We start from the raw sequence: 204,130 nt of genomic DNA, 5'->3' as shown, positions 1-204,130 counted from the left end.
GGAGCCGAGGGGAGACGACGCCGTCCGTGACTGATAACGGGGAAGAGACACAAGGTCGGGGGTGCAGCAGCTCCGGTAATATGAGGCGGCTGCTCCGGTAATATGAGGCGGCAGCTCCGGTAATATGAGGCGGCAGCTCCGGTAATATGAGGCGGCAGCTCCGGTAATATGAGGCGGCAGCTCCGGTAATATGAGGCGGCAGCTCCGGTAATATGAGGCGGCAGCTCCGGTAATGTGAGGCGGCTGCTCCGGTAATATGAGGCGGCAGCTCCGGTAATATGAGGCGGCAGCTCAGGTGATGGTGAGGCGGCTGCTCCGGTAATATGAGGCGGCAGCTCAGGTGATGGTGAGGCGGCTGCTCCGGTAATATGAGGCGGCAGCTCTGGCGGTGGTGAGGCGGCAGCTCCGGTAATATGAGGCGGCAGCTCCGGTAATATGAGGCGGCAGTTCCGGTAATATGAGGCGGCAGCTCCGGTGGTGGTGAGGCGGCAGAATGGTTATTGCAGGCTGTAAGCTTTCCTGAAGAGATGGGTTTTCAGGTTCCGTCTGAAGGATCTGAGGGTGGTGGATAATCGGACGTGTTGAGGCATGGCATTCCAGAGGATGGGGGATATTTGGGAGAAGTCTTGGAGGCGGTTGTGTGAGGAGCGAATAAGTGTGGAGGAGAGTAGGAGGTCTTGGGAGGACTGGAGATTACATGAGGGAAGGTATCGGGAGATTAGTTCAGAGATATAGGGAGGGGACAGGTTGTGGATGGCTTTGTAGATCAGTGTCAGTAGTTTGAACTGGATTCTTTGGGGAATTGGGAGCCAATGGAGGATTTACACAGGGGAGAGACAGGGGAGGAGAGAGGTGGATTAGTCGGGCAGCAGAATTGAGGACAGACTGGAGTGGTGCAAGAGAGTTAGCAGGGAGGCCACAGAGGAGAGTGTTGCAGTAGTCAAGGCGGGAGATGATGAGGGCGTGTACAAGAGTTTTAGTTGATTGAGGGCTGAGGAAGGGACGGATTCTGGAAATAGGAGTCAGATGACAGATGGGAGGAAAGTTGAGCATGGACATGCTGCTCAAGGAGTTTGGAAGCAAACAGGAGTAGTGATATTGGGCGATAGCTGGGGATAGCAGTTGTGTCCAGGTTTGTTTATTGAGGATGGGTGTGATCGTGGCATGTTTGAAGGCAGAATGGAAGGTACTAGAAGATAGGGTTAATAGTTCAGATATCACCGGTCAGACGGAAAGGGGTTAATGGTGCTGTCATAAACAGAGGAGGTGTAGTTACTCCCAGTTGTCAGGGATTTATTATGTCCCACTTTCCAGTTCTGGGCTAGGAACTTGCAGCTCTCTGGCGCCTCCCTAACCCTCAGGTCAGTCAGGGAACTGCACCTAGGATAAGTAGTCGCCAGAAAGGCTGCCTTGCTGTGTACTGGCTATTGGGCGCTCTGCAGTGAGGGCCGTATGTATATCCCTAGTCTCAGGGAGGAAATACACACACAAACCTCTGTTTTCCATCACTTCCTGGGTCTCTCAGCACCCCAGAACATTTTGCTGCCACCTGCTTCTCTTTCTACATTAAAATCAGTATTGGGTCAGGAGCCAATCCACATGGTAGCGTAGTTTTAGGGTATGTGCACACATTGCGGATTTAATTGCAGATTCGCAGCGTTATTTGCCTTGTGGAATTGCATCAAGTGTAGTGCACAACCAATGTATGTCTATGGGAACCGCAGACTTGATGTGCACATGCTGGGGAAAAATCCGCACAGAAACGCAGCTTTTTCTCCGCAGCATGTCATTTCTTTTGTGCGGATCTGCAGCATTTCTGCATCCATTGACTTTCATTGTGTCAGGCCAATCCGCAGCAAAACCTCAGATGTTAAAAAGATCTGTGCATTTGCTGCGGATGTGCCTGCATATGGGTATGGGACTATGAGATGAATGATCCCTGATCCTAACTACACAACTAGCAGCAGCAGTGGAGCGTACCTACGAGGAACCAAGACACCTCGTCGCTGCCGGAGGACTAAATAAGCCTAAAGCAAGAAAAGGGAAAACTAACTGCCCCAGAGCAGACCCCAAAGGAATAGACAGCCCCCACACATGTATTGACGGTGAAACAAGATGAAAACACAAACACAGGTAGGAAAATAGGCTAAGCAAACGATGGGGCCCAAACTAACTAGAAAGGAGAGGAAAGGAAAGACGTCTGTATTCTGCCCAAAACCCTACAAAATAATGTCCAACACTTCTGATAACAAAATTAACCCTGAAGTCACTAGACTTCTCCCACTATATCAGCACTCTGAAATATTCTGAGACAGAGCAAAAAGAGGCCAATCTAATAAGGGACAAGAAGTAAATTGGCAAATACAGATAAATAAGAGTGGAAATTCAGCACAGTCCCAGCCGGGGCTGGCTGACCACACAAAAACTGAATAAAACAACAAAATCAAGTGTGAACATTAGCAGAGAAACTTAGCTTGAGCTGACTGGAACAGAGCTGAGAACCAAGACCTGACAAGCAGAAGGAATCACCAGCACCAGAGTAGGGCGTCGGCTGTCTTAAATTCAATCTGAGATTCCTGAGGTCCAATCGTCATCATTATCAGGTGGCAGATCTCTACTGATTAAGGAATCACCAGCACCAGAGTAGGGCGTCGGCTGTCTTAAATTCAATCTGAGATTCCTGAGGTCCAATCGTCATCCTCATTATCAGGTGGCAGATCTCTACTGATTAAATCAGCCTCACTACCTCCTGTTACCACCAGAGGGAGCCTGACTGGTAGACCAGAAAATGAACTCACAACAGACCACTGCACACCCGACAATTCCGTGTCTTCCCTCAAACTGCCTGCCCGTGTATCCTCCCACAAATGCAGGGTGGCGTTCCACCTTGTTGCAACGTCTATGATTAGGCAGTGCTTGGGGAGGTGGAGCAATCGCTGCAGCTTCTGCATATGACTGGAGTGTACGGGCAAGCGACGGATGTGCGAGCACAGTCTTCGCACCTTATGGAGCAGTGATGTTAACTCCGGATAATTATTAAGGAAGCACTGCAGCACCAGGTTCAAAGTGTGAGCCAAGCAAGGTATGTGTGTGAGTTTTGCACGGGCTATGGCTGCCACAAAATTACGGCCGTTATCACTGACTACCTTGCCTGGCTCAAGATGTAGACTGCCGAACCATGACTCAGTTTGTCGCTGCCAGTACCTCCGCGGTGTGTCTGTTGTCACCCAAAGACATAATCTTTAACACAGCCTGCTGGCGCTTACCACTAGCTGTTCGATAGTGGGACACCTCATGTGCAACACTGCCAGCTGCGGATGGAGTGCTCGTGCGACTGCACTCTGTGGATAAGCTTTTGCTTATGGAGGAGGAGGGTCGAAAGCCTACAGCCAACTGTCCTAAACCGTTGGCTAGGCAGCACTGTTCCACCGCCACTGTCCCCTGTGGAGCCTGCATCCACCACATTAACCCAGTGCGCAGTGATGGACAAGTAACGGCCCTTGCCATGCCTACTAGACCATGCATCTGTTGTGAGGTGCACCTTTCCACTCACTGATTGCTTGAGTGCATGGACAATGCGGTCTTTCACATGCAGGTGGAGGGCTGGGATGGCTTTTCGAGAAAAGTAGTGCCGACTGGGTAGGTCATAGCGTGGGACTGTGCAGGCCATGAGTTCGCGGAAAGCTTCGCTTTCTACCAAACGGAAGGGCATCATCTCTAATGAGATTTGTTTTGCAATGTAGGCGTTCAAACACAGTGCACGCGGATGAGAGGATGAGTACTTTCTGGTCCTACTCAGAGCGTCTGGTAGGGTGAGCTGGACTGGAGAGCTGCATATGGGGGAAGTAGCGGTGGGCTGGACGGAGTGAGAGGGGGTTGGTGATGGTGATGGCCTATATTCAGTGTTGTGTTACAAAACCATTGTGATTCCCTGAGTGCTTTGGCCTTGCGACGACACCTCAACATTTAGTCCTGGTGGTGTGCTGAACGGTGGCAGTGGTCTTACAGTGGGGGTAGCGATGGAGCGTTGTTGGCTACCTTCAGTCGGAGCAGGTGCACATGTGCTACCTGAGGTTTTGTAGTCTGTCCACGCTTGCAAGTGCATGTTGATTAAATGTCTAAGCATGCAACTGGTATTCAAATTTCTGAGTTGTTTACCTCGGCTAAAGGTACTTCGCACTTCTTACAGGTAACCTTTGTCCAAAATCCTACTGATGAGGCAAAGAAGTGCCACACTGCACTCTTCCTACTATGGTATACATTTTCTGGCCTTGCGCGCTGTGCTAAGTTGACCGTTTGGCCCAGCTGTCCTGCAACTCTTTTAGTTTTTGGTCCACGTTTTTAGACAGCTACGGGCCTGCCAGATAACCGCTGCTGCGATGTCAATGCCTGCTGCGGATCCTTCTCCTTATCTGAACTATTGCCAGCGCCACCCTCCTCCCCATATGGATGCCAATCCGGGTCAAGAACTGGGTCATCCATCACCTCCTCTTCAAAGTCATCTGCACCTTTCTCTTTACCTTCCTCTGTGTCACTGTGTAAGGTGGTATAGTATGCAGGAAGGGGCACCTGAGTTTCATCAGGGTCAGATTCTGGCTCAGTAGACTGCGAGGGCAATGTAGTGCTCTGGGTCAATGTACCAGCAGAATCATCTAGCAGTGGCTGTGCATCAGTGCACTCCATGTCAGGTTCATCTTGGATTGGGGAATTCAGGATTTGACTGGATAACCCAGGCATGGTATGTGAAAAGAGCTCCATGGAGTAATCTGAAGTATAGGCTGCCGCATCCTTCACTTTTGGTGGGGGTGAAGGACACAAGGAAAGGTGTTTTTCCTGACCAGAACCCTGCACTGACGACTCCGTGCTTGCAGCTTTTGAACATTCAGAAGAGGAGGCAATAGAGCTGGTGGCTGTTTCGGCAATGTACGCTAAAACCTGTTCCTGATGCTCTGGCTTTAAAAGCGGTTTTCCTACTCCAAGAAAAGGGAACCTTACTGGCCTTCTTGGGCCAGACGATGACGCAGGCTCCACACTTCCTGCCTTAGCTGCTATTGTGCTTTTGCCAGAACCTGCCGATGCACCACCACCATCAGTACCAGCTGCTCCCCTCCTGCCCACGTCCGTGGCCTCTTCCACTATACTTCCTCATGTTTAGGAAAATGTACCAAAAATACCAGCAGAGAGATGGTACTGTATGAGGAGCGTCCAGCTGTGTAAGGTGTATTAAAAAAATTAAATCTACGTATATATTTTGTTAGTCACTGACGCTCTCCCAGTATGTATTTGACCATAATCCAACAAGCAGATATACGGAACTGTATCAGAAGTGTACAGCTGTATATGCTTTCTGTGTAGCTAACAATCTCCGTATATGTATTTACGGAGTGTCACACAGACGCTGGTTCTGTATAGATGTGACTAATGCGAACGGCAGATATACAATACTGTTTGAAAATCGGACAGCTCTATACGGTGTCTGTATGGAAAATTGTCAGTCTCCGTCTATTTTTATACAGAGTGACACACGCTGTCTCTGTATAGTTTTGAGCGTAATCAAACAGCATATATACGAAACTGTTTGAAAAGTGGACAGCTCTATAAGATGTAGGTCTGGAAAAAAGGAAAATCTCGGCTTGTTTTTCCAGAGTCACACACAGCTTGTATTTGTCCTTGATACCAGCCAGTACACGGTAGTGTGTGAGGAGCGTACACCGCTATACGGTGTCTGTATGGAAAATTGTCAATCTCCGTCTATTTTTATACGGAATGACACGCTGTCTCTGTATAGTTTTGACTGTAATTAAACAGCAAATATACGAAACTGTTTGAAAAGCGGACAGCTCGAGAAGGTGTAGGTCTGGAAAAATGGAAAATCTCGGCTTATTTTTCCAGAGTCACACACAGATAGCTTGTATTTGTCCGTGATACAAGGCGGTACACGGTAGTGTGTGAGGAGTGTACACCGCTATACGGTGTCTGTATGGAAAATTGTCAATTTCCATCTATTTTTATACGGCGTGACACATGCTGTCTCTATAGTTTTGAACGTTATGATACGAAACTGAAAAGCGGACAGCTCTATAAGGTGTAGCTCTGGAAAAAATGGAAAATCTCCTCGGCTTGTTTTTCCAGAGTCACACACAGCTTCTATTTGTCCGTGATACAAGGCGGTACACGGTAGTGCGTGAGGAGCGTACACTGCTATATAGTGTCTGTATGGAAAATTGTCAATCTCAGTCTATTTTTATACGGAGTGACACACGCTGTCTCTGTATAGTTTTGACCGTGATCAAACAGCAGATATACGTAACTGAAAAGCGGACAGCTCTATAAGGTGTAGGTCTGGAAAAATGGAAAAACTCCACGGCTTGTTTATCCAGAGTCACACCCTGATAGCTTCTATTTGTCCGTGATACCAGCCAGTACACGGTAGTGTGTGAGGAGCGTACACCGCTATACGGTGTGTGAAAAAATGAACGCTCGGTAACTCACCAGAACAAAATAATAAAAGTTGGAGTGCTTTGAAAAAAGCAGTTTGAACAGCAGTGTGCACACAGCAATGCAGCTATCAGGTAGCCTTAAAAAGCAGCCTAATCACCACCAGCGCTGCTGCACACAACAAAAATCCTCCCCTTTCACTGCACACTAACTGTACAATGAAAAGCACTATCAGCAGAAGCAATTTTTTTTTCTTCTTCCCCGCCTAACGCTCTCCCTTATTCAGAATCAGCAGCAGCACCTTTCCCTATTCTAAGATCGGCAGAAGATGGCGGTCGGCGGTCACGGCCTGTTATAGCCACTGTGACGCCACACAAAGCCAGTCAATCACTTCAATGCCCTTCTCTAAGATGGTGGTGGCCGCTGCCCATGTCATCACGTTGCCCACAGTGTGCGTCCTCCATCATTGGCTGAGAAAAGGCGCTGGAAGCATTATTTGAAATGCGACTTTGACGCTCTGATCGGCGACCTCATGGCCGACCTCACGCTATGGTCGAGTTTCGATCGGCGAAACCCGACTTTAGCTAAAGTCGGCGATTTTTTTAATTTGACCGACCCGTTTCGCTCAGCTCTAATGTTTACCATCAGCTGCTCCTATGCAGTTTGGGAAATTGGCCACAGACTGAAAGCCTGCTGCGATCTGCAGCCAAGTCTCCTCGGTTGGGGAAGGCATCACGATGGGCTGCAACTTCTGCCAGATGACGGTACATGTGCACCTCACAATTTGAGAGATGGTGGATTTGCCAAGTCTTCATTAGAGGTGTAAGTATGTATAGATTTCTCCTGTGGCCAAAAATCTGCAAAGGAAAAGAAAAGTTGATTAGAAATGTGACCCTAAGGGAACCTGTCAGTAGTTATGGCCGCTATAAGATTTGGCCACCGCCTTTCTTGGTTTTTCTACAGCGTTATCGAATGCTGTCGTTTAGTCCCCAGTCCAACAGGAACGATAACAAAAATAATTTTAGGCCAACTTACCTGCAGGGGCCGGTCCAGTCAGATGGGTGTTGCAGATCATTGTCCAGTGCCTCAGCGACGCCCTCCTGCTATGTTCATCGCTCTACTGTGCAGCCGTACTTATCTTCCTTGTTCAAGGGCAGAGCAAATTCATGCATGGCGCAGGGAAACGTCAGAGTCCCAGCGCATGCGCACCTCAGTAATTTGCTCTATCCTCAGCAGGGCAGAAAACTACGCATGCACATTAGAACAATGAAGCAAGCAGGAGGGTGATGTCGCAAGAACATAGGAGGCGCCGGACCCAGACCTGCGACACCCATCCGACCGTACGCCCCACAGGTAAATATAATAAGTTATTTATCTTATCTTGCTTGTTGGACCAGGGGGGGTTAAAGAATTTATTTATACAATGCAGTAGATACGCCCGGTGTCCGCATCTTACAGCGGCCAAAAATGCTGACAGGTTCCCTTTAACACGTCACGATATTGACGGTAATGGAAAAATCCTTACCAGATATATATGTGTACGGGTGTGTAATACATGCGCCAGACATGTAGCAACTGTGTGCTGCACATGTGCCGCATTATTAACACACGGCTGGCCACCGTAGAAGAAAAGCTGCACGCGCTGTTCACCGGCAGCAGGTGCAAAAGACGTCTCATTATAACCTGTTTGCGCCAATCGCCGGCTAAGCCAGGGAGAATAAGGAGAGCATCTTCAGCACCTGCCGCCGGGGAACAGCGCTTACTGTGGCACTTTTTCAGTGGCACCAATGTGTGTCACAGGGAGGGCATCCGTGTGTTCTCCGTGTGCATGTGTGTGTGACGGTTTGTGGACCGTGCTGCCGTTAAAAAAAAAAATGGACACACATACACACGGTCCATGAAACCACGCTGACATGTGCATAGACCCAATTATTTGAATGGGTCTTCGTGTGTCAGTGTCTCCAGGACATGTGAAAACTGTCACCACACATACCGGAGACACTGACGTGTGAAAGGAGCCTTATGACTTACAAACCAAAAAATAAAATGATACCGCAAGGTGATGAGCAGCCTTTCCTCAGCAGAGATGGACTTCATCATCACTGTGTCCATATACGTAAGCTCTGCTCCCAGTATGGTCAGAAGCCGGTCAAATGCCGGGATGGTGAGCTGGCAAAAGGACACAAATTTCTCGGGATATCTGAAAAAAAGGAGTAGGTTAGGTCATATATGGATTATTTTACTGGAACACATTTTACATATGAAATTCTCTTTACTTATGGTTAACTTCCCTCAAATCTTGGTATAGCATGCGAAAGTGACCCTTTCCAGTCCGTTCGGCAGCAATGGGGTGGACCCACATTCTTGTTCTCTTTCTGGGCTGCAAATAAGATAAAAATATGGGTTAGTGCACAACACACGGAAAAAATAAACATGTAAATATTATTTTACACATAGTGTAGCTTACCTGCGCTCTTTACTGATTCAGCATTTCGAGCAATACTCCCAACATCAGGAGGCATTGTGGCCTGCGTAGCTGTAAATTAATTTCACCAAGCTCTTCGCCATGCTGTGGGCTCTGTTGTTCGCTCCGCTCTAAATTTGCACGGTTTCCATTCATGATGATGAACAAAGTGTGCTATGAGACTTTCCAAAATGGAGATTCAGAAGAGGTTGGACTAGGAAATGACATCACATTTTTTTTTCCTTTTTGAAGTTTATGCTCTATATTTAACTTTACAAAAACGCTGACAAATCCATGTAATAAGTAAGATATGTCTGTAAGGTATGACTTGCGGAACCTTTCAGTATCTTCCATTCTCTGAGACTTTGCCTGTCAAATAGCTGCAAACCCCCCCCTTCCTCACCCACAACTCTGTGAAATCTGAGATCCCAGGGAAGATTCTTTGCCCTTTCCTCCCCTCCCTGCACAGGCAGGGGAAACAATTTATTTGTCCTGGCCATGAGGCCAATTCAGTTATGGGGAATATTAAAAGAAGCCCTAGCATGCACTCCGTTCGTGGCAGAAAAATGAAACGGACATTTCTGTGATATGTGCTGACCCGGCTTCACTACGGTGGCTCTTGCGAAGTTCTAACCCCAGCAGAAATGGAGAACTGGATTTCTCTGTTACAGTGTAACATAACTACTGCATGTTTGGTTTTGAAATATTGTATTCAGCCAGCTAAAAAGGATACCATGTGCGAGTTTATACGAGGTACCCTCTACAAGATAGTTATAAGTTTTGTACTTGGCTTATAACTCCAAGAGTAGGGGGCTGACCCTCTCCAGACGGCCCCTTTCGTGATGTCATAAACCAAAAACTATAAGGCATTCCATCCCAAAATTATTCAGATGAGCTGGAGGTTTTGATGCCAAAAGGACCCCCCAGATGCAGGGTGACATGTGGCCCCGCCTCTTCCCCACATGGTAGCCTACAGACCATCTAAGCAACTGTAAGTTTAATTTCTGCTGTTAATCCCATTTATTTTATATTTGCATTGTACATATCTAATGTCTCAACTTTGTAACATCTTTTATCTGTGTAATCACTGCCCACCTTTTTTGGGAATAAATTATAAAATTTATTAGTCTGTCTTCATGCTCTAAGAACGAACATATACGTGCCTTTAAGATAATTATGCTACTGATTGGGTTGGCTTTGAACCCCTCTATTAAGTCTATAACTGAAGCAGAGAAATCTGGAGCTGGTGGCGGTGTGGTGTGTCTTGGTTGGTTGGGCTAGCTGGCAGTGACGGAAGGGTTTTATACGCTGATTGGGTGGCTGCAGCCAAAGCATTAATAATTCCCTCACTGCAGCGGTCAAATCGCCCGTGCACAACAAGCAGCCCGTCCGGTGTCTAATTATCCTAGGTGTAGTTCCCTGACCTGAGGGTAAGGGGGGTGCCGGAGAGCTGCGAGTTCCAAAGCGGAACTGAAAAGTGGGATATCCATAATTCCCTGCAGTTCGTGGAAGATTGTTAGCAGTGCTGGGGACTAGTGATTGGAAATCTAGTTCATTTTGGTGATTAGTTCACCATGAACTATTTCACTGAAAAGATTAGTTCATTTAGTTCAGTATTTCTCTGGATTCTGCAGAGAGGATATTGATCAGTTCTAGTTCGTTACACAGAAGCTGTGGCTCCTAGGATGAGTTATAGTTTTGTTAAAATGATCAGAAATAGTTAATCCATCTGATCATAAACTCTTGTTAAAGGGGTACTCCGTCTGGAGAAAAAAATTCAAAAGTTATTTATTCAAGTTAGTAATTTCCTTTTTTTTATTTTTTAAATATTCAAGCCTCCCAGTACTTATCAGCTGCTGTATATCCCACAGAATGTCATGCATCTTGTGACCTATGAACTGCTGAGCTAAATGTTCTAGTGAGAATGACTCAGGACAGCCTAGTTCAATCTGATGCATCTCACTGAGCCCAGCAGTGCCACCTGTGGTAGTGTAGAGTACTGACTCCTAATAATTGTGTATGAGGGAGCTGAGAAGCAGTTCAGCATCCACCATTGTGAGAACAGAACAGGAGCCAGTGGTAAAGATTTTAGCAAGACTGATCTTCTAGGCTACAGGAGGCTGATCTTATCACAAAGACAGGTGAGGGGCATGAACCACACACAGAAACACTCATACACGCTCATATGAGCTGTGTCTGTCTACTGTGCAATTTCAGTTTTTATTAATAACTAACTGAAGAGCCCAGCGCTGCCCGGGCATAGTAACTAACTGTGTTTAGTTATAGCAAATTATAATTATCCTCCATCCCATAGTCCCGTGCCCATATACCCATCATACATATCCACCATCCCATAGGCCCGTGCCCATATACCCATCATACATATCCTCCATCCCATAGTCCCATGCCCATATACCCATCACACATCCTCCATCCCCTAGTCCCATGCCCATATACCCATCATAATGTCCATCCCATAGTCCCGTGCCCATATACCCATCACACATCCTCCAATAGTCCCATGCCCATATACCCATCATGCATATCCTCCATCCCATAGTCCAGTGCCCATATACCCATCACAGATCCTCCATCCCATAGTCCCGTGCCCATATACCCATCATACATATCCTCCATCCCATAGTCCCGTGCCCATATACCCATCATGCATATCCTCCATCCCATAGTCCCATGCCCATATACCCATCATGCATGTCCTCCATCCCATAGTCCAGTGTCCATATACCCATCATGCATATCCACCATCCCATAGTCCCATGCCCATATACCCGTCATACATATCCTCCATCCCATAGTCCAGTGCCCATATACCCATCATACATATCCTCCATCCCATAGTCCCGTGCCCATATACCCATCATACATATCCTCCATCCCATAGTCCCGTGCCCATATACCCATCATACATATCCTCCATCCCATAGTCCCGTGCCCATATACCCATCACACATCCTCCATCCCATAGTCCCGTGCCCATATACCCGTCATATATATCCTCCATCCCATAGTCCAGTGCCCATATACCCATCACACACCCTCCATCCCATAGTCAACCATTATGACCTCATAATGAGCGGCGGGGCTTGCAACCTATGATGACATTAGCGTCGCCATGGCAACCATTGTGACATCATAATGTGGGTCGGGGCTTGATGCGCACACACTGTTTCCCCATTATGTAGATAAGGGTATTATGACATCATAATGAGGGGCGGGGCTTGATAACTAAGATAAGCCCCCCTACGCCTGTGATAGCCATGTGTCGGCAGTGCGTCGCATCCCCCCGTCCGTGACATATTGGTGTCAGTGGGTGGGATCGTGGCATATTGGTGGCAGCGGTGGGATAATCATAGAGCATTAGTGATCTGGTTTGAGCAATCATTCCTCTCACTAAAAACCTGCACAGTTCCTGCGGGAATCCTGCGTCATAAGTTTTGGAGAACATACTCAGTGTTTACTAGTCCTGAGATAACTGTGTGTACTTGCAAGTATCCCCTCCCTTCTCTTTGTTTTTCTATCCTATCTTTTATTTGGCAACCATGGCTACGATGGTAGCAGAGTGGTAAAAACAGCATAACAAGGACGTTCTTATTGGCCTTTGCGGGTTGTGGCGGATCGACACCACAAACAAAAACAAAGCCCAACTGATCGCAGCTCTGGTGCAATGGGAAAATGCCCAGAGCCCAGTGGACGCAGAAGCTGGCCCAGTGACAATGGGACTGCAGCAGAAGCTCCACTCCTGAGCGCTGGCCCCACATACAATCTGGACAGATTGGACCCCTACCTGCAAGCGGCCTTGGATGAACTCCCTGCCGAAGACAGTGAAGGGCGGGTGAGGCTGATCCAGCTATATCGGCAGGAGGCCCAGAGAGCTGAAAGAGAGGCTGAGAGAGCCAAGCGCCAAGCCCAGTGAGGCCCAGCAGCGGGAGGCCCAAGCTCAGAGAGACTGCGAACTGGAGGTACTCCGGCAGGGGGAGTACTCCCCACAGCCTGGAAGAGTGAGCCCCACAGCACCCAGAGTCCTAAACCCCAGCCAGAGCATTTTCCCGTGATGGAAAAAGAACGGGGACTTGGACACGTTTCTGTGGGCCTTTGAGAAAGCCTGCAGACTGTACCAGCTGCCTACGGACCAATGGATAAGGTACTTGACCCCAGGGCTAAAAGGCAAAGCCCTGGAGGCATTTGTTTCTCTCCAGCCAGAAGATAACAACTATGACGCCAAAAAGCAGGCTCTGATCACCAAGTACCGGCTGACACCTGAGGTGTACCGAAAGAAGTTCCGGAACCTCCAACGTGGCCCACACGATAGTTATAGCGATGTGGTGCAAGGACTCAGGACCCACTTTGACCAGTGGATCCATAGACTGTCAGTTGATTCCTTTGACCTGCTATGGGACCTGATGATTGAAGACCAGTTCCTGCATCTTTGCCCAGCTGAGGTCCGACAGTTCATCTTGGACCGAGAACCAACGAATGCAGACAAAGCTGCACAGATTGCCAACAACTATGAGGCCAACCGGAGGCCAGGGACATGGAGGCCAGTCACCGCCAGCTGGAGAGCAGGTAAGCCTGCAACCAACCCCATTGCCACTACCAGCCGTCCCTCCCTCCGGAGGCCCTGTCCCTGTTGCCAAAACAAGGCCTACTACTGACATTTGCCAGTGTTACAACTGCAAACGGACTGGTCATATCAGTGTCACCTGTCCAGAAAAGCAGAAGACCCCCCCCCAGCCTTGGCCTCTGGGCCCAACGCCTCTGTTCTTTTGGTGGGAGGTGTGGTGGGGAGGATTGACAACAATGTTCAACCCGTCCAAGTGGGGGCCCATTTTGCTACAGGCCTCAAGGACTCTGGGGCTGAACGAACTCTCATCCGTCCTGGACTGGTGGCCCCTGAAGAGCTTATTGAGGGGAGAACCCTGACTTTCACCGGGATCGGGAGTACCCACTGTCCCTTGCCAGTGGCCCAGGTATTTCTTGATTGGGGTGCTGGGAGCGGGGTGAGGGAAGTGGGAGTGTCCGAAAACCTGCCCACTAATGTTTTCGTGGATACTGACTTGGGGAGGATGGTTGCATACTACATCCCTGACACCCCTCCCCAATCTGATAATAAGGGTAACCTTAACCCCGATGATGATGATGATGATGATGACGGGAAACTGAATGTGTTACCTGCTAATGCCTTGATGAGTAATGATGCAACTAATAACCATTCTCTCCCCAGGAATGATGGTGATGTAAATTTACCAAAGAAATCTGATAACCATTCTTTTCCTAGGAATGATGATGATGATGTATCTGTGCCGACTGAACCTGTTAACCATTTCTTTGAAGCGGTAGATGTGTCCACAGGTACCGAAGTGCTCAGTCCCGTCACTCTGTGGAGTGAGACGGCTGAGGAACCCCTAACAGGAGCAAGCAATGGTATTGAAGTAAATGGGGAGATGCATGGGAACCGTGAGGAAGGTGATGCCATGCAACTGACCAGTGCCACCGAGGAAGGTAACTGGCCCATAAGTAGCACTGCTCCTGAAGTGTAGGGGGTGGATGGGGAGGTAGAGTCCATAGCAGCGCCGGCTGGTGGGTCTGTAGATATCCCCGGGGAAACAGCATACATAAAAGCTGTCACACATCGTCATAGTGCCCAGATCGCAGGTAGTGCCCTGTCTTCGGGACCCTCTTCTGCTACAAGAGAGAATGACTTCAGATTCCTTAGGATAGATTCATGGACTTCATTGCGCTGCTAGACAAATTCACTAATCCAGGTTGTGAGAAAGATTAACTGTTTATTTATTAGGGAAATAAACAGTTAATCTTTCTCACAAACTGGATTAGTGAATTTGTCTAGCAGCGCACTGAAGTCCATGAATCTATCCTAAGGAATCTGAAGTTTTACGGTCACAGAGCTGACCTTTGGACGTGCAGCAAGCTGACTACGATCTTACATGCCTGAACCTCTCTTGAAAAGGGTGAGTAGATTCTAATTTATTCTTCTAACAATAACCCGGATAAGACCCTATTGCGCTTTTTGTTCCTTTAGTTTGATTACAAGAGAGAATGAACCAGAGGTGAACCCAGAGCAGGTTCCTGAGGGTCCCAGTGAGGAAGGGACCCTGATGTCACTTCTGGCTGCCTCCAGCCAGGAGTTCCAGGCCGCTGTACACTCAGATGCGAACCTGGAGAAATTGAGAGACCTTGCCAAGACGCCCACCTCCGAATCTGATAAGGAGAGGGTGTTCTGGGAACGAGGAAGGTTGTACCAGGAGACAGTACCCGGAGAATCCCAAAAGGAGTGATTTAGGGAAAGACAGCTGGTCGTCCCTTATCAGTTCAGAACTGAGTTGTTGCGGATTGCCCATGAGATTCCACTCGCTGGACACTTGGGGGTTGGCAAAACTAAGGCACGGCTCTCAACACTTCTATTGGCCCAAGATGGGGACAGACGTAACAAAATACTGCCAATACTGTGCCACCTGTCAAAAAGTGGGTAAGGTGGGGCCTGCTCTTAAGGCTCACCTTTTCCCTTTGCCAGTGATAGAGCCTTTCCAGAGAATCGCGGTGGACATTGTAGGCTCGCTGGCCGTCCCCAGCAGCAATACATTCTCACTGTGGTAGACTATGCGACCCGGTACCCAGAGGCAGTAGCTCTGTCTTCAACCAGGGCAGATAAGATGGCTGATGCACTGGTGACCATTTTTTCAAGGGTAGGATTTCCCAGGGAGATGCTTACCGATCAATGGACCCAATTCATGTCTCGCCTAATGGAGGGTCACTCTCTGTGAGAAAATTCAGGTGAAGCACCTGGTATCGAATGCGTATCACCCAGACCAATGGTTTGTGTGAACGCTTCAACGGTACCCTCAAACAGATGCTCTGCATGCTGGTTGAGACCCAATGGCGCGACTGGGAGCGGTACCTCACCTGCTGTTCATTTACAGAGAAGTTCCGCAGGCCTCGACGGGGTTTTCCCCCTTCGAGCTCCTGTATGGCAGGTGAGCCTGGGGACCCCTTGGGTTGATAAGAGAATACTGGGAAGATGAGCCGAACCCCACAGAAGTGTCCATCGTGGATTATGTCACGCGCTTCCGTGACAAGATGCAGACCTTGACGCAGTTGGTGCATAACAACATGACGCAGGCTCAGGCTGACCAGAAGCACTGGTACGACCAGAACACCCGGGAGCGGACCTACCAGGTGGGTCAAAAGGTGTGGGTGCTGGTCCCCGTACCAACGGATAAGCTTCAGGCAGCCTGGGAAGGCCCGTACGTCATCCACCAACAACTCAACCCGGTCACCTACGTGGTTACGCTTGACCATGCTCGGGGTAGGCGCAAGGCCTTTCACATCAACATGCTGAAGGCTCACCACGAACGAGAAGCCTGCGTCCTACCGGTCTGCAACCTGTCCGAGGATGGGGAGGAAGATCCCCTGCTGGACATGCTGGCCAAGGCCAATGGGTCCATTGAGATAAGTGATTTGTTAACCACACCCCAGCGGTCGCAGTTGGCCACCCTGGAACCCTTCCGGGCTGTATTCACCAACTGACCTGGGAGGACAGAGTTAGCGGTTCATGAGGTGGACACCGGGAATCACGCCCCACTACGGCAAACACCTTATCGGATCTCTGAGGAGGTGCAGCAGGTTATGCGCCAAGAGATCAATGAGATGTTACAGCTGGGGGTGATTTGACAGTCAAAAAGCATATGGGCTGGCCTGTAGTTCTCGTGCCCAAAAAGGATCGGACCACCCGGTTCTGCGTGGACTACAGGGGGCTCAACGCCATCACAACCTCTGATGCACACCCGATGCCACACATCGAGGATCTGCTTGAGCGGTTGGCAAAAGCAAAATACATATCCATCATGGATTTGAGTCGGTGATACTGGCTAATTCCCCTGAGCCCTGAGGCGCAGGAGAGATCCTCCTTTATCACCCCCTTTGGACTGTAAGAGTCCTCAGTCATGCCCTTCGGCATGAAAAATGCCCTCCCACTTTCCAGCGGATGGTCAACCACCTGCTTCGGGGACTGGAGTACGCGGTGGCGTACCTGGATGACATTGCCGTCTTCAGTTCCACCTGGGAGGAACACCTTCAGCAACTCCAGGAGGTGCTCAAGCGTCTTCACCAGGCAAGCCTGACCATCAAGCCGGGAAAGTGACAGATGGGCATGAGCAAGGTCCACTACCTGGGTAGCCGGGGGTTCCATGATTCCGTAGCCAGAGAAAGTGGATGCAATGGTGTGGGCATTGCAACACTTGCAGACCTACCTGTACGGGCGCACCTTCATGGTGGTAACCGACCACAACCCTCTGAGCTGGCTGCACACAGTGTCCGGAACTAACAGAAGGTTGCTCCGCTGGAGCCTTGCCCTTCATCAGTACGACTTTACCGTACAACACATAAAGGGCAGCGAGCATGGGAATGCTGATGGGTTGTCCCACCAGGGCGAACCCGCTGAGGTGCGCAGGGCAGATTACCGCCAAGTTATGCCTCCGTAGCGCACTCAAAATGGGGAGGTGTAATGATAAGTAAGATATGTCTGTAAGGTATGACTTCCGGAACCTTCCAGAATCTTCCATTCTCTGAGATTTTGCCTGTTAATTAGCTGCAAAACCCCCTTCCTCACCCACAGCTATGTGAAATCTGAGATCTCAGTGAAGATTATTTGCCCTTCCTCCCCCTCCCTGCACAGGCAGGGGTAAGAATTTCTTGTCCTGGCCATGAGGCCAATTCAGTTATGGAGAATATTAAAAGAAGCCCTAGCGCGCACTCTGTTCGCGGCAGAAATATGAAATGGACATTTCTGTGATATGCGCTGAACCGGCTTCACTACGGTGGCTCTTGCGAAGTACTAACCCCAGGAGAAATAGAAAACTGGATTTCTCTGTTAAGGTGTAACATAACTACTGCATGTTTGGCTTTGAAATATTGTATTCGGCTGGCTAAAAAGAATGATACCATGTGCGAGTTTATACGAGGTACCCTCTACAAGATAGTTATAAGTTTTGAGGTTAAATTATAACTCCAAGAGTAGGGGGCTGACCCTCTCCAGACCGCCCCTTTCGTGATGTCATAAACCAAAACCTATAAGGCATTCCCTCCTAAAATTATTCAGATGAGCTGGAGATTGATGCCAAAAGGACCCCCCAGATGCAGGGTGACATATGGCCCCACCTCCTCCCCACATGGTAGCCTACAGACCATCTAAGCAACTGTAAGTTTAATTTCTGCTGTTAATCCCATTTATTTTATATTTGCATTGTACATATCTAATGTCTAAACTTTGTAACATCTTTCATCTGTGTAATCACTGCCCACCTTTTTTGGGAATTATAAAATTTATTAGTCTGTCTTCATGCTCTAAGAACGAATGTACACATGCCTTTAAGATAATTACGCTATTGATTGGGTTGGCTTCGATCTCCTCTATTAAGACTATAACTTAAGCAGAGAAATCTGGAGCTGGTGGCGGCATGGTGTGTCTTGGTTGGTTGGGCTAGCTGGCAGTGATGGAAGGGTTTTATATGCTGATTGGGTGGCTGCAGCCAAAGCATTAATAATTCCCTCACTGCAGCGGTCAAATCGCCCGTGCACAAGCAGCCCGTCCGGCAACTAATTATCCTAGGTGTAGTTCCCTGACTGACCTGAGGGTAAGGGGGGCGCCGGAGAGCTGCGAGTTCCAAAGTGGAACTGAAAAGTGGGATATCCATAAATCCCCACAGTTCGTGGAAGCTAAAAGTGGTGGGGACATCCAAAGTAACCCCCCTGTGATAAATTGATAGGGCAAGACTAGCTTGCAGGTTTTTTATCACATGGTATCAGCGGTGGGATAAATAAGATAAGCCCCCTGCGCCTGTGATAGCTGTGTGTCGGCAGTGCATCACATCCCCCCGTCTGTGGTATATTGGTGTCAGCAGGTGGGATCATTACAATCCGCATGAAAATCGCAAGCAAATCCGCAATTAAAATGCATCAAATCCGTAGAAAAAAACGCAGAGAAAGCCCATCAAAAACTGCAATTAAAAACCGCACCAAAAAAATTAAAATTCGCACATAAAACGCGCAAAACCACAATAAAGATTACCAAATCCGCAGCTGCGTTTTCTGCCAGGAGATGCAGATTTTGTGCAGAAAATTCTGTACACAAATCTGCAACGTGTGCACATACCCTCAGGGGATTGATTCTCGAATTGCTTGAGTTTGCATTAACACATGATTTTTTCGTTTTCATGGGGTCCTTTTTCCTGCAGCTCCAGGGTACAGCCATGGGAGCGGCCTTTGCACCCTCCTATGCTAATCTGTTCCTGGGACTGTGGGAACGGGACCTCTTCCTGTCAAAGCAACAGGCATCAATGGATCGGGTCCATTGATGACATTCTCTTGATCTGGCAGGGACCACTACCTGAGCTCTATTATTTAAACCGGCGAAAAACAATCATTTAATATCCGTTTGACCTTTTTTTGCCATACTGAGAAAGTGGAATTTCTGGGTGTCGTGGTGAGGAAAGATTCCACCGGTCTGGTACAGACTGAAATCTTCCGCAAGCAGAAAAAAGCTGAAAAAAAACACTGCAAAAATGTAATGTGTGAACATAGCCTAAATGGTAATCATAATCTGCTCCTGCCTATTCATCTGTCTCCACATCCTCCTTGCCCCAATACCCATTACCTGCACTCAGACAGATCCTTGATGATGATGGCTCATGTAGCTTAATATGTAAATCTTTATTATAATGATGGCCGTAGCGGACATAACAGCTCGTTCTTCCAATTGTGTCCCCCTGTTCACTTATAGATTGTAGATGGTAAACAGCGGAACCTCACTCCTCCTGTAACTGGTGAATTGTGCTACATTGTATCGTTTGTATTGTCTGTACATGTCTCTGATAAATCTTTATGACTCACACCATCGGCTCGTATGGAGAATCTGCCATGTGCACCGGCACACCGGCTCTTCATGGTGCACAGGAACAGCACCGGTACCTATAGAGCGCTCGTCTGAACGAGCCCTGGGGAAACTAGTCACGGAGCCGTCAGGAGGACGGACACTCGGCTTACTCCAACCCCTGCACTATGGCAATCACCGTAAACATACCAGTAGACCCACTAGTCAAAGGCTAATGAAAAATGGAACAAAAAACCAAAGGAGCAACTCAAAGCTTTATTGTAAATCCCATAACGCTGCAGCGGGCGGATGTAAGACTTCCTGTGCAAGATGGGAAAGAAGGAAACAAAATCTCCCACAGACATAATTTGCACTTATTGATGCACACCTGGTCAATATCTTGAATTAGCATTTGGCAATCAACAGAAGAAATGAGACTTCAGTATAAGAACGTCTTTCATGTTTCGGATCTTCTCCCGGCTTTGGCGACTTATAAATCATAATGCAGGATACTAAATATATTGCAAATTTCTTTATTTTTTGCCCAATCCCATCACTTTTATCCTTAAATACAATTTGTATGAAGATCAAAACTGACACAACATATAAATGTACAATCATTATGTTTCTGTTCTCCTTATGGCCACAATTATTGTCCTCAAAGGATCCAGGCCACAGATGACCTCAGCTAAATGTAATGTAGGTGTTCGGCAAATCCAGTGCATTCCAGAAAAAAGACTGCCCCCGTTAACCCCTTAGTGACAGAGCCAAATCTTAAAAATCTGCCCAGTGTCACTTTATGTGGTGATCGCTCAGGAACGCTTCCACAAATTCCAGTGATTTTGAGATTGTTTTATCGTGACACGATATACTTTACAATAATGGTAAATTTAGGTTGATAGTTTTTATAAATAAACACAAAACGTATCAGAAATTTGACAAATGTAAAAAAATAGCAATTTTCAAACTTTGAATGATTATCTCTTTAATTCAGATCGAAATACCATAGCAAAACATTAATAAATAATATTTCCCACATGTCGCTTTACATCAGCACCATTTGTAAAACATTATTTTATTTTGTTAGCACTTTAGGAGGTATAAAAATCTGACAGTAATTTTTCATTTTTTCATGGAAATTTACAAAATTATTTTTTTAGGGACCTATCCAGGTCTGAAGTGACTTTAGGGGTCCTATATATTGGATAATCCCCAAAGTGAAAAACAGCACCTCTTGACATACTGAAAACTTCTGTCAGGTAGTTTATTAACCCTTCAGGTGCTTTTCAGGAATTAATACAAAGTGGCATGATAGGAATGAAAAAGTTGATTTTTACAACCTGACTTTTGAAGAGGCCGCTACATACAGCAGACTCTAAGGCCTCTATATACAGCAGACTATAAGGCCGCTATATACAGCAGACTCTAAGGCCTCTATATACAGCAGACTCTAAGGCCTCCATATACAGCAGACTCTAAGGCCTCCATATACAGCAGACTCTAAGGCCTCCATATACAGCAGACTCTTAAGGCCTCTATATACAGCAGACTCTAAGGCCTCTATATAAGGCAGACTCTAAGGCTAGTTTCACACTAGCGTTTATGAGCGCAGCGACGGCCTGCGCACGGCCGCCGCTAAGCCCCGCCCCCTGCCGGTAGCTCCGCCCACCGGCGCATGACGCTGCATGCGCCCTGCATCCCCTATCTTTATCACAGGGGGCGCAGGCCGTGCGCAGTATGCGTTTGGCGGCGCATGCGCCTTTTTGACGGTGCGCCGACGCAACCAAACTGCAGCAGGTTGCGTTTGGCGCAGGTCGGCGCACCGTCAAAAGGACGCATGCGCCGCCAAACGCATACTGCGCACGGCCTGCGCCCCCAGTGATAAAGATAGGGGACGCAGGGCGCATGCAGCGTCATGCGCCGGTGGGCGCAGCTACCGGCGGAGGCGCGGCAGGGGGCGGGGCTTAGCGGCGGCAGTGCGCAGGCCGTCGCTGCGCTCATAAACGCTAGTGTGAAACTAGCCTAAGGCCGCTATATACGGCAGACTTTAAGGCCTCCAAATACGGCAGACTCGAAGGCCTCTATATACAGCAGACTCTAAGGCCGCTATATACAGCAGACTCTAAGGCCACTATTTGGTTGTGAATTGCCACAGCAAACATCAGGCCCACACAATCATGATCTCAGGGTGCAGATGGGGATAAAGAGGGAGAAGCCACACTTTTAAACATTTATGATATAGTTACTACTGACAGCAGCATCTAAAGGGTTAAACTGATATGGACGGTGACAACACTGATCGTGGCTGATGCAGCAAGTTGTCAGCTATAGTGGACAGCCGACAGCTGCTGGATTGTCACATGTATTGAGATGCTATTCTCTTATATCTCAGGTCATTTAAAAGATGTATTAACGGTCATTAAGGGGTTAAATTGGAAACACTGACACTCACCTCTTGTGCCGATGCCATTTCAACGGTCTGCACTCGCTCTCCCCGAGCTGACGTGAGGTTGTTACGTCACATGAGCCCTGCGCGCAATCAGCGCTGGCGTCACTGTCCTCGCCTTCAGACATATAAGTAATTAACAGGAAGTCAGAGCTTATGTGCCCGACTGCCGGGAACAGTGAAGCCGGTGCTGACTGAGCGCAGTTTCGGGAGAGCGAGTGCTGACAGTGCTAAAATGGCACAGGAGGTGAGTATAAGTGTTTCTAATTTAGCGAGGGTAAACATTCAAGATTGAGAAAGATTTCATAGCAGTGGACAAATTCTTTAAAGTTTACAAACATTTTTACATTTTGAAACAAAGTGGTATATTCTTTGTAAAACTGTAAAAAAAAATGTAGATAATTGTAAAAATGTTTCATATTAAACAGCTCCCCCCTGTGTGTGACTTCTCTGATGACTATGAAGTTTGTCTTTGCTAATAAAGCTTTTTCCACATTCTGAGCATGAGTACGGCTTCTCTACTGTGTAACTTCTCTGCTGTTTCACCTTAAATGATTCCTTTAAAGAAACATTTTCCACGCTCTGAACATGAATTTTCTTATGTCTGAGAAGACTTGATTCATATATAAAAGAGATCCCACATTCGCTACAAGTAACTGGATTCTCTCCAGTGTGATCTCTTTGATGATCACTTAGCAGGGCTTCAGTATTAAAACATTTTCCACATTCTGAGCATGAATACGTTTTTTTTTCTGTGTGAACACTCTTATGCGTATTAAAAGCTAATTCATATAAAAAACATTTCCCACATTCTGAGCATGAATACGGCTTTTCTTCTGTGTGCATTTTCACATGATTCATAAGATTTGATTTACTCACAAAGGATTTTCCACATTCTGAACAAGTATACGCATTTCCTGTGTGAATTCTCTCATGTGCAGTAAGACTTTGTTTATATTTAAAAACTTTATGACATATTGAACATGAATACGGATTCTCTCCTGTGTGAGTTCTCTGATGTCTAATAAGACTTGAATTACAAGTAAAACATTTTCCACATTCTGAACATGAATACGGCTTCTCTCCTGTGTGAATTTTCTCATGTGTAACAAGATTAGATTTAGCCATAAAACATTTCCCACATTCTGAACATGAATACGTTTTTTTTTCTGTGTGAACACTCTTATGCATATTAAAAGCTGATTCATATAGAAAACATTTCCCACATTCTGAGCATGAATACGGCTTTTCTTCTGTGTGCATTTTCACATGATTCATAAGATTTGATTTACTCATAAAGAATTTTCCACATTCTGAACATGTATATGCATTTCCTGTGTGAATTCTCTCATGTGCAGTAAGACTTGCTTTATGTTTAAAAACTTTAGGACATATTGAGCATGAATACGGCTTCTCTCCTGTGTGAGTTCTCTGATGTGTAATAAGACTTGAATTAGAAGTAAAACATTTCCCACATTCTGAACATGAATACGGCTTCTCTCCTGTGTGAGTTCTCTGATGTGTAATAAAACTTGATTTAGAAGTAAAACATTTCTCACATTCTGAACATGAATACGGCTTCTCTCCTGTGTGAGTTCTCTGATGTGTAATAAAACTTGATTTAGAAGTAAAACATTTTCCACATTCTGAACATGAATACAGCTTTTCTCCAGTGTGAATTTTCACATGTGTAACAAGATTAGATTTACCCATAAAACATTTTCCACATTGTGAACATGAATACGGCTTTTCTCCTGTGTGAATTTTCATATGAGTCATAAGATTTGATTTACTCATAAAGAATTTTCCACATTCTGAACAAGTATATGCATTTCCTGTGTGAATTTTCTCATGTGCAGTAAGACTTCTTTTATATTTAAAAACTTTATGACATTTTGAACATGAATACGGCTTCTCTCCAGTGTGAATTCTCTGATGTGCAACAACATGTGATTTTAAAGCAAAACATTTCCCACATTCTAAACATGAATATGGCTTTTCTCCTGTGTGAATTCTCTCATGTATACCAAGATTAGATTTAACCAGAAAACATTTTCCACATTGTGAACATGAATACGGCTTTTCTCCTGTGTGAATTTTCACATGAATCGTAAGATTTGATTTACTCATAAAGAATTTTCCACATTCTGAACAAGTATATAAATTTCCTGTGTGAATTCTCTCATGTGCAGTAAGACTTTTTTTATATTTAAAAACTTTATGACATTTTGAACATGAATACGGCTTCTCTCCAGTGTGAATTCTCTGATGTGTAATATGACTTGATTGATGAGTAAAACATTTACCACATTCTGAACATGAATACGGCTTCTCTCCTGTGTGAATTCTCTCATGAGTAACAAGACTAGATTTAAATATAAAACATTTTCCACATTCTGAACATGAATACGGCTTCTCTCCTGTGTGAATTCTCTCATGTGTAACAAGATTAAATTTAAATATAAAACATTTTCCACATTCTGAACATGAATACGGCTTCTCTCCTTTATGTATCCTCCGATGTCTAAAAAGATGATATTTGTGTGAAAAGCATTTCTTACATTCTGAACACGAATACGGCTTCTTTCTTGTGTGACTTCTCTTACATTTAACAAGATGTTCTCGATGTACATTAAGGGTAATGAGGTTTTCTCCTGAGGACTGACACAGGATATCTTCATCTTTGACATTATATTCTAGCGAGAACATCACATTTCCTCCAGAACGATAACTTGCATTATCTGTTTTAAAAAAATGATATTTTTATTTACATCACAATTTTAAATGTAAAGGCTCATCCATATCCCATCTTTGATCCAGGATAGGGAATCTAGAAGAAATATTCTGGCATCCAAAGCATGTCCCCCAATCACAAGGGGAACAGAAGGTGCAGGATATGGGATCCTCCAATGGTTCTTGCTTCCCCAGTAACTGTGAAATGCTCATCAATCATCAGGGGTAGCACAAAGGAGACCCCTGGACTTCCAGACCACGTCCCGGAGCAAAATTGCTCCTCTTCCATAGTTCTGAAGGCAAAGATTCCTGCTCCCATCTTAGGACTGAGGCAGTCATCCTTGTAATGTAAGGATAATGTAAAAACTACACATCAGAGCACATTCACACAAAGAACAAAATAATAAATATACTAACTGGAAATTACAGACACGAGTATGTACAGCCTGGGACAGTAGTGAGGCTGTATTATATCTGCCAGTCCGACCACAGAAAAGGTCACAAAGGAATGACCGAGGTCTCCTCTTACCTGGTAACACAAGAGGCCGGTGCTCCCCCACCACAACGTCGTTATACTGATCCCAGTGTCCTTCTACATAATCCCACTCCTCCATGGAGAAATAGAGAGCGACATCCTGACACCGGAGAGGAACCTGACAACCAACGAGAGAGACATCACCCAGAATCCTCCAGTGTATACTGTATAATCTCCCAGCAGTCTCCTCTCATCACCCAGAATCCTCCAGTGTATACTGTATAATCTCCCAGCAGTCTCCTCTCATCACCCAGAATTCTCCAGTGTATACTGTATAATCTCCCAGCAGTCTCCTCTCATCACCCAGAATCCTCCAGTGTATACTGTATAATCTCCCAGCAGTCTCCTCATCACCCAGAATCCTCCAGTGTATACTGTATAATCTCCCAGCAGTCTCCTCTCATCACCCAGAATTCTCCAGTGTATACTGTATAATCTCCCAGCAGTCTCCTCTCCTCACCCAGAATATTCCAGTGTATACTGTATAATCTCCCAGCAGCCTCCTCTCTGCTCATCACTTAGAATCCTCCAATTGTGATCTCCCAGCAGTCTCCTCTCATCACCCAGAATCCTCCAGTGTATACTGTATAATCTCCCAGCAGTCTCCTCTCCTCACCAAGAATCCTCCAGTGTATACTGTATAATCTCCCAGCAGTCTCCTCTCATCACCCAGAATCCTCCAGTATATACTGTATAATCTCCCAGCAGTCTCCTCTCCTCACCAAGAATCCTCCTGTGTATACTGTATAATCTCCCAGCAGTCACCTCTCATCACCCAGAATCCCCCAGTGTAGTCTCTCTGCAGTTTCCTCTCCTCTCCCAGAATCCTCCAATGTATACTGTACAATCTCCCAGCAGTCTCCTCTCATCACCCAGAATCCCCCAGTGTCGTCTCCCAGCAGTCTCCTCTCATCACCCAGAATCCTCCAGTGCATACTGTATAATCTCCCAGCAGTCTCCTCTCCTCTCATCACCCAGAATCCCCCAGTGTAGTCTCCCAGCAGTCACCTCTCCGGTCAGCAGCTCGGTGATCTTGCTGGCCAGGTCTAGGACCTTCTTCTCTGGTGTCGGGCAGTGCAGGGGTTCTGTGATGGGGCTCTGGATTTTGCTCCGTCCTCCGGACATACAGGGGGTCACACGGTCCCCGGACGTCTTCTTCACCACCGTGTGCTCCTGTGTACAGTGACAGACGCTGATCACCACAGATTCTATCCATCTTTTCAGTCCTGTTATATTACTAGAGATCAGAGTGATCTCATGGGAGACTCTCACCTTTCCCTTTAACAAGTCGATTATCTCCAGGGCGAGGAGTAATACTCTTGCCGTCATGTTGCTTTTGTCCTGGTCGATCCTCGTTGGGTCATTTTTCCTCCTGACGTCCTGGTACTGATCCTTCTGTCCTTCCATGTACTCCCACTCCTCCATGGAGAAATAGACAACGGCATCCTGACACCTGACAGGAACCTGACAAACATACAGTTAGGTGCAGAAATCATTGGCCAGTGACGAGTCCTCGTGATTTCAGCTCTGCAGGCCGCTAGTTTTTGTTTACATTTTTTATTTAAAATTAAAATTAGTTGAAATTAAAGTGGAAAATTTCAGGGATAACCCTGTCACGGTGTCCTTCTCCGATACCACACAATCAACAGAGGGAGGGAAGCAATCTTATGACCTTTATTATAGGAAAAACTAACATGAATGCAGTTCAGTAACAGGATGAATGTCCAAGGAGATGAGAGTCCAATAGCCCAGCAGACAGAGGATAAAATGGGTCCATATGCTTCCCCTTCACTCCGACGTGCCGTCTTCTCACGATCATCACCACACAGGGTCTGACTTGAACAGCTCCTGTCCTCCCCAGCCCCCTCCTTATGTCCTGGGCTAGTCAGACAGGTTGGGGCAGTTTTCAGGCCTCCCAGACCTGACAAAGGTGCCTTGGGGATTAAGGCACTACAGGGGGTTCATCAACAGGCATAGATACAGTCAGGCTGCAGCCAGGAAGGGAGCTAATTCAATTATCAGACTTCTGGAAGGTATTTGAGACTCTAGACAATATGGGAAATACACAGAATGATACAGGGCAACAAGAGAACACTATGGAAATACATAATATATAAATATACTAAATATATAAATATACACACAATGATACCCACATAACATATCACACCATCACAAACCCCTTCACTCTCAGACTGCTTTCACCTTATTGACCAGACTAAATTTTACAATTCTGACCACTGTCCCTTTATGAGGTACAGCTTCCATGGTTCCTGGTGATTCTGAGACTGTTTTCGCGTGACATATTGTACTTAACGATATCAAACAAATCTTACTGCTTATTTGTGTTTATGAAATATTGGAAATTTGGTGAAAATGTAGCAAATTTCAAACTTGTACTTTATATGCCCTTAAACTATATAACAATATCACACAACCTAGTCACTAAATAAAATTTCCCACACGTCTACTTAACATGAGGAGAATTTTTGAAACATAATTTTTTTTTGTTAGGAAGTTATAAGGGTTAAAAGGTGACCAGAGATTTCTCCAACAATCTTTTCAAAACCATTTTTTTTTATATTGATCACATTTGAAGTAACTTTGGGGGGCTATATTACAGTAAATACCCACAAGTGACACCACTGTGAAAACCACACCCCTTAAAGCATATTAACCCTTCAGGTGCTTCACAGTAGATAAAGCAATGTGGAAGAAAAAAAAATTAACATTTTACTTTTTTTTTTTTACAAAAATATTACTTTAGCACCAATTTATTTTATCACAATTGAAGCAGGAGAAAATGGTCCACATAATTTGTTGTGTAATTTCTCCTGAGTACGCTGACAGCCCATAAGTGGAGAAAAATTACTGTTTGGGTGCACAGCAGAGCTTGGAAAGGGAAGGAGCGCTGCTTGACTTTTTGAACGCAAAACCGGAATTGAGAGTTGTCATGTTGTGTTTGGAGAGCCCCTGAGGTGCCTTAACAGTGGAAATCCCCCACAAGTGACCCCATTTTGGAAACTGGACCCCTCAAGAAATTTATCTAGATGTGGAGTGAGAAGGTTGAATTCACAAGGGCTTCATAAAAATTACAATTTTATTTTAGCCCCAAATTTTACATTTTCACAAGGGTAACAGTAGAAAATGGACCCCAAAATTTGTTGTGCAATTTCTCGAGTACCCCGATACCCTATGCGTGGGGGGAAAACTACCGATTGGGCACACAGCATGGTTCGGAAAGGAAGGAATGACAATTAGGCACCCAGACTTTGATGGCATGGTCAGCGGATGTCATGTCGCATTTGGAGAGCCTCTGATGTGCCTAAACAGTGGAAACTTCCCACAAGCGACATCATTTTGGAAGCTAGACCCCTCAAGGAATTTATCTAAATGTGTGGTGAGCACAGAATTTTATAAAGTTGAGCTGTGAAAATGAAAAAAAAATAAATTCCCACAAATGTTGTTTTAGTTTTTTCATTTTCACAAGGATAGCAGGAGAAAATGGACCCCAAAATTTGTTGTGCAATTTCTCCTGAGTATGCCGATACTCATATGTGGTTGAAAACTACTTTTGAAGCAAAGTGCAAAGCTAAGAAAGGAAGGAGCGCCATATTGGAGTTCAGAGTTTGCTTGATTGGTTAGAAGGTGCCAAGTCACATTGACAGAGCCCCGGAGGCCCCAGAACAGCAGAACCGCCCATAAGTGACCCCATTTTACAAACTACACCTCTCAATGAATTCATCTAAGGGTGCAGTGATCATATTGACACCCCAGGTGTGTCACAGAATTTTATTCCATTCGGTAATGAAGAAAAAATAATTACGTTTTTATTACAAAATTAAATTTAGCCCCAGATTTTACATTTTCACACAGGTAAATGGGCAAAATGGCACTAAAATTTGTCCCAAAGTTTCTGCTGAACGTAGAAATACCCCATATGTGGCTGTACAGTACTGATTAGCCATATGGCGAGACTCTGGAGGGACAAACCGCTATTTGCCTCCTGGACACCAGATTTTCCAAGAATAGTCTGCGCACTTCGTATACAGAGCCCCTAGATGCTAGAAGAGAAGAATCCCCTCAAGTGACCCCATTTTGGAAATTATACACCTTTAGGAATTTATCTACAGGTGCAGTGAAGATTTGACGTTATGGGTGTTTTCCAAAAACAAGCAGCAGTGGATGCTGAGTGAAAATTGCTAATCTGCCATTGTAGTGATCAGTACGTTACGCCCAGCTCGTTCTTCTGGAGACATGCACCGTAAATTAGTTGGGCTCTCATAGCTACAGCAATCCAAAACATGTGGACACTAAATGTGGTTTAGGCACACTGGGGCTCAGAATGCGGGAAGATTTTAGATTTATGCAGGGGGGCTTTTAGATTTGGAAGTGCAGAATTCACTAGCTTTCTTTTTGGGGAGCGGTGAAGCTTTTCCAGAACCTTTGTGCAACTAGTAAAGCAGAAGCCCTCTATGTTTCCATTACCAGATGACGGGCCTGAGTGGGGACTTTTTTTGTGGATTGAGTTGAAGCTTTTATTGGGAACATTTTACATAACGTTTGGGATCATATTTATCCGGCGCTCTACGCTGAGCACTGATATCGGAGTTTTCCTCTGAATCTCCGAGTGACACGACTCAGATGAAACCCCCCCTTTGGATCCATTCACTATAGTGAGGCAACAAAGTTACTCTGGACTCCGTCTGGCCTCTGTTTCGCGGTTTCCTTCTTTTCAGAAGTGCACAAAACTGTGGCCAAAGGCACTTTTATGCAATCCTAAAAGGACGGACAACCCCGGATCACAGGTGCTGTAGCGTCCACAGTGCCTCCATCTGCCTCATTATAGGGAATTTTCTGCCAGGGTTGTCTGAATCACGTATTTCAGAGATTTACATGGAAACCCCGATGTAAGCGCTCAGCTTAGAGCACAGGATAAATGTGCGCCGAGTCTTACTGCAATCTTTGGGAGGCAGAATTAAAAAAATCAACAGCATGTGAAGAATTGGATTTATTTTTTATGCCATTCCTCGTGTGGTGTAAGGATTAGGTGACTTAATTCTTCAGGTTGGTACGATCACAGCGATACCATATTTACTGCCGGTTTTTATGTTTGGCTGCAGTCTCACAGTATTGTGAAAACCAGCTTTTCCATCACCACATTTTGAGAGCCATAATTTTTCATATTTCAGCCGACAGTCATGTTATGGCTTGTTTTTTGCGGGTCGAGCTTACGTTTTTATTTGTACCATGTTCGGGCACATGACATTTTTCGATCGCTTTTTATTCAGATTTTTGGGAGACAGAATGAACAAAAACCAGCAATTCAGGAAGAGTTTTTTATTTTTTAAATACCATTCCACGTGTGGTAAAATTGGTTAGACAGCTTTATTATTTGGGTCAGTACAATGACAGAGAAACCTCATTTTAGGTTTTGGCGCTTTTACATAAAAACTATTTTAGAAAAAATAATTATTTTTGCATCGCTTTATTCTGAGCGTGATAACTTTTTTTATTTTTCGGCTGATGGAGATGTTTGGCAGCTAGATTTTTTGCGGGACAAGATGATGTTTTCAGCGGTACCATATTTATTTATATCAGTCTTTTTAATCGTGTTTTATTGCACTTTTTGTTCGGCGATATGATAAAGCATTGTTTTTTGCCTACTTTTTTATTTTTATTTTTTTTTACAGTGTTCACTGAAGGGGTTATCTAGTGGGACCGTTATACAGAGCAGGTCGTTACGGACACGGCGTTACCAAATATGTGTACTTTTATTTTTTTTATTTACATAAATACATTTATTTATTGGTAATTTTTCTTTGAGGATTATTAAAAAAAAAATATTTTTACACTTTGTATTTTTTTTACTTTACTACATTGTCCCAGTATGGAACATTACTACAGTATATATTCTTGTATAAGCTGACCCCCCTAATTTTGCCACAAAAAACTGGGAAAACATATTGACTCGTGTATAAGCCTAGGGTGGAAAACGCAGCAGCTACTGGTAAATTTTAAAAATAGATACCAATAAAAGTAAAATTAATTGAGACATCAGTAGGTTAAATGTTTTTGAATATCCATATTGAATCAGGAGCCCCGTATAATGCTCCATACAGTTCATGATGGGCCCCATAAGATGCTCCATACAAAATATGCCCCATATAATGCTACACAAAGGTTAATAATGGCCCCCGTAAGATGCTCTATAGAATAATATGCCCCATATGCTGCTCTAAAAAGGTTATGGCCCCATAAGATGCTCCAAAGATTATGCCCCCATATGGTGCCCCCTTAACCCCTTCATGACCAGTGACAGCGTATGCATCATGAAAGTCAGTGCCATTCTGACCAATGACACATATGCTCTGTCATGACTTCAAAGCCCCCCTGCGGGTCGGGTGACCGGGATCAATGAAAGGTCACCCGACCCGCAGCTACAGTTGGCTTTGTACTTCACCCCAGGGGGGGAGGCTTCGCCCCCCCACCCCCCGAGGCTACGATCGCTCTGATTGGCTGTTAAAAGTGAAACAGCCAATCAGAGCAATAGTAATATTTCATCAACGAAAATTGATGAAATATTACAATCCAGCCATGGCCGATGCTACAGTAGCATCGGACATGGCTGGAGACCCAGATCCGACCCCCCCACACCGACTCACGGGGCCGATCGGCCCCCGATACCCACTGACGGCGGCAATGTACCGCCGCCGTCATCATCAGCTCCCCTCCCCTTCTCTCCGTTCCCCCCACCTTCCGACCCCCCCCTCAGCCCCCCAGTACCTCCGATGTCCCGCTCTGGCTCCCGGTGTCCCACCGTCCTGCTTCATGGGCGCCATCTAGGAAAATGGCAAACGCTGCAGATTCTTATTCATTCATTTTGATCACTATGATATTCTTTCACAGTGATCAAAATGAAAAAAATAGTAAATAAACCCCACCTTTATCACCCCCATATGCAGGCACATATAACAAAATAAAGAAATTATTTTTATTTTTCCATTAGGGTTAGGGTTGGAATTAGGGTTGGAGTTAGGGTTGGAATTAGGGTTAGGGTTGTAACTAGGGTTAGAATTAGGGTTAGGATTACGGTTAGGCTTGTGGCTTGAGTTAGAGTTGTGGTTAGGGTTATGAATAGGGTTGGGATTAGGGTTAGGGGTGTGTTGGGGTTAGGTTTGGAGTTAGAATTGAGGGGTTTCCACTGTTTAGGCACATCAGGGGGTCTCCAAACGCGACATGGCACCACCATTTATTCCAGCCAATTTTGCATTCAAAAAGTCAAACAGTGCTCCCTCCATTCCAAGCCCTGACTTGTGCCCAAAACAGTGGTTTACCCCCACATATGAGGTATAAGCGTACTCAGTAAAAATTGCACAGCAAGTTTGGGGGTCTAATTTCTCCTGTTATCCTTGGGAAAATGAAAATTGGGGGCTAAAAAATTATTTTTGTGGAAAAAAAAATTATTTTTAATTTTCACGGCTCTGCGTTATAAACTTCTGTGAAGCACTTAGGGGTTCAAAGTGCTCACTACACATCTAGATAATTTCCTTGGGGGGTCTAGTTTCCAAAATGGGGTCACTTGTGGGGAGTTTCTACTGTATAGGCACATCAGGGGCTCTGCAAACGTACATGACGCCCGCAGACCATTCCATCAAAGTCAGCATTTCAAAACGTCACTACTTCCCTTCCGAGCCCCGACGTGTGCCCGAACAGTGGTTCCCCCCACATATGGGGTACCAGCGTACGCAGGACAAACTGGACAATTTTTGGGATCCAATTTCTCCTGTTACCATTGTGAAAATAAAAAATAGCGTGCTAAAAAAACATTTTTTGAGGAACAAAAATATTTTTATTGTCATGGCTCTGCGTTATAAACTTCTGTGAAGTACCTGGGGGTTCAAAGTGCTCACTATGCATCTAGATAAGTTCCTTAGGGGGGTCTAGCATCCAAAATGGGGTCATTTGTGGGGGAGCCTGTCATGGTCCCTGTCGCCATGCCCCCCGTTGCGCGCCTCGTTGCTATGCCCCCCATCGCGCACTGACTTACCTGGCACCGCAGCCTCGCTCCCCCTTGCCTCGGCGGCATCCTCCTCTGACCGGTCCACGGCCTGACGTCATTGCGATCCCTATGCATGCGCCATTGGTCGCGGCCGGCCCTCCCTCTCTGATCTTATCCTCCGGCGGTGCCCTGACCCGGTAGCACCGCCGGACCAATGGGGGCATATCTGCAGGTATATCAGACCGCCCTCCTATAATGGAGGCGCCTGATCGTTGTTGTTGTTGTTGTATCAGCACTCTAGGCTCCCGTGGCTTGACCTGTGTTCAGCTCCTGTTCTCACACTGCCTGTGCTTCCTTGCAGCCCTGCTCCGGTCCTGCCTACCGTGTCTGTTCCTGCAGTCCTACTCCAGTCCTGTCTACCCGTGTCTGTTCCTGCAGTCTTTTCCGAGCCATCCCTCTTGGTTCCGGCTGCAGTGGCATTCGAACCCCTGGATCTGCTCCTAACGGTCCCTGTATAGGGGTTGGTTCCACCAGGTTGCTAGTCCGGGGTACCCTCGGTGCCACGGTCCAGAGGGTCCACTCCGAGATACCCGCCTTGCCCAGCGCTTAGCTTACAGAGCTCCAAAGTTTAGGCACACAGGGACTCTCCAAACACGACATGCTGTCCGCTAACGATTGGAGCTAATTTTCCATTCAAAAAGTCAAATGGCGCTCCTTCCCTTCTGAGCCCTGCCATGCGCCCAAACAGTGATTTATGACCACATATGGGGTACCAGCGTACTCAGGACAAACTGGACAACAACTTTTGGGGTCCAAATTATCCTGTTACCCTTGGGAAAATAAAAAATAGCGGTCTAAAAAAATCATTTTTGAGGAAAAAAAATGATTTTTTTATTTTCATGGCTCTGCGTTTATAAACTTCTGTGAAGCACTTGGGGGTTCAAAGTGCTCACTACACATCTAGATAAGCTCCTTGAGAGGTCTAGTTTCCAAAATGTGGTCACTTGTGGGGGGTTTCCACTGTTTAAGAACATCAGGGGCTCTGCAAACGTAACATGACGCTCACAGACCATTCCATCAAGTCGGCATTCCAAAATGGCGCTCCTTCCCTTCTGAGCTCTCCCATGCGCCCAAACACTGGTTCCCCCTCATATGTGGGGTATTGGTGTACTCCGGACAAATTGCACAACCACTTTTATGGTCCAATTTCTTCTGTTAGCCTTGTGAAAATAAAAAATAGCACGCGAAAAATCATTTTTGAGCTCTGCGCTATAAATTTCTGTGAAGCACTTGGGGGTTCAAAGTGCTCACTACACATCTAGATAAGTTCCTTGGGTGGTCTAGTTTCCAAAATGGTGTCACTTGTGGGGGGTTTTCACTGTTTAGGCACACAGGGGCTCTCCAAACGCGACATGGTGTCCGCTAACAATTGGAGCTAATTTTCCATTCAAAAAGTCAAATGGCGCGCCTTGCCTTCCGAGACCTGCCGTGCGCCCAAACAGTGGTTTATGATCACATATGAGGCATCGGTGTACTCAGGAGAAATTGCCCAAGAAATTTTAGGATCCATTTTATCCTGTTGCCCATGTGAAAATGAATAAACTGAGGCTAAAAATTTTTTTGCGAAAAAAAGTACTTTTTTTTATGGATCAATTTGTGAAGCACCTGGGGGTTCAAAGTGCTCATTATGCATCTAGATAAGTTCCGTGGAGGGTCTAGTTTCCAAAATGGGGTCACTTGTGGGGGAGCTCCAATGTTTAGACACACAGGGACTCTCCAAACGCGACATGGAAACCACTAAATATTCCAGCATATTTTCCATTCAAAAAGTCAAATGGCGCTCCTTCCCTTCCGAGCCCTGCCGTGCACCCAAACAGTGGTTTATAACCACATATGAGGTATCGGTGTACTCAGAAGAAATTGCCCAACAAATTTTAAGATTCATTTTATCCTGTTACCCATGTGAAAATGAAAAAATTAATGCTAAAAGAAAATTTTTGTTGGAAAAATTAAAATGTCCATTTTTTCCTTCCACGTTGCTTTAGTTCCTGTGAAGCACTTGAAGGGTTAATAAACTTCTTGAATGTGGTTTTGAGTACTTTGAGGGGTGCAGTTTTTAGAATGGTGTCACTTTTGGGTATTTTCTGCCAAACAGACCCCTCAAAATGACTTCAAATCTGAGGTGGTCCCTAAAAAAATGGTTTTGTAAATTGTGTTATAAAAATGAGAAATCGCTGGTAAACTTTTAACCCTTATAACGTCCTAACAAAAAAAAAAAATTGTTTCCAAAATTGTGCTGATGTAAAGTAGACATGTGGGAAATGTTATTTAGTAACTATTTTGAGTCGTCACATAACTCTGGTTTAACAGAATAAAAATTAAAAATTTGAAAATTGCGAAATTTTCTAAATTTTCCCCAAATTTCTGATTTTTTCACAAATAAACGCAAAAATTATCGACCTAAATTTCCCACTAACATGAAGCCCAATATGTCACGAAAAAACAATCTCAGAATCGCTAGGATGCATTGAAGCGTTCCAGAGTTATTACCTCATAAAGGGACACTGGTCAGAATTGCAAAAAATGGCCTGGTCATCAAGGTCAAAATAGGATTGGTCATGAAGGGGTTAAAATGCTCCATAGATTATGCCCCATATGCTGCCCCATAAAATGACACACTCACCTCTCGTCGCTGGGGGCCCGGTGTCACCGCTGGCTCAGGACCCCGACACTGGCGATATTTACCGATCCCCACTCCATGGCTGTGCGTCGCTCTGCCTGCCGGGTCCCTCTGTCAGTAACGTTCAGGCAGAGGGCGCGGCGCGCACTAACTACGTCACCGCGCCCTCCGTCCTTAACATCACACACAGAAGACGTGGAGGAGAGGACAGAGCAGCGTGCAGTGATGGATTAGGGACAGGTGAATATAGCTTATACTAACCTCTCCTGGCGCGGTCTCTGCAGCCCCCCCCCCCCGCTTCTCCTGGTGTCAGGGTACTTCCTTCAGCGGTCACGTGGTACCGCTCATTAAAGTAATATGCGCATATTCATTACTTTAATGAGTGGTACCACGTGACCGGTGAAGGAAGGAGCCAGAGACCGGGAGAAGCAGGGGGGCTGCAGAGACCACGCCAGGGGGGCAAGTATGACCTGACACGCCCGCTCCCCCTCCCCCACGGTATATGACTTGCGTATAAGCTGAGAGGGGGACTTTCAGCCCACAAAAAAGGGGCTGAAAATCTCGGCTTAGACACTAGTATATACGGTATACTACCTCAGATCGCTGATCTGACACTGCACAGCAGAGTGTCACATCAGGATCTGACAGGCAAGGAAGGAGGCATGCCGGTGCTGCTCTCAGCAGGCACACACAAGCCAACTTCCCTGCAAGACACGGCAGCCATGGAGACCATCAGAGCAATGCGTTCTCTATGCCACTGTCATTACTGACAGCGGCATCAGAGGGGTTAAATGCCCACGATCAGTGCTAGCTCCGATCATGGGCATTGCTGCAGGATGTCAGCTGTCACAAACAGCTGACACCAGAACGCAATGTCTCTCTTCAGACCTACAGATTACTACCCATTCCTGCTACTACATGTGGGGTCAAATGACACCGCAAGAAACGACCTGGAAACCATCTGCAGAGACTTTGAAAACTTAGGTAAGAAAGTGAAAGAACTGGGAGCGCAGGTGGTCTTCTCTTCCATCCTCCCAGTGGACGGCCATGGAACAAGGAGGTGGAATAAGATTCTGCAGGTGAACAACTGGCTACGTCGATGGTGCCGTCAACAAGGATTTGGATTTCTGGATCACGAAATGAATTACCTATACGATGGACTACTTGCTAGAGATGGGGTGCACCTTACGAAGACTGGAAAACATGTATTTGGAAGTCGCCTTGCTACACTCATCAGGAGAGCTTTACACTAGAACAATGTGGGAAGGGAAGCAAAAGGCCAGAAAAAGCCATACACCTGAGAAATGCTATTGAGAACTCTGCTATTAGAAGTGGAAAGGAAGAACAAAGACAAAAGAATCTAAATAATAAAAATATTGAAGAGAAACTAATCTCAAACTAAAATGTTTCTATACTAATGCACAAAGCATGGGCAACAAACAAGGAGAATTGGAAGACAGGAAAAGAAATATGATGTCATTGGAATCACTGAGACTTGGTGGGACAATACACATGATTGGAATACAAGGCTAGAAAGATATAACTTATTTGCAAGAAACAGACTTGATTAACGAGGAGAAGGTGTCGCATTGTATGTTAGAAACACATATATCTGCACAGAGATCCAAGCTTCAGACACTGGGAGATCTGTGGAAACTGTTTGGGTAAGAATATGACAGAACAACGGAAAAAACATGTCATGGGGCAGTAGTGGGAAGACAGGTGACGTGGAACCAGGGCCCCTGAACTGCCCCTCAGGCTAAAGAGGTTGCCCTGACTTCCTAACTTGGGGGTACACTTAATGGTAGTGAGGCCCAAGTCTCCAACCTGTCCCTGTCTCCTGTTTAGCCCTGAGCTAAACACCCAACCTCCTCCCCAGGAGGTGAGACAGGGACAAAGTGTACAGCACCAAATAACACACAAGGAAAGATACGACAGACACTTAAGGGTTAAATGAACTAAAAACAAGACTTAGATTTATCTGCTGCTAAGCACCGAACAGCAGAGTTAGGCACCAGAACAAGGAAATAGCTGGAGCTCCACTGCAACACAGCCTGCTCCTGACTCCAGCTTGGTTGGTCTCCAAAGAGGAATAATATCACCAACAGTTAGCTGGTGCACCTGGTGAGCTTATATAGGAAGGTGGGAGTGGTTTCCACCTGCATAATCACAATGCAGTAACACCAGCAGCCACCGTGGGGGGGGGAAACTCCCCGCAGACTAACTAAAGTTGTAGCAACACCAGCAGCCACCGGTGGCAAAGACTGACATTAACCCCCGATGGCCTAAAAGGAAAAAAGATTATATATGAGGATCCAGATCGGACATCGATCCAAAAATGGATCGTGACAGGACACCATTGTAGGCATTTACTACAGGCCGCCAGTGCAAGCTGAAGATATGGATGAAATCTTTATGCATCAAGTGGCCAAGTTCTCCAAAAAATATGACAGTCGTCATGGGAGATTTCAACTATCCAGACATTTGTTGGGAATCTCTCTCAGGCAAAACTAACAGGTCAAGCAAATTCTTATCCTCTCTTGCTGACAACTTTATCTTCCAAAATGTAGGGGAGAAAACAAGGAGGATCTGCTACCTTGGATCTAATCCTTATAAACAGGGAGGAAATGGTTGAGGAGGTAAGAGTGGCTGGGACCCTTGGAGGTAGCGACCATGCCATGTTAGAATTTTGGATAACTAGAGGAGGAAGACCTGTGAAGACTCAGACGTCAAGGTTAGATTTCAGAAAGGCAGATTTTAAAGGGACTCCGAAAGAGAATCGGAGGGATCCAACAGCTGGATATTCTTAAGGACAAAAATGTCCAGGAAGGATGGGAAATCTTGAAAAGTGAGATTCTCAAAGCACAACCGTTAACAATTCCGAAAAGAGGGAAGAATAGAAAGAATTTAAGGAAACCAGGATGGATGAACAATGAACTTAAACACATGCTAGATAGGAAAGAAATGTTGATCAAATGGAAAGAGGGAGGCACATCTAAAGAATATTGTCACGCTCGCGCCTTGGCAGATTGGTGCGAGCGAGGGGGTTGTGCACCCACTGTGCCACAAACCAGACTAACCCTGTAAGGGGCGTAACTAATGCAGCTACCTCGGTCTTCACTGAAGTCTCTGTTGGTGAGGTCAGGCTTGTGCGACAGGTAGCTGCCAGGTGCCACTCCAGGGTGGTGTTTGGCTGTGGCTGCTGATCCCACTGGGGAAGAGAACGCTAGGACAGGTTCAACTGACAGAGGAAGGTGAGCACGGCAGGCATAGCTGGTACTCAGGCAGGCGGGCACGGTTGGTACTCAGGCAGGTGGGCACGGCTGAGACACAGGGGCAGGGACTAACTCGAAAGGCACAGGGACATGGGCAGGAAGGAGTGGTGTATGGAATAGGTAGGGTCCTGTTCACACAGAAGGTTTAGGAACTGGTACAGGTAGGATGGAAATATGGACAGGCATGAGGGAACAGGTTTGGACAAGTTCACACTGGAGAAGAACCACAAGACTGCAGAGAGGAGCTGCAGTATGCAGCAAGAGGTTCCGCAGTAGCAGAAGCAGGGCACAGGCAGAACCGCAGCACAGGCAGAAGCGCAAGAGTGCTGAGCACAGGCAGAAGCGCAAGAGTGCTGAGCACAGGCAGAAGCGCAGGAGGGCGGAGCACAGGCAGAAGCGCAGGAGTGCGGAGCACAGGCAGAAGCGCAGGAGTGCGGAGCACAGGCAGAAGTGCAGGAATGCGGAGCACAAGCAGAAGCGCAGGAGTGCGGAGCACAGGCAGAAGCGCAGGAATGCGGAGCACAAGCAGAAGCGCAGGAGTGCGGAGCACAGGCAGAAGCGCAGGAGTGCAGAGCACAGGCAGAAGCGCAGGAGTGCAGAGCACAGGCAGAAGCGCAGGAGTGCGGAGCACAGGCAGAAGCGCAGGAGTGCAGAGCACAGGCAGAAGCGCAGGAGTGCAGAGCACAGGCAGAAGCGCAGGAGTGCAGAGCACAGGTAGAGCCACAAGAGTGCGGAGCACAGGTAGGACCGCAAGAGTGCGGAGCACAGGCAGATGGAGAGGACACAAGGATAGACACCGCAGGGAAAAGAGCACAGACAAGGAGACCGAGGTAGGACTGAGTTCAGACAAGGTAACGGTACAAGAAAAGGTATAGGACCAAAGACACAGGGACCAGGATATGCTGCCTCCTGGTGGGCAGAGAGGACAGGTACGAGACAAGGCAAGGAGCAATAGCACAGGAACCAGGATATTCTGCCTCCTGGAGGGCGGCAAGACAGGTACAAGACAAGGCTAGAACAAACACACAGACACCAGGATATTATGCCTCCTGGAAAACAGAGCAGACAGGCACAGATACAGGACTAGGAGTCAAGCCTACAGAGAAGGCAAAACACAGGACAGGACCTGGCAACTCAGTAGCAAGACACCAACTGAGTGAAGGCGTTGCACAGGCAGCTTCCACCAGGTGGAACTGCACTAAATACTAGAGGCCTCTTGGTGATTGGCTGGGAGCACATCAGGCAGGTGCACACTGATTCCATAAGAACCAGAGAGTACCGGCACGGCCTCCCTATGCACACAGCCAGGAAGCATGCATAGAGTAGGTAGGAAGTAAGAGGCACACAGCATGGAGCCGGCAGCAGACAGAACACAGTATGGCCTGGAGCAGTGAGTAAGTTGGTGTGTCGGGGATGGGATGCCATGCAGCGATTCCGGCAGGGTTGTTACAGTACCCCCCCCTTATGCCACCTCTTCAAGCCCGCTAGAATGACTAGAATAGGAGCACACACAGTCAGCTGTCATCATGACATTCTTCAGGTAGAGAGGTAGGTGTGACATCAGAGATCCCAGATTGCCAAGTCTCTTTGTGCCAAGCAAGGTCAGCTCCCAAGACTGAGGGTAAAAGGACCAGGACCTCTTCCTCCTGGTTGGTAGAAAACAGGGACTTGGAAGCTTCTGATTTGACCTCTAAATCAGCTGGCCACCTGAAAACTGAAGAAACCCTCACTGGGTCCAACTTCAGTCCGTTATCCCGAGAAGACTGGGGCTTCTCCTTTGGATCAGAGGGAAGCACCTCCGCCTGGGTATCTTCACCAACCGGTGACATGGAAGCTGAGGGTACCCACATAGGATCCATCTTCTGCCCGTTGGCTAAACAAAAATTGGACCTCTTCCTCCGGGTTAGTGAAAAACAGAGATACCAAGGCTTCTGTTCCATGTGGCAGGTGGATGAGGAAGTTGGAATCTGAAGGCATCCTCTCAGGATCCATCTCCTGCCCATAATCCAGAGGAAAACTTTCAAGTGACTGGGATGTTCCTGGGAACTGGTCACTGGTATTGTCATAGGAGGTGTGTGGAGAGGGCGCCACTGCTTCCTTTTCTTCAGTGATGTCAGCACACCATGGCTCAATAACCAGATCAGGTGGAGGTGGTGACAAAACTGTACACTGACCTTGATGTATTGGAACTAGACACCTCTGGGGTGATTTGGTGGTTCCAAATGCAACACCACACTGGGTCTCCGGACCAGAATGGGCAGTAGAGTACCCGGCTTAGAATGACCGATGGGCAAACTGGACAGTACATGAAAAACAAACTTCTCCAAATATAACACTCCTATTTGGAGCTGTAGTTGTCCCTTCAAAACTGTACTGTACGTAAGTAGGGCTCGGCCATCACCAAACACTCTCGCCGAATTCTGGAGCTGTTGAACAGGAACCACACACAAACTCCGTCTGGCTTGCAGATTTAATACATCTGCAGGGCCGAAGCTCCCACAAGGCACTGAAACAGTCACAGACATTGGTGGAGAGGAGGTACTCTCACCAATGGCAGCCTCTCCTGCTGGCCCAAGGTTCTGGGACATTAGCTCCTTTGGACAGATTGTCCGGGTGTTCCACACAACCGCAGCGACACCATATGCTCTTCTTACAGCTGGTTTCGGGCTGCTGCTTTGCCAGCCCATTCTCATCAGCCTTCCTGGGTTTCACTCGGGTAGCTGCCTTAACAGGTAGAGGAACAGGAGGTTTTCGGACGGTCGTGGTCTGACGTGGCGGTTTCTTCACAGGTTTCGCCCGTCTGGAGCACCTCTCAGATCTAGACAGGAAAGACTTCGCAGGAGCAGCTGGACAAGGCACATCAAAGGCTTTACGGACGGCCTCCAGGTCTGTGACGATAGGATCCCCTGCTTCCCAGAGGGGAGTGATCCATAGCAAAGCATCTTCTGATAGGTATGACATTATGTATGCCACCTTGACCCAATCAGAGGGGAAACAGGCTGCATTCCACTTGATGTACCTCAAGCACTGCTCCAGGAACCCTTGGCACTCCTTAGGATTCCCATAAAAAGTTGACGGATCTGCAGGGTCGAGTTTCTCATAAGCCAGGAGTTGATTGAAGATGGCATTGGAGACAATGACTGGTCTGGTGAATCAATAATCTGAACCACCCTTTGTGGAAAAAATTTTTCTAGTTGCTCATACGGGCAAAAAAAGTTTATTATGCTCTAAGAGCACAAGGACATGGGACTCAGCGGGGACCATGGCCTGGGCAAACTGTCACTCTCGCGCCTTGGCAGACTGTCATGAGTGAGAGGGTTGTGGACCCACTGTGCCACAAACCAGACTACCCTGGAAGGGGCGTAACTAATGCAGCTACATCGGTCTTCACTGGAGCCTCTGATGGTGAGGTTAGGCTTGTGCAGCAGGTAGCTGCCAGGTGCAACTCCAGTGTTGTGTCTGGCTGTGGCTGCTGATCCTACTGGGGAACAGAAAGCTAGGACAGGTGCGACTGAGACAGGCAGGTGAGCATGGCTGGTACTCAGGCAGGCGGGCACGGCTGAGACACTGACAGGCGGGCACGGCTGAGACACAGGGGCAGGGACTAATTCGAAAGGCACAGGGACACGGGCAGGAAGGAGTGGTGTATGGAATAGGTAGGGTTCTGTTCACACAGGTGATGTAGGAACTGGTACAGTTAGGATGGAAATATGGACAGGTATGAGGCAACAGGTTTGGACCTGTTCACACTGGACAAGAACTGCAAGACTGAGGAGTTGAGCTGCAGTTTGCAGCAAGAAGTTCCGCGGCAGCAGAAGCGGGGCACAGGCAGAACCGCAAGAGTGCGGCACACAGGCAGAACTGCAAGAGTGCGGAGCACAGACAGAAATGCAAGAGTGCGGAGCACAGGCAGATGGAGAGGATATAAGGATAGACACGGCAGGGAAAGGAGCACAGCCAAGGAAACCGAGACAGAGATAGGACTGAGATCAGACAAGGTAACGGTAAGTTACAGGACCAAAGACACAGGGACCGGGATATGCTGCCTTCTGGTGGGCAGAGAGACAGGTACAAGACAAGGCAAGGAGCAATAGTACAGGGACCAGGATATTCTGCCTCCTGGAGGATGGCAAGACAGGTACAAGACAAGGTTAGAACAAAAACAGACACCAGGATATTATGCCTCCTGGAAAGCAGAGCAGACAGGCAGAGATAAAGGACTACGAGTCAAGCCTACAGAGAAGGCAAAACACAGGACAGGACCTGGCAACTCAATAGCAAGACACTGAATGAAGGCGTTGCACAGGCAGCTTCCACTGGGTGGAGTTGCCCTAAATACTAGAGGCCTCTTGGTGATTGGCCGGGAGCACATTAGGCAGGTGCACACTGATTCCTTAAGAACCAGAGAGTGCCGGCACCACTCCCCTCTACACACAGCCAGGAAGCATGCATAGAGCAGGCAGGAAGCAAGAGGTACACAGCATGGAGCCGGCAGCAGACAGAACACAGTATGTCCTGGAGCAGTGAGGAAGTTGGTGTGTGGGGGATGGGAGGCCATGCAGTGATGCCGGCAGGATTGTTACAAATATAATGCTGTCTGCAGAACCTGCAGGGCATAAATCAGCTGACGAATTAAAGCTCGCAAGAGACGTCAAAAGCAATAAAAAAGGATTTTGGGGATATGTCAAAAGTAAAAGAAAGGTCAAAGATGCTATAAGATTTTTACAGGATGAAAATGATGAAATGGTAAGAAAGGATGTTGAGAAGGCCAAACTTTTAAATTCCTATTTTGTATGTTTTTTCTCAGAAAGGAAATGTAACATCAACTGATCTTCACTGTCCTATTAAAGGAATGGAAGAATCCAGGATATCTATAAACAGAAAGATAGTAAGGAAACACTTAGCTAAGAAATTAATTCAAGTCTCCAGGTCCAGATGAATTACCCCCCAGAGTACTGAAAGAGATAGCAGAAGAAATTATTGAACCACTCTCCACAGGAGAAGTCCCAGAAGACTGGAGAAGAGCAAATGTTGTTCCTATCTTCAAAAAAGGGGACGAAGGTGGACCCAGGCAATTATAGGCCGGTGAGTCTGACTTCTATACCAGGAAAGTTCTTTGAATAAATTATTAAACATGTATGTAAGTACCTGGATAAGAATGAAGTGATTAACTAGAGTCAGCATGGGTTTGTAACTAATAAGTCATGTCAGACTAACGTAAATTTCCTTCTATGACAGAATCAATGACTAGGTGTGTAACGGGGACTTCTGTGCTGTAATACCTCTTACATTACCACCCCGTGTTTCAGGAGGTCCACTCTGCTTTTCCTTACTTCTGGATGAAGGACGCTGGCTCGAAAGGCTTTGTAATATGGGAACATATAAAAGATCACTGCTTCTCCACGTATTTCCAGTGTGACAACCTTTTACTCACTGGTCTCAGAATAAATATACATACAGGACAATCAATACGCCAGACGTACATTACAATAGCTGCAGGTGGCCGGAGACCCCCGATCATTTACCGTGGGATTTATACAAAGGTGGGGGGAGGTCAGAAGTGGGATATCTCGTTTACCTCTGCCCAGGGGTCGCAGCCGGTCGGTTGCTGCATTAGTGGTATGCATTTCACATTGCACCTATCATACATACATCTCCTACTCGGGGTGCTGGGGGGTTCTTTAACAAGGTGGATCAGGGAAATGCTGTAGATATAGTATATCTTGACTTCAGCAATGCATTTGACAAAGTATCTCATACAATCCTTATTGAAAAAATGACTAAGTATGGAATGGACAAGGCAACTGTTAGGTGGATTCATAACTGGCTTAGTGATCAGACCCAAAGAGTGGTTGAAAATGGCTGCACATCCAGTTGGACTAACGTCTCAAGTGGGTTACCACAGGGCTCTTGTCCTGGTCCCTGTATTGCTCAACATCTTTATCAATAATTTAGATGAAGGAATTGAGGGTACACTGATTAAATTTGCTAATGACACAAAGCTAGGAGGGATAGCTAATACTAGAGAAAAGAGAGAGGAGATTCAAAAAGATAAACTGGAGCAGTGGGCAGCAACTAACAGAATGGTTTTTAACAGGGAAAAATGCAAAGTACTACATCTGGGTAATAAAAATGAAAAAAAGCATATACAGAATGGGAGGAACAGGGCTAAGCAACAGCACATGTGAAAAAGACTTGGGTATACTAATAGATCACAGACTGAATATGAGTCAACAGTGTGATGCAGCAGCAAAAAAGGCAAATACAATTCTGGGATGTATTAACAGAAGCATACAGTCTAGATCACGGGAAGTCATTATTTCCCTCTACTCCTCTTTGGTCAGACCTCATATGGAATATTGTGTCCAGTTTTGTGCTTAACATTTAAAAAAAAAAGACATCAACAAACTGGAGCAAGTTCAGGAAAGAGCGACCAGAATGGTGACCGGTCTGCAAACCATGTCCCAAGAGGAATGGTTGCAGGATTTGGGAATATTTAGCTTGCAAAAAAGAAGACAGAGGAGACTTAATAGCTGTCTACAAATATCTCAAGGGCTGTCACATTGTAGAAGGATCATCTTTATTCTCATTTGCACAAGGAAAGACTAGAAGCAATGGGATGAAACTGAATGGGAGGAGACACAGATTAGATAATAGAAAAAACTTTTTGAAAGTGAAGGTGATCAATGAGTGGAACAGGCTGCCACGAGAAGTGGCAAGTTCTCCCTCCATGGAAGTCTTCAAACAGAGGCTGGACAGACATCTGTCTGGGATGATTTAGCGAATCCTGCTTTGAGCAGGGGGTTGGACCAGATGGCCCAGGAGGTCCCTTCCAACTCTACCATACTATGATTCTAGTACTGCTCTGGGCACAATTGCACCTCCTGCAGAGCAGTATTAGTACGGCGAAGGTCACAAAGGGGTTAAAGAGCAGGCAGAAAGTATCTGGCAGGGAGTCTCCATGTGAGGAGTATCCAGCTGGAATGCAAACGAGTTTGCTAGCACGTGTCTGGTGGACGCCGATCCCGCAGGTGCATTCAGCAAACGTAGGAAATGGAAAGGATATGTTTCCGGCACACCCACCAAGTGTGTACTGTTGTGGCAGAAACGCTTAAGGGTGTTTTTATTGCTTTACTGTTAATCATGTCCAAATGAACTTTTTTCATTTTAACTGTCGAGTGTGCCGGAAACATATCCTTTCCTTTACTCAGAAAGTATCTGCTCCATCCACATCCAGAGCAGAGGATCATTCTGGATCTTCAGGTTGCACACAGAACCCCACTGGGGCTAAATGTGAGACAGGGCATTGTCCTACAGTACATGGGATTGATCGCGCCTCGCTTCTTTCTCTTCATAGTGTTTAACAGTTTTACTCCTATTTGTTTCAGGTGAACTAATTATCTGCATGTTTTCCATTGGCTGATGACCCACATGTGACTTACAGCCAATAGTATGTAGTAACGGTCCGCCAGCAGCGATCTAGACCAGGAGTATGGCTCTCTAGCGGAAACGATCAGGTTTAGTGTGTGACATGAGGCTGCAGTAATCTACTAACGGATCAATAAATACCCCGCTTCATCGATGGACAATTCGTCTTTCTTATATAACTTGTCTAATTTTCCGCTGACGGAGCTGTAAGGCAGCTTGTTTTTTGCAGGACAAGATGACATTTTTATTAATATTTGTCTTCTTGATCGCGATTTATGCCTTTTTGTTCGGCGGTTTGATGAAAGAGAAAAGTTTTACGCCTGTTATTTTATTTTACTGTGCTCACTGAAGGGGTTAACTAATGTGACAGTTTTGTTGGTCAGGTCGCTCCATTTTTCAATATTTTTTTACTTGATCCCACTATGGGACTTGCACTATTAGCGGTCTGATCACTGCTATAATGTACTAGCTATGAACCCGTTCTACTCCCGGGTGGCGAGCATTTTTATTGGTATATGGTCTCCCATCCTGGTATGTGCTGCCACCCTCCTATCCTGGTACGCATGGCACCCCTCATTCCTATCCTGGCATGTATGGTACCCTCACCCCCCCCAATCCTGGTATGCAAGACACCCCATTCTTCATCCTGGTATGCATGGTCCCCTCACCCCCCTATCCTGGTATGCATGGTACTCCCTCATCCCTCTCCTTGTATGTATGGCCCCCTCACCCCCCCAATCCTGGTATGCATGGTCCTCTCACCCTCCTATCCTGGTATGCATGGTCCCCTCACCCCCTATCCTGGTATGCATGGTCCCCTCACCCCCCTATCCTGGTATGCATGGTCCTCTCACCCCCCTATCCTGGTATGCATGGTCCTCTCACCCCCCTATCCTGGTATGCATGGTCCTCTCACCCCCCTTTTCCTGTTTGCATGGTCCCCTCACCCCCCTATCCTGGTATGCATGGTGTTTTCACCCACCTATCCTGGTATACATGCAACCCCTCACCCCCCAATCCTAGTATACTTGGTCCCCCTCACCCCCCTTTCCTGGTAGGCATGGTCCCATCACCCCCCTATCCTAGTATGCATGGTCCCCTCACCCACCTATCCTGGTATGCATGGTCCCCTCATCCACCTATCCTGGTATGCATAGTCCCCTCACCCCCTTTCGTAGTATGCATGGTCCCCTCACCTTTTTCGTGGTATGCATGGTCCCCTCACACCCCTATCCTGGTATGCATGGTCCCCTCATCCACCTATCCTGGTATGCATAGTCCCCTCACCCCCTTTCGTAGTATGCTTAGTCCCCTCACCCCTTTTTCGTGGTATGCATGGTCCCCTCACACCCCTATCCTGGTATGCATGGTCCCATCACACCCCTATCCTGGTATGCATGGTCCCCCTCACCCCCCTTTGCTGGTATGCATGGTCCCCCTCACCCCCCTTTGCTGGTATGCATGGTCCCCCCCTTTGCTGGTAAGCATGGTCCCCTTAAACCTATTTCGTGGTATGCATGGTCCTCTCACCCCCCTATCCTGGTATGCATGGTCCCCTCACCCCCCTTCCCTGATATGCATGGTCCCATCACCCTTTTTTCCTGGTATGCATGGTCCCCCTCACCCCCCTTTGCTGGTATGCATGGTCCCCTCATCCCTTTCGTGGTATGCATGGTCCTCTCACCCCCCTTATCCTGGTATGCATGGTCCCCTCACCCCCCCTATCCTGGTATGCATGGTCCCCTCACCCCCCTATCCTGGTATGCATGGTCCCCTCACCCCCCTATCCTATTTAGGAATTGCAGCCATTTTTTCTACAAATCTTCCTCATTTCTGGGATCATTAGTAATTGGACAAATACTGTCCCATAAATAAAAGGTCCATTTTCAATACTTTGCAGCAATGACGGCCTGAAGTCTGGAGGTCACGGCCGTCATCATCGCTGAGACTTCAGTTGTCGCTTGTTTGTGGCTCTTTCTGCCTTCAGCTTTGTCTTCAGCGGCTTGATGGGGCTGAGATCTGGTGATGTCCCAGCCATTGCCCTTCTTTGCTTTCGCAGGATGTTTTGGGTAGACTCAGCTACCGAGACACCCTCTTTATGGACAGTGTTCCTAACTTGGGTGGATGTTGTGAGTGGGTTTTTCTTCACCATGTGAAGGATTCTGCGGTCATACACCGCTGTTGTCTTCCGTGGATATCAAGGCCTTCTTGAGTTACCGAGCTCACCAGTGTGCTCTTTTTGCAGAATGTACAAACTGTTCTTCTATCTCTCTTTTGCATTTCTTTTTTCAGCCTAATGATGATCTGCTTCACCTCCATTGAGAGCTCCTTTGAACAAATGTTGTGGGTTCACAGCAACAGCTTCCAAATACAAATGCTACACCAGGAATCAGCTCCAGACCTTTTACTTGCATAATTTATTATGAATTAATGAGGGAATATCCCATGCAGCCAATTAAAGAGCTTTTAAGATAACTGTTTAATTACGTTTGGTTCCTTTGAAAAAGAGGGCACTACATATTAAAGAGCTGTAATTCCTAAACCCTTCCTACACTTAGGATTGGAATCCCTTCAAATTAAAGCGGCACTGTTAGCTGAGATTATATAACTGTATCTTGTAAGTGTCAAAACTCGTGTCATTGTCCAAATAATTCTGGACCTAACTGTATACTACCACTACCCAGAATCCTCCAGTGTATACTCTATAATCTCCCAGCAGTCTCCTCTCATCACCCAGAATCCCCCAGTGTATACTGTATAATTTCCCAGCAGTCACCTCTCCAGTCAGCAGCTCTGTGATCTCGGTGGTGAGATCTAGGATCTTCTTCTCAGGCATCGGGGAGTGTGGGGCTTCTGTGATGGGGATCTCATTACTGCTTCCTCCTCCGGATACATGGAGATGGATGATGGGAGTCACAGTCACCTGATGTCTTCTTCAAATGCAACCAGAATAGCAAATTAACACGTAGCTGAACATACAGGGACAGAGCAGGAGACATCAGACCTCAGGAGGCAAGAAGAAAATCACCAGCAGGGATAGAGGGAGTCGGCTGTCTGAAATCCCAATCTGAAACCCCAGATCTCCAATCGTCGTCCTCATTATCAGGTGGCAAGCCTCTGTTATTCAGATCGGCTCCATTACCTCCAGAGGGAGCCCAGAAAGAGAACTCGCAACCCCTCTGTCAATCTAACCAGCTCCACTACCTTCAGTAATAAACCAGAGGGAGACCAAAAAGTGAATTCACAACACTGGACCATCAATGTAAATACATAATTGTTAATATACACCTGTACTTTGTATCTCCCCCACCTCATTAGTAGATTGTAAGCTCTCATGAGCAGGGTCGTCTTATTTTGCCTTAATTATTGTTAACGTTGTTACTTATGACTTGTGTTTTGAAACTGTTAAACTGTAAAGCGCTGCAAGATATGTTGGTGCTATATAAAGGTTTATTATAGAAATAATATTAAGTCATTACAATGGGTTGCTTCATGTCCAACCTAATCCCAGATGCCTTCCTATACAGTAGACTGCTTGCTAGAGATGGGGTGCACCTTACGAAGACTGGAAATCATGCATTTGGAAGTCGCCTTGCTACCCTCATCAGGAGAGCTTAAAACTAGAACAATGTGGGAAGGGAAGCTAAAGGCCAGAAAAAGCCATACACCTGACAAATGCTATTGAGAACTCTGCTATTAGAAGTGGAAAGGAAGAACAAAGACAAAAAAAAAAATCTAAATAAAAATATTGGAGAAAGAGAAACCAATCACAAACTAAAATGTTTCTATACTAATGCACAAAGCATGGGCAACAAACAAGGAGAATTGGAACTACTAACACAGGAAAAGAAATATGATGTCATTGGAATCACTGAGACTTGGTGAGACAATACACATGATTGGAATACAAGACTAGAAGGATACAACTTATTTGCAAGAAACAGACTTGATAAACGAGGAGGAGGTGTCGCATTGTATGTTAGAAACGCGTATATCTGCACAGAGATTGAAGCTTCAGAGACTGGGAGTTCTGTGGACACAGTTTGGGTAAGAATACAAGGACAGAACAATGGAAAGGACACCATTGTAGGCATTTACTACAGGCCGCCTGTGCAAGCTGAAGATATGGATGAACTCTTTATGCATCAAATGGCCAAGTTCTCCAAAAAATATGACATAGTTGTCATGGGAGATTTCAACTATCCAGACATTTGTTGGGAATCTCTCTCAGGCAAAACTAACAGGTCAAGGAAATTCTTATCCTCTCTTGCTGACAACTTTATCTTCCAAAAGGTAGGTGAGAAAACAAGGGGAACTGCTACCTTGCATCTAATCCTTATAAACAGGGAGGAAATGGTTGAGGAGGTAAAAGTGGCTGGGACCCTAGGAGGTAGCGACCATGCTATTTTAGAATTTTGGATAACTAGAGGCGGAAGACCTGTGAAGACTCAGACGTCAAGGTTAGATTTCAGAAAGGCAGATTTTAAGGGATTCAGAAAGAGAATTGGAGGGATCCAATGGCTGGATATCCTAAAAGACAAAAATGTCCAGGAAGGATGGGAAATCTTGAAAAATGAAATTCTCAAAGCACAATTGTTAACAATTCCGAAAAGAGGGAAGAATAAAAATCATTTAACCCCTTAATGACCAGGGGTATTTTTTGTTTTACATTTTCATTTTTCCCTCCCCTTCTTTCCAGAGCCATAACTTTTTTATTTTTCCATTTGGCCATGTGAGGGCTTATTGTTTGCGGGACGAGTTGTACTTTTAAATGACATAATTGGTTTTACCATATTGTGTACTCGAAAACGGGAAAAAAATTCCAAGTGCGGTGAAATTGCAAAAAAAGTGCAATCCCACACTTGTTTTTTGCTTGGCTTTTTTGTTAGGTTCACTAGATGCTAAATCTCACCTGCCATTATGATTCTCCAGGTCATTACGAGTTCATAGACACCAAACATGTCTATGTCCTCTTATCTAAGTGGTGAAAAAAAAATCCAAAGTTTGCTAAAAAAAAAAAAAAATTGCGTAATATTCCGAGACCCGTAGCGTCTCCATTTTTCATGATCTGGGGTCAGGTGAGGGCTTATTTTTCCCGTGCCGGACTGACGTTTTTAATTATACCACTTTTGTGCAGATACGTTCTTTTGATAGCCCGCTATTGCATTTTAATGCAATGTCTTGGTGACCAAAAAAACGTAATACTGGCGTTTTTAATTTTTTTCTCGCTACGCGGTTTAGCGATCGGGTTAATGTTTTTTTTTAATTGATAGATCGGGCGATTCTGAACGCGGCGATACCTAATATGTGTATGTGGGATTTTTTTTTTACTGTTTTATTTTGATTGGGGCGAAAGGGGGGTGATTTGAACTTTTAGGTTTTTTTAATTTTTTTTTTATTTTTAAACATTTTTTTTTTTTTTTTACTTTTGGCATGCTTCAATAGCCTCCATAGGAGGCTAGAAGCTTGCGCAACCCGATCGGCTCTGCTACATATGGGCGATGAGCAGATTGCCCATATGTGGCAGATTTACTGCTGTGCTTTCAGCGCCGACCACCGGGTGGCGCTGAAAGCCATATGCCTGGAACAACCATAGAGGTCTCATAGAGACCTCTGGTTGTCCAGGCAACATGACGCCGACCCCCGATCACGTGACGGGGGTCGGCGGTGACGTCATTTCCGGCCCGGCGGCCGGAAATGCTATTTAAATGCACGCTGTCAGCTTTGACAGCGGCATTTAACTAGTTAATAGGCGCGGGCGGACGGCGATTCCGCTCGCGCCTATTGCGGGCACAAGTCAGCTGTTCATAACAGCGGGCACATGTCCCGGCTTTGATGCGGGCTCACCGCCGGAGCCCTCATCAAAGCAGGGGAGATGTCTGATGACGGACTGTGTCCGTCATTGGACATTAAGGGGTTAACCAGGATAGATGAACACAGAACTTAAACACATGCTAAAAAGGAAGAAAGAAATGTTTATTAAATGGAAAGAGGGAGGCATATCTAAAGAAGAATATAATGCTGTCTCCAAAACCTGCAGGGCACGAATCAGGTTATTAAAGCTGACAATGAATTAAGGCTCGCAAGAGACATCAAAAGCAATAAAAAACGGATATTGGGGATATGTCAAAAGTAAAAGAAAAGTCAAAGATGCTCTAGGATTATTACAGGATGAAAATGATGAAATGGTAAGACAGGATGTTGAGAAGGCTGAACTTTTAAATTCCTATTTTACATCTGTTGTCTCTCAGAAAGGAAATGTAACATCAACTGATCTTCACTGTCCTATTAAAGGAATAGAAGAATCCAGGATATCTATAAACAGAAAAATAGTGAGGAAACTTAGCTAACATAAATGAATTCAAGTCTCCAGGTCCAGATGAATTACACCCCAGAGTACTGAAGGAGATAGAAGAAATTTTTGAACCACTCTTCATACTCTTTGAAAATTCTTGGGGAACAGGAGCAGTCCCAGAAGACTGGAGAAGAGCAAATGTTGTTCCTATCTTCAAAAAGGGGAAGATGGACCCAGGGAACTATAGGCTGGTGAGTCTGACTTCTATACTGGAAAGATCTTTGCGCAAATTATTAAACAACATGTATGTAAGGACCTGGATAAGAATGAAGTGATTAAACAGAGTCAGCATGGGTTTGTAACTAATAAGTCATGTCAGACTAACTTAATTTCCTTCTATGACGGAATCACTGATTGGGTCGTTCAGGGAAATGCTGTAGATATAGTATATCTTGACTTCAGCAAAGCATTTGACAAAGTGTCTCACACAATCCTTATTGAAAAAATGACTAGGTATGGAATGGACAAGGCAACTGTTAGGTGGATTCATAACTGGCTTAGTGATCGGACCCAAAGAGTGGTTGTAAATGGCTGCACATCCAGTTGGAAGAATGTCTCAAGTGGGGTACCACAGGGCTCTATCCTGGGCCCTGTATTGTTCAACATCTTTATCAACGATTTAGATGAAGGAATTGAGGGTAAACTGATTAAATTTGCTGATGACACAAAGCTAGGAGGGATAGCTAATAATAGAGGAGGATTCAAAAAGATATAAACTGGAGCAGTGGGCAGCAACTAACGGAATGGTTTTTAACGGGGAAAAATACAAAGTACTACATCTGGGCAATATAAATGATAAAAGCATATACAGAATGGGAGGAATAGGGCTAAGCAACAGCACATGGGAAAAAGACTTGGATATACTGATAGATCATAAACTGAACATGAGTCAACAAATGCAATTCTGGGATGTATTAACAGAAGTATACAGTCTAGATCAGGGTTCCCCAACTTCAGTCCCCAAGGCCCACCAACAGATTGTTTTCATTATTTCCTTTGTATTGCACAAGTGAAGCAATTATCACCTGAGCAAATACTAAGGAAATCCTGAAAACATGATCTGTTGGTGGCCCTTGAGGACTAGAGTTGGGGAACCCTGGTCTAGATCACGTGAAGTAATTACTGCCCTCTACTCCTCTTTGGTCAGACCTCATATGGAATACTGTGTCCAGTTTTGGGCACATTTTAAAATTTCAACAAATTGGAGCAAGTTCATAGAAGAGCGACCAGAATGGTGACCGGTCTACAAACCATGTCCTATGAAGAACGGTTACAGGATTTGGGAATGTTTAGCTTGCAGAAGAGAAGACTGAGAGGAGACTTAATAGATGTCTACAAATATCTCAAGGGCTGTCACAGTGTAGAAGGATCAACTTTATTCTCATTTGCACAAGGAAAGACTAGAAGCAATGGGAGGAAACTGAATGGGAGGAGACACAGATTATGGTAGATATTAGAAAAAACTTTTTGACAGAGTGATCAATGAGTGGAATAGGCTGCCACGAGAGGTGGCGCGTTCCCCTTGCATGGAAGTCTCCAAATAGAAGCTGGACAGATATCTGTCTGGAATTATTTAGTGAATCCTACTTTGAGCAGGGGGTTGGATCAGATGACCCAGGAGCTCCCTTCCAACTCCACCATTCTATGATTCCTCAACAGTTTTTGCACCAGTCTCCTCTATCTGTGCGATTAACTCTCAATTCCAAAGAATGTGAGACTTTGGATGTTTCCATTATCTGTCTCCAAGAAATGTCTGGTTACCCCTTAATGTGTCCTGTTGTTACAGGTAACGTTTGTAGATGTTCCAATATTTTTTTCGGCTAGTACATCCCACATATTTAAGGTTGCATAAATTGCAAAAAAGCAATTAAGCAATTCATATTCCAGATGTCACTGATTTTCTGTGGAATTTGACAATCTACATTTAGTAAATCAACAAGTGTCCAAAAAATATGATTCAAATGGCACTTCACATAATGTCATATCAAGATACCCATATTCCGCTATATGGGACAAAGAAGAGATCCCAAATCTTACAAAAACAATTTTTATTTCATAATCTAATTAAAACACATTAAAAAAGCTAAATGCTGTGTAGGGGACGCTGGAGCACACAATACAACATAGTACAAAAAAAGGGGGGAACCACATGGAAAATGGACAAGAATATCAAAAGTATAGCATACTGACAAGGCATATTTAATAGTATTTGCAAAAGATATTCATATGCAGGTATAAATATTAAATATACTAGTGCTCAATGAGCTAATATGTAATCGTATACAAAGACATAATACAGTCTAAAGATTATGTATCAGTACCTTGAAATGTCTAACTATGCAATAAACAATTCCATGAACATAATGTAACAAGTGGTGCAACAATAATTAGGTAAAAAGCCTGTGAAGAGATCTGAGGCTATAGAATGAAAATTAAGTCTAAGGTAACACCGTAAAAAATCAAAATAGGGAGGAAATTCCAATTCCCATCTGTTAGCTAAGCCCAAAATCAATCCAAACAGACTAGTAAGGATATTTACCAGCGATGAAGTGAGTGCTCCTGGCGTCCCCTCACCCAGTCACGCGTTTCACCCCCCCGGAAGAAGCTGGCGGCAAAACGCGCTTCGGGGTGAGTGGACGCCAGGAGCACTCACTTCAATCAGCAGCTGTGACGAGCGTTGACGCCATTACCTGGCGCCTGTGAATAACGGTCAATTGTCACCAGAGACAGAATCGGGGAACGTGGACTACATCAGACCTGCGTGGCAACACTTTAGTGGTGAACGAGAGACTATCTATATTTCAGTCTTTTAGGTTCCTCTTCTGGACCTCTTTGGATTCATTGGATTACTTTTGACTTGCATGAGTTTTTTTTTTTTTCAATAAACTGATGAACGAAGGATAGTGTGCAGGAGTTTTAATTCACATAAAGTGTTATTTTTTTTTTCGTGTGTGTCTTTACTTTTCATTAGCATTTATTATCTGATAGATGCTTCTCCATTACTAACTCTAGTGGTTGATGAAAGCTGTGATTTTTGACAAATCAAAGCTGTCATCAAACCCAAATACCATTACCCTGATTGCCACCGCACCAGGGCAATCGGAAAGCGCAGCGCGACATATCAGAATTCTGGGGGTGGCTGTGGGTTGCAATTTTTAGGCTGGGAAGAGCCAAATAACCATGGACCTTCCCAGCCTGATAATACAAGTCCGCAGCTTTCTGCTTTACCTCGGCTGGTTATTAAAAATAGAGGAGGGGGGAACCCACATAACTTTTTTAATTTTGCCTTATACTCAAGTTACAGGAAAGAATGTTTCCTAACATTTTTCCTGCAAAATCAATATTATCTTTGGTTTTGTATGTTTTATTAATATTAATAGCAATATCATAATGTAATACTATGACAACATTGTTCCCAACAGCCACCTGGGAATTAAAAATGCGTCCAGACGTCTTCCCCATGCCGTTTCCATTTCATTTCAGCACTGTTTTCATCCATTTCAAAGATTTTCCTATCTCCTCCAGCCCTCCTGTTGGGGCTTTCCAGAAAAATGCTCAAGCCAACCTGAGCATCCAACCTGCTCAATTCGAGTACAGTGCATTTCAGCATTTAAGTGCTCGATCATCACTATTACGTCACATGAGCCCCAGAAAAGCGAGGGAAAACTATGCTGGAATGGCGCCAACATAGGAGCTGAGTATAAGGGTTTTTAATTTAACCGGAGCAAACATTCATTGAGATGGGGTTGTCTTAGTAGTGAGCAACTGATTTAATATCTACTAATAGCATTGTTCACATAAAAAAACCAAAAAACCTATTTCTTTGTAAAACTGAATAAAAATATAAATATTTGTAAAAAAAAATTTCATATTAAACAGCTCCCCCCCGTGTGTGACTTTGCTGATGACTATGAAGTTTGTCTTTGCTAATAAAGCATTTTCCACATTCTGAGCACGAGTACGGCTTCTCTACTGTGTAACTTCTCTGTTGTTTCACCTGAAAGGATTCTTTTAAAGAAACATTTTCCACACTCTGAACATGAATTTTCTTATGTCTGAGAAGACTTGATTCATATATAAAAGAGATCCCACATTCGCTACATGTAACTGGGTTCTCTCCAGTGTGATCTCTTTGATGATCACTTAGCAGGGCTTCAGTATTAAAACATTTTCCACATTCTGAGCATGAATACAGCTTTTCTTCGGTGTGGATTTTCACATGATTCATAAGTTGTGGTCTACTTAAAAAGAATTTTCCACATTCTGAGCATGAATACGGCTTTTCTCCTGTGTGCACTTTCACATGACTCATAAGATTTGATTTACACTTAAAGAATTTTCCACATTCTGAACATGTATAGCCATTTCCTGTGTGAATTCTCTCATGTGCAGTAAGACTTGATTTACATCTAAAAACTTTCTGACATTTTGAGCATGAATACGGCTTCTCTCCTGTGTGAATTTTCTTATGTATAACAAGATGTGTTTTACGTATAAAACATTTCCCACATGCTGAACATGAATACGGCTTCTCTCCTGTGTGAATTTTCTCATGCGTAAAAAGACTTGATTTTTGTGTAAAACATTTTCCACATTCTGAACATGAATACGGCTTCTCTCCTGTGTGAATTTTCACATGCGTAATATAACTTGATTGATGTGTAAATCTTTTGTGACATACAGAACATGAATATGGCTTCTCTCCTGTGTGAATTTTCACATGCTTAATATAACCTGATTGATGTGTAAATCTTTTCTGACATACTGAACATGAATACGGCTTCTGTCCTGTGTGAATTTTCACATGCATGATATAACCTGATCGATGTGTAAATCTTTTCTGACATACTGAACATGAATACGGCTTCTCTCCTGTGTGAATTTTCTCATGCGCAATATAATGTGATCTTTGTGAAAATCTTTTGTGACATACTGAACATGAATACGGCTTCTTTTCTGTGTGAATTTTCTTATGTCTAAAAAGACTTGAGTTACTAGTATAACATTTACCACATACTGAACATGAATACGGCTTCTCTCCTGTATGTATTCTCTGATGACAAATAAGATTACATTTCTGTGAAAAGCATTTCTTACATTCTGAACATGAATACGGCTTCTCTCTTGTGTGACTATTCTTATTTTTAACAAGATGTTCTTGATGTATATTAAGGGTATTAAGGTTTTCTCTTGAAGACTGACGCAGGATATCTTCATCTTTTATATTATACTTTAACGCTAACACGACACCTCCAAGACGATCACTTCCATTTTCTGTTAGGAATATAAATAGATTTCATTATTTTTTTAAATCAAAACTTTACATGTAAATGTCCATCCATGTCCACCTCTAATCCAGGATGGAGGATGTAGGAGTAAAGGTATTGAATCCAATGCACATCCCCTGATTACCAGGAGAACAGAAAGTGAAGAGTATTGGGATCCTCCTTTGGTTACTGCTTCCCCAGTAAGTGTCTGAGAAGTTCTCATCAATGATCATGGGTAAGATATAGGAGACCCCACAGCAGACCTGCTCCTCTTTCATGATCATCAGTGCACATTCAGACACAGGAAAAATCTTATTAAATATAATTATACTAAGTAATTACAGACACGAGTATGTACGGCCTGAGACAGTAGTGAGGCTGTATTATATCTGACAGTGCGACCACAGAAACAGCCACAAAGAAATGACTGAGGTCTCCTCTTACCTGGTGACACAAGAGGCCGGAGCTCCTCCACCACAACGTCCTTATACTGATCCCAGTGTCCTCCTACATAATCCCACTCCTCCATGGAGAAATAGAGAGCGACGTCCTGACACCTGAGAGGAACCTGACAACCAACGAGACCGACATCACCCAGAATCCTCCAGTGTACACTGTATAATCTCCCAGCAACCTCCTCTCATCACCCAGAATCCTCCAGTGTATACTGTATAATCTCCCAGCAGTCTCCTCTCATCACCCAGAATCCTCCAGTGTACAATCTCCCAGCAGTCTCCTCTCCTCTCATCACCCAGAATCCTCCAGTGTACACTGTATAATCTCCCAGCAGTCTCCTCTCCTCACTCAGAATCCTCCAGTGTATACTGTATAATCTCCCGGCAGTCTCCGCTCATCACCCAGAATCCTCCAGTGTACAATCTCCCAGCAGTCTCCTCTCATCACCCAGAATCCTCCAGTGTACAATCTCCCAGCAGTCTCCTCTCATAACCCAGAATCTCCCAGTGTATACTGTATAATCTCCCAGTAGTCTCCTCTCCTCTCATCACCCAGAATCCTCCAGTGTATACTGTATAATCTCCCAGCAGTCTACTCTCATCACCCAGAATCCTCCAGTGCACTCTCCCAGCAGTCTCCACTCATCACCTAGAATCCCCCAGTGCAGTCTCCCAGCAGTCTCCTCTCCCAGAATCCCCCAGTGCAGTCTCCCAGCAGTCACCTCTCCGGTCAGCAGCTCGGTGATCTTGTTGGCCAGTTCTAGGACCTTCTTCTCTGGTGTCGGGCAGTGCAGGGGTTCTGTGATGGGGCTCTGGATCTTGCTCCGCCCTCCGGACATACAGGGGGTCACACGGTCCCCGGACGTCTTCTTCACCACCGTGTGCTCCTGTGTACAGTGACAGACGCCGATCACCACAGATTCTATCCATCTTTTCAGTCCTGTTCTATTAATAGAGATCAGAGTGATCTCATGGGAGACTCTCACCTTTCCCTTTAACAAGTCCATTATCTCCAGGGCGAGGAGTAACACTCTTGCCGTCATGTTGCTTTTGTCCTGGTCGATCCTCGTTGGGTCATTTTTCCTCCTGACGTCCTGGTCCTGATCCTTCTGTCCTTCCATGTACTCCCACTCCTCCATGGAGAAATAGACAGCGGCATCCTGACACCTGACAGGAACCTGACAGACAGACAGTTAGGTGCAGAAATCATCGGCCAGGGACGAGTCCTCGTGATTTCAGCTCTGCAGGCCGCTAGCTTTTATTTAAAATTAAATATAACTTTAGTGGAGACTTTCAGGGTTAACCCCTTCACCCCCTTCATGACCGGGCCAATTTTTACTATTTTGACCACTGTCCCTTTATGAGGTAATAACTCAGGAACGCTACAATGGATCCCAGTGATCCTGAGAATGTTTTCTCATGACATATTGTACTTTATGATAGTGGTAAGATTTGCTCGATATGACTTGCATTTATTTATTGAGTGCTGCTGGAGAAAATAGCGCAAAATAGGGTCTTATCCAAGACACAAATGGTTAACACAATTGGATTGCACTCACCAGATGGAGCTATAATTTTGCTTGTAGGAATATTCGCTGCAGCAGATCCACAGGTCCACTGATGACCAACCGTGGGATAAAAAATGGGTAAGGCCTCTTTCACACATCCGTTATTTGCCATCAGTCAAAAGCCGCCAAATTTTTTAAAAAACGGATCCGTCAAAAAAAGGGGCGGATCCGTTTTTTTCCCCATAGACTTACATTATTGGCGGATCTTGACTGACAGTCGTCCGTCCTACCCGTTTTTGTACGGATCCGCCAAGATTTTAGCGGCTCCCGGGCGGATGAAACGGACCACACAACGTTTTTTCTCTCTGACGGAACGTCAGTTTGAACTGCGCATGCCGGGAATCATAGCCCCGGGAAGCATTTTAACCTGTCCTGGGAGCCGCTAAAATCTCTCTCTCACCATCGCTCCCGCCGTGTCCTCACCCCATCTCCGACCATCGCTCCCGCTGTGTCCTCACCCCATCTCCGACCATCGCTCCCGCCGTGTCCTCACCCCATCTCCGACCATCGCTCCCGCCTCCTCACCCGATCTCCCGCCGTCTCCTCACGCGAGCTTCGACCATCGCTCCCGCCGTCTCCTCACGCGAGCTCCGACCATCGCTCCCGCCGTCTCCTCACGCGAGCTCCGACCATCGCTCCCGCCGTCTCCTCACGCGAGCTCCGACCATCGCTCCCGCCGTCTCCTCACGCGAGCTCCGACCATCGCTCCCGCCGTCTCCTCACGCGAGCTCCGACCATCGCTCCCGCCGTCTCCTCACGCGAGCTCCGACCATCGCTCCCGCCGTCTCCTCACGCGAGCTCCAACCATTGCCTCACCCGAGCTCCGACCATCGCTCCCGCCGTCTCCTCACCCGAGCTCTGACCATCGCTCCCGCCGTCTCCTCACCCGAGCTCCGACCATCGCTCCCGCCGTCTCCTCACGCGAGCTACAACCATTGCCTCACCCGAGCTCCGACCATCGCTCCCGCCGTCTCCTCACCCGAGCTCTGACCATCGCTCCCGCCGTCTCCTCACCCGAGCTCCGACCATCGCTCCCGCCGTCTCCTCACCCGAGCTCCGACCATCGCTCCCGCCGTCTCAGACCTCCCGCGACATCTCGAGCTCCGACCATCGCTCCCGCTGTCTCTGACCTCCCGCGACATCGCGAGCTCAGACCTCCCATGACATCGCGAGCTCTGACCTCCCGCGACATCACGAGCTCCCCCCGGCACGTCTTTCCGCGACCCCGCACTCTTCTCGCAGTCCCCCTGGCACTTGTCTTCCCCCGGCACATCGGCTGTCCTTTTTATTTTTTAAGCGCGGTTCCTTTAACATTCCTAGATCGGCAGATCCCGTCATATCAACGGTCCGGTGGCACCCGATGGTGTCTCGACAGCCACGGATCCGTTCTCCGCCTTTTTTGGTGGCTGGCAACTGACAGGAAAAACGTATGTGTGAAACAGGCCTAAGACATTTGTGGTATTTCCTGATGAAGTCTTAGAACTTTGATACAAGTAGAATAAAACCACATATCTGTATGATAATTCGCCCGGACTTCCAGTTATTCAGCAGAATAAATCCACATCTTACCCATTTTTTTTCTTGCATTTATGAAATATTGGAAATTTGGTGAAAATGTAGCAAGTTTCAAACTTTTAATTTTTAAGCCCTTAAACCATATAACAATATCACAAAACCTAGTCACTAAATCACATTTCCCACAGGTCTACTTAACATAAGGACAATTTTTGAAACAATTATTTTTGTTAGGAAGTTATAAGGGTTAAAAGTTGACCAGAGATTTCTCCAACATCATTTACAAAACCATTTTTTTTATATTGATCACATCTGAAGTAACTTTGGGGGCTATATTACAGTAAATACCCACAAGTGACACCACTGTAAAAACCGCACCCCTCAAAAGCGCATTCAAGTATGTTAACCCTTCAGGTGCTTCACAGTAGATAAAGCAATATGGAAGGAATAAAAATTAACATTTTACTTTTTTTTTTACAAAAATATTACTTTAGCACCAATTTATTTTATTATCACAATTGTAACAGGAGAAAATGCTCCACATAATTTGTCGTGCAATTTCTCCTGAGTACGCTGACAGCCCATAAGTGGGGAAAAATTACTGTTTGGGTGCACAGCAGAGCACGGAAAGGGAAGGAGCGCCGTTTGACTTTTTGAACTCAAAACTGGAATGAGAGAAGATGCCATGTCGTGTTTGGAGAGCCCCTGAGGAGCCTAAGCAGTGGAAACCCCCCACAAGTGACCCCATTTTGGAAACTGGACCCCTCAAGGAATTTATCTAGATGTGGAGTGAGAAGCTTAAATTCACAAGTGCTTTATAAAAAATTCACAATTTTATTTTAGCCCCAAATTTTGCATCTTCACAAGGGTAACAGTAGAAAATGGACCCCAAAATCTTTTGGGAAATTTCTCCTGAGTACGCGGATACCCCATATGTGGGGGAAAACTACCGATTGGGCACAGCATGGTTTGGATAAGAAGGAGTGACATGGAGGAACGCAGACTTTGATGGAATGAACTGCGGATGTCATGCTGCGTTTGCAGAGCCCCTGATGTGCCTAAACAGTGGAAATCCCCCACAAGTGACCCCATTTTGGAAACTAGACCCCTCAAGGTACTTATCTAGATGTGTGGTGAGCACCTTGAACCCACAGGTGCTTCACAGAATTTTACAAAATTGAACTGTGAAAATAAAAAAAATAAAAATTCCCACAAAAATGTTGTTTAAGCAGGAGAAAATGGACCCCAAAATTTGTTGTGCAATTTCTCCTGAGTATGTCGATACTCATACGTGGTTAAAAACTGCTTTTGAAGCAAAGTGCAAAGCTAAGAAAGGAAGGAGCGCCATATTGGAGTTCAGAATTTGCTGGATTGGTTTTAAGGCGCCAAGTCACATTGACAGAGCCCCGGAGGCGCCAGAACAGCAGAACTCACCATAAGTGACCCCATTTTACAAACTACACCTCTCAAAAAAATTAATCTAAGGGTGCAGTGATCATATTGACACCAGAATTTATGTCACAGAATTTTGTTCCATTGGGTAATGAAGAAAAATAATTATGTTTTTACTACAAAATTAAGTTTTAGCCCCAGATTTTACATTTTCACATGGGGAAATTGGCAAAAATAGCACTAAAATTTGTCCCAAAATTTCTGCTAAATGTAGAAATACCCCATATGTGGCTGTACAGTACTGATTAGCCATACGGAGAGACTCTGGAGGGACAAAGTGCTATTTGCCTCCTCGAGCCCAGATTTTCCAAGAATAGTCTGTGTACTCAGTATACAGAGCAGCTGTATGCTAGAAGAGAAGAATCCCCTCAAGTGACCCCATTTTGGAAATTATACACCTTTAGGAATTTATCTACAGGTGCAGTGAAGATTTGACTTTATGGGTGTTTTCCAGAAACAAGCAGCAGTGGATTTTACTCGGTGAAAATTGCAAATCTCCCATTGTAGTGCCCAGTACGCTGTACTGCCCAGTACATTATGCCCAGCTCGTTCTTCTGGAGACAGACACCCGTAAATTAGTTGGGCTCTCTTTAGCTACAGAAATCCCAAACATGTGGACACTAAATGTGGTTTAGGCACACCGGTGTTGTGAACACCTTTGACCTGGCTTCTGAGTGTTGGCTCCCTCTGGTGGTTGCTGCTGGTAATGGAGCTGGTCTGGCTGACAGAAGTCAATCACCTGAGGATTATGATTGGAGGTCAGGTGTTACAGACTGGAGAGATTTAAGTGAGCAACCTTCCCTCAGTTGTTCCGGTGATTTGGTTTTCTTCCTTAGCATTTTGGAAGTCTGCTTGCCTCCTGCTCCGTCCTGCATCTTTCAGATAAGTTATTTGTCTGCTTGAATCCTTTTTGAATTTTGATTCATTTTTGCTGTTCTTTGATTTTTGCTCTGCTAGTCCGAGTTCAGCCGGGTTCCCTGTTGGGACCTGTGCTGGACTCTTTTTCATATGCCACAGCTTGTGTCAGTCTTTTCTGTATCTCTAATCCCCTTTTATGTCAGAACCAGAGTTCTGATCTAGTGGGGGAGAGGTCGTGTTGCCTCAGTATTTTTGCATATCAGATGTGTTGGATTTTTCTTAGGGTTTTTGCGTGATTGCAGACATTATCCTTTTCTGTCCTGTTCTATCTAGACAGTTTGGGCCCCATTATTTGCTTACTCTATTTTCTGCCTGTGTTTCTTGCCTCATCTTGTCTCACCGGCAATATATATTCGGGGGCTATCTATTCCTTTGGGGTTCTTCTCCGGGGCAGTTTAGCTTTCTCATTTCTCTCTTTAGGCTTAGTTAATTCTTTGGCTGTGCCGAGGCGTCTAGGGCATCGTAGGTACGTCCCACGGCTAATTCTAGGTGTGTCGTCAGTTTAGGGGTCTGTAAGCTACCAACCTCTCTGGTTATCTGGTAACCTAGCCTATTTACCTGCTATCCTACTCGGTTACCTAATCATAACACACCGGGGCTCAGAATGCAGGGGGGCTTTTAGATTTGGAAGTGCAGAATTCACTAACTTTCTTTTCAGGGAGCAAGGAGCTATTTAGCTTTTCCAGAGCCTTTGTGCAACTAGTAAAGCGGAAGCCCTCTGTGATGATCGATCTAGACCGGGTTTAATTCTGGACCTAACTGTATACTACCACTACCCTGAATCCTCCACTGTATTACTGTATAATTTCCCAGCATTCACCTCTCCTCTCATCACCAAGAGTACTCCACTGTTTTACTGTATAATTTCCCAGCAGTTTCCTCTCCTCTCATCACCCAGAATCCTCCAGTGTATACTGTATAATCTCCCAGCAGTCTCCTCTCATCACCCAGAATCCTCCAGTGTATACTGTATAATCTCCCAGCAGTCTCCTCTCATCCCCCAGAATCCTCCAGTGTATACTGTATAATCTTCCAGCAGTCTCCTCTCATCACCCAGAATCCTCCAGTGTATACTGTATAATCTCCCAGCAGTCTCCTCTCATCACCCAGAATCCTCCAGTGTATACTGTATAATCTCCCAGCAGTCTCCTCTCATCACCCAGAATCCTCCAGTGTACACTGTATAATCTCCCAGCAGTCACCTCTCCAGTCAGCAGCTCTGTGATCTCGGTGGTGAGATCTAGGATCTTCTCAGGCATCGGGGAGTGTGGGGCTTCTGTGATGGGGCTCTCATTGCTGCTCCCTCCTCCGGATACATGGAGATGGATGATGGGAGTCACACAGTCACCTGATGTCTTCTTCTCTATTGTGTAATCCTGTATAAGGAGAGATGATGATGAATATTACACATAAGGAAACATAAGACACTTTATGTGTTGTCTCTGCAGCTGCTCATCCATCTCAATAGTAGAGCTCATGTGGCCCCGACTACCTGGTTTACTCCTTGCTGTTTGGAAGGTCCGAGGACCCTGGTAGTTGGAGATCGAGAGTCAACACAAAGTTGCTGCCGGTGGTTTGGTGGTGGTGCTGTCTGGGCCGCTCTGTCAGCAGTGTGCTGGAGACAGCAGTGAGGGTGAAAATAGAAAGATACAGGCAGACGGTGATACAGGAGACTCTTCTATGGAATCCAACTTGGATATAGAAGCCAAGGTAGAATCAGGACCAAAACCTGGTAACTTCTCAGAGAATAACGGGAATCCCCCTGAAAGACATCATACTAGCTATACTAATATATTAATAGGTGTCATTTGCCAAAAATACTTCTCCAGGTTCGTCACTGGGGATTCTATCAATAACATCCATTAACAATAGGGAAGAGGATGAAGGGGGTTGACGATGAGGAATCTCTTATGTAGAAGACCAAGCTTCTTCTCTGATGAAATAATTTATTTTTCTGTAGACCGACAAAGTGACCGATTTGGAAGATCAATGTACACATCTTCTCGAGGGCCCGGGAGGTCAGGACTATTATGATGATAATGTCAGGACTGTATGGGAGGAACACATTATCCCTGTCTATATGAATTACAAGAAGGAGTTAGGAGGAGACATTACGTTGTTACTTGCGGTGGAGTTGGATTCTCCTGGGTGACCACTCTGTATAGGGGATGGATTCAGGAAAGCGATCGATGAAGGTTTTGTTTTCTTTACGCTGAATTTAGGGGCATGAAGCAGGTAGAGTGGGATACAAAAAATGTTTTAACAAAAACTTAAAAGAATGGAAATATTTTATAAAAACACAACTGTGGCTAAGATGGTCCATGGGAAGAGACCCATAACATATATTAACAGCCTGAGGAACTCGGGTGGAAAATTACAGAATGACCCAAAAAAAGTAAATGAAACTTTTAGCAAATTTTACTCAACACTTTACAAACAAGATGGAGTAGGTGAAGAAGAGAGTGAGCGTTGTCTAAATACACTGACATTACCTACTAGAAATATTTCAGATAGAGATAGACTTACTGCATTGATAAAAGAAGAGGAGGTGGTGAAGACAATAAAGATATTAACGCCCCGGTTGACTCACGGGTGAGTTCTATTAAGTTGTTGAATAAAGATATTGCTCCAACCTTGGTAAAAGTATTTAATCACACGTTCCAAGAAAAAATTCTCCTAAAATCAGGAAATATGGCGCACATTAAGCTACTACATAAATGTGGAAAGATATAACAGATCCTGGTTCTCAAAAACATTGATAAATCAAGACATTAAGATTATGTCATAAATAATAGCGGATGGGTTATCAGAGATACTACCCTCACTTATACGTTCACACCGAAGAGGATTGGGAAGAAACAAGGCAGCAGTCTTTAATATGGAACAGGCAGTCCGAGATGGGATGAACAGGGAGGGGTTAGTGAAGGGAACCAGCTCTTCTGGCCGTAGAAGCTAAAAAGGTGTTTGATAATGGAAATTGGCATTGGCTGGGACGAGTTTTGGATAAGTTCGGGAGGTTTATATAAAAGTATACACTACCAAATGCAGGTCCCATGATGGTACTGACCTCCTAATCGTAGGTGATGGTCTGCTGGCGGGTAGTCTTAATAGGCGATTAGGGTAGATATCTGAACTGTAAGTGTGTAAGGTCTTAATCCTTTTTCAAATCATAGCTGGAGAAATTCTAGAATCCTGGGAATGTCAGGCTGGAAGGAGTCCCCCGTGGATTCTTCGACATGGGAGCAAAATATCTTCCAGACTTTAGAGCAATTAGCCGAGGTAATTGGTTTCCTATTTGCCTGCATTGTGGTAACTACTCCATCTGACAGACCCTTAGAGATTAAGATCTGTCTCTCAGGATCCAAGCTGTCAGGTGCAATAGCTGTATATCCTGATGTATGAGGGGACCGTTAGATAGAAGGTCGTACCTTTGTGGAAGGGGAACTGGATCCTCTAGAAACATGAGATTTCACAAGGGAAACCAACTTCTTTTTGGCCAGAAAGGGGTGATCAGTATCTCTGTGGCTCGATCTTCATGGGATTAATGGAAAAGGGGGAAAAGCATATAGCAGCTCTCCGTCTCAGCTTTGGGACAGGGCATCCACACACTCCGGATTGTCTTCTGAATTTATGGAAAATAAATTTGTCACTTTCGTATTTTTCTAAGTTTAGAACAGGACTAGACACGGAACATCGCAACGCTAAGGCAGCTGATGAAACACCTCCGTGTTCAACTCACATTCGTAGTACCATACAATCTTCCTGCTGAGGAAGTGTGCAATTTTGTTTTTGGAGCCATTCAGGTGGACTACTGAAATAGAAAGGACGGTCTTTTTTGCCCACTGAAATATCTGCTGGGCCAGGGCCGATAGAGCTCTCTTTTTGGGTCCCCCTGATGCCAGACAAAGAAGACCTGTGATGTTGTCTAATCAGATCTTTACCTGTGGACCCGAGACTGTCCTGGCACCGCTGGATCACTCCTATACTGCTCGAAGCTCTCTGTAGTTGGATGATTTTCTGCATACTTCTAGAGACCTTGTTCCTTCAAGGTATTGAGCTTCTACTTTTGCTCCCCAACCCAGGTCGATTGCTTCAGTAATAACCCGGATGAATGGGGATAGGATCCATAGTGCCCCTTTTTGGAGATTTGTGAGGGACGTCCTCTATGACAGTGAAGATCTTAGACCTGTGGATAAGTTTTTTTTTTTGTCTAGTCCAGATAGATGTCTGTCCCAGGTTGTCATAATTGCTTCCTGCAACCCGCTTGAGTGGGCCTGGCTCCACTGTATGCTTGGGATGCAAGATGTCATCAATCCCAAGATTCTCATTGCATACCTGACTGACACTCTTTTCTTCCTCTGGAAAGATTGAATCCTGTTTCTGATTTCATACATTTTTATAAGGGTCAGAAAGGGTATTCTGAGATGGGAGTCGAGGAGGACCCCTAAAAATGCTTTCCAGGTGTCACAAGTTATACCGATATCGCTTAGTTTGACAGGCCCTTTAGAATGAGGATAGTCTTGGAGAGATGAGTCACCGAGTCCACCACCAAGAGAAGGTCATCCAAATAAGGGATGATAATTATCCCTTTCTTTCTCAAGAAAGCCACCACTTCAGTCATTATTTTTGTGAAAATACAAGGTGCAGAGGACAGGCCGAATGGAAGGCACTGGAGTTGTAAGTGGTGGATTATTCCCTGATATGCCAATGCAAACCTCAGGAACTGTTGGCAGGCAGGATGGATGCCACATGACACTATGCGTCTTTAAGATCTAGTGTGCACATTACCGAGTCCATCCCTATTAACGGGATAGTTGATTTTATAGCTTTTATTTTGAATTTCCTCTACCTGACCCACTGATTACGGGGCTTTAGGATTATAATAACTGTCTACAAATATCTCAAGAAATGTCACATTGTAGAAAGATCATCTTTATTCTCATTTGCACAAGGAAAGACTAGAAGCAATGGGATGAAACTGAATGGGAGGAGAGACAGATTAGATATTATAAAACACTTTTTGACAGAGTGATCAATGAGTGGAACAGGCTGCCACGAGAGGTGGTGAGTTCTCCTTCAATGGAAGACTTCAAACCGAGGCTGGACAGACATCTGTGAGATGGTTTAGCGAATCCTGCTTTGAGCAGGGGGTTGTACCAGACGGCCCAGGAGGTCCCTTCCAACTCTACCATTCTATGATTTTAATGGTACAACATTTTCCTGAGGGTTTCTTTATGGAGAAGAGAGTGGAATAGATGCCCTGACCAATTTCCGTGAGGGCTGCTGAAATGACTAAGCCGGACTCTATTAGATTCCTTGTGAAGGAAATATATAATTGTAAGGTAGACGAATGTCAGCAGAAAAAATGGTTAAAGGGAATCTGTCACCCTTTTTTTTTGCCTATCAGCTGCCGGCATTGACATCAGGGGCTTATCTCCAGCATTCTGTAATGCTTTCTGTAATGCTGTAGATAAGCCCCCCCGATGAAACCTGAAAGAGAAGAAAAACACGTTAGATTATACTCACCGGAGGGGGTGATCCACTCCGATGGGTGTCGCAGTCCGGTGCCTCCCATCTTCATATGATGCCGTCCTCTTCTTCCCTTCCTGTAGTGGCTCCGGCGCACTGCTCTGCCCTGTTGAGGGCAGAGCAGAGTCATGCAGTGTGCAGGCGTCGGGAGAGGTCTGGGGCCTGCGTACTGCAGTATTCTGCTCTGCCCTCAACAAGGCAGAGCAGTGCACCTGCACCGGAGCCACTACAGGAAGGGAAGAAGAGGACGGCATCGCTGCAAGATGGGAGGCGCTGGACTGGACCGCGACAGCCATCGGACCGGACCGCCCCTCCGGTGAGTATAATCTAGTGTTTTTCTTTTTTCAGGTTACATCGGAGGCTTATCTACAGCATGACAGAATGCTGTAGATAAGCCCCTGATGTCAATGCCGGCAGCAGGTGACAGATTCCCTTTAAGGCTTCATCCACATATTGCCTCCACGCAAAGGATATATCATCTGCCTGCTCTTATGCAGGACTTAGGACCACAGGGGGAATATTCTGGGAGCAGGAAGAAATGTCAAAAATGGCGGCTTCACAGAGCTAGCAGATGGCTGTAACTGGGAACACTCTGTTTCTCTGGGTTCTCAGACCGCTGAACATATCGTCCTGTATTGAGTGCGTCACCTAAGTTTCTTCAATCTTCATAGTACTCCGCACATAACAAATCATCAGTGTTCTCAGATGAGAAATAATATTTCTTTCCTCTGAGGGGCTCTGGGGTGTAACTTACTCTCCTTCTAGGTCCTGATCAGAGTAGTAAGAACATTCTTCCGCCTCTGATGATTCCTACATGTCCCATCTAGCCCTTTTGTGACGCAATTTCTCTGAACCGTCTGAGGGGTAAGAACCAGTGAGGGGGATCTTATGCGAGGGTCGATATTTATCCCCCAGGATGCACATAGAAGAGTATTAAACCCGCTGGAGTGCATTGCAGTCACAGATATAGCTGTGGTTGCAGTGCAAAATAAAAGTGTGGACCTGGTCAAGTTATTTGGTCAAGGCAATGTTAAGGAAAACCCATTAAGGGCTTTTATTTTTGGAGTGAACTACAGGATGGTAGTGGGGCAGTTTGTTTCCTCCAGGTCGGGTCTTACAAGTGGCCACAGATTCCATTTACAAACCCTGCAGTAAAGGGATGGATGTCAGTGTTTGTTTGCAAGCGGCAGAGCAGGAGGCTCTGCAACATCCGGCTTGTGTGAAGGCACCACAGAGCCAAGGTAAACGAACGCCTGGCATCCCTCAGAATGACATGGTGGTGCAGTCGCCCATGGCAACCGGTCTCGGATACAAACTATTTTGATGCCCCGGCTGTGATCCAGAGGATACTGTTTACTTGTCATTTGTAAGTTTTGGACATTAAAGACTGCAAGATGGCTGCCGGACAAGTCCTGGAGGGGAGATATGTGTCATTGCGGCTCATAGCTGCGGTGATGTGAGCTCAGGGGTATGCTCCAGCACGTATAGTGCTGAGAGAGTTGTTTTGGCCGCTCGAGGGTTTTATGAGCAGTCATAAGAGATGGGTGGGAATGACCGCTCACATATCCCCACCCCACGGGCGTGGTTTGGCTAATAAAATGGAGGCCAGTTGCTTCATTCAGTGTCTGTGGGTGGAGGTGTGGAGACCTCCATTGTGTGTGTTTCTGAGGACACTGACCCGAGCGGGCGGACCCGCAGGGCTATATGGACTGTTTCCGCTTTGTTTTCATGTTGTGCCAGAAAAGGCGATTCATTTTTTTTTCCTGTCCAGAGCAGTTTATGCCGCATTAATAAACTTGCTTGGACATCCCAGTAATACCGCTTACTGTGCCTGCCTCATCTGCAGCCGAGCGAGTACAGATCCCCACAGGACATTTTTCTATGATCTTACTGGGTCACTACTTCATTGCCGCACGGTGTGAACACGGCCTCACTATAGGGGGTGCAAGATTGGATACCGTGACCTGTACTTCCTCTCTGATAATACATCTAATGACAGCCGTAAACGAGGTTTTTTCCTCTTTAAGGACTTTTATTATACTCTCCCCACATAACAACCATTGTGCTCCCCTGACAGTTTGGTTCCGGAAGTCTCCTGGAGAAAGAACCAGATCCTTAAGGGGCTTCTCTGTGGTAAATTTAAAATAGACAGGAGACCAACAATTTAACTCAAACCTCTGTCAGCAGGGTTCCTGGGGCAAATAAGGTTATAAACTTATAATGCCCAGGGATGGTTCGGATGGGGGTTAGGGTCACACCTAGGGTATGTCCACACGGCGTTTTTGCTGCATTTTTTTTTCTGCAGCAAACCCTGATTTCTTGGCAGGAAAGAAGCTACAACAAAAATGCATGTTTTGATGCATTTTTTTCATGTGTTTTTGGGGTTAATTTGTGTCTCTTTATGCATGCTAATGTTGTTGTTTTCCCCTGAGAAAAAAACTTGGATTTTTGTGATAAATCACTGTAAAATCTTTTTCTCCGAGAAGCTCATTGGGGGACACAGGTAGAATCATAGAATCATAGAATCGTAGAGTTGGAAGGGACCTCCTGGGCCATCTGGTCCAACCCCCTGCTCAAAGCAGGATTCGCTAAATCATCCCAGTCAGATGTCTGTCCAGCCTCTGTTTGAAGACTTCCATTGAAGGAGAACTCACCACTTCTCGTGGCAGCCTGTTCCACTCATTGATCACTCTAACTGTCAAAAAGTTTTTTCTAATACAGTGGGGAAAAAAAGTATTTAGTCAGTCAGCAATAGTGCAAGTTCCACCACTTAAAAAGATGAGAGGCGTCTGTAATTTACATCATAGGTAGACCTCAACTATGGGAGACAAACTGAGAAAAAAAAATCCAGAAAATCACATTGTCTGTTTTTTTTTCATTTTATTTGCATATTATGGTGGAAAATAAGTATTTGGTCAGAAACAAAATTTCATCTCAATACTTTGTGATATATCCTTTGTTGGCAATGACAGAGGTCAAACGTTTCTGTAAGTCTTCACAAGGTTGCCACACACTGTTGTTGGTATGTTGGCCCATTCCTCCATGCAGATCTCCTCTAGAGCAGTGATGTTTTTGGCTTTTCGCTTGGCAACACGGACTTTCAACTCCCTCCAAAGGTTTTCTATAGGGTTGAGATCTGGAGACTGGCTAGGCCACTCCAGGACCTTGAAATGCTTCTTACGAAGCCACTCCTTCGTTGCCCTGGCGGTGTGCTTTGGATCATTGTCATGTTGAAAGACCCAGCCACGTTTCATCTTCAATGCCCTTGCTGATGGAAGGAGGTTTGCACTCAAAATCTCACGATACATGGCCCCATTCATTCTTTCATGTACCCGGATCAGTCGTCCTGGCCCCTTTGCAGAGAAACAGCCCCAAAGCATGATGTTTCCACCACCATGCTTTACAGTAGGTATGGTGTTTGATGGATGCAACTCAGTATTCTTTTTCCTCCAAACACGACAAGTTGTGTTTCTACCAAACAGTTCCAGTTTGGTTTCATCAGACCATAGGACATTCTCCCAAAACTCCTCTGGATCATCCAAATGCTCTCTAGCAAACTTCAGACGGGCCCGGACATGTACAGGCTTAAGCAGTGGGACACGTCTGGCACTGCAGGATCTGAGTCCATGGTGGCGTAGTGTGTTACTTATGGTAGGCCTTGTTACATTGGTCCCAGCTCTCTGCAGTTCATTCACTAGGTCCCCCCGCGTGGTTCTGGGATTTTTGCTCACCGTTCTTGTGATCATTCTGACCCCACGGGGTGGGATTTTGCGTGGAGCACCAGATCGAGGGAGATTATCAGTGGTCTTGTATGTCTTCCATTTTCTAATTATTGCTCCCACAGTTGATTTCTTCACTCCAAGCTGGTTGGCTATTGCAGATTCAGTCTTCCCAGCCTGGTGCAGGGCTACAATTTTGTTTCTGGTGTCCTTTGACAGCTCTTTGGTCTTCACCATAGTGGAGTTTGGAGTCAGACTGTTTGAGGGTGTGCACAGGTGTCTTTTTATACTGATAACAAGTTTAAACAGGTGCCATTACTACAGGTAATGAGTGGAGGAAAGAGGAGACTCTTAAAGAAGAAGTTACAGGTCTGTGAGAGCCAGAAATCTTGATTGCTTGTTTCTGACCAAATACTTATTTTCCACCATAATATGCAAATAAAATGAAAAAAAAACAGACAATGTGATTTTCTGGTTTTTTTTTTCTCAGTTTGTCTCCCATAGTTGAGGTCTACCTATGATGTAAATTACAGACGCCTCTCATCTTTTTAAGTGGTGGAACTTGCACTATTGCTGACTGACTAAATACTTTTTTTCCCCACTGTATCTAATCTGTGTCTCCTCCCATTCAGTTTCATCCCATTGCTTCTAGTCTTTCCTTGTGCAAATGAGAATAAAGTTGATCCTTCTACAATGTGACAGCCCTTTAGATATTTGTAGACAGCTATTAAGTCTCCTCTCAGTCTTCTCTTTTGCAAACTAAACATTCCCAAATCCTGCAACCTTTCCTCATAAGACAGGGTTTGCAGACCGGTCACCATTCTGGTCACTCTTTTCTGAACTTGCTCCAGTTTGTTGATGTCTTTTTTAAAATGTGGTGCCCAAAACTGGACACAATATTCCAGATGAGGTCTGACCAAAGAGGAGTAGAGGGAAATAATGACTTCACGTGATCTAGACTGTATGCTTCTGTTAATACATCCTAGAATTGCATTTGCCTTTTTTGCTGCTGCATCACACTGTTGACTCATATTCAGTCTGTGATCTATTAGTATACCCAAGTCTTTTTCACATGTGCTGTCACTTAGCCCTATTCCTCCCATTCTGTATATGCTTTTTTCATTTTTATTGCCCAGATGTAGTACTTTGCATTTCTCCCTGTTAAAAACCATTCTGTTAGTTGCTGCCCACTTCTCCAGTTTATTTAAATCTTTTTGAATCCTCTCTCTCTCTTCTCTAGTATTAGCTATCCCTCCTAGCTTTGTGTCATCAGCAAATTTAATCAGTTTACCCTCAATTCCTTCATCTAAATCGTTGATAAAGATGTTGAACAATACAGGGCCCAGGACAGAGCCTTGTGGTACCCCACTTGAGACATTCTTCCAACTGGATGTGCAGCCATTTACGACCACTCTTTGGGTGTATGCTACTGCTGCCAGGAGGCTGACACTAAGTGAACAAAAAAAGGTTAGCTCCTCCTCCGCCGCATACACCCTCGCCCTGATTGCGGGTGGAAACCAGTTTAGTGCAACTGCAGTAGAACACAAAAGAAATTAGCCTTAATGCAGATAACAATATGTCTGGAAAGGGATCCACTCAGCAGATAATAATAAAAATATAGAAGAGTTTACCCCTCCACTCAGCAGATAATAGAAATATAGAAGAGTTTACCTCTCCACTCAGCAGATAATAAAAATATAGAAGAGTTTACCTCTCCTCTCAGCAGATAATAGAAATATAGAAGAGTTTACCTCTCCACTCAGCAGATAATAGAAATATAGAAGAGTTTACCTCTCCACTCAGCAGATAATAGAAATATAGAAGAGTTTACCTCTCCACTCAACAGATAATAGAAATATAGAAGAGTTTACCTCTCCACTCAGCAGATAATAGAAATATAGAAGAGTTTACCTCTCCACTCAGCAGATAATAGAAATATAGAAGAGTTTACCTCCCCACTCAGCAAATAATAGAAATATAGAAGAGTTTACCTCTCCACTCAGCAGATAACAGAAATATAGAAGAGTTTACCTCTCCGCTCAGCAGATAATAGAAATATAGAAGAGTTTACCTCTCCACTCAGCAGATAATAAAAATATAGAAGAGTTTACCTCTCCACTCAGCAGATAACAGAAATATAGAAGAGTTTACCTCTCCACTCAGCAGATAATAAAAATATAGAAGAGTTTACCTCTCCACTCAGCAGATAACAGAAATATAGAAGAGTTTACCTCTCCACTCAGCAGATTATAGAAATATAGAAGAGTTTACCTCTCCACTCAGAACATAATAGAAATATAGAAGAGTTTACCTCTCCACTCAGCAGATAATAAAAATATAGAAGAGTTTACCTCTCCACTCAGCAGATAACAGAAATATAGAAGAGTTTACCTCTCCACTCAGAACATAATAATAGAAATATAGAAGAGTTTACCTCTCCACTCAGCAGATAATAGAAATATAGAAGAGTTTACCTCTCCACTCAGCAGATCATAGAAATATAGAAGAGTTTACCTCTCCACTCAGCAGATAGTGATAGAAATATAGAAGAGTTTACCTCTCCACTCAGCAGATAACAGAAATATAGAAGAGTTTACCTCTCCACTCAGAACATAATAATAGAAATATAGAAGAGTTTACCTCTCCACTCAGCAGATAATAGAAATATAGAAGAGTTTACCTCTCCGCTCAGCAGGTAATAGAAATATAGAAGAGTTTACCTCTCCACTCAGCAGATAATAGAAATATAGAAGAGTTTACCTCTCCGCTCAGCAGATAATAAAAATATAGAAGAGTTTACCTCTCCAGTCAGCAGATAACAGAAATATAGAAGAGTTTACCTCTCCACTCAGCAGATAACAGAAATATAGAAGAGTTTACCTCTCCACTCAGCAGATAATAAAAATATAGAAGAGTTTACCTCTCCACTCAGCAGATAACAGAAATATAGAAGAGTTTACCTCTCCACTCAGCAGATTATAGAAATATAGAAGAGTTTACCTCTCCACTCAGAACATAATAGAAATATAGAAGAGTTTACCTCTCCACTCAGCAGATAATAAAAATATAGAAGAGTTTACCTCTCCACTCAGCAGATAACAGAAATATAGAAGAGTTTACCTCTCCACTCAGAACATAATAATAGAAATATAGAAGAGTTTACCTCTCCACTCAGCAGATAATAGAAATATAGAAGAGTTTACCTCTCCACTCAGCAGATCATAGAAATATAGAAGAGTTTACCTCTCCACTCAGCAGATAGTGATAGAAATATAGAAGAGTTTACCTCTCCACTCAGCAGATAACAGAAATATAGAAGAGTTTACCTCTCCACTCAGCAGATCATAGAAATATAGAAGAGTTTACCTCTCCACTCAGCAGATAGTGATAGAAATATAGAAGAGTTTACCTCTCCACTCAGCAGATAACAGAAATATAGAAGAGTTTACCTCTCCACTCAGAACATAATAATAGAAATATAGAAGAGTTTACCTCTCCACTCAGCAGATAATAGAAATATAGAAGAGTTTACCTCTCCGCTCAGCAGGTAATAGAAATATAGAAGAGTTTACCTCTCCACTCAGCAGATAATAGAAATATAGAAGAGTTTACCTCTCCGCTCAGCAGATAATAAAAATATAGAAGAGTTTACCTCTCCAGTCAGCAGATAATAAAAATATAGAAGAGTTTACCTCTCCACTCAGCAGATAACAGAAATATAGAAGAGTTTACCTCTCCACTCAGCAGATAATAAAAATATAGAAGAGTTTACCTCTCCACTCAGCAGATAACAGAAATATAGAAGAGTTTACCTCTCCACTCAGCAGATTATAGAAATATAGAAGAGTTTACCTCTCCACTCAGAACATAATAGAAATATAGAAGAGTTTACCTCTCCACTCAGCAGATTATAGAAATATAGAAGAGTTTACCTCTCCACTCAGAACATAATAGAAATATAGAAGAGTTTACCTCTCCACTCAGCAGATAATAAAAATATAGAAGAGTTTACCTCTCCACTCAGCAGATAACAGAAATATAGAAGAGTTTACCTCTCCACTCAGAACATAATAATAGAAATATAGAAGAGTTTACCTCTCCACTCAGCAGATAATAGAAATATAGAAGAGTTTACCTCTCCACTCAGCAGATCATAGAAATATAGAAGAGTTTACCTCTCCACTCAGCAGATAGTGATAGAAATATAGAAGAGTTTACCTCTCCACTCAGCAGATAACAGAAATATAGAAGAGTTTACCTCTCCACTCAGCAGATCATAGAAATATAGAAGAGTTTACCTCTCCACTCAGCAGATAGTGATAGAAATATAGAAGAGTTTACCTCTCCACTCAGCAGATAACAGAAATATAGAAGAGTTTACCTCTCCACTCAGAACATAATAATAGAAATATAGAAGAGTTTACCTCTCCACTCAGCAGATAATAGAAATATAGAAGAGTTTACCTCTCCGCTCAGCAGGTAATAGAAATATAGAAGAGTTTACCTCTCCACTCAGCAGATAATAGAAATATAGAAGAGTTTACCTCTCCGCTCAGCAGATAATAAAAATATAGAAGAGTTTACCTCTCCAGTCAGCAGATAATAAAAATATAGAAGAGTTTACCTCTCCACTCAGCAGATAACAGAAATATAGAAGAGTTTACCTCTCCACTCAGCAGATAATAAAAATATAGAAGAGTTTACCTCTCCACTCAGCAGATAACAGAAATATAGAAGAGTTTACCTCTCCACTCAGCAGATTATAGAAATATAGAAGAGTTTACCTCTCCACTCAGAACATAATAGAAATATAGAAGAGTTTACCTCTCCACTCAGCAGATAATAAAAATATAGAAGAGTTTACCTCTCCACTCAGCAGATAACAGAAATATAGAAGAGTTTACCTCTCCACTCAGAACATAATAATAGAAATATAGAAGAGTTTACCTCTCCACTCAGCAGATAATAGAAATATAGAAGAGTTTACCTCTCCACTCAGCAGATCATAGAAATATAGAAGAGTTTACCTCTCCACTCAGCAGATAGTGATAGAAATATAGAAGAGTTTACCTCTCCACTCAGCAGATAACAGAAATATAGAAGAGTTTACCTCTCCACTCAGAACATAATAATAGAAATATAGAAGAGTTTACCTCTCCACTCAGCAGATAATAGAAATATAGAAGAGTTTACCTCTCCGCTCAGCAGGTAATAGAAATATAGAAGAGTTTACCTCTCCACTCAGCAGATAATAGAAATATAGAAGAGTTTACCTCTCCGCTCAGCAGATAATAAAAATATAGAAGAGTTTACCTCTCCACTCAGCAGATAACAGAAATATAGAAGAGTTTACCTCTCCACTCAGAACATAATAATAGAAATATAGAAGAGTTTACCTCTCCACTCAGCAGATAATAGAAATATAGAAGAGTTTACCTCTCCACTCAGCAGATAATAGAAATATAGAAGAGTTTACCTCTCCACTCAGCAGATAATAGAAATATAGAAGAGTTTACCTCTCCACTCAGCAGATCATAGAAATATAGAAGAGTTTACCTCTCCACTCAGCAGGTAATAGAAATATAGAAGAGTTTACCTCTCCAGTCAGCAGATATTAGAAATATAGAAGAGTTTACCTCTCCAGTCAGCAGATAATAGAAATATAGAAGAGTTTACCTCTCCAGTCAGCAGATAATAGAAATATAGAAGAGTTTACCTCTCCACTCAGCAGATAACAGAAATATAGAAGAGTTTACGTCTCCACTCAGCAGATAACAGAAATATAGAAGAGTTTACGTCTCCACTCAGCAGATAACAGAAATATAGAAGAGTTTACGTCTCCACTCAGCAGATCATAGAAATATAGAAGAGTTTACCTCTCCACTCAGCAGATCATAGAAATATAGAAGAGTTTACCTCTCCGCTCAGCAGATCATAGAAATATAGAAGAGTTTACCTCTCCAGTCAGCAGATAATAGAAATATAGAAGAGTTTACCTCTCCACTCAGCAGATAATAATAGAAATATAGAAGAGTTTACCTCTCCACTCAGCAGATAATAGAAATATAGAAGAGTTTACCTCTCCAGTCAGCAGATAATAGAAATATAGAAGAGTTTACGTCTCCACTCAGCAGATAACAGAAATATAGAAGAGTTTACGTCTCCACTCAGCAGATAACAGAAATATAGAAGAGTTTACGTCTCCACTCAGCAGATAACAGAAATATAGAAGAGTTTACCTCTCCACTCAGCAGATAATGATAGAAATATAGAAGAGTTTACGTCTCCACTCAGCAGATAACAGAAATATAGAAGAGTTTACCTCTCCACTCAGCAGATAATGATAGAAATATAGAAGAGTTTACCTCTCCACTCAGCAGATAATAGAAATATAGAAGAGTTTACCTCTCCCCTCAGCAGATAATAGAAATATAGAAGAGTTTACCTCTCCAGTCAGCAGATAATAGAAATATAGAAGAGTTTACCTCTCCACTCAGCAGGTAATAGAAATATAGAAGAGTTTACCTCTCCACTCAGCAGATAATAATAGAAATATAGAAGAGTTTACCTCTCCACTCAGCAGGTAATAGAAATATAGAAGAGTTTACCTCTCCACTCAGCAGATAATAGAAATATAGAAGAGTTTACCTCTCCACTCAGCAGATAATAGAAATATAGAAGAGTTTACCTCTCCACTCAGCAGATAATAATAGAAATATAGAAGAGTTTACCTCTCCACTCAGCAGATATTAGAAATATAGAAGAGTTTACCTCTCCACTCAGCAGATAATAGAAATATAGAAGAGTTTACCTCTCCACTCAGCAGATAGTGATAGAAATATAGAAGAGTTTACCTCTCCACTCAGCAGATAATAGAAATATAGAAGAGTTTACCTCTCCACTCAGCAGATAATAATAGAAATATAGAAGAGTTTACCTCTCCACTCAGCAGATAATAGAAATATAGAAGAGTTTACCTCTCCACTCAGCAGATAATAGAAATATAGAAGAGTTTACCTCTCCACTCAGCAGATAGTGATAGAAATATAGAAGAGTTTACCTCTCCACTCAGCAGATAATAGAAATATAGAAGAGTTTACCTCTCCACTCAGCAGATAATAGAAATATAGAAGAGTTTACCTCTCCACTCAGCAGGTAATAGAAATATAGAAGAGTTTACCTCTCCACTCAGCAGATAATAATAGAAATATAGAAGAGTTTACCTCTCCACTCAGCAGATAATAGAAATATAGAAGAGTTTACCTCTCCACTCAGCAGATAATAGAAATATAGAAGAGTTTACCTCTCCGCTCAGCAGATAATAGAAATATAGAAGAGTTTACCTCTCCACTCATCAGATAATAATAGAAATATAGAAGAGTTTACCTCTCCACTCAGCAGATATTAGAAATATAGAAGAGTTTACCTCTCCACTCAGCAGATAATAGAAATATAGAAGAGTTTACCTCTCCGCTCAGCAGATAATAGGAATATAGAAGAGTTTACCTCTCCACTCATCAGATAATAATAGAAATATAGAAGAGTTTACCTCTCCACTCAGCAGATATTAGAAATATAGAAGAGTTTACCTCTCCACTCAGCAGATAATAGAAATATAGAAGAGTTTACCTCTCCACTCAGCAGATAATAATAGAAATATAGAAGAGTTTACCTCTCCACTCAGCAGATAGTGATAGAAATATAGAGGAGTTTACCTCTCCACTCAGCAGGGAGATGATCTCTGAAGTGAAGTCTATGATTCTTCTGGAAATGTTGCTCTCGTCTTCGTCCATGTCTGGTTCGTCACTCGGGGAGAAATCTGGGTGGTGTGAAGGGATCTGGGTCTTCGGGGTCGTTATGATAGGAGGCTGTAAATCATATAAGGACATCACCGTCAGTCACATACAGATCTGATCTCATTGCACAGTGACATTTACAGATTATTAATAGGTATTTTACACCTGTCCATCAGGTGAGACTTTCCACCTGTTAGGACCAGGCTTGTGCTTTCCAACATCCTATATAGAAATCTGAAGCCTCAGTTACTTATAACTCTTCTGAAACTCCTCGGCCTCACCGCCTAAGGTCTGTAATTTCCTGTCCCCTCCAGCTGCCTCCGGTCTGTGACTCCCGAGTCCCTCTGCCTGCCTCCGGTCTGTAACTCCACGGCCCTTCTGCCTGCCTCCCGCCTGTGACTCCCCGGCCCTTCTGCCTGCCTCCCGCCTGTGACTCCCCGGCCCTTCTGCCTGCCTCTCGCCTGTGACTCCCCGGCCCTTCTGCCTGCCTCCCGCCTGTGACTCCCCGGCCCTTCTGCCTGCCTCCCGCCTGTGCCTCCCCGGCCCTTCTGCCTGCCTCCGGCCTGTCTCTCTCCGGCCCTTCTGCCTGCCTCCCGCCTGTGACTCCCCGGCCCTTCTGCCTGCCTTCCGCCTGTGACTCCCCGGCCCTTCTGCCTGCCTCCCGCCTGTGACTCCCCGGCCCTTCTGCCTGCCTCCCGTCTGTGACTCCCCGGCCCTTCTGCCTGCCTCCCGTCTGTGACTCCCCGGCCCTTCTGCCTGCCTCCCGCCTGTGACTCCCCGGCCCTTCTGCCTGCCTCCCGCCTGTGACTCCCCGGCCCTTCTGCCTGCCTCCCGCCTGTGACTCCCCGGCCCTTCTGCCTGCCTCCCGCCTGTGCCTCCCCGGCCCTTCTGCCTGCCTCCGGCCTGTCTCTCTCCGGCCCTTCTGCCTGCCTCCCGCCTGTGACTCCCCGGCCCTTCTGCCTGCCTTCCGCCTGTGACTCCCCGGCCCTTCTGCCTGCCTCCCGCCTGTGACTCCCCGGCCCTTCTGCCTGCCTCCCGCCTGTGACTCCCCGGCCCTTCTGCCTGCCTCCCGCCTGTGACTCCCCGGCCCTTCTGCCTGCCTCCCGTCTGTGATTCCCCGGCCCTTCTGCCTGCCTCCCGTCTGTGACTTCCCGGCCCTTCTGCCTGCCTCCCGTCTGTGACTCCCCGGCCCCTACAGTGTCTGGATGACCAGTCAATGCTGAGAGGAGAGGCAGATTTTCTTCACCAAATTCTGCTGACAGATTCTCTTTAAAGTTTTTATGTGTAAGAGACGATATGGTGGATTATCTGTGTTCATGTTTTTACAACTACCAAGTGTATGGAGCACTGAAGATGTAGTGATGACCAGAGGTGGTGCCAGGACTTCTTCCTACTGCGCTCACATCACGTCACTTACTACAGGGGACGACGATACAAACACCGGAGGAGTCCTTAGTGCAGGATCGATAACAGTTCTCCAATGTTAAAGTTCCTTCCTGGCAAAAAAAAAAGCCATAAAGGCTAAAACCATGGACTCCTCGTCCTCTGGAGTACAACATATAGGACATTACACAAAACCATAGAAAAATGTCCCAGATAAAGGGTAACAAAGGTTAGAAAAATATCTTTACACTGACAAAAAATAGCAAAATAATGAAACTCATGACAAAGTAGACAGTTCAGAACACGGGTGTAAAGCGCAGGGTCCCACAATAACTTTTTTTAATCAGATTACTTTTATTGATTATTTCATTTTATAAACAACTAGCTGAAGAGCCGGTGCTGCCCGGGCATAGAAACCAACCGGGCAAATTATGATTATACTACACATAAAAACATTTCACATCATATATTCAACACTACAGATCTGCAACACAAATTCACTAAACGATTACCCGAGTATTGATAGGATTTTATCTTCAACTCATTCAAGAACCTTTTGATAAACAACATGTGTATCTCTGTATCTAATCCTCTCCTGTGCAATACTGTCTGCTAAGCCGTGTATCTAATCCTATCCTGTGTGATACTGTCTGCTGAGACGTGTATCTAATCCTATCCTGTGTGATACTGACTGCTGAGCCGTGTATCTAATCCTCTCCTGTGTGATACTGACTGCTGAGCCGTGTATCTTATCCTATCCTGTGCAATACTGTCTGCTGAGCCGTGTATCTAATCCTATCCTGTGTGATACTGTCTGCTGAGACGTGTATCTAATCCTATCCTGTGTGATACTGACTGCTGAGCCGTGTATCTAATCCTCTCCTGTGTGATACTGACTGCTGAGCCGTGTATCTAATCCTATCCTGTGTGATACGGACTGCTGAGCCGTGTGTCTAATCCTCTCCTGTGTGATACTGTCTGCTGAGCCGTGTATCTAATCCTATCCTGTGTGATACTGTCTGCTGAGCCGTGTATCTAATCCTATCCTGTGTGATACTGTCTGCTGAGACGTGTATCTAATCCTATCCTGTGTGATACTGACTGCTGAGCCGTGTATCTAATCCTCTCCTGTGTGATACTGACTGCTGAGCCGTGTATCTAATCCTATCCTGTGTGATACGGACTGCTGAGCCGTGTGTCTAATCCTCTCCTGTGTGATACTGTCTGCTGAGCCGTGTATCTAATCCTATCCTGTGTGATACTGTCTGCTGAGCCGTGTATCTTATCCTATCCTGTGTGATACGGACTGCTGAGCAGTGTTTCTAATCCTCTCCTGTGTGATACTGACTGCTGAGCCGTGTATCTAATCCTCTCCTGTGTGATACTGACTGCTGAGCCGTGTATCTAATCCTCTCCTGTGTGATACTGACTGCTGAGCCGTGTATCTAATCCTCTCCTGTGTGATACTGACTGCTGAGCCGTGTATCTAATCCTATCCTGTGTGATACTGACTGCTGAGCCGTGTAGCTAATCCTCTCCTGTGTGATACTGACTGCTGAGCCGTGCATCTAATCCTCTCCTGTGTGACACTGACTGCTGAGCAGTGTATCTAATCCTCTCCTGTGTGACACTGACTGCTGAGATGTGTATCTAATCCTATCCTGTGTGATGCTGACTGCTGAGCTGTGTATCTAATCCTCTCCTGTGTGATACTGACTGATGAGCCGTGTATCTAATCCTCTCCTTTGTGATACTGACTGCTGAGCCGTGTATCTAATCCTCTCCTGTGTGATACTGACTGATGAGCCGTGTATCTAATCCTCTCCTTTGTGATACTGACTGCTGAGCTGTGTATCTAATCCTCTCCTGTGTGAAACTGTGTGCTGAGCAGATGGCCCGGGAGGTCCAATCCAACTCTACGATTCTATGATTCTATGAGCTGTGTACCTAATCCGATCCTGTGTGATACTGTCTGGTGAGCTGTGTATCTAATCCTATCCTGTGTGATACTGTCTGCTGTGTGCATCTAATCCTCTCCCGTGTGATACTGACTGCTGAGCTGTGTATCTAATCCTATCCTGTGTGATCCTGACTGCTGAGCCGTGTACCTAATCCTCTCCTGTGTGATACTGTCTGCTGAGCTGTGTACCTAACCCTCTCCTGTGTGATACTGTCTGCTGAGCAGTGTATCTAATCCTCTCCTGTGTGATACTGTCTGCTGAGCAGTGTATCTAATCCTCTCCTATGTGATACTGATCGCTGAGCCATGTATCTAATCCTATCCTGTGTGATACTGACTGCTGAGCTGTGTATCTAATCCTAACCTCATAGAATCGTAGAGTTGAAAGGGACCTCCTGGGCCATCTGGTCCAACCCCCTGCTCAAAGCAGGATGCGCTAAATCATCCCAGACAGATGTCTGTCCAGCCTCTGTTTGAAGACTTCCATTGAACGAGAACTCACCACTTCTCGTGGCAGCTTGTTCCACTCATTGATCACTCTGTCAAAAAGTTTTTTCTAATATCTAATCTGTGTCTCCTCCCATTCAGTTTCATCCCATTGCTTCTAGTCATTCCTTGTGCAAATGAGAATAAAGTTGATCCTTCTACAATGTGACAGCCCTTTAGATATTTGTAGACGGCTATTAAGTCTCCTCTCCGTCTTCTCTTCTGCAAACTAAACATTCCCAAATCCTGCAACCTTTCCTCATAAGACAGGGTTTGCAGACCGGTCACCATTCTGGTCGCTCTTTTCTGAACTTGCTCCAGTTTGTTGTCTTTATTAAAATGTGGTGCCCAAAACTGGACACAATATTCCAGATGAGGTCTGACCAAAGAGGAGTAGAGGGAAATAATGACTTCACGTGATCTAGACTGTATGCTTCTGTTAATACATCCTAGAATTGCATTTGCCTTTTTTGCTGCTGCATCACACTGTTGACTCATATTTAGTCTGTGATCTATTAGTATACCCAAGTCTTTTTCACATGTGCTGTCACTTAGCCCTATTCCTCCCATTCTGTATATGCTTTTTTCATTTTTATTGCCCAGATGTAGTACTTTGCATTTTCCCTGTTAAAAACCATTCTGTTAGTTGCTGCCCTCTTCTCCAGTTTATTTATATCTTTTTGAATCCTCTCTCTCTTCTCTAGTATTAGCTATCCTTCCTAGCTTTGTGTCATCAGAAAATTTAATCAGTTTACCCTCAATTCCTTCATCTAAATCGTTGATAAAGATGTTGAACAATACAGGGCCCAGGACAGAGCCCTGTGGTACCCCACTTGAGACATTCTTCCAACTGGATGTGCAGCCATTTAGGACCACTCTTTGGGTCCGATCACTAAGCCAGTTATGAATCCACCTAACAGTTGCCTTGTCCATTCCATACTTAGTCATTTTTTCAATGAGGATTGTGTGAGATACTTTGTCAAATGATTTGCTGAAGTCAAGATATACTATATCTACAGCATTTCCTTGATCCACCCAATCAGTGATTCCGTCATAGAAGGAAATTAAATTAGTCTGACATGACTTATTAGCTACAAACCCATGCTGACTCTGTTTAATCACTTCATTCTTATCCAGGTACTGACATACATGTTGTTTAATAATTTGTTCAAAGATCTTTCCTGGTATAGAAGTCAGACTCACCGGCCTATAATTGCCTGGGTCCACCTTCTTCCCCTTTTTGAAGATAGGAACAACATTTGCTCTTCTCCAGTCTTCTGGGACTTCTCCTGTTCTCCAAGAATTTTCAAAGATTATGGAGAGGGGTTCAAAAATGTCTTCTGCTATCTCCTTCAGTACTCTGGGGTGTAATTCATCTGGACCTGGAAACTTGAATTCATTTAGGTTAGCTAAGTGGTTCCTCACTATCTTTCTGTTTATAGGTATCCTGGTTTCTTCTATTCCTTTAATAGGACAGTGAAGAACAGTTGATGTTACATTTCCTTTCTGAGAGAAAACCGATGCAAAATAGGAATTTAAAAGTTCGGCCTTCTCAACATCCTGTTTTACCATTTCATCATTTTAATCCTGTAAAAATCCCATAGCATCTTTGACTTTTCGTTTACTTTTGACATATCCCCAAAATCCTTTATTATTGCTTCTGACACCTCCTGCAAGCCTCAATTCATTGTCAGCTTTAGCTAATCTGATTTGTGCCCTGCAGGTTCTGCAGACTGCATTATATTCTTCTTTAGATATGCCTCCCTCTTTCCATTTTATAAACATTTCTTTCTTCCTTTTTAGCATGTGCTTAAGTTCTGTGTTCATCTATCCTGGCTTCCTTAAATGCTTCCTATTCTTCCCTCTTTTCGGAATTGTTAACAACTGTGCTTTGAGAATTTCATTTTTCAAGATTTCCCATCCTTCCTGGACATTTTTGTCTTTAAGGATATCCAGCCATTGGATCCCTCCAATTCTCTTTCTGAATCCCTTAAAATCTGCCTTTCTGAAATCTAATCTTGACGTCTGAGTCTTCACAGGTCTTCCTCCTCTAGTAATCCAAAATTCTAAAATAGCATGGTCGCTACCTCCTAGGGTACCAGCCACTTTTACCTCCTCAACCATTTCCTCCCTGTTTATAAGGATTAGATCCAAGGTAGCAGTTCCCCTTGTTTTCTCCCTTACCTTTTGGAAGATAAAGTTGTCAGCATGAGAGGATAAGAATTTCCTTGACCTGTAGTTTTGCCTGAGAGATTCCCAGGCAGAATCATGTGTGATACTCTCTGCTGAGCTGTTTATCTAATCCTCTCCTGTGGGATACTGACTGCTGAGCCGTGTATCTAATCCTCTCCTGTGTGATACTGACTGCTGAGCTGTGTATCTAATCCTATCCTGTGTGATACTGGGCTCCCCCTGCAGTCTGTGTCAGAGGGTGGTCTGTGTTGGCACGGTAATAAATTGTGTTATTTCCAGCTTTACAGAAGGAAGATAACACCATAGAAATGATAAGAATAATATGCCAAATTGTTTGGTGAACTGGAACCCGCGGGGTTAAAATTTCGCCTCACAACATAGCCTATGACGGTGTGGATGCCAATCCCAGACATACACACACACACATTCAGCTTTATATATTAGATTACATACATTATACATTATAGTACAAACACAATAAACTTAGCAAATTTAACCACAAAGTTTACATAGTCCTGTCCCTGCCAAGGTATTTCATGCCAAATAACATTATCAATTTTATCCAAATTAAGATTTTCCCAAACACTGGTGACACGTTATTAAATACACGGATGATACCAACACTAGTATTGGTTGAATGTTGTTCACTAACAACATGTTTACAAAGAGAAAATAATTGGTATCTATATGTCCTCAACATACAATATTTAAAAAACCAAAATAGCCGACCGGTCTAGTACAGTTATTCCGAGTAGATGCCACCCCAGGGGTGACCAGCCACCGCTCCCATGTACTTATTAACTGTATTATTAAGTTCCTTTTAATGAAAAGTACCTTTCTCCAGGCATATGGTATTATTCATTTTAGCTTTCAATTCCTCCAGTGTTGGGGGATTACAGTCTAACCAGGGCAATTGTGAGAATTTCCTGGCCAGACGCAGTATTCTCAGAATGGCGGTAGTCACAGGGGATCTAAAATCTACCCCCACCCCCAGAAGGCCCAGTATGCACACCCTAGGATCAAGTTGTATGTGTATCCGAATACTCGTTTAATCAGGGAGGTCACCCGCACCCTGTACTGGCCTAACACATTCCCATAGCGTATGCATCAGATGGGCCCCATTCGTACCGCATCTCTGACAGGAGTCTTGAGTCCGAGCCCCAATTCTAAACAATATATTAGGTGTCTTCTATACCCTGTGGATAGGGAAAATTTGGGACATTCTTTGGGACTCAGATAGAGATAGTATAGGTGTTGTTTCTAGGATTTCATTCCATTGTTCTTCAGATATTGAGCCAGCACCCTCTTCCCACTTTGATCTGGCCAACATGGGATGCTTATCTAGATATATAATTGCCTTAAATTGTTTGTCATCCACTTCCGCCTGGATGTCCCCGAATCCCACAATCCACGGCACCACACCGGAAGTAGGCCGACCGCCATATTGGAATACCCAAGTGATGGGTATTCCAATATGGCACACGCTGGTAATTGGAATACCCAAGTGATGGTGGTACCAGGCCCTTCCACAGTACCACCAGCGGGACACTGCCGGGACCCCCCCGCCGGACCCACCGCTGCCTGCCCACACACCTCCATGCAGTCACAGCTGGCAGGAAAGCCCTCTTGTGGCGCTGCACGCCATCTTCAGCACAGGCCGCAAGCGGCGGTCTTTCCTGCCAGCTACCCGCCGCTGCCAGGACCCCCCGCCGCTGGACCCGCAGCTGCTAGCCACGGCGCCGGACCCGCCGCTGCCAGCCCACCATGTACAAACACACACACATACGTACTCACATATACACACATACACGTACTCACATCTCCAGCACAGGCCGCAAACCACCCTCTTTCCTGCCGGCTGTGACTGTACGGTAGTGGGAGGGCAGACAGCTGTGGGACACACAATGTAAGCACACACACACACACACACACACTTCCCTCCCGATGCGATAGCATCAGGCACACCTCTAGTCTAGATATAAGGGTAATAATATCTTGTAAATGGAGGAAATACGGCCCTTCGTATTAGTTGCTGTAGAGATTAAATCTAAGATATAGTGACTGGTGATATCAACCTTAGTAGTGTTAACTCGTGTCTGGAAGGCACGACGAAGCTGCAAATACTGATAGAAGGCTCGATGGAGAACGCCAAACCCAGAGCAAATCTGATCAAAACTTTGCATCTGTCACTTATTTGGTTCAATAGGAAAATCCCTCGGAGTTCCCATTCACCAAAGCCCTCTAGTTTAGCTATTTCACTTAGTTTAGAATTGTGCCACAGTGGGGAAGTCTGTAAATCCCTTGACACAAAAAAAACGTAATTCTGGCGGTTTTAAATTTTTTCTCGCTAGGCGGTTTAGTGATCAGGTTAATGCTTTTTTTTATTGATAGATCGGGCGATTCTGAACACGGCGATACCTAATATGTGTATGTGGGATTTTTTTTTTTTTTTTTTAACTGTTTTATTTTAATTGGGGTGAAAGGGGGGTGATTTGAACTTTTAGGTTTTTTATATTTTTTTATTTTTAAACATTTTTTTTTTTTTTTTGGTCATGCTTCAATAGCCTCCATAGGAGGCTAGAAGCATGCGCAACCCGATCGGCTCTGCTACATATGGGCGATGAGCAGATCGCCCATATGTAGCAGATTTACTGCTGTGCTTTCAGCGCCAACCACCGGGTGGCGCTGAAAGCCATATGCCTGGAACAACCATAGAGGTCTCATAGAGACCTCTGGTTGTCCAGGCAACATTATGCCAACCCCCGATCACATGACGGGGGTCAGTGATGAGGTCATTTCCGGCCCGGTGGCCGGAAATGCTATTTAAATGCCTGCTGTCAGCTTTGACAGCGGTATTTAACTAGTTAATAGGCGCGGGCGGACGGCGATTCCGCTCGTGCCTATTGCGGGCACATGTCAGCTGTTCATAACAGCTGACATGTTGCAGCTTTGAGGTGGGCTCACCGCCGGAGCCCTCATCAAAGCGGGGGACCTTACCGATGACGTACTATTACTTTATCGGTAAGGAAGGGGTTAATGGCGAACTGAAAACATGGTAACACATTGCAGCTTTTGAGACTCCTCAGGTCTCTTCATCAGGTAAAGACTAAGACAAAATCTGAAGAGTCACATATTTATACACAACACAGCACAAAAATAGCGTAATAGATAAGACAAGTGACGTGAAGCAGAATTGTCATTATGGGAGAGGGAGAAACATAAATATTGGAACAGTTCACAGATAAGGAGCGTGAAAGTTTTATTGCCCTCTGATTGGGGGCTGGATCTGTGTTGTGATGACCCCAGAAGGTCTTAGGAGCAAATTCCTTAATTGATATAAAATGACATACATTCATGGGACACATTCATTCCTGCACTGAGTGAGTAAAAAGTTTTCATGAATTTGTATTCCGAGACTACTCTGTCTCTATAAGACTTGAAGTTACCTTTTAATACAAGTAATTTAATGTCCATCATGCTATGACCGAGGATACAAAAATGTTTGCCACAGGTAGATCCATTCTTTTTTCATTTATTGCGTGACGATACAGTACATTACAGCAGTGATGGCGGTGTATCCTCGTGTTTGGGGGGGATTACGTATAGGACATTACAGCAGTGATGGCGGTGTATCCTCGTGTCAGGGGGGGGATTACGTATAGGACATTACAGTAGTGATGGCGGTGTATCCCCGTGTCTGGGGGGATTACGTATAGGACATTACAGCAGTGATGGCGGTGTATCCCCGTGTCTGGGGGGATTACGTGTAGGACATTACAGCAGTGACGGCGGTGTATCCTCGTGTCAGGGGGGGGGATTACGTATAGGACATTACAGCAGTGATGGCGGTGTATCCCCGTGTCTGGGGGGATTACGTATAGGACATTACAGCAGTGATGGCGGTGTATCCCCGTGTCTGGGGGGATTACGTGTAGGACATTACAGTAGTGATGGCGGTGTATCCTCGTGTCAGGGGGGGGGATTACGTATAGGACATTACAGCAGTGATGGCGGTGTATCTCCGTGTCTGGGGGGATTACGTATAGGACATTACAGTAGTGATGGCGGTGTATCCTCGTGTCTGGGGGGATTACGTATAGGACATTACAGTAGTGATGGCGGTGTATCCCCGTGTCTGGGGGGATTACGTATAGGACATTACAGTAGTGATGGCAGTGTATCCCCGTGTCTGGGAGGATTACGTATAGGACATTACAGTAGTGATGGCGGTGTATCCCCGTGTCTGGGGGGATTACGTATAGGACATTACAGTAGTGATGGCGGTGTATCCCCGTGTCTGGGAGGATTACGTATAGGACATTACAGTAGTGATGGCGGTGTATCCCCGTGTCTGGGAGGATCACGTATAGGACATTACAGTAGTGATGGCGGTGTATCCCCGTGTCTGGGGGGATTACGTATAGGACATTACAGTAGTGATGGCGGTGTATCCTCGTGTCTGGGAGGATTACGTATAGGACATTACAGTAGTGATGGCGGTGTATCCCCGTGTCTGGGAGGATCACGTATAGGACATTACAGTAGTGATGGCGGTGTATCCCCGTGTCTGGGGGGATTACGTATAGGACATTACAGTAGTGATGGCGGTGTATCCTCGTGTCAGGGGGGGGGATTACGTATAGGACATAGAATCATAGAATCATAGAATCATAGAATCGTAGAGTTGGAAGGGACCTCCTGGGCCATCTGGTCCAACCCCCTGCTCAAAGCAGGATTCGCTAAATCATCCCAGTTAGATGTCTGTCCAGCCTCTGTTTGAAGACTTCCATTGAAGGAGAACTCACCACTTCTCGTGGCAGCCTGTTCCACTCATTGATCACTCTAACTTTCAAAAAGTTTTTTCTAATATCTAATCTGTGTCTCCTCCCATTCAGCTTCATCCCATTGCTTCTAGTCTTTCCTTGTGCAAATGAGAATAAAGTTGATCCTTCTACAATGTGACAGCCCTTTAGATATTTGTAGACAGCTATTAAGTCTCCTCTCAGTCTTCTCTTTTGCAAACTAAACATTCCCAAATCCTGCAACCTTTCCTCATAAGACAGGGTTTGCAGACCGGTCACCATTCTGGTTGCTCTTTTCTGAACTTGCTCCAGTTTGTTGATGTCTTTTTTAAAATGTGGTGCCCAAAATTGGACACAATATTCTAGATGAGGTCTGACCAAAGAGGAGTAGAGGGAAATTATTACTTCACGTGATCTAGACTGTATGCTTCTGTTAATACATCCTAGAATTGCATTTGCCTTTTTTGCTGCTGCATCACACTGTTGACTCATATTCAGTCTGTGATCTATTAGTATACCCAAGTCTTTTTCACATGTGCTGTCACTTAGCCCTATTCCTCCCATTCTATATATGCTTTTTTCATTTTTATTGCCCAGATGTAGTACTTTGCATTTCTCCCTGTTAAAAACCATTCTGTTAGTTGCTGCCCACTTCTCCAGTTTATTTAAATCTTTTTGAATCCTCTCTCTCTCTTCTCTAGTATTAGCTATCCCTCCTAGCTTTGTGTCATCAGCAAATTTAATCAGTTTACCCTCAATTCCTTCATCTAAATCGTTGATAAAGATGTTGAACAATACAGGGCCCAGGACAGAGCCCTGTGGTACCCCACTTGAGACATTCTTCCAACTGGATGTGCAGCCATTTACGACCACTCTTTGGGTCCGATCACTAAGCCAGTTATGAATCCACCTAACAGTTGCCTTGTCCATTCCATACTTAGTCATTTTTTCAATAAGGATTGTATGAGAGACTTTGTCAAATGCTTTGCTGAAGTCAAGATATACTATATCTACAGCATTTCCTTGATCCACCCAATCAGTAATACCATCATAGAAGGAAATTAAATTAGTCTGACATGACTTATTAGTTAGAAACCCATGCTGACTCTGTTTAATCACTTCATTCTTATCCAGGTATTGACATACATGTTGTTTAATAATTTGTTCAAAGATCTTTCCTGGTATAGAAGTCAGACTCACCGGCCTATAGTTGCCTGGGTCCACCTTCTTCCCCTTTTTGAAGATAGGAACAACATTTGCTCTTCTCCAGTCTTCTGGCACTTCTCCTGTTCTCCAAGAATTTTCAAAGATTATGGAGAGGGGTTCAAAAATTTCTTCTGCTATCTCCTTCAGTACTCTGGGGTGTAATTCATCTGGACCTGGAGACTTGAATACATTTAGGTTAGCTAAGTGTTTCCTCACTATCTTTCTGTTTATAGATATCCTGGATTCTTCTATTCCCTTAATAGGACAGTGAATAACAGTTGATGTTACATTTCCTTTCTGAGAGAAAACAGATGCAAAATAGGAATTTAAAAGTTCAGCCTTCTCAGCATCCTGTCTTACCATTTCATCATTTTCATCCTGTAAAAATCCTATAGCATCTTTGACTTTTCTTTTACTTTTGACATATCCCCAAAATCCTTTATTATTGCTTTTGACATTTCTTGCAAGCCTCAATTCATTTTCAGCTTTAGCTAATCTGATTTGTGCCTTGCAGGTTCTGCAGACAGCATTATATTCTTCTTTAGATATGCCTCCTTCTTTCCATTTTATAAACATTTTTTGCTTCCTTTTTAGCATGTGCTTAAGTTCTGTGTTCATCCATCCTGGTTTCCTTAAATGCTTCCTATTCTTCCCTCTTTTCGGAATTGTTAACAACTGTGCTTTGAGAATTTCATTTTTCAAGATTTCCCATCCTTCCTGGACATTTTTGTCTTTAAGGATATCCAGCCATTGGATCCCTCCAATTCTCTTTCTGAATCCCTTAAAATCTGCCTTTCTGAAATCTAACCTTGACGTCTGAGTCTTCACAGGTCTTCCGCCTCTAGTTATCCAAAATTCTAAAATAGCATGGTCGCTACCTCCTAGGGTCCCAGCCGCTTTTACCTCCTCAACCATTTCCTCCCTGTTTATAAGGATTAGATCCAAGGTAGCAGTTCCCCTTGTTTTCTCCTTTACCTTTTGGAAGATAAAGTTGTCAGCAAGAGAGGATAAGAATTTCCTTGACCTGTTAGTTTTGCCTGAGAGAGATTCCCAACAAATGTCTGGATAGTTGAAGTCTCCCATGACAACTATGTCATATTTTTTGGAGAACTTGGCCATTTGATGCATAAAGAGTTCATCCATATCTTCAGCTTGCACAGGCAGCCTGTAGTAAATGCCTACAATGGTGTCCTTTCCATTGTTCTGTCCTTGTATTCTTACCCAAACAGTTTCCACAGAACTCCCAGTCTCTGAAGCTTCAATCTCTGTGCAGATATACGCGTTTCTAACATACAATGCGACACCCCCTCCTCGTTTATCAAGTCTGTTTCTTGCAAATAAGTTGTATCCTTCTAGTCTTGTATTCCAATCATGTGTATTGTCCCACCAAGTTTCAGTGATTCCAATGACATCATATTTCTTTTCCTGTGTTAGTAGTTCCAATTCTCCTTGTTTGTTGCCCATGCTTTGTGCATTAGTATAGAAACATTTTAGTTTGTGATTGGTTTCTCTTTCTCCAATATTTTTTTTAATTAGATTCTTTCGTCTTTGTTCTTCCTTTCCACTTCTAATAGCAGAGTTCTCAGTAGCATTTGTCAGGTGTATGGCTTTTTCTGGTCTTTTGCTTCCCTTCCCATGTTGTTCTAGTTTAAAGCTCTCCTTACAAGTGTAGCAAGGCGACTTCCAAATACCTGCTTTCCAGTCTTCGTAAGGTGCACCCCATCTCTAGCAAGTAGTCCATCGTATAAGTAGTTCACTCCGTGATCCAGAAATCCAAATCGTTGCTGACGGCACCATCGACGTAGCCAGTTGTTCACCTGCAGAATCTTATTCCACCTCCTTGTTCCATGGCCATCCACTGGGAGGATGGAAGAGAAGACCACCTGCGCTCCCAGTTCTTTCACTTTCTTGCCTAAGTCTTCAAAGTCTCTGCAGATGGTTTCCAGGTCGTTTCTTGCGGTGTCATTTGTCCCCACATGTAGTAGCAGGAATGGGTAGTCATCTGTAGGTCTGAAGAGTCCTGATATCCTGTCAGACACATCTTTAATTTTTGCACCTGGAGTAGTGATGGCGGTGTATCTCCGTGTCTGGGAGGATTACGTATAGGACATTACAGCAGTGATGGCGGTGTATCTCCGTGTCTGGGGGGATTACGTATAGGACATTACAGTAGTGATGGCGGTGTATCCTCGTGTCTGGGAGGATCACGTATAGGACATTACAGTAGTGACGGCGGTGTATCCTCGTGTCTGGGGGGATCACGTATAGGACATTACAGTAGTGATGGCGGTGTATCCTCGTGTCTGGGGGGATCACGTATAGGACATTACAGTAGTGATGGCGGTGTATCCCCGTGTCTGGGAGGATTACGTATAGGACATTACAGTAGTGATGGCGGTGTATCCTCGTGTCTGGGGGGATCACGTATAGGACATTACAGTAGTGATGGCGGTGTATCCCCGTGTCTGGGGGGATTACGTATAGGACATTACAGTAGTGATGGCGGTGTATCCTCGTGTCTGGGGGGATTACGTATAGGACATTACAGTAGTGATGGCGGTGTATCCTCGTGTCTGGGGGGATCACGTATAGGACATTACAGTAGTGATGGCGGTGTATCCCCGTGTCTGGGAGGATTACGTATAGGACATTACAGTAGTGATGGCGGTGTATCCTCGTGTCTGGGGGGATCACGTATAGGACATTACAGTAGTGATGGGGGTGTATCCTCGTGTCTGGGGGGATCACGTATAGGACATTACAGTAGTGATGGCGGTGTATCCCCGTGTCTGGGAGGATTACGTATAGGACATTACAGTAGTGATGGCGGTGTACCATCCCCAGAGGAGACAAGGGGGCGGTCCCTCCATCCCCAGAGGAGACAAGGGGGCGGTCCCTCCATCCCCAGAGGAGGCAAGGGGGCGGTCCCTCCATCCCCAGAGGAGGCAAGGGGGCGGTCCCTCCATCCCCAGAGGAGGCAAGGGGGCGGTCCCTCCATCCCCAGAGGAGGCAAGGGGGCGGTCCCTCCATCCCCAGAGGAGGCAAGGGGGCGGTCCCCACATCCCCAGAGGAGACAAGGGGGCGGTCCTTCCGTGCTGACAGTGTGCGGCCGCGGGGAGGACACAGAGGCTGCAGGGAGTGAGCAGAACACCGGCAGCTCTGTCACTAGGAGAGAGGCAGCCATGACTGCACAGACTGTGTGAGAGCTGCGCCCGAGTCCTGGCCGCTGTCACCTCACCTGACACCGCAGAGAGCCGCAGCCGGGGGAAGACGTCCTGGGGGCGGCGGGTAGCAGACAGTGTGGGCTCCTTCTTCCGGGTGTGACGTCATTTCCGGGGGCGTGTCCTCCCGGGAGGGGGCGTGCTCTGGCAGGGAAGCCTCCATTACACGGGTGTCTCTGGCAGTAGTGACAGGGTGGGGGCTTCTTCCGTGTTCGGGTGATGGGGCTGATACTGGGGGCTTCTAGTGGGGTTTGGGTCATCTGGGTAATATGAGGCGGCAGCTCCGGTAATATGAGGCGGCAGCTCCGGTAATGTGAGGCGGCAGCTCCGGTAATATGAGGCGGCTGCTCCGGTAATATGAGGCGGCAGCTCCGGTAATATGAGGCGGCAGCTCCGGTAATATGAGGCGGCAGCTCCGGTAATATGAGGCGGCAGCTCCGGTAATATGAGGCGGCTGCTCCGGTAATATGAGGCGGCAGCTCCGGTAATATGAGGCGGCAGCTCCGGTAATATGAGGCGGCAGCTCCGGTAATATGAGGCGGCAGCACCGGTAATATGAGGCGGCAGCTCCGGTGATGGTGAGGCGGCAGCTCCGGTAATATGAGGCGGCAGCTCTGGCGGTGGTGAGGCGGCAGAATGGTTATTGCAGGCTGTAGGCTTTCCTGAAGAGATGGGTTTTCAGGTTCCGTCTGAAGGATCTGAGGGTGGTGGATAATCGGACGTGTTGAGGCATGGAATTCCAGAGGATGGGGGATATTTGGGAGAAGTCTTGGAGGCGGTTGTGTGAGGAGCGAATAAGTGTGGAGGAGAGTAGGAGGTCTTGGGAGGACCGGAGATTACATGAGGGAAGGTATCGGGAGATTAGTTCAGAGATATAGGGAGGGGACAGGTTGTGGATGGCTCTGTAGGTCAGTGTCAGTAGTTTGAACTGGATTCGTTGGGGAATTGGGAGCCAATGGAGGATTTACACAGGGGAGAGACGGGGGAGGAGAGAGGTGGATTAGTCGGGCAGCAGAATTGAGGACAGACTGGAGTGGTGCAGGAGAGTTAGCAGGGAGGCCACAGAGGAGAGTGTTGCAGTAGTCAAGGCGGGAGATGATGGCGTGTACAAGAGTTTTAGTTGATTGAGGGCTGAGGAAGGGACGGATTCTGGAAATAGGAGTTAGATGACAGATGGGAGGAAAGTTGAGCATGGACATGCTGCTCAAGGAGTTTGGAAGCAAACAGGAGTAGTGATATTGGGCGATAGCTGGGGATAGCAGTTGTGTCCAGGTTTGTTTGAGGATGGGTGTGATGGTGGCATGTTTGAAGGCAGAATGGAAGGTACTAGAAGATAGGGTTAATAGTTCAGATATCACCGGTCAGACGGAAAGGGGTTAATGGTGCTGTCATAAACAGAGGAGGTGTAGTTACTCCCAGTTGTCAGGGATTTATTATGTCCCACTTTCCAGTTCTGGGCTAGGAACTTGCAGCTCTCTGGCGCCTCCCTAACCCTCAGGTCAGTCAGGGAACTGCACCTAGGATAAGTAGTCACCAGAAAGGCTGCCTTGCTGTGTACTGGCTATTGGGCGCTCTGCAGTGAGGGCCGTATGTATATCCCTAGTCTCAGGGAGGAAATACACACACAAACCTCTGTTTTCCATCACTTCCTGGGTCTCTCAGCACCCCAGAACATTTTGCTGCCACCTGCTTCTCTTTCTACATTAAAATCAGTATTGGGTCAGGAGCCAATCCACATGGTAGCGTAGTTTTAGGGTATGTGCACACATTGCGGATTTAATTGCAGATTCGCAGCGTTATTTGCCTTGTGGAATTGCATCAAGTGTAGTGCACAACCAATGTATGTCTATGGGAACCGCAGACTTGATGTGCACATGCTGGGGAAAAATCCGCACAGAAACGCAGCTTTTTCTCCGCAGCATGTCATTTCTTTTGTGCGGATCTGCAGCATTTCTGCATCCATTGACTTTCATTGTGTCAGGCCAATCCGCAGCAAAACCTCAGATGTTAAAAAGATCTGTGCATTTGCTGCGGATGTGCCTGCATATGGGTATGGGACTATGAGATGAATGATCCCTGATCCTAACTACACAACTAGCAGCAGCCGTGGAGCGTACCTACGAGGAACCAAGACACCTCGTCGCTGCCGGAGGACTAAATAAGCCTAAAGCAAGAAAAGGGAAAACTAACTGCCCCAGAGCAGACCCCAAAGGAATAGACAGCCCCCACACATGTATTGACGGTGAAACAAGATGAAAACACAAACACAGGTAGGAAAATAGGCTAAGCAAACGATGGGGCCCAAACTAACTAGAAAGGAGAGGAAAGGAAAGACGTCTGTATTCTGCCCAAAACCCTACAAAATAATGTCCAACACTTCTGATAACAAAATTAACCCTGAAGTCACTAGACTTCTCCCACTATATCAGCACTCTGAAATATTCTGAGACAGAGCAAAAAGAGGCCAATCTAATAAGGGACAAGAAGTAAATTGGCAAATACAGATAAATAAGAGTGGAAATTCAGCACAGTCCCAGCCGGGGCTGGCTGACCACACAAAAACTGAATAAAACAACAAAATCAAGTGTGAACATTAGCAGAGAAACTTAGCTTGAGCTGACTGGAACAGAGCTGAGAACCAAGACCTGACAAGCAGAAGGAATCACCAGCACCAGAGTAGGGCGTCGGCTGTCTTAAATTCAATCTGAGATTCCTGAGGTCCAATCGTCATCCTCATTATCAGGTGGCAGATCTCTACTGATTAAGGAATCACCAGCACCAGAGTAGGGCGTCGGCTGTCTTAAATTCAATCTGAGATTCCTGAGGTCCAGTCGTCATCCTCATTATCAGGTGGCAGATCTCTACTGATTAAATCAGCCTCACTACCTCCTGTTACCACCAGAGGGAGCCTGACTGGTAGACCAGAAAATGAACTCACAACAGACCACTGCACACCCGACAATTCCGTGTCTTCCCTCAAACTGCCTGCCCGTGTATCCTCCCACAAATGCAGGGTGGCGTTCCACCTTGTTGCAACGTCTATGATTAGGCAGTGCTTGGGGAGGTGGAGCAATCGCTGCAGCTTCTGCATATGACTGGAGTGTACGGGCAAGCGACGGATGTGCGAGCACAGTCTTCGCACCTTATGGAGCAGTGATGTTAACTCCGGATAATTATTAAGGAAGCACTGCAGCACCAGGTTCAAAGTGTGAGCCAAGCAAGGTATGTGTGTGAGTTTTGCACGGGCTATGGCTGCCACAAAATTACGGCCGTTATCACTGACTACCTTGCCTGGCTCAAGATGTAGACTGCCGAACCATGACTCAGTTTGTCGCTGCCAGTACCTCCGCGGTGTGTCTGTTGTCACCCAAAGACATAATCTTTAACACAGCCTGCTGGCGCTTACCACTAGCTGTTCGATAGTGGGACACCTCATGTGCAACACTGCCAGCTGCGGATGGAGTGCTCGTGCGACTGCACTCTGTGGATAAGCTTTTGCCTATGGAGGAGGAGGGTCGAAAGCCTACAGCCAACTGTCCTAAACCGTTGGCTAGGCAGCACTGTTCCACCGCCACTGTCCCCTGTGGAGCCTGCATCCACCACATTAACCCAGTGCGCAGTGATGGACAAGTAACGGCCCTTGCCATGCCTACTAGACCATGCATCTGTTGTGAGGTGCACCTTTCCACTCACTGATTGCTTGAGTGCATGGACAATGCGGTCTTTCACATGCAGGTGGAGGGCTGGGATGGCTTTTCGAGAAAAGTAGTGCCGACTGGGTAGGTCATAGCGTGGGACTGCGCAGGCCATGAGTTCGCGGAAAGCTTCGCTTTCTACCAAACGGAAGGGCATCATCTCTAATGAGATTTGTTTTGCAATGTAGGCGTTCAAACACAGTGCACGCGGATGAGAGGATGAGTACTTTCTGGTCCTACTCAGAGCGTCTGGTAGGGTGAGCTGGACTGGAGAGCTGCATATGGGGGAAGTAGCGGTGGGCTGGACGGAGTGAGAGGGGGTTGGTGATGGTATTGATGGTGATGGCCTATATTCAGTGTTGTGTTACAAAACCATTGTGATTCCCTGAGTGCTTTGGCCTTGCGACGACACCTCAACATTTAGTCCTGGTGGTGTGCTGAACGGTGGCAGTGGTCTTACAGTGGGGGTAGCGATGGAGCGTTGTTGGCTACCTTCAGTCGGAGCAGGTGCACATGTGCTACCTGAGGTTTTGTAGTCTGTCCACGCTTGCAAGTGCATGTTGATTAAATGTCTAAGCATGCAACTGGTATTCAAATTTCTGAGTTGTTTACCTCGGCTAAAGGTACTTCACACTTCTTACAGGTAACCTTTGTCCAAAATCCTACTGATGAGGCAAAGAAGTGCCACACTGCACTCTTCCTACTATGGTATACATTTTCTGGCCTTGCGCGCTGTGCTAAGTTGACCGTTTGGCCAAGCTGTCCTGCAACTCTTTTAGTTTTTGGTCCACGTTTTTAGACAGCTACGGGCCTGCCAGATAACCGCTGCTGCGATGTCAATGCCTGCTGCGGATCCTTCTCCTTATCTGAACTATTGCCAGCGCCACCCTCCTCCCCATATGGATGCCAATCCGGGTCAAGAACTGGGTCATCCATCACCTCCTCTTCAAAGTCATCTGCACCTTTCTCTTTACCTTCCTCTGTGTCACTGTGTAAGGTGGTATAGTATGCAGGAAGGGGCACCTGAGTTTCATCAGGGTCAGATTCTGGCTCAGTAGACTGCGAGGGCAATGTAGTGCTCTGGGTCAATGTACCAGCAGAATCATCTAGCAGTGGCTGTGCATCAGTGCACTCCATGTCAGGTTCATCTTGGATTGGGGAATTCAGGATTTGACTGGATAACCCAGGCATGGTATGTGAAAAGAGCTCCATGGAGTAATCTGAAGTATAGGCTGCCGCATCCTTCACTTTTGGTGGGGGTGAAGGACACAAGGAAAGGTGTTTTTCCTGACCAGAACCCTGCACTGACGACTCCGTGCTTGCAGCTTTTGAACATTCAGAAGAGGAGGCAATAGAGCTGGTGGCTGTTTCGGCAATGTACGCTAAAACCTGTTCCTGATGCTCTGGCTTTAAAAGCGGTTTTCCTACTCCAAGAAAAGGGAACCTTACTGGCCTTCTTGGGCCAGACGATGACGCAGGCTCCACACTTCCTGCCTTAGCTGCTATTGTGCTTTTGCCAGAACCTGCCGATGCACCACCACCATCAGTACCAGCTGCTCCCCTCCTGCCCACGTCCGTGGCCTCTTCCACTATACTTCCTCATGTTTAGGAAAATGTACCAAAAATACCAGCAGAGAGATGGTACTGTATGAGGAGCGTCCAGCTGTGTAAGGTGTATTAAAAAAATTAAATCTACGTATATATTTTGTTAGTCACTGACGCTCTCCCAGTATGTATTTGACCATAATCCAACAAGCAGATATACGGAACTGTATCAGAAGTGTACAGCTGTATATGCTTTCTGTGTAGCTAACAATCTCCGTATATGTATTTACGGAGTGTCACACAGACGCTGGTTCTGTATAGATGTGACTAATGCGAACGGCAGATATACAATACTGTTTGAAAATCGGACAGCTCTATACGGTGTCTGTATGGAAAATTGTCAGTCTCCGTCTATTTTTATACAGAGTGACACACGCTGTCTCTGTATAGTTTTGAGCGTAATCAAACAGCATATATACGAAACTGTTTGAAAAGTGGACAGCTCTATAAGATGTAGGTCTGGAAAAAAGGAAAATCTCGGCTTGTTTTTCCAGAGTCACACACAGCTTGTATTTGTCCTTGATACCAGCCAGTACACGGTAGTGTGTGAGGAGCGTACACCGCTATACGGTGTCTGTATGGAAAATTGTCAATCTCCGTCTATTTTTATACGGAATGACACGCTGTCTCTGTATAGTTTTGACTGTAATTAAACAGCAAATATACGAAACTGTTTGAAAAGCGGACAGCTCGAGAAGGTGTAGGTCTGGAAAAATGGAAAATCTCGGCTTATTTTTCCAGAGTCACACACAGATAGCTTGTATTTGTCCGTGATACAAGGCGGTACACGGTAGTGTGTGAGGAGTGTACACCGCTATACGGTGTCTGTATGGAAAATTGTCAATTTCCCTCTATTTTTATACGGCGTGACACATGCTGTCTCTATAGTTTTGAACGTTATGATACGAAACTGAAAAGCGGACAGCTCTATAAGGTGTAGCTCTGGAAAAAATGGAAAATCTCCTCGGCTTGTTTTTCCAGAGTCACACACAGCTTCTATTTGTCCGTGATACAAGGCGGTACACGGTAGTGCGTGAGGAGCGTACACTGCTATATAGTGTCTGTATGGAAAATTGTCAATCTCAGTCTATTTTTATACGGAGTGACACACGCTGTCTCTGTATAGTTTTGACCGTGATCAAACAGCAGATATACGTAACTGAAAAGCGGACAGCTCTATAAGGTGTAGGTCTGGAAAAATGGAAAAACTCCACGGCTTGTTTATCCAGAGTCACACCCTGATAGCTTCTATTTGTCCGTGATACCAGCCAGTACACGGTAGTGTGTGAGGAGCGTACACCGCTATACGGTGTGTGAAAAAATGAACGCTCGGTAACTCACCAGAACAAAATAATAAAAGTTGGAGTGCTTTGAAAAAAGCAGTTTGAACAGCAGTGTGCACACAGCAATGCAGCTATCAGGTAGCCTTAAAAAGCAGCCTAATCACCACCAGCGCTGCTGCACACAACAAAAATCCTCCCCTTTCACTGCACACTAACTGTACAATGAAAAGCACTATCAGCAGAAGCAATTTTTTTTTCTTCTTCCCCGCCTCTCCCTTATTCAGAATCAGCAGCAGCACCTTTCCCTATTCTAAGATCGGCAGAAGATGGCGGTCGGCGGTCACGGCCTGTTATAGCCACTGTGACGCCACACAAAGCCAGTCAATCACTTCAATGCCCTTCTCTAAGATGGTGGTGGCCGCTGCCCATGTCATCACGTTGCCCACAGTGTGCGTCCTCCATCATTGGCTGAGAAAAGGCGCTGGAAGCATTATTTGAAATGCGACTTTGACGCTCTGATCGGCGACCTCATGGCCGACCTCACGCTATGGTCGAGTTTCGATCGGCGAAACCCGACTTTAGCTAAAGTCGGCGATTTTTTAATTTGACCGACCCGTTTCGCTCAGCTCTAATGTTTACCATCAGCTGCTCCTATGCAGTTTGGGGAATTGGCCACAGACTGAAAGCCTGCTGCGATCTGCAGCCAAGTCTCCTCGGTTGGGGAAGGCATCACGATGGGCTGCAACTTCTGCCAGATGACGGTACATGTGCACCTCACAATTTGAGAGATGGTGGATTTGCCAAGTCTTCATTAGAGGTGTAAGTATGTATAGATTTCTCCTGTGGCCAAAAATCTGCAAAGGAAAAGAAAAGTTGATTAGAAATGTGACCCTAAGGGAACCTGTCAGTAGTTATGGCTGCTATAAGATTTGGCCACCGCCTTTCTTGGTTTTTCTACAGCGTTATCGAATGCTGTCGTTTAGTCCCCAGTCCAACAGGAACGATAACAAAAATAATTTTAGGCCAACTTACCTGCAGGGGCCGGTCCAGTCAGATGGGTGTTGCAGATCATTGTCCAGTGCCTCAGCGACGCCCTCCTGCTATGTTCATCGCTCTACTGTGCAGCCGTACTTATCTTCCTTGTTCAAGGGCAGAGCAAATTCATGCATGGCGCAGGGAAACGTCAGAGTCCCAGCGCATGCGCACCTCAGTAATTTGCTCTATCCTCAGCAGGGCAGAAAACTACGCATGCACATTAGAACAATGAAGCAAGCAGGTGGGTGATGTCGCAAGAACATAGGAGGCGCCGGACCCAGACCTGCGACACCCATCCGACCGTACGGCCCCACAGGTAAATATAATAAGTTATTTATCTTATCTTGCTTGTTGGACCAGGGGGGGTTAAAGAATTTATTTATACAATGCAGTAGATACGCCCGGTGTCCGCATCTTACAGCGGCCAAAAATGCTGACAGGTTCCCTTTAACACGTCACGATATTGACGGTAATGGAAAAATCCTTACCAGATATATACTGTATGTGTACGGGTGTGTAATACATGCGCCAGACATGTAGCAACTGTGTGCTGCACATGTGCCGCATTATTAACACACGGCTGGCCACCGTAGAAGAAAAGCTGCACGCGCTGTTCACCGGCAGCAGGTGCAAAAGACGTCTCATTATAACCTGTTTGCGCCAATCGCCGGCTAAGCCAGGGAGAATAAGGAGAGCATCTTCAGCACCTGCCGCCGGGGAACAGCGCTTACTGTGGCACTTTTTCAGTGGCACCAATGTGTGTCACATGGAGGGCATCCGTGTGTTCTCCGTGTGCATGTGTGTGTGACGGTTTGTGGACCGTGCTGCCGTTAAAAAAAAAAATGGACACACATACACACGGTCCATGAAACCACGCTGACATGTGCATAGACCCAATTATTTGAATGGGTCTTCGTGTGTCAGTGTCTCCAGGACATGTGAAAACTGTCACCACACATACCGGAGACACTGACGTGTGAAAGGAGCCTTATGACTTACAAACCAAAAAATAAAATGATACCGCAAGGTGATGAGCAGCCTTTCCTCAGCAGAGATGGACTTCATCATCACTGTGTCCATATACGTAAGCTCTGCTCCCAGTATGGTCAGAAGCCGGTCAAATGCCGGGATGGTGAGCTGGCAAAAGGACACAAATTTCTCGGGATATCTGAAAAAAAGGAGTAGGTTAGGTCATATATGGATTATTTTACTGGAACACATTTTACATATGAAATTCTCTTTACTTATGGTTAACTTCCCTCAAATCTTGGTATAGCATGCGAAAGTGACCCTTTCCAGTCCGTTCGGCAGCAATGGGGTGGACCCACATTCTTGTTCTCTTTCTGGGCTGCAAATAAGATAAAAATATGGGTTAGTGCACAACACACGGAAAAGATAAACATGTAAATATTATTTTACACATAGTGTAGCTTACCTGCGCTCTTTACTGATTCACCATTTCGAGCAATACTCCCAACATCAGGAGGCATTGTGGCCTGCGTAGCTGTAAATTAATTTCACCAAGCTCTTCGCCATGCTGTGGGCTCTGTTGTTCGCTCCGCTCTAAATTTGCACGGTTTCCATTCATGATGATGAACAAAGTGTGCTATGAGACTTTCCAAAATGGAGATTCAGAAGAGGTTGGACTAGGAAATGACATCACATTTTTTTTTCCTTTTTGAAGTTTATGCTCTATATTTAACTTTACAAAAACGCTGACAAATCCATGTAATAAGTAAGATATGTCTGTAAGGTATGACTTGCGGAACCTTTCAGTATCTTCCATTCTCTGAGACTTTGCCTGTCAAATAGCTGCAAACCCCCCCCTTCCTCACCCACAACTCTGTGAAATCTGAGATCCCAGGGAAGATTCTTTGCCCTTTCCTCCCCTCCCTGCACAGGCAGGGGAAACAATTTATTTGTCCTGGCCATGAGGCCAATTCAGTTATGGGGAATATTAAAAGAAGCCCTAGCATGCACTCCGTTCGTGGCAGAAAAATGAAACGGACATTTCTGTGATATGTGCTGACCCGGCTTCACTACGGTGGCTCTTGCGAAGTTCTAACCCCAGCAGAAATGGAGAACTGGATTTCTCTGTTACAGTGTAACATAACTACTGCATGTTTGGTTTTGAAATATTGTATTCAGCCAGCTAAAAAGGATACCATGTGCGAGTTTATACGAGGTACCCTCTACAAGATAGTTATAAGTTTTGTACTTGGCTTATAACTCCAAGAGTAGGGGGCTGACCCTCTCCAGACGGCCCCTTTCGTGATGTCATAAACCAAAAACTATAAGGCATTCCATCCCAAAATTATTCAGATGAGCTGGAGGTTTTGATGCCAAAAGGACCCCCCAGATGCAGGGTGACGTGTGGCCCCGCCTCTTCCCCACATGGTAGCCTACAGACCATCTAAGCAACTGTAAGTTTAATTTCTGCTGTTAATCCCATTTATTTTATATTTGCATTGTACATATCTAATGTCTCAACTTTGTAACATCTTTTATCTGTGTAATCACTGCCCACCTTTTTTGGGAATAAATTATAAAATGTATTAGTCTGTCTTCATGCTCTAAGAACGAACATATACGTGCCTTTAAGATAATTATGCTACTGATTGGGTTGGCTTTGAACCCCTCTATTAAGTCTATAACTGAAGCAGAGAAATCTGGAGCTGGTGGCGGTGTGGTGTGTCTTGGTTGGTTGGGCTAGCTGGCAGTGACGGAAGGGTTTTATACGCTGATTGGGTGGCTGCAGCCAAAGCATTAATAATTCCCTCACTGCAGCGGTCAAATCGCCCGTGCACAACAAGCAGCCCGTCCGGTGTCTAATTATCCTAGGTGTAGTTCCCTGACCTGAGGGTAAGGGGGGTGCCGGAGAGCTGCGAGTTCCAAAGCGGAACTGAAAAGTGGGATATCCATAATTCCCTGCAGTTCGTGGAAGATTGTTAGCAGTGCTGGGGACTAGTGATTGGAAATCTAGTTCATTTTGGTGATTAGTTCACCATGAACTATTTCACTGAAAAGATTAGTTCATTTAGTTCAGTATTTCTCTGGATTCTGCAGAGAGGATATTGATCAGTTCTAGTTCGTTACACAGAAGCTGTGGCTCCTAGGATGAGTTATAGTTTTGTTAAAATGATCAGAAATAGTTAATCCATCTGATCATAAACTCTTGTTAAAGGGGTACTCCGTCTGGAGAAAAAAATTCAAAAGTTATTTATTCAAGTTAGTAATCTTTTTTTTTTTTATTTTTTAAATATTCAAGCCTCCCAGTACTTATCAGCTGCTGTATATCCCACAGAATGTCATGCATCTTGTGACCTATGAACTGCTGAGCTAAATGTTCTAGTGAGAATGACTCAGGACAGCCTAGTTCAATCTGATGCATCTCACTGAGCCCAGCAGTGCCACCTGTGGTAGTGTAGAGTACTGACTCCTAATAATTGTGTATGAGGGAGCTGAGAAGCAGTTCAGCATCCACCATTGTGAGAACAGAACAGGAGCCAGTGGTAAAGATTTTAGCAAGACTGATCTTCTAGGCTACAGGAGGCTGATCCTCTACAGGAGGCTGATCTTATCACAAAGACAGGTGAGGGGCATGAACCACACACAGAAACACTCATACACGCTCATATGAGCTGTGTCTGTCTACTGTGCAATTTCAGTTTTTATTAATAACTAACTGAAGAGCCCAGCGCTGCCCGGGCATAGTAACTAACTGTGTTTAGTTATAGCAAATTATAATTATCCTCCATCCCATAGTCCCGTGCCCATATACCCATCATACATATCCACCATCCCATAGGCCCGTGCCCATATACCCATCATACATATCCTCCATCCCATAGTCCCATGCCCATATACCCATCACACATCCTCCATCCCCTAGTCCCATGCCCATATACCCATCATAATGTCCATCCCATAGTCCCGTGCCCATATACCCATCACACATCCTCCAATAGTCCCATGCCCATATACCCATCATGCATATCCTCCATCCCATAGTCCAGTGCCCATATACCCATCACAGATCCTCCATCCCATAGTCCCGTGCCCATATACCCATCATGCATATCCTCCATCCCATAGTCCCATGCCCATATACCCATCATGCATGTCCTCCATCCCATAGTCCAGTGTCCATATACCCATCATGCATATCCACCATCCCATAGTCCCATGCCCATATACCCGTCATACATATCCTCCATCCCATAGTCCAGTGCCCATATACCCATCATACATATCCTCCATCCCATAGTCCCGTGCCCATATACCCATCATACATATCCTCCATCCCATAGTCCCGTGCCCATATACCCATCATACATATCCTCCATCCCATAGTCCCGTGCCCATATACCCATCACACATCCTCCATCCCATAGTCCCGTGCCCATATACCCGTCATATATATCCTCCATCCCATAGTCCAGTGCCCATATACCCATCACACACCCTCCATCCCATAGTCAACCATTATGACCTCATAATGAGCGGCGGGGCTTGCAACCTATGATGACATTAGCGTCGCCATGGCAACCATTGTGACATCATAATGTGGGTCGGGGCTTGATGCGCACACACTGTTTCCCCATTATGTAGATAAGGGTATTATGACATCATAATGAGGGGCGGGGCTTGATAACTAAGATAAGCCCCCCTACGCCTGTGATAGCCATGTGTCGGCAGTGCGTCGCATCCCCCCGTCCGTGACATATTGGTGTCAGTGGGTGGGATCGTGGCATATTGGTGGCAGCGGTGGGATAATCATAGAGCATTAGTGATCTGGTTTGAGCAATCATTCCTCTCACTAAAAACCTGCACAGTTCCTGCGGGAATCCTGCGTCATAAGTTTTGGAGAACATACTCAGTGTTTACTAGTCCTGAGACAACTGTGTGTACTTGCAAGTATCCCCTCCCTTCTCTTTGTTTTTCTATCCTATCTTTTATTTGGCAACCATGGCTACGATGGTAGCAGAGTGGTAAAAACAGCATAACAAGGACGTTCTTATTGGCCTTTGCGGGTTGTGGCGGATCGACACCACAAACAAAAACAAAGCCCAACTGATCGCAGCTCTGGTGCAATGGGAAAATGCCCAGAGCCCAGTGGACGCAGAAGCTGGCCCAGTGACAATGGGACTGCAGCAGAAGCTCCACTCCTGAGCGCTGGCCCCACATACAATCTGGACAGATTGGACCCCTACCTGCAAGCGGCCTTGGATGAACTCCCTGCCGAAGACAGTGAAGGGCGGGTGAGGCTGATCCAGCTATATCGGCAGGAGGCCCAGAGAGCTGAAAGAGAGGCTGAGAGAGCCAAGCGCCAAGCCCAGTGAGGCCCAGCAGCGGGAGGCCCAAGCTCAGAGAGACTGCGAACTGGAGGTACTCCGGCAGGGGGAGTACTCCCCACAGCCTGGAAGAGTGAGCCCCACAGCACCCAGAGTCCTAAACCCCAGCCAGAGCATTTTCCCGTGATGGAAAAAGAACGGGGACTTGGACACGTTTCTGCGGGCCTTTGAGAAAGCCTGCAGACTGTACCAGCTGCCTACGGACCAATGGATAAGGTACTTGACCCCAGGGCTAAAAGGCAAAGCCCTGGAGGCATTTGTTTCTCTCCAGCCAGAAGATAACAACTATGACGCCAAAAAGCAGGCTCTGATCACCAAGTACCGGCTGACACCTGAGGTGTACCGAAAGAAGTTCCGGAACCTCCAACGTGGCCCACACGATAGTTATAGCGATGTGGTGCAAGGACTCAGGACCCACTTTGACCAGTGGATCCATAGACTGTCAGTTGATTCCTTTGACCTGCTATGGGACCTGATGATTGAAGACCAGTTCCTGCATCTTTGCCCAGCTGAGGTCCGACAGTTCATCTTGGACCGAGAACCAACGAATGCAGACAAAGCTGCACAGATTGCCAACAACTATGAGGCCAACCGGAGGCCAGGGACATGGAGGCCAGTCACCGCCAGCTGGAGAGCAGGTAAGCCTGCAACCAACCCCATTGCCACTACCAGCCGTCCCTCCCTCCGGAGGCCCTGTCCCTGTTGCCAAAACAAGGCCTACTACTGACATTTGCCAGTGTTACAACTGCAAACGGACTGGTCATATCAGTGTCACCTGTCCAGAAAAGCAGAAGACCCCCCCCCAGCCTTGGCCTCTGGGCCCAACGCCTCTGTTCTTTTGGTGGGAGGTGTGGTGGGGAGGATTGACAACAACGTTCAACCCGTCCAAGTGGGGGCCCATTTTGCTACAGGCCTCAAGGACTCTGGGGCTGAACGAACTCTCATCCGTCCTGGACTGGTGGCCCCTGAAGAGCTTATTGAGGGGAGAACCCTGACTTTCACCGGGATCGGGAGTACCCACTGTCCCTTGCCAGTGGCCCAGGTATTTCTTGATTGGGGTGCTGGGAGCGGGGTGAGGGAAGTGGGAGTGTCCGAAAACCTGCCCACTAATGTTTTCGTGGATACTGACTTGGGGAGGATGGTTGCATACTACATCCCTGACACCCCTCCCCAATCTGATAATAAGGGTAACCTTAACCCCGATGATGATGATGATGACGGGAAACTGAATGTGTTACCTGCTAATGCCTTGATGAGTAATGATGCAACTAATAACCATTCTCTCCCCAGGAATGATGGTGATGTAAATTTACCAAAGAAATCTGATAACCATTCTTTTCCTAGGAATGATGATGATGATGTATCTGTGCCGACTGAACCTGTTAACCATTTCTTTGAAGCGGTAGATGTGTCCACAGGTACCGAAGTGCTCAGTCCCGTCACTCTGTGGAGTGAGACGGCTGAGGAACCCCTAACAGGAGCAAGCAATGGTGCTGAAGTAAATGGGGAGATGCATGGGAACCGTGAGGAAGGTGATGCCATGCAACTGACCAGTGCCACCGAGGAAGGTAACTGGCCCATAAGTAGCACTGCTCCTGAAGTGTAGGGGGTGGATGGGGAGGTAGAGTCCATAGCAGCGCCGGCTGGTGGGTCTGTAGATATCCCCGGGGAAACAGCATACATAAAAGCTGTCACACATCGTCATAGTGCCCAGATCGCAGGTAGTGCCCTGTCTTCGGGACCCTCTTCTGCTACAAGAGAGAATGACTTCAGATTCCTTAGGATAGATTCATGGACTTCATTGCGCTGCTAGACAAATTCACTAATCCAGGTTGTGAGAAAGATTAACTGTTTATTTATTAGGGAAATAAACAGTTAATCTTTCTCACAAACTGGATTAGTGAATTTGTCTAGCAGCGCACTGAAGTCCATGAATCTATCCTAAGGAATCTGAAGTTTTACGGTCACAGAGCTGACCTTTGGACGTGCAGCAAGCTGACTACGATCTTACATGCCTGAACCTCTCTTGAAAAGGGTGAGTAGATTCTAATTTATTCTTCTAACAATAACCCGGATAAGACCCTATTGCGCTTTTTGTTCCTTTAGTTTGATTACAAGAGAGAATGAACCAGAGGTGAACCCAGAGCAGGTTCCTGAGGGTCCCAGTGAGGAAGGGACCCTGATGTCACTTCTGGCTGCCTCCAGCCAGGAGTTCCAGGCCGCTGTACACTCAGATGCGAACCTGGAGAAATTGAGAGACCTTGCCAAGACGCCCACCTCCGAATCTGATAAGGAGAGGGTGTTCTGGGAACGAGGAAGGTTGTACCAGGAGACAGTACCCGGAGAATCCCGAAAGGAGTGATTTAGGGAAAGACAGCTGGTCGTCCCTTATCAGTTCAGAACTGAGTTGTTGCGGATTGCCCATGAGATTCCACTCGCTGGACACTTGGGGGTTGGCAAAACTAAGGCACGGCTCTCAACACTTCTATTGGCCCAAGATGGGGACAGACGTAACAAAATACTGCCAATACTGTGCCACCTGTCAAAAAGTGGGTAAGGTGGGGCCTGCTCTTAAGGCTCACCTTTTCCCTTTGCCAGTGATAGAGCCTTTCCAGAGAATCGCGGTGGACATTGTAGGCTCGCTGGCCGTCCCCAGCAGCAATACATTCTCACTGTGGTAGACTATGCGACCCGGTACCCAGAGGCAGTAGCTCTGTCTTCAACCAGGGCAGATAAGATGGCTGATGCACTGGTGACCATTTTTTCAAGGGTAGGATTTCCCAGGGAGATGCTTACCGATCAATGGACCCAATTAATGTCTCGCCTAATGGAGGGCCACTGTGAGAAAATTCAGGTGAAGCACCTGGTATCGAATGCGTATCACCCAGACCAATGGTTTGTGTGAACGCTTCAACGGTACCCTCAAACAGATGCTCTGCATGCTGGTTGAGACCCAATGGCGCGACTGGGAGCGGTACCTCACCTGCTGTTCATTTACAGAGAAGTTCCGCAGGCCTCGACGGGGTTTTCCCCCTTCGAGCTCCTGTATGGCAGGTGAGCCTGGGGACCCCTTGGGTTGATAAGAGAATACTGGGAAGATGAGCCGAACCCCACAGAAGTGTCCATCGTGGATTATGTCACGCGCTTCCGTGACAAGATGCAGACCTTGACGCAGTTGGTGCATAACAACATGACGCAGGCTCAGGCTGACCAGAAGCACTGGTACGACCAGAACACCCGGGAGCGGACCTACCAGGTGGGTCAAAAGGTGTGGGTGCTGGTCCCCGTACCAACGGATAAGCTTCAGGCAGCCTGGGAAGGCCCGTACGTCATCCACCAACAACTCAACCCGGTCACCTACGTGGTTACGCTTGACCATGCTCGGGGTAGGCGCAAGGCCTTTCACATCAACATGCTGAAGGCTCACCACGAACGAGAAGCCTGCGTCCTACCGGTCTGCAACCTGTCCGAGGATGGGGAGGAAGATCCCCTGCTGGACATGCTGGCCAAGGCCAATGGGTCCATTGAGATAAGTGATTTGTTAACCACACCCCAGCGGTCGCAGTTGGCCACCCTGGAACCCTTCCGGGCTGTATTCACCAACTGACCTGGGAGGACAGAGTTAGCGGTTCATGAGGTGGACACCGGGAATCACGCCCCACTACGGCAAACACCTTATCGGATCTCTGAGGAGGTGCAGCAGGTTATGCGCCAAGAGATCAATGAGATGTTACAGCTGGGGGTGATTTGACAGTCAAAAAGCATATGGGCTGGCCTGTAGTTCTCGTGCCCAAAAAGGATCGGACCACCCGGTTCTGCGTGGACTACAGGGGGCTCAACGCCATCACAACCTCTGATGCACACCCGATGCCACACATCGAGGATCTGCTTGAGCGGTTGGCAAAAGCAAAATACATATCCATCATGGATTTGAGTCGGTGATACTGGCTAATTCCCCTGAGCCCTGAGGCGCAGGAGAGATCCTCCTTTATCACCCCCTTTGGACTGTAAGAGTCCTCAGTCATGCCCTTCGGCATGAAAAATGCCCTCCCACTTTCCAGCGGATGGTCAACCACCTGCTTCGGGGACTGGAGTACGCGGTGGCGTACCTGGATGACATTGCCGTCTTCAGTTCCACCTGGGAGGAACACCTTCAGCAACTCCAGGAGGTGCTCAAGCGTCTTCACCAGGCAAGCCTGACCATCAAGCCGGGAAAGTGACAGATGGGCATGAGCAAGGTCCACTACCTGGGTAGCCGGGGGTTCCATGATTCCGTAGCCAGAGAAAGTGGATGCAATGGTGTGGGCATTGCAACACTTGCAGACCTACCTGTACGGGCGCACCTTCATGGTGGTAACCGACCACAACCCTCTGAGCTGGCTGCACACAGTGTCCGGAACTAACAGAAGGTTGCTCCGCTGGAGCCTTGCCCTTCATCAGTACGACTTTACCGTACAACACATAAAGGGCAGCGAGCATGGGAATGCTGATGGGTTGTCCCACCAGGGCGAACCCGCTGAGGTGCGCAGGGCAGATTACCGTCAAGTTATGCCTCCGTAGCGCACTCAAAATGGGGAGGTGTAATGATAAGTAAGATATGTCTGTAAGGTATGACTTCCGGAACCTTCCAGAATCTTCCATTCTCTGAGATTTAGCCTGTTAATTAGCTGCAAAACCCCCTTCCTCACCCACAGCTATGTGAAATCTGAGATCTCAGTGAAGATTATTTGCCCTTCCTCCCCCTCCCTGCACAGGCAGGGGTAAGAATTTCTTGTCCTGGCCATGAGGCCAATTCAGTTATGGAGAATATTAAAAGAAGCCCTAGCGCGCACTCTGTTCGCGGCAGAAATATGAAATGGACATTTCTGTGATATGCGCTGAACCGGCTTCACTACGGTGGCTCTTGCGAAGTACTAACCCCAGGAGAAATAGAAAACTGGATTTCTCTGTTAAGGTGTAACATAACTACTGCATGTTTGGCTTTGAAATATTGTATTCGGCTGGCTAAAAAGAATGATACCATGTGCGAGTTTATACGAGGTACCCTCTACAAGATAGTTATAAGTTTTGAGGTTAAATTATAACTCCAAGAGTAGGGGGCTGACCCTCTCCAGACCGCCCCTTTCGTGATGTCATAAACCAAAACCTATAAGGCATTCCCTCCTAAAATTATTCAGATGAGCTGGAGATTGATGCCAAAAGGACCCCCCAGATGCAGGGTGACATATGGCCCCACCTCCTCCCCACATGGTAGCCTACAGACCATCTAAGCAACTGTAAGTTTAATTTCTGCTGTTAATCCCATTTATTTTATATTTGCATTGTACATATCTAATGTCTAAACTTTGTAACATCTTTCATCTGTGTAATCACTGCCCACCTTTTTTGGGAATTATAAAATTTATTAGTCTGTCTTCATGCTCTAAGAACGAATGTACACATGCCTTTAAGATAATTACGCTATTGATTGGGTTGGCTTCGATCTCCTCTATTAAGACTATAACTTAAGCAGAGAAATCTGGAGCTGGTGGCGGCATGGTGTGTCTTGGTTGGTTGGGCTAGCTGGCAGTGATGGAAGGGTTTTATATGCTGATTGGGTGGCTGCAGCCAAAGCATTAATAATTCCCTCACTGCAGCGGTCAAATCGCCCGTGCACAAGCAGCCCGTCCGGCAACTAATTATCCTAGGTGTAGTTCCCTGACTGACCTGAGGGTAAGGGGGGCGCCGGAGAGCTGCGAGTTCCAAAGTGGAACTGAAAAGTGGGATATCCATAAATCCCCACAGTTCGTGGAAGCTAAAAGTGGTGGGGACATCCAAAGTAACCCCCCTGTGATAAATTGATAGGGCAAGACTAGCTTGCAGGTTTTTTGTCACATGGTATCAGCGGTGGGATAAATAAGATAAGCCCCCTGCGCCTGTGATAGCTGTGTGTCGGCAGTGCATCACATCCCCCCGTCTGTGGTATATTGGTGTCAGCAGGTGGGATCATTACAATCCGCATGAAAATCGCAAGCAAATCCGCAATTAAAATGCATCAAATCCGTAGAAAAAAACGCAGAGAAAGCCCATCAAAAACTGCAATTAAAAACCGCACCAAAAAAATTAAAATTCGCACATAAAACGCGCAAAACCACAATAAAGATTACCAAATCCGCAGCTGCGTTTTCTGCCAGGAGATGCAGATTTTGTGCAGAAAATTCTGTACACAAATCTGCAACGTGTGCACATACCCTCAGGGGATTGATTCTCGAATTGCTTGAGTTTGCATTAACACATGATTTTTTCGTTTTCATGGGGTCCTTTTTCCTGCAGCTCCAGGGTACAGCCATGGGAGCGGCCTTTGCACCCTCCTATGCTAATCTGTTCCTGGGACTGTGGGAACGGGACCTCTTCCTGTCAAAGCAACAGGCATCAATGGATCGGGTCCATTGATGACATTCTCTTGATCTGGCAGGGACCACTACCTGAGCTCTATTATTTAAACCGGCGAAAAACAATCATTTAATATCCGTTTGACCTTTTTTTGCCATACTGAGAAAGTGGAATTTCTGGGTGTCGTGGTGAGGAAAGATTCCACCGGTCTGGTACAGACTGAAATCTTCCGCAAGCAGAAAAAAGCTGAAAAAAAACACTGCAAAAATGTAATGTGTGAACATAGCCTAAATGGTAATCATAATCTGCTCCTGCCTATTCATCTGTCTCCACATCCTCCTTGCCCCAATACCCGTTACCTGCACTCAGACAGATCCTTGATGATGATGGCTCATGTAGCTTAATATGTAAATCTTTATTATGATGGCCGTAGCGGACATAACAGCTCGTTCTTCCAATTGTGTCCCCCTGTTCACTTATAGATTGTAGATGGTAAACAGCGGAACCTCACTCCTCCTGTAACTGGTGAATTGTGCTACATTGTATCGTTTGTATTGTCTGTACATGTCTCTGATAAATCTTTATGACTCACACCATCGGCTCGTATGGAGAATCTGCCATGTGCACCGGCACACCGGCTCTTCATGGTGCACAGGAACAGCACCGGTACCTATAGAGCGCTCGTCTGAACGAACCCTGGGGAAACTAGTCACGGAGCCGTCAGGAGGACGGACACTTGGCTTACTCCAACCCCTGCACTATGGCAATCACCGTAAACATACCAGTAGACCCACTAGTCAAAGGCTAATGAAAAATGGAACAAAAAACCAAAGGAGCAACTCAAAGCTTTATTGTAAATCCCATAACGCTGCAGCGGGCAGATGTAAGACTTCCTGTGCAAGATGGGAAAGAAGGAAACAAAATCTCCCACAGACATAATTTGCACTTATTGATGCATATCTGGTCAATATCTTGAATTAGCATTTGGCAATCAACAGAAGAAATGAGACTTCAGTATAAGAACATCTTTCATGTTTCGGATCTTCTCCCGGCTTTGGCGACTTATAAATCATAATGCAGGATACTAAATATATTGCAAATTTCTTTCTTTATTTTTTGCCCAATCCCATCACTTTTATCCTTAAATACAATTTGTATGAAGATCAAAACTGACACAACATATACATGTACAATCATTATGTTTCTGTTCTCCTTATGGCCACAATTATTGTCCTCAAAGGATCCAGGTCACAGATGACCTCAGCTAAATGTAATGTAGGTGTTCGGCAAATCCAGTGCATTCCAGAAAAAAGACTGCCCCCGTTAACCCCTTAGTGACAGAGCCAAATCTTAAAAATCTGCCCAGTGTCACTTTATGTGGTGATCGCTCAGGAACGCTTCCACAAATTCCAGTGATTTTGAGATTGTTTTATCGTGACACGATATACTTTACAATAATGGTAAATTTAGGTTGATAGTTTTTATAAATAAACACAAAACGTATCAGAAATTTGACAAATGTAAAAAAATAGCAATTTTCAAACTTTGAATGATTATCTCTTTAATTCAGATCGAAATACCATAGCAAAACATTAATACATAATATTTCCCACATGTCGCTTTACATCAGCACCATTTGTAAAACATTATTTTATTTTGTTAGCACTTTAGGAGGTATAAAAATCTGACAGTAATTTTTCATTTTTTCATGGAAATTTACAAAATTATTTTTTTAGGGACCTATCCAGGTCTGAAGTGACTTTAGGGGTCCTATATATTGGATAATCCCCAAAGTGAAAAACAGCACCTCTTGACATACTGAAAACTTCTGTCAGGTAGTTTATTAACCCTTCAGGTGCTTTTCAGGAATTAATACAAAGTGGCATGATAGGAATGAAAAAGTTGATTTTTACAACCTGACTTTTGAAGAGGCCGCTACATACAGCAGACTCTAAGGCCTCTATATACAGCAGACTATAAGGCCGCTATATACAGCAGACTCTAAGGCCTCTATATACAGCAGACTCTAAGGCCTCCATATACAGCAGACTCTAAGGCCTCCATATACAGCAGACTCTAAGGCCTCCATATACAGCAGACTCTTAAGGCCTCCATATACAGCAGACTCTTAAGGCCTCTATATACAGCAGACTCTAAGGCCTCTATATAAGGCAGACTCTAAGGCTAGTTTCACACTAGCGTTTATGAGCGCAGCGACGGCCTGCGCACGGCCGCCGCTAAGCCCCGCCCCCTGCCGGTAGCTCCGCCCACCGGCGCATGACGCTGCATGCGCCCTGCATCCCCTATCTTTATCACAGGGGGCGCAGGCCGTGCGCAGTATGCGTTTGGCGGCGCATGCGCCTTTTTGACGGTGCGCCGACGCAACCAAACTGCAGCAGGTTGCGTTTGGCGCAGGTCGGCGCACCGTCAAAAGGACGCATGCGCCGCCAAACGCATACTGCGCACGGCCTGCGCCCCCAGTGATAAAGATAGGGGACGCAGGGCGCATGCAGCGTCATGCGCCGGTGGGCGGAGCTACCGGCGGAGGCGCGGCAGGGGGCGGGGCTTAGCGGCGGCAGTGCGCAGGCCGTCGCTGCGCTGATAAACGCTAGTGTGAAACTAGCCTAAGGCCGCTATATACGGCAGACTTTAAGGCCTCTATATATATGGCAGACTCTAAGGCCTCTATATATGGCACACTCTAAGGCCTCTGTACATGGCAGACTCTAAGGCCTCTAAATACAGCAGACTCTAAGGCCTCCATATACGGCAGACTCGAAGGCCTCTATATACAGCAGACTCTAAGGCCGCTATATACAGCAGACTCTAAGGCCACTATTTGGTTGCGAATTGCCACAGCAAACATCAGGCCCACACAATCATGATCTCAGGGTGCAGATGGGGATAAAGAGGGAGAAGCCACACTTTTAAACATTTATGATATAGTTACTACTGACAGCAGCATCTAAAGGGTTAAACTGATATGGACGGTGACAACACTGATCGTGGCTGATGCAGCAAGTTGTCAGCTATAGTGGACAGCCGACAGCTGCTGGATTGTCACATGTATTGCTATTCTCTTATATCTCAGGTCATTTAAAAGATGTATTAACGGTCATTAAGGGGTTAAATTGGAAACACTGACACTCACCTCTTGTGCCGATGCCATTTCAACGGTCTGCACTCGCTCTCCCCGAGCTGACGTGAGGTTGTTACGTCACATGAGCCCTGCGCGCAATCAGCGCTGGCGTCACTGTCCTCGCCTTCAGACATATAAGTAATTAACAGGAAGTCAGAGCTTATGTGCCCGACTGCCGGGAACAGTGAAGCCGGTGCTGACTGAGCGCAGTTTCGGGAGAGCGAGTGCTGACAGTGCTAAAATGGCACAGGAGGTGAGTATAAGTGTTTCTAATTTAGCGAGGGTAAACATTCAAGATTGAGAAAGATTTCATAGCAGTGGACAAATTCTTTAAAGTTTACAAACAACATTTTTACATTTTGAAACAAAGTGGTATATTCTTTGTAAAACTGTAAAAAAAAATGTAGATAATTGTAAAAATGTTTCATATTAAACAGCTCCCCCCTGTGTGTGACTTCTCTGATGACTATGAAGTTTGTCTTTGCTAATAAAGCTTTTTCCACATTCTGAGCACGAGTACGGCTTCTCTACTGTGTAACTTCTCTGCTGTTTCACCTGAAATGATTCCTTTAAAGAAACATTTTCCACGCTCTGAACATGAATTTTCTTATGTCTGAGAAGACTTGATTCATATATAAAAGAGATCCCACATTCGCTACAAGTAACTGGATTCTCTCCAGTGTGATCTCTTTGATGATCACTTAGCAGGGCTTCAGTATTAAAACATTTTCCACATTCTGAGCATGAATACGTTTTTTTTTCTGTGTGAACACTCTTATGCGTATTAAAAGCTAATTCATATAAAAAACATTTCCCACATTCTGAGCATGAATACGGCTTTTCTTCTGTGTGCATTTTCACATGATTCATAAGATTTGATTTACTCACAAAGGATTTTCCACATTCTGAACAAGTATACGCATTTCCTGTGTGAATTCTCTCATGTGCAGTAAGACTTTGTTTATATTTAAAAACTTTATGACATATTGAACATGAATACGGCTTCTCTCCTGTGTGAGTTCTCTGATGTCTAATAAGACTTGAATTACAAGTAAAACATTTTCCACATTCTGAACATGAATACGGCTTCTCTCCTGTGTGAATTTTCTCATGTGTAACAAGATTAGATTTAGCCATAAAACATTTCCCACATTCTGAACATGAATACGTTTTTTTTTCTGTGTGAACACTCTTATGCATATTAAAAGCTGATTCATATAGAAAACATTTCCCACATTCTGAGCATGAATACGGCTTTTCTTCTGTGTGCATTTTCACATGATTCATAAGATTTGATTTACTCATAAAGAATTTTCCACATTCTGAACATGTATATGCATTTCCTGTGTGAATTCTCTCATGTGCAGTAAGACTTGCTTTATGTTTAAAAACTTTAGGACATATTGAGCATGAATACGGCTTCTCTCCTGTGTGAGTTCTCTGATGTGTAATAAGACTTGAATTAGAAGTAAAACATTTCCCACATTCTGAACATGAATACGGCTTCTCTCCTGTGTGAGTTCTCTGATGTGTAATAAAACTTGATTTAGAAGTAAAACATTTCTCACATTCTGAACATGAATACGGCTTCTCTCCTGTGTGAGTTCTCTGATGTGTAATAAAACTTGATTTAGAAGTAAAACATTTTCCACATTCTGAACATGAATACAGCTTTTCTCCAGTGTGAATTTTCACATGTGTAACAAGATTAGATTTACCCATAAAACATTTTCCACATTGTGAACATGAATACGGCTTTTCTCCTGTGTGAATTTTCATATGAGTCATAAGATTTGATTTACTCATAAAGAATTTTCCACATTCTGAACAAGTATATGCATTTCCTGTGTGAATTTTCTCATGTGCAGTAAGACTTCTTTTATATTTAAAAACTTTATGACATTCTGAACATGAATACGGCTTCTCTCCAGTGTGAATTCTCTGATGTGCAACAACATGTGATTTTAAAGCAAAACATTTCCCACATTCTAAACATGAATATGGCTTTTCTCCTGTGTGAATTCTCTCATGTATACCAAGATTAGATTTAACCAGAAAACATTTTCCACATTGTGAACATGAATACGGCTTTTCTCCTGTGTGAATTTTCACATGAATCGTAAGATTTGATTTACTCATAAAGAATTTTCCACATTCTGAACAAGTATATAAATTTCCTGTGTGAATTCTCTCATGTGCAGTAAGACTTTTTTTATATTTAAAAACTTTATGACATTTTGAACATGAATACGGCTTCTCTCCAGTGTGAATTCTCTGATGTGTAATATGACTTGATTGATGAGTAAAACATTTACCACATTCTGAACATGAATACAGCTTCTCTCCTGTGTGAATTCTCTCATGAGTAACAAGACTAGATTTAAATATAAAACATTTTCCACATTCTGAACATGAATACGGCTTCTCTCCTGTGTGAATTCTCTCATGTGTAACAAGATTAAATTTAAATATAAAACATTTTCCACATTCTGAACATGAATACGGCTTCTCTCCTTTATGTATCCTCCGATGTCTAAAAAGATGATATTTGTGTGAAAAGCATTTCTTACATTCTGAACACGAATACGGCTTCTTTCTTGTGTGACTTCTCTTACATTTAACAAGATGTTCTCGATGTACATTAAGGGTAATGAGGTTTTCTCCTGAGGACTGACACAGGATATCTTCATCTTTGACATTATATTCTAGCGAGAACATCACATTTCCTCCAGAACGATAACTTGCATTATCTGTTTTAAAAAAATGATATTTTTATTTACATCACAATTTTAAATGTAAAGGCTCATCCATATCCCATCTTTGATCCAGGATAGGGAATCTAGAAGAAATATTCTGGCATCCAAAGCATGTCCCCCAATCACAAGGGGAACAGAAGGTGCAGGATATGGGATCCTCCAATGGTTCTTGCTTCCCCAGTAACTGTGAAATGCTCATCAATCATCAGGGGTAGCACAAAGGAGACCCCTGGACTTCCAGACCACGTCCCGGAGCAAAATTGCTCCTCTTCCATAGTTCTGAAGGCAAAGATTCCTGCTCCCATCTTAGGACTGAGGCAGTCATCCTTGTAATGTAAGGATAATGTAAAAACTACACATCAGAGCACATTCACACAAAGAACAAAATAATAAATATACTAACTGGAAATTACAGACACGAGTATGTACAGCCTGGGACAGTAGTGAGGCTGTATTATATCTGCCAGTCCGACCACAGAAAAGGTCACAAAGGAATGACCGAGGTCTCCTCTTACCTGGTAACACAAGAGGCCGGTGCTCCTCCACCACAACGTCGTTATACTGATCCCAGTGTCCTTCTACATAATCCCACTCCTCCATGGAGAAATAGAGAGCGACATCCTGACACCGGAGAGGAACCTGACAACCAACGAGAGAGACATCACCCAGAATCCTCCAGTGTATACTGTATAATCTCCCAGCAGTCTCCTCTCATCACCCAGAATCCTCCAGTGTATACTGTATAATCTCCCAGCAGTCTCCTCTCATCACCCAGAATTCTCCAGTGTATACTGTATAATCTCCCAGCAGTCTCCTCTCATCACCCAGAATCCTCCAGTGTATACTGTATAATCTCCCAGCAGTCTCCTCATCACCCAGAATCCTCCAGTGTATACTGTATAATCTCCCAGCAGTCTCCTCTCATCACCCAGAATTCTCCAGTGTATACTGTATAATCTCCCAGCAGTCTCCTCTCCTCACCCAGAATATTCCAGTGTATACTGTATAATCTCCCAGCAGCCTCCTCTCTGCTCATCACTTAGAATCCTCCAATTGTGATCTCCCAGCAGTCTCCTCTCATCACCCAGAATCCTCCAGTGTATACTGTATAATCTCCCAGCAGTCTCCTCTCCTCACCAAGAATCCTCCAGTGTATACTGTATAATCTCCCAGCAGTCTCCTCTCATCACCCAGAATCCTCCAGTATATACTGTATAATCTCCCAGCAGTCTCCTCTCCTCACCAAGAATCCTCCAGTGTATACTGTATAATCTCCCAGCAGTCACCTCTCATCACCCAGAATCCCCCAGTGTAGTCTCCCAGCAGTTTCCTCTCCTCTCCCAGAATCCTCCAATGTATACTGTACAATCTCCCAGCAGTCTCCTCTCATCACCCAGAATCCCCCAGTGTCGTCTCCCAGCAGTCTCCTCTCATCACCCAGAATCCTCCAGTGCATACTGTATAATCTCTCAGCAGTCTCCTCTCCTCTCATCACCCAGAATCCCCCAGTGTAGTCTCCCAGCAGTCACCTCTCCGGTCAGCAGCTCGGTGATCTTGCTGGCCAGGTCTAGGACCTTCTTCTCTGGTGTCGGGCAGTGCAGGGGTTCTGTGATGGGGCTCTGGATTTTGCTCCGTCCTCCGGACATACAGGTGGTCACACGGTCCCCGGACGTCTTCTTCACCACCGTGTGCTCCTGTGTACAGTGACAGACGCTGATCACCACAGATTCTATCCATCTTTTCAGTCCTGTTATATTACTAGAGATCAGAGTGATCTCATGGGAGACTCTCACCTTTCCCTTTAACAAGTCGATTATCTCCAGGGCGAGGAGTAATACTCTTGCCGTCATGTTGCTTTTGTCCTGGTCGATCCTCGTTGGGTCATTTTTCCTCCTGACGTCCTGGTACTGATCCTTCTGTCCTTCCATGTACTCCCACTCCTCCATGGAGAAATAGACAACGGCATCCTGACACCTGACAGGAACCTGACAAACATACAGTTAGGTGCAGAAATCATTGGCCAGTGACGAGTCCTCGTGATTTCAGCTCTGCAGGCCGCTAGTTTTTGTTTACATTTTTTATTTAAAATTAAAATTAGTTGAAATTAAAGTGGAAAATTTCAGGGATAACCCTGTCACGGTGTCCTTCTCCGATACCACACAATCAACAGAGGGAGGGAAGCAATCTTATGACCTTTATTATAGGAAAAACTAACATGAATGCAGTTCAGTAACAGGATGAATGTCCAAGGAGATGAGAGTCCAATAGCCCAGCAGACAGAGGATAAAATGGGTCCATATGCTTCCCCTTCACTCCGACGTGCCGTCTTCTCACGATCATCACCACACAGGGTCTGACTTGAACAGCTCCTGTCCTCCCCAGCCCCCTCCTTATGTCCTGGGCTAGTCAGACAGGTTGGGGCAGTTTTCAGGCCTCCCAGACCTGACAAAGGTGCCTTGGGGATTAAGGCACTACAGGGGGTTCATCAACAGGCATAGATACAGTCAGGCTGCAGCCAGGAAGGGAGCTAATTCAATTATCAGACTTCTGGAAGGTATTTGAGACTCTAGACAATATGGGAAATACACAGAATGATACAGGGCAACAAGAGAACACTATGGAAATACATAATATATAAATATACTAAATATATAAATATACACACAATGATACCCACATAACATATCACACCATCACAAACCCCTTCACTCTCAGACTGCTTTCACCTTATTGACCAGACTAAATTTTACAATTCTGACCACTGTCCCTTTATGAGGTACAGCTTCCATGGTTCCTGGTGATTCTGAGACTGTTTTCGCGTGACATATTGTACTTAACGATATCAAACAAATCTTACTGCTTATTTGTGTTTATGAAATATTGGAAATTTGGTGAAAATGTAGCAAATTTCAAACTTGTACTTTATATGCCCTTAAACTATATAACAATATCACACAACCTAGTCACTAAATAAAATTTCCCACACGTCTACTTAACATGAGGAGAATTTTTGAAACATAATTTTTTTTTGTTAGGAAGTTATAAGGGTTAAAAGGTGACCAGAGATTTCTCCAACAATCTTTTCAAAACCATTTTTTTTTATATTGATCACATTTGAAGTAACTTTGGGGGGCTATATTACAGTAAATACCCACAAGTGACACCACTGTGAAAACCACACCCCTTAAAGCATATTAACCCTTCAGGTGCTTCACAGTAGATAAAGCAATGTGGAAGAAAAAAAAATTAACATTTTACTTTTTTTTTTTTTACAAAAATATTACTTTAGCACCAATTTATTTTATCACAATTGAAGCAGGAGAAAATGGTCCACATAATTTGTTGTGTAATTTCTCCTGAGTACGCTGACAGCCCATAAGTGGAGAAAAATTACTGTTTGGGTGCACAGCAGAGCTTGGAAAGGGAAGGAGCGCTGCTTGACTTTTTGAACGCAAAACCGGAATTGAGAGTTGTCATGTTGTGTTTGGAGAGCCCCTGAGGTGCCTTAACAGTGGAAATCCCCCACAAGTGACCCCATTTTGGAAACTGGACCCCTCAAGAAATTTATCTAGATGTGGAGTGAGAAGGTTGAATTCACAAGGGCTTCATAAAAATTACAATTTTATTTTAGCCCCAAATTTTACATTTTCACAAGGGTAACAGTAGAAAATGGACCCCAAAATTTGTTGTGCAATTTCTCGAGTACCCCGATACCCTATGCGTGGGGGGAAAACTACCGATTGGGCACACAGCATGGTTCGGAAAGGAAGGAATGACAATTAGGCACCCAGACTTTGATGGCATGGTCAGCGGATGTCATGTCGCATTTGGAGAGCCTCTGATGTGCCTAAACAGTGGAAACTTCCCACAAGCGACATCATTTTGGAAGCTAGACCCCTCAAGGAATTTATCTAAATGTGTGGTGAGCACAGAATTTTATAAAGTTGAGCTGTGAAAATGAAAAAAAAATAAATTCCCACAAATGTTGTTTTAGTTTTTTCATTTTCACAAGGATAGCAGGAGAAAATGGACCCCAAAATTTGTTGTGCAATTTCTCCTGAGTATGCCGATACTCATATGTGGTTGAAAACTACTTTTGAAGCAAAGTGCAAAGCTAAGAAAGGAAGGAGCGCCATATTGGAGTTCAGAGTTTGCTTGATTGGTTAGAAGGTGCCAAGTCACATTGACAGAGCCCCGGAGGCACCAGAACAGCAGAACCGCCCATAAGTGACCCCATTTTACAAACTACACCTCTCAATGAATTCATCTAAGGGTGCAGTGATCATATTGACACCCCAGGTGTGTCACAGAATTTTATTCCATTCGGTAATGAAGAAAAAATAATTACGTTTTTATTACAAAATTAAATTTAGCCCCAGATTTTACATTTTCACACAGGTAAATGGGCAAAATGGCACTAAAATTTGTCCCAAAGTTTCTGCTGAACGTAGAAATACCCCATATGTGGCTGTACAGTACTGATTAGCCATATGGCGAGACTCTGGAGGGACAAACCGCTATTTGCCTCCTGGACACCAGATTTTCCAAGAATAGTCTGCGCACTTCGTATACAGAGCCCCTAGATGCTAGAAGAGAAGAATCCCCTCAAGTGACCCCATTTTGGAAATTATACACCTTTAGGAATTTATCTACAGGTGCAGTGAAGATTTGACGTTATGGGTGTTTTCCAAAAACAAGCAGCAGTGGATGCTGAGTGAAAATTGCTAATCTGCCATTGTAGTGATCAGTACGTTACGCCCAGCTCGTTCTTCTGGAGACATGCACCGTAAATTAGTTGGGCTCTCATAGCTACAGCAATCCAAAACATGTGGACACTAAATGTGGTTTAGGCACACTGGGGCTCAGAATGCGGGAAGATTTTAGATTTATGCAGGGGGGCTTTTAGATTTGGAAGTGCAGAATTCACTAGCTTTCTTTTTGGGGAGCGGTGAAGCTTTTCCAGAACCTTTGTGCAACTAGTAAAGCAGAAGCCCTCTATGTTTCCATTACCAGATGACGGGCCTGAGTGGGGACTTTTTTTGTGGATTGAGTTGAAGCTTTTATTGGGAACATTTTACATAACGTTTGGGATCATATTTATCCGGCGCTCTACGCTGAGCACTGATATCGGAGTTTTCCTCTGAATCTCCGAGTGACACGACTCAGATGAAACCCCCCCTTTGGATCCATTCACTATAGTGAGGCAACAAAGTTACTCTGGACTCCGTCTGGCCTCTGTTTCGCGGTTTCCTTCTTTTCAGAAGTGCACAAAACTGTGGCCAAAGGCACTTTTATGCAATCCTAAAAGGACGGACAACCCCGGATCACAGGTGCTGTAGCGTCCACAGTGCCTCCATCTGCCTCATTATAGGGAATTTTCTGCCAGGGTTGTCTGAATCACGTATTTCAGAGATTTACATGGAAACCCCGATGTAAGCGCTCAGCTTAGAGCACAGGATAAATGTGCGCCGAGTCTTACTGCAATCTTTGGGAGGCAGAATTAAAAAAAATCAACAGCATGTGAAGAATTGGATTTATTTTTTATGCCATTCCTCGTGTGGTGTAAGGATTAGGTGACTTAATTCTTCAGGTTGGTACGATCACAGCGATACCATATTTACTGCCGGTTTTTATGTTTGGCTGCAGTCTCACAGTATTGTGAAAACCAGCTTTTCCATCACCACATTTTGAGAGCCATAATTTTTCATATTTCAGCCGACAGTCATGTTATGGCTTGTTTTTTGCGGGTCGAGCTTACGTTTTTATTTGTACCATGTTCGGGCACATGACATTTTTCGATCGCTTTTTATTCAGATTTTTGAGAGACAGAATGAACAAAAACCAGCAATTCAGGAAGAGTTTTTTATTTTTTAAATACCATTCCACGTGTGGTAAAATTGGTTAGACAGCTTTATTATTTGGGTCAGTACAATGACAGAGAAACCTCATTTTAGGTTTTGGCGCTTTTACATAAAAACTATTTTAGAAAAAATAATTATTTTTGCATCGCTTTATTCTGAGCGTGATAACTTTTTTTATTTTTCGGCTGATGGAGATGTTTGGCAGCTAGATTTTTTGCGGGACAAGATGATGTTTTCAGCGGTACCATATTTATTTATATCAGTCTTTTTAATCGTGTTTTATTGCACTTTTTGTTCGGCGATATGATAAAGCATTGTTTTTTGCCTACTTTTTTATTTTTATTTTTTTTTACAGTGTTCACTGAAGGGGTTATCTAGTGGGACCGTTATACAGAGCAGGTCGTTACGGACACGGCGTTACCAAATATGTGTACTTTTATTTTTTTTATTTACATAAATACATTTATTTATTGGTAATTTTTCTTTGAGGATTATTAAAAAAAAAATATTTTTACACTTTGTATTTTTTTTACTTTACTACATTGTCCCAGTATGGAACATTACTACAGTATATATTCTTGTATAAGCTGACCCCCCTAATTTTGCCACAAAAAACTGGGAAAACATATTGACTCGTGTATAAGCCTAGGGTGGAAAACGCAGCAGCTACTGGTAAATTTTAAAAATAGATACCAATAAAAGTAAAATTAATTGAGACATCAGTAGGTTAAATGTTTTTGAATATCCATATTGAATCAGGAGCCCCGTATAATGCTCCATACAGTTCATGATGGGCCCCATAAGATGCTCCATACAAAATATGCCCCATATAATGCTACACAAAGGTTAATAATGGCCCCCGTAAGATGCTCTATAGAATAATATGCCCCATATGCTGCTCTAAAAAGGTTATGGCCCCATAAGATGCTCCAAAGATTATGCCCCCATATGATGCCCCCTTAACCCCTTCATGACCAGTGACAGCGTATGCATCATGAAAGTCAGTGCCATTCTGACCAATGACACATATGCTCTGTCATGACTTCAAAGCCCCCCTGCGGGTCGGGTGACCGGGATCAATGAAAGGTCACCCGACCCGCAGCTACAGTTGGCTTTGTACTTCACCCCAGGGGGGGAGGCTTCGCCCCCCCACCCCCCGAGGCTACGATCGCTCTGATTGGCTGTTAAAAGTGAAACAGCCAATCAGAGCAATAGTAATATTTCATCAACGAAAATTGATGAAATATTACAATCCAGCCATGGCCGATGCTACAGTAGCATCGGACATGGCTGGAGACCCAGATCCGACCCCCCCACACCGACTCACGGGGCCGATCGGCCCCCGATACCCACTGACGGCGGCAATGTACCGCCGCCGTCATCATCAGCTCCCCTCCCCTTCTCTCCGTTCCCCCCACCTTCCGACCCCCCCCCTCAGCCCCCCAGTACCTCCGATGTCCCGCTCTGGCTCCCGGTGTCCCACCGTCCTGCTTCATGGGCGCCATCTAGGAAAATGGCAAACGCTGCAGATTCTTATTCATTCATTTTGATCACTATGATATTCTTTCACAGTGATCAAAATGAAAAAAATAGTAAATAAACCCCACCTTTATCACCCCCATATGCAGGCACATATAACAAAATAAAGAAATTATTTTTATTTTTCCATTAGGGTTAGGGTTGGAATTAGGGTTGGAGTTAGGGTTGGAATTAGGGTTAGGGTTGTAACTAGGGTTAGAATTAGGGTTAGGATTACGGTTAGGCTTGTGGCTTGAGTTAGAGTTGTGGTTAGGGTTATGAATAGGGTTGGGATTAGGGTTAGGGGTGTGTTGGGGTTAGGTTTGGAGTTAGAATTGAGGGGTTTCCACTGTTTAGGCACATCAGGGGGTCTCCAAACGCGACATGGCGCCACCATTTATTCCAGCCAATTTTGCATTCAAAAAGTCAAACAGTGCTCCCTCCATTCCAAGCCCTGACTTGTGCCCAAAACAGTGGTTTACCCCCACATATGAGGTATAAGCGTACTCAGTAAAAATTGCACAGCAAGTTTGGGGGTCTAATTTCTCCTGTTATCCTTGGGAAAATGAAAATTGGGGGCTAAAAAATTATTTTTGTGGAAAAAAAAATTATTTTTAATTTTCACGGCTCTGCGTTATAAACTTCTGTGAAGCACTTAGGGGTTCAAAGTGCTCACTACACATCTAGATAATTTCCTTGGGGGGTCTAGTTTCCAAAATGGGGTCACTTGTGGGGAGTTTCTACTGTATAGGCACATCAGGGGCTCTGCAAACGTACATGACGCCCGCAGACCATTCCATCAAAGTCAGCATTTCAAAACGTCACTACTTCCCTTCCGAGCCCCGACGTGTGCCCGAACAGTGGTTCCCCCCACATATGGGGTACCAGCGTACGCAGGACAAACTGGACAATTTTTGGGATCCAATTTCTCCTGTTACCATTGTGAAAATAAAAAATAGCGTGCTAAAAAAACATTTTTTGAGGAACAAAAATATTTTTATTGTCATGGCTCTGCGTTATAAACTTCTGTGAAGTACCTGGGGGTTCAAAGTGCTCACTATGCATCTAGATAAGTTCCTTAGGGGGGTCTAGCATCCAAAATGGGGTCATTTGTGGGGGAGCCTGTCATGGTCCCTGTCGCCATGCCCCCCGTTGCGCGCCTCGTTGCTATGCCCCCCATCGCGCACTGACTTACCTGGCGCCGCAGCCTCGCTCCCCCTTGCCTCGGCGGCATCCTCCTCTGACCGGTCCACGGCCTGACGTCATTGCGATCCCTATGCATGCGCCATTGGTCGTGGCCGGCCCTCCCTCTCTGATCTTATCCTCCGGCGGTGCCCTGACCCGGTAGCACCGCCGGACCAATGGGGGCATATCTGCAGGTATATCAGACCGCCCTTCTATAATGGAGGCGCCTGATCGTTGTTGTTGTTGTTGTATCAGCACTCTAGGCTCCCGTGGCTTGACCTGTGTTCAGCTCCTGTTCTCACACTGCCTGTGCTTCCTTGCAGCCCTGCTCCGGTCCTGCCTACCATGTTTGTTCCTGCAGTCCTACTCCGGTCCTGCCTACCGTGTCTGTTCCTGCAGTCCTACTCCAGTCCAGCCTACTCGTGTCTGTTCCTGCAGTCCTACTCCGGTCCTGCCTACCGTGTCTGTTCCTGCAGTCCTACTCCGGTCCTGCCTACCGTGTCTGTTCCTGCAGTCCTACTCCAGTCCTGTCTACCCGTGTCTGTTCCTGCAGTCTTTTCCGAGCCATCCCTCTTGGTTCCGGCTGCAGTGGCATTCGAACCCCTGGATCTGCTCCTAACGGTCCCTGTATAGGGGTTGGTTCCACCAGGTTGCTAGTCCGGGGTACCCTCGGTGCCACGGTCCAGAGGGTCCACTCCGAGATACCCGCCTTGCCCAGCGCTTAGCTTACAGAGCTCCAAAGTTTAGGCACACAGGGACTCTCCAAACACGACATGCTGTCCGCTAACGATTGGAGCTAATTTTCCATTCAAAAAGTCAAATGGCGCTCCTTCCCTTCTGAGCCCTGCCATGCGCCCAAACAGTGATTTATGACCACATATGGGGTACCAGCGTACTCAGGACAAACTGGACAACAACTTTTGGGGTCCAAATTATCCTGTTACCCTTGGGAAAATAAAAAATAGCGGTCTAAAAAAATCATTTTTGAGGAAAAAAAATGATTTTTTTATTTTCATGGCTCTGCGTTTATAAACTTCTGTGAAGCACTTGGGGGTTCAAAGTGCTCACTACACATCTAGATAAGCTCCTTGAGAGGTCTAGTTTCCAAAATGTGGTCACTTGTGGGGGGTTTCCACTGTTTAGGAACATCAGGGGCTCTGCAAACGTAACATGACGCTCACAGACCATTCCATCAAGTCGGCATTCCAAAATGGCGCTCCTTCCCTTCTGAGCTCTCCCATGCGCCCAAACACTGGTTCCCCCTCATATGTGGGGTATTGGTGTACTCCGGACAAATTGCACAACCACTTTTATGGTCCAATTTCTTCTGTTAGCCTTGTGAAAATAAAAAATAGCACGCGAAAAATCATTTTTGAGCTCTGCGCTATAAATTTCTGTGAAGCACTTGGGGGTTCAAAGTGCTCACTACACATCTAGATAAGTTCCTTGGGTGGTCTAGTTTCCAAAATGGTGTCACTTGTGGGGGTTTTTCACTGTTTAGGCACACAGGGGCTCTCCAAACGCGACATGGTGTCCGCTAACAATTGGAGCTAATTTTCCATTCAAAAAGTCAAATGGCGCGCCTTGCCTTCCGAGACCTGCCGTGCGCCCAAACAGTGGTTTATGATCACATATGAGGCATCGGTGTACTCAGGAGAAATTGCCCAAGAAATTTTAGGATCCATTTTATCCTGTTGCCCATGTGAAAATGAATAAACTGAGGCTAAAAATTTTTTTGCGAAAAAAAGTACTTTTTTTTATGGATCAATTTGTGAAGCACCTGGGGGTTCAAAGTGCTCATTATGCATCTAGATAAGTTCCGTGGAGGGTCTAGTTTCCAAAATGGGGTCACTTGTGGGGGAGCTCCAATGTTTAGACACACAGGGACTCTCCAAACGCGACATGGAAACCACTAAATATTCCAGCATATTTTCCATTCAAAAAGTCAAATGGCGCTCCTTCCCTTCCGAGCCCTGCCGTGCACCCAAACAGTGGTTTATAACCACATATGAGGTATCGGTGTACTCAGAAGAAATTGCCCAACAAATTTTAAGATTCATTTTATCCTGTTACCCATGTGAAAATGAAAAAATTAATGCTAAAAGAAAATTTTTGTTGGAAAAATTAAAATGTCCATTTTTTCCTTCCACGTTGCTTTAGTTCCTGTGAAGCACTTGAAGGGTTAATAAACTTCTTGAATGTGGTTTTGAGTACTTTGAGGGGTGCAGTTTTTAGAATGGTGTCACTTTTGGGTATTTTCTGCCAAACAGACCCCTCAAAATGACTTCAAATCTGAGGTGGTCCCTAAAAAAATGGTTTTGTAAATTGTGTTATAAAAATGAGAAATCGCTGGTAAACTTTTAACCCTTATAACGTCCTAACAAAAAAAAAAAATTGTTTCCAAAATTGTGCTGATGTAAAGTAGACATGTGGGAAATGTTATTTAGTAACTATTTTGAGTCGTCACATAACTCTGGTTTAACAGAATAAAAATTAAAAATTTGAAAATTGCGAAATTTTCTAAATTTTCCCCAAATTTCTGATTTTTTCACAAATAAACGCAAAAATTATCGACCTAAATTTCCCACTAACATGAAGCCCAATATGTCACGAAAAAACAATCTCAGAATCGCTAGGATGCATTGAAGCGTTCCAGAGTTATTACCTCATAAAGGGACACTGGTCAGAATTGCAAAAAATGGCCTGGTCATCAAGGTCAAAATAGGATTGGTCATGAAGGGGTTAAAATGCTCCATAGATTATGCCCCATATGCTGCCCCATAAAATGACACACTCACCTCTCGTCGCTGGGGGCCCGGTGTCACCGCTGGCTCAGGACCCCGACACTGGCGATATTTACCGATCCCCACTCCATGGCTGTGCGTCGCTCTGCCTGCCGGGTCCCTCTGTCAGTAACGTTCAGGCAGAGGGCGCGGCGCGCACTAACTACGTCACCGCGCCCTCCGTCCTTAACATCACACACAGAAGACGTGGAGGAGAGGACAGAGCAGCGTGCAGTGATGGATTAGGGACAGGTGAATATAGCTTATACTAACCTCTCCTGGCGCGGTCTCTGCAGCCCCCCCCCCGCTTCTCCTGGTGTCAGGGTACTTCCTTCAGCGGTCACGTGGTACCGCTCATTAAAGTAATATGCGCATATTCATTACTTTAATGAGTGGTACCACGTGACCGGTGAAGGAAGGAGCCAGAGACCGGGAGAAGCAGGGGGGCTGCAGAGACCACGCCAGGGGGGCAAGTATGACCTGACACGCCCGCTCCCCCTCCCCCACGGTATATGACTTGCGTATAAGCTGAGAGGGGGACTTTCAGCCCACAAAAAAGGGGCTGAAAATCTCGGCTTAGACACTAGTATATACGGTATACTACCTCAGATCGCTGATCTGACACTGCACAGCAGAGTGTCACATCAGGATCTGACAGGCAAGGAAGGAGGCATGCCGGTGCTGCTCTCAGCAGGCACACACAAGCCAACTTCCCTGCAAGACACCGCAGCCATGGAGACCATCAGAGCAACGCGTTCTCTATGCCACTGTCATTACTAACAGCGGCATCAGAGGGGTTAAATGCCCACGATCAGTGCTAGCTCCGATCATGGGCATTGCTGCAGGATGTCAGCTGTCACAAACAGCTGACACCAGAACGCAATGTCTCTCTTCAGACCTACAGATTACTACCCATTCCTGCTACTACATGTGGGGTCAAATGACACCGCAAGAAACGACCTGGAAACCATCTGCAGAGACTTTGAAAACTTAAGTAAGAAAGTGAAAGAACTGGGAGCGCAGGTGGTCTTCTCTTCCATCCTCCCAGTGGACGGCCATGGAACAAGGAGGTGGAATAAGATTCTGCAGGTGAACAACTGGCTACGTCGATGGTGCCGTCAACAAGGATTTGGATTTCTGGATCACGAAATGAATTACCTATACGATGGACTACTTGCTAGAGATGGGGTGCACCTTACGAAGACTGGAAAACATGTATTTGGAAGTCGCCTTGCTACACTTGTAAGGAGAGCTTTACACTAGAACAATGTGGGAAGGGAAGCAAAAGGCCAGAAAAAGCCATACACCTGAGAAATGCTATTGAGAACTCTGCTATTAGAAGTGGAAAGGAAGAACAAAGACAAAAGAATCTAAATAATAAAAATATTGAAGAGAAACTAATCTCAAACTAAAATGTTTCTATACTAATGCACAAAGCATGGGCAACAAACAAGGAGAATTGGAAGACAGGAAAAGAAATATGATGTCATTGGAATCACTGAGACTTGGTGGGACAATACACATGATTGGAATACAAGGCTAGAAAGATATAACTTATTTGCAAGAAACAGACTTGATTAACGAGGAGAAGGTGTCGCATTGTATGTTAGAAACACATATATCTGCACAGAGATCCAAGCTTCAGACACTGGGAGATCTGTGGAAACTGTTTGGGTAAGAATATGACAGAACAACGGAAAAAACATGTCATGGGGCAGTAGTGGGAAGACAGGTGACGTGGAACCAGGGCCCCTGAACTGCCCCTCAGGCTAAAGAGGTTGCCCTGACTTCCTAACTTGGGGGTACACTTAATGGTAGTGAGGCCCAAGTCTCCAACCTGTCCCTGTCTCCTGTTTAGCCCTGAGCTAAACACCCAACCTCCTCCCCAGGAGGTGAGACAGGGACAAAGTGTACAGCACCAAATAACACACAAGGAAAGATACGACAGACACTTAAGGGTTAAATGAACTAAAAACAAGACTTAGATTTATCTGCTGCTAAGCACCGAACAGCAGAGTTAGGCACCAGAACAAGGAAATAGCTGGAGCTCCACTGCAACACAGCCTGCTCCTGACTCCAGCTTGGTTGGTCTCCAAAGAGGAATAATATCATCAACAGTTAGCTGGTGCACCTGGTGAGCTTATATAGGAAGGTGGGAGTGGTTTCCACCTGCATAATCACAATGCAGTAACACCAGCAGCCACCGTGGGGGGGGGGGGAAACTCCCCGCAGACTAACTAAAGTTGTAGCAACACCAGCAGCCACCGGTGGCAAAGACTGACATTAACCCCCGATGGCCTAAAAGGAAAAAAGATTATATATGAGGATCCAGATCGGACATCGATCCAAAAATGGATCGTGACAGGACACCATTGTAGGCATTTACTACAGGCCGCCAGTGCAAGCTGAAGATATGGATGAAATCTTTATGCATCAAGTGGCCAAGTTCTCCAAAAAATATGACAGTCGTCATGGGAGATTTCAACTATCCAGACATTTGTTGGGAATCTCTCTCAGGCAAAACTAACAGGTCAAGCAAATTCTTATCCTCTCTTGCTGACAACTTTATCTTCCAAAATGTAGGGGAGAAAACAAGGGGGATCTGCTACCTTGGATCTAATCCTTATAAACAGGGAGGAAATGGTTGAGGAGGTAAGAGTGGCTGGAACCCTTGGAGGTAGCGACCATGCCATGTTAGAATTTTGGATAACTAGAGGAGGAAGACCTGTGAAGACTCAGACGTCAAGGTTAGATTTCAGAAAGGCAGATTTTAAAGGGACTCCTAAAGAGAATTGGAGGGATCCAACAGCTGGATATTCTTAAGGACAAAAATGTCCAGGAAGGATGGGAAATCTTGAAAAGTGAGATTCTCAAAGCACAACCGTTAACAATTCCGAAAAGAGGGAAGAATAGAAAGAATTTAAGGAAACCAGGATGGATGAACAATGAACTTAAACACATGCTAGATAGGAAAGAAATGTTGATCAAATGGAAAGAGGGAGGCACATCTAAAGAATATTGTCACGCTCGCGCCTTGGCAGATTGGTGCGAGCGAGGGGGTTGTGCACCCACTGTGCCACAAACCAGACTAACCCTGTAAGGGGCGTAACTAATGCAGCTACCTCGGTCTTCACTGAAGTCTCTGTTGGTGAGGTCAGGCTTGTGCGACAGGTAGCTGCCAGGTGCCACTCCAGGGTGGTGTTTGGCTGTGGCTGCTGATCCCACTGGGGAAGAGAACGCTAGGACAGGTTCAACTGACAGAGGAAGGTGAGCACGGCAGGCATGGCTGGTAGTCAGGCAGGCGGGCACGGTTGGTACTCAGGCAGGTGGGCACGGCTGAGACACCGGGGCAGGGACTAACTCGAAAGGCACAGGGACACGGGCAGGAAGGAGTGGTGTATGGAATAGGTAGGGTCCTGTTCACACAGAAGGTTTAGGAACTGGTACAGGTAGGATGGAAATATGGACAGGCATGAGGGAACAGTTTTGGACAAGTTCACACTGGAGAAGAACCGCAAGACTGCAGAGAGGAGCTGCAGTATGCAGCAAGAGGTTCCGCAGTAGCAGAAGCAGGGCACAGGCAGGACCGCAGCACAGGCAGAAGCGCAAGAGTGCTGAGCACAGGCAGAAGCGCAAGAGTGCGGAGCACAGGCAGAAGCGCAAGAGTGCGGAGCACAGGCAGAAGCGCAAGAGTGCGGAGCACAGGCAGAAGCGCAAGAGTGCGGAGCACAGGCAGAAGAGCAAGAGTGCGGAGCACAGGCAGGAGCGCAAGAGTGCGGAGCACAGGCAGGAGCGCAAGAGTGCGGAGCACAGGCAGAAGCGCAGGAGTGCGGAGCACAGGCAGAAGCGCAGGAGTGCGGAGCACAGGCAGAAGCGCAGGAGTGCGGAGCACAGGCAGAAGCGCAGGAGTGCGGAGCACAGGCAGAAGCGCAGGAGTGCAGAGCACAGGCAGAAGCGCAGGAGTGCAGAGCACAGGCAGAAGCGCAGGAGTGCAGAGCACAGGCAGAAGCGCAGGAGTGCAGAGCACAGGCAGAAGCGCAGGAGTGCAGAGCACAGGCAGAAGCGCAGGAGTGCAGAGCACAGGCAGAAGCGCAGGAGTGCAGAGCACAGGCAGAAGCGCAGGAGTGCAGAGCACAGGCAGAAGCGCAGGAGTGCAGAGCACAGGCAGAAGCGCAGGAGTGCAGAGCACAGGCAGAAGCGCAGGAGTGCAGAGCACAGGCAGAAGCGCAGGAGTGCAGAGCACAGGCAGAAGCGCAGGAGTGCAGAGCACAGGCAGAAGCGCAGGAGTGCAGAGCACAAGCAGAAGCGCAGGAGTGCAGAGCACAGGTAGAGCCACAAGAGTGCGGAGCACAGGCAGGACCGCAAGAGTGCGGAGCACAGGCAGATGGAGAGGACACAAGGATAGACACGGCAGGGAAAAGAGCACAGACAAGGAGACCGAGGTAGGACTGAGTTCAGACAAGGTAACGGTACAAGAAAAGGTATAGGACCAAAGACACAGGGACCAGGATATGCTGCCTCCTGGTGGGCAGAGAGGACAGGTACGAGACAAGGCAAGGAGCAATACAACAGGAACCAGGATATTCTGCCTCCTGGAGGGCGGCAAGACAGGTACAAGACAAGGCTAGAACAAAGACACAGACACCAGGATATTATGCCTCCTGGAAAACAGAGCAGACAGGCACAGATACAGGACTAGGAGTCAAGCCTACAGAGAAGGCAAAACACAGGACAGGACCTGGCAACTCAGTAGCAAGACACCAACTGAGTGAAGGCGTTGCACAGGCAGCTTCCACCAGGTGGAACAGCACTAAATACTAGAGGCCTCTTGGTGATTGGCTGGGAGCACATCAGGCAGGTGCACACTGATTCCATAAGAACCAGAGAGTACCGGCACGGCCTCCCTATGCACACAGCCAGGAAGCATGCATAGAGTAGGTAGGAAGTAAGAGGCACACAGCATGGAGCCGGCAGCAGACAGAACACAGTATGGCCTGGAGCAGTGAGTAAGTTGGTGTGTCGGGGATGGGATGCCATGCAGCGATTACGGCAGGGTTGTTACAGTACCCCCCCCCCTTATGCCACCTCTTCAAGCCCGCTAGAATGACTAGAATAGGAGCACACACAGTCAGCTGTCATCATGACATTCTTCAGGTAGAGAGGTAGGTGTGACATCAGAGATACCAGACTGCCAAGTCTCTTTGTGCCCAGCAAGGTCAGCTCCCAAGACTGAGGGTAAAAGGACCAGGACCTCTTCCTCCTGGTTGGTAGAAAACAGGGACTTGGAAGCTTCTGATTTGACCTCTAAATCAGCTGGCCACCTGAAAACTGAAGACACCCTCACTGGGTCCAACTTCAGTCCGTTATCCCGAGAAGACTGGGGCTTCTCCTTTGGATCAGAGGGAAGCACCTCCGCCTGGGTATCTTCACCAACCGGTGACATGGAAGCTGAGGGTACCCACATAGGATCCATCTTCTGCCCGTTGGCTAAACAAAAATTGGACCTCTTCCTCCGGGTTGGTGAAAAACAGAGATACCAAGGCTTCTGTTCCATGTGGCAGGTGGATGAGGAAGTTGGAATCTGAAGGCATCCTCTCAGGATCCATCTCCTGCCCATAATCCAGAGGAAAACTTTCAAGTGACTGGGATGTTCCTGGGAACTGGTCACTGGTATTGTCACAGGAGGTGTGTGGAGAGGGCGCCACTGCTTCCTTTTCTTCAGTGATGTCAGCACACCATAGCTCAATAACCAGATCAGGTGGAGGTGGTGACAAAACTGTACACTGACCTTGATGTATTGGAACTAGACACCTCTGGGGTGATTTGGTGGTTCCAAATGCAACACCACACTGGGTCTCCGGACCAGAATGGGCAGTAGAGTACCCGGCTTAGAATGACCGATGGGCAAACTGGACAGTACATGAAAAACAAACTTCTCCAAATATAACACTCCTATTTGGAGCTGTAGTTGTCCCTTCAAAACTGTACTGTACGTAAGTAGGGCTCGGCCATCACCAAACACTCTCGCCGAATTCTGGAGCTGTTGAACAGGAACCACACACAAACTCCGTCTGGCTTGCAGATTTAATACATCTGCAGGGCCGAAGCTCCCACAAGGCACTGAAACAGTCACAGACATTGGTGGAGAGGAGGTACTCTCACCAATGGCAGCCTCTCCTGCTGGCCCAAGGTTCTGGGACATTAGCTCCTTTGGACAGATTGTCCGGGTGTTCCACACAACCGCAGCGACACCATATGCTCTTCTTACAGCTGGTTTCGGGCTGCTGCTTTGCCAGCCCATTCTCATCAGCCTTCCTGGGTTTCACTCGGGTAGCTGCCTTAACAGGTAGAGGAACAGGAGGTTTTCGGACGGTCGTGGTCTGACGTGGCGGTTTCTTCACAGGTTTCGCCCGTCTGGAGCACCTCTCAGATCTAGACAGGAAAGACTTCGCAGGAGCAGCTGGACAAGGCACATCAAAGGCTTTACGGACGGCCTCCAGGTCTGTGATGATAGGATCCCCTGCTTCCCAGAGGGGAGTGATCCATAGCAAAGCATCTTCTGATAGGTATGACATTATGTATGCCACCTTGACCCAATCAGAGGGGAAACAGGCTGCATTCCACTTGATGTACCTCAAGCACTGCTCCAGGAACCCTTGGCACTCCTTAGGATTCCCATAAAAAGTTGACGGATCTGCAGGGTCGAGTTTCTCATAAGCCAGGAGTTGATTGAAGATGGCATTGGAGACAATGACTGGGTCTGGTGAATCAATAATCTGAACCACCCTTTGTGTAAAAAATTTTTCTAGTTGCTCATACGGGCAAAAAAAGTTTATTATGCTCTAAGAGCACAAGGACATGGGACTCAGCGGGGACCATGGCCTGGGCAAACTGTCACTCTCGCGCCTTGGCACTGTCATGAGTGAGAGGGTTGTGGACCCTCTGTGCCACAAACCAGACTACCCTGGAAAAGGCGTAACTAATGCAGCTACATCGGTCTTCACTGGAGCCTCTGATGGTGAGGTTAGGCTTGTGCAGCAGGTAGCTGCCAGGTGCAACTCCAGTGTTGTGTCTGGCTGTGGCTGCTGATCCTACTGGGGAACAGAAAGCTAGGACAGGTGCGACTGAGACAGGCAGGTGAGCATGGCTGGTACTCAGGCAGGTGGGCACGGCTGAGACACTGACAGGCGGGCACGGCTGAGACACAGGGGCAGGGACTAATTCGAAAGGCACAGGGACACGGGCAGGAAGGAGTGGTGTGGAATAGGTAGGGTCCTGTTCACACAGGTGATGTAGGAACTGGTACAGTTAGGATGGAAATATAGACAGGTATGAGGCAACAGGTTTGGACCTATTCACACTGGACAAGAACTGCAAGACTGAGGAGTTGAGCTGCAGTTTGCAGCAAGAATTTCCGCGGCAGCAGAAGCGGGGCACAGACAGAACTGCAAGAGTGCGGAGCACAGGCAGAAAAGCAAGAGTGCGGAGCACAGGCAGAAAAGCAAGAGTGCGGAGCACAGGCAGATGGAGAGGATATAAGGATAGACACGGCAGGGAAAGGAGCACAGCCAAGGAAACCGAGACAGAGATAGGACTGAGATCAGACAAGGTAACGGTAAGTTACAGGACCAAAGACACAGGGACCGGGATATGCTGCCTCCTGGTGGGCAGAGAGACAGGTACAAGACAAGGCAAGGAGCAATAGTACAGGGACCAGGATATTCTGCCTCCTGGAGGACGGCAAGCCAGGTACAAGACAAGGTTAGAACAAAAACAGACACCAGGATATTATGCCTCCTGGAAAGCAGAGCAGACAGGCACAGATAAAGGACTACGAGTCAAGCCTACAGAGAAGGCAAAACACAGGACAGGACCTGGCAACTCAGTAGCAAGACACTGAATGAAGGCGTTGCACAGGCAGCTTCCACTGGGTGGAGTTGCCCTAAATACTAGAGGCCTCTTGGTGATTGGCCGGGAGCACATTAGGCAGGTGCACACTGATTCCTTAAGAACCAGAGAGTGCCGGCACCACCCCCCTCTGCACACAGCCAGGAAGCATGCATAGAGCAGGCAGGAAGCAAGAGGTACACAGCATGGAGCCGGCAGCAGACAGAACACAGTATGTCCTGGAGCAGTGAGGAAGTTGGTGTGTGGGGGATGGGAGGCCATGCAGTGATGCCGGCAGGATTGTTACAAATATAATGCTGTCTGAAGAACCTGCAGGGCATAAATCAGCTGACGAATTAAAGTTCGCAAGAGACATCAAAAGCAATAAAAAAGGATTTTGGGGATATGTCAAAAGTAAAAGAAAGGTCAAAGATGCTATAAGATTTTTACAGGATGAAAATGATGAAATGGTAAGAAAGGATGTTGAGAAGGCCAAACTATTAAATTCCTATTTTGTATGTTTTTTCTCAGAAAGGAAATGTAACATCAACTGATCTTCACTGTCCTATTAAAGGAATGGAAGAATCCAGGATATCTATAAACAGAAAGATAGTAAGGAAACACTTAGCTAAGAAATTAATTCAAGTCTCCAGGTCCAGATGAATTACCCCCCAGAGTACTTAAGGAGATAGCAGAAGAAATTATTGAACCACTCTCCACAGGAGAAGTCCCAGAAGACTGGAGAAGAGCAAATGTTGTTCCTATCTTCAAAAAAGGGGACGAAGGTGGACCCAGGCAATTATAGGCCGGTGAGTCTGACTTCTATACCAGGAAAGTTCTTTGAATAAATTATTAAACATGTATGTAAGTACCTGGATAAGAATGAAGTGATTAACTAGAGTCAGCATGGGTTTGTAACTAATAAGTCATGTCAGACTAACTTAAATTTCCTTCTATGACAGAATCAATGACTAGGTGTGTAACGGGGACTTCTGTGCTGTAATACCTCTTACATTACCACCCCGTGTTTCAGGAGGTCCACTCTGCTTTTCCTTACTTCTGGATGAAGGACGCTGGCTCGAAAGGCTTTGTAATATGGGAACATATAAAAGATCACTGCTTCTCCACGTATTTCCAGTGTGACAACCTTTTACTCACCGGTCTCAGAATAAATATACATACAGGACAATCAATACGCCAGACGTACATTACAATAGCTGCAGGTGGCCGGTGACCCCCGATCATTTACCGTGGGATTTATACAAAGGTGGGGGGAGGTCAGAAGTGGGATATCTCGTTTACCTCTGCCCAGGGGTCGCAGCCGGTCGGTTGCTGCATTAGTGGTATGCATCTCACATTGCACCTATCATACATACATCTCCTACTCGGGGTGCTGGGGGGTTCTTTAACAAGGTGGATCAGGGAAATGCTGTAGATATAGTATATCTTGACTTCAGCAATGCATTTGACAAAGTATCTCATACAATCCTTATTGAAAAAATGACTAAGTATGGAATGGACAAGACAACTGTTAGGTGAATTCATAACTGGCTTAGTGATCAGACCCAAAGAGTGGTTGAAAATGGCTGCAAATCCAGTTGGACTAACGTCTCAAGTGGGTTACCACAGGGCTCTTGTCCTGGTCCCTGTATTGCTCAACATCTTTATCAATAATTTAGATGAAGGAATTGAGGGTAAACTGATTAAATTTGCTAATGACACAAAGCTAGGAGGGATAGCTAATACTAGAGAAAAGATAGAGGGGATTCAAAAAGATAAACTGGAGCAGTGGGCAGCAACTAACAGAATGGTTTTTAACAGGGAAAAATGCAAAGTACTACATTTGGGCAATAAAAATGAAAAAAAGCATATACAGAATGGGAGGAATAGGGCTAAGCAACAGCACATGTGAAAAAGACTTGGGTATACTAATAGATCACAAACTGAACATGAAGTCAACAGTGTGATGCAGCAGCAAAAAAGCCAAATACAATTCTGGGATGTATTAACAGAAGCATACAGTCTAGATCACGTGAAGTCATTATTTCCCTCTACTTCTCTTTGGTCAGACCTCATCTGGAATATTGTGTCCAGTTTTGTGCTTAACATTTAAAAAAAAGACATCAACAAACTGGAGCAAGTTCAGGAAAGAGCAACCAGAATGGTGACCGGTCTGCAAACCATGTCCCAAGAGGAAAGGTTGCAGGATTTGGGAATATTTAGCTTGCAAAAAAGAAGACAGAGGAGACTTAATAGCTGTCTACAAATATCTAAAGGTCTGTCACATTGTAGAAGGATCATCTTTATTCTCATTTGCACAAGGAAAGACTAGAAGCAATGGGATGAAACTGAATGGGAGGAGACACAGATTAGATAATAGAAAAAACTTTTTGAAAGTGAAGGTGATCAATGAGTGGAACAGGCTGCCACGAGAAGTGGCGAGTTCTCCCTCCATGGAAGTCTTCAAACAGAGGCTGGACAGACATCTGTCTGGGATGATTTAGCGAATCCTGCTTTGAGCAGGGGGTTGGACCAGATGGCCCAGGAGGTCCCTTCCAACTCTACCATACTATGATTCTAGTACTGCTCTGGGCACAATTGCACCTCCTGCAGAGCAGTATTAGTACGGCGAAGGTCGCAAAGGGGTTAAAGAGCAGGCAGAAAGTATCTGGCAGGGAGTCTCCATGTGAGGAGTATCCAGCTGGAATCCAAACGAGTTTGCTAGCACGTGTCTGGTGGACGCCGATCCCGCAGGTGCATTCAGCAAACGTAGGAAATGGAAAGGATATGTTTCCGGCACACCCACCAAGTGTGTACTGTTGTGGCAGAAACGCTTAAGGGTGTTTTTATTGCTTTACTGTTAATCATGTCCAAATGAACTTTTTTCATTTTAACTGTCGAGTGTGCCGGAAACATATCCTTTCCTTTACTCAGAAAGTATCTGCTCCATCCACATCCAGAGCAGAGGATCATTCTGGATCTTCAGGTTGCACACAGAACCCCACTGGGGCTAAATGTGAGACAGGGCATTGTCCTACAGTACATGGGATTGATCGCGCCTCGCTTCTTTCTCTTCATAGTGTTTAACAGTTTTACTCCTATTTGTTTCAGGTGAACTAATTATCTGCATGTTTTCCATTGGCTGATGACCCACATGTGACTTACAGCCAATAGTATGTAGTAACGGTCCGCCAGCAGCGATCTAGACCAGGAGTATGGCTCTCTAGCGGAAACGATCAGGTTTAGTGTGTGACATGAGGCTGCAGTAATCTACTAACGGATCAATAAATACCCCGCTTCATCGATGGACAATTCGTCCTTCTTATATAACTTGTCTAATTTTCCGCTGACGGAGCTGTAAGGCAGCTTGTTTTTTGCAGGACAAGATGACATTTTTATTAATATTTGTCTTCTTGATCGCGATTTATGCCTTTTTGTTCGGCGGTTTGATGAACGAGAAAAGTTTTACGCCTGGTATTTTATTTTACTGTGCTCACTGAAGGGGTTAACTAATGTGACAGTTTTGTTGGTCAGGTCGCTCCATTTTTCAATATTTTTTTACTTGATCCCACTATGGGACTTGCACTATTAGCGGTCTGATCACTGCTATAATGTACTAGCTATGAACCCGTTCTACTCCCGGGTGGCGAGAATTTTTATTGGTATATGGTCTCCCATCCTGGTATGTGCTGCCACCCTCCTATCCTGGTACGCATGGCACCCCTCATTCCTATCCTGGCATGTATGGTACCCTCACCCCCCCCAATCCTGGTATGCAAGACACCCCATTCTTCATCCTGGTATGCATGGTCCCCTCACCCCCCTATCCTGGTATGCATGGTACTCCCTCATCCCTATCCTTGTATGTATGGTCCCCTCACCCCCTATCCTGTTTGCATGGTCCCCTCACCCCCCTATCCTGGTATGCATGGTCCTCTCACCCCCCTATCCTGGTATGCATGGTCCTCTCACCCCCCTATCCTGGTATGCATGGTCCCCTCACCCCCCTATCCTGGTATGCATGGTCCCCTCACCCCCCTATCCTGGTATGCATGGTCCCCTCACCCCCCTATCCTGGTATGCATGGTCCTCTCACCCCCCTATCCTGGTATGCATGGTCCTCTCACCCCCCTTTTCCTGTTTGCATGGTCCCCTCACCCCTCTATCCTGGTATGCATGGTCCCATCACCCCCCTATCCTGGTATGCATGGTCCCCTCACCCCCCTATCCTGGTATGCATGGTCCTCTCACCCCCCTATCCTGGTATGCATGGTCCTCTCACCCCCCTTTTCCTGTTTGCATGGTCCCCTCACCCCCCTATCCTGGTATGCATGGTGTTTTCACCCACCTATCCTGGTATACATGCAACCCCTCACCCCCCAATCCTAGTATACTTGGTCCCCCTCACCCCCCTTTCCTGGTAGGCATGGTCCCATCACCCCATCCTAGTATGCATGGTCCCCTCACCCACCTATCCTGGTATGCATGGTCCCCTCATCCACCTATCCTGGTATGCATAGTCCCCTCACCCCCTTTCGTAGTATGCATGGTCCCCTCACACCCCTATCCTGGTATGCATGGTCCCATCACACCCCTATCCTGGTATGCATGGTCCCCCCTCACCCCCCTTTGCTGGAATGCATGGTCCCCCCCCCTTTGCTGGAATGCATGGTCCCCTTAAACCTCTTTCGTGGTATGCATGGTCCCCTCACCCTTTTTTCCTGGTATGCATGATCCCCCTCATCCCCCTTTGCTGGTATGCATGGTCCCCTCATCCCTTTCGTGGTATGCATGGTCCTCTCACCCCCCTTATCCTGGTATGCATGGTCCCCTCACCCCCCTCCCTATCCTGGTATGCATGGTCCCCTCACCCCCCTATCCTGGTATGCATGGTCCCCTCACCCCCCCTATCCTGGTATGCATGGTCCCCTCACCCCCCTATCCTGGTATGCATGGTCCCCTCACCCCCCTATCCTATTTAGGAATTGCAGCCATTTTTTCTACAAATCTTCCTCATTTCTGGGATCATTAGTAATTGGACAAAAACTGTCCCATAAATAAAAGGTCCATTTTCAATACTTTGCAGCAATGACGGCCTTTAGTCTGGAGGTCACGGCCGTCATCATCACTGAGACTTCAGTTGTCGCTTGTTTGTGGCTCTTTCTGCCTTCAGCTTTGTCTTCAGCGGCTTGATGGGGCTGAGATCTGGTGATGTCCCAGCCATTGCCCTTCTTTGCTTTCGCAGGATGTTTTGGGTAGACTCAGCTACCGAGACACCCTCTTTATGGACAGTGTTCCTAACTTGGGTGGATGTTGTTAGTGGGTTTTTCTTCACCATGTGAAGGATTCTGCGGTCATACACCGCTGTTGTCTTCCGTGGATATCCAGGCCTTCTTGAGTTACCGAGCTCACCAGTGTGCTCTTTTTGCAGAATGTACAAACTGTTCTTCTATCTCTCTTTTGCATTTCTTTTTTCAGTCTAATGATGATCTGCTTCACCTCCATTGAGAGCTCCTTTGAACAAATGTTGTGGGTTCACAGCAACAGCTTCCAAATACAAATGCTACACCAGGAATCAGCTCCAGACCTTTTACTTGCATAATTTATTATGAATTAATGAGGGAATATCCCATGCAGCCAATTAAAGAGCTTTTAAGATAACTGTCTAATTACGTTTGGTTCCTTTGAAAAAGAGGGCACTACATATTAAAGAGCTGTAATTCCTAAACCCTTCCTACACTTAGGATTGGAATCCCTTCAAATTAAAGCGGAGAGTCGGCACTGTTAGCTGAGATTATATAACTGTATCTTGTAAGTGTCAAAACTCGTGTCATTGTCCAAATAATTCTGGACCTAACTGTATACTACCACTACCCAGAATCCTCCAGTGTATACTCTATAATCTCCCAGCAGTCTCCTCTCATCACCCAGAATCCCCCAGTGTATACTGTATAATTTCCCAGCAGTCACCTCTCCAGTCAGCAGCTCTGTGATCTCGGTGGTGAGATCTAGGATCTTCTTCTCAGGCATCGGGGAGTGTGGGGCTTCTGTGATGGGTCTCTCATTACTGCTCCCTCCTCCGGATACATGGAGATGGATGATGGGAGTCACACAGTCACCTGATGTCTTCTTCTCTATTGTGTAATCCTGTATAAGGAGAGATGATGCTGATGAATATTACACATAAGGAAACATAAGACAGTTTATGTGTTGTCTCTGCAGCTGCCCATCCATCTCAATAGGTGAGCTCATGTGGCACCGACTACCTGGTTTACTCCTTGCTGTTTGGGAGGTCCGAGGACCCTGGTAGCTGGAGATCGAGTCATCCAAAAGTTGCTGCCAGTGGTTTGGTAGTGGTGCTGTCTGGGCCGCAGTGACCCGAGCGGGCGGACCCGCAGGGCTATATGGACTGTTTATTTCCTGTTTGTTTTCATGTTGTGCCAGAAAAGGCGGTTTATTTGTTTTTCCTGTCCAGAGAAGTTTATGCCGCATTAATAAACTTGCTTGGACATCCCAGTAATACCGCTTACTGTGCCTGCCTCAACTGCAGCCGAGCGAGTACAGATCATACATAGTAACATAGTTTTGAAGGCTGAAGGAAGACCTTATGTCCATCTAGTTCAGCCTATTTTTAGTGCAGCTGTTCTGCATTGTTTATCCTGGGGAAGGCAAAAAACCCACAGAGTAGAAGCCAATTTTCTCCATAGGGAAAAAAATTCCTTCCCCTAACCTGGGTCCACCATCACCTATAATATTACTGTATGTTATTTGTAACCTTCTATACTGTTACTCATGTATCATCTGCAAATACTGATATTTTACTGTGTAAGCCATCCACTAGATCATTAATATATTAAATAGTAGGGGGCCCAATACAGACCCCTGTGGTCCCCCACTAGTAACCCTGGCCCAATCTGAGGATGCCCCATTAATAACCACTCTTTGTTTTCTATCACTAAGCCAGCTACCTACCCATCTACACACATTTTCCCCTAGCCCAAGCTTTCTCATCTTACTGACCAATCTTTTATGTGGGACAGTGTCACATGCTTTAGAGAAGTGGAGATAAATGACATCCAATGATTCTCCTGGGTCCATTTGAGAGCTCACATCCTCATAGAAGCTGATCAGGTTAGTCTGACAGGAGCGATCCTTCATAAATCCATGTTGATATGGAGTTAATCATTTATTAACATTGAGATATTCCATAATGGTATCCCTTAGAAACCCTTCAAAAATTTTACCCACAACAGATGTTATGCTTACCGGCCTATAGTTTCCAGGTTCCCTTTTACACCCCTTTATGAATATTGGTACCACATTTGCTTGCCGCCAATCAAAAGGAACAGACCCTGTTTCTATAGAGTCTTTAAATATAAGGAATAGAGGCCTGTCTATCACATTACTTAACTCCCTCAATCAGGGCTGTGGAGTCGGTAAGCCACAGTTGCGACTCCGACTCCTGGATTTTATCAGGCTCCGACTCCTTCATAAATGGCCAATTCATAACAACAAATTTACTGTTGTAAAATATTAAACATCGTGCTTATTCAGTTTCTCACCATCATATAAGTAATCAGACCACTTAGAGCAAAAACTACATTTATTAGAATACAATTAGAATATAGCAAATAACTTTTATAAACTTTTCTAAACTGTAAGTAAATATGCAATAAACACTTTTATGCAGTTAATAAGAAGAAATCTATAAATTTGTCCTCAGAAAAAGTATTGCCTTTGTCAGATCCTCCTTCATGGATGTCCTCAAATCTGATCTAATTATTTTGAGAGCAGAGAACAACCTCTCTACACTAACTTGTGTTGGTGGCAAAGCAGTAACCACTCGGGCAACATCTCTGACAATGTCAGGATACAGAGGAATCGCTTGTTGCACTGTTATTTTTGATGAACGGTCAAATTTCTCAATTTCTTTTAGTGCACATGAAAAATTCTGCTGAAATGTACTGGCTGTGTTCCTTGATGGGGATGACTCTTCTTCTATGCGGGAACGCTTTGCACGGTCCTTGTGATCCAAATATTTTTCGAAATTAAATTCTTCATCAGTTGATGATGAGGGTGAAGATGTGGCAGGACGACCAAAGTCTTCTTGTTCCTCCTGACTGTTCTGCAACCCTTTCATCCTTACTGCTATTTCAAACAGAGCTTCTTTTCCTTTACTTAGCTGTTGATCATCTAGAAGAATCCGATGCATTGGGTCTACATAAACAGCTGCCAAAAGAATGTTATTTTGTAATAGTAGCTCCTCTCTCCGTTTCATTGATGTAGCAATGCCACTTGCAATTAACCCTCCTCTTTGGGACAGGCGAAACATCAGGTTCTTCCACTCCTTTAAGAAAATACCTGGAGTTAAGTCCTCTGCTTGTAATTTTTTAGTCACTGTAAATGGGTGCTCTAGCAATTTTTCCAGCTCAGTCACCTGATTCCACTGACTTTCATTTAGCATCAGTTGAGGGTTAGCCATGTCTACAAGAAAGGTTTTCAGTTCAACCAAGCGCTGAATCATTAAGTAAGTACTGCCCCATCATGTGGCTTGATCAATAATTGCCCCTTTTCCAGCACATCTCTTCAAAATTGAGTCAACTTTAGGGGTTCTGGCAACAGTAGCCAATTTTCTCACCTTGCCAATCAGTGCAGCAGCATGTCCTCCTTGCAGACTGTCTCTTATAGCCAGCTGTAGCGTATGCACAACACAGCGCATGTGATGAATGAAAGAACATATTGACACAGTTTCAACAAGATCATCTAAACTATCATGTTGCTGTTCATCTGAAGCAACTTCAGTTTGCTCCTCAGTTACAATACTGTGTTCCTCTATTTCAAACATTTCTGTGTCTGTGGACCCAGAATGTTCTTCTAGCTGCTGGTCACCATCATTACTCTCATTCATTAGCTTAATAGTACTTATCATATTTGAAGCATTGTCAGTTACGACAGAAAGAACTTGCTCTTTTTTAAGTTCATAGTCTTGCAGAACCTTTTCCACCAAGACCTGGAGAAACTCACTGGTGTGATGAGCTTTGGTGTCTTTTACTGCCAATGTCTTGGTAACTATTTCATTTTTGTCACAAACAAATCGGACATTGATGGCAAAATAGTTCACTCAGACGTGTGCAGGCATCCATTTTAAGAAACAGAAAGCGTCCCTTGAGAGTTTTTTTAAGTTCTTCCTTTTGTTTAAAAGCTTCTTCGATTACTAATTTTCTAATACTCTCTCTCTCCAGAGAAACACCAAGCTTGCGGGCCATTTCCCCATTCAGACACATAAAAGCTGGTCGTGAAAATAATGAAATGGGCACACTATCCTTTACAACAAGCTCTATGATCGGTTTTTTAAATGTATCTACTGTCATTGTCACAGTAACTTTGTCACTGACAAAATATCTTGCAACTGATGGCTGCAAAGTTCTCTGCTCCTTTGTTTGGCTGGAAGAGCTGGGCACTGGTTCGGATGCAGTCTTTCTCATCCACTGCTTTCAGTACTTCTGGATGAAAGCGCTGTAAATGTCTCTTTAGATTAGAAGCTCTGGTAGGAGCATTTTTATCTTTGCCTGAATATGCGTTCATCTTGGCTTCACAGCATTTGTTTTCGTCTGGATCATTTGTCATACACTGACAGACATAATGTTTTCTATCTTGAGTGATGGTGAAATGTTCAAATACAGCTGATTTAATGTGATGCTTCTTTGACATTCTCAGGTTTTTAATTCTGCATTCACAATCCAAATGACAATTGTTTTTCCTAAAAACAATTGTACAAAATTATTGCCAGGTCGTACAACTGATATAGTGGTCAGTAATACTGTTATTATTCCTCATGTACTCACAGTTAACTGATGCAAAGTTTGTTGAAAGGATAATACTTCTTACAGTCTTCCTCTTCTGAGTAGCAGGCAGCTGTGAGATGCTTGGAAGACGCACACCTAGTATGATCTAGTCTAGAGGAGGAGCTTTACTACTAAGAATTTGCAACACATTTTCACTTTCAGTTTCATACATTGTAAGTAGGGGGGTTGGGGCAGCATGAGGTTAACCAAGTATTAGATTAGATAAGGGCAGTGGAGAACAGTGACACACAAGAAGTAAGAAATGTCTCTATCTCCAGCAGAACTGCTTATCACTGTTGTTCATAGTTTGATAGAACATATATATTTGAGTAACATTTATAAAATTCATATGAAAGTTCAATTATGAAATATTAATACATTTTTTTTTTAAAGCTGGAGTCGGAGTCGGTACATTTCTACCGATACCAACTCCAACCAAAACTAACTCCAACTCCGACTCCACAGCCCTGCCCTCAATACCCGGTGATTTGTCCATTTTAATCTTACTAAGGCGGTTCTGCACTTCTTCCTGAGTTAGGCAGGTAATACTTTATGGGGAGTTTACATTATCACTCTGCATTTCCCCTGGCAAATCCTTTTCCTGTGTGAACACTGTTGAGAAAAAGCCGGATTACTTACCGGTAATGCTCTTTTAATGAGTAAAATAGGGGGGGAAGCCAGCACTGCTTAAGGTTAGAACGCATAAATTGAAGTGCATATGCACATAATATCCAGCTGTATTCAAAAATGAGATATTTGGCAAAAAAATTGATCAATTCAATTGAGCCACCCCGCCGCGCCAAGGCAATCTCATGTGGGGGGTCCTACTCTACATTTATAATAAATACTGTGCCATTACGGCCTCCTAAGAGCATGACCACATCAAGTGCAATCTGTACCTGAACATTGCTGGATCGCTCCCATGAAGCCAGATGAAACAAGTGCAGATGAAGGCCAACCAGGTCTGAACACAGACATATCAGGATTGACTTCCACACATTGCCCAACCAGCAAACATAGATGAAGGGCGATATTGGCCCGGACACAGGTGCACAATTAAATAAAGCTTGGGGCAGGGCACAGCAGCCTAGATCCATCATAATGAACACAGAAAAATTTATAGCGGACATAGCCAAGCGTGCACGGCAGCAGTGGTGGTGAGCCACAAACCAACAACAAGAAAATAGGGGGGGAAGCCAGCACTGCTTAAGGTTAGAACGCATAAATTGAAGTGCATATGCACATAATATCCAGCTGTATTCAAAAATGAGATATTTGGCAAAAAAATTGATCAATTCAATTGAGCCACCCCGCCGCTCACCACCACTGCTGCCGTGCACGCTTGGCTATGTCCGCTATAAATTTTTCTGTGTTCATTATGATGGATCTAGGCTGCTGTGCACACACACGGCAGCCCCGCCCTGCCCCAAGCTTTATTTAATTGTGCACCTGTGTCCGGGCCAATATCGCCCTTCATCTATGTTTGCTGGTTGGGCAATGTGTGGAGGTCAATCCTGATATGTCTGTGTTCAGACCTGGTAGCTGGCTTCCCCCCCTATTTTCCTCTTTTAATGAGTCCACGACAGCACCCACTTGGAGAGAGGGATCCGCCCATAGGAACAGGAAACCTACAGAGATAAAAGAGGGCGGTCCGCCTCTCCCCCTCAGTTGGATTTCAGAGTACCAGGAGGACCGCCAATTATTAGGCCATTATATTATCCAATATTCTAAATTTATTAACTTTACAACTAAGAAGGTGTATATACAACGTTAACTTTTAGGGAGGGTTAGTGAACGGGTGCTGTTAAAAGAGCATTACCGGTAAGTAATCCGGCTTTTTACTCTTTCGCCACGACAGCACCCACTTGGAGAGACTTTCAGAGACTTTCACCTGGGAGGGACCACCGTGCCGAGGACCGCTCTACCAAAGGCTAGGTCAGATGAGCATGATAAATCAAGCCTATAGTGATTATAAAAGGTAGAGGGTGTAGACCAGGTTGCCGCCTTACATATAGACTCGATTGCGACGACTCCCCTCTCTGCCCAAGAGGAAGCCATAGCTCTGGCGGAATGTGCTCTGATACCCTCTGGAGGATTCTCATTGCTCTCGGAGTATGCCAGCCCAATCGCGTCTCTGATCCACCGAGACAGAGTACCCCTTGTGACTTCATATCCCTTCTTTTGGCCCTGGAAGGAAATAAACAGAGCCCTACTCTTCCTCCAGCTGCTAGACCTCTCGATGTATTGTAATACAGCTCTTCTAACGTCTAGTGTATGGAACTTTTCTTCCTCTGGCGTAGAAGGGTTACTAAAAAATGAAGGGAGGTGGATCTCTTGTGATCTATGAAACTTCCCTGCTACCTTTGGTAAGTATGAGGGGTCTGGTTTTAATATTAGCTGATCCTGGAATGTCAACAGAAAAGGGGGTTCTATTGAAAGTGCTTGTATGTCGCTAACTCTTCTGGCTGAGGTTAGTGCAACTAGCAGTACTGTTTTGAAGGATAGGTGTTTAAGGGATATTGAATCTAAAGGTTCAAAGGGAGGACATGTTAGAGCCTCCAGAACCAGGTTTAAGTCCCAAGGAGGAACTCTAGGTATGTGCACCGGCTCGCTCCGCTCACAGGCCGAGATGAATCTGCCTATCCATCTATTGCCTGCCACGTTATAACTATAGAGGGCTCCTAGAGCAGACACCTGGACTTTTAGTGTGTTGACAGATAGTCCTAATTCCTTCCCTTTCTGTAGGAACTCTAGGATCGCTGTAATCGGAATTTCTCCAGAATCAGGGCCTGTGTGGGACTCTAGGAATTTTCTCCAAACTCTGGTGTAAATTTTTGTTGTTGTCACTTCTCGACTTTGTAGGAGTGTATTGACTAATCCCTCCGAGAATCCTCTTGATCTCAACATTTCCCTTTCAAGTTCCAGGCCGTCAAGTGGAGATTGTCCACTTGAGGAAGGAAGAATGGCCCCTGTGAGAGGAGCCTGGGGGTTGAGGGAAGCACCCACGGGTCTGTCACTGACATTGCTTGCAGGCACGAAAACCATGGCCTTCTGGGCCAGAATGGTGCTATTAAGATTATTCGTGCTTCCTCTGCTCTGATCTTCCTGATCACCTGCGGTAGTAGTATGATTGGGGGAAATGCATATGCCAGTTTGAATTGCCACGGGGCCTGGAGGGCATCCAGAATTTCCGGATTGTCTGTCATATTTAGAGAGGCGAATCTTCGCACCTGTCTGTTCTCTCTGGTGGCGAAGAGATCTATTTGGGGAAGACCCCATAGTGACACGATGCGTGTGAATATCTCCCGGCCTAGACACCACTCTCCTTGCCGCAGTGTATGGCGGCTTAGAAAATCTGCCTCCCAATTGTCTCTTCCCCTTATGTGGAGGGCTGAGAGAGACAAAAAATGTTTTTCTGCTAGGGATCAAATCCTTCTTGCGGAAGACATTAAGGTGACTGATCGAGTTCCGCCTTGTCTGTTCAGATATGCGACTACTGTGGTGTTGTCCGAAAGGATTCTCACGTTTTCCCCTTGCAACTGTGGAAGAAAATGATATAATGCATGATAGACTGCCTTTAGTTCTTTTAAATTTGAGGAATCCTTATCTTCGCCTATATCCCATAGGCCTTGGGCAAAATTATTCCCCATATGGGCTCCCCATCCTGTGGGGCTAGCGTCCGTGATAATTATACGGGAGGGTGTTATAACCCAAGGTACTCCTCCCGCTAGGTTTTCGTCCTTTAATCACGCTATCCCAGGGAGAATTGTTAGATTCCCCCAGTCACGGGACTCCTCTAAGAGAATTTGGTGTTGTAGCTCCCTCGTGTGGAACTGGGCCCAGCGAACTGCGGGGATGCAGGCAGTAAGGGATCCCAGGAGGGACATTGCTTCCCTTAAAGATAAGTGTGGCCGATCTATTGCTATCCTAACCTTTTTAATTGCTGATATTTTTACCTGTGACAGCAGACATTTTTGGTATATGGAGTCTAGCTCGAGACCCAGGAAGGACTGAACAGACTGCGGCTCGATTCTGGACTTCTTGAAGTTTATTATCCACCCTAGGGCCTGTAGGGACAAGATTGTATCAGCAACTCGCTCATTACATTGCCGAATTGAATTCCCTACTATAAAAAAATCATCCAGATAGGGTACTATTAGTGTGTCCTTCTGGCTTTGCCAAATAAGAACTCACCCTCGCAAGGAATGGTACAAAGCTTTGCTTTGGACTGGGTGTCACCTCTCCAGCTTTTAAGCCATAGGCTACGTCTGGCGTTATTAGCCAACCCTGCTGTTCTGGCTGCCATGAGTAAGGAATCAGCCGAAGCATCTGCTATATATGCTGCTGCGCCACGGATTAGTGGTATGGCGGCTCGTAGCTTGTCTCTGGAGGTCTTCTGGTCTATTTGCTGGTCTAGTTGATCGATCCAGACCAGCATAGAACGAGCTGTGCATGTACTAGCTATTGCCGGTTTAAACGTGCCGGTAGCTGCCTCCCATGCTCTCTTCAATGAGGCGTCAGCTTTGCGGTCAAGAGAGTCTTTTAGAACCCCTGTGTCCTCCACTGGTAAGACAGTTTGCTTTGAGGCGGAGGCTACTGCCGCATCCACTTTCTGGACCTTAACCCATGTCAACAATTCTTCGTCGCTAAAGGGGTACCTTCTCTTTGAGGTTGAGGGAAGATACCCTCTCTGGTCCTGTCTCTCCCATTCCTTCTTAACCAGAGCTTTTATCGCTGGAATAACTGGAAAAACTCTCCTCTTTCTGTCTGTTAGACCTGCAAACATAATTTCTTGAGTCGTTTGTGGCTCCTTTGTGTCTGTGCATCCCATTGTATTCCTCACGGATTTAACTAAATTATCCATATGATCTAAGGGAAAACAGCAACGGCCCTCCATATCTGAGGATGATGCTGATGTGGATGCATCGGAACTATCTGAGGCTACTTCGCCCTCATCGGTGTCTACGGCCCCCGCTGGCTTAGTAGTTTCGATATTAGTAGGCCTGCTAGACTGGTTTAAGGCCTGTAGTTCTTCCCTAATTATGGCCCTTATGTCTGCGGCTGATGTTGATGCCTGTTTTGCCGTTTCGTTAATGCATCTTTTGCACAGTCTTTTTGTGTAATAGTCCGGTAGCGGACGTGTACACAGGGCACATTCTTTATTTTTTGATTTTTCCTTCCTCTTAGTCTGATATAGAGACATCATGACGGAGGGGTGAGGGAGAGAGAGAGAGAGAGACATATTATCAGCTTGATAGGCAGAGCGTCGTCCACTCACCCAGAGAAGCTGTAGGTACCGGTTCAGGAGGCTGAGAAGGAGGCTTGTTGGCGTGGCTTATGTGGCTACGATCCGAGGACCCTCGTCTTGCGTGGTCCTTGGCTGCTGCTGCATCGCCTGCCTGGGGATGCGTGTCCTGCCTTGGTGAAGACATGATTGCACGCTGTCTCCCTTTGCCCCAGGCCTTTTGTAAGCCCCATCATACCTGGTACCTCCCCCTCCAGGTGCGCCTATTTGCGGCTCATTAGTATGCGCTTCAGCACTGACTTTAGCCGCCCGCGCTCTGCAGGTTAAATCCTTTTTTTTTTTTTTTTTTTCATCTCTCCCTCTGGAGGGGGCGGGGAGCGCCTCTACGCCTGTGGTGCCGCCCAGCCGCGCGTGCGCTGTGAGCCGAGGAACCTCCGGTAACCCGGAAGTTCCTCCTTACTACTTCCTGCTGCGCTGTATCTGCGTCCTCCTGGACGCTGAAGTCCTTTAGGAACGCCAGAGGCTGCCGTTTTCTCCGGTTCCTGCGCCCCCACATGGACCGGAATGGATCCTCCCGCCGGTGTCATGTCATTTTCAGAGGAACCCCGGTCGGCACCACCCGGTACCGGGGTTTCTGCCCCGTCCGTCTATACCAGCCGAGGAGGGAGCCGGATTCCAGCACTCCCCCGCCGCTGCCTCTGGACCGGAACCCCTGCCGTTCTCGCAGACACTGCACAGGCGGTTCCTTGGCCCAGGTAAGCTGTAGCGTATCCTGCGGTTCCCCTTAGGAACAGGAAACCAACTGAGGGGGAGAAGCGGACCGCCCTCTTTTATCTCTATAGGTTTCCTGTTCCTATGGGCGGATCCCTCTCTCCAAGTGGGTGCTGTCGTGGTGAAGAGTAAAAAAGTATTTAAAACCTTTGCTTTTCCCACATCGCTCTCTATGATTTCACCCTCATTGTTCTTTAAAGGGCCGACACCATCAATTTTAATCTTTTTACTGTTTATATAATTAAAGAGGTGACAGGACAATTGTGTACAAGATAATTGTGTACGGACTATTGTGTACAGACAATTGTGTACAGGCCAATTGTGTACAATGACAATTGTGTACAAGGCAATTGTGTACAAGGCGATTGCCCTGTACACAATTGTCCTTGTACACAATTGTCCTTGGACACAATTGGCCTGTACACAATTTTCTGTACACAATTGTCCGTACACAATTATCTTGTACACAATTGTCATGGAACCAATTAAAGAATAGTTTGGGGTTTGTTTTACTTTCCTTAGCAATGAGTCTCTCAGTTTCCACTTTTGCTAAATGTATTTGTTTTTTTACACATTTTATTTTTTTCTCTATAACTTTTTAATGCTTCTTCATTGCCTTCTTGTTTTAGCTTCTTAAATGCCTTGTTCTTGTTATTTGTTGCCCTTTTTACATCCTTATTCAGCCACATTGGTGTTCTCCTGTTCCTGGCCCTTTTATTTCTGTACGGTATGGCTAGCTCGCAGTGGGGGTGTAAAACTGATTTAAATATTTCCCATTTATTTTCTGTGCTCCTATTTTTGAGGACATTGTCCCAATCAATTCGGCGAAGGTCCTCTCTAAGTCGATCAAACTTTGCTTTCATGGAATTCAGTGTTTTCGTAACCCCCTTCCAGGGCGCCTTACTGAAGGACAAGTGGAATTGTATTATATTGTGGTCACTGTTCCCTCGGTGCCCATCGACTCGGACTTCTGTTATTCTATCCGGCCTGTGGCTTAACATTAAGTCCAGAAGGGCCGTCCCTCTAGTTGGGCCCTGCACAAGTGGTGACAGATAATTATCCTTGGTCACTGACAGAAATTGGTTTCCTTTCTGAGATCCGCAGGTTTCGGTTTCCCAGTCTATGTCGGGGTAGTTGAAGTCCCCCATAATAATCACCTCATTGGGATTTGCTGCTTTGTCTCTTTGTTTCAATAATACATTCTCAGTGGTTTCTGTTATATTTGGTGGCTTATAACAAACCCCTATGAGGATTTTATTACTTTTCCCTCCTTGTATCTCCACCCATAGAGACTCCACCTCTTCATTTCCCTCTTGTACAGTCATATGTTAAAGTTTGGGCACCCCTATTAATGTTAACCTTTTTTCTTTATAACAATTTTGGTTTTTGCAACAGCTATTTCAGTTTCATATATCTAATAACTGATGGACTCAGTTATATTTCTGGATTCAAATGAGGTTTATTGTACTAACAGAAAATGTGCAATCTGCATTTAAACAAAATTTGACCGGTGCAAAAGTATGGGCACCTCAACATAAAAGTGACATTAATATTTCGTAGATCCTCCTTTTGCAAAAATAACAGCCTCTAGTCTCTTCCTGTAGCTATTAATGAGTTCCTGGATCCTGGATGAAGGTATTTGTGACCATTCCTGTTTACAAAACAATTCCAGTTCAGTTAAGTTTGATGGTCGCCGAGCATGGACAGCCCGCTTCAAATCATCCCACAGATGTTCAATGATATTCAGGTCTGGGGACTGGGATGGCCATTCCAGAACATTGTAATTGTTCCTCTTAATGAATGCCTGAGTAGATTTGGAGCGGTGTTTTGGATCATTGTCTTGCTGAAATATCCATCCCCTGCGTAACTTCAACTTTGTCACTGATTCTTGCACATTATTGTCAAGAATCTGATGATACTGAGTTGAATCCATGCGACCCTCAACTTTAACAAGATTCCCGGTGCCAGCATTGGCCACACAGCCCCAAAGCATGATGGAACCTCCACCAAATTTTACTGTGGGTAGCAAGTGTTTTTCTTGGAATGCTGTGTTTTTTAGCCTCCATGCATAACGCCTTTTTGTATGACCAAACAACTCAATCTTTGTTTCATCAGTCCACAGGACCTTCTTCCAAAATGTAACTGGCTTGTCCAAATGTGCTTCTGCATACCTCAGGCGACTCTGTTTGTGGCGTGCTTGCAGAAACGGCTTCTTTCGCATCACTCTCCCATACAGCTTCTCCTTGTGCAAAGTGCGCTGTATTGTTGACCGATGCACAGTGACACCATCTGCAGCAAGATGATGCTGCAGGTCTTTGGAGGTGGTCTGTGGATTGTCCTTGACTGTTCTCACCATTCTTCTTCTCTGCCTTTCTGATATTTTTCTTGGCCTGCCACTTCTGGGCTTAACAAGAACTGTACCTGTGTTCTTCCATTTCCTTACTATGTTCCTCACAGTGGAAACTGACAGGTTACATCTCTGAGACAACTTTTTGAATCCTTCCCCTGAAAAGCTATGTTGAATAATCTTTGTTTTCAGATCATTTGAGAGTTGTTTTGAGGAGCCCATGATGCCACTCTTCATAGGAGAATCAAATAGGAGAACTACTTGCAAGTGGCCACCTTAAATACCTTTTCTTATGATTTGATACACCTGGCTATGAAGTTCAAAGCTCAATGAGGTTACAAAACCAATTTAGTGCTTCAGGAAGTCAGTAAAAAGTAGTTAGGAGTGTTCAAATCAAGAAAATGATAAGGGTGCCCATACTTTTGCACCGGTCAAATTTTGTTTAAATGCAGATTGCACATTTTATGTTAGTACAAAAAACCTCATTTGAATCCAGAAATATAACTGAGTCCATCAGTTATTAGATATATGAAACTGAAATAGCTGCTGCAAAAACCAAAATTGTTATAAAGAAAAAAGGTTAACATTAATAGGGGTGCCCAAACTTTTTACATATGACTGTATATCTTCTCTTAGTGTGGGCTTTAAAGATCCCTACAGGACATTTTTCTATGAACTTACTGGGTCACTACTTCATTGGCGCACGGTGTGAACACGGCCGCACTATAGGGGGTGCAAGATTGGATACCGTGACCTGTACTTCCTCTCTGATAATACATCTAATGACAGCCGTAATCGAGGTTTGTTCCTCTTTAAGGACTTTTATTATACTCTCCCCACATAACAACCATTGTGCGCCCCTGACAGTTTGGTGCCGGAAGTCTCCTGGAGAAAGAACCAGATCCTTAACCCCTTTCTGACATCTGACGTCCTATTCCGTCCTCGGGACCCGGGTCCATATAACCCTGGAAGGGATAGTACGTCAACGCGATCAGCTGCGCTCACGGGGGGGGGGGGGGGGGCAGCTGATTGTGGCCGGGTGTAATCTGATTATCACAGCTGACACACGGCACTATGTGCCAATGGCACAATAACCCCTGGCACACTGCGATCAAACGTGATCGCAGTGTACCGGGGGCACAGGGAAGAATCACGCAGGGAGGGGGCTCCCTGCGTGCTTCCCTGACACCTTCAGAGCAACGCGATGTGCTCGCATTGCTCCGAGGGCCTCCTCCCTGCAGGCCCCCGGATCAAATATGGCTGCGGGGGCCTTCGGTTTCCTGCAGGGAGGCGGCTTTCTCAGTGCCTGCTGAGAGCAGGACCTGAGAAGCCTTCTGCAGTGCCTGTCAGATCGCTGATCTAACACAGTGCACTGCCAAGTGGCAGATCAGCGATCTGACACTTTGTAGTACTGTCCCACACTGGGACACTATAATAAAGTTAAAAAAAAAAAAAAAGCAAAAATATTTTTTTAAAAATTCCTAAACGAATAAAAAAAATATATTCCCTAATAAATTCTTAAATTTGTAAATAAAAAAACAATAAAAGTACACATATTTAGTATCGCCGCGTCCATAACGACCCGCCCTATAAAACTGTCCCACTAGTTAACCCCTTTAGTGAATCCCTTCAAAAAAAAAAAAAAAGAACAATGCTTTATCATACCGCCGATCAAAAAGACAAATATAAATAAACATGGTACCGCTGAAAACGCCATCTTGTCCCGCAAAAAAAAAAAGCCGCCATACAGCGTCATCAGCGAAAAAAAAAAAAAAAAAAAAAAAAGTTATAGCTCGCAGAATAAAGCAATGCAAAAATAATTTTTATATAAAATTGTTTTTATTGTATAAAAGCACCAAAACATAAAAAAATGATATAAATGAGGTATCGGTGGAATCATACTGACCTGAAGTATAAAACCGCCTTATCAATTTTACCACACGCGGAACGGTGTAAACGCCCCCTCCCAAAAGAAATTTATGAAACGCTGGTTTTTGTTCATTCTACGTTCCAAATATCGGAATAAAAAGCGATCAAAAAATATCACGTGCCCGAAAATAAAAACGTCAGCGCCTCCCGCAAAAATAAGACCTCACATGACTCTGTGGGTCAAAATACGGAAAAATTATAGCTCTCAAAATGAGGTGATGCAAAAACTATTTTTACAATAAAAAGTGTCTTTTAGCTGTTAAGAGGAGAATATATGGCATATGAATACATACCGAAATCAAGCTTATAGGATTGCTTTTCCTGAATCTGTATTAAATGCTTACTTGTTCTTTAATTTAATTCTGTCAACAAGCTAACCTTCAGCAGACTGACATGATTAATGAATGGAAAGCTAATGGATGGACACTGCAATCTACTAGGGAGTATCGTATCAAGCTCCACACCTGTCATTTCTCACAGTAATCAAACAGTATTGGCCATATCAAACACCATTAGCTACATAAGGTGTACTTTGTTTTCTCCATAAATGCTCTGCATTTTCAGCTAATAAAACAGAAATCATTTTGAGACAATTGCTTGCATTTGTGTCTGATTTACCGGCCGTAAAACCTCACATTCTAATTTGGCAGCAGACAATTAAGATGACACACGCATCGAGTGTGAATTAACATAGCGTGTGACCACTGCCAAACATAAAAACCCGCCATAAATAGTAAATCAAACCCCCCGTTATCACCCTCTTAGTTAGGGAAAAATAATAAAATAAAAATATGTATTTATTTCCATTTTCCCATTAGGGTTAGGGCTGATATTAGGGTTAGGGGTGTGTTGAGGTTGGAGTTAGAATTGGGGGTTTCCACTGTTTGGGCACATCAGGGGCTCTCCAAACGCAACATAGCATCTGATCTCAATTCCAGCTAATTCTGTGTTGAAAACAGGGATTTTTGTGATAACTCACCGTAAAATCCTTTTCTCCGAGACGCTCATTGGAGGACACAGGTACTGTGGGTGTATGCTACTGCTGCCAGGAGGCTGACACTAAGTGAATGAAAAAAAAGGTTAGCTCCTCCTCCGCCGTATACACCCTCGCCCTGATTGATGGCGAGACCAGTTCGGTGCAAAAGCAGCAGGAGATGAAAAACACAGACAAAATAAACCTTAATGCAGGTAACAACATGTCTGGAAAGACCCACCTTTTATCATAAATACATATTAACAAACAAAAAAAGAGCCAATTGGCTAACAGGGTGGGTGCTGTGTCCCCCAATGAGCGTCTCGGAGAAAAGGATTTTACGGTGAGTTATCACAAAAATCCCTGTTTCTCCTTCGCCTCATTGGGGGACGCAGGACTGTGGGACGTCCTAACGCAGTACTTGGGTGGGAAGTCGACTCACCGGTCCAAGCTATACGCACCTCCTGTCATTTTGATGCACCACCGCTGCTTGGAGAATCCTTCTACCCAGGCTCACGTATGCTGAAGCCTGAGTATGGATATTGTCGTGCTTCCAGAATGTGTGCAGACTTCAGCAGGTTGCCACTTTGCAGACCTGCTTCGCCAAAGCCTGGTGCTGAAGAGCTCAAGATGCGACCACCGCCCGAGCGGAGTGTGCTCTGATCCCCGCTGGAACAGGTGCACCTCTGATGCGGTAAGACTCCTGCATAGCCAAACAAATCCACCTGGTTATGGTCGATCCTGAGGCCGCGAGTGCATTCCTGCGATCCTCGGGAAGCACAAACAGCGTGTCTGGTCTAACGAAAGGGTGCCGCCCGTGACATGTACCTCCTGAGAGCTCTCACCAGATCCAATGTATGAAGAGCCTTTTCCACCCAGTGTACCGGTGCTGGGCAAAAAAAAAGGCAAGACAACATCCTCAATAAAGTGAGATGAGCGTCTCGGAGAAAAGGATTTTACGGTGAGTTACCACAAAAATCCATATTTCTCCTTCGCCTCACTGGGGGACACAGATACTGTGGGACATCCTAAAGCAGTCTCTGGGTGGGAGAATTGACTCACCGATCCAAGCTACATGCACTTCTTATTTAAAAGGTGCACCACCGCTGCTTGGAGAATCCTTCTACCCAGGCACGCATACGCCGGGGCCTGAGCATGGATATTACAATGTTTGGCAAGTGTGCAGGCTGGACCAGGTTGCTGCCTTGCAAACCTGTTCTGTCGAAGCCTGGTGCCAAAGCGCCCAAGAGGCGCCCACTGCCCGGGTAGAGTGCGTTCTGATCCATGCTGGAATCGGCATGCTTCTAATGCAGTAGGACTCCTGAAAAGTCAAACTAATCCATCTGGCTATGGTCGATTTTGAGGCAGGGAATCCCTTCCTGTGCCCTTCGGGGAGCACGAACAGCGTGTCCGTCTGACGAAAGGGTGCCGTCCGCGACACGTACCTCCGAAGGGCTCTTACCAGGTATAATGTGCGAAGAGCCTTTTCCACACGGTGCACGACAAAATGAAGGCAAAACAACATCTTCATTAAAGTGAAATGAGGACACGACTTTCGGCAGAAAAGGAGGACCACCTTATCCTTATGGAACGTGAGGAACGGAGCTCGGCAGGATAGGCCGCCAGCTCTGAAGCCCGCCTGATGGAAGTGATGGCCACTAGGAACACCACTTTCCAGGAACGGTACCTCAAAGAGATATCCTGAAGCGGTTCGAATGGAGTTTCTGCAGAACACTTAGGACCATGTTAAGGTCCCAGGCATCCATAGGCGCCTTATAGGGAGGTACCAAGTGGGATACTCCCTGAATGAAAAGTCTTCACCTGCAAATTGGTAGCAATTCTGCGCTGGAACAGGACGGATAAGGCCGATCTTTGTCTCATGAGGGAACTTGGGGCAAAGCCCGAGTCTAATGCTCTACCGACTGAGCTATCTGGGCTCTCTAAGCCCGACTGGAGAAAAACCAAGATGTTGGGGATCGAGAATCTCAGCGAAGAAACACAGCAGCCTCGACACCAAGCTAAGAACACCCTCCAGGTGTGGTGGCAAATTCGTGCTGAAGCAGGCTTCCGGGTGCTAATCATTGTAGCGATCACCTCGCTCCCGAACCCTGCCTGGGTTAAAATCCAAGATTCAATGGCCATGCCGTCAAACACAGGGTCCCTGAGTTCGGGTGGCAAATCGGCCCTTGCGACAGTAGATCTGGGTGCTCTGGCAGGCGCCAAGGAACGCCGGCGAGCAGCTGCATTAGATCTGCGTCCCACGCTCGACGGGGCCAGTCTGGGGCTAGCAGAATCGCCGGCACCCCTTCCGTCTTGATCTTTTTGATGACTCTCGGAAGTAGTGGCAGTGAGGGAAATAGATATGGGAGGCGAAACTGGTTCCATGGCAGAACCAACGCGTCCACCGCGAATGCCTGCGGGTCCCTGGCCTGAGCGACATATGTGGGCACCCTGGCATCCACTCTGGAAGCCATCAGGTCCACATCCGGAGCTCCCCACAGTTGACAAATCTGCTGAAAAACTTCGGGATGTAGAGACCACTCTCCGGACGCAAGACCCTGCCGGCTGAAAAAGTCTACCACCCAATTTTCCACACCCCGGAATGTGGACAGCCGAAATCACCGAGTGGTTTGCTTCGGCCCACTGAAGAACAAACCCAACCTCGCGCATGGCTGCTCTGCTGCGGTGTCCCCTTGATGATTTATGTAAGCCACCACCGTGGCGTTGTCCGATTGAATTCGGATGGGGCGGTCTGCTAGAAAGTGATGAAATTTCTGCAGAGCCAGCCGAATTGCTCGTATCTCCAACAAGTTGATCGGGAGGCGTGCCTCCTGTGGCGACCACCGTTCTAGGGTTGTGTGGTGGTGAAACACCGCTCCCCCACCGAGGAGACTGGCGTCGGTTGTCATTACCAACCAATGATCTGGGGGGAAAGGTTTCCCCTGGGCCAGAGAGGAACTGGTTATCCACCATCCGAGCGACTGCCTGACTTGAGAGGAGTCGGCACCGCCGATCGAGCGTGAAAGGATTCTTGTCCCAGGCTGACAAGACGGCGTGCTGCAGGGGGTGAAGGTGGAACTGGGCGACAGGTATCGATTCTATTGCTGCCACCATTTTCCCTAGAATCCTCCTCCCGGATCAGATGGTATGAGGGACTGGTTGGCGAAGTGTCCGGACACCCTGCCGGAGAGCTAGCGCCCTTTCCTGAGGGAGAATTACCAATGCTCGGCAAGTGTCGAAAATCATTCCTAGGAAGGAGATCCTCTGAGCTGGCACAAGGGATGACTTCTTAGCATTGCCAACCATCCTAAGCGGGCAAGAGTATCTAGCGTGATGGTGACCTTTTCCTCGCATGCCCGTATTGACGGGCCCTTGACCAAGAGGTCGTCCAGATAAGGCAAGAAGACTATGCCTCAAAAATGAAGTGTGGCCACGACAACTGCCATAACCTTTTTGAACACTCTGGGAGCCCTGGCTAGCCCGAAGGGTAGCACTACGAACTGAAAATGTTGATCGCTGATGGTGAAGCGTAGAAACCTCTGGTGAGGAGGAAAAATGGGAATATGCAGATATGCATCCTGGATGTCTATTGAAGCCAAGTATTCTCACTGTTCCATGGCCGATATGACTGAACGGAAAGACTCCATCCGGAAATGTCTGATTCTGATGAAAATGTTCAGAAGCTTCAGTTCCAAAACAGGCCTGACAGACCCGTCCTTTTTGGGAACCGCAGAAAGGTTGGAATAGAACCACTGAGCTCTTTCGTGTTCCGGCACTGGAACAATGACTCCGTTGTGCTGGAGCGATTCGATGGCTTCCAATAGAGCCCTTGCCTGGGTATCCACCCTGGGAAGCCGGGAAAGAAAAAACCGTCTTGGAGGATATCTGACAAATTCTATTTTGTAACCTGAGGCCACCAATTCATTTGAGAGAGAGAGGGGGGGAGAGAGAGAGGGGGGGAGAGAGAGAGGGGGGGAGAGAGAGAGAGAGGGGGGGAGAGAGAGAGAGAGAGGGGGGAGAGAGAGAGAGGGGGGGAGATAGAGAGAGGGGGGGAGAGAGAGAGAGGGGGGGAGAGAGAGAGGGGGGAGAGAGAGAGAGAGGGGGGGAGAGAGAGAGAGGGGGGGAGAGAGAGAGAGGGGGGGAGAGAGAGAGAGGGGGAGAGAGAGGGGGGGAGAGAGAGAGAGGGGGGGGAGAGAGAGAGGGGGGGAGAGAGAGAGGGGGGGAGAGAGAGAGGGGGGGAGAGAGAGAGGGGGGGAGAGAGAGGGGGGGAGAGAGAGAGGGGGGAGAGAGAGAGAGGGGGGAGAGAGAGAGGGGGAGAGAGAGAGGGGGGAGAGAGAGAGAGGGGGGAGAGAGAGAGAGGGGGGAGAGAGAGAGGGGGAGAGAGACGGGGAGAGAGAGGGGGAGAGAGGGGGAGAGAGGGGGAGAGAGAGAGAGGGGGAGAGAGACGGGGAGAGAGAGGGGGAGAGAGAGAGAGGGGGAGAGAGAGAGGGGGAGAGAGAGAGGGGGAGAGAGAGAGAGGGGGAGAGAGAGAGGGGGAGAGAGAGAGGGGGAGAGAGGGGGAGAGAGAGAGGGGGAGAGAGGGGGAGAGAGAGAGGGGGAGAGAGAGAGGGGGAGAGAGAGAGGGGGAGAGAGAGAGGGGGAGAGAGAGAGGGGGAGAGAGAGAGGGGGAGAGAGAGAGGGGGAGAGAGAGAGGAAAAGAGAGAGAGGGGGAGAGAGGAAAAGAGAGAGAGGGGGAGAGAGAGGGGGAGAGAGAGAGGGGGAGAGAGAGAGGGGGAGAGAGAGAGGGGGAGAGAGAGAGAGGGGGAGAGAGAGAGAGGGGGAGAAAGAGAGAGGGGGAGAGAGAGAGAGGGGGAGAAAGAGAGAGGGGGAGAAAGAGAGAGGGGGAGACAGAGAGAGGGGGAGACAGAGAGAGGGGGAGACAGAGAGAGGGGGAGAGAGAGAGAGGGGGAGAGAGAGAGAGGGGGAGAGGGGGAGAGAGAGAGAGAGGGGGAGAGAGAGAGAGAGGGGGAGAGAGAGGGAGAGAGAGGGAGGGGGAGAGAGAGAGGGGGGGGGGAGAGAGAGAGGGGGGGAGAGAGAGAGGGGGGGAGAGAGAGAGGGGGGGAGAGAGAGAGGGGGGGAGAGAGAGAGAGAGGGGGAGAGAGAGAACAGACTGTGCCAGCACTGCCAGCAGGGGGCTCTGGAAGATGAGGTGCATTTCCTGCTGCACTGCAACAAATACTCAGCAGTGAGGGACTCCCACTTCCAGAAACTTACCACCCATACCCCAGACTTCCCATCCATGGACGAGGAGAGGAAACTCTGCATCCTGCTGGGGGAAGAAGAATCAATGGTGGAGGTCGCCGCCCAATATGTCACCACATGTCATAAGATGAGAGGAACTAAAGACCTCCAAATGGACAATCACTCCCCATCCCCACTACCCTAATCCACTCCCCTGCCACACTTCTTTTCTTGCTTTGGCAACACTAATTGTATTTTGGTCCTGCCAATAAAGCCTATTTGAATTAGAGAGGGAGAGAGGGAGAGAGGGAGGGAGGGAGGGAGAGAGAGAGGGAGAGAGGGAGAGAGATTTTTTTTTCAGCCGCCAGAACTGGATTTAGGGTTAAACTTCCGCCAAAGGCAATTCTTCCGGGCATGCGCAGTATACAAATGCGGATCCAACCACACAAAAAAGTTTCACTGTCCGTCCCGTCAGCGGACGCCAAAATTTTGGCGGATCCGTAAAAAAACGGATCCAACGGATGACCATCCGTCAAGATCCGCCGATAATGCAAGTCAATAGGAAAAAAAACTGATCTTTTTTTTTGCAAAACGGCGGATTTTGACTGATGGAGACAAACGGATGTGTGAAAGAGGTCTTACATGCCACTTCATGCCCCGTAGCCGCTGCGGGATAATCCTCAATCCCCAAGGTCTGATTGACGGCGTCTATGAGGCTGTCCACTGTTTCACATGACGCTGGAGTATCCAGGTCGAGGGGCTCGTCTGAGTCGAATTCTGAGGTTTGCTCGCTATCGACCACTGGTGACGGGGAGTGAGAAGCAGAACTTACGAATGCCAAGGCACCGGATGGACTGGGCGACACCGTGTGGATTCTTTTCCCTCGGGTCTGCCTGGAGTGAGAGCAGCTCCTGCAGGCGAGAGGCTTTTGTGAGGTGGAGGTCCCCTCTAAGACCGGCGAGCAACTGTCCCTGCCCCCATCTGAGGCCTGCAGGGACTCAATTGCATGAACTGTGACAGTGATAGGGCCCACTCTGGGGGGCTTGGCACATTGGTCGCGGTCGCAGGGGAGGACGGACACTGAGGCTCTGTTAGGTGTCGGGTTCGGGGAGCTGCACAGCGGGAATCCAGAGCCTTGTCCTCTGCGGTGAGCCCACACCAGCATTGTGGGTTCGGTCACAGGGGAGGGCTCCTGGGCGCGTTTCGAGTCGCCGGCTTTGCATAATCGCTTGCTCTGTGCCCGCGGAAACGCAGCACGACAAGAGATGCATGCTGCTTCTTCGGACATGCTGTATCTGTCCGCTGCTGTAGTCTCCCAGGCAGCACTTACCCCAGTCCTGTGCCCCCCCGTTCCTGGACACCTCCGCACAAAAATCGCGCGCCACCAGCTGTGGGGCACACCGCCAGCATATAAACCGGTCCAGGGGCGGTACTTCCGGGTCTACGGCCCAGCCGCGCTTCGAAGCCGGGGACTAAATTTATCCCCCGCCGCCCAGGCCTGGGCCGCCAGAAGTGACGTGCGGCCCGGAGGCGAACCTCCGGTCGCGGCCTAGCTTCGGCTAAAGCAGCGGCCTCAATTTATCCCCTGCTTGCGACCGGGGGGACAGGGGGGGGGGCGACTCCATGGCGCCACAAAAAAATGGCGCTACTTACTGGCGCGGGCTTCTCCGCACCGCTCTGCAGCCACTGGCATCTGACAGCTAAGGGCTCCAGCCCCGGATCTTCGCCACGGGAGCCCTCCCAGGCCCTCTCCTCACTGACGATCCTCTTGAGCGTCCCAGCTCAGGTATGAGGGGGCCGTGACAAAATAGAACGGTGCAGGTACCCTAGCTCCATCTAACCCCTTCAGGGGGTGAGGAGAGGGACCGTCCGCCGCCTTGCAGCACCGCAGTCTAAGCATTGGTGGAGCAGTGGGGGCCGCACGGACTAGTCTTGTGCCTCTGTACAGCCCATGGTTTCAATACCTAGGGGTGGTGAGGGCTAAGTCCGGCATTGTGTCCCACGTCGCGGGAGAGGATACGTGGAGGGACACTCGCACGTGCTCGCCCGTTGATGGGTTTGGGGAAATCGGACCCTTTCAATAGGGTCCGTCGCCCCTGTCTCATCTTCATGGGAAAAGAAAAAAGAAAAAAAAAAAAAACAGTCTGGAGCAAAACCAGATGTGTGTGTCTCCATGGACACTAAGCAAAAAACTGAGTTCAGCCAGCAATAGGGACGAGGGTGTATACGACGGAGGAGGAGCTAACCTCTTTTTTTCTTAGTGTCAGCCTCCTAGCGGCAGAAGCATACACCCACAGTATCTGTGTCCCCCAATGAGGCGAAGGAGAAAAGGAGGAGTCGGCCTGAGAACCACCTTATCCTTGTGGATAATCAGATACAGGGCTCGACAGGATAGAGACGCCAGCTCGGAGACCCGTCTAAGTGACATTATAGCCATGAGGAACACCACCATCCAGGAAAGGTATGCCAAAAAGACAGCTTGTAGTGGTTCAAACGGAGCTTCCTGCAGACCGCTTAGGACCAGGTTAAGGCGTCAGGCGCCCAGAGGGACCCTATAGGTGGGTATCAAGCGGGAGACCCCCTGCCTGAGGGTCTTTACCTGCAGATTGGAAGCAATCCTACGCTGGAACAGAGTGGATAAGGGCAAAATCTGCCTCCTGAGGGACCTTGGAGCTAAACCTGAGTCTAGGCCAGACTGGAGAAGAGCTAAAAATATTAGGATGGAGAATCTCAGTGGAGGATTACCACGGTCCCTACACCGTGAGAAGAAAAACTTCCCAGGAGTGGTGGTAAACACGTGCTGAGGCGAGCTCCCAGGCACTAACCATTGCAGCCACCACCTTCCGGCCGAACCTTTGCCGGGCCAGGATCCAAGATTCAGCGGCTAAGCCGCCAAACACAGAGCCTCTGGGTTCTGGTGGTAGATCAAGCCCTGGGAAAGTAGGTCTGGGCGCTCAGGCAGTCGCCAGGGGATGTCGACGAGTAGCTGCACTAAATCTGAGTACCCTGTCCGACGAGGCCAATCTGGGGCAATCAGTATTACTGGAACCCCCTATGCCTTGAATTTCCTGAGACCTTTGGAAGCAGAGGAAACAGGTACGAGAGGTGAAAACTTGATCCATGTAAGGACCAACGCGTCCACAGCGATAGCCTGTGGTTCCCGGGACCGAGTGACAACCCTGGGCACTTTAGCATTTAGCCAGGAGGTCATCAGATCCACTTCTGGGGTTCCCCAATGTTGGAAAATCTGTTGGAAAAAAACTCGGGATGGAGCAGCCATACCCCGGACACAAGACCCTGCTGGCTGAGAAAGATCGCCGCTCAGCTCTCCACGCCCAGAATGTGAACTGCAGAGATCACAGAGTGATTTCTCTCGGCCCAGCAAAGGATATGCTTTGCCTCGAGCATGGCCGTCCAGCTGTGGCTGCCCCCCCTGATGATTTATGTAAGCCCCTGCCATGGCATTGTCTGATAGAATTCGGACAGGGCGTCCTGCCAGGAAATGATGCAAAGCCAGCCAAATCGCCCGAATTTCTAAAAGGTTGATCGGGAGGAGTGATTCCCGAGGTGACCAACATCCTTGGGCTGTGTGGTGGCAAAATACTGCTCCCCATCCGTGGAGACTGGCGTCGGCTGTGAGCATCAACCAATGGTTCAGAGGAAAAGGCTTCCCCTGCAGAAGGGAGGGACTCATCGTCCACCATCTGGGAGCCTGTCTGACCGGAGCGGACAACCGGCACTGGTGGTCGAAGGAGAACGGGCTTCTTGTGCCAAGATGCCAAGAGGGCGTGCTGCAAGGGACGAAGATGGGGCTGGGCAAATGGAACAGCCTCTATTGCTGCCATCATTTTCCCTAAGACCTCCATGCCAAACCGGATGGTACGGGAGACCGGCTGGCGAAGTGCCCAGGCTCCCTGCCGGAGTGCTAGGGCTGTTATGAATGAGTCACCGAGGAGGAAAAAAACAAAAAGCAAGCTAAGCCCAGAAAACCGGAGAGGTTGGTAACTAGCGGATTGCAGACCCCTGATTCTATCCACAACAACTAGCAGTAGCCGTGGAGCGTGCCTACGGTGGTCCTAGACGCCTCGTCATGGCCGGAGAACTAAATAAGCCTAAAGAAAGAAAGGGAAAGTCTAAACTGCCCCAGAGCAGACCCCAAAGCAATAGACAGCCCCCAACATGTATTGTCGGTGTAACAAGATGAAAACACTGACACAGATAGAAAGATAGGCTGAGCAAATGATGGGGCCCTCACTAACTAGAAAGGACAGGAAAGAAAAGCTTTTGTCTGCAATCACGCAAAAAACCCTGCCAAAAAAAATGTCCAACACGTCTGATAGAAAAAGGCCCTGAAGTCGCTAGACTTCAAATCACTATATCAGCACTCAGGTATATTCTGAAGACAGAGGAAAAGAGATCAAATGATCAGAGACAAAATGACTCAGCCCAGTCCCAGCCAGGGCTGGCTGAACACAAAAACTAAGTAAACCAGACAAAACTCATATGAACAATAGCAGAGAAAATTTAGCTTTAGGAAGGCAGGAACCAAACTGGAAACCAGAAGCCACAGTCAGGAAAAATCACCAGCAAGAAACTAGGGAGTCAGCTGCCTTAAATCCAATCAGAAACTCCTGATGTCTAATCGCAGTCCTCTTCCTCAGGTGACCGATCTCTGCCATTTAGATCAGCTTCATTACCTCCCTTCACCAACAAAGGGAGTCCAGATAGAGAACTCACTACTCCTCTGTCAGCACAGCCAGCTCCATAACCCTCACCAGAAGCCAGAGGCAAACCCGAAAATGAGCTCACAACAGTACCCCCCACTTGAGGAGGGGTCACCGAACCCTCATCCACGCCACCGGGCCGATCAGGATGGGCCTGATGAAAAGCACGAACCAATCTATCGGCATGAATATCAGAGACCCAAGAATTGTCCTCCTGGCCATAACCCTTCCACTTGACCAAATACTGGAGTCTCCGTCTAGCCAGACGAGAATCCAGTATTTTCTCTACCTCATATTCCACATTACCTTCAACCAATGCAGGGTCAGGAGGTGCAGCCATAGGAACTACTGGCTCAACATATCTCTTCAACAGTGACTTATGAAACATGTTACGGATCTTAAACGTAACAGGAAGAGCCAATCGAAAAGGAACCGGATTAAGAATCTCCAAAATCTTGTAAGGTCCAATAAATCTTGGCTTGAACTTTGGAGAAGCCACCTTCATAGAGATATTCTTTGATGACAAGCAAACCATATCACCCACTTTAAACCGGGGACCAATGGTCCTATGCCGGTTAGACAAAATTCCTGACCTCACGAGATAAGGCGGGCCACCAAAAAGACCGACTCATCAAATCGCTGGTACCAAAAATACCTGGATGACCAGCCACTGCGGAGGAATGAACTTCAGACATCACTCTCTTCCTCCACTGGTCAGGAACATACAATTTTCACACAGGACAACGCTCAGGTTTGTCCTCCTGGAATTCTTCCAGGGCACGTCTCAAATCGGGCAAGATGGCAGAAAGAACTACCCCCTCACCTAGGATGGTAGTAGGCTTGGTCACAATAGGAGAATCAGCAAAGAAACTCCTAGAAAGGGCGTCTGCCTTAACATTCTTAGTGCCTGGAAGAAAGGAGACCACATAATCAAAACGCGTAAAAAACAAGGCCCACCTAGCCTGTCTAGGATTCAAGCGTTTGGCCGACTCAAGGTAAATCAAATTCTTGTGGTCAGTGAGGACCACAACTTGATGTCTAGCTCCCTCCAACCAATGTCTCCACTCCTCAAATGCCCATTTCATGGCTAACAATTCCCGCTTCCCCACATCATAGTTGCGTTCAGATGGGGAGAACTTTTGGGAAAAGAAGGCACAGGGATTCATTTTAGACGTCACTGGATCTTTTTGGGACAAAACAGCTCCTGCATCAATCTCTGAAGAGTCTACTTCCACCTGAAAAGGAAGTGAGACATCAGGTTGCCGCAAAACCGGAGCAGAAGTGAACCTCCGCTTTAGCTCCTGAAACGCCAAAACAGCCTCTGAAGACCAATTCAGCACATCAGCACCCTTCTTAGTTAAATCAGTCAGTGGTTTAGCAATACCAGAAAAATTAGCTATAAATTTACGATAAAAATTAGAAAAACCCAAAAACTTCTGGAGAGCCTTCAAAGAAGTGGGTTGAACCCAATCATAAATGGCCTGTACCTTGGCCGGGTCCATTTCAGTAGTTGACAGAGACAAAATAAATCCCAAAAATGAAATCCTCTGTACACCAAAAAGGCACTTCGATCCCTTAACATACAAGAAATTGTCCCTCAAAATCCGGAACACAGTCCGAACATGTTCTACATGAGAATCCCAATCCCTGGAAAAGATCAAAATATCATCCAGATAGATGATCAAAAACTTATCCACAAAGTCCCGGAAAATATCATTCATAAAGGATTGGAAGACAGAAGGGGCATTAGTGAGCCCAAAAGGCATCACCAGGTACTCAAAATGTCCCTCCGGAGTATTAAACGCCGTCTTCCATTCATCCCCATGCTTGATACTAATAAGATTATACGCCCCCCTGAGGTCAAGCTTGGTAAACCAGCAAGCACCTTTAACTCTGGAGAATAAATCAGAAATCAGGGATAACGGATACTGAAATTTAACCATAATTTTGTTGAGGGAATGATAGTCAATACAAGGCCTTAACGAACCATCTTTCTTGGCCACGAAAAAAAAAACCAGCACCTAAGGGCGAAGAGGATGGTCTAATATGACCCTTCTCCAACGACTCCTTAATATAAGATCGCATAGCCTCGTGTTCGGGTACTGATAAATTGAAAAGTCGACCGTTGGGAAATTTACACCCAGGTCTCAATTCAATTGCAAAGTCATAACTCCTATGAGGAGGCAAAGACGCAGACTTGCTCTCACTAAATACATCATAAAAATCAGCCAAATAGTCAGGAACATCATGCGACTGGGGAGAGGTGGAGAAAACAGGAGTGTCACCAAGAGCACACCGACAACCCCAACTCACCACAGACACAAATTTCCAATCCAAAACCGGATTATGGATTTGCAACCAGGGAAAACCCAGAACAATGGTATCATGTAAATTATGCAACACCAAAAATCTGCAATTTTCTTGGTGGTCTGGGGCGACCCGCATTATCACCTGGGTCCAAAACTGAGGTTTATTCTTCGCCAAAGGAGTAGCATCAATACCCCTCAAAGGAATAGGCGTCCGCAGAGGTGTCATAGGAAAACCACAACGTTTTGCAAAATCCAAATCCATTAGATTCAAGGCCGCTCCTGAATCCACAAAAGCCTTCACGGAAAATGTGGGTAAGGAGCAGATCGGAGTAATTGCCAAAAGAAACTTAGGTTGTACACCACCCACAGCAAATGTGTGAAAAACGTTTCTCTTGTTTAGGGCAGACAGAAATAACATGAGAGGCATCTCCACCGAAAAAACAAAGCTTATTACGCCTTCTAAACTCCTGACGTTGCGCCCTAGACAAAACTCCATCACATTGCATAGGTTCAGACATTTGTTCAAAATGTGGCAGCGCCTCCCGTGTAGTCTTGCGTTCACGTAAACGCCGATCAACTTGAATGGCTAATGACAAAGAATCGTCAAGACCAGAGGGAACAGGAAATCCCACCATAGTATCTTTTAAAGTCTCAGACAAACCCTTCCGAAAGAGAGCTGCCAATGCACTATCATTCCATGTAGTAAGGACCGCCCACTTTCGGAATTTGCGTCAGTGGGCGGGACTCCCGCCCGTCAGCCTAGGCAAACTAGGAGCCGGGGAAAAAAGTTCCAGGATCGGCCAGCAATGAAGAGGCAGCGTCGTGCTGCACGCGCCGGGGAACAGCCACTGGTGCTAATCTTGCAGCGGAATTTGCTCCGCACAGGAGCAGGACCTCCACAGGAGCCCTCCCAGCCCACTTGTGGGGGTTTTCCACAGTTTAGGCACATCAGGGGCTCTCCAAATGCGACATGACACCCGCAGACCACTCCATCAAACTCTGCATTCCAAAACGTCACTACTTATCTTGTGAGACCCGACGTGTGCCCATACAGTAGTTTTCTCCCACACATGAGGTATCAGCGTACTCAAGACAAATTGGACAACAACTTTTGGGGTCCAATTTCTCCTGGTACCCTTGGGAAAATTAAAAAAAAAAATAAATAAATCGGGACTAAAAGATCATGTTTGTGAAAAAATATGATTTTTTTTATTTTCACGCCAGGGCGTTATAAACTTCTGTGAAGCAGTTGGGAGTTCGAAGAGCTCACCACACATCTAGATAAGTTCCTTGGGGGGGGGGGGGGAGGGTCTAGTTTCCAAAATGGGGTCACTTGTGGGGTTTTTCCACTGTTCAGGCACACCAGGGGCTCTCCAAACGCTACATGGCGCCCGATCTCAATCCCAGCCAATTATGCGTCAAACGGCACTCCTTCCCTTCCGAGCGCTGACATGCACTCAAACAGTGGTTTACCGCCACATATGGGGTATTAGCATACTCAGGACAAATTGCACAATAACTTTTGTGGTCCTGTTTCCCTTGGGAAAATAAAAATTGGGAGTGAAAAGATCATTTTTGTGGAAAATAGGATTTTTTTAATTTTACGGCAGTGCGTTATAAACTTATGTGAAGCCCATGAGGGTTCAAAGTGCTCACCACACATCTAGATAAGTTCCCTGGGGGGTCTAGTTTCCAAAATGGTGTCATTTGAGGGGGGTTTCCACTTTTTAGGCACATCAGGGGCTCTCCAAACGCAACATGGCGTCCGATCTCAATTCCAGCCAATTATGCGTTGAAAAAGTCAAAATTAGAAAAAACACGGCACTCGATGAATGAGAGGAAGGTGCACAAGTAGGGTATCCAACCCACTAAAGATTATAGTGAAGACTTGGCACTCAAAAAACAGTTCCTTTATTGTACAAAGCATCCAGTTCAAAACTTCTTGAACGTATTCGGTCATACAATCGACCTTCAGAAAAGGGAATTCACAGTTGATTTAACTGAAAAGAGCTGTAATGGAAAATTCCATATATCATTCAAGAAACAGCTGGCCTGTGTGGCAATATTCAGTACTGAATGTCTTAGTCTAAAAGTATGGGGTAACAGGCGTCTGATAAGCAGCGGATAATGAAGGTGAGAACCTTATTTTAAGTGGAGGAACAGAGGATTTCGGAATTAGGACCAACAAGAGATCCTTGTTTACCTCTCCGCTCAGCAGATAATAGAAATATAGAAGAGTTTACCTCTCCGCTCAGCAGATAATAATAGAAATATAGAAGAGTTTACCTCTCCGCTCAGCAGATAATAGAAATATAGAAGAGTTTACCTCTCCACTCAGCAGATAATGATAGAAATATAGAAGAGTTTACCTCTCCACTCAGCAGATAATAATAGAAATATAGAAGAGTTTACCTCTCCACTCAGCAGATAATAATAGAAATATAGAAGAGTTTACCTCTCCGCTCAGCAGATAATAGAAATATAGAAGAGTTTACCTCTCCACTCAGCAGATAATAGAAATATAGAAGAGTTTACCTCTCCACTCAGCAGATAATAGAAATATAGAAGAGTTTACCTCTCCACTCAGCAGATAATAGAAATATAGAAGAGTTTACCTCTCCGCTCAGCAGATAATAGAAATATAGAAGAGTTTACCTCTCCGCTCAGCAGATAATAGAAATATAGAAGAGTTTACCTCTCCACTCAGCAGATAATAGAAATATAGAAGAGTTTACCTCTCCACTCAGCAGATAATAGAAATATAGAAGAGTTTACCTCTCCACTCAGCAGATAATAGAAATATAGAAGAGTTTACCTCTCCGCTCAGCAGATAATAGAAATATAGAAGAGTTTACCTCTCCGCTCAGCAGATAATAGAAATATAGAAGAGTTTACCTCTCCGCTCAGCAGATAATAGAAATATAGAAGAGTTTACCTCTCCACTCAACAGATAATAGAAATATAGAAGAGTTTACCTCTCCACTCAACAGATAATAGAAATATAGAAGAGTTTACCTCTCCACTCAGCAGATAATAGAAATATAGAAGAGTTTACCTCTCCACTCAGCAGATAATAGAAATATAGAAGAGTTTACCTCTCCACTCAGCAGATAATAGAAATATAGAAGAGTTTACCTCTCCACTCAACAGATAATAGAAATATAGAAGAGTTTACCTCTCCGCTCAGCAGATAATAGAAATATAGAAGAGTTTACCTCTCCACTCAGCAGATAATAGAAATATAGAAGAGTTTACCTCTCCACTCAACAGATAATAGAAATATAGAAGAGTTTACCTCTCCACTCAGCAGATAATAATAGAAATATAGAAGAGTTTACCTCTCCACTCAGCAGATAATAGAAATATAGAAGAGTTTACCTCTCCACTCAACAGATAATAGAAATATAGAAGAGTTTACCTCTCCACTCAGCAGATAATAGAAATATAGAAGAGTTTACCTCTCCGCTCAGCAGATAATAGAAATATAGAAGAGTTTACCTCTCCACTCAGCAGATAATAATAGAAATATAGAAGAGTTTACCTCTCCACTCAGCAGATAATAGAAATATAGAAGAGTTTACCTCTCCACTCAGCAGATAATAATAGAAATATAGAAGAGTTTACCTCTCCACTCCGCAGATAATAATAGAAATATAGAAGAGTTTACCTCTCCACTCAGCAGATAATAGAAATATAGAAGAGTTTACCTCTCCACTCAGCAGATAATAGAAATATAGAAGAGTTTACCTCTCCACTCAGCAGATAATAGAAATATAGAAGAGTTTACCTCTCCCCTCAGCAGATAATAGAAATATAGAAGAGTTTACCTCTCCACTCAGCAGATAATAATAGAAATATAGAAGAGTTTACCTCTCCGCTCAGCAGGGAGATGATCTCTGAGGTGAAGTCTATGATTCTTCTGGAAATGTTGCTCTCGTCTTCGTCCATGTCTGGTTCGTCACTCGGGGAGAAATCTGGGTGGTGTGAAGGGATCTGGGCCTTCGGGGTCTTTATGATAGGAGGCTGTAAATCATACAAGTAACTTGGCACTCAACTGAATTGTCCTTTTTAAGTGAAGTTTTTATTTATGTGCAGTCCTACAAAAAGATGTTTCGGCCTAAACTTGGCCTTCGTCAGTCCGACTGCTGTCTATATAGTATGAACAAACGTATGTCCACGAACAAAATAATTTTTTTGTAAGTTCCTGCTTCCAAATATGGTGTAGGCATATAGCAGGCATCCAGCTACCCTTAAGGTGTGCTGTGCTGGTAATTCAATAAGATGCAATATATTCCATAAGGAAATGAGGAGAGGTTCCCGCTGGATTGCTGAAGCAATTTGCCTGTGGAAGATGTCTGTACTGAGACCGGTAGCAAAAGGCCCGTATGGGGCATATAATAGTAGCTTGCAGGTGTGCAGGGCTGAACGCGGTATACCTACTTGTGCACCTTCTGGTAGTGCCACGCTATACTTGACACTGTAAATCAAACAAGGACATCACCGTCAGTCACATACAGTCCTGATCTCATTGCACAGTGACATTTACAGATTATTAATAGGTATTTTACACATGTCCATCAGGTGAGACTTTCCACCTGTTAGGACCAGGCTTGTGCTTTCCAACACCCTATGAAGAAATCTGAAGCCTCAGTTACTTATAACTCTTCTGAAACTCCTCGGCCTCACCGCCTGCCTAAGGTCTGTAATTTCCTGTCCCCTCCAGCTGCCTCCGGTCTGCAACTCCCCAACCCCTCTGCCTATATTTATAATGTACTATGTTCTAATTTGTATATATCCCCGGCCCCTCTGCCTGCCTCTGGTCTGTGACTCCCCGGCCCCTCTGCCTGCCTCTGGTCTGTGACTCCCCGGCCCCTCTGCCTGCCTCTGGTCTGTGACTCCCCGGCCCCTCTGCCTGCCTCTGGTCTGTGACTCCCCGGCCCCTCTGCCTGCCTCTGGTCTGTGACTCCCCGGCCCCTCTGCCTGCCTCTGGTCTGTGACTCCCCGGCCCCTCTGCCTGCCTCTGGTCTGTGACTCCCCGGCCCCTCTGCCTGCCTCTGGTCTGTGACTCCCCGGCCCCTCTGCCTGCCTCTGGTCTGTAACTCCCCGGCCCCTCTGCCTGCCTCTGGTCTGTGACTCCCCGGCCCCTCTGCCTGCCTCTGGTCTGTGACTCCCCGGCCCCTCTGCCTGCCTCTGGTCTGTGACTCCCCGGCCCCTCTGCCTGCCTCTGGTCTGTGACTCCCCGGCCCCTCTGCCTGCCTCTGGTCTGTGACTCCCCGGCCCCTCTGCCTGCCTCTGGTCTGTGACTCCCCGGCCCCTCTGCCTGCCTCTGGTCTGTGACTCCCCGGCCCCTCTGCCTGCCTCTGGTCTGTGACTCCCCGGCCCCTCTGCCTGTCTCTGGTCTGTGACTCCCCGGTCCCTCTGCCTGCCTCTGGTCTGTGACTCCCCGGCTCCTCTGCCTGCCTCTGGTCTGTGACTCCCCGGTCCCTCTGCCTGCCTCTGGTCTGTGACTCCCCGGTCCCTCTGCCTGCCTCTGGTCTGTGACTCCCCGGTCCCTCTGCCTGCCTCTGGTCACCATTTTGAGATGCGCTCTTCATAGTCCTTTGCTAGACCTGGAGCTAATGCAGCAAGCTAGCAGACAGCCGCGAGCCACATGTGGATCCAGTGCTACAGGTTGGGGATCCCTGCTCTGGAGGGGTAAAACTAGGAAAGTCACTGGTGGGGAAGGGTCTGGGTGTAATATGTGGGTCCATATGCTCTAGGGGGTATAACTAGGACGGTCACTGGTGGAGAAGGGTCTGGGTGTAATAATATGTGGCCCCATATGCTCTAGGGGGTATAACTAGGAGAGTCACTGGTGGAGAAGGGTCTGGGTGTAATAATATGTGGCCCCATATGCTCTAGGGGGTATAACTAGGAGAGTCACTGGTAAAGGGTCTGGGTGTAATAATATGTGGCCCCATATGCTCTAGGGGGTATAATTAGGAGAGTCACTGTTGGGGAAGGGTCTGGGTGTAATATGTGGTCCAATATGCTCTAGGGGGTATAACTAGGTGGGTCACTGGTGGAGAAGGGTCTGGGTGTAATAATATGTGACCCCATATGCTCTAGGGCAGTGGTCCCCAACCTTTTTTGCACCAGGGACCGGCTTCAAGCAAGATCATTCTTCCATGGCCCGGCAGGGCGGGGATGGAGGTGTGACAGGGGTGGGGCTTTGGTCATAAGGGGGCGGGGCTATGGACGCGGATGTAGTATAGCAGTGCATACTTATCATTTAATTATAACATTTATAATGTGACTCAACTCACCATAGGTTTTGAATGAGTGGGAGCACCTGGCTTGTTTCTCTGTTTCAGTGGGAGCACTGGGCTACTTCTACTGATGACCATCACTGCTAATGATGATTGGAACCTACAAGGAAATGGAGCATTGAGCACTTAAGAAAGATTGTACTGGAGTTCTGTACATGCTGATTATTTTCTAATCATCAGAAAATGTATGTGTGGTTCCCCCCCGTCCTGTCCAGCTCTGTGTGGCACCCCCTGTTGTATGCATGGCTCCCCTGTCCCATCCTTGTATACATGGCTCTGCTCCCACTCTCCCATCCTGTATACATGGCTCTGCTCCCACTCTCCCTCCCCTGTATATATGGCTCCGCTCCCACTCTCCCTCCCTTGAATATATGGCTCCGCTCCCACTCTCCCTCCCTTGTATATATGGCTCCGCTCCCACTCTCCCTCCCTTGTATATATGGCTCCGCTCCCACTCTCCCTCCCTTGTATATATGGCTCCGCTCCCACTCTCCCTCCCTTGTATATATGGCTCCGCTCCCACTCTCCCTCCCTTGTATATATGGCTCCGCTCCCACTCTCCCTCCCTTGAATATATGGCTCAGCTCCCACTCTCCCTCCCTTGTATATATGGCTCCGCTCCCACTCTCCCTCCCTTGTATATATGGCTCTGCTCCCACTCTCCCTCCCTTGTATATATGGCTCCGCTCCCACTCTCCCTCCCTTGTATATATGGCTCCGCTCCCACTCTCCCTCCCTTGTATATATGGCTCCGCTCCCACTCTCCCTCCCTTGTATATATGGCTCCGCTCCCACTCTCCCTCCCTTGTATATATGGCTCCGCTCCCACTCTCCCTCCCTTGTATATTTGGCTCCGCAACCACTCTCCCTCCCTTGTATATATGGCTCCGCAACCACTCTCCCTCCCTTGTATATATGGCTCCGCAACCACTCTCCCTTCCTTGTATATATGGCTCCGCTCCCACTCTCCCTCCCCTGTATATATGGCTCCGCTCCCACTCTCCCTCCCTTGTATATATGGCTCCGCTCCCACTCTCCCTCCCCTGTATATATGGCTCCGCTCCCACTCTCCCTCCCCTGTATATATGGCTCCGCTCCCACTCTCCCTCCCCTGTATATATGGCTCCGCTCCCACTCTCCCTCCCCTGTATATATGGCTCCGCTCCCACTCTCCCTGCCTTATATATGGCTCCGCTCCCACTCTCCCTCCCTTGTATATATGGCTCCGCTCCCACTCTCCCTCCCCTGTATATATGGCTCCGCTCCCACTCTCCCTCCCTTGTATATATGGCTCCGCTCCCACTCTCCCTCCCCTGTATATGTGGCTCCGCTCCCACTCTCCCTCCCCTGTACATATGGCTCCGCTCCCACTCTCCCTCCCTTGTATATATGGCTCTGCTCCCACTCTCCCTCCCCTGTATATATGGCTCCGCTCCCACTCTCCCTCCCTTGTATATATGGCTCTGCTCCCAATCTCCCTCCCCTGTATATATGGCTCCGCTCCCACTCTCCCTCCCCTGTATATATGGCTCCGCTCCCACTCTCCCTCCCTTGTATATATGGCTCCGCTCCCACTCTCCCTCCCCTGTATATATGGCTCCGCTCCCACTCTCCCTCCCTTATATATGGCTCCGCTTCCACTCTCTCTCCCTTATATATGGCTCCGCTCCCACTCTCCCTCCCTTGTATATATGGCTCCGCTCCCACTCTCCCTCCCTTGTATATATGGCTCCGCTTCCACTCTCTCTCCCTTATATATGGCTCCGCTTCCACTCTCCCTCCCTTGTATATATGGCTCCGCTCGGCTCCCCCATCCTCCCCCATCATACTTGCCCTCACATCGCTGACCTTCCTTCCCGTCGCTGAACTTCTCTCCCTGCATCACGCGGCGCTTCAGCTTCTTCCTGTGCGGAGCGGTCACGTGCTACCGCTCATTAAGGTCAATGAATATGGACGCCACGCCTATGGGAGATGAGTGGCGTCCATATTCATGACCTTAAATGAGCGGTACACTTGACAGCTCAGCGCTAGATGAAGCCGCCGCGCCGACAGGGACAGCTAGGTGAGTATCAGCTGCTGCACCGCCGCCGGCTCCCCTTGTGTCCGCGGACCGGCAAGGGCACTGCAACGGCCCGGTGCTGGGCCGCGGACCGGTGGCTGGGGACCCCTGCTCTAGGGGGTGTAACTAGGAGGGTCACTGTTGGGGAAGGGTCTGGGTGTAATAATATGTGACCCAATATGCTCTAGGGGGTGTAACTAGGAGGGTCACTGGTGGAGAACAGTCTGGGTATAATAATAATAATGTGACCCCATATGCTCTAGGGGGTATAACTAGGAGGGTCACTGGTGGAGAAGGGTCTGGGTGTAATATTATGTGACCCCATATGCTCTAGGGGGTATAACTAGGAGGGTCACTGATGTGATGGGGAAGGGTCTGGGTGTAATATTATGTGACCCCATATGCTCTAGGGGGTATAACTAGGAGGGTCACTGATGTGATGGGGAAGGGTCTGGGTGTAATAATATGTGGCCCCATATGCTCTAGGGGGTATAACTAGGAGGGTCACTGGTTGGGAAGGGTCTGGGTGTAACAATATGTGGCCCCATATGCTCTAGGGAGTTTAACGAGGAGGGTCACTGGTGGGCAAGGGTTTGGGTGTAATAATATGTGGCCCCATATGCTTTAGGGGGTATAACTAGGAGTCACTGTTGGGGGCAGGGTCTGGGTGTAATATGTGGCCCCCTATGCTCTAGGGTGTATAACTAGGAGGGTCACTGGTGGAGAAGGGTCTGGGTGTAATAATATGTGGCCCCATATGCTCTAGGGAGTATAACTAGGAGAGTCACTGGTGGGGGAAGGGTCTGGGTGTAATATGTGGCCCCCTATGCTCTAGGGGGTATAACTAGGAGGGTCACTGGTGGGGAAGAGTCTGGGTGTAATAATATGTGGCCCCATATGCTCTAGGGAGTATAACAAAGAGGGTCACTGGTGGGGAAGGGTCTGGGTGTAACATGTGGCCCCATATGCTTTAGGGGGTATAACTAGGAGATGTGATGTACAATATCTGCAAGATATGTTTTCTGTTGCAATGTGCTAACAAATCCTCCATCCTAGGACATTGTAAACTGTTAGTAGTAGGAATTCCTTCCCCCCAGGTTTTACCAACCCTGCCACTTCCTCTGGAAGAGCAGGAATGTTAATTAGCTAGACCATCTTCCTCACACCATTTGGCTTCTCTCAGCTGAAAGAAAAGTGCGGGAACTAAACTTCTTTGTTTGAAACGAATAAAACTATGAGAGACTATACCATAAGAACCAAATACCCTAGAGATATGAAAATCATATTTTTGTAACCTGAGCGGTCCCAGCTTCGAGACCGCGTAAGTTTCGAAGTTCTACCCTGTCCAGAACATGAGATAGGATTTGCGCCCAAATGGACGGTCATATCGCATAGATGTTTGATGTTTTCTTGATGGGCTCATTACGCTGGGAAACATGATACCACTGATGAGTCCATACCAGCTTCTCCCATAAAGTTATAGCTAATCTAAGTTTTGTAGCCAAAACATAACTTGGATAAGAGAGGTGGGATCAACCCAGAATGCACCTCTCTGTGATGTCACATAGGAAAGTCTATAAGGCATTTCCTGGGCAAACCAGCTCAGAACAGCTGCAGAGTCGGTGCTGACAAGAACTCAGATGAGCGGAGAAGTGCAGCTCCGCCTCCACCCACCTTAGCCGCATGGTCTGCCTAAGGAACAATATGGAACTGTGAGTGTAATCTCTTTGTCTTCTCCACTTTTATTTTATACCTGTACTGTACATATTTTATGTCTCAATTTTATAGCAACTTTTATCTGTAATCACTGTCCTCTTTCGGAAAATAAATGAAATTATTTAGATCTGTCTCTATGCTCTAAGACTCGAACTATATGCCTTTGATAGATAATCGCTACTAATTCAAGGGGTTTGCCACGGACCCTCTTAATTTAACACTGTGAATTAAGTAACCGTGACTGGTGGCAGCGCGTTGTGTACGGCTATTACGGCTTGCTGGCAGTCTAGAAGGGTCTTATATTGCTGAGTAAGGGGCTTCAGCCACAGCATTGATAATTCCCTTACTGCAGAAGCCTAATTGCCGGTTCACAACAGGCAGCCCGTCCGGCGACCAATTATCCTAGGTGCAGTTCCCTGACTGACCTGAGGGTAAGGGGGGCGCCGGAGAGCTGCGAGTTCCAAAGTGGAACTGAGAAAGTGGGATATACATAAATCCCCGCAGTACTTGGAAGATTGATAGCAGTGGTGGGGCATCCAAATTAAACTCCCCCTGCGGCAAATTGTAGAGCGAGATTAGCTTGCTGGATATTTTTGTCACATGGTGCCGGTGGTGGGATAACTAAGATAAGCCCCAACGGTGCCTGTGATAGCCGTGTGCCGGCATTGTGTCTCGTCCCTCCGTCCGCTGATACACCCGGGTCAGTGGTGGGATTGTGACATAGTGGTGACACAGGGTCCGCTGTCCGTCGCATTTTGGTGGCAGCGGGACCCCCGTTAGTGTCGCCCGTAAGTAGACGAACAGCGGTGGGCTGTTCGTCACATATTGGTGGCAGAGCGGTGGGATAATCCTAGAGCATTAGTGATTTGGTTTGAGCAATCATTCCTCTCACTAAAAACCTGCACGGTTCCTGCGGGAATCCTGCATCATAGGTTTTGGAGAACAGACTCAGTGGTTACTAGTCCTGAGACATTAGTGTGTACTTGCAAGTATCCCCCTCCCGTTTCTTCGTTTTTCTTTTTCTATCTTTTATTTGGCAACCATGGCGGCAAAAGGAGAACCTTGGTACAACCGGCAGACAAAGGAAGTTCTTGCTGGGTTATGCACGTACCAAGGCCTTGACGCCACGAACAAAAACAGAGCTCAAATGATCGCGGCTCTAGTGCAGCTGGACAACGACCAGAATCCAGCGAGCGCAGAAGTTGGCCCAAGTGGCAATGGGGCTGCAGCAGAGGCTCCACTCCTGAGCGCTGGCCCCACATTCAACCAGGACGGGGTGGACCCCTATCTGCAAATGGCCTTGGACGCGCTCCCCGCCGAAGACAGTGATGGGCGGGTGAGGCTGATCCAGCAATATCGGCAGGAGGCCCAAGCTGAGCGTCAAGCCCAGGCTGAGAGAGCTGAGCGCCGAGCGGAGGCTGAGAGAGCAGAGCAGCGAGCCGAGAGGGAGGCGCAGAGGGCCCATGAACTGGAGGTACTCCAGCGGGGTGGGAATGCCCCCACAGCCCGAAGCAGTGAGCCCAGCAGCGTCCAGACTCCTAAACCCCGGCCAGAGCATTTTCCCGTGATGGAAAAGGATGGGGACTTGGACACATTTCTGCGAGCCTTTGAGAAAGCCTGCAGACAGTACCAGCTGCCTAGAGACCAATGGGCAAGGTACTTGACCCCAGGGCTAAAAGGCAAAGCCCTGGAGGCATTTGCTTCTCTTCCGCCAGAAGCCGATGACGACTATGACGCCATAAAGCAGGCGCTGATCGCCAAATACCGGCTGACACCTGAGGTATACCGAAAGAAGTTCCGGCACCTCCAACGTGGCCCACATGATAGCTACAGTGATGTGGTGCAAGGACTCAGGACCCACTTTGACCAGTGGATCCATGGACTGTCCGTTGAAACCTTTGAGCAGCTACGGGACCTGATGATCAAAGACCAGTTCCTGCATCTCTGCCCAACTGAGGTCCGACAGTTCATCCTGGACCGCGAACCAACGAACGCGGACAAAGCGGCGCAGATCGCCGACAACCACGAGGCCAACCGGAAGCCCGAGACGCGGAGGCCAGTCGCCACCAGCTGGAAAGGGGGTAAGCCAGCAACCAACCCCAATGCCCCAGCAAGCCGTCCCTCCGGAGGCCCTGTCCCTGTTGCCAAAAACAGGCCGGCTACTGACAGTCGCCTGTGTCACCACTGCAAGCGGCCTGGTCACTTCTCTTACACCTGTCCGGATAGGCCGAAGAACCCCCCAGCCAAGGCCCCCGGGCCCAACGCCTCTGTTCTTTTGGTGGGAGGTGTGGTTGGGAGGGCTGACGACAACGTTCAACCTGTTCAGGTGGGGGCCCGTCTTGCTACAGGCCTCAAGGACACCGGGGCTGAACGAACCCTCATCCGTCCTGGACTGGCGGCCCCTGAAGAGTTTGTTGAGGGGAAAACCCTGACTGTCACCGGGATTGGAGGCACCCGTTGTCCCTTGCCAGTGGCACGAGTTTTTCTTGACTGGGGTGCCGGGAGCGGGTTGAGGGAGGTGGGAGTGTCTGAAAACCTGCCCACTGATGTTTTATTGGGGACTGACTTGGGGCGGATGGTTGCATACTATGTCCCTGACACCCTTCCCCAAACTGATAATAAGGGTAACGTTAACCCTGATGATGATGTTGATGATGGGAAACTGAATGTGTTACCTGCTAATGCCTTGATGAGTAATGATGCAACTAACAACCATTCTTTCCCAAGGTATGATGCTGATGCTGATGTGAATGTACCAAAGCAAACTGATAACCATTCTTTTCCTAGGAATGATGATGTTGATGTATCTGTGCCGACTGAACCCGTTAACCCTTTCTTTGAAGCGGTAGATGTGTCCACAGGTACCGAAGTGCTCAGCCCCGTCACTCTGCGGAGTGAGACGGCTGAGGAACCCCTGGCAGGAGTAAGCAACGGTGCTCAAGGAAATGGGGAGGTGCATGGGGACCATGAGGAAGGTAATGCCATGCAGCTGACCAGTGCCACCGAGGAAGGTAACTGGCCCATAAGTAGCACTGCTCCTGAAGTGTTGGGGGTGGAAGGGGAGGTAGAGCCCAGGGCAGCACCAGCTGGTGGGTCTGAAGAAATCCCCAGGGAGACAGCATACATAGCAGCTGTCACACGCAGTCAGAGTGCCCAGATCGCAGGTAACGCACTGTCTTCTGGACCCTCTGCTGCTACAGGAGAGACTGAACCAGAGGTGAACCCAGAGCCGGTTCCAGAGGGTCCCAGTAAAGAGGGGACCCTGACGTCACTTCTGGCAGCCTCCAGCATGGAGTTCCAGGCTGCTCTGCACTCAGATGCCAGCCTGGAGAAATTGAGAGGTCTCGCCGAGACGCCCACCTCCAAGTCTGATAAGGAGAGGGTGTTCTGGGAACGAGGAAGGTTGTACCGGGAGACAGTACCCGGAGATCCTAAAAAGGAGTGGTTGAGGGAAAGACAGCTGGTCGTCCCCTATCAGTTCAGAACTGAGTTGTTGCGGATTGCCCATGAGATTCCACTCGCTGGACACTTGGGGATCAGCAAAACAAAGGCACGGCTGTCTCAACACTTCTATTGGCCCAAGATGGGGACAGATGTAACACACTACTGCCGCTCCTGTGCCACCTGTCAAAAAGTGGGTAAGGCGGGGCCTGCTCTTAAGGCTCCCCTTATTCCTTTGCCGGTGATAGAGGAGCCTTTCCAGAGAATCGCGGTGGACATTGTAGGACCGCTGTCCGTCCCCAGCAGCTCCGGAAAGCGATACATTCTCACCGTGGTAGACTACGCTACCCGGTACCCAGAGGCAGTAGCTCTGTCTTCAACCAGGGCAGATAAGGTGGCTGACGCACTGGTGACCATCTTTTCAAGAGTAGGATTTCCCAGGGAGATGCTTACCGATCAAGGGCCCCAATTCATGTCTCGCCTAATGGAGGCTCTCTGTGAGAAAATGCAGGTGACGCAGCTGGTATCGAGTCCGTATCACCCACAGACTAACGGTTTGTGTGAACGTTTCAACGGTACCCTCAAACAGATGCTCCGCATACTGGTTGAGACCCAAGGGCGCGACTGGGAGCGGTACCTCCCACACCTGCTGTTCGCTTACAGAGAAGTTCCGCAGGCCTCGACCGGGTTCTCCCCCTTCGAGCTCCTGTATGGTAGGCGAGTCCGTGGACCCCTTGGGTTGATAAGAGAATCCTGGGAAGATGAGCCAAACCCCACAGAAGTGTCCATCGTGGATTATGTCATGCGCTTCCGTGACAAGATGCAGACCTTGACGCAGTTGGTGCATGACAACATGACGCAGGCTCAGGCTGACCAGAAGCACTGGTATGACCAGAACGCCCGGGAGCGGACCTACCAGGTGGGTCAAAAGGTGTGGGCGCTGGTCCCTGTACCAATGGATAAGCTTCAGGCAGCATGGGAAGGCCCGTACGTCGTCCACCAACAGCTCAACCCGGTCACCTACGTGGTCACGCTTGACCATGCTCGAGGTAGGCGCAAGGCCTTTCACGTCAACATGCTGAAGGCGCACTACGAACGTGAAGCTTGCATCCTACCTGTCTGCAATCTGCCAGAGGATGGGGAGGAAGATTCCCTCCTGGACATGCTGGCCCAGGCCAAGGCCAATGGGTCCATTGAGGACATGGAGATAAGTGGTTCGCTCACCGTGTCCCAGCGGTTGCAGTTGATGGCCACCCTGGAACTCTTCCGGCCCGTGTTCACCAACCGTCCTGGGAGGACGGAGTTAGCGGTTCATGAGGTGGACACCGGGAATCATGCCCCATTACGGCGAACACCTTATCGGATCTCTGAAACGGTGCAACAAGTCATGCGCCAAGAGATCGATGAGATGTTAAGGCTGGGGGTGATTCGACGGTCACAAAGCGCGTGGGCTTCACCTGTAGTCCTCGTGCCTAAAAAGGATCGAACCACCCGGTTCTGCGTGGACTACAGGGGGCTCAACGCCATCACAACCTCTGATGCCCACCCAATGCCGCGCATCGAGGATCTGCTCGAGCGGTTGACAAACGCCAACTACCTATCCATCATGGATTTGAGTCGGGGATACTGGCAGATTCCCCTGAGCCCTGAGGCGCAGGAGAAATCCGCCTTTATCACCCCCTTTGGACTGTACGAGTCCACGGTCATGCCCTTCGGCATGAAGAATGCCCCTGCCACTTTCCAGCGGATGGTCAACCACCTGCTTCGGGGACTGGAGGAGTACGCCGTGGCGTACTTAGACGATATTGCTGTCTTCAGTTCCACCTGGGAGGAACACCTTCAGCACCTCCAGGAGGTGCTCAAGCGTCTTCACCAGGCAGGCCTGACCATCAAGCCGGGGAAGTGCCAGATAGGCATGCGCAAGGTCCACTACCTGGGGCACCGGGTAGGCGGGGGTTCCATGAGTCCGGAGCCAGGAAAAGTGGACGCAATCGTGTCCTGGCCCACCCCCAGGACCAAGAAACAGGTGAAGTCCTTCTTGGGCACTGCAGGGTACTATAGGCGGTTCGTACAGGACTATAGCGCCCTTGCCAAACCCTTGACTGACCTCACCAAGCAGAGGCTACCCCAAACAGTCAACTGGACAGATGACTGTGAGGCGGCTTTCCAAGCTTTGAAAGCAGCCCTGTGCAACTCTCCAGTGTTGAGAGCAGTCGACAGCAGTCGCCCGTTTCTGGTACAGACCGACGCCAGCGAGTTTGGCCTCGGTGCTGTGCTTAGCCAGGTCGACTCGGGGGACCAAGAGCACCCCGTGTTGTACCTGAGCCGGAAACTTTTGCCGAGGGAAGTGGCATACTCGACCATCGAGAAGGAGTGTCTGGCCATGGTGTGGGCACTGCAGCGTTTGCAGCCCTACCTGTATGGGCGCGCCTTCACGGTGGTAACCGACCACAACCCTCTGAGCTGGTTGCACACAGTGTCCGGAACCAATGGAAGATTGCTCCGCTGGAGCCTTGCCCTTCAACAGTACGATTTTACTGTAAAACACAGGAAGGGCAGTGAAAACGGCAATGCCGATGGGTTGTCCCGCCGGGGCGAACCCGCTGAGGTGCGCATGGCAGATTACCGAGAGGTAATGCCTCCTTAGCGCCCTCTTAAGGGGGGAGGTGTGATGTACAATATCTGCAAGATATGTTTTCTGTTGCAATGTGCTAACAAATCCTCCATCCTAGGACATTGTAAACTGTTAGTAGTAGGAATTCCTTCCCCCCAGGTTTTACCAACCCTGCCACTTCCTCTGGAAGAGCAGGAATGTTAATTAGCTAGACCATCTTCCTCACACCATTTGGCTTCTCTCAGCTGAAAGAAAAGTGCGGGAACTAAACTTCTTTGTTTGAAACGAATAAAACTATGAGAGACTATACCATAAGAACCAAATACCCTAGAGATATGAAAATCATATTTTTGTAACCTGAGCGGTCCCAGCTTCGAGACCGCGTATGTTTCGAAGTTCTACCCTGTCCAGAACATGAGATAGGATTTGCGCCCAAATGGACGGTCATATCGCATAGATGTTTGATGTTTTCTTGATGGGCTCATTACGCTGGGAAACATGATACCACTGATGAGTCCATACCAGCTTCTCCCATAAAGTTATAGCTAATCTAAGTTTTGTAGCCAAAACATAACTTGGATAAGAGAGGTGGGATCAACCCAGAATGCACCTCTCTGTGATGTCACATAGGAAAGTCTATAAGGCATTTCCTGGGCAAACCAGCTCAGAACAGCTGCAGAGTCGGTGCTGACAAGAACTCAGATGAGCGGAGAAGTGCAGCTCCGCCTCCACCCACCTTAGCCGCATGGTCTGCCTAAGGAACAATATGGAACTGTGAGTGTAATCTCTTTGTCTTCTCCACTTTTATTTTATACCTGTACTGTACATATTTTATGTCTCAATTTTATAGCAACTTTTATCTGTAATCACTGTCCTCTTTCGGAAAATAAATGAAATTATTTAGATCTGTCTCTATGCTCTAAGACTCGAACTATATGCCTTTGATAGATAATCGCTACTAATTCAAGGGGTTTGCCACGGACCCTCTTAATTTAACACTGTGAATTAAGTAACCGTGACTGGTGGCAGCGCGTTGTGTACGGCTATTACGGTTTGCTGGCAGTCTAGAAGGGTCTTATATTGCTGAGTAAGGGGCTTCAGCCACAGCATTGATAATTCCCTTACTGCAGAAGCCTAATTGCCGGTTCACAACAGGCAGCCCGTCCGGCGACCAATTATCCTAGGTGCAGTTCCCTGACTGACCTGAGGGTAAGGGGGGCGCCGGAGAGCTGCGAGTTCCAAAGTGGAACTGAGAAAGTGGGATATACATAAATCCCCGCAGTACTTGGAAGATTGATAGCAGTGGTGGGGCATCCAAATTAAACTCCCCCTGCGGCAAATTGTAGAGCGAGATTAGCTTGCTGGATATTTTTGTCACATGGTGCCGGTGGTGGGATAACTAAGATAAGCCCCAACGGTGCCTGTGATAGCCGTGTGCCGGCATTGTGTCTCGTCCCTCCGTCCGCTGATACACCCGGGTCAGTGGTGGGATTGTGACATAGTGGTGACACAGGGTCCGCTGTCCGTCGCATTTTGGTGGCAGCGGGACCCCCGTTAGTGTCGCCCGTAAGTAGACGAACGGCGGTGGGCTGTTCGTCACAGGAGAGTCATTGGTGGGGGAAGGGTCTGGTTGTAATATGTGGCCCCCTATGCTCTAGGGGGTATAACTAGGAGGGTCACTGGTGGGGAAGGGTCTGGGTGTAATATGTGACCTTATATGCTCTAGGGGGTATAACTAGGAGGGTCACTGGTGGAGAAGGGTCTGGGTGTAATAATATGTGGCCCCATATGCTCTAGGGGGTATAACTCACTGGTGGAGAAGGGTCTGGGTGTAATAATATGTGGCCCCATATGCTCTAGGGGGTATAATTAGGAGAGTCACTGTTGGGGAAGGGTCTGGGTGTAATATTATGTGACCCCATATGCTCTAGGGGGTATAACTAGGAGGGTCACTGGTGGGGAAGGGTCTGGATGTGATAATGTGTGTCCCCATATGCTCTAGGGGTATAACTAGGAGAGTCACTGGTAAAGGGTCTGGGTGTAATAATATGTGGCCCCATATGCTCTAGGGTGTATAACTAGGAGGGTCACTGGTGGGGAAGGGTCTGGGTGTAATAATATGTGTCCCCATATGCTCTAAGGGTATAACTAGGAGAGTCACTGGTGGAGAAGGGTCTGGGTGTAATATGTGGCCCCCTATGCTCTAGGGGGTATAACTAGGAGGGTCATTGGTGGGGAAGGGTCTGGGTGTAATATGTGGCCCCATATGCTTTAGGGGGTATAACTAGGAGAGTCACTGGTGGGGGTCTGGGTGTAATAATATGTGGCACCATATGCTCTAGGGGGTATAACTAGGAGGGTCACTGGTGGGGAAGGGTCTGGGTGTAATAATATGTGGCCCCATATGCTCTAGGGGGTATAACTAGTAGGGTCACTGGTGGGGAAGGGTCTGGGTGTAATATGTGACCTTATATGCTCTAGGGGGTATAACTAGGAGGGTCACTGGTGGAGAAGGGTCTGGGTGTAATAATATGTGGCCCCGTATGCTCTAGGGGGTATAACTAGGAGGGTCACTGGTGGGGAAGGGTCTGGGTGTAATATGTGACCTTATATGCTCTAGGGGGTATAACTAGGAGGGTCACTGGTGGGGAAGGGTCTGGGTGTAATAATATGTGGCCCCATATGCTCTAGGGGTATAACTAGGAGAGTCACTGGTAAAGGGTCTGGGTGTAATAATATGTGGCCCCATATGCTCTAGGGTGTATAACTAGGAGGGTCACTGGTGGGGAAGGGTCTGGGTGTAATAATATGTGTCCCCATATGCTCTAAGGGTATAACTAGGAGAGTCACTGGTGGAGAAGGGTCTGGGTGTAATATGTGGCCCCCTATGCTCTAGGGGGTATAACTAGGAGGGTCATTGGTGGGGAAGGGTCTGGGTGTAATATGTGGCCCCATATGCTTTAGGGGGTATAACTAGGAGAGTCACTGGTGGGGGTCTGGGTGTAATAATATGTGGCCACATATGCTCTAGGGGGAATAACTAGGAGAGTCACTGGTGGGGAAGAGTCAGGGTGTAATAATATGTGGCCCCATATGCTCTAGGGGGTATAACTAGGAGGGTCACTGGTGGAGAAGGGTCTGGGTGTAATAATATGTGGCCCCATATGCTCTAGGGGGTATAACTAGGAGGGTCACTGGTGGGGAAGGGTCTGGGTGTAATAATATGTGGCCCCATATGCTCTAGGGGGTATAACTAGTAGGGTCACTGGTGGGGAAGGGTCTGGGTGTAATATGTGACCTTATATGCTCTAGGGGGTATAACTAGGAGGGTCACTGGTGGAGAAGGGTCTGGGTGTAATAATATGTGGCCCCGTATGCTCTAGGGGGTATAACTAGGAGGGTCACTGGTGGGGAAGGGTCTGGGTGTAATATGTGACCTTATATGCTCTAGGGGGTATAACTAGGAGGGTCACTGGTGGGGAAGGGTCTGGGTGTAATAATATGTGGCCCCATATGCTCTAGGGGTATAACTAGGAGAGTCACTGGTAAAGGGTCTGGGTGTAATAATATGTGGCCCCATATGCTCTAGGGTGTATAACTAGGAGGGTCACTGGTGGGGAAGGGTCTGGGTGTAATAATATGTGTCCCCATATGCTCTAAGGGTATAACTAGGAGAGTCACTGGTGGAGAAGGGTCTGGGTGTAATATGTGGCCCCCTATGCTCTAGGGGGTATAACTAGGAGGGTCATTGGTGGGGAAGGGTCTGGGTGTAATATGTGGCCCCATATGCTTTAGGGGGTATAACTAGGAGAGTCACTGGTGGGGGTCTGGGTGTAATAATATGTGGCCACATATGCTCTAGGGGGAATAACTAGGAGAGTCACTGGTGGGGAAGAGTCAGGGTGTAATAATATGTGGCCCCATATGCTCTAGGGGGTATAACTAGGAGGGTCACTGGTGGAGAAGGGTCTGGGTGTAATAATATGTGGCCCCATATGCTCTAGGGGGTATAACTAGGAGGGTCACTGGTGGGGAAGGGTCTGGGTGTAATAATATGTGGCCCCATATGCTCTAGGGGGTATAACTAGTAGGGTCACTGGTGGGGAAGGGTCTGGGTGTAATATGTGACCTTATATGCTCTAGGGGGTATAACTAGGAGGGTCACTGGTGGAGAAGGGTCTGGGTGTAATAATATGTGGCCCCGTATGCTCTAGGGGGTATAACTAGGAGGGTCACTGGTGGGGAAGGGTCTGGGTGTAATATGTGACCTTATATGCTCTAGGGGGTGTAACTAGGAGGGTCACTGGTGGGGAAGGGTCTGGGTGTAATAATATGTGGCCCCATATGCTCTAGGGGTATAACTAGGAGAGTCACTGGTAAAGGGTCTGGGTGTAATAATATGTGGCCCCATATGCTCTAGGGTGTATAACTAGGAGGGTCACTGGTGGGGAAGGGTCTGGGTGTAATAATATGTGTCCCCATATGCTCTAAGGGTATAACTAGGAGAGTCACTGGTGGAGAAGGGTCTGGGTGTAATAATATGTGGCCCCATATGCTCTAGGGGGTATAACTAGGAGGGTCACTGGTGGGGAAGGGTCTGGGTGTAATAATATGTGTCCCCATATGCTCTAGGGGTATAACTAGGAGAGTCACTGGTAAAGGGTCTGGGTGTAATAATATGTGGCCCCATATGCTCTAGGGTGTATAACTAGGAGGGTCACTGGTGGGGAAGGGTCTGGGTGTAATAATATGTGTCCCCATATGCTCTAAGGGTATAACTAGGAGAGTCACTGGTAAAGGGTCTGGGTGTAATAATGTGACCCCCATATGCTCTAGGTGGTATAACTAGGAGAGTCACTGGTGGAGAAGGGTCTGGGTGTAATAATATGTGGCCCAATATGCTCTAGGGGGTATAACTAGGTGGGTCACTGGTGGGGAAGGGTCTGGGTGTAAATAATATGTGACCCCATATGCTCTAGGGGGTATAACTAGGAGAGTCACTGGTGGGGAAGGGTCTGGGTGTAATAATATGTGGCCCCATATGCTCTAGGGGGTATAACTAGGAGGGTCACTGGTGGGGAAGGGTCTGGGTGTAATAATATGTGCCCCATATGCTCTAGGGGGTATAACTAGGAGAGTCACTGGTGGGGAAGGGTCTGGGTGTAATAATATGTGGCCCCATATACTCTAGTGGGTATAACTAGGAGGGTCACTGGTGGTGAAGGGTCTGGTTGTAATAATATGTGCCCCATATGCTCTAGGGGGTATAACTAGGAGAGTCACTGGTGGGGAAGGGTCTGGGTGTAATAATATGTGGCCCCATATGCTCTAGGGAGTATAACTAGGAGGGTCACTGGTGGAGAAGGGTCTGGGTGTAATAATATGTGGCCCCATATGCTCTAGGGGGTATAGCTAGGAGAGTCACTGGTGGAGAAGGGTCTGGGTGTAATAATATGTGGCCCCATATGCTCTAGGGGGTATAACTAGGAGAGTCACTGGTGGAGAAGGGTCTGGGTGTAATAATATGTGGCCCCATATGCTCTAGGGAGTATAACTAGGAGGGTCACTGGTGGGGAAGGGTCTGGGTGTAATAATATGTGACCCCATATGCTCTAGGGGGTATAACTAGGAGGGTCACTGATGGGGAAGGGTCTGGGTGTAATAATATGTGGCCCCATATGCTCTAGGGGGTATAACTAGGAGGGTCACTGGTGGGGAAGGGTCTGGGTGTAATAATATGTGGCCCCATATGCTCTAGGGGGTATAACTAGGAGTCACTGGTGGGGAAGGGTCTGGGTGTAATAATGTGGCCCCATATGCTCTAGGGGGTATAACTAGGAGAGTCACTGGTGGAGAAGGGTCTGGGTGTAATAATATGTGGCCCCATATGCTCTAGGGGGTATAACTAGGAGGGTCACTGGTGGAGAAGGGTCTGGGTGTAATAATATGTGGCCCCATATGCTCTAGGGAGTATAACTAGGAGGGTCACTGGTGGAGAAGGGTCTGGGTGTAATAATATGTGGCCCCATATGCTCTAGGGGGTATAACTAGGAGGGTCACTGGTGGGGAAGGGTCTGGGTGTAATAATATGTGGCCCCATATGCTCTAGGGGGTATAACTAGGAGGGTCACTGGTGGGGAAGGGTCTGGGTGTAATAATATGTGGCCCCATATGCTCTAGGGGGTATAACTAGGAGGGTCACTGGTGGAGAAGGGTCTGGGTGTAATAATATGTGGCCCCATATGCTCTAGGGAGTATAACTAGGAGGGTCACTGGTGGAGAAGGGTCTGGGTGTAATAATATGTGGCCCCATATGCTCTAGGGGGTATAACTAGGAGGGTCACTGGTGGAGAAGGGTCTGGGTGTAATAATATGTGGCCCCATATGCTCTAGGGGGTATAACTAGGAGGATCACTGGTGGGGAAGGGTCTGGGTGTAAATCACAAACAAGACTGACAGGTCCAGTCTCCAGAGGCGAAAAGGGGGCGGTCCCTCCATCCCCAGAGGAGACAAGGGGGCGGTCCCTCCATCCCCAGAGGAGACAAGGGGGCGGTCCCTCCATCCCCAGAGGAGACAAGGGGGCGGTCCCTCCATCCCCAGAGGAGACAAGGGGGCGGTCCCTCCATCCCCAGAGGAGACAAGGGGGCGGTCCCTCCATCCCCAGAGGAGACAAGGGGGCGGTCCCTCCATCCTCAGAGGAGACAAGGGGGCGGTCCCTCCATCCCCAGAGGAGACAAGGGGGCGATCCCTCCATCCCCAGAGGAGACAAGGGGGCGGTCCCTCCATCCCCAGAGGAGACAAGGGGGCGGTCCCTCCATCCCCAGAGGAGACAAGGGGGCGGCCCCTCCATCCCCAGAGGAGACAAGGGGGCGGTCCCTCCATCCCCAGAGGAGACAAGGGGGCGGTCCCTCCGTGCTGACAGTGTGCGGCCGCGGGGAGGACACAGAGGCTGCAGGGAGTGAGCAGAACACCGGCAGCTCTGTCACTAGGAGAGAGGCAGCCATGACTGCACAGACTGTGTGAGAGCTGCGCCCGAGTCCTGGCCGCTGTCACCTCACCTGACACCGCAGAGAGCCGCAGCCGGGGGAAGACGTCCTGGGGGCGGGGGGTAGCAGACAGTGTGGGCTCCTTCTTCCGGGTGTGACGTCATTTCCGGGGGCGTGTCCTCCCGGGAGGGGGCGTGCTCTGGCAGGGAAGCCTCCATTACACGGGTGTCTCTGGCAGTAGTGACAGGGTGGGGGCTTCTTCCGTGTTCGGGTGATGGGGCTGATACTGGGGGCTTCTAGTGGGGTTTGGGTCATCTGGGAGCTGTTGGTCTCCAGGAGGGGTTGGTGCACGACTGTGGGGTCTGGCTGCAGTCTGGGGGGGTTAATGCACCCTTGTGGGGTCTTGTTGGGTCCTGGGAGGGTTAAAGGCAATCTGTCACCCACTTTTAGTGATATAATGTTTAGATGTCACCCAGTTGCGCGTCCCATAAGGATTCTATTCGGGCTTTTGACCCTGCACCTTTGAGGCATAAATACCTTTTTGATCTTGTTGGGGATGTCTGCAGATCGCCGCGGTGCGGTCCGATGGGCGGGGCTGACGCCTTCTCCCCCCCCCTTCCTCCTCAGCTTGCTGCATGTAATCTCCATCTGTAAATATCACAGGTAACGTTGGTTTCCGCGCTTGCGCATTGTAAAGGCCTCCGGCGCCTGCGCAGTATGCTGTTCCCAACTGTGGGCGAAGCGTATAATCGCTACTGCGCATGCAGCGGTATTATCCAGCGCAGTCTATGCCCCGGAAGTCTTCACATGCAACTAAGCCGCGCCCATCGGATCGGGCCGCAGTCTGGCTGGGTACCAAGGGGTTAATGGACGCTTGTGGGGCTTGGTAGGGTCTCTGGGGGAGGTTAATGCACCTTGTGGGGTCTCGCTGGGTCAGAGGGGGTGGTTAATGCATGCTTGTGGGGTCTGGTTGTACTTCTGGGGGGCTACTAATGCATGCTTGTGGGGTTAATGCATGCTTACGGGCTCTGGTTGGGGTCGGGGGGGGTTAATACACACTTGTGGGGTCTGCTTGGGCTCCCGGGGGGGGGTGTTAATGCTGGCTTGCAGGGTCTGTTTGGGTCGGGGAGTGTTAATGAACGCTTGTGGGGTCTTGTTGGGTCCTGGGGGGGTTAATGCACGTCTGGTTGGGTCTTGGGGGAGGGGAGGTTAATGCATGTCTGGTTGGGTCTCGGTGGGGGGATTAATGCACGCTTGTGGGGTCTAGCTGGGTACTAGGGGGTTAATGCACGCTTGTGGGGTCTGATTGGGTCGGAGGGGGTGGTTAATGCATGCTTGTGGAGTCTGGCTGTACTTCTGGAGGGCTACTAATGCATGCTTACAGGGTCTGTTTGGGGTTGGGGAGTAAATCCACGCTTGGGTCTGTTTGGGGTCGGGGGGGTCAGTGCACGCTTGTGTGGTCTGTGTGGGTCGGGGGGTGGGGGTTAATGCACACTTGTGGAGTCTGCTTGGGCTCCCGGGGGGGTTAATGCACACTTATTGGATCCTGGGGGGGTTTAATGCATTCCTGGTTGGGACTCCGGGGGGTGGGGGGGGGTTGTTAATGCATGCTTGCAGGGTCTGGCTGCGTACTGGGGGGGTTAGTGCACGCTTGTGGGTTCTGGTTGGGTCCTGGGGGGTTAATGCATGCTTGTGGTGTCTGGTCTGGGTGGGCTCTAAACTGTGGGGGGATTAGTGCGTGTTTTTGGGGTTTGGTTGGGCTCCTGTGGGGGGTTAATGCACTCTTGCGGGGGTCTGGTTGGGTCTCTGTGGGGATTAATGCACATCTGGGGGTTCTTTTTTGGCCCCGGGGGGGGGGGGGTTAATGCACGCTTGTGGGGTCTGGTTGTGATCCCGGGGGGTTAATTCACGCTTGTGGGGTCTGGTTGTGATCCCGGGGGGTTAATTCACGCTTGTGGGGTCTGGTTGTGATCCCGGGGGGTTAATTCACGCTTGTGGGGTCTGGTTGTGATCCCGGGGGTTAATTCACGCTTGTGGGGTCTGGGTGGGCTCCTCGCTGTGTGGGGGATTAGTGCACGTTTTTGGGGTTTGGTTGGGCTCCTGTGGGGGGTTAATGCACATCTGGGGGTTCTTTTTTTGGCCCCGGGTAACATAGTAACATAGTTTTGAAGGCTGAAGACCTTATGTCCATCTAGTTCAGCCTATTTTTAGTGCAGCTGTTCTGCATTGTTGATCCTGGAGAAGGCAAAAAACCCACAGAGTAGAAGCCAATTTTCTCCATAGGGAAAAAAATTCCTTCCCCTAAGCTGGGTCAACCATCTACCTATAATATTCTGTTATCCGTAACCTTCTATACTGTTACTCACAAGAAAAGCCTCCATTCCTTTCTTACATTCATTCAGTGAGTTGGCCATCACCACTTCCTCAGGAAGAGAATTCCAGAGCCTCACTGCTCTTACCGTGAAGAACCCTCTTCTATGCTGGTGCAGAAATTGTCTTTCCTCCAAACCAAGAGAATGCCCCCTTGTTCTTGTCACAGTCCTTGGTACAAACAGTTCATTGGAGAGATCTCTGTATTGCCCTCTGATATACTTGTACATATATATTAGGTCTCCCCTAAGTCTTCTCTTTTCTAGAGTAAATAGACCTAATTTTGATAACCTTTCTGGGTATTGTAGTGAACCAACTCCATTTATCATTTTAGTAGCCCGCCTTTGAACCCTTTCAAGTTCAGTAATGTCTTTCTTGAGCACCGGCATCCAAAATTGCACACAATCCTCCAAGTGTGGTCTGACGAGTGATTTGTACAGAGGGAGAATTATGTTTTCATCTCGTGTCCCCAGACCTCTTCTAATGCATCCCATGACCCTATTTGCTTTGGTGGCAGCTGCCTGACACTGGGCACTCCAATTTAGCTTCTTATTGACTAAGATGCCTAAGTCTTTTTCCATGTCTGATTTCCCCAGCAGTTTCCCATTTAGTAAGTAATTGTAGCGTCTGTTTCTCCTTCCCATGTGCATAACCTTACACTTATCTGTGTTAAACCTCATTTGCCATTTTTCAGCCCAATTCTCCAATTTACTCAAATCTGTCTGTAGTTGCAAACTGTCCTCCTTTGTGGTAACTACCTTACATAGTTTTGTATCATCTGCAAATACTGATATTTTACTGTGTAAGCCATCCACTAGATCACTAATAAATATATTACATAGTAGGGGGCCCAATACAGACCCCTGTCGTCCCCCACTAGTAACCCTGGCCCAATCTGAGGATGCCCCATTAGAATCATAGAATCGTAGAGTTGGAAGGGACCTCCTGGGCCATCTGGTCCAACCCCCTGCTCAAAGCAGGATTCGCTAAATCATCCCAGTCAGATGTCTGTCCAGCCTCTGTTTGAAGACTTCCATTGAAGGAGAACTCGCCACTTCTCGTGGCAGCCTGTTCCACTCATTGATCACTCTGTCAAAAAGTTTTTTCTAATATCTAATCTGTGTCTCCTCCCATTCAGTTTCATCCCATTGCTTCTAGTCTTTCCTTGTGCAAATGAGAATAAAGTTGATCCTTCTACAATGTGACAGCCCTTTAGATATTTGTAGACAGCTATTAAGTCTCCTCTCAGTCTTCTCTTTTGCAAACTAAACATTCCCAAATCCTGCAACCTTTCCTCATAAGACAGGGTTTGCAGACCGGTCACCATTCTGGTTGCTCTTTTCTGAACTTGCTCCAGTTTGTTGATGTCTTTTTTAAAATGTGGTGCCCAAAACTGGACACAATATTCCAGATGAGGTCTGACCAAAGAGGAGTAGAGGGAAATAATGACTTCACGTGATCTAGACTGTATGCTTCTGTTAATACATCCTAGAATTGCATTTGCCTTTTTTGCTGCTGCATCACACTGTTGACTCATATTCAGTCTGTGATCTATTAGTATACCCAAGTCTTTTTCACATGTGCTGTCACTTAGCCCTATTCCTCCCATTCTGTATATGCTTTTTTCATTTTTATTGCCCAGATGTAGTACTTTGCATTTCTCCCTGTTAAAAACCATTCTGTTTGTTGCTGCCCACTTCTCCAGTTTATTTAAATCTTTTTGAATCCTCTCTCTCTCTTCTCTAGTATTAGCTATCCCTCCTAGCTTTGTGTCATCAGCAAATTTAATCAGTTTACCCTCAATTCCTTCATCTAAATCGTTGATAAAGATGTTGAACAATACAGGGCCCAGGACAGAGCCCTGTGGTACCCCACTTGAGACATTCTTCCAACTGGATGTGCAGCCATTTACGACCACTCTTTGGGTCCGATCACTAAGCCAGTTATGAATCCACCTAACAGTTGCCTTGTCCATTCCATACTTAGTCATTTTTTCAATAAGGATCGTATGAGATACTTTGTCAAATGCTTTGCTGAAGTCAAGCTATACTATATCTACAGCATTTCCTTGATCCACCCAATCAGTGATACCGTCACTAATTAATAACCACTCTTTGTTTTCTATCACTAAGCCAGCTACCTACCCATCTACACACATTTGAGGGTGAGGGTTCATGCACGCTTGTGGGGTCTGGTTGTGATCCTGGGGGGTTAATTCATGCGTGTGGGGTCTGGGTGGGCTCCTCACTGTGTGGGGGAATTGTGCACATTTTTGGGGTTTGGTTGAGCTCCTGGGGGTTTGGTGCACTCTGCGGGGTCTGGTTGGTTGGGCTCCCAAGCGGGTTAATGCACACATGCAAGGTCTAGTTGGGCCCCCGGGGGGATTCATGCATGCTTTATGGGTCTAGTTGGGCCCCAGGGGGGTTATTGCATGTTTGTGGGGTCTGGATGGACCCTGCATTAACCCCCTCAGAAGCCCACCAGACCCCCACAAGCACGGGGGGGTTAATGCACGCTTGTGTGTCTGGTTGGGCTCACGTGGAGGGGGTTAATGCAAGCTTTTGTGGTCTAGTGGGCTCCTTGGGGGTCTACTGCAGGGCCCTACCAGACCCCACAAGCGTGCATTAATCGCCCCCCCCAGAAGCCCAACCAGACCCCACAAGCGTGCATTAATCGCCCCCCAGAAGCCCAACCAGACCCCACGAGCGTGCATTATCCCCAGTAGGGGCCAACCAGACCCCACAAACGTGCATTAACCCCTCTTCCCCATGCTTGGGGCGGGACTGTCTGCATCTGTTGTGACTTGAAAGGGGGGATTGATTTTGGGGTAGGCGGTCGACTGGGAGGGCTTTTTGTTTGGGGAAGAGGTGCCATCTGGTGGGGGTTTATGCTTTGGGGTGTCCAAGGGGGGGGTAGACGTCCGACGGGGGTTTATGCTGGGAGGGGGTGGATGTCTCATGAGGGTTTATGCTAGGAGGCGGTGGATGTCCGATGAGGTTTTATGTGGGGGGGGGTGGATGTCCAATGAGGGTTTTATGCTGGGAGTGGTGTCCAATAGGGGCTTATGCTTAAGGGGGTGGATGTCCAATGGGGGTTTTCTGCTGGGGAGGGGTGGATGTCTGATGGGGTTTACGCTTGGGAGAAGGGGGCATTTGGGCTTTGTTGGGTTTATCCTGTTGAGTCCACTGATTAGTGTGAGGTGGAGGTTTATGATTGGAGAGGGGGGTTACGCTGTTGGTGTGCGGGGTGGTTAATGCTTCATTGGGGCACACACAAAACTCTGGTAGTATGCTGCTTATGCTAGGAGGGTACACCACCAACTGGCATGAAGCTAATCTGTTTTAGCTTAGTGGCAGTAGGAGGTAGACATGGGTCCGGACTACCCAGGCTGGTTTCTGCCTTAGGTCTTGATTTTTTTTTTTTATTAATGATTCCCCTTTATCTTTCAGATATATTGTCACTCTGATCTCCCACCTTAGAATTGTGTCACTACCACATCATCTGTGGTCTGAGGCAGGGCCCTCACACATCAAGAGTGTTTGGGATTTCCTGGCGGACGGTCCTTGCCACTAATCCCCTACCCTCTCGTCCCCAGAGCCAGATAGAGTAGGGAGGGAAGACCAATCCGTTACCCTCCAGTCGCCCAAGTCTGTATTCGGGTTCTTCCATGCCCATCTTCATCACCAGTCTGCAAAGAAGGATTTGAAATCTTCAGGACAGGTATATCCTACCAGGCAGTGAGGGGGCTCCATTAAAAAAATGAAGGGACGAGACAAATATGTCCTAGTTTTCCCCTGAGCAATATGGACATCTCCTGGGGAAACCTTGCTATTCATGCGGTCTCCACGTTTGACAGAGGCTCCTGCGACTCTACTCTTAAAACAAAATCCAGGATCTCGCCTAGCCTTCTCCGGTGGCCGGGCCATACCGCCAGCGCCCTGAACAATCATGCACGCCAACTTTCTAGTGCTTCCTGCCCTCTACCTATCAGGGTAAGAGTACTTTTCTTCTGCAACAGAAGTCTAAACTGCTTCTCAAGAGGTGCACAGTCCAATTGTGGTTGTTTTGGAA

The 204,130-nt window shown here is 46.6% G+C and overlaps 3 protein-coding genes across 7 annotated transcripts; all 3 read right to left on the bottom strand.

Annotated features, from left to right (window-relative positions):
• Positions 1 to 21,830: 21,830 nt before the first annotated feature.
• LOC141065417 (uncharacterized) lies at positions 21,831 to 51,597 on the bottom strand. Of its 3 annotated transcripts, none has more exons than XM_073557894.1 (5): positions 49,681 to 51,597; positions 26,792 to 26,983; positions 26,528 to 26,689; positions 25,514 to 25,637; positions 21,831 to 24,992 (listed from the first exon to the last, which is right to left on the bottom strand). In XM_073557894.1, exons 1-5 carry the CDS (start codon positions 49,738 to 49,740, stop codon positions 22,672 to 22,674), a joined length of 2,859 nt encoding a protein of 952 aa, XP_073413995.1. In that variant the 5' UTR covers positions 49,741 to 51,597; the 3' UTR covers positions 21,831 to 22,671. The 3 variants fall into 3 exon arrangements, with proteins under 3 accessions (XP_073413995.1, XP_073413994.1, XP_073413996.1); XM_073557893.1 differs by having other exon boundaries at positions 26,528 to 26,692; positions 49,681 to 51,596; XM_073557895.1 differs by lacking the exon at positions 49,681 to 51,597 and having other exon boundaries at positions 26,528 to 26,711; positions 26,792 to 26,903.
• A 3,693-nt stretch (positions 51,598 to 55,290) lies between these two features.
• On the bottom strand, positions 55,291 to 198,049 carry LOC141065413 (uncharacterized). 3 transcript variants are annotated; one of them, XM_073557887.1, is made up of 9 exons: positions 197,762 to 198,027; positions 180,871 to 180,973; positions 178,436 to 178,588; positions 147,173 to 147,349; positions 123,762 to 123,953; positions 123,498 to 123,662; positions 122,484 to 122,607; positions 119,680 to 121,962; positions 55,291 to 57,993 (listed from the first exon to the last, which is right to left on the bottom strand). In XM_073557887.1, the coding sequence occupies exons 1-9, from the start codon at positions 197,905 to 197,907 to the stop codon at positions 57,131 to 57,133; spliced, it is 4,206 nt and encodes a 1,401-aa protein (XP_073413988.1). In that variant the 5' UTR covers positions 197,908 to 198,027; the 3' UTR covers positions 55,291 to 57,130. The 3 variants fall into 3 exon arrangements, with proteins under 3 accessions (XP_073413988.1, XP_073413986.1, XP_073413987.1); XM_073557885.1 differs by lacking the exon at positions 55,291 to 57,993 and having other exon boundaries at positions 119,449 to 121,962; positions 123,498 to 123,659; positions 197,762 to 198,041; XM_073557886.1 differs by lacking the exons at positions 55,291 to 57,993; positions 180,871 to 180,973 and having other exon boundaries at positions 119,449 to 121,962; positions 197,762 to 198,049.
• On the bottom strand, positions 60,125 to 119,346 carry LOC141065323 (uncharacterized). The gene is made up of 5 exons (XM_073557748.1): positions 119,225 to 119,346; positions 96,747 to 97,296; positions 81,398 to 81,550; positions 65,637 to 65,810; positions 60,125 to 61,962 (listed from the first exon to the last, which is right to left on the bottom strand). Exons 1-5 carry the CDS (start codon positions 119,344 to 119,346, stop codon positions 61,741 to 61,743), a joined length of 1,221 nt encoding a protein of 406 aa, XP_073413849.1. The 3' UTR covers positions 60,125 to 61,740.
• Positions 198,050 to 204,130: the final 6,081 nt, after the last annotated feature.

The sequence above is a fragment of the Dendrobates tinctorius genome, unplaced genomic scaffold (genome assembly GCF_039654945.1).
Source record: "Dendrobates tinctorius isolate UK_male_01 unplaced genomic scaffold, ASM3965494v1 ptg000251l, whole genome shotgun sequence".
Taxonomy (NCBI): Eukaryota; Metazoa; Chordata; class Amphibia; order Anura; family Dendrobatidae; genus Dendrobates; species Dendrobates tinctorius.
The sequence above is the reverse complement of the archived record's forward strand: the minus strand, read 5'-3'. Positions and strand labels throughout refer to the sequence as shown.

Bases quoted from the DNA above. Each gene is read 5' to 3' on its own strand.
- LOC141065417 (XM_073557893.1), bottom strand. From the start codon at position 49,740: ATGCCTGAGAAGAAGATCCTAGATCTCACCACCGAGATCACAGAGCTG. The intron at 25,638-26,527 runs GTGACTGCTGGG...GTTGGTTGTCAG, and splicing joins CCGAGCTGCTGACCGGAGAG to GTTCCTCTCCGGTGTCAGGA. The intron at 24,993-25,513 runs GTAAGAGGAGAC...TTTTTAAAACAG, and splicing joins CCGGCCTCTTGTGTTACCAG to ATAATGCAAGTTATCGTTCT.
- LOC141065323 (XM_073557748.1), bottom strand. From the start codon at position 119,346: ATGTCTGAAGGCGAGGACAGTGACGCCAGCGCTGATTGCGCGCAGGGC. The intron at 97,297-119,224 runs GTGAGTGTCAGT...CCATCACCGGAG, and splicing joins AAATGGCATCGGCACAAGAG to CTGCCGCCTCATATTACCGG. The intron at 61,963-65,636 runs GTGACTGCTGGG...TTTTCCTGTCAG, and splicing joins CAGAGCTGCTGACTGGAGAG to TTGCCAGCCACCAAAAAAGG.
- LOC141065413 (XM_073557887.1), bottom strand. From the start codon at position 197,907: ATGGAGGCTTCCCTGCCAGAGCACGCCCCCTCCCGGGAGGACACGCCC. The intron at 147,350-178,435 runs GTAAACTCTTCT...CTCCTTATACAG, and splicing joins TCTCCCTGCTGAGCGGAGAG to GATTACACAATAGAGAAGAA. The intron at 123,663-123,761 runs GTGAGAGTCTCC...CACTGTACACAG, and splicing joins TCGACTTGTTAAAGGGAAAG to GAGCACACGGTGGTGAAGAA.